We start from the raw sequence: 243,793 nt of genomic DNA, 5'->3' as shown, positions 1-243,793 counted from the left end.
AGGAGTTCGGGGTGTGTGTGTAGGAGTGGCTTCTTGAATTTCGGTGTCCTCGGCTTGACGTCATTCTGTGCATGCTCAGTTGATTTGGTTCTTTTCCCGGGCACGGGAAAATCTGTGAAGAAGAACCCGGAAACAACAGGGACTGCTCCATCTTGTTCACCTTCCTCCATCTTGTCCCTTTTCCTTCACCCAAACATAAAGCAATTGGGGAAGATGAGCAGCTTAAAAAATAATAACCCAAAAATACTATGCTAATATATAGAAAATTCTGAGAGAATGAAGTAGAAAATTAAGTATTTTGGGGGAGAATCTTAAGGAAGAGAAAGGTTGAATGTGAGGAGGTTTGATTTTCTTTGAAAGAAAAATTCTCATTCTCATATTTCTCTTCTAAAATTTTATAAATCTGAATTTGAAGGTGTGGGGAAAAGAAAGATCACGCCGGGCGCGTGGCTCGAGCCTGTGGTCCCAGCACTTTGGGAGGCCGAGACGGGCGGATCGCGAGGTCAGGAGATCGAGACCATCCTGGCTAACACGGTGAAACCCTGTCTCTACTAAAAAAAAAAAATACAAAAAATTAGCCGGGAGCGGTGGTGGGCGCCTGTGGTCCCAGCTACTCCGGAGGCTGAGGCGGGAGAATGGCGTGGACCCGGGGGGCGGAGCTTGTAGCGAGCTGAGATCCGGCCACTGCACTCCAGCCTGGGCGACAGAGCGAGACTCTGTCTCAAAAAAAAAAAAAGGAAGAGAGATCAGCCTGTTACTGTGTCTATATAGAAAGAAGTAGACATAAGAGACTCCATTTGGTTCTGTATTTGCGATGCTGTTAATCTGTGACCCTACCCCCAACCTTGTCCTTGCAAGAGACATGTGCTGTGGTGACTCAAGGTTTAATGGATTTTGGGCTGTGCAGGATATGTCTTTGTTAAACAAGTGCCTGAAGGCAGCTTGCTGGTTAAAAATCCTGCCCGTCCCTGGGCAATAGAACATCTCCGTGTAAAACCCAATTGTATGCTCTGTTTACTGAGATAGGAGAAAACCGCCTTATGGCATAAGGTGGGACTTGCTGGTGGGACTTGCTGGAGCAATGCTGCTAAAAGGTTTATGGAGATGTTTGCATATGCATATCAAGGCACAGCATTTTCCTTTGAACTTACTCAGGTCACAGAGATCTTTATCCATATGTCTTACTGCTAATTTTCTCCCTAAAATGATCCTATTGTCTTGCCACTCCCTTATCTTTAAGATGGTAAAGATAATTATCAATAAATACTAAGGGAACTCAGAGACCGGTGCCGGCGTGGGTCCTCTGTATGCTGAGCGCCGGTCCCCTGGGCCCACTTTTTCTTTCTCTATACTTTGTCTCCGTGTCTCATTTCTTTTGTCAAGTCTCTCGTTCCACCTAACAAGAAACGCCCACAGGTGTGGAGGGGTAGGCCACCCCTTCAGAAGGGTAAAGTACTAAGCTGTTACATTTGGGAAGTTTACTCTTGGTAAACTTTAAAAATGATGGACAATTTCAGGAATAAGTAGGAAATACTGAACTTTCATTATTTATACCTTAGAGTACTTGTTATATGGATGACCTCATTAAGAGACTTGAGAGCTTCCTGGTAGAGATTTGTTTTTGTAGGTTTCACTTCCTTCCAATCCAACAAACCCATTGTTTTAAAGAGAAAACAGCCCAGTTAGCATGTTAGCAGAGGCTGTGCCGTTGAAGCAGGCTGGTCTTCAGGCAGACAGCCTTCCACATTGCACAGCTGCCTGGCCACACAGCTGCCAGACTGGTCGTGCAGTTGAGTCAGGCCAACCCACACCCTTCGATGGTCATCCCTTGCCATCTGATGGCTTTCCAAGTCAACAAACTGTTGTCACATATTCAGTTGTGTTTATCCCATTGTATCCTCCAATTCTGTACTTAGCAAGCTAAAACCAAACCAAGAAACTACTACCTACAACCAGCAATAGTTTAATGTAACTGGGGCTATATGTACTTTGATAAGAGATTAATTCTCTGGCATGATTTTATAATTGAGCAGGAAAACTGACTTAAGGCAACTGTGATTATATAATCACAAACTATGCAAATGAAAGTTTCATCTATTATGTCTATTTTCAATTTGCTTCCCAGTTACTTAAGTATATATGGCAAAGGGGGGGGGGGACATTTCTTTGTCATTTCAAGTGTTTAGCATTTTCTCAATCTTCTTCTCTCGCCACCTCCCCCTTCCCTCTAAGCTGAGAACTTCTGGTGCATACACGAGGAGACAAGACTGACTTCTTTGTGTGTTCTTGCCAGCCACATCAAAGTTTCTCCTCAATAGAGCCCTAGGAACTTATCTCTAGGATGTGATATTACAAGGTCCTCACAGTTCTGTGATTGGACAGTGTCCGGATAGGCTGGGTACCAGCCCATAAATGCACCACAGTGGGGCCAGGCTGTTGAAAGGCCTCAGAGCATGTGAGTTTATCACATTCCAGCAGGACTGAAATAGGTTGACTACTAATGTTTGTTTTACAAAAAACTGATTTTGGGATTCCAGTTAAACAAACAGTTGGTACGTTGTTTTGACACTCTGAAAATATTTCTTCCTCTACTTCTTTTGAAGAAATTGGAGACTTGGAGATTAAGGCTGATAAATCATCTACTTATAATACGTGTACAGATTACAAACTAAACATATTGTCATTGTTTTATTGAAAGTGTTTTCACCACTGACAGATAGAAAATACCCCCCATGAAATCTCTCTTCCCAAAGGGAGAATTATTGAATGAATGTAAACGAATCCCTAGAACTTTCCCAAGAGACCAAGACGGAAGAAACTCTCATCTGAGTGATTGTGAGTTTCCTGCAGACTTCATGAACTACCGCTTTTCTCCCATAATCTAGAAACATGGGAAACTGAAGGCAACTCTAAGTCTTTTTTTGTTTATTTATTATTATTATTTTTTTGAGATGGAGTCTTGCTGTGTCTCCCAGGCTGGAGTTGCAGTGGTGTGATCCTGGCTCACTGAAACCTCTGCCTCTTGGGTTCAAGTGATTCTCCTGCCTCAGCCTCCCAAGTAGCTGGGATTACAGGCATGCACCACCACGCCCAGCTAATTTTTGCATTTTTAGTAGACGGGGTTTCACCGTGTTGTCCAGGCTGGTCTCAAACTCCTGACCTCAGATCATCCGCCCGCCTTGGCCTCCTGAAGTGCTGGGATTACAGGCGTGAGCCACGGCGCCCAGCCTTAAGTCTTTCAATATTCCAGAAAATTCAGTTCAAAATTCAGGAAAAGAATATATGTTTTAGTATTTGATTTGAAAACACATGAAGAAGACCTGGAAATATAGTCAGATATTAAGTACTCAAGCTTTATATCCTATTTGAAGTCTCTTGCTTCGAACAGATAAAAATATTTAGCAAATTTAGTAATTTTTGTAAAATTAGTAATGTGGAAAAGTCATCAGGACATACTGTACACAAAAAAAATCTCTTTATATAATTTATTTAAAATAAATTATTGAGTTTCCTGTGCTGTTACAAATGTAACATTCTCATATACAACATTCACTGAAGAGGCACAATTCTTATTTTGAGGTGGCACAGATTAGACAAATTTTTCAGCGAATAATTCCTCTTTCATTAGGAAATTTAACCACAAGCTGTATTTTTGTAGAAAGTTGCTTGAAATTCTATTCCTAATAAAATTTTTCTGTCTCAAAATGACCGTATGCAAGCGAACAGTACATGACTACTGTCTTCATATCTTCTAATATAAGCAGAGTAATTTCACAGTGGAGTTTTTTCCAACAGAAATTTAAAAAATATATTATTTTCAGGAAGAAGCTGACCTGGATTAAGAATGTCCTGCTAGACCTTGTTAAGAAATTGTCAAGTAGGTGACCAAGAGTGTGCTTTGCCACAGGATTTCCCTGCAGGCTTCCCTACCAGTCAGGACCTCATCAGTCAATTGAAACACTCCCCTTAGAAACATAGACAAAGCCTAAGAGGGAATGGAAGGTGAGGTGGGGGTACTGATTCTTGGCTGAAGAGTAAACTTCTGGTTATCTGGCTGGTTAGAATGCCTCCAGGAATGTATTTTTATGTTCTCCGGCTTAGCACAATTCTTGCCTTTTAGGTTTCAGAGTTCTGTCCTCCCCACTCTTTATCTCCATATTACAGTGCTGGCATTGGGACAGAAGTCAAGAAAATGACAAAGTGGCAAAGCAAGTCACAGGTCACTGAGCTGTAATTAGTTTTTGTTTTTTTTTTTTTTTTTTTTTTTTTTTTTTTTTNTTGGAGGGAAAGTCAGGAAATCAGCCTGTAAACAAATATCCAAGATGATTTCGTGGCCCACCTGGGATCTATCATATGCCCCCAAGAAACAAGATGCCTGCCCCAGTTAGAGAACTTAGTTTTCCCCCCAGATTCCATTTCTCTTGTATTCATTCTTGCCTTGTTTCTTCATTAGCATTCATGTTAATCGTTCTGTATGTGATCTTGTCTGGAAAGTTTTCTACTTTTGAGCAAACTTTTAGGCTCTGGATATAAGGAATAAGGCTTTTAGGCTTAGGATATAAGGAATAAGCTTTCAACTTGCACAACTGCCAGTAAGTTCACTTCCATTTCCATTGCTTTTCCAAAACTAGGTTTAGTAACTTTGTTTCCAGATGGGGAGTGAGGATATTAGGAGATATTGGAAAAGCAGCTGGGAGTTTCAAATGTTCGTGACACAAAAGTGGGGTTGGGGTTGGGGGATGATAAATAAATCAGCATAGGCTATTTCCCTGGTCATCATCATCATCATATCATTTCAAGAGCAGTCATTCTGGATCCCAACGGTTTTGTCAGTGAGTTTTTCATTACACACACCAGAGAAAAACACTTCCCAGGGTTTCCTCAGTGCCACCACCAAGTGGTGTTACATCACCAGATGTGTTAGCATTATTTTGGACTCCTAAAGCATGGAAATTAATCCATTAATTTACTTGGACATTTTGATATTAAAAATAAATTATTGTTTTCTAAGCATTTCAAATCTAAATTAAAAAAAATTTTTTTTTTCATTTTTTTGGGGAAAATCTAAAATTTGTTCCGGGCTACCAGAACTAGAACTTAATGGGATTCTTTTTCTTACAACATGTTACTACTTGATGGCGGATACTGGGGTAATGGAAGGGGAGGGTGCATATGCACGTGGCCTTCTAGAAAAATCCCATATGCAATAAATATAAGAAAATATGCTAACTTTTAAAAATAACAAAAGCAGATCAATGGTTGCCTCAGGATGGAGGATGCGGAAGGATTACAATGGGGCAGGGGAAACTTTTGGGGGTGATAGATATGTTCACTATTTTGATTATGTCAAGGGTATATACATACATCAAACTGTATCAAGTACTGTTCAAATATGTGAAGTGTATTATATGTCAGTTATACCTTAATCAAACTTTAAAAAGAACTTACTTGAGCCCAGGCGCGGTTGCTCACACCTGTAATCCCAGCAATTTGGAAGGCTGAGGCAGTGGAACACTTGAGGTCAGGCGTTTGAGACCGGCCTGGCCAACATGGCAAAACCGCCGTCTCTACCTAAAATACAAAAATCAGCCAGGTGTGGTGGCACATGCCTGTAATCCCAGCTACTCAGAAGGCTAAGGCATGAGAATCTCCTGAACCTGGGAGGCGGAGGCTGCAGTGAGCCGAGATCACGCCATTGCACTCCAGCCTGGATGACACAGCACTCAAGATGGTCTCAGGAAAAAAAAAAAAAAAAAAAAAAAGTACAGCAATATCAATAAAATTAACAAAAAACTTGAAAGGACAAAAAAATTCTAGCAACAATTTTATTAAAAAACTAAATAGATGAGAATTAAGGGAAAGTGGGTGTCTTAGACAAAAGAAGTAATAGTTCTAGCATGCTCTCTCGTTAACAGTATTAAGAAGTTCAATTGCTCACCTTATGAATTAAAAGTGTTAGAAGAAACAGGTGGAACACAAATAAGATGATACTTTGCTTTATGAAAACTTAATATTCCTCTCTCTACAATTCCCCTCACTTCTATTTGGGAGGAAGGAATGGCTAGAAAAAAAAATTGCAGAAAATAAGAACATTTTTGGTTTTTTTTTCTACCAATTTGGATATACCAAAGTAACTAATAAAATGTATTTATGGAGTAATATGGTAATATGCAATCCATGAAAAATTTATAGTATTAACTAGGAGGCTAACTGAAGTGGTTTTCAATATTGAATGTCTCTGAAACTGTACATAAATACTGTGCATTTTACAAACAATGACATAGTGCAAAAGAACATATATGTGTACCTATGCCTTTCACTATGTTAGGAGCAAGGCTGGGGAAAATGAACTAAATCAGATATTGTTCTGGAAAACAAAAGGATGCATATGACAGGTAAGTTCTTCTCCACTTGAGTTATCTGTAAGCTGCCTTAATTATGATGCCTCATTTGCTTAAGATGTTGGCCAAGCTAGTTCATCACAACAATTTTTAAAGACCTCCTTCTTTAGATCTCATTTTGGAAGTATTAAAGCTAAGTCTTTCTTAGATAATCTGCCATCTTCTTTAAAAGCAAAAGCTACAAAAAAGGTCTTTCAATTCAATAACAAATATATGCTCTTACAATTATGTATTAAACAAAGGTTTAGTTTAACAGAATGATTATGCAATGTACAGTTTAAACGTATCAATTTTACAAACAAAATTCAATTAGGACTTACAGGATCAAATTCTACTCTGGATAGCAGTATTTCTAAATAACTGGGAAGCTTTTGGGGAAAAAAAAACCCAAACACTTTAATCTTAACTCCATTTATACATTTCTTTCCATCTTTCCCCAAAAGAACATTTCTAGAGCACAAAATAGATTCATAATTGTTTAATTAGATACATTTTATATATCCTGAACATAATGGCTCCCATAGAAATAAACTAATATTTTGTACACAAATTTTATTTCCTGTGCCACATTCATAGTATACCGGGCCAAGTGCAAACATTACATCCCCTGGTGTGAGCAGAGCTCTGCTCCCACAAACACCTCATTATCTAGGATGACAGAGAACAAGATTAGACAAGATGGATAATTAAAATCCACAAGGTAATAACAAAAATGTACTTTATGATTATAAACTCTTCTCCAGCTACAGCTGTAACCAGTACTAAACAAAACAGTTTAATCAGGTTTTCCTCCCTAAATCCAGCCCCCATGCCACTGCTCCTTGGGGCAGGATCTAATAATTGATTAGTGGGGTCGCTGAAAGGCCTGGGGCCACAATAATCTAGAGGAAAAGGTTTAGAAAATTGACACCCTGGCATCTCATATATTGAAAATCCCTTGGTTTCTCTTGCCCAGAAAATTGCATTTGTTTCCCACATATAGTTGATATGTACCATTAAGTTATCTTAAAAAAGGTTTATTTTTACAAGTGCCTGAAAATTATGGAGTAGGTATTTTTAAAATAATCCATGAAAAACAATGACTTAAGAAACACAATAAAATAACAGCAAAAGAGAGTAAATCTGCACCCTGGGTGGCAGCACATGGAATCGATGAGCTTCTGGTCGGCCTCTACCAGTGCTGGTGTGTGCCATTGATCTGCTCAGTCTAGTCAAGTCCTCAGAATCATCATCACTTATTACTGCTCTCCTTAATGGCCATCTCCAATGAGATGAAGCAGCTTATGAATAAACCATGGGAGAAGTATACAGGCATATTATGTCCTCCTCTATCCTAGATCCTTTTAGGAAAAAACAGAAAGTAGGCCTGCAATAAAAAGGTTTGTATAACATCCTAAGGAATAAATCAGGTCTTCTTAAGAGAATGATCTAATATTCTACTCTTCTGCTATTCAGTCTTGACAGCCCAAATACTATGTAGATGAAAATTCCAATAGAGTAAGTCTCATAATTTTATAACCACCATGTCAATAAAAAGTAAAAAAGGGATGAGGCCGTCGCACCAATGAGTATTCCACAGGAGATATGGTATTAGTGACTTGGGTATTATAGGAATAGTAACTAAAACTTAACTGAACACTTGAATTGGAATAATCAGAATATCTGAATCCCAAAAGAGATTCTAAATCTGAGATATTATCAAATGTAGTGATTTTAATTGACATTTTTCTCATTCTTATCTTGAAGTCCTCATCAGAGTGTCAGGCTACCTCTGATCCACATTCACTCACCTGATTTGTACCATGACCTTACTGACTGGTAAAGATCCTTTCTACTATTTTTTCTTTTTTGTAATTATAACCCAAATTGCTAAGTACAGTCATTGCTTCCTTGATGGGTCCTGGGTCCTCTTCCAGCTGCCTGATACCACATCTGATGGTCAGCTGATGCCTCCCTTCATCTCTGCTTGTAAAAACCTTTACTTTGCAGGATTATTTTCTTATGTTTAGGCTATTTTGAGACTGTTCAGGGAAGTGCTAGTAAGTACAGACCAGAACCACTTTAAATAGTATTTAAAGCTTTATCAACCATAGGAGAACAGACTTCCGTGAGGAAGTCAATAGGATTCTTATTAAAATTAACGACATATATCTCAGGACGCAGATAAAAGAACATCAAGATGAATGAGCAGAAAAAGAATCAATACCAAGGGGAAGATTTTACTGCCGCAGGGCAAGCCACCTATGGATTTAAAATGGGAATGAGAGGAATAGAGAAGGTATTGTTGAAGCAGAATGCTTAGATCTGGTGATGGATTCGAAAATTTACCTGAGAATGAAATTCCATTCTAAGCTAATGCAAACTGTAAACATAACATCAAAACTCAGATGCAAGGGATGAGTTTTGGATAACTAGAAGATTGCGCCATCTAGTGGAAACGTTAGCGTTTTCCCTTATGCTCTCAGCAGTTTTTCATTTGATGGTGTATTAGCCATTATTAGGAATGCTTTGCTGAGGAGAAATAGCATTAAAATCAACACCTCATAATAAAATGTAAAGTGTCTGTAACTGTATCAGAGTTTTAAATAACACTTAAATTCTAATGGTAAGAATCTAAGAATAAACATCTAAGAATAAAATATATGTAATTTTATAATTCCCTAGGAAAATCTCTGAGGAGATTCTTTTTAAAAAACATACAGGCATTTATATAGTCATCTACGTGAAGAAACTTAGGAATACTGTTGCAAGTTTTCTGCAAAAGCCTCTGCATATTAGTGGAGGAAAAACAAATCCTAAAGTAAGCAAAACACACTTCTGCTTTCCTGCTTTGGGATGGATACATTCCTTAGCTTAAGTTTCATATCTCTGCCAATAGCAAGGTAAATGCTTAATATGTGGTCATGTACCATATGGAATCACTTGATGAAAATTTGAAATATGATTTTGCATAGAATTCATTTAAACAATGCAAATAAGCTACTAGCATTCTTGCTTCTGTTCTCAGTGGAATTCGACTAGTGCCAGTGGAGTGGGCATGGGATTCAGACATGGATTACATGGTGCTTCACTCAAAAACAGTTACATTTATAGTACTACTAAGCCCACACAGGAATTCCATATGCTTTTTGTTTTTAAGGTTTTAACACTGATGACAAATGTCCAAATCAAAGACAGATTTTTCCAAATAATAGGGCACACTGTGAGGTTAGGTGGAAGAGGGATGGTTTATTTTCTGGACGCAGGACAGGAAATTAACGAGCAACGTAAATACAGAGATCTACTTAGCACACCTTTTCCTTCTTTCCCTTCAGACATACGATATGGTAACTGACTTATCAAAGTAAAGCATATGTTGTTCACTTTTAAAAAACCCATTTAAGTTAGTCTCATAATTGTTCTGATTGAGAAAGTGAATCATGCCATGATTCAAAAAAGTCTGTTCTTCACATAAACCTATGAGCACACATTTAAAAAATGATTTATTGTACATCTTTGCATTTCTTAAGGCATGAACAATGGCATACAGATGGAACAGGTTCTGAGAAGCATCACATCTTTTTCAACAAGGCCAGCACAATCACGCCACATCAAACAAACACACTTGAAGCCTGCACTGACTGACTGCTTGTGGCCCAGGAGTCCTGCGATAGGGGATGGTGCTTCCAGACAGTGGAACAATCCTCTGGTTTCTATGTTGTTGTTAACTTTCTCGATCAGCTTTAAGCACCAGTTACCATTTGTTTTTCTTTACAAACTCGTCAGACTTTGGATTTTATATTCTGCTCCTTTTATTCTGCTTTCCAAGGATGGTGTGGATTTTTTTTTTTTTTTTTTTTTTTAAGGAATATGGTTGCAGCAAAACAGAAAGGATCCGAAAGTGGTTAGGGGCTTTGTCTAATGCACTTCTGAAAGTCCATTATAAAGATGAATAGAAAAGCAAATGGTAGGTTTTCAGTGGACCCAGAAACCACACATAGCTATAAGAAACATAATTGTGCATAGTTATTTATTCATTCAGAATGTGATATGTTGGCTAGCTCTACATTCCCAGTCTACCAAAGAACAGGGCTGTCTACTTTGCTAAACCCAGGGTCCTTTCGAAGCTCCCAGTAGGTGTCGTTAGAAACCCAGGCTTCTCTTTGATTGGCATCAATAACTTTTCTGTGAAAATATAAACATCAACATTAGTCACAAATCACATCAAGGTAACCTTATAACTGGACCCTCTCCTGTAGATTAGACATGAACATACAAGCAGTGTTTTGTAAGCCAGTTAGTGTCTTATCTGCTCACTACTGATGATGTGACTCTTTTTGACCAGAAGTGAAGTCATTTTTGTTGTTAAATGTGTGAAATGGAAGTAGGTAGGGCCAGGGGGAGAGGAACTGAGGGCAGGAACAAATTACCTCCTGGCAGGGGTAGAAAGTAAATAGCCCCCAACAAAGCATATACAAATACTGTAACTTCAGGCCCTAGACCCACAAGAATGATTTCTCCTTCACTAAAAGTATGCAATATCAGTAGCTCTAAGAGCCCCTGCCAGGCCCATGTCCAAGGAGCACACTTTAGAAATCTGAAGGGCAAGGCTGCGTTTCTACCCCAAGGCAGTCATAAGAGGACAAGTCTAAAGGAGATAAGGTTACCCTGAACTTTTTGTCCTGGCTCTGGAGGGCAACAGATGGATTTGGAAACCTCAGATTAATCTGTGTGATGTATATATAATCCTGCAAATAATCCTGTAATAATCACCTACTATCATACCACAGCGAGACCAAATCTAAGCACACACAAGCTTTGTGTGATAGAAATAAAATCAAATCCTAATAAAGCCAGGATGATTTTGTGGGCAGTGGGGTCTGGTTCAGTCTCTGGCTAAGGGAGTAGGAATCAGTTTCCACCATTCTCAAGAGTGCGGCTGAAGGACAAAGAGCCTTCTGGGTGGGAAGCTCACTCTTTTCTGCTGCCCATGAAAAGAGAAGAGCTGTAGAAAAAATTTCTTTTTATAGTTACTAACTTCTCATAAGTGCAAAATCGATTCAATATTTTCACTGCCAAAAGCAAAGATACCAAAATCCATTTACCCATTTTATTTTCATTTAACTGGAGTTTCTCATTGCCTGTGGCAACCATTTGCAAAACATGAACTTGCTATGGGAGCTAACCAACTTACTTAAAAAATTTTGGTATATGTTCAAGATTGTTTTCTTCCATATATCGTCTCCGAGATCTCTGGAGTTCCTCTACTCTTTGCTTCTCTGACGCTGCAGCTTCTAAATTTCCTTCTTCCAAAAATCTAAGCAGAAAGCAGTTGATATTTTAACACATTATCCTCTCTTCTGGGGAAAAAAACCTCATTTGCACAAAATTGTTTTCTAATTGTTATGAACATAAATTACTGCACAGTAACACTCTGGCGATGTCTCCTCGCCTTTGCCCCAGGCCACATTTCCCCTGTCCATCAATTTACATACTTTTCTTTCTTTCTTTCTTTTTTGAGACGGAGTCTTGCTCTGTCGCCAGGCTGGAATGCAGTGGTGTGATCTCAGCTGACTACAACCTCTGCCTCCCGGGATTTACATATTTTCTACATACATGAACTGAATTATTATAATCAGCAATATCAGTGAAAGGTGGGTGGTTTGGCCTTGAAGACTTTTTTATGCTGTCTAGGGTTCTATAACTTGAGATTTTCAGGACGACTGCAGAGTCCAGGGGGAGAAGAGCATGAAGTCACAGCCATGTTCCTTTTCTATATTATCAGAAAGCTTTTGCTAAAAGGCCATAGAATGGAGGATGGTAACTGGCTATTCTCCATCTATTTGGAGAACAGGCAGAGAAAGAAGGAGCTTTCCTGTTTTACTGGAGAGTGTAAAACTGATGAGACAAGAAAAGGTAATGGGGAAAATTATAAAAGGCCACAGAATGGGAAATGAATAGTAAATGAAATTCAGAAAAGGAATACTGAAATAGAATTGAGGAGGAAAAAGCAGACTGAATGGTGACTTACAAATGCTTACATTTCAAAATGAAAGCAAAGAACAGGAATATAATATGGTATACATTGTACAGGAAGTTTATTAATAAATTTGAATGTTAAATAGTGAGACAGCATGTTCTAGAGAGAGGGGAAAATATAAGAGAATTAAATAGTAGAACATTCAAAACTGAGAGCATTTTGGCAGATGGCAGATAAAGCCACAAATACATGGGAAACAGAAAATTGATCTTGAGTGGAATTTGTATGGCATATAGAATTTTTGGGAAAAGTAAAATGAATTACATAGGAATGAACATCATGAGTTCAGAACTACATAAGAATAAAAAACTAAGAATTAGAAGGTATTAAAGGTACTGTATTTTGAGTATATCTCATACTCTGTGGGATCAAAACCACATTGGGCAAATTGCAGACTTGCACTCAAAGCATTTCTGGGTGCCCCTGTAACTTATCCTATTATTCTTCAGTTTAAAAGATACTCCATGTTAGAGAATTATAGAAGTAAAAAGGTCAAAAACACTGGGTGAGGATTGATTATATATTTAAGAAAGAGTTCACAAATTTGCAGACCTTTGGTAAATTTCAGGAGGAGGGAGAAACTTTCTGTTAAAAAAGCATCTCTGTTATCTTACCTTCTGTGGGGAACTATGTGCTGAGATAATCTGTTATGATCATTCTATGAATACTGCTTTTCCTAGCATAGAAAACTCAAATATTGAATAAGGGAATGAAGAAAGGATTGAATACAAATACATGATGGTAGTAAAAATAAGTCACAATGACCTCTAAAGCCCCATGCCATAATAGTCTGCTTTTTTTTTTTTTTTGGCCAGGGTCTCTCTGTTGCCCTGGCTGCAGTACAATGGTACAGTCATGGCTCACTGTGGCCTCAATATCCCAGGCTCAAGCGATCCTCCCACCTCAGACTCCCTAGTAGCTGGGACTTTAGGCATGTACCACCACACCCAGCTAATTTTTAATTTTTTTTTTTAAATATAGGGTCTCACTACATTGCCCAGGCTGGTCTTGAATTCCTGACCTCAAGTGATCTTCCCTCCTCAGCCTTCTAAAAGTGCTGGGATTATAGGCGTGAGCCACTGCACCCAGCCATAGTCTGCATGTTAAATACCACTGCCATCCTCACCTTTGATCTGGCCGGAACCGGGCGTCTGTTGGTGGAAGGAGATCTTTTAGTACTGGATCTAACTCATTGAGCTCAATAGCAAACCTTGTGAAGCCATAATACAGCTCATAGTTGGTTGGCATGGAACCTGGAAAGAGGCCAATGAACCACTGTGAGAGGGAAAGGTTTATGGAACGGAAGAAGCTGACTTACCCCGGTGCTTAATACCCCACACTAACACCAAATTTGTAGTCATAAACACAAGATTATAAATTTTTTCAAGTGAATTAAATTGGTGACATTCCTAGGTAGGAAACTTTGTGTTGATGATCAGAATTGACGGATTTGTATATTTAATACAATCCTGTCTTTCAAACAAAACTGCACACACAGTAGTCTTCATTAGCTAAACTACTCCATATTTCTCTTGAATATTCAATTGGTTAACTAAATATTATGGCAATTAACTCCGAACATTAAGAGTTCACCAGAAACACTTGTTTGCTTCCTTTTAGAAAATAAAAATATGAAGATCTAAATTAATTTTTTTTGCCACTTTTTAACCGAACTTGAAGGCAGGATCTTTGTGTGTCTTGCTCATTGATGTATCCCAAGCTCCTGGAATAAAGCCTGACACACAGCCAGCACTCAATAAACAGTTGAGGAATGAATAAACTAGCCACTCTACTAGCAGGAAATTTAAATACTCATTGATGACTCTCAGGAAACTAACAACTAATTTTAGTTAGGGATTAACTAACAAAATTCCAATGACAATAACTGTTATGTGGGTACTTGTTCCATTTATACTTGATATTCAGTTATATGCTAATGTGTTATCAGAACTCTTTTGATGCCTTTTATCAAATGTCAACATACTGCCACCTCTTGAGGCTCAAGTGAAAAGATCACTTATTCTGGTGAGTTGTTGAATTTGTGGATTATAAATGTTTGTAGTCTTTGTTTTATTAAAGCAGAGAATAAATAACATGAGTAAGAATTTAAGTTTGTATACTTCGATTATCTAAAGTCCTTAATAAATATACCTAGCTTTTCAAATGTAGGCGTTACACTTTGAGCAATTTTTCATGAAGCCCAATCTCTGACTGAATGTCAGAGATTTGGCCTACATTTTTTATTATGAAATATCAAATATTGGGGCTTATGTATAACTTATATTTTAAGTATGAATGTAACTATAATTGCCATAAGCATCTGCATTTTTAATCTCACTCTTAAAGGAGACATAATATGAGTTGCATAGAATGACCAGATATTCCCTTCCTGTCTGTTGTCCATGGCACCCTCCTGTTGGCAGAACACTCAGGCCACTCTCACCTGGTCTCCAAATGCACTTTGCAGAGGGGGCCACACCACAGTAGAGTCCTTCATGCCACTTTCCAAACAGCCGGTGCACCACCTTCCCCTCCTGATCTATCACCACCCCCTGTATTTCATTCATGTTAGAATTCCAATAATTCACCTGGAAAAACCAAACGCCAATTGTGACATTTGATGGCTTTAATAACACAATTCCCTATATTTTCCATATAGAAAAATTTCTTAGCCTTAAAGTCCCTTATTCAAACCATTTTCAGAAATACAGAAATCTCAAAATGTTTTATATGGAGGGCTGGCTTTCTAAGAGTTAGCTTAACTTTCCAGAAAGGGATGGTCTCTATTCCATGCATAACATGGTAGCATATCACAGAGAAGGCTCAGTTTCTATCCTAAGAACCCAATATTAATTTCTAGGCTAGCAATTTTTTTCCCTCTTGTTTTGAATTTTCCTCTTGCTCATGGATTTTAACAAATTTCAATTGGCCATGCGGCAGAAATTGTTTGTGAAATAATTTTCATAGTATCTATAAATGGCCAAATTTTATCAGGAGGATCCTCATGTGGCCCTTCCAGTCATACTCCTTCCCAAGGGATAAGAAGTCTATGGCAGTTTGCCTACTTGGACCCCATGATCCCCCTTCCAGATCAGGCCCCAAGTATACAGGACCCTAGAATCCCTTGTCCAAGTAGCTCCAAGCTTATTCCACAGCTGGCAAGGCCCTTTTCCTTGGATTCATGCACCCAAGGGCAGACCACCCACCAGCGTGTGCACATTTAGGTCTGAGGGGTGGCCAAGGGTGGCTGTTTGTGGGGGTGTGAACAGAGCTTAGATGTGTGGGCTGGACTGCCTATATATGTGTGTATGAGGCCCCTTGCAGTGAAAACAGAGCCAGAGGTGGGAAGAAAGCAGGGAAGGCCGTGGGCCAGGACTGGCTGTCCTACATCGCCAGGGTTACAGTACAGCGTTCTGAAGGGTGCAACCTGGCCTCACAGGCTTTGTTATAAAAAGTGTATTTGTCAAGGCAAAGAAATAGAGCATATTCTATTTGATAGTGTACGGGCTTGATTTACATATTTTAGTTAATTATACAGGTCTGCAAGTGTTAGAGACGGGACTGCACTGCAGCTTCTCATAGCCTACAAAGCCAAATGTACATATTTACATCACCGAGCCACAGCACATAGGGATCTTGGCTCTTCAGTTCTAGGTACCTTATGAGTCTCTAAGAAAAAAGGTAATGACCAACATTTTGGGCTAAAATAAAGGTATTCAATTGAAATAAACATAACCTTCCAACATGGCTTAAAAGGATTTAACTGAGAAAAGAAAATATTAGAGTCTCAAGACTCCATTATGTTACCTGTCTACCATATTAGAATGGGATCATGAATTGAACAGGTAAGGTAGCTGGGTGGGGTTTCCGTACCATGTTGAATTCAGTAGCACATCCAAACAAACATGGCAGTGATACTGAATGTTCCACTTCAGACCAGAGAAACTGAGGGAAAATGGCGCTTTTTGGGCATTTCTATTCCAAAATTTTCTTGTTAACAAGGCTAACGTTTCTGGTTGAACTTATTTGAATTATAACAGCAGCAGGGTTAGATAAGCATGTAGTGACTGGTGGTGATCATCTACATGACTACATCAAGTGTCTGCAGAAAATGACAACATTATAATGAGTTCCCGAAAATCAGATCACTTGAACACATAATCAAGCAGGAAGAGAAACAGAAATATAAACTAGAAGATTTATAGTCAAGAAGTGTTTTCTGGAATTTTATTTAGTGAACAACTGACTGGCTACTTCAAAAGAAAATTCTTTAAAAAGAAATGTGTTTTTTTCTGTTTTAGATGGTGCCTTTTTTGACCTCCATATGTTCAGAAACTTGCATGCCTTGAAAAACTCTATCAGTTGGTTCTGCTCTCTTATCTAAAACGTCCGTAAGGACCAATGATACAGGACAAATTCACTTGCTGCTATTTAAGGTGATTATTTCTTCTTTAAGAAGCGTTTTATACTCATTTTCCTTTACTGTTGTATGATAGTATTTACCTTGACAAATGTGAGTTTGCAAATGCAAACACTGCTTTTGGTATTTCTGATGGTTACTTCTCCATAATGTTCTATCCATCTTCTTCCACTGAGGATGTTGTGTATGCAAGTGGTGACTTTATTCCACACATAGTAATCTCCGTACCTAGTGAAGAATGTAACATTGATGAAAAACAACGAAGGTCACAAATACATATAACTGTTTCTACTAATGAGGATATTCTTTGGCCAAAGCTTTCTTTTCCCTGATTTTCCTCTCATTTTTGTCTTGAAATTCCCTCTGTGGTCATAAGTATTTACGATGTGGTTAATTCACTTAAGGAATATTTAAATACTTTCTATGGGCCAGGTGCTAAAGCTACAAAGTGGAACAGAGCCTGTTTCCTGCTTTTCTGGGGACAAAAGTATGGGAGGGTAGATGGATATGCAAACAAATACTGAAAATGTGCACATCATCGGAACACAGAAGGAAGAGTTTTTGGTCCTTCAATCTGCCTGGAACGTGGGATGAGTGTCAAGGAAGATACCTTAGAAGAGGCTGGGTTTGGTGTAAGCACGGATGGCTGGTAGGAGGGCACCATGGGCTGGGGAAGGTAGGAGGGCACTATGGGCTGGGGAAAGCATCCACAAAGCCACAAAGGTCAGAAGAGCACAAGGCATCCAAGCCTGTGAATGCTGTGCTCCAGGTGAATGCGGGTGGCAGGACACAAGGAAGGAAAGGTGTGATGAGGCCGAGCCGGGAAGGTCTGCACGGACCTACCAAGGAGTCTGGATTTACCCTGCAGGCAATGGGCCACCGCTGGATTCCAGGTAGGAGGTAGGCACCATAGAGTGTGCACTGAAGAAAGATCACTCTGGGAACACTATTTCGTACTCCAGGTTTAAGACCTCAGATGTGAATAATTATTCGGGAAAAGACTGAGGAGCATACTAAGATGGCACAAATCTAATACAAATTCTGGGGAGCAAGGTTACAGAATTTCTGCTAAGGAATGAAATGATAATAGTTTCAAATCACATTTAAGTTTGTATATTACATATATTTTCAAATGAAATGTCACATCAACATAGAAAAGATGCTTCTAAGTTTCTGCAAAGTTTATGAATTGGTATGATGTAGACACCATATATACCTAGGAAAACTCTCTTCCTTCTTTCTTTTTTTTTTTTTTTTGAGATGGAGTCTTGCTCTGTCGCCCAGGCTAGAGTGCAGTGGCACAATCTCAGCTCACTGCAACCTCCGCCTCCCAGGTTCAAACAATTCTCCTGCCTCAGCCTCTCGAGTAGCTGGGATTACAGGCGCATGCCACCACACCCATCTAATTTTTTGTATATTTAGTAGAGATGGGGTTTCACCATGTTAGCCAGGACGGTCTTGATCTCCTGACCTCGTGATCCGCCCACTCAACCTCCCAAAGTGCTGGGATTACAGGCGTGAGCCACCGTGCCCGGCCTACACGTTCACATATTTAAAGTTTATTTTGTGGTCCTAGGAATATCTCCCTCTCTTCACCTTCTTCCATATCCAATTCATCTGGAAATTCTGTCATTGAAATAGATAAAACCGAAGAAACAAGCCCTTGGCCTCAATAAAAATTCCAATTAATTTCAAAATATTTAGAGGCTGGTATCCCTAGAACACAACCATAAAAGAATTTCATCACTCTTCTTTGATAAAATATTCCCTGGATCTAAGATTAACTCAAAAGTGAAACCGAATTGTATAGCAAAGAATAGCTAAACAGGAGAACCTTTTATATAAAATCAAACTAGCATGACGACTGGGTCATGGGAGGTACCTGGTGGTATTGACTGAAGAATGCAGGATGTGAAGAAATAGACAGGAAGCTTTGCTACATATGCTTAAGTTCTCATTTGTTTTTGTGGGAGTCTATTCTCAAAACTTTGGCAAAGGTAACAGAAGCCTTGGGTATATGGAGAAATAAACCCTTACCATCTTCTAGAGTTTAAAATACCCATTTATGATTTAGAAAAGCAGACAAAAGGCCAGAAGGGAGGTGTGAGTCACCTACTTTGGAAGCGTGACATTCAGTGTTCCCACAGGCAGGATTTCCATCGACTTCCCCCAGAACTTGTTTTTCCATCTGATATCTAAATGACATAGGCAGAGGACAAGAAAGACATACCCTATATCTAATCACTTCTTCTGTAAAAATTAACTTTTGTATTACACTTTACAAAAAACCTTTGGAATGACAACTGATTCTATATTGTTGATTTAGTATGATAAGTGCCTGAAAATGGTCCAAGGTGAAAATATTAACTGTGCACCAAAAAACAAACAAACAAACAAACAAACAAAACCCACTATCTATGTTTCTCTGTAATATATGCTCTTTATTTGTTTTCAACTAACAGAGCTGGAAGAAGCCTGGAACAATGTGTGTGGTGTGTGTGTGGGTGTATATTCACATTATACATACAAACATAGACTCTACTGTGCTTTAATGTCCAGACAGCAATAAATGTTGTTATAAGTTTTAACTAAGTGGCAAAAATAGTTAACAAATATATCGAGCATAAGATGTATACTAAAAGTAATTGCAGTTTAGCAATACAATTAATTTATATATACATCTCCTTCCATATCAAAGACATATAATTTGGGATTACAGTTAAAAAAAATCTCTAAATACAGATAAAATAAAATTTACAAAATAAGATTTATGAGAGAGTGGGATTAACTTAAGGAATGTGTTTATACTGGTTTTTAAGATGTAGGCCAGGGCCCAGCACTTTACCTCACATGATGGCTTTACGTTTTACGTGTGGAAACTTGGATTTATTTGTGCATTTGTGATAACCACCTGGTTCCGTTTTGATGAACTAAGGGAATTTCGTGCCATCTCCACAAAATGCCTGATTCTTGGTGATGACCAAGAAATGATCAAATATTTATATGTATTGCAAAAATAAATCATAAAATAAAGAAATAAATGATATTTTATTATTTATTCATAATATAAATAAATATTAATTGATATTATATTAATATATTAAATTATCATATATTATTATTTATTAATATTATTAATAAATATTTATTAATAAAATATTTTGTTATTTTAAAATAATAAATAAAATCATAAAATAAATAAAATATTTATTTTTGCAATAAATCATAAAAATAAATTTATGATTTATTTTTGCAATAGAGTACAGTTATAGTGTTCTATCATTTTTATGTGTTTTCAGGTTAAGAAAATGCTCATGAGAAAAGTCATTCTGTGAGTAATGAAGCACCCTTCTAAACATGAAGGAACTATTTACACTTAATGTTCACATTTAAGTAAATATTCTTTTCTTTGTAAAGGAGTTTAGAAACTTTTTTGTATTAGGCAAGCTTGTAACATTCTGACTTAACTAATGAGTAAAGACTTCAATCCAAACTCTTAAGCCCCAGTGAGTTAAAGGCCAGGAATTACTGTAATGTTTGCATATCTCTTTCGATTATGACCATTGATGATGTGTCATAGAGTCTTCCTTCAGAATTAAAATGTCTTTGCACACCCCCAAAAACCAAGAAGGCAGCAGATGGAACCTCCATGTTACAGATGCAGACAATGAGGCACATGAGATAAGGTCGTGGCTCTGCACCGGCACAGTCCGCATGGAGCTCTGCTATTCCATACGGCATTGCTTCCAAGATAAGCAGTCTTATCTCCTAGCTGAAACTGTTTCATGTTGAAACCAGGAATTTCGATTTCTCAAACTGAGCTCTGCACCAATTACCAACATTCGCTGAGTTCCAAAGGTAGAAATCTAAACTGAATACAATGTCCCTTTGGAAGCCAGACGTTTTTTCATAGGCTCATACATTTGATTTTAAATTATAATTGAAATACAAACCTTGCCAAAACACAAAATTCTTTGATTCACAGTGACAGGCAGAAATGGGTGGATGATGGCTAACCTGGTAATTAAAAACGAAAAAGAAGGCAATATCAGTGTTAAAACTTCCACATGATCATCCATTTCTCTTACCGAATTATTCTCAAAATGTATAAGTAAATCTGTTAAGACTTCATGCTTTAAAAAACACTGAGAACTTACACAATTTAGAGGGAGATATGATGCCCATAAGTGAAGTGATTTTCTTTCCTTCCTTCCTTCCTTCCTTCCTTCCTTCCTTCCTTCCTTCCTTCCTTCCTTCCTTCCTTCCTTCCTTCCTTCCTTCCTTCCTTCCTTCCCTCCCTCCCTCCTTCCTTCCTTCCATTATACTTTAAATTCTGGGTTACATGTGCAGAACGTGCAGTTTCGTTACATAGGTATACACGTGCCACAGTGGTTTGCTGCACCCATCAACCCGTCACCTACATTAGGTATTTCTCCTAATGCTGTCCCTCCCCTTGCTCGCCACCCCCCGACAGGCCCCACTGTGTCATGTTCCCCTCCCTGTGTCCATGTGTTCTCATTGTTCAACTCCCACTTATGAGAGAGAACATGAAGTGTTTAGTTTTCTGTTCTTATGTTAGTTTTCTTAACGTGTGAAAAGAAAATAAATCTCAGGACCACCTGCTTCCCATGTTATTCCTAAAAAAGATAGCTACAAAGATTTTTTTTCTTTTTTTTTGAAAAAAGGCTGCCCCTCTCTCTCACAATTTGCCCAAAGGAAATTCTTTGTGGGCCTCAGGATCTTTACCCTAAAACAGTTCTGTTGAATTTCACCCTGGCAATGTACGTTGATAGCTTATCTTCACAGGTACGGGACAAAAGATTGACAGAACTCAGTCATCCTTCTGCTCACCTGAGACAAATGCGTATCTGATTACTTCCTCTGCCCTACTGTCTGTGTAAAAATGCAGATTCACTGAGCCAGACTGACGCATAAGTGACTCTCTCTCTACCACCCTCTCACATGTAAATTGTGTATTCAGTGAAAGGCTGATCAGAGACCCAAAAGAATGCAACCTTTCTTATCTACCTATGACCTGGAAGTCTCCATTTCCAAGTTGTCCCACCTTTCCGGACAGAATCAATGTACATCTTACATATATTGATTGATGTTGCATATCTCCCTCAAATGTTTAAACCCAACCTGTGTCCAGAACACCTTGGACACATTTCATCAGGACCCCCTGAGGCTGCGTCACAGGTGTGTCCTTAACCTTGGCAAAATAAACTTTCTAAATTGGTTGAGACCTGTCTCAGATACTTTGGATTCACAACTGGTATCATCACCCATCCCAACAGATTGTTATCAAAAGGCTGCTTTCACTACCAAACTGCCCTCTTACCTATATGAGTCCAGGGGCGCTTACCTGTTCTGAGAAAAAGCGGAATCCCTTGTCTTCTCTAATGCATTCATAGGTCTCCCCAAGGACTGGGTTGAATGGCTTACTTCCTGCTCTGAAATAGGTGGAGCAGTATCCTGAAACTGCAAATGCAGCAACGAGAACCTGTTAAAACATTGAAGAAAAGGAAATAATATAGGAGAGACGACTGCTAGGTCTGTTTGTTCCTTTTCCCTCTAGATTTTACACACCCCATGTGGATGGGTGTTGATTTGATGACAGTTGCATTTTCTATTGTCTGCACAGAATTTTTACCAACTCGTGGGGAAAAAAATAAGTAAAATTAGGTAAAACTACTAGCACGGAAACCAGCAGGCCATTGAGGTGAAGCATTCTTCACCCTTCCATCCAACATCATGAGTATCACAGAGTTCAAAGGTTCTGGAACCCAGTTTATCAGTTCTGCCACGGGCATGATCTTAGCCTCATGCGCACGAGGATTGTGTGGTTGTGGGTACTTTTCAGAGGGGACAGCACGTTTCCCGCAGCCATATGGGGTAAAGGGTGAAGTATAAACAGAAGTTATTTTCTCAGACCTAAGTTCCTGAACAGATGGGCTATCTTGACATTCAGGAAAAACTGATAAAGTGAGGCAAGGTGTGCCTGCAACCTCTAAGGAGTATAAGACCTTTACACCTTAACTTTAGAAACACTCTAGACCAAGGATAAGGCACAAAAAGTGTGTCTTCCTGTGTTGGTATCTGGGAGGTTTTGGCCTCGCCTGATTTATGCAAACAGGTCAATTCCTCTTTTACTATGCAGTGAGAATATTATGCAAATGCCAAATATATCATCATAATGAATTCTGGTTTAGCCCAGGTCTAGGACTGGCAAATCCTTGAGGGGTGCTGCTGTTAGTTATTTATTACCATGCGCTCATATGGATCATCAGTTTCTGAAGCCTTGTCCAGGAGCTCGCTGTATTCCATTTCCTCGCAGAGGTGCTGCAGGGTGTTGAGTGGCTCATTTAGCTCCACAGGCATGGAGACTTTAGACAGGTCTTTACCAATGTTGTTCCTCAAGATATTCCACAGGTTAATGTTACTGGTGTCAGGACAAGGAGCTGGCAGGCATGTTCGACGCCCATTTCGGAAGGCCCCTCCTGTAAGCTCCCCATTCAGGACTGGAAGAGGGAGAGTCACAGTGAACAACACTTTGCTGTTCTGATTTCACAAAATCAAGAAGGGAAGTAACTTTCAAATAAATCTGATTTTGAGACATTTCGAGAGTCTTCATTATATCCTTTCAAAAGTAAATGGAATTCTTTCAATGCAAGGTTGCTAATAAATGCAGAAAACAAGTGTATAGTTTTATAAATAAGGCATTAAATATACTCAAATATCATTCAAGACAGGCTAAGTTTTAAAAAATTAAATATATTTAATAAGAGGGACTCAAGCTGTTGGTGTGAGAAAGAGGAAAAACCTTTTCTCTTAACCATTTACCTAACAGATGTTTCAACCATTTACCTCAAGAGATTATACAAAATAGAATGCATTGAACAAATCAGCTGCCAAAAGAACAATTAGTGGGGGGTGTGTCGGGGGGATGCCTGTTCATTAAGTCTTCAGTGTTGCAATTTGGCATGTAGATAGAACAACCTGGAAGCTCAAATGATGCATACTTTGCCGAGAAATATTGTCTGCAACACTGGTGTTGTCTTCAGATATATTATCACTCACATCACTGATGTAAGACTCATCATCTGAAGCCTAAGGGAGGGAAGAACATACAAGGATCAGAATTCTTGTTCAGTCTTGCAAGTTCAGATAATCCAGTGATTAAAAATAACAAAACATTGTTCCAGTGAGAAGCAGAGGTCCTAGAGGAAAAGTATTTGGCATATGTGCAATGAACACTTGAGGGTCTTCATGAACTAGGATATAGGATCACTAAAAGGGAGCCTGGTCTTTAACTCCTTGTCTTAGTAGGGGCAGGAGGGCGGGGGAGACCAGTAAAGAACCAGAAATATTTTAGCATAATACACTAAGAATGTTTCAGGTTGGTGCGAGACTACTTGCAGTTTTTGCCATTACTTTCTTTTGCACCAACCTAATACCTAAGAGAAGGCCCTATGACTCTACCTTAGAGGACTCAGGAGAGGCTGCCCAGGGGGCAATATTTAAACTGGGTGTTAAAGAATGAATAGGAGTTGCCCAGTTGTTAGAAGGGACAAAAGCACATGAAGAAGGGAGATTGTGCAAAGGTAAGGCCCATGAGAGCAACATTTATCCCAGGAATGCAAAGGATGTTGAGAGTGGTTGTGGCAGAGGGTAGAGAAAACAAGAGGGCCCAACAGTGAAGGGCTTTTCATGCCAACAAAAAGGGTTCATATGCAATCCTAAGAGGAAAACCAACAAAAATGCACGGGACGTTGGAATCAGATTTGGTTTTCAGGAAGATATTTGGCAGCTTTCCCTAGGGAGGCCAGATACTAGGATGCTGCATAGATCCGGGTAAGAAATACAGCTTAGTCAGCTGGGTGTGGTGGCTCACGCCTGTAATCCCAGCTCTTTGGGAGGCCGAGGCAGGCAGATCACAAGGTGAGGAGATCGAGACCATCCTGGCTAACATAGTGAAACCCCGTCTCTACTATAAATACAAAAAATTAGCCGGGTGTGGTGGCGGGCGCCTGTAGTCCCAGCTACTCAGGAGGCTGAGGCAGGAGAATGGTGTGAACCCGGGAGGCAGAGGTTGCAGTGAGCTGAGATCACACCATTGTACTCCAGCCTGGGTGACAGAGCAAGACTCTGTCTCAAAAAAAAGAAATACAGCTTAGATTCAGATGGCCTCTGTGACAATGGGGAGAGACGAATAGTGAAGCCACCTCCTGCATGAGAAAAATGTGAAACTAAAATGAAACACAAATTAGCAGAAAAATGAAATTAAGGAAGAACGTACATACTAAAGGGACTTAGAAACAGAGCAGATCAGGAAAGAGAGGGTAAGACAGAACCATCAGAGGAATGGGAAAACTAATGACTTTCCTGCAGGCAAGAAAGCTGCTGATACTTCCTTCAAAATGGAAACAATGCTATATTTTTTTCTGAATATAAAACATTCTTATTGTAAAAAATTAGAAAATAGGTACAAGTAAACAGATGAGTATGAAAATTACCTATCAGCCCATCACCTATAGGAAACCACGTAACATTTTGGTGAGTATTATCCTCCAATTTCAAAATGCCTGTACAAATATATTGACACATCTATCTTTATATACTGAAAAAGGAGAACAGCTTACGTATTGCTTTATAGCATTCTGAATACGTTTTCATTATAGTAGCTACAGCTACTTTATTTGGAAAGGCAACATAATTCATTATATGATTATAACAAGGAATTTAACCAGAATGTAGGTGGTTTCTAACGTTTTATTATTATAGACAATACCTGGATGAACATGCTTGCAAATATATTTTTGTAAATCCGCCTGGTGATTACATTAAAATTTTTTTCTAGATCAGATGGGTCACTTTGAGGCTTTAGTTCCATGTAGCCAAATTGCTCTCCTGAAAGACTGGATTAGTTTGTTCTCATCAGCAATATATGGGAACATCATCCGTCTTTCCACACCCACTTAAACACTTCACACTATCCATCTTTTTTTAGTACTTACCTGGTATACATAAAAGATAACTTTTTTTTTTTTTTTTTTTTTTTTTTTGAGACAGACTCTTACTCTGCTGCCCAGGCTGAAGTGCAGTGGTACCATCACAGCTCACTGCAACCTGGGCTCATAACTCCTGGGCTCAAGGGATCCTCCTACCTCAGCCTCCCAAGTAGCTGGGACTACATGCACACACTCCCATGCCTGGCCAATTAAAAAATAATTTTTTTTTAGAGATGAAGGGTCTTGCTATGTTACCCAGGCTTGAACTCCTAGCTTCAAGCAATCCTCCCACTGCAGCCTCTCAAAGTGCTGGTATTACAGGTATGAGCCATTGCATCTGGCCAAAACATTGCTTTAAAGTTTGAATTTCATCCTTTATGAACTAATTTTCATATATTTCACACATTTTTCAGTTTGACATATAGATTACATTTTTCTTAACTTGCATTTTTAAACTTTGTTTATGCCAATTTTTTTGCCATGTAAAAATTTTGAATTTGTACATAATAAAAACAATTGGTCTTTGTCTTTAAGGTTTCTGGATTTACTGCTAATGTTTTAAAAATTAGGGTTGAGAAGAATTCATACATTTAGGGATAACAGTGATGGACAGAATGATTGCATGCATGGACGAGTAATGGTAATTTTGTTTTTGAACACAGAGTAAGCCCATAAAGATGACAAATTGAGAATAAAATCTTTTTCTGATTCATATTTTCCTACTGCAACAGGTTCCCGCAGTTCCTACTGACTGCAGTAGAGTTGAAGGTTAAGCCATCAGGCTCATGAAAAGCCAACTTCTTATGCTTGAAAACAAAACAAAAGTAAATCAAACTCCTCTGTGTGATTTCACTGAAAAAAATCTAATCATGCTCAATTATGTTTGAGGAGACAAATGTCTACCTAAATCAAATTCACATTGCAGGCATGTTTATTGTTTTTAAGAAAACACTCATGTTTATCCTACAAATACCTATAAAGTCTATGCTTCTTCAATTTCCTTTCTTTCCTCTTTCTTTCTTTTTCTTTCTCTTTCTTTCTTTCTTTCCCTCCCTCCTTTCTTTCCCTTTCTCCCTCTCTCTCTTCCTTTCTTTCTCTTTCCCTTCCTCCTTTCTTTCCCTCCCTCCCTCTCTCTCTCTTCCTTTCTTTCTTTCTCTTTCTTCCTTCCTTCCTTTCTCTTTTCTTTCTTTCTCTCTCTCTCTTTCTTTCTTCTTTCTCTCTTTCTCTCTCTCTCTCTCCCTCCTTTCTCTTTTTCCTCCCTCCCTCTTTCTTTCCTTCCTTCCTTTCCTTTCCTTTTCCCTTTCCTTTCTCTTCCTCCCTCCCTTTTCTTTTCTCTCTCTCTCTCTCTCTCTCTCTCCTTCCTTCCTTCTTTCCTTCTTTTTTGATACAGGATCTCTTTCTGTCACAATGGAGTACAATGGTACAATCATAGCTCAACACAGCCTTTACCTCCTGGGCTCAAGGTATTCTCCCACCTCAGCCTCCTGAAGGAGCTGGGACCACAGGCATGCACCACCATGCCCAGCTAATTATTCGATTTTTTTCTGTAGAGGTGAGGGCTCCCTGTATTGCCCGGGCTGGTCTCAAACTCCTGACTCAATCATCCCACCTCGGCCTCCCAAAGTGTTGGGATTACAGACATGAGCCACCATGCCTGGCCTTCCTCTTCAATTTCTAATCTCTCCCAAACTAATATATCATAGAAATGATCTGAAATCATTGGTGTAAAATAATTCTACAATAATAGTGGGCCTTGAGTAAGATGTATACATGTCATGTGTGTGTAGTAACTAAGGCTGGGCTCTCTTGCTGTGATCCATTCATGCCACCCTGTACAAAGAGCTAAGGCTCTGCACTATTAGAATAAAACAGTTTATCCTCTGCCCCATGGTTAAGAAGTCCTGGAACCAAATATTTCTCTTTACAAACTTAGGGATTCAAAAGAGTTCAGAAAATATATATTTTTCTTAAACGTGACCAGGCATGTAGCATTGCAGAAACAAGTTTAAAAGCAAAGGCAAATAGATTATTGTGGAAGCAAGAAGGCCATTTTTTAAAAGAGCAGAGAATTCATTCAGTAAAGTGCATTGGTAAATAACATATAAAGAGGATTTTTCCCTCAGCCATGGAAAATGTTAATGTAAGACAGCTAATGCCCAGATGTTTCTCAGAATAATCATTATAAGCATTTCTTCCTTTGCTCAGTTAGCAGATATTTATTGAGTACCTGCTCTGGGCTCACCAGAACTGTTTTAGTGCAGGAGACCCAGTGGTTAAATCTCTGCCTTCATGACATTTATGTTCTAGTGGGGCAGACACACAACAAATGAAATACAGGGAAAAAAAAATATATATATATATATATATATTTTTTTAAGATAGTGATAAGCATGAAGGAAAAAAAAATGAGGAAAGAGGGACACAAAAGGTCAGAGGAGGCCAGGCGCAGTGGCTCACGCCTGTAATCCCAGCACTTTGGGAGGCCGAGGCAGGCGAATCACTTGAGGTCAGGTGTTTGAGACTAACCTGGCCAACATGGTGAAACCTCGTTTCTACTAAAAACACAAAAATTAGCCAGGCATGGTGGTGCACGCTTGTAATCCCAGCTACTTGGGAGGCTGAGGTGGGAGAATTGCTTAAACCCGGGAGGTGGAGGTTGCAGTGAGCCGAGATTACACCACTGCACTCCAGCCTGGGTGACAGAATGAGAGATTGTCTCAAAAATAAACAGAGAAACCCCAAAAGGTCAGAGGAAAGGAGGAAATGGCAACTCTAAATTGTAGATAGGACAGCCAGCATAGGCTTCCCTGGAGGTGACCTTTGAGTAAGGGACTAAAGAGAGTGAAGGAACTGAAGTTGTGGATCTCTGGGGGAAGTGCTTGGGCCAGGGTAGACGGCAAGTGCAGAGGCCCAATTTCCTTTGGCAGCTGCAGTGCAGGATACACAGCTTGAGCCTAACCTGCAGCTGCTGCTAGGATTCCCACATGTACAGTCAACTCACCGGGTGGGTTGCCAAGACTATGAGTGTGAAGGCGCAAGGAGCCTTCTGAGGGGTCCTCATCACAAGGTGATATAGTTTGGATGTGTGTCCCCATCCAAGTTTCATGCTGAAATCTAATCCCAGACTGGATCACGGGAATGGTTTTCTCTGGAATGGTTTAGCACCATCCCCTTTGGTCCTGTCCTCCCGATCGTGAGAGAGTTCTTATGTGATCTGGTAGTATAAAAGTATGTAGCAACTCCCACCTTGCTCTCTTGCTCCTGCTCTGGTCATGTGAGGGCCGGCTTCCCCTGGGCCTTCTACCATGGTTGTAAGTTTCCTGAAGCCTCCCCAGAAGCCAAGCAGATGCCAGCATCATGCTTCCTGTACAGCCTATGGAACTGTGAGCCAATTAAACCTCTTTTCTTTATAAATTACCCAGTCCAGGTATTTCCTTATGGCAATGTGAGAACTGCCTTATACATAAGGGAACTTAGAGACTTGGGCAGATGAGGTTGTCCCAGAAACCAAGCCTTAGCTGAAGGGGAAAAGCAACTCTGAGAACATCATAATGTCTGTCACTTGGGTTTATCTCCTGGCCTACCCCCTTTAAATACTTAAGGCCAAGTATTGTGATAAAGGGAGAAGTTGCAAGTAAAAACAGTAATTTTATGAAAACCTGTGAGGTACAGGGCACAAGGAATGGGGGTACAGTTCAGTTCTTTCCAGTGTGAGTTGTAAGAGACAGTCATTCTCATTGCTACAGCAAGGGACACAAGGTATCTTTAGCAAATAGTCAACTCCAGAAATCATTCCTTTGGCTGTTGGAAGGCTCCAGAAGAGAGGTGGCATGAGGCTGGAGCTGAGAGCAGGCATCAGATTATAAGGGTCTTTGTTTTAATAGATAAGGAGTTTAGAATGTTATCCTAAGGACACTGGGGAATAGAGACATGATCAGACTTGCCTTTTAGGAATACTACTCAGGTTGCCCAGTGGAAAATGGATGGGAGGCAGCAAGATGGGAGACTGGAAGTTATGAGACTGATGGGTGATCTAGGTGGGGAGCAGATGGGAACTGAATTGGAGCAGTGGCAGTGAAGCTGCAGGAAGATGCACAGATCTAAGAGTATTTAGATGATGGAAGCTACAGAACCCAAGTGAATTAAGGTGGGTGGCAGTAAAGGGAAAGAAGAGTAAAGGAAAATCTTCAGGCATTTGGTGTGAACAGTTGGGTAGAGAGGCACTTAGATAGGTGACATGAGAGGAATGGGCAGGCTAGGGTTTCTCTCCTGGGGGAGTGGTGGGGCTTGTTGATGAAATCTTTTGGGACATGCTGAATTAGAGGTTCTGTGAGCACCAGATGTCAATGCCTAACAGGTAGTTGACTGACTCTCGGACGGTTCTGTCCTTGAGCTTTAGACTTAAATATTCAAATGCCTGACAGGTAACTCCACTGAGAAGTCTGATAAACTCATGATGCCTCACAGTGAATGTCTCATCTCCCTGTGACCCCGTCCTCCACCTTCTTATCCTGCTCTCTGCCACCACATTCACTCCCCCACCCCTCACCTGTCCCAGGGTGGCACCACCATCTTGCTTGGACTCATGCAATAACCCGCTTCACATCCTCTTCATTTCTGTATACCCAGTGTTCAGGGCAAGCAGTACCTGGGGACCCAGCTAGGTGTGCCCCAGGGACTCAGAAATAGCTCTCAGAGAGGTAAGCTATGAAGTCATCAGATGATAGGTCAGAACTCAGATAATGCACGGTCAAGTCTGACTGTAACCTGACTAAAGAAGGATGAAGGGGTCGGGCACAGTGGCTCACGCCTGTAATCCCACACTTTGGGAGGCTGAGGTGGGGAGATCACCTGAGGTCGGGAATTTGAGACCAGCCTGACCAACATGGAGAAACCCCATCTCTACTAAAAAAACAAAATTAGCAGGGCATGGTGGCACATGCCTGTAATCCCCGCTACCTGGGAGGCTGAGGCAGGAGAATCACTTGAACCTGGGAGGCAGAGGTTGCGGTGAGCCAAGATCGCACCACTGCCCTCTAGCCTGGGCAACAAAAGCAAAACTCCATCTCAAAACAAAAAGAAAATCAAAAACAAACAAACAAACACAACAACAACAAAATGATGAAGGATGGGTCAGCAATGGGAGCTCAGGAGGCAGAGTCAGAAAAGGAAATTTTGGTAGCATTATCGACAGCATGGTGGTCTCTGGGGGTGCAGGCAGACAGACACAAATACCAAGTCCTTGTGGCAGAGTATCCCTATGTTGGAGGGTGAGTGTGGAGCTCTAACATTCTGGCCCCCTAGCCTTAAGTTTACTCATGTCCCTTGCTCACCAGGCAATCTCTGACTAGAATTACGCTTACCATGCAGATTTGCCTACAGGAAAAGACGCACTAATTAGCAAGGATGATTATTCTGTCCATCTGAAAGTATGTATCAGTTACCATCACAGATCATTAAATTAGCATTCCAGCCTGCGAATGGAAGTCTCTGTGAACCTGTTAATGCATGCCTTGGGATCTGAGAGGCAGGTGCATGCCTTGGTATGCTGACAAATTCAGTATTTGATACAAGAATTCTATTTTACTTTCCTCCCATTATAAAAATGATATGTATTCATTATTGCTTTCTCTTTTCCACTTTGTCTTTGTTTCTAAAATCACTCATAATTTCAAACATCCAAAAACAACTACTACTAATTGTCAGGATGTTTCCTTCCAATCTGTTTTCTATGCATATGGAAATAATGTTTAGCAATGATTTCATTTCTTTTTTGTAAAAATGCAGTACAGATTTGCAATCCCAAATGACAAAATTCCTAATCAGCTGTGTGGAAAAGAGTTTTGGCTGCTTTCCTCATGCCAAAAAAAGTTGACTACACTGTAGTAAAAGAACTAATTTCTGCAACCTGACCACGGAAGAGGTTCCCTGTTTCCAAGACCTTGGCAAGAATCATAAGCATGAAGAGCAATCCAGTACAGCTTTTATGATAGTCAGTGGTTACCCTCCAAAAACCATAATTACCCAACTAGCTACGTGCTACATAGTATCCTTCTAATCTTAAATTCATGTCCCTAGCGAAAATATCTAGTATGTATGTGTCGGTGTATGTGCGTGAATGGTGCTTTCCTAATTCTCTCATTCTTTCTATATTTATTAGCTAGTCTCCTTCTATAAAGAGCTCTGTCATAAACTCTTTTGTTACCCTGAAATATGAATCATAGAAGACACTCCAATAAATGTTGATTCTTTCCCTTAATTCATCAAATTTAAATTCTTGATGCTCAGAAACGTTAAGCACTCAGTAATTGGTAACTGATATAGTTTGCGTGCTTTTAGCTTTGCTACAATTTGGGCATCTTAGTATGATGTAAACAAAAAAGAAAAAAATGAAAGTAATCACCAAAAAGTTCCACAGTTTTATTTTCTTTAACTCAAACTCAATCACAAGATGTTGAGGCCAACAAGTCAAGAAGGCATACATACCTCATTCTCTGATGAACTTGCAGAGATGAGCACCTCTTGGGCATCAAAGAACTCAGAAACAGACTCTGACATGGACAGGCGGCTCTCATTGGCTACTTGCTGTGATAGGGGGAGACTGACATGGATTTGCTCACCAGCCTGCGGAAGACAGAAGCATACAGTGTAATTGCTTTTCCCCCTGTTAGAATAGCTATTCCTTTAATTAAATTAGCCAGATTTATACTCTTTAATACTGTATGTTAAAAAGTGGCGGCCACAAGTAATTTTCACTTGCAATTCAGTAATGACCACTGTATACGTTTCCTTCCAATGTGTCTAAAGACCCCAAAAGGAATAGTTGAAAGGTGTTGGTACTGTGCCTTGATTTTAAATCTTTGGTTGATTGATACTGAGTCAGGTTAAGCTGCTATGAATACCCTGATTGACTGTAGAGACAACTTCATTCTCTTATTCTTAGCTCTGTCATATTCTAACGGTACATTAAACATGAAGAAATATTTGTAGAAACTACTAGAGACATGCTAAGAAAATCCATAAAACTAATTTTTGAGACAGACTATATATGTCACTTTGCAATTTGATCATGAATTTTAACCAATAAAACACATGACTGGAATATTGAACCTTATTTCAAATTATACTTTTATTCAATAAATTATAGTTTTCAAGGAAGCTATTCAAGTTTCAATTAAAAATGTAAGACATATATATATTTTCTAGTGCACATTTCAGGTTGAAAAGAAGATTCCAACTGAGATGATCAAATTATTTTTGAATGACAAATTTTAGAAATACTTCTAGATTCTGGGCAGTTGAGTGAATATAAGTATTATCAGAGAATACAGAGCCCATGGAGGTGAATGAATTTAGGGTGGAAAACTTAAGTCGAAGACAAGTTGTTTTGGGATAATATTTCCTAAGAGGTTAGAACCCTTGTACCTATAGATTTCCAGTAAAATGTATGTTTTTGGTACAAATATGACCTTAAAATCAGTTAAACCTCTCGTCTTGTTACATATATCATCACTGTATATAAAGCTCTAATATTACTGTTAAAAAGTGTAAGTTCTCATGCTATAAAGTAATAATTTTATGGAGAGTCATAAACAGAATTATACACTCAAGTTTAGCCCAAATACTGAATGTTCTCCTATTCTCTTAACATTTCTTCAAACTGAAAAATGGAATAATAATACCACCTAACACAGAAGGTTGTTGAGCGTGTCAAATGAGATCACACATGCAAAGTCGTTAACACAATACCTAGCACATAGTAAGAATTACCTTGACACATGTCAGCTATTAATTAGCAGCAGCAGCAGCAGTAGTAGTAGCTGCAGCAGTACCATTAGCATTATCTTAACAAGGTCAGGCGACTTCTGTCCTTAGGGCTTTCAAACAAACCTTAAGAGCACTTTTACTTAGCAACCTTCTCAGCTAATTTTTTTTTTTTTTTTTGCAACATTTCACCGGCCATTTGATGCTAATGAACATTTCTAATGACGAATGAGACAGACATTGAAAATTAACAAGTTGGAGTAGATATATAAATCAAATATTCAGTGGTATCAGGTGAACATAGGAATAAATAAAAATAGACACTGATCACCAGGAATAAATGATGTCAAGCTCTTATATATCCTTTACTTCAAAGAACATTGAACTGTCAGCGACACAAATATTTATGGAGGGAACCTTTATTAACAGTGAAAGAACTGGATATAAATAAATAAAAATATGCAGTAAATTTAGATGCTAAAAAAATAGGTACTCTGCATCTATTTAAAATGAGTCTTACCTCATCAGGGCTAGGAATAATATTTACACTGACAACCTGATCACAAATAATAGACTCTGAATGTATTCTGTTCAAACGACTCCTTAGTTCAGCATTCTGGTTGAGTGCCTTAAAATAACAAAAACCACACATGTAATTTAAAATTAATAAGCAAGCATAAAACAGAACAAGTACGCAGGTACAAGTTAGACAATGATGTCTGTGATGTTCTTAGCTCTAACTTTTGAAGCCATCATGAGCCAGACCCTACCAGCAAGGAGTAAATAAATGGCTCAAAAATAAGGTATTAATTTTTTGTAATATAAGATTGCTACTTTGCGGGTTGGTGGGCTGAGTTAACAGATTTCATAAAAGTGATTCATAGAATTTTCTTTCCTTTAGAGTGAGGCCCATTATACTCAAGCCCAGTCTACCACTACATATGTATTACTTTTTTTTTTTTTTTTTTTTGAGACGGAGTCTCACGCTGTGTCACCCAGGCTGGAGTGCAGTGGCGCGATCTCGGCTCACTGCAAGCTCCGCCTCCCAGGTTCAGGCCATTCTCCTGCCTCAGCCTCCGAGTAGCTGGGACTACAGGCGCCCGCCACCACGCCCGGCTAGTTTTTTGTATTTTTAGTAGAGACGGGGTTTCACCATGTTAGCCAGGATGGTCTCGATCTCCTGACCTCGTGATCCGCCCGCCTCGGCCTCCCAAAGTGCTGGGATTACAGGCTTGAGCCACCGCGCCCGGCCATATGTATTACTTTTTGCAGCCTATGATGAAAACTACTGTTTTCATTGAAAATTCTTTCACATTTTTGTTCTAGTTTCTAAAGTTTGGGAGTTGTTTCAAAACTGGGTAGTTACCTTAAAAATTAGTTAGAAATAGAATGAACTGGCTTTAGTTTATAGAATTAGATTTTCGTCTGTTTAAAGAAAACATCTGTATTTTCATTTTCCAGGAGCACATAATATATATGACAATGCTGCAGAACTAACTTAAGTGCAAACAAAAAGGTGTCTTCAATGAACAGTGTAGACACTGACAACCATAATAAGAACATAGCACTGAAAGTACACCAACTCTAAGTTCTCTACATGACACTACCTCCAACATGCTTTAAGTTAGCATCAGTAAAATACTACTTGCTACAACACAGTTTAGTATGTGGAGTAACTGCATTTATTACAAGAAGAGAAAAGTTTTACATAAGCATGGCATCCCTACAAGGACCCTGTTGACAAAGGTACAGTGAATCCTCTGGTAACGAACATCCCACTGATACACAGAAACATGTTCCATTTATAGAATACAGATGTAGCTAATTGGAATTGTATCAGGCCTCAAATTAAAGACCTGTGAGAAGACAAGGCCCAGTGAAAAGATAGCTTTCTTTTCCTTCCCATTAAGATCAGCAATTAGAAGATATAAAGATATAAATGTCAGTGCCTAGTAAAGAGGGCATCTGCTTCAGGGAATGGGCATTCTGCTTCATTCAGAGCCAATGAATACAGTAAACCAATATAGACACAAATATAATCTCATTATTACAACTCTGTACCTATTAAAACACCCAGGGTAAATACAAAGTAGCTAAACTCTTCATTGCCTTTTCTCTCCTCTCTCCATCCTGGTCCCCGAGTCTTTCCCTCCCTCAACCCAGTTTTTGCTTTTTGAGGACGTAACTATCACTTGCAGCCTTTGGCTTTTGTTTGAAGCTGTTAGAACCGGTGTGTAAAATATTTCAAATCATATACTTGATCTGGAGGACTGTCACATTGATGGATTAAAGGCGGATACAGATTCTACAGTCATTACATTTGGAGATAGGAGGAAATAAGTCTCTGACTATCTGAGAAAACAGGAATGTTTAAGGGGGAAGAAGGTGATAACATTCTTAATAGATAAACCATGTGCCTCAAAGGAAGACTCCTAGTATCTTTTCAACCTGAGAAAGTGCTCAGGATCATTTTTCTTGGAGCAAAATCTCAAACACTTAGAATTAGAAAACAAAAACAAAAACAAAAAACCAACAACACTGCATTACTCTTATCTTTTGTGAGTACTATAGGCCTTTCTCCTATATGTTAGGACCACAAAAGATGCTGATTTCTTCTTCGTTCTCTGCCTACAAGTGAATGCATAGTTGCCTTAGTTACTGAAATATTTGGAACCATATATGCTTTGGTGCCATATAAGTGGGAGGCTATTTGATAGTTTTAATAGCAGAATCACAGTTTTTGTTGTTGTTGCTTGTTTTGAGACAGAGTCTTGCTCTGTCACCCAGGCTGGAGTGCAGTGGTGTGATCTCAGCTCACTGCAACCTCGGCCTCCGGGGTTCAAGTGACTCTCATGCCTCAGCCTCCTAAGTAGCTGGGATTACAAGGGTGCACCACCACATCTGGCTCATTTTTGTATTTTTAGTAGAGATGAAGTTTTGCCATGTTCACCAGGCTGGTCTCAAACTCCGGATCTCAAGTGATCCTCTGGCCTCAGCCTCCCAAAGTGCTGGGATTACAGGCAGGAGTTACCCTGCCCAGCCCAGAATCACAGTCTAACATCTCGCCACTAATGTCAGTAAGAAATGAACTAAGAGGTTTTTTTTGTTTGTTTGTTTGTTTGGTTTTTTTTTGAGACGGGGTCTTGCTCTGTCGCCCAGGCTGGAGTGCAGTGGCCGGATCTCAGCTCACTGCAAGCTCCGCCTCCCGGGTTCACGCCATTCTCCTGCCTCAGCCTCCCGAGTAGCTGGGACTACAGGCACCCGCCACCTCACCCGGCTAGTTTTTTGTATTTTTTAGTAGAGACGGGGTTTCACCGGGTTCGCCAGGACGGTCTCGATCTGCTGACCTTGTGATCCCCCTGCCTCGGCCTCCCAAAGTGCTGGGATTACAGGCTTGAGCCACCGTGCCCGGCCGAGGTTTTTAAATTAAATATAATTTATTCTTTTTCTTAGATGTGATGTGAAAAATAAAAATTCTGGCCTGGGAGTCAGAAGATCAGGTTCTTTTGATCTCAGGGCTAAGTAGTCTTCACCAAGTTACTTAACCTTTCTGGGGTTGTATTAAATAAACATACAAATTTGATTGAAACACTAAGTCAGAATCCTGCACAGTGCCTCTTGGTTATCATTATGAAGATGAACTAGCATCCAGAATAGTGCAAAAATAATTCTGGGTTCGGGGATTTTCTGATGCTTACAATATGGTTCATAGGAATTTCTATACTTCACGGGGCAAATCATCAGTATTTGGCTCTCTGATAAGAGCACACTCAAGGAATTTTTACATTCTATGCAAAGTTTACTTTGGCATTCGTTGGGATGGTCTGGGGAGAGTTTTATCACCTATGTTCTTACTTAATTCTCTTATTGTTGAAACCCTGTTCTCTCTTCCATTGACAGCAAAAAGAGTAGCATGGCAGCAACAGACAGAAATCCTAAAGTATTTCTTATTAAGATGAAAGCCAGGCATGGTGGCTCATGTCTGTAACCTGAGCACTTTGGGAGACCAAGGCAGATGGATCACTTGAGGTCAGGAGTTCGAGACCAGCCTGGCCAACATGGTGAAACCCCAACTCTACTAATAATACAAAAATTAGCCGGGTGAGGTGGCACACGCCTACAGTCCCAGGTACTCAGGAGGCTGAGGTAGGAGAATCACTTTAACTCTTGAGGTGGAGGTTGCACTGAGCCAAGATTGTGTCACTGCACTTCAGCCTGGGTAATACTGCAAGACTGTGTCTCAAAAAAAAAAAAAAAAAAAAAAGTATGTTTTATTAAGCTGAAGAAAAATAGAAGTACTTTCATTTGTTAAATTTTTTAATGTAAATGTTTTAATGTAAATTTTTTCAAACTTCAAAACCAGTTTTTTAAAAATGATGGCAAATACTCAAAGCCAAAGATCTGCTGTGGTTCACCACTACTGGCAAAGAATTACACTCTCCTGCCAAAATGCTAACACTGTGCCACAACAAAACAGTTTGGTTCCATTTTAACTACATAATGATGCATTTTGCTAGTTCTTATTTTAATCACTTTTAGAATTGAGACAAAAGTAGAAGACTCATCTCTGCTGCTATGATTTGAAGCCAGATGTTAAGCATGTTGAGTTCAAAGCTAAAAGTTTAAAAGACTTTTTAAAAGCTAAAATCATTTTACTAATAATATCTATGCAGTAGTAGAAAAGATTAGCTGTTACATAGCACAGGAAGCATGGAAATCAAGACCGTTCCCACTCTGGCAACCCCAGTGGTGAAAAGTGTAAGCCGGCAACTGAGCATGCAACAGCCCCTTCTGCGCATCCTCCTCCTTTTGCCTTGATCGTACAGGCTGTTTATGAAGTTTGCTACAACCAAGTGCCATGAGCTTTCAGGTAGTGCTTAGGTCTACATTTATTATTTCCTGCCCTGAAAATTATTTTTATCTAATAATACCATGTTTCTATAATAATATCATGGAAACTTTGGGACAAGCATTGTCAGGGAAATGATGCTCTTCGTGACAACAGAAAGGGCCTAGAAGATGGCAGAAATAAAGTAGGGAATGTACCCAAGAGGAGGGAGCAGTGGCATAAGCAAGGAAAAAGGAGGCAGAGGACCAGCCCCTGGTGCCAGCCAATGAGAAAGAAGAGCTGTGGAGACTTGTCAGCAGTAACATCGCTGTTAGTGGCATACAGGACCAAAGGCCTAACAGGGAGGAAGCACTTTGAAGCCAGGAACTGGGCACAGATTCTTCACTCAGCGGGTTTTATGCATATTCTTACCACTTGCTTTACTGAGCTTGGACTGCACTAAAAACTACAATGCATGCTCATTTCCCCACACCTCATGTCCCTTATGCACATTTCAAGTCTAATATATCCAAGAAACGCACAATTCCTTTCCAATGTATAAAATAAGTTACTGTCTTAAAGATTTGAGCCAGAATCAATTACCTAAATTGCCACCTCCTTAGCTACTAACTACCATTCATCAACCCTGGCAGGTAATTCCTAGGTGAAGATTTATCTTAGGCTGGGTGAGACTCTGGCATAAACATTTTACTAAATGGAACTGTGGGTTCTATGAGAAAAACATAGAAGCCTAATGGCTGGAGAAGGATATGAAACATATGGCAAGATGAAATCATCATAAATTTAAACCCTTTAGATAAAAATAAAACTGGTTCAAAAGGAATGAGAAAATGAGCATGGAAACTGTCAAAGCTAGAGCTGTCAAAACCAAATCCTGGGTCTCTCTTTAAAATCACTTGTTTTTTCAATTACGAAAATACCATTAAAGTATATTTGGAAAATGCAAAATATAGACAAAGTTTTAAAAAATGCATCTTACTACCCGACTGTTAGTAGTTTGGCCCATTTCTTTCTAGATTTTTTTCCTCTGTATTTTATTTTATTTTATTTTTTTTATTTTTTTTATTATTTTTTTTTTTTGAGACGGAGTCTTGCTCTGTCACCCAGGCTGGAGTGCAGTGGCCGGATCTCGGCTCACTGCAAGCTCCGCCTCCCGGGTTCACGCCATTCTCCTGCCTCAGCCTCCCGAGTAGCTGGGACTACAGGCACCCGCCACCTCGCCCGGCTAGTTTTTTGTAATTTTTAGTAGAGACGGGGTTTCACCGTGTTAGCCAGGATGGTCTCGATCTCCTGAGCTCGTGATCCGCCCGTCTCGGCCTCCCAAAGTGCTGGGATTACAGGCTTGAGCCACCGCGCCCGGCCTCCTCTGTATTTTAAAATATTGTTTAGTGGGTGCACAGTTTACATACTGTATCTGCCCCTTATTCTTTGCACATAAGCAGTTATTTTGTTTCAAACTCTTCACACACATAATTTTAATAGTTGCGTTAGCAAGTATTTCCTACTATTGGACACTTATGCTGTTACTGATTTTTACTAGTACAAATAATACTGCCATGAATATGTGCATCATTGTTTTCTAAATTTCAGCATTAATAGACATATCAGCCATGGACCTACAGGATAAAAGGGTAAAAACGTTTTAAGGCTTTTAATAAATATTGCCAAATTATGTTCAAAATGACGACAATTTAAAGTTTAAAGAAGATATCAGGATTCTATAAAGACTATCTTCACATACAACAAATTTGGCCGAGTCTCAGGGAACTATGAAATCCAGGAATAAACAAATACATTTGCAACTTTTATTTCATCACAGAATAATTATTTGGGTATGTGAAATGCTGTGGACAGGGAGGATGACAGATATGATTGGGATTTTAGATTATGCTACTATATAGTATGTTAAGCAATTTTTTTGCTTCAATTCTCATATTTACTACATTTCACTGATTCTAAGATGCACATTTCCCCCCATATTCACCGCCTCTGAAGCACTGTGTCAGTCCAATTGACAGTGTTTTTTTTTCCCTTTCTCAGTAATGCACAAAATGATGATGCATGTAACAACTGATGGCATCTTGATTTAATAAAATACAGTGATTCTAGCTGGAATAGATGGGTCACATTCCGTTATTCACATTTATATGAGCCCAACTCTCACTGCATTTAACACAAGCTGTGCAGAATTTCTGGGGCCAGGAATCAAACTAGTAACAGTGATAAAGTGTAATGTATTGAAGATAGGCTCAAGATGAGTTGGATTTTTATTATTATGGTAATCTGGGGTGCTGAGGTTGCCTTAGTCTTATTATAGACTATTTCATTTTGGTGTTCAGGGTACTGCATTAAACAAGACATAAGCTGGGTGCAGTGGTTCATGCCTATAATCCCAGGACTTCGGGAGTCCGAGGTGGGAGGATCACTTGAGGACAGGAGTTCGAGACCAGCCTGGGCAACATGGTGAAATCCCATCTCTACTAAAAATACAAAAAATTAGCCGGACGTGGTGGCACATGCCTGTAATACCAGCTAGTTGGGAAACTGTGGCAAGAGAATCACTTGAACCCAGGAGGCGGAGGTTGCAGTGAGCTAAGACTGAGTCACTGTACTCCAAACAGGGCAACAGAGCAAGATTCTGCCTCCAAAAAACAAACAAAAAAAGATATGAAATTATAGCTGATGTGAAATAAAGTCATTTATAAGGGATGGATGCCACATAAAATGTCCTGTCCTACAGGCTTGGGTCCAACATCTAGGCTCCCTCTCAAGTGTGAAAGTTTAAGTTTCATGGGGGTTAAATAACAGAATTACATATGCTTTTGTGTACATATAGATCGGGGAAGTAATATTACTTTATTTATTTTTATTTTTTTGAGACAGAGTCTTGCTGTGTCGCCCAGGCTGGAGTGCAATGGCACGATCTTGGCTCACTGCAACCTCTGCCTCCTGGGATCAAGCAATTCTCCTGCCTCAGCCTCCCAAGTAGCTGGGATTACAGGCACCTGCTACCACACCCAGCAAATTTTTTGTATTTTTAGTAGAGATGGGGTTTCACCATGTTGGCCAGGCTGGTCGAAGTAATATTACTTTAGAAGAGCAATTCATTAGACTGCCCAGCCTCGCAAATTGTTGTTTGCTCAAGGCAGGTAACAATTTATGCTAAGCATGTTGTAAAAATGCTAATTTCAAGTATTTTATCTGCTATATGCCTTCGAAAAAGATGATAAAATTTGCTGAGTTTGATATACTTAAAGCCTTGTTGAAACGCAGCACTTTAATCATAGACATACATCAAATAGGACTTATGTCAAATAGGACATAAAGGCGGATCACGAGGTCAGGAGATCGAGACCATCCTGGCTAACACGGTGAAACCCCATCTCTACTAAAAAATACAAAAAACTAGCCGGGCGTGGTGGCGGGCGCCTGTAGTCCCAGCTACTCGGGAGGCGGAAGCAGGAGAATGGCGTGAACCCGGAAGGCGGAGCTTGCAGTGAGCTGAGATCCGGACACTGCACTCCAGCCTGGGTGACAGAGGAAGACTCCATCTCAAAAAAAAAAAAGGCCGGGCGCGGTGGCTCAAGCCTGTAATCCCAGCACTTTGGGAGGCCGAGACGGGTGGATCACGAGGTCAGGAGATCGAGACCATCGTGGCTAACATGGTGAAACCCCGTCTCTACTAAAAAATAACAAAAAACTAGCCGGGCGATGTGGCGGACGCCTGTAGTCCCAGCTACTCGGGAGGCTGAGGCAGGAGAATGGCGTGAACCCGGGAGGTGGAGCTTGCAGTGAGCTGAGATCCGGCCACTGCACTCCAGCCTGGGCGACAGAGCTAGACTCCGTCTCAAAAAAAAAAAAAAAAAAGTTTTAGACTACTAAATAAGTTTGTTTGTTTGCTTTAGAGACAGGATCTTACTCTGTTGCCCAGGCTGGAGTGCAGTGGTGGTATCATGGCTCACTGTAATCTTGAACTCCTGGGTGCAAGGAATTCTCCTGCCTCCACCTCCCAAAGAATTGGGATTATAGGCATAAGCCACTGTGCGTGGCCTAAAGATGTTATTTAAATTCAGTCTCTCTCCCTCCTCCCCTCTCTGAGGGACACCTGGCTTTTTTTCTGGACCCCAGTAAAATATCTGGGAGTTTAACTGATGACATTTGAATACGGACCAAACATGTCTTTAGGCTGCCTATAATGACACTATAATGTGAAGTTATGCTAATTCAAAAACATACTCAGAACAGGGAGAGCAATGGTCTCAATGTACTCAAGCTAATTAGTACTTGATCAATCTTAAGCGCTACATTAAAAGAGGGACAGCGAGAACAGAGTTGGCCAACCAGGAGGGCTGATCAGTTGCTTTCCACCCTCACTATTTTCTTATCTGCTGGCCCTTTTTTCTCAAGATATAAAGATGCTGAGACTGCCAAATTCCAGGGCAGATGGTCAGTCTATATATTAGTTGCTACTACATTGGATTCTGTTAACCTTTTCCTTCCTGAGACTATTGAAACTCCCCTTGGTCTCAATGGTCATCACTTCTAAATCCTCTGGCTGCTTCCCCTGAGTGTCCATCAACGGCTTCTCTTTCTTGGCCTGTCTTATTTTATTTTATTTTATTTTGTGACAGAGTCTTGCTCTGTTGCCCAGGCTGGAGTGATCTCGGCTCACTGCAACCTCTGCCTCCTGGGTTCAAGCAATTCTCCTGCCTCAGCCTTCCAAGTAGCTGGGACTACAGGCATGTGCCATCAAGCCTGTCTAAGTTTTACATTTTGTAGAGATGGGGTTTCGTCATGTTGGCCAGGCTGGTTTCAAACTCCTGACCTCAGATGATTCACCAGCCTTGGCCTCCTAAAGTGCTGGGATTAAGGTGTGAGCCACCGCACCCGGCCACTTGGCCTGTTTTTTTTTTTTTTTTTCTTTTTGAGATGGAGTTTCACTCTCTCCTTGCTCAGGCTGGAGTGCAATGGCGCGATCTCAGCTCATTGCAACCTCTGCCTCCCAGGTTCAAGTGATTCTCCTGCCTCAATCTCCCAAGTAGCTAGGATTACAGGAGCCCACCACCACGCCCAATTAATGTTTGTATTTTCAGTAGAGATGGAGTTTCGCCTGTTGGCCAGGCTGGTCTCGAACTCCTGACTTCATGATCCACCCATCTCGGCCTCCCAAAGTGCTGGGATTACAGGCGTGAGCCACCACGCCCGGCCGGCCTGTTGTTTAAATGTTAATGTTCTCTATAGCAGCAGGAGCACAACTGACCCTTTTATTCTGACTGCAATGCAATTCGTCAACATCTATAACTGCCCTGATATGCAGGGGCATCCATCTTCCTCTCTAGCCTAGACCTGTCTTCTGAGCTCTAGACATAAATATCTAATTGCCTGTAAAATGCCCCACAGACACCTCAATCTCCACAGAAATCCATCATCATATACCTAAAGCAAACCAGCTCCTCTTATAGTCCCACCTTGGGGAAAATAACTTTCACATACCCACTTATCCAAGTAAAAACCCTGGACTGTCTTGATTTTGTGTTCTTGTCCCTTTCTAATATTCTGCTGATCTCCAAGCCATGCTGATTCTCCCTCCTGGGTGTCTTTGAAATGTATTCCCTCCTTCTACCAATGCTGGCATGGCACTTCCTCAGTTTAGGAATATCATCTCAAGTGTACAAGCTCTTCTCAAATTATCTCAAACACCATAAGAATCTGTCCAACTAGTCTTGCCTCCCAATTCCACCTACCCTCCATACTGTACCAGAGTAATCTTTCTAATATGCAGAAATATGCCATAATAATTCTAATTTCTGGCATTATCATTTACCAGTTAAAATTGTTAAGCCCTCCCTTCACTGACAGGATAAATCCAAAACCCTTTGTGTAGTCCCTGATGAGCTGGTTCTTGCCTACTTAATCAGCTACTCTTAAGAGTAATTCTTCCTTGTTCATCTCATACTTCTTCCACTACGAACTACCTGCCATTCTCCAGACATCTCTCCCATGGCCTAACCATGAATAGCAATTTGTTAGAAAGGAGTGAACTGTCAGTAGACTTAAATACCTTAAGCAAAGGCTGCTGTGGTTTCCAAAAAGGAGTCCACATTTAGAGGTGATGGGAATAGATGGCCAGTGGGGGTGCGACTACCCCGAGGGGAGGGCATGGACACACACGGGAATGTGAACATCACCAAAATGCTGGGATGACACACAACTGTAAACACTGAATTATCTATTGGATAGGCTGTAATGGTCTATTTGAAACTTAATAGTTCCAAATTATTTTCACATCTTTCAAGGCTAAAATTGAGATTTTTTTGTAAAAATAAATAACAATAACAAACAATCCAACAAAAATCTATTGAGGCTCTACCTTTAGATGCAAATAAATATGTTTTGACAAGAGAGGGAAATATTTTAACCCCAAGGAAGCACAGTTGATCAAATTTTGCTTTATTTTACTTTTGTCATATTAGCATTGGGCCCTTCCTTGTGAGCGGTTGCTGTCTATTCAGGCCAGGTTGAAGGTCTGATTCCTCCAAGAAGCCTGATCTGTGGCTCTGCTCTCAGCTCAGGGATCTCCCATTCCTCTGAGCAAACAGAGCCCTGGAAATCTGCACCACCATGTATTGCTGTGAATGTACTATGGCGTGCTCCATTTCACTGTTTCCTGCTCATCTCATGAATCAGATCATGAGCTTGCTGGGAACATGGCCAGGGCTACTTTTACTGTGGTGTTCTGTACCTTGCATAATACCTAGCATATAGTCACCTGAATGGAATACAATGAATAAGGGAATGAATAAATGCATAACTGTTGTAAGATTTCTCTTTATAATTATTTCTAATTTCACCTGAAGCCCGACCCGAGATCTCTATTTACCATTCTCTGTTTCACCTACAAGCAAATAAAAGCAAGCAAGCAGGCAAGCAAGAAACAAATGCATTTTCTTGTTTTTCTTAATAAAGCTTGACTTCTATCTCTAAGCCTCCATCACTAAATACATCTGAAGGAACCGTTGCAACACTTAGGGGGACAAGAATGTATTTTATATGTTTACAGGATGACATTTGAATGTTTACTCGACCATTATTTTGATCTTTCTGATTCACGATACTTTCAGAATAATGATTTGGAAGACCAGTTAATGTCAACTGAGTGTTCCACCTATCCATAACATGAGAAGGGTCCAGGGAAAGCCATTAAAATGTTCTTCTAAATAAAGCCCTCTGCAGACTGGCAGAATCATAGCGGATTTTCACGCTCATGCTCCTGAGACCCCTGGCTTTGTACTGGAAGCAGCATATGCCCCTCAGCTGACAGTGTTTTATGGATAATGCAGAAAGTGTGGCCCAGATAACAACATCCATGACATGAAACTTAACACTCAAAATACGCTGACAGTTCAGGGACATAAAACATGGTGACACGGTGTAAGTCTACTTTTTAGGGACTGAGGGAAACTGTTCAAGCAGGATCTGCTCCACACGGAGAACCACTTACCCAGGATTTGCTTGCTCCTTCACTCTGATCCAAGGCACCAGGAAGCGAATAATATTTTATATAAACACCGAGTTCTCACAAAATCACATTACAACATTGAATTCTCAAAGGAGTTAAGGTCAGTGCATTTATAGACTAAAGAAAATACTTCTAAGGAACTACTCAGTTGAAAAAAGCATAAGCACAGCTCTAAAGGATTTTTATCAGAAATTTCAACTTTGATGTAGATACATAGGGGTTTGATTAGTATTAATAAGATCAACTCTATAATATATATTGAAATATAAAAGGCTAGTTCAGGGAGCATAACTTAGGAAGAAAACCTCAAGAGTGCAAATCAGAAAAGAAAAAAATGGGTGACAGTAATCAGTAATTTTCAACAGATTAAGATGTAAGTGGGAAAAATACTAAGTGTGGAAGATCTAGTACCTTTTAAATAAATATTTACTATTGGACTGAATATATCCTGGAACACATTTCAGATGTATAGGTCAAATAAATGCATGATTCTTTTTTTAAAATCAGGGGCTACCTTATAAATGACCTTAGAGAAGCATTAAGTGTTCAACTGGCCAAAATTACCATTATATGCTTACAAACAAGTTTGATTTATTTTCACTCTTACCTTGACATTTTGGGGAAGAAAAGTAATACACTCTAATACCGACACTGCAGTCTTTTGGGGGAATTTCTGCGAACTGTACTATCCCCATGACTAGCCACCTCCCTGCCAGCTCCCCATCTTTTGATCTTTCGTCTTACAGGGTAGGGAGTGTGTCACGTACATGCAAACACACACTCTCGTCTACCTGAGACAGTGACTGTCGGAGCCGTGCCATCTGCGTGCTGTGGCCTTTACTGTGATCCTGCTCGGAAACCATCTGCTTCAGCTTCTCCTTCTCTATAGCTATGCTATTAAACGCAGACTTCAAAAGAGAATGCACTGGGTGGGGAGAAAAGTGAGAAAAAACTGTCAGATATGTGCAGAAAGAATACACAATATAAATTTCTCCAGACTTTCACTCACAAATAGACATTTTCTGGAAAGGCTATGTAATGGTCTAATTAAAAATTAGGCTTCAAAAGGAATCTTTATCAGAATATCTATACTCCACACAAGTATTACAATGGCAATTGATCAGAGTGAAAAATTTGGTTTTTATACCAGACAGACCAACAAAAATTTGGAAGTAGTATGTAAAATATCAAGACCAATGCAAAGTATCAATATTTAGAAATTAATTTATAATCCCTAGAAAGAATAGGGAACAAGTTTACTTGCCATATTTGATTATCATATTTGAGCAGTTCTGTGTAGCATAAAGTCTCACGTAAATCATTTAGAACTATCCAAAAACCATTTTCTAAAGGACGCACCCAAAAAGAGCATTTTATGCATTCTGCCAACATAAAACAGCTGGCTGATCAAGAAGTTTTGACTGGTTCTCTTGGAGGTAGGAAATGATATGCTGTTAAGAACAGCACTTGTGTTACTTTCTCAGACAGGAATATCTTGTTGTTAACGTGCTTTGATTTAAAAGCAACAATAAAAACAACACCCCCTCCCCATTTGGTACATACCTAACAAATTAGCATTGGTAAAATCTGAGGCAGTCTTCAATCATGAACTACAAAAAGGTTGACTTTCCAACATCTATTTTTATAACAGAGTTCCTATAATATGCAAAGTATTCTAAAATAGGTATTTCCTTATTTGAGAAAGGTATTTATAAAAGTGGAAATTTTTAGTGTAAAATAGAGTGGCTGAATTATAGGGGGAGAATGGCAGGATCACAAGGGATTCACGATCTATTGCTATGGCAATTGGCAGGATCGCTTCCTTTTTGAAGGCTGAATAATATTCCATTGTGTATGTGTATACCACAGTTTCTTTACCATTTGTCCACTGACAGATGCAATGAACATGTGTGTGCAGATAACTTTACAACAGGGTGATTTCATTTCCTGTGGATATATGCCTAGAAGAGGGACTGCTGGGTCATATAGTAGTTCTATTTTTAATTCTTTTAAGAATCTCTGTACTGTTTTCCAGTGTACATGGTTGCACCAATGTACATTCCCAACAACAGCATACAAAGGTTTCCTTTTCTCCACACCCTTGCCAACACTTGTCTTTTTAATAGCTATCCTATCAGGTGTGAGGTGGTGGTGCATAGTGGTTTTGATTTGCATTTCCCTAATGATTAGTGATGCTGATCACCTTTTCATGACCTTGTTGGTCATTCTTATGTCATCTTTGGCGAAGTATCTACTCAGATGCTTTGCTCATTTTAAAATCAGGTTATATGTTTTCTTTTAAAGAAACATTTTTATTTATTTAATTTTTATGAGACAAGGTCTCATTCTGTTGTCTATTGTGGAGTACAGTGGCCTGATCATAGCTCACTGTAACCTTTAACTCCTGGGCTTAAGTGATCCTCCCACCTCAGCCTCTCGAGTAGCTAGGACTACAGGCACACATTACCATGCCTGGCTGATTTTTTAATTTTATTTTTTGTAGACATGGAGTCTCACTATGTTGCTCACGCTTGTCTCGAACTCCTGGCCTCAAGTAAAGGTTATATGTTTCCTTCCTATTGAGTGTATGAGTTCTTTATACATCCTGGATATTAACCCCTTATCTGATACATGGGTTGCAAATATTTTTTCCCATTCTGTAGGTTATCTTTTTATTTTGTTGATTGTTTTCTTTGCTGTGCAGAAGCTTATTTTTAAAAATTTACACAACAAGGTTTTTAATTTGAAATTTTCCATTTATTTAGTTTTGATTTTTTAGCCTGAATTTTTGGTGTTATATCTAAGAAATCCGTTGCCAAGAACAATGTCAAGGAGCTTCTGCTCTATGTTTTCTTCTAGGAGTTTTACAGTTTCAGGTCTTACATTTAGGTCTTTTATCTATTTTGAGTTCACTTTTGTGTATGGTGTAAGATAAGGGTCCAATTTCATTCTTTTGCATGTGGAAGTCTGGTTTTCTCAGCATCTTTCATTGAATAAATTATCCTTTTCTCATTGTGTCTTTTTGGTGCCTTTTTTGAAAATTAGTTGATCATATATGTTTGGATTTATCTTGAGGCTCTCTTTTCTGTTCCAGTGGTCAATGTATCTGTTTTTAAGCCAATACCCTACTATTTTGATTACTATAGCTTTCTAATATAATTTTAAATCAGAAAGCATGATGTTTTCAACTTTGTTTTTTTCCCCCCAGGTTGCTCTGGTTATCAAATTCTTTTGTGGTTCTATGTGAATTTTATCTATTTTCATGTTTTTAATTTATTATACTTTAAATTCTAGGGTACATGGCACAACATGCAGGTTTGATACATAGGTATACATGTGCCATGTTGGTTTGCTGCACCCATCGACTCACTATTTACATTAGGTATTTCTCCTAATGCTATCTCTCCCCCCGCCTCTGACCCCTGGACAGGCCCCAGTGTGTGACGTTCCTTGCCCTGTGTCCAAGTGTTCTCATTGTTCAAATCCCACCTATGAGTAAGAACATGTGGTGTTTGGTTCTCTGTCTTTGTGATAGTTTGCTGAGAATGATGGTTTCTAGCTTCATCCATGTCCCTGCAAAGGACATGGACTTATCCTTTTTTATGGCTGCATAGTATTCCATGGTGTATATGTGCCACATTTTCTTAATCCAGTTTATCACTGGTGGACATTTGGGTTGGTTCCAAGTCTTTGCTATTGTTAATAGTGCCACAATAAACATACACGTGCATGTGCCTTTATAGTAGCATGATTTATAATCCTTTGGGTATATACCCAGTAATGGGATCACTGGGTCAAATGGTATTTCTAGTTTTAGATCCTTGAAGAGTCACCACATGGTTTTCCACAATGGCTGAACTAATTTACACTCCCACCAGCAGTGTAAAAGCGTTCCTATTTCTCCACATCCTCTCCAGCATCTCTTGTTTCCTGACTTTTTAATGATCGTCATTCTAACTGTCATGAGATGGTATCTCATTGTAGTTTTGATTTGCATTTCTCTGATGACCAGTGATGATAAGCATTTTTTCATGTGTCTGTTGGCTGCATAAATGTCTTCTTTTGAGAAGTGTCTGTTCATATCCTTCACCCACTTTTTGATGGGATTTTTTTTATTGTAAATTTGTTTGAGTTCTTTGTAGATTCTGGATATTAGGCCGTTGTCAGATGAGTAGATTGTAAACATTTTCTCCCATTCTGTAGGTTGCCTGTTCACTATGATGGTAGGTTCTTTTGCTGTGCAGAAGCTCTTTAGTTTAATTAGATCCCATTTGTCTATTTTGGCTTTTGTTCCCATTGCTTTTGGTGTTTTAGTCATGAAGTCCTTGCCCATGTCTATGTCCTGAATAGTATTGCTAAGGTTTTCTTCTAGGGTTTTTATGGTTTTAGATCTAACATTTGAGTCTTTAATTCAGCTTGAATTAATTTTTGTATAAGGTGTACGGAAGGGATCAAGTTTCAGCTTTCTACATATGGCTAGCCAGTTTTCCCAGCACCATTTATTAAATAGGGAATCCTTTCCCCATTTCTTGTTTTTGTCAGGTTTGTCAAAGATCAGATGGGTGTAGATGTGTGGTGTTATTTCTGAGGCCTCTGTTCTGTTCCATTGGTCTATGTATCTGTTTTGGTACCAGTACCATGCTGTTTTGGTTACTGTAGCCTTGTAGTATAGTTTGAAGTCAGGTAGCATGATGCCTCCAGCTTTGTTCTTTTTACTTAGGATTGTCTTGGCAATGAGGGCTCTTTTTTGGTTCTGTATGAACTTTAAAGTAGTTTTTTCCAATTCTGTGAAGAAAGTCATTGGTAGCTTGATGGGGATGGCATTGAATCTATAAATTACCTTTGGCAGTATGGCCATTTTCACTATATTGATTCTTCCTATCCATGAGCATGGAATGTTCTTCCATTTGTTTGTGTCCTCTTTCATTTCATTGTGCAGTGGTTTGTAGTTCTCCTTGAAGAGGTCCTTCACATCCCCTTGTAAGTTGTATTCCTAGGTATTTTGCTCTCTTTGTAGCAATTGTGAAAGGGAGTTCATTCATAATTTGGCTCTCTGTTTGTCTATTGTTGGTGTATAGGAATGCTTGTGATTTTTGCACATTTATTTTGTATCCTGAGACTTTGCTGAAGTTGCTTATCAGCTTAAGGAGATTTGGGGCTGAGGCGATGGGGTTTTCAAAATATACAATCATGTCATCTGCAAACAGGGACAATTTGACTTCCTCTTTTCCTAACTGAATATTCTTTATTTCTTTCTCTTGCCTGATTGCCGTGGCCAGAACTTCCAACACTATGTTGAATAGGAGTGGTGAGAGAGGGCATTCTTGTCTTGTGCCAGTTTTCAAAGGGAATGCTTCCAGTTTTTGCCCAGTCAGTATGATATTGGCTGTGGGTTTGTCATAAATAGCTCTTATTATTTTGAGATATGTTCCATTGATACCTAGTTTATTGAGAGATTTTAGCATGAAAGGCTGTTGAATTTTGTTGAAGGCCTTTTCTGCATCTATTGAGATAATCATGTGGTTTTTGTCATTGGTTCTGTTTATGTAATGGATTACGTTTATTGATTTGTGTATGTTGAACCAGCATTGCATCCCAGGGATGAAGCCAACTTGATCATGGTGGATAAGCTTTTGGATGTGCTACTGGATTTGGTTGGCCAGTATTTTATTGAGGATTTTCGCATCGATGTTTATCAGGGATATTGGTCTAAAAATCTCTTTTTTTGTTGTGTCTCTGCCAGACTTTGGTATCAGGATGATGCTAGCCTCATAAAATGAGTTAGGGAGGATTCCCTCTTTTTCTATTGATTGGAGTATTTTCAGAAGGAAAGGTACCAGCTCCTCCTTGTACCTCTGGTAGAATTCGGCTATGAATCCATCTGGTCCTGTACTTTTTTTTGGTTGGTAGGCTATTAATTATTGCTTCAATTTCAGAGCCTGTTATTGGTCTATTCAGAGATTCAACTTCTTCCCGGTTTAGTCTTGGGAGGGTGTATGTGTCCAGGAATTTATCAATTTCTTCTAGATTTTCTAGTTTATTTGCGTAGAGGTGTTTCTAGTATTCTCTGATGGTAGTTTGCATTTCTGTGGGGTCGGTGGTGATATCCCCTTTATCTTTTTTTTATTGCATCTATGTGATTCTTCTCTCTTTTCTAATTTATTAGTCTTGCTAGTGGTCTCTCAATTTTGTTGATCTCTTAAAAAAAAAAAAAACCAGCTCCTGGATTCATTAATTTTTTGGAGGGTTTTTTTGTGTCTCTATCTCTTTCAGTTCTGCTCTGCTCTTAGTTATTTCGTGCCTTCTGCTAGCTTTTGAATTTGTTTGCTCTTGCTTCTCTAGTTCTTTTAATTGTGATGTTGGGTGTCGGTTTTTGGATCTTTCCTGCTTTCTCTTGTGGGCATTTAGTGGTATAAATTTCCATCTACACACTGCTTTAAATGTGTCCCAGAGATTCTGGTACGTCGTGTTTTTGTTCTCATTGGTTTCAAAAAACATCGTTATTTCTGCCTTCATTTCGTTAATTACCCAGTAGTCATTAAGAAGCAGGTTGTTCAGTTTCCATGTAGTTGTGCAGTTTTGAGTGAGTTTCTTAATCCTGAGTCCTAATTTGATTGCATTGTGGTCTCAGAGACAGTCTGTTGTGATTTCTGTTCTTTTACATTTGTTGAGGAGTGCTTTACTTACAATTATGTGGTCAATTTTAGAATAAGTGTGATGTGGTGCTGAGAAGAATGTACATTCTGTTAATTTGGGGTGGAGAGTTCTGTAGATGTCTATTAGGTTTGCTTGGTGCGGAGCTGAGTTGAAGTCCTGGATATCCTTGTTAACCTTCTGTCTCATTGATCTAATATTGACAGTGGGGTGTTTAGTCTCCCATTATTATTGTGTGGGAGTCTAAGTCTCCTTGTAGGTCTCTAAGGACTTGCCTTGTGAACCTGGGTGCTCCTGTATTGGGTACATATATATTTAGGATAGTTAGCTCTTCTTGTTGAATTAATTCCTTTACCATTATTTAGTGGCCTTCTTTGTCTCTTTTGATCTTTGTTGGTTTAAAGCCTGTTTTATCAGAGACTAGGATTGCAACCCCTGCTCTTTTTGCTTCCATTTGCTTGGTAGATCTTCCTCCATCCCTTTACTTTGAGCCTATGTGTATCTCTGCACGTGAGATGGGTCTCCTGAATACATACTGATGGGTCTTGACTCTTTATCCAATTTGCCAGTCTATGTCTTTTAATTGGGGCATTTAGTCCATTTACATTTAAGGTTAATATTGTTATGTGTGAATTTAATCCTGTCATTATGATGTTTGCTCGTTATTTTGCCCATTAACTGATGCAGTTTCTTCATAGCATCGATGATGGTCTTTACAATTTGGCATGTTTTTGCAGTGGCCAGTACTGGTTGTTTCTTTCCACGTTTAGTGCTTACAATTTGGCATGTTTTTGCAGTGGCCAGTACTGGTTGTTTCTTTCCATGCTTAGTGCTTCCTTCAAGAGCTCTTGCAAGGCAGGCCTGGTGTTGACAAAATCTCTCAGCATTTGCTTGTCTGTAAGGGATTTTATTTCTCCTTCACTTATGAAGCTTAGTTTGGCTGGATATGAAATTCTGGGTTGAAAATTCTTTTCTTTAAGAATCTTGAATATTGGCCCCTACTCTCTTCTGGTTTGTAGGGTTTCTGCTGAGAGATCCACTGTTAGCCTGATGGGATTCCCTTTGTGGGTAACCGGACCTTTCTCTCTGGCTGCGCTTAACATTTTTTCCTTCATATCAACCTTGGTGAATCTGACAATTACTTGTCTTGGGGTTCCTCTTCTCGAGGAGTATCTTTGTGGTGTTCTCTGTATTTCCTGAATTTGAATGTTGGCCTGACTTGCTAGGTTGGGGAAGTTCTCCTGGATAATATCCTGAAGAGTGTTTTCCAGCTTGGTTCCATTACTCCGTCACTTTCAGGTACGCTTATCAAGTGTAGATTTGGTCTTTTCACATAGTCCCATATTTCTTGGAGACTTTGTTCGTTTCTTTTCACTCTTTTTTCTCTAACCTTGTCTTCTTGCTTTATTTCATTAATTTGATCTTCAATCACTGATACCCTTTCTTCCACTTGATTGAATTGGCTATTGAAGCTTGTGCATGTATCACGAAGTTCTTGTGCCATGGTTTTCAGCTCCATCAGGTCATTTAAGGTCTTCTCTACACTATTTATTCTAGTTAGCCATTCATCTAACCTTTTTTCAAGGTTTTTAGCTTCCTTGTGATGGGTTAGAACATGCTCCTTTAGCTTGGAGAAGTTTGTTATTACTGACCTTCTAAAGCCTACTTATGCCAACTCATAAAAGTCATTCTCTGTCTAGCTTTGTTCCATTGCTGGCAAGGAGTTGCGATCCTTTGGAGGAGAAGAGGTGCTCTGGCTGTTAGAATTTTCAGCTTTTCTGCTATGGTTTCTCTCCATCTTTGTGGTTTTATCCACCTTTGGTCTTTGATGTTGGTGACCTACAAACAGGGTTTTGGTGTGGATGACCCTTTTGTTGATGTTGATGCTATTCCTTTCTGTTTGTTAGTTTTCCTTCTAACAGTCAGGTTCCTCAGCTTCTGGTCTGTTGGAGTTTGCTGGAGGTGCACTCCAGACCATTTGACTGGGTATCAACAGCGGAGGCTGCAGAACAGCAATTATTGCTGCCTGATCCTTCCTCTGGAAGCTGCATCCCAGAGAGGCACCCACCTATATGAGGTGTCTGTTGGCCCCTACTGGGAGGTGTTTCCCAGTTAGGCTACATGGGGGTCAGGGACCCACTTGAGGAGGCAGTCTGTCTGTTCTCAGAGTTCAAACGCCATGCTGGGAGAGCCACTGCTCTCTTCAGAACTGTCAGACAGGGAAGTTTAAGTCTCCAGAAGTTGTCTGCTGCCTTTTACTTAGCTATGTCCTGCCCACAGAGGTGGAGTCTATAGAGGGAGTAGGCCTTGCTGAGCTGCGGTGGGCTCTGCCCAGTTCGAGCTTCCTGGCTGCTTTGTTTACCCACTCAAGCCTCAGCAATGGTGGACGCCCCTCCCCCAGCCAGGCTGCCGCTTCGCAGTTCGATCTCAGACTGCTGTGCTAGCAGTGAGCGAGGCTTCGTGGGTGTGGGACCCACCAAGCCAGGCATGGGAGAGAATCTCCTTGTCTGCCGGTTGCCAAGACCTTGGGAAAAGCGCAGTATTTGGGTGGGAGTGTCCCGTTTTTCCAGGTACAGTCTGTCATGCCTTCCCTTGGCTAGGAAAGGGAAATCTCCTGACCCCTTGCATTTCCTGGGAGAGGCGATGCCCCACTCTGCTTTGGCTTACCCTTCGTGGGCTGCACCCACTGTCCAACCAGTCCCAGTGAGATGAACCAGATACCTCAGTTGGAAATGCAGAAATCACCCATTTTCTGTGTTGATCACGCTGGGAGCTGCAGACTGGAGTTGTTCCTATTCTGCCATCTTGGAATGGAGTGCCCATGTGAATTTTATTATTGTTTTTCCTATATCTTGGAAGAGTGTCATTAGCATTTTGATAGGAATTATATTGAATCTGTATATTTCTTTAGGTAGTATGAACTTTTTTTAGCTGTTATTTTAGGTTTAGGGGTAACAGGTGAAGGTTTGTTACATAGGTAAACATGTGTCATGCGGGTTCATTGTACAGATTATTTCACTACTCAAGTATTAAGCCCAGTACCCAATAGTTATCTTCTCTGTTCCTCTCCCTCCTCCCACCCTCCACCCTCAAATAGGCTCCAGTGTTTTTTGCTTGTGTTTCTTCTTTGTGTTCATAAGTTGTTGTCATTTAGCCCCCACTTGTAGTGAGAACACGTGGTATTTGGTTTTCTATTCCTGCATTAGTTTGCTGAGGATAATAACCTCTAGCTCTATCCATTTTCCTGCAAAACACATGATCTTGTTCTTTTTTATGGCTGCAAGTATGAACATTCTAACAACATAACTTTTTGATCCATGAGCATGAAATATCTTTTGTTTATTTGTGTCCTCTTTAATTTCTTTCATCATTTTTTTTTATAGTTCTCAGTGTACAGGTTTTTCAACTCCTTGGTTAAATTTATTCCTAAGTATTTTATTTTGTCATAAATAGGATTGATCTTGATTTCTTTTTCAGCTATGTTGTTATTCGTGTATAGAATAACAGGGTTTTGTATGTTCATTGTATATTCTGCAACTTTAATGAATTCATTCATTAGCTCTAACAGTTTCTTGGTGGCATCTTTGGGGTTTTCTAAACATAGGATCATGTCATCTGCAAATAGAGATCATTTTACTTTTTCCTTTCTGATTTGGATACCTTTTATTTCTTTTTGTTGTCTAATTGCTCTTGATAGTACTTCCAGTACCATGTTGAATAGAAGCAGGAGGAGTGGACCACCTTGCCTTGTACCAGATCTTAGAGGAAAAGCTTTCCATTTCTCCCCACTAAGTGATGTTAGCTGTGTGTTTTTCATAAACAGCCTTTATTATAATCTGTTGAGAAACTTTCCTTCTATACTTAAACCATTAAGAGTTCTTTTTAATCAAGAAAGGGTATTGAACTTTGACAAATGCTTTTTCTGCAAATGACATGATTATGTGGTTTTTTTCTTTCAGTTGGTTAATGTGATGTATCATTCAACAGAAGCTTTAAAACTCTGTTGATACTTGGATTTCCTAGAAGGTTCAGAATTGCAACCAAATACACAAAGTTTTCCTGGGCCTGCCTTCCAAAGTACCATCTTCCCTTAGCAGCTGTGCCATACTCATATATTCAACTCCCGCATTTGTGGTCACACTCTACCTTTTGCACCTCCTTCCCCAAAGTAGAAGTTACTGGTTATAAATCAATGCTGTTACATAAACAAATTAATATTGCTCTCGTCTTCTTTATGTTAAATTTTCAATGAGGCTTGTTGTGTAAATTAAATTGTTATCATCAGCCACAGAGCATAAAGAAGAGGCTCAAATGTGGAATCAATTTCCCCTCAAATCTGAGCTGGCCTATAGTGCTTTGACCAATAGAATACAACGGAAGTAGAATGCCACACCAGTTCCAGAGCTGGCCTTGAAGAGGACGAGCAGCTTCCACTGCCAGGCTCTTGGAACCCTAAACTGCCATGGAGAGGAAGGGGGCATAGTTGTGTGCAGCCTTCCAGCTGTCCAGCTAACATGCTAGGCACAGGAGGGAAGCCACCTTGGGTCTTTCAGCCCAGTTCAACCTGCAGCCGAATCCTAGTGACTGGGGCTAGTCGAAGACACGTGGCTCAGAGGTTTCGCTGCTTAGCTGAGCCCTGCCTGAATTCCCGACCCACAAATTGTAAAGTCCAATAAATGAGTATTATTTAATAAAAAAAGAAATAAACAGAATCTAAAGAGAACCAATAAATACGTATTAAATGATAACTAAGACACATTGAAAAAAACGTTGAGTAGTAGTATCTTGCCAGATTGTGTATAATTTATTTATATCCCACCCCCATGGCACTTTCTTTCTTTAGTCAAAACTGTAAACCTGTGATGTGTGATCTTCCAACAGGCAAGCATCATGTCCTGTTGCATTTTTGTATATAGAACTTCAACCACTATATAAAACCATTTAGTCTTTCTAACATTACCACAAAGACAAAGATAAAAGAACAAAGGATAATCTTTCATCAAAGAGAGCTTCTTTAAAGGGCGCATTACTTTTGTTATTACCTTTCTGTGCGATTAGACAAAATTCTTCTTGCAGCTTTGTATAATCTGTTGAACTTTCCAGAGGGTCAGTGAGGTGGCTAGGGGGAGTCTGAAATTCAATATCTGCACAAAGGTTGGGGTTGGAGGAATGCAAGCGAACTGGTGACATGGTAGCACTGAAAGGAACCTGAAAGGGGAAGACACAAATTATTAAAGAGCAACAGTGCATTGTTTCACATTCTCCTACACAGAAAAGACCTCTCCTATTCTTCAAAATAATAGATTCCTCTCTGATAACACACTTGGAGACACTCAGTACTCATTTATTTTGCAGGCGGTTGGGGTGGGAAGAGGGAGTCTCATTTCCCATTATTGATTTAGAACTGCCACAAACTCACCGATTTTTCAGTTACAGAGAGAAATGACTACAGAATGACAGGAATAAAAGATATAATCTCAGGCAAGCTTAAACTCTGAACTCATACTTGCACCTCAAAAATAACTGGCAGAAAAACAGCAGTCTGAACTGTGATGTAGCTGACCTTCTCTTAACAGTCTGGACTATCTGAGCCTGGAGCAGGATCTTACTAAACCTGTAAAATTCAAGAGATGCATATACTGGAAGATTCACTTACTCTGTAGCCATTAAATAAAAAACAAATCAGGCTTAATAGTAAATACAGTAATGGCTTAAAGAGACTCACACTTATTTTGGAAATTGACTTACTAAATTTTATATTAGTAAATGAAATATATATTATATAAATCACTGTGGTTTACCTTTGTATGTTACACACAACTCTATTACATATATGCACATGGTTCATGAACCGGCCAATACCGAGAAGCAGTAAGTAGAAAAAGTCATATTACTATAGATTTTTCCACATGGCTAGAGGTACTTCCTTGCCCAGGCTGGATACGGACTAGGCTCCTGATGGGTGGAGGCAAAGCACCTTTTCCTCCCCTTTAAGAAGGCTTTACCCAAACATTACAAATGTCAGTCAAACATTCCTGGAAAGGAAAATACCAATTCTTCCTGCAAATCAGATCACAAATAACTTCTCCTTAATTCTTATTGCACAGATGTGCATTCAATTATTTTCAAGAACCAGACTCTTAGACTCCACCACAGGTTGGAATTTTGTGTAACTGATAGGATAATTCACACCCCCTAGCTAACGGGGAATGTGCTGTGGGAGGAAGGAACCATTACCCTCTGACGGATATGTATGTCAGGACCTCTTCTTTTTTAATTTTTTGGTTTTTGCTTTAAAATTCCTAACATATTTGGTGAGAGAAAGGGGGAAGGAGAAGAGGGCACGTTTTCTCCAAGGATTTAGAGGACAAATGGAAGAGATGGAAAGAACCAAAATATCTGGCCTGAGCTGCAGGTTGAGGGCAGTTGAGACAGAGCATCCTTCTGATGCAGCATTGTCCTGGCAAGGATTTATTTCTCTTAAAAGATATCCAAGACTTACTGGGGAAGAAAGTGAGCATGAAGCTTTCCCCCCAAATTCAGCTAAGCTAAGCATGTTAATATATGTTATTTGAAGCATTTGGTATCTGGAGTCATCAAAGGAACCCTGCCTCATCTTCTTTGGAGAACTTGGCTACACTGGGCTGGGAGATGATTGTTAAACAGCTTGTTTATCAATATTATCAGGCTGAAAAGTTCTGTCTATTCTAGATTTGAGACCCAGAAGTGGCCAATAAGCCATTTAAGAAAACGGAGTGCTGGGGTTCAATACTCTGCTGGAATCCTGTCCAGGTAACTTAATAATAACAAGGACTGAGGACCTTTTAGGATACGTACAAAGGAATGGTATTTATGTGGCAGGATGTCAGAAGATAGAGAAAGGAAGTTCTGACCCTAACTGTGGTGATGCTAAATCTAGAAAGAACCGTCAGCCCCTTGAGGGACACAGAATCCATGGAAAAGTTGCTGGAGATTAGGATGTCATGGGGAGAGACTCTGAGTGAAAAAAATAGGTAGATCTGAGAGTTTTCAGAATTAATGATACAGTTTTCTGATATAAGGAACTAGAACAGCATTAAGAAAAATAAATGTGGGTCTTTGGTAATATGTTGAGCATCATGGAGAAGGATTTTTATCTGCATTCAGGTGCCTTCAACACTCCAAGGACTCACATGGCTTGGAAAAGGAGTCTCTTCCTTGAGCGGGTGAGGAGTGGGGTCATGAGAGTTGGTGGGAAGCTTATATAGAGGCCATTATGCAGTAAAAACCCAGGGAGTCCAGGAAGGACCCAGACTTGTCCCTGAGATAAATTATTATTCCTCTATTAAATGTTGGAGTCAGATGCTGAGAAGAAAAACATAAGTTACAAACTTATATTTTGAACATAATGGAAACTTAAACTGGCTATTAAAACAGTAAAAGTGGTTTTGCGTATTACCCATAGGGAAAGAGACTTGAATGTTCCATTCAAATTGTAATCAGATGGTTTCCTGGGAAATTGAGAACTAATCTTCATATACTTCTGACTGAAAATGTTTATATATTGGCATACCTTTTTTTGTTAAAAAGAGGTATGTAGAATGGGTCATTTTAATTGAGGGCTTTTGAGAATACAAATTGGGATGTATTAATCTAACCCTAATTGAATATCTGTTCAGACTGGGGACTTATTTACTCAGCTTTTTATTCATCAATTTGAGTATTATGGGATTCAAAAATCTAAGTGGTAACCGGTTTCTCTGTCAGTGATGGCTGGAGTGCAAGCTGCCTACAGCTCTCCACGTTTATATCTGAGAACCCTCAACACTCAATTTGGGCCTTTCTACTTTGTGCAGGAAAGAAATTCAAGGCCTTCTTGTAAGTCCTATGACAGGAGGGAAGCCCGATCCTAGAATATTCTGGTAGCATTAGGAGATGCTCTTAACACCTGTCCATGAAGAAGTCAAAAGCGAAATGAGTTGACAATGGAGTTGCTGACAGTGAAATTCAGCAATGGTAGACATGAAAGTCTACACAGTAGGTCTAAGATAGATAGTATGCTTACAGGACTCATCAAGCCAGTGGGAAAAGTCTCCTGCTGTTGCTATTCTGCACTATGTGTACAGAGATTCTTTGAGGGTACTGACTGCATTGGGATCCTCAGTGTTCTTCCATGGGGAAGAGCCAGTATTTCTCTTTTTCCAGTCTCCTGTTCTGTTGGGTCTGGCTGCTGTTGTGAGTTGGCTATTCTGAATGCTAGCGCTAAGAGTCATCAAGAATAAATTTCTGAAACATCTGCTAGATGTTGCAGCATTTTGGTATGGAGACAAAGCTATAGATCCTGGAGTAGCCAGTCCCCCTAGTTATTCATGAATACATTATTAAATGTTGCCAGTAGCTTTTCTTACTACATGCCACTAAGTTTTTCTCATAACTTCTATAGTCACAGCTAACCTGGGAAGTGGGCATTAATGATTTCTTCTTTTAAAAGCTCTTTCTCTTCTACTGCCAATTTTAAAAATATGAACCCATTCTATTCAAATAGGTACTAATCTCAGTTTTATTATATTCACTGTATGTATCTGCAATTTAAAAAATTAACACAGAAGAGACAGAATCACTTCTCTGCATGGCATCTTAGATGTATATTGCTTAAGAAAACAGTGTTTTCATAAAATGATGGACTGTTCCTTCCATACTAAGTTGTTATCTCTAATAACCATGTGTATTTATTAATTTTATAAATGGAAAATTACCTTTAATAATATTGAACTGATTATATGTGCATCTATTGTCAGAATCTGTTACCACATCAGTGTCATGGGATTTATTCATCTGCATTTGAATACATGCATAAGATATACATGGACCATGAAAGCTATTTCAATAATTTGTTTGTTCAAATGTTTACAAAACTGTGAGTTTAAGAGTCAGTTCCCTAATAAATTCCAAGTCACTGGTTCATTTCATAATCAAAAGCAAATTTGTTTCTCAGTCTAGCTAAACACCCAGATATAAGGCAAGAGCCAATTACTAATCATAAAGTAGAAAGCCACCAATCCTCACATCAGCATCCATTCTCCTGTAATGCAGCCAAAACTTTTTCATATTTTTTTCAGCAATTCTAGTCTTCAAATACATTCCACCCTTAGTGACAGCAAGACTGTTGTTAATTAAGGAAGTATTATCTAATAGCCAAAAAACTAACATCTATGATTGCTATGAACTCAGTAAACTATATTTTACGAAGTTCATAGGCTCTCATGATTAAACAAAGTTTTTAATTGACTTTTATCCAGCAAGGAGTTCTTGTGTTTTGATACTCTATTTTATATTCTGTAGACAAGTCATTCACTACCCATTTGCCTTATCTACCTCAGTATGTTCTCTACTCTCCTTATATCCATTCTATTTTCTCTCAGAAAAAAAAAAAAAGCCTCTAGATATGGATTAAATACCATAAAACTGTCTTTATTTTTGTCATTTCCACACTACAATTTCTAATTTTCATGTCAATATTCTCTTCAGAAAACAATTTTCCCTTGCTAAGTGTAACTTGGGTAGCCATTTAGAGATGACAGCAAAATTCACCTTTTCTTACCCTCTCATTTCTTTATTCTCACATCCTTTTCAAATAGTCACACTGCTACAAAAAAAAGCACAATTTATGTCTGTAGTAACATGACTTTTCTTAGGAAAAGAGAAATTAGTTAGCAAAAGTTCCAATATCAGTATGGTAAAAAAGAAAAAAATATATATAATTTAAGGAAAGCTCACATCATGGGGCACTGCACTCAATTTTGCAAATTTGACTTAAATTATGTCTTCACGTATAGCAAAAGAACTGGATTATATAATAGTTCTCCATTGTAAAAAGGAATACCCGTGTTTGACTCCTGCCATGCAAAGACAGCCAGAGAACATGCGAAAGCTATGCTGCCATGATTGGGCTACAGGTGACACCATCACACACCAGTGGCACCATCAGGACAAGGGGGTCACCCTTGTACACAGGTTTTCATTCTTATTAAACTTCCACTTGAGATTGAAATCCACTCACTGTTGTAGCCACTGCTGCCGCTAGCCTCTGCCGGCGCCGAGTTGTGCTGAACTGGCCCTTCACAGGTGGCCCTTCCTGACAGTGAATGGGAGAAGAGAAGGGGGGAGGAAACACAGGACGGGGGAGGAAAGGATGGAAGATGGGAGGATGAAAGATAATCAGACAAGGAGAGGGACAGTTTTTAACTGAAGTCGACTTTTCTTACATCAGCATCGAAAAGAGCTCACAGGGGCGTTCATGCTATGAGAAATGTTCATTGCTGTCATTGCAGATTACTCAAACACCTGAATTCTATTTGCTGACTATAACTCACACCCCAAAAGGAGACGGAGTTATAAACTGATGGACAGCCTGCAATTTTAAGGTAAAATAAATATGCATACTGTTTTATTCATATGATATCATGTTATATGAAGTCAAAAGGTATTCAATAAATGGTAGCAAGGAAAACTAAGTTCAGGAAAAACTGATTAAATAATGTAGGAAGGCTAAAATGAACAGGTTGTAATGAGAGCCTCCTAATGGCCAGACAGAATTTTTTTTTTTTTTTTAATTTCTTACTGGAAGAAAAAAAGTAAGGGAAGGGTATGAGGGTTCTTCAACTTCCTACTTAATCTCCTATTATACAGCTCACTATCTGGGACTCCACATCAGTAACAGTGCTGGGATTTTCAAGTCTAAGAATTTTCCAAGGAAGATGCCAGACCCCATAAGATCAGAAAAGAAAACTTAAGTTCCTCAGTGAGTGAGGACAATGCCTATAAAAATCAACTACGAAAACCTGAAAGCATAGTTTTCATTTAGTAATGCGCATCTATGTACAAACCAGTAGAAGAATCCTACAGCTTTCTTTCATTTTGTTTTTTTCCTCTTGGTGGATGGGATTAAGGGATGATGACATTTCCTTCTAATCATTCAACTTTGCCTCCATCTGACAGACTCTGACTCCTCAAGGTTGTGAGCAATATATTTTTTTTCTTTTTTGAGATAGGGTCTCATTCTGTTGCCCAGGCTGGAGTGCTGTGGCATGATCATGGCTCACCGCAGCCTTGAACTCCTGGCCTCAAGTGACCCTCCCACCTTGGCTTCCCAAAATGCTGGGATTACAGGCATGAGCCACCTTGCCTAGCCATGAGCAATAATTTCATTTCCAAATAATTAAGATATACTTTCTTAGAATCTCCTAACAGCCCAGATTGAAGAAACAGTAGGACTGCTTTAGTCTTTTTGGGATGTCAGAAAAATATTTTAAATTTTTCTATCTTTAAATCTTCAAAAAAGTTCCAAAATTACAATCTTATTTATTTTCCATCTTCATAAGTCTTCTGCATACATATATGTGTATGTTTGTCATACACACACACACACATACACACACATAATCTGTTTTCCACAAAAATATTTTCTAGACAAAATCCTTTTTCCTTAATGTAGTAAAAGGAGGAAGAACTTATTTTCAGCCTTCAGTGTAATTTGAGCATCTATGAGATGCAGGACAGCTACACAGGAGCAACATAAGATCATCTGTCTGCTACTATGTACTTTCTACTATTCCCCATTCCCTTCAACGTCCAGGGATCTAGTATTTAATTCATATTATCAGCAACACAGGAAATCTAACAGCTCTTTCTTTCAAAATATTTCCTTCTTGCCTTCCTCTTACTTCATTTAAAACACAGCTGAATTGTTACTGCAAAATGGTATTGAGATTTTTATTCGAACCAGAAAGTTCGAAGTTAAGGAGGCAAGAAGAAATCCTTTTTCTAAAAGGTAGTCTCCACAGAACCTTCTAGGACAAATGCTGACTTCATGAGTTACATAATAGGAATTTCTGAGGCCAACTACCCAATAGTTTCCAGTAGAAACAAGGCCATACTGGTCTAGAATTTAACCTTCTCATTTAAATCAATAGCACAATCTAACCTACACAAGAATAAGCAATCAAACATCCAGTATAACATGTTTTTCATTTTAACTTTCTTGTGGTCAATTTTTTTAATGACCTATTTTATAATTTTTTTCAAAATGACAACTACTATGGAATACTGAGTACAAAGTCCAGTAACACAACATCGATAACAACAACAGCAGCAACAATACCACAACCACCACCACTGGACAGTCTGGGCACCCTCCCAATGGCTGTTGTACTTAGTTACGAAGAAGACGGGGACGGAAAATGAACTCTCGCCACTTGAGAGCCTCTCATATTGGCTGAAACATCAGCGAAAGTGGTTCGAGTGGTGAGATGATCATTGACTCAAAACAAATGCTTGGACTCATTAGATAGAATTCCCATTATCAAAACATTTAAAACAGGAGGGGAAAAAGCTGGGTATAAGGAAGGAGAAAGTGGTGGGTATCTTTAATCCACTAGAGTAACATTAGATGCTATGCCTCTCTCTAGGCAAAATACTGAGTAGTAAAGATTTTCATGTTGGCATACTCATCCTAGATGAACTTATGATTCCGTAGCCAAGTGTGAATTTTGAAGGATCTTGGAGGAACTTCCCAGTAGTAGAGAACGAGTATCCTGAGGCTCCTGCAAGACCTGTTGGTTTGGGCAAGCAGAAAAGGTCCGCGGATAGGACCCAGTTCTGCTCTGTTCCCCTTAAAATACCTTTTGTTTTAGTCCAGGTGGAAGTGGAGTTTCTCTGGGAATGATTAACAGCTTACTGCCATTCCTAAGTTTATTTGTTTCTTCTTGGAATTGGAACTAAATCTCCCACTTCGAAAAGGCAGTTGTCTTTGAGTGTCTTTGAGGGATTAGATGATTTCAATTTCCCTCAAAAATAACTCAACTAGAATTACAAAGGCCATTTTATTATCCTTAGCAAAGTCACAAGTCATCAATAAAAATTTAAAAACAAATGAACCACCCAAAGATGTGGCAGGAGTATGAATGAGTATTTTCTAGCTTTTTGGACATTTTCTCCTGATGACTCAAAAAAATCTTCATAACTTTTCTGTCTATGTAAAACCACAGGCTGAGAGGCTAGGTGGTATAGTTCCAGTTGCATTCTGTGTCCTTCAGAAAAAAAAAAAAAATAGTGATTTGGGGTCTCCGGTGGAGCTCCTAGATGCAGCAAGGTAGCTGGGACATTGCACTACAACTCACTGGGAACCAACCTGTCCAAGACAACAGCTCTGAACAAGAATGTGGTCAATAGCATACACTATAGACACAAGATTAAAACAACATCTATTAACAAATGTATGTGTTCTTTCTTGTGATGCAGGCCTTCTTCAATTATTTTATTTAGGGGAATGATTCTTTTACTTATAAAAATGAGTCTTGTGGGCCGGGCGCGGTGGCTCAAGCCTGTAATCCCAGCACTTTGGGAGGCCGAGACGGGCGGATCACAAGGTCAGGAGATCGAGACCATCCTGGCTAACACGGTGAAACCCCGTCTCTACTAAAAAATACAAAAACCTAGCCGGGCGAGGTGGCGGGCGTCTGTAGTCCCAGCTACTCGGGAGGCTGAGGCAGGAGAATGGCGTGAACCCGGGAGGCGGAGCTTGCAGTGAGCTGAGATCCGGCCACTGCACTCCAGTCTGGGCGACAAAGCGAGACTCTGTCTCAACAAAAAAAATAAAATAAAATAAAAAAATAAATAAATAAATAAAAATGAGTCTTGTTCTTGGCTTTGACTCAGACACCACGCTTAAAACAAACAAACAAATAAAACTAGACACTCACAAGTTCAAAACCAATAAAACTGCCAAAAGCAATTTTAAGTAATTTTCTTGTGAAATCACTTGGCACATCTCTCCCTACAGTATTAATTTTATAAACAGAGGGGAAAACACACGGAAACGTACTGAGCAAATGAACACAAAAAGGTGTGTTCATTGAATGTAGACATTCTAAATAAAAAAAACATAGGTATTAGTGCTTATGAAAATTTATTTTCAAATATATCAGATTAGCAAGCAAAGCAACAGTTTGTTATTTACACAGTCAGAATTGTAATACAAAGAATGTTATTAATGAAGTCAAAATTAGAGAAGAATTATTTTGTTAATTATTCAGAAGGGACTGAAGAATTCCGAAAAGTACTTCTTTCTACCTTTGCATTAAAATATAAATTTATTTGTATAATAATTTTAAAGAGCCAAATCATAAAGTCTAATCTTGACTGCAGGACAAGGGCCATTTATAATATGCATTCAGGATGAGAATAATGGAAATTCTAGTTTAAAAATCTGAAAGTAATATGGTTTATGACATAATCTACCATATTTTGAATCACTGAAACACAACAATATAAAAGGATCTTACTTTAAAAATGTCACTCATTTCAAATATGTAATTTATTTCAAATAAATTTCAAGTACATTTATTACAAGCTCTTAAGAATTTAGTTCAGATTTTAAGGTGATTGTTGAAAGCCAAATAATATCTATTTTTGAAGGATCATAGAATTTTAGAGTTGAAAGAGAATTCAGAGCTTATTAAATAAACTCTATCACTTAGGAGCAAACGGAAGCTCAGGAAATTTAACAGAAATTTACAAAATTATACTGCCAGAAAATCACAGTGATTAGACTAGAATCTGGGTTTGTTGATTTCTAATCTATTGAACCTCCTACCCTTTTTCTTGATAGAAAAAATTTGGACAAGGCTGACACATAAATGCCTCTTTTAATATCTAGTATTTTTAAATGAGTGTTCATTATAACCCACTAGATTTTCAATCTAGATTTTTAAGATAACTTTTTGTTAAAATATATTTTAATGGTTCAAAGGCTATAATTGAGAATAAAATGCCATTTTGAACACATATTTTATAATTTCAACCTTTCTTTTAAATCCTTCCCACTTATGCCAGAGTGAGAAAAATACAGAGATTTCCCACTGTTTTAGACAATGTGAGAGTTTGAAAAGCTCCAGCTTTAAAACAGTTAAGTTACCCTTTCAATCTAACGTGCATTAACTGATGTATAAAGACTAGTACTTTAAAATTATGTAGAAACATGAATGAAGGAAAAGTAAAATCTGTACCTGCAGTTGTATTTTTGTATCTTTGCTGACACTTTTTGTTCTCCATCGTCTTGTGACCCGCTTGTCTTTCTTTGAAATATCTACACAGTTAGCCTACATTACACAAATAGTTAAAAGCAACAAGGTATTATTAAGTTCACACAGATGATACAGGTATAGACAAGAACACAGCAAGTTAGTAAAGGATCATTGTTAGAGCCTATAAGCAAACCAGCCAGGAGAGAAAGGCATATCAGATGCATAGTGGGCATTAAAAGCAGAGATAAGAACTTAATTATAAAATATATTTTTCTGATAAACAAAATAAATACAGGATTAGAAATCTCTAGCTTTGTTTTCTATATGAAAAGATAGTAATAATTCTGAGAGTATCTAAAGCATGTCTTCAAAGCTACCATTTCCAATAGAACACAAACACGGAAGAATAACTCAGATACTGAATTTATTTATTCTGGCTAGTGTATATTTAAATGTAAAACACTTTAAAATAATCATCTTAATTAACACGCTGCCACCGAGATTCAAAAAATATTAAAAATAACTCCAGAATATAAACAAATGTCTGTATTGTAGTTACCTATCTTTAAATATTACCTTATATATTCATAGAACAACCCAATAAAGATTATAAATTAATATCCTAAGTCCTTTTACCAGCAGCAGGAATATGTTTACCTGCATGTCAGTAAAGTTAGGTGCTGACTGAGTTCTCTGAAGTATTTCCAAATTTTGCAGGAGTTTGCTAAGTTCCACAAGGTTTGACTGGCAATGTGCGAGATCTAATAAGAAATCATAAATAAAAATATGTTAAAATTGGTTAGGGAGCAGTGGTGATGATTAAAAAAAAGGGTCAATGCAAATTATGGCAAATATGAGTAGGCAGATCCATGTTTATATGATGAAGACACTGGCAGGGGGAACAAAACACCCTTTGCTGGTATAGAACCAAAAACCATTAATTATATTTCAAAGCTCACTCTCGTAAGTTAACAGCTATTAGTGCAGAAACCATGAAACTCTCCGTCACACTGTATGTGATCCCTTTTCTGCTCTGATAGCTTTTGCCACATGGGCAGCACACTCAAGTGAACTTCAGCAGTCCTGTGGTTTCATTGTTAGGAGCTTGTCTACCTGCTCCTCTAACATGCTTTAGAAGGTGGTTACCTGGAATTTGGGTAGCGTAAAAATCAAGTTCAGAAAACTAGGATGGAATACAGAATCAGTTAAACATATTTTCTTTAATTTAGCTCGCTAACAATGTTGAAATGAATGACTTTAAAATTTCTTAGAGACATTATATTAACGAAATCAGATTTTCAAAGTACATTCGATGGTCCAGGAACATCATCATCACCTGGACATCAACTCATTCTGTCTGAATTAACATTTAGAATGAAGAAATGACTTTTAGTTTTTTTTTTTTTCCATTTTTTGGTGCATTTAGAAGAAGAGAATATTCAAAAATCTATATAATAAAATATCACTCTTAAAAAAAAAACTGACCTTTAATATGTGAAATTAAACACGGTCAAGAATATTGGGCTGGGTGTGGTGGCTCACGCCTGTAATCCCAGCACTTCGGGAGGCAGAGGCGGGCAGATAACCTGAGGTCAGGAGTTCAAGACCAGCCTGGCCAACATGGTGAAACCCTGTCTCCACGAAAATTAGCCAGACATGATGGTGGGTGCCTGTAATCCCAGCTACTCGGAAGGCTGAGGCAGAAGAATCTCTTGAACCAGGGAGGCGGAGGTTGCAGTGAGCCAAGATAGCACCATTGCACTCCAGCCTGTGCAACAGAGCAAGACTCCGTCTCAAAAAAAAAAAAAAAAAAAAAAAAAAAAAAAAAATTGAGTTACTTTTCTTATTTTTGTGGTCAGTTACTAAAATTTTCATTTCGAGCTTCCTATCTAGCAAATATTACATTCATACTCTCTAATAATTGTGATTATTCTATATAAATGGTGCTATATAAGCACAGAAATCTGGAATTGGGGCTGAAAACCATCAAAATTATATCCACCTTTTTTCTAACAGAATGAAAACAGAAGTTTGTGAATAGTTCAATTTAAGGCCAAGGACTCAAACTAAGTGTAAGGAGACATCAATTTAGATTTTTCAGTTGTAGTTTCCTTATCTGTCAGTGGTGATAGTAGTATTTAGCTCTCCTACCTGCTTACTGAGATGGTAGATGAGAAAGTTCTATGAAAGCCAGAAATGGTCTCTAAGGAATACTTATTGTGCGTGTCTCATCACCCTGCTACAGCCTTCACATGGACCATGCTACATCATTCTTTGTCACTTCCACTATTTACAATAAGAAAGAGAGGAAATCATACTTTCACATAAAGTCTGGGATGTGGGTATCTCAGAAAGCTGATAAAAACGACAAAAAATGCTGCATACTTTGAGTCCACATGCTGGTAGAATAAGAAAAAATTCTTTTGGTTGGAGCACTAACATAGATTACCAAATTTTAATTTTTTTAAGTGAGAACACAAAAAAGTGATCTAATATCTGCTTTTATTATAATTTTATAAGGAAAAATAATCTGAAAAAAAATAGGCCCAATATCATCTTAGGATCATCTAAAAAAATAAACTAATTGAGACTTATTAAACACTCTCTGCATTGCCCTTGTTTTTCTCAGTTTTGAAGGTCAAATGAAAACTCTCATAGAATGGAAATGGTCTGTACATCAAGTTTGAACCATTGTGCTCTGGTTAATTACGAGGGAGGTAAAGGTAAGCAGAGGTGAAGAGGCTCAGAGATGGCAATGTGAGGGAATCAGGTATTGGTTCAGAATATTGAATCACTGATCCATAGTGGAGCACACTAACAGGTAACTGTGGATATAAGATGCAGCATTTCACAACTTTGCCATTTATTGCCGAGTTGTCGGGAAACATACACCTGCTCCGTGCACAAGACAGAGCAGCAGAGAAGGCAGCTGTGGAAGTGACCTAGTGAGGAAGACAGAGCAGTGATTCTTGGGCTGTGGGCAGCATAGGCTCTCCTCGGGGGTTGCTCTTCTGTGTGACTGCCCCAGGTTCCAGAGCTAAAGAAGCCAGAAGGAACTGGTGAAGAGACAAGGAGAGAAGGCTGAAGTAGGTAGAAGTCAGGGAAAGGCAAGAACCAGATTCAACTGCTGTGAGGGTGCAGGAGAACTGGCAGGTAAGGAGCCCAAGTCACGGCAGAGAGAAGGAGCTGGTGCATAAAGATAAGAACAAGGAGGAGAAAAAGTAAGAGCAAGGAAAGGTCAAGGCGATCAAGGCAATCAGGGTAAAAGATGTAGCACTCATAATTCACTGCTTTAGGTTTGGTTTCTTGTTTGGTTTTGGCTTACTCTCAGGCCACACAGGGAAAGAACTAACCTTCCGCACACCTGTCCATCTCTTCCGAGTCCTGTAACCAGGCTGCCACTTTACTCTGGCCAGTCGTGCAGGTTGCAGGGAGGCTATTGCTGCATGGTAAAGGGGACTGCCATGGAAAGCTGTTTGGTTGCATCTACGGCAAACAAAGATGAATTGTATGGTTATGAAACAGTACATTTCAATGATTAAAAAAATACAAGTATCCTCAAGCCGTATTAACAAAGAAAGGAAGAAAATGCACAGTCAAAACATGGAAGAAGCTTCTTGGCTTAATGTGGTTTGCGCTTAGTGAGGGCGACATTCCTAAACAACAACCTCTCATTAAGTTGCCATCTCCATCATTCAGTGAAGGACAACATTTAAGTGTGTTGTATCTCATAGTCACAAGGACCTGCCAACTCAAATTCCCAGTAATTTTTAATCACTCAGTAAGTTGTATGTGCAGTGTCCTTACGGCAGTACTCTCAACTCATGATTTAAGTCTTTCCTTTCCAAAAGGTTTCTGCACCCTTATGACCACTCAGGGTCTCCTCAACCACATGTGATTCCTAAATACATTATCCACCAGTAAGCAACCTTGCAATGCCTTGAATTCATATTGAAAATTATTTATAAAAAGACAGTCTTGGCAAGTTATTATCCAGAGCTTTCCATTGAAGTTATTATCTATAGACTTTTCATTAAGAAGATTTTATGTGAAATAAGTGAAAACTGTATTAAGTATAGAGATACTAAGATGACTGCAGGAAACAGTGAAAAAAAAGAAACTTATTTCTTAAAAAACTGAAATAATTTTAAAACTTTATAGTTGACTTTAATATTCAACTACAACTGAATTGTGTCTCTTCTAAATCATTACAAAGTGAATGCCGCACATTCTTAGCAAACCCAGGCTTATTTATTCCCCACAGAGGGCCACAAACCAATTAACATTCAGGAGGCTCATAATTTGATATGTAGAAGGCAGGCAAAGTGATAAAAAGCTCTTTTTACTCTTTATTGCATTTTGATAAATGTAATGGAAATCTTTCACTGAGTAGATCTTAGAGGTATGTCATTAACCAGAGTAACAGATCTGTTTTGAAAACCAGAGCTGAAGAAGTTTCTTATTTCAAGGCAAATAGTGGGGAGGATTTGATTTTAGTCTTCCATTCTCAGATATTACCCAAGTTATTTAATAAATAAGGGATGAAAATAACATATTTTCATCAATAAATTTAATAAATATTTTAATAAATTTAATACATAGGAGATAAAAATAATATACTTTCATCAATACTCTGTGCCAATGATGTAGGCAGAAGCTGGATGAACTAAAGAATAAAAAATTTGTATTTTTTAAAGATCTATTTGGAATACAATTCTCATTTAACGTGGACTAAATCTAGGATTTAGTTCTCTGGTGAGAACACAGGAGGCCAGAGAAACTCGGCACTATCTTGGGCATCTGTAAGTTCCCAACCTTCCTGATGCGCTGACCAGATGGTTCGCTCCCTTTCTTATTTCAGAACTGGTTGGTATTAGGGTTAATCCAATACCCTATTCCTAGAAAAAAGATAATTAAACAGTCCTTGGCAAGGCTGCAACCAGAATGGAATAATGTGAGGTTGAAGGCCAGGTGTGTAATCTGGCCTCTAATCCCAGCACTTTGGGAGGCCGAGGTGGGCAGATCACTTGAGGTCAGGAGTTTGAGACCAGCATGGCCAACATGGCGAAATCCTGTCTCTACTAAAAATGAGCTGGGTGTGGTGGTAGGTGCCTGTAATCCCAGCTTACTCAGAAGGCTGAGGCAGGTTAATCGATTGAACTCAGGAGGAGGAGGTTGAGGAGGCTGCAGTGAGCCAAAGCACACCACTGCACTCCAGCCTGGGTGACAGAGTGAGACTTTGTCTCAAATAAATAAATAAATAAATAAATAAATAAATACAAATAAAACACAGAAAAAAAAATAAATAATGTAAGGTTTGAGATAATTTTAACATAGTTAATAGGATCTAATGAAAATTGCCATTAAAATAACAAAAACTGAATATAGTAATGTTTCATTTAATCTGATTTGGTTAGTATTGCAGTTACTCTATGAGGTTTTCCAGTGGTTTGCAAAGGAAACTTGGACCTATGTATGACATACATTCCTGTGTAAGCAAATAAAGAAAAGCAGAATCTTCACTGGAACGTTCTTGAACACAACGTACTGTGGCAGCCAGCTTCCTCACCCTCTCTGCCCTCAATTTCAAGTGCCAAGTGTAAAGCTGGCGCACCCCTGCGCAGTGCAGTGGGGCTAGGTTTCAGGAAACTTAATCATTGAATCAAAGGCAGGAACAGCTGTTTTCATGTCTGTTGACTTAACCTTGATTTTTTTTAACAAACAACATCTCTTGCTTTTCATCAACACAGAAGTGAACTCTTATTTCAGCCCAGAGAACAAGGTCAGTCTCCCTTAGTCTGGCACCTGGTAAAAATAGAAAGGGCACTGATTTTGGAAACAGACGTGGACTTGGATCCTGGCTCAGCTGTTTAATGGCTATGTCACTTCTGGACAAATTTTTTCCTGTCTCTGAACTTTGGTTATTTGAAAGATTAGAGAAGAATGAGTGCCAAATGCTTAACACAGTGCCTGATCACTTAAGTAGGCTACTACTTATACTACTGTCACATTTTTGAGCTCACATGCAATTACTTCATGGGGAAATTTCATAGCTTCTCATGTATGTATTATAGGTCAAGACACAAAAGCAAGTTTCATTTTCAAGATTTTGAGGTCTTCTTATTACCATCTGGGAAGACATCTGATTTCTGAATGTTGATTAAATAAATGTTAACTTACTTCCTAGTATTCCTACAAAGCCACATAAAGTTAGAAGGTAGTCCATTCATAAAATGGAAAAGTAACTGCTAATTCTCTTGGTGATCCACATTTCGGCCTAATTTATACTTGCAATTAACTTTCATGCCAAATGTCACTGCTGTCTTCTGAGTGTTAGTTTACAAAGCAAACCTCCTCTTTCTGGTTTTCCCAAATGAGACTCAGTTACGCATTTGCATAATTTTCTTTTTTATTTTATTATTTTATTTTTTTTGAGATGCAGTCTTGCTGTATTGCCCAGGCTGTTCACTAGTGGCACAATCATGGCTCACTGCAACCTCCGCCTCCCAGGTTCAAGCAATTTTCGTGCCTCAGCCTACTGAGTAGTTGGGATTACAGGTGTGCACCATCACATCACATCTGACTAATTTTTGTGTTTTTAGTAGAGATGGGGTTTTCACCATGTTGCCCAGGCTGGTCTCGAACTCCTGGCCATCAGGTGATCCGCCCGCCTTGGCCTCCCAAAGTGCTGGGATTACAGGCGTAAGCCACCGTGCCTGGCCAAAATTTGCATAATTTTCTAAGCAATTTTCAGGCTGGTTTTTATAGAACAAAATCGTACCTTTCCATCTACTACAGAAACATTAGCAGCTGGTGAGGATTCAGCTGTGGAAGTTGAAGGAAATATGTGAAAACTAGCATCTCTTGGTGATCTCACAATTTCATTCTGACGATACAACCGATGATGTCGCAGTTTGGATACCCATGCATCAAACCAGTCTTGAGATTTCACCTAAGACAATGAACAAGTGGAGAAAGTAATTGTAAAATCACTCTCCTGTCTACCACTGGTGTAGGCAAATGGTTTCCCCTGATAATGGCAGAGAAACTGTTGAAAAGTGATTTCACCTTCAAATGATAGATGTGCTCTTCTGTGTCAAGGTCTATTCTTCGAGCTTTCTTTTTAATTGACATGACTGACAGTCCGACATCTATGCTCCCGTGGACCTTTCCTTTTTGAATCTGAAATCAAAAGACTAGTAAATAGGCTGAAAGGATATATAATTTGATATTTCTGTACTGGATTTAAGTGAACTCAAGGTAATCTTTAACTTATCTATGGAAAGTGGAATACTACATATAACTCCTTAACAAACAAAATAGTTAAGGTTCTATGGATTAGGTTCTAGGATAGTTGATGTTGAAGTGACTTCACACCAATTTTTATAAATAAGACTATTCATCTTATTCCTGTCTTGGCATAGAATGTAATGCTAATTCTTCATAATTCTAGATTGCCCAGCTTATATTCTCCCATCTTTAGTGGTCCTAAAATAACTGCGGTCAATCTTTGACCTATAACACAGAACATCCCTGAGTAATCAGCTGGCAGACAGCTGCTGAGGCAGAACGGGGCAGCTGGGACCAGAAAGCAGGGAGCAGCCGACTCTTCCTTCTGGCTGCTCCTCTGATCAAGGACATGGCTGATTCAATGGCAGAGATGGGGACAAAACTGAAACCTGAGACTTCTGTTACTTCCCCACACCACAATGATGAAGGAAGGAATTTTCCAGTGTTACATGCAAACTACTCCTTTGTATACTAAATAAAAACAATTTGGAATAATTTTTGTGAATTGGGATCTCCAAGATAAAAAGACATATGACCTAGAAATAAGATTTGTAAGATAGTTTTTAAAAGGACATTGACAAGAACAAAGCAGCACACATAAAGCAGAGTTTATTGGGAGATGCAGAAAAAAAGCCCATTTGGGTTTTCTCTCCATGTGACAGAAGGTGATTTTACTCATGTGTCACTTTTAAGGTTTAAGCTTCTGTTTTTAATAACACACATCAAAATAGTTAAATCTTCATGCACTAGGTTGAAACACTTTAGAACATGGAGGTTTGGGAGCTTGTGAAATCTTACAGGCCCAGACATGCACAAAGCTGGTAACTATGGCACAAGGCTTGTACAATTACAGTGTTTACTCACTTCAAGCAGAATTCAGAATCAATCTTTGAAACATGTCCTGTGTGCTACTTACATCGAGTGGTGCCTTTGAATACTTTAACATTCCATTATCCAGGACAAAAAAACGCTGCAAGAACCAAACACCCCCAGTTACTGTCTGTATTTTGAATTATATAAAACATTCACAAATGTGGGTCTAATGTTGCTTGGCATTTATTAATCAATATGTTTGATCATTTTAATGTATCTGGATTCAGTGCATTTGGCCACAGTCAGTCACATTAAATGGCAAGGAGATAAGAGCTCTAGTTCCATACTGTTAACCATCAAGATTCTTTTATACATAATCCAATGGGGATGGAGTCTTTTCACCATGATTTTTCTTAACAGAGAAGGAATCTGAGGACCTGAAGCTACAATCCTCTGAATGAACCACATTGGGATGTTTTTCAAAGTGAGAAATGATCACAGTGACTATATAAGGAGCTCTGTACACGTCTACAGGGAATTTTTCACTGTGAACACACTCCTGAATTTTCCCTGGATACCACAGATAATTCCTGAAAATGTTCATGTCCATTACAGAAGCCAATGGACTGAATCTATGAATAATGAATCTGGAAAATTTAAGTGGGCTTAGCAATATGCTTGCATCTCTACTTAGCAAATGTTTGCATTCTACCATTAATCAAAGAGGCTGAAAATTATTTCTGAACTACATTAAGGGTAAAAAAAGAGAGAGGTTTTTGGCAATTTTTGTCTCCTCCAAGATAATCCTAGTCCAGTCTGAATGGATTTGCCCATTTTTGCTCTACAAACACTCAGGAACTCTCAGCTGTTGATTTTTCTTCCATGGGTAATTCACAAGAGAACAAACAGTTCCCAGGGCCCGGTCAAAGAATGGGTCCTGTGCCCTCTAGTTCTACAGATGCAAGGAGTCTTTCTGTTCCTGGAAAATTACTCTGCTGGAAAGTTTTTATGTGATTTGGGACCTCTTAGCTGCTGAGATGGCAGGTAGTCAGGACCCGGGATCTGCTTCTGTGAGTACAGTGGCCTTCTATGAGTTCTGCACAGAGCACCCCTATGAGTTCTGCATAGGACTCACAGAAGGCCACTGAAACCCCTTTGTTTCAGGTTCTGCAGGACAACAAGTCAGCACTGGAAAAAAGAGTCTCTACAGTTGAAAAACACTTGATTAAAATCAGTTGCCCTTAACTTGGTCAATCAAATGGGCTGACATCTGAATAAACACATGGTGGTTGCAGAGATCAGGAGAAAAGACAACAGTGCAAAGCAGGCCCTCTGTTATTTATGTAGCAAAATGTTTAAAGGCATGGTCTAGAAAGTTGCTGCCAAACCACAGCCAGTTTTGCTGAATCATGGACTGAAAGTGCTAAATTAAAGTTAGCAATTCATACAAAATTTGTTTCTTTGACCGCTTTTTCCTGTGTTTCCATGTCTGTCTATCAAAGAATTTCAGCAGAGATCACTTATAGCATATCATAAGGAAAGAAATTAGCAAGGCCATCAATTTGGGGAAACACAAAGAGGTAAGGTCAGAATGAAAGGCAACGGTGATCTTAGGAAGGAGGATGGCCAGTTGGCGAAAATCTCAGGAAGAACAACAGCGAGGGCAAGTCCTTGGCACTATGATAATACTATGGGTTCAGGAAAGATAGTTTCTGACAAGGAAGAAGGGACTTTCACAGACAGGGGACCGGGGCAACATTTCCCATGTGTTCATTTTTAAGTCTTTCCCTTAAAACACATAAAATGTTTCCTCAAGGAAGTTAACATACACAACCTCCCTGCATTGAGCCAATGGGCAGCCACCACTGGCCATTTGGGCCAATAAATGTATCTGCCCTGAGATGAAATCAACGTGCAGATGTGCCAAGTATATAGATTTACTCTTCCACTGATTTCAAAGAGGATACTGGGTGGCCCACTAAAGAGTTTAAACTGGCGCGGTGGCTTACGCCTGTAATCCCAGCACTTTGGGAGGCCGAGGTGGGCAGATCATGAGGTCAGGAGTCTGAGACCAGCCTGGTCAATATGGTGAAATCCCACCTCTACTAAAAATACCAAAGAAAAAAAAAAATCAGCCAAGCATGGTCGCGTGCGCCTGTAGTCCCAGCTACTCGGGAGGGAGGCTGAGGCAGAAGAATCACTTGAACCCAAGAGGTGGAGGTTGCAACGAGGTGTGATTTCACCACTGCACTCCAGCCTGGGCGACAGAGTGAGACTCTGTCTCAAAAAAAGAAAAAAAAGAGTTTAAACTGAAAATGTCCGGCAACTTTCTCCTCCTTAGTATGACAGAATCCTTGCTACTTGGGTAATGGTAAAATGCAGTAAAAAATATTTTCTCCATCATTAAAACTGAGATATAGGATAAGGATATTATGAGGAAGGAGAGGAATAAACTGTAGACTTTAAAGAGCAGTAAACAAACTTCTGGGATCAGTGATTTTCCAGCTGTAGTTTGTACTGGTAACAATAATTCTAGGAATTTATCCCAAAGAACTAAATAGAAGTTCATGTGTAAGGATATTCATCACATCACAATAGTAAAAAATGAGGCATATCTTACATATCCAGCAAGAGGGAATTAGTTCGATAGCAGTGGGATATATAATATAGATCCATCCAAAGTAATACATGCATGCATTTAAAATACCTCATATTTCAAAGAGTATTTAATGAGAACTTATCTATACTAATTTAAGTGAAAAAAGTAAATCAGACAACAATATATACAAACTGGATTTTAAATATCACATATTTTTTTTCCTCCATATGTATATTACAGATCTCTGTCTCTGTTAAGTATAATAGACTACAATCCATGTGGTTAAAATAAGGCCTTAAAAGTTAGTTTTACGGCTGGGTGTGGTGGCTCACACCTGTAAACCCAGGACTTTGGGAGGCTGAAGTGGGCGGATCACTTGGGGCCGGGAGTTCAAGACCAGCCTGGCCAATAGGCTAAAACCTTGTCTCTACTAAAAATAAAAAAATTAGCCAGGCATGGTGGCGTGCACCTGTAGTCCCAGCTACTCAGGAGGATGAGGTGGAAGAATCGCTTGAACCTGCGAGGCGGAAGCTGCGGTGAGCTGAGATCATGCCACTGCACTCCAGCCTGGGTAACAGAGCAAGACTCTGTCTCAAAAAAAAAAGGAAAAAAAGCTAGTTTTACGCATAGAGTCATAGTCTTAGTTTCCCACCTCATGATAGCAAGTAAGATCTTCTTTATTTATGAAGACAATCTGAACCTGAATATGATAAAAATGTTACCTTGTGCCAGCCTTTTAAAGGCCATTTTCTTTTCTTCAGCATAAAGCCCTCATGTTTGTCTGGTTTCTGGACATTGGTTTGGCCTATTTTCAGCCCTTCTATAATTTCCCAGCTGTCAGCTTCCTGAGAGAAAAAAAGAGAAACAAATCACGTTTCTCAGTGCCTGATGACACACTTAAAGCAGATTCTTAAGTAGAAGTTGCTTTTGAAGCAGTATTAGGCCCACCAGAAAGAAGTATGAACAACATTCTGGAGCAAATTCTAACATCAAACACAGCTATGCACTTTTAACTGAAGTTAAAAAGAGCTTCCCAGGTAGACCTAGAGGTAAGTGGGGTCCATCAGAGACTCAGTGGAGCCACCTTGTCTGTTTGGGGTAGGATGGAAATTCGATTGCCTGTACTCAGGATGTTTAAAATGCATTTTTTCCAGACAGTGAATCCCCGGGCACAGAGGCACTTTAAAGTTTCAAAATAAGACTATTTTGATGACAAATGTTCAATTAGTGCGCGGACCTGGTTTTCTGTGTAGAAATGGAAAGGCTGCTATTGTCTCAAGTGGCTTGGAACCTGCTATTAACAGGGAATAACAGCGCTGTGGTCACGGTTGCTCTCGGGAAGGCTTGCGTGCATTCCAAAGCGCACATAAGACACCTGCTCACCAAAGACACACCAAAGAACTTGGTGCTTTCAAAGATACACGTGCCCCTGGGAGCCTCTGGGTTGCATTTCTTAGTAGTGAACTGCAATTCAACAAGTTAGCGCTGTTTATGAATAATGTTTAGAATAATAGGAGAAACCAGTAGGCTCTTATAAAAACTCTAATGCCTGTGGCTTTTGACTCACACAGAAAGGTAGATGACCACTATATTCCACAAAATAATCTCCATCTATGTGTAAATACATTCATTAGAGCTCTCTCTCTGTTCTTAGAGAGATATCCACCATATTTAGTGGCATTTCTATTTTCAGTAGCTGCATCCATGGATAGTATCTCTAGAAGAATAATATTTGTATTTCTGGCTAGATTTATTTGGAAGCTGGTGTTCATCTTTGATTGACTGTATGTGTGTGTGTGTGGATGATGAAGAATATTCTGTATAACTTGTGAAAATGGAAACATTTAATAAGTGCAGAGCTTTGCAAGTTTTCTTCTGACTAAACTCAGATTGTAGTAATGGCTATTAACTACTAATTTCTTTTTATAAATTTTTATTTTTTATTTCAGTGGGTTTTTGGGGAACGGGTGGTGTTTGGTTATATGAATAAGTTCTTTAGTGGTGATTTCTGAGATTTTGGTGCACCCATCACCCAAGCAGCATACACTGTACCCAATGTGTCGTCTTTTATCCCTCGACACCCCCCACCCTTTCCCCCAGAGTCCCCAAAATCTAATGTATCATTCTCATGTACGGCTACTAATTTCTATCACAGTGTTTTTTTCTTCTCTGGGAGTTTAACTTCAGAAGGGAGAAAAAAAGAGATAAGATAGAAAGGCAAAAAGTTAACGTGTATTTCTTAAACATAGATGTGACAGCTTTGAGCAAATAATTTTATTCAGTCTGAGGCAATATTACTAAGTCCAGTAAAAGAAAAAGAGTCCTACTATACTTCTCACAATTAAATATGCTGTCAAACTGACAGAGGCAAAAGATAAAACCAGAGCAGATAATGTTCTCCCTATTTCAATTATAAATGCTGTGGATAATGTTACAAATAAAGTGTATAAGAATGAAACAACTCATCTATGTTCTATTTTCCATTATGTTAAAATTTCTCCCTCTATGCTTAGTAGACTAGGACTATCTTAAGAAAATTAAAATTATTTTCCAAAAATTGAAGCATTTGTTTTTGTAATTTCAGTTGATATTTTTTCTGCTTAAAAGTCTCCAATTTTCCTGGGTTTACTTATAACAGAAACAGAGCTAAAAGCCATAATGTGATCATGTCAGTACTTGACGTGTCAGATATATACATATTATTGGTATTACAAGTTTTAAAAATACTTTTACCCTAATAACAATAAATAAGAACAGACAGTAATGCTATAATCGCCCAAGTTTTTTCATTTGGAAAAAACAGAGACATTTCCTTTCTGAAGGTAAACTGTATGTGCACACGTGTGCAGATGTATGCTGGTGAGTGTGTGTGGGTACATAAAAATGCTTTAGCAGGTGAATGCATCAAGCTTAGGATTGGAACAAATCCTGATCAGGACAATGTGTACTTCAAGAAAAAATTCTTCCACTACTAACCAGTGCCCAGGAAGTCCATCTCTCAAAGGGGCCGAGAGATGGTGAGATGCGATGGTGTCTGGGTTAGATATGGCCCTCTGATTTCATGAGGCCCCAAGAGATGTGGTGTCTACTGATACAGAAACACAACCAGGGTTTAGTAGTCCTACAGCAAGATCTAAATGGGCAACAACATGGAGAAGTAATGGGAAGTAGATGCTGTATGTACCCTACCCAGATCCCTTTATATCAAGCCAGTGGACCCAAGCCCCAGCTGCTGTGAGCTGGGCTAACAACCACCTCCTTCTAGGAAGAATTGCTGTTAGACCAAGTCTTCATGCCTGGAAAATTATGCCATAATTATCAGTAAGTAAAAACAACATTGATATGCACTTCAACGAGTTGGGGGCTAAGTGAGATAATACATGTTCTAATCCAGTGCCTGGCACAAAGTAGGTGCTCAATAAATTTTAGCTACCTTTTTCCATTGCCCTTTTATTTGTTCTCTATTTCCTTTAGCTAACTATAAGAGAGAATTCCTATTTCAAAGAGATTACCAGTTATATTATATTTACCAGGTATACAGTCTCTATTTGCTATTCAAATGGAAGTCAAGACCACTTTTTATCTCTAAGTTATGTTTTACACTTTAATAACTCCCTGCTTTCTGCGGTTTAGCAGTCTATTCTTGTCTGACAGAATAAACTTTATAGCTTGTAATATCTTTACAGTTTAAAGAGGTTCAAGTGTATATATTCCGTAACAGTTGGGTAGCAAAGTGTTCTTTTCTAAAAGGATTATGTTTAATATAGAAAAGCAAGGTGTAATGATCGGTTTTACATATTTAGAAATTAACCATCTCTGGGTATAAAGTGCTATTTTTATACTGGAATTCAAAGTCTGTATGCATTCTATTTTCAGAATTTCTCAATAAAGGAGGAAGCCCATTGAAAATCTCAGGGAGGGATGGGCAGGAGTAGGATGGTATATCTTCAACTTTTCCCTATCATTTTTACTTTTTAGACATATGTGAATTTAATGTTTCCCCAGTCTGAGGAAGAGCAGGCTGAAGGGGAGGGAACACTGGCTCCCATGACACAGAAAAGGTCTTATAAATAATCTGCAGTTGTTCTCTCATGAGCTCACTGCTAGGAAGACCAGATGTGAGAAGGAGCCTAGAAGCCAGAATATACAACAGCCCCTCCGCATAGGTACTGTTCTACCTTGCAGCTCGGGAAGAGCTGACAAGCATTGGTTGTGGAGTTGGACAAATCTAAGTTTGAATTCTTGCTCTGCTATAATCCTTGATAGTTTATTTATTTATTTACTATGGGCAAGTTACGAACTCTCAGTTTCCATATTTGTAAAATGTGATAAATACCTACACTGTGTGTGTGGAGCTACTTATAAGAACTATATTAAATGGGATAATATATTTAAATACTTCTCATAGTGTCTGGTGATGCAGTACATGGGCAATAATGGTAGCTGTTATTATTTTTATTGCTGGATGCAGTTTTTTAAATTTTCCATTAGCTGGGCATAGAAATATGTTTTTATCTCCAACAGGGAAGGCAATAGCTTCTTTTTCCTTCTTCCCTTAAAGAGAATTTTGGATCTCTGTATGTAATCCTGCAAATCCCAGCAAAGTACACATTCTCTGTTCTCTCTTACAAAGGGCAGAGAAACTCTACTCACTGGAAGCGGAAAAAGTGCAAAGAGTTGCCTACAACTGGCATCACAGCCATTTTAGGGGAGTCAGGTATAAAAGTTATTCACAGTTCAATTGGCCCCAGAGTAGGCATCATGCCAGCAGAGAAAGCACCGCATTCCATCACTGACCTTGGAGAGGGGGACGGGCTCCGGTTCCAGCAATTGCCGACTTAAGGAGGGCTCGGTGCTAGAGGAAGCAGTCCTCTCCAGTATGTGAATACTCTGAAAATAAATGGAAACATAGCCCAGGGTTAGACAACTCACTTTTCATGTGAATGTGCATGGGGATGAAATCATACATAACACAGTCAAAACAGTGAATTATGTTTAAAATGGCAAGTTCCTGAAAAGACCAAAGACAGCAGCAACAGTCAGAAAAATATGTTGGCACAGGATTTTCCCCTCCTCTTCTAGAATTGCTGCTGAACTGCTGCTGCAATGCTGGTTTCAGTCTTGGAGAGTCAGAGGATATATCTCTTGAAAAATTTTATGATACACAAGAAAACTTACAACTTTATGACGATGACACACCTATTACTTAGACTAATTAGCCTTACATAGAAATATCTCTGCTCAACTCTCCAACTGGGAATAGCAACAGACAAAAAGAAAGGTCTATGTTAAAAAATCCAGAGGTGGCCAGGCATGGTGGCTCACGCCTATAATCCCAGCACGTTGGGAGGCTGGGGCAGACGGATCACCTGAGGTCAGGAGTTTGAGACCAACCTGGTCAACATGGTGAAACCCTGTCTCTATTAAAAATGCAAAAATTAGCCAGGCTTGGTGGTGGAAGCCCGCAATCCCAGCTACTTGGGAGGCTGAAGCAGGAGAATCGCTTGAACCTGGGAGGTGCAGGTTGCGGTGAGCCAAGATTGCACCATGCACTCCAGCCTAGGCAACAAGAAGGAAACTCCATCGCAAAATTAAACAAATAAATAAAAATTCAGAGCCTTCACACCCTTCAGTCTCTAAAGTGTCTTACAAAACTGCACAGAGAAGAAAACAATTCACCAAACACCATAAACGGTAGGTGTCTTTTACAAAGAACACTTATATATTAGTAAGATAAAATTTCAACAGAAAAATGGACGAAGTACATGAACAAGTGACACATGTAAAACATTTGAAAAGATGTTCGGACTTAGAAATATTCAATAAAAGAATCAATTTTTTTTAACCCATCAGATTCAAGAATGAAGTGGGGTTGGAAGAAAGAAAATGTAAATTAGATATGATCTTTCTAAAGAGGAATTTTGCAATTATATTAAAACCCTTGGGGGGAAAAAAGTACATGCCTTAACCTAAATTACGTAAATCTACTCATTAAGAACCCCTCACTATCTTGGCACATTATAAAAGCATAAAAGAAGGAAACAAACCTTATTTCATGCACTCTTCAAATACATGTGAACAAAACTTCCCTACTGTAAAGACTACAAAGAATTTTTTTAAGTTTTGTTTTTTTTTTTTTTAAATGCATGAGGTGATTTTTCTAAAAAAGAACGATGGGTAATAAAAATCAAAGATACAAGTGTCATTGTAAAGATCAAAGATACAAGTGTCACTGTATTACAGAGATATAAAATGCTTCCCCCACCAACAAATACATTACCTTATACTTTGAGATAATTTTCTATAGGAGAAAAAGTTTCCAATATAATTTTTAAAATAACCATTTAGAAATTACACACTTTAGTAGCAAGCTTCTCCCTCACCATTTACTAGAATAGCAACAAAAAACTTCAGTCAAATAAATAAAATAAAGTACAAGACCAGAAACTACCATTGAAATATGTTATTTATTCATTCATAGTTCAATTAATCAACACATCATTATTAGGCACCTACACTGTGCCAGGCACAGATGACAGGGCCACAGAGAACAAAACAGACAAGAGAACTACTCTTATGATGCTTATATTCTAGAAAGAGTTCTTATCATACAAAAGACCAAATAATGTTTAGGACATTTTCGTAAGCCCACGTATTAACCTTGTCTCATGTGGCTACTGCTTTTGCTTACTTTAATCTTCCAGTCAGGTATCTCTGATCTGAACTTCTCTTTGAGGACTCTCCCCGATCCCCATCCTTTCATGTTGCTGGGCAATAAACCACAGATACATCACCAACTGTTCCCCTGCCTCCAAAAAAACATGCTAAGGAAAACAAAGCCTGGAAAGAAACTTGACCTTAGCAACTATGTAGGCAGGAAATAAAGTAACTAAGCTAGGGAGAGGAAATTAAATCCCCTAACTTCCAAATCAAGCCATAGACACAGAAATCGATGTGGTATATTTAAAGTGTGATAGAAATAAATTTTGCCTCTATAGATACGAGGGGATACTAAAGATGTTGCCAGAATTATGTAGGTCAGAAGGGTTAGCAACCACACAGACCAGGACCCACAACTGCAAAATACCTACCACAGTACCTAGCACAAAGAACACAACATTAGTCTCTTCTCCATTTGATGTTACAAAACAATTTATATTACGGAAGAAAAATAAGAAGTTCAATCATTTCAAATATAGCACAATATATCTAAACCCCAAATTCTGTTGATTTGTCAAAGCCCAGAGAATCATAAAAAACATTTAGTGAGACATAGCAAGTAAATGAATATTTTTAGCATCAATCATGTATGTATTTGTTACTGAAAAAATTAAAGGACAATTTAGAAAATTACCAGCGGATACCCATTATTGTAATTGTAACTAGCTTCAAAACATAAGCTATTCCATGTAACCTCCAGGATGACAATGAAGAAGCCAACAGCTCTTGTAGAAACTTGCCAACCTTGCAGGCACGGTGGCTCACGCCTGTAAACCCAGCACTTTGGGAGGCCGAGGTGGGCGGATCACGAGGTCAGGAGATCGAGACCATCCTGGCTAACACAGTGAAACCCCATCTCTACTAAAAACACAAAAAACTTAGCGGAGCGTGGTGGCGGCTGCCTGTCCCAGCTACTTGGGAGGCTGAGGCAGGAGAATGGCGTGAACCTGGGAGGCGGAGCTTGCAGTGAGCCGAGATTGCGTCACTGCGGGACCGTCTCAAAAACAACAACAACAACAAAAACTTGCCAGTCTTGTATTTTTATATTATTAGAACCTATCATTGTCTATTCAATAATAAAAAATTAATCCCCTACCTTGAATTTTCTCTGGACTCATGGTTTTAAAAACTAAAAGCATAACCCTAAAGTTATGTAATTACATACCAAGCAGTTTGTTATTTTAAATGAAATATCTAAGTACTTGAGTGTTGTATTTTTTATACCAGCAGCTATAAAGAAGACAGTTTAAACTGACCATACCCAGTCCTGGCCTCTAGCTAGATTGAGTGCTCCTTGAAGGTGGGGACAAGCTCCCAAGCTGCCTGGGACTACAGGCAGCCGCCACCACGCTCCGCTAAGTTTTTCTTCATCCTGGACTTCCATCTTCTCTACCCATGATCCACCCCATCCTAGTACAACAATCTGCACACCGAAGCCCGTCAAAAATGCAGGGAATTTGTTAGTGCTAATTGGCAGAGAACAGTCCTTCAGCAATCAATTACCTTCCAGCTTTATCTTGGAATTATTATTATTACTATTATTATTCTTTTTTGAGACAGAGTCTTGCTCCGTCACCAGGCTGGAGTGCAGCGGCACAATCTCGGCTCACTGCAACCTCCACCTCCTGGGTTCAAGCGATTCTCCTGCCTCAGCCTCCCAAGTAGCTGGGATTACAGGCGCCCGCCACCACGCCTGGTTGTATTTTTAGTAGAGACCGGATTTCATCATGTTGGCCAGGATGGCCTCGATCTCTTGACCTTGTAATCCACTCACCTTGGCCTCCCAAAGTGCTGGGATTACAGGCGAGAGCCACCGCACCCAGCCTATCTTGGAATTATAAAATCATGTTCCAATAGGATAGAAATTTTGAAAACAGTTAAAAGCCTAACTTTTAAAACAGAAAAATCTAGTGGATTAATCACAGAACTCTTATTTATTCAATTTAAAGCTATGACTAGTCATTAGGGAACACATCAAATTTAATTTCACGACATCTTCAGTTAACAAACATTAGTTCTTTTCATAAGGCTTCCTTTAAGATCATAATTTGTGGTATAATTTTTGTACTTTTCTTCACAAGATAGCTGTTTTCATATTCTTTCAGAGTGAATTGGAAACACATGCCACTACCTTCAAAGTGTTATACACATTATGTAAGCAAGTTAAATAAAGGGTTATGTAAACCAGTCGATTATTATTTTAAAATCAAGTTTCCTCTCAAATGCTAAAATTACAACTTAATTTCCAGGTAAGTTTTTTAAGGAACTTAGAACACACAGAGAAGGTGGAAGTACTTACCCGCCCTCTGTTTCCCCTGATCAGAGATAACTGATGCATATTTAGCTTAAAACCAGGAACCTGGAACACATATTTCATGTCGCTCTTTAATTTGGTAAGAATATGCTCCTCGGGTTAGTGTTCATTGATCTCAATACCTCTTGGGCAGCAAGTGGAAATGTGCCAACATGACTGTAGTCTAGTTTACTTGGTATCAAAGACGCAGGTAAACAGATAGACAATGAGACACTTAATAATAGCTGAACAGTTTCGTACAACTCACGCAGAGAGAAACGTGACTCTCAAAATGAGAGTCCAGGAGATCTGTTGAATAGGGGTCTTTTCATTTACCTACTTAAATTTCATTACAATGATATAAAGGCACTGCTGGAAATGTTTTGGGCTGCGGCTACAAATTTCTGCATAGGCTCACTTTTTCTGCAAATTTAGGATAGTAGTAAAGAGAATTGGTCCATTGCTCTTTGAATGTTAACTCCATTGAAATTGTTCATGTAACTATCTTAGCTAAGCTATTTTTATATTCACAGATTACCCAAAATATTTTCCAATCCAAAAATATCCAAAATAATTATATCCAAAGAAAAATATCCAAAGAAAATATCCAAAATAATTTAGAAATTTCTAAACTAGTTCTTCAAGCTTTCGGCTATTTGGCATGTCTCTCTTCTAGTTATAGCTGCTACTTTGAACGTAACAACACTATTTCAGTGGTACTAGTAACTTTTGTAGGATAGTGTTGATGATGATGATGATGACGATGGCAGTTAATATTTACTGGTTTTTACATTCCTATCTCTATGCTTTACATGAATTACTGCATTTCATCTTCACAAGCCTTTGAATAATGACTATTAAATGATCTGCCTGACTGATCAGAGAAAGGGACATAGAGGTTAAGAGAGGCACACAGTTACTAAGGGCTGGAGTTGGAAGGTGACAAGATTTTACTCTTGAGTCAGGCTTGTAAATATGGCCTTCTGAATTAACATTAAAGCTAACGTCAAATGACAAAAATAACAGAAATTTCAAATCGCTAAATATCACAAAGCATCTTCTACCCAATCTTCTGTGGATATAGAGAAGCAGAAATGAGTGAAATAAAAAGAAAAAATTATAGCACTCTTAAATATGGTATGATCTTAGGGATAATTTCTTTGTTACCCTTACAGCACACTCAAGTTAATTTCCAATTTTATTTTTTTTCAAAAACACACTCAAACCAGACAATTTCTAATTTTCAAGAACTGAGAGCAAGTCAGCTAGCTTTTACTTTGGGGGTACAGAGTATGGGGCAGACAAAAGAACATAAGTTTTGCAGCCCTTCAGACCAGCATACCAACCCTCATCTGCTATTTACTGTGTGACGTAGACAAATCATTAACCTCTTTCAACCTCAGTGTCCTCTATCTGTAAAATGAGGATAATAATATCTACCTTGCAAGACACTGCAAGTCACAGAGTAGGCATCCAGTGTATGCGCAGTGCTGCCCAAAGGCTGGCACACAGTAGGCACCCAATAAATAGCAGCTATCATCTCAGTTATAAACATTACAGGAATAAATCTCTAGGAACCTTACACATTCCCACTGCCACAGAAAGATGACTTTCAAACACTTTGCTGGTGTCTGACACCTGGGAGCCCTTTTGGAAGTGAGGAATCCATGCCTTCCATGACCATCATGTTACCCAGCGAACCCAGTAACCATGGTCAGCGTCACCTCATGATCAGGACATCAAAATTTGGTGAGACAGCTGTTAACATGAGTTGAGACAGATGGCCTATTCTTTAATGGGAAGGCAACAGCAGTGATGGCAGCATAGATTACATCCTTCTGAATGCCTGCAGCAGAAGATGTGTGTGGATTTTCCTTCAAAAAAGTTTTTTCTTTGTACTAGCATAAAATATTAAAATCACCAAAGGCAAAAGGCCGTGGCTGAAGAAGTAGCAATTATACTACTTTCTCCATTATCTGGCCTTCACTGCAAGATGCAGAAGTGCATTAACAGTAGGTCTCTATATAAGCACCCATAAAATGAATGAAAGTAGAAGATTTTAGAAACAGTGGCTGAAAAACGTCCACACAGCACACCTGGGAGATTCTGAAGGGAGAAAAGCAAAGTCAGCAAAGTCCCATCCCTTCCTGCACAGAATTATGAATCAGCCAGTATAGCCTCAGCATTGAACTGGTCTGTTTTAAGACACCCTGTGTTGTAAGAAATACCATGTGGACCCATCAAGTGGTCCATTGATAGCAAAGAGTAGTTCAGCGATATTGACTATGAAGAGATAAAAGGTATGGGAATAAACAGCTTTTTAATTCCCATGGTTGCCTTTAAGTAGAAATAGAATCAGAACTTACTGGTGAACTTCCTCCTGATTCTGTACTCATAACACTCAACAGCATAACTAAATCAGAGGAAACCACAGCAACCAGAGTATAAGCACATACGGATCATGCTTCATTACAGCAATTATAAACAAACGGCAAATCACATAGACAAATACCAGGGCATATCAAGAGCTAATGCTCTGGAACATGTAGAGTCAGTTTAAAGCAGGAAAACTGTGACGTGAAAAGAACACTAATCTGTAATTTTCTAAAAGGCTTTTAAAATTACCCAGGATAAGGATTTTTCTTTCTTTTTTTTTTTTTAAGAAAAAAATGTCTATTATTTATTACACTGAACAATTCTGACCACCAACAACCAATGGGGTCCAGGAGAGAAGAACATCTTGCTTCTCAACAAACTTTCCTCCCTTGCTTTAACATTTTTGAGGATTCTTTCCCAAACCTATTACATCTGAATTATGATGGTTACAAATTTTCCAACTCTGCCACACCTTCCAGTGCATTATTTTTAGTATCTTCATTAAAGGGGCAAAATAAAATAAAATAAAAATAATAAAGTTTCTGTACTTGTAATAACAAAACAATGTTGGAAACTGTCATTAAATCAGGACAAGTGAAAAATAGATCTGTTTCCAGACTCACCAGACTATAAATTTAGGAAGTACACAAAAAAATTAAAAATTAATTACACTCAATAGGATACATTAAATATGTACAGTTTTTGTATGTCAATCATACCTAAATAGTTTTAAAAACAAATGATCCGACCCATACCGCCAACTAATAAAGAACAAACAAATGAGTCACACAAAAGAAAAATCACACATTTTGGTTTACTCCTACTTTTGAGTTAAAAACACTAACAATAAAATTTGCATGCAATGATTGCGGTTCCCTAAATACAACAGATGAATTATTTTATATATACATCTTATTTTTATTTATGGAGAATCGGTTAATATACACATTTTAAGTTCAACATATTATGTATTTATGAGTGGGAAGCAACCTTAAACATTTTAAACACCAGAAATATACAAAACAATTATAAGTGAAATAATACAGACAAAGTCCCTTGTGTTTTGATCCTAGAGTCAAACCATAGAAATCTCAGGTTAAGAGAACTTTGAAAAATACTGTTTCGAATATTAAAAATCATGTGTTTGAGGGAGGGAGAGAATTAACAGCCTTTCTTTGCCTTAAGGATTTTTCAGTATGATAATCACTCACATGATTTTGCCAACAATACAAGAGAAAAAGAAGAGGCCATATATCTTTTTAATATTTATGTAGGTTCATTTGAGGCAAAACGTTGGACTGTTTTGATCACCCTTATAAACTGAGAGCATATCATTCATATACATATCATATTCATTCTTTCATTCAGCAAGTATTTATGAGAATATGTATTGATATCAGATCTTATATTTATGAGAATATATGTTCTTTCATTCAGCAAATATTCATCATATACAATATGTTCTCATAAACATTTGCTGAATGAATAACGATTCACTATATATATATATATACATGCACACACACATATATATATAGTCTAAGATTCTGCTGAGACATAATTAAGTTAAATTACTGTGAGATCAAATGTAAGCAGGAAAGAAGACAAAAGGTGACCCAGCTCATGCCTCCGCACCTCAAAGTGGTTTGAAAAACTTGTGCCAAGCTTCCCATGTGGCATAATATCCTTCATACTCATTTAACTTCTAATTTTATTCTTATTGAGGTAGGGTGTGCAATTTCATTATATTTTAATATAATACATAATGATATTTAATATTTGCTGACAATTTTATCACATTTACGACATTCCAAATACTGTTTTGTTTTTTTTTAAAATTATTTTTTATTATTATACTTTAAGTTCTAGGGTACATGTGCATAACGTGCAGGTTTGTTACATATGTATACTTGTGCCATGTTGCTGTGCTGCACCCATCAACTCGTCAGCACCCATCAACTCGTCATTTACATCAGGTATAACTCCCAATGCAATCCCTCCCCCCTCTCCCCCCTCCCCATGATAGGCCCTGGTGTGTGATGTTCCCCTTCCTGAGTCCAAGTGATCTCATTGTTCAGTTCCCACCTATGAGTGAGAACATGCGGTGTTTGGTTTTCTGTTCTTGTGATAGTTTGCTAAGAATGATGGTTTCCAGCTGCATCCATGTCCCTACAAAGGACACAAACTCATCCTTTTTTATGGCTGCATAGTATTCCATGGTGTATATGTGCCACATTTTCTTAATCCAATCTGTCACTGATGGACATTTGGGTTGATTCCAAGTCTTTGCTATTGTGAATAGTGCTGCAATAAACATACGTGTGCATGTGTCTTTATAGCAGCATAATTTATAATCCTTTGGGTATATACCCAGTAATGGGATGGCTGGGTCATATGGTACATCTAGTTCTAGATCCTTGAGGAATCGCCATACTGTTTTCCATAATGGTTGAACTAGTTTACAATCCCACCAACAGTGTAAAAGTGTTCCTATTTCTCCACATCCTCTCCAGCACCTGTTGTTTCCTGACTTTTGAATGATCGCCATTCTAACTGGTGTGAGATGGTATCTCATTGTGGTTTTGATTTGCATTTCTCTGATGGCCAGTGATGATGAGCATTTTTTCATGTGTTTGTTGGCTGTATGAATGTCTTCTTTTGAGAAATGTCTATTCATATCCTTTGCCCACTTTTTGATGGGGTTGTTTGTTTTTTTCTTGTAAATTTGTTGGAGTTCTTTGTAGGTTCTGGATATTAGCCCTTTGTCAGATGAGTAGATTGCAAAAATTTTCTCCCATTCTGTAGGTTGCCTGTTCACTCTGATGGTAGTTTCTTTTGCTGTGCAGAAGCTCTTTAGTTTAATGAGATCCCATTTGTCAATTTTGGCTTTTGCTGCCGTTGCTTTTGGTGTTTTAGACATGAAGTCTTTGCCCATGCCTATGTCCTGAATGGTACTACCTAGATTTTCCTCTAGGATTTTTATGGTATTAGGTCTAACATTTAAGTCTCTAATCCATCTTGAATTAATTTTCGTATAAGGAGTAAGGAAAGGATCCAGTTTCAGCTTTCTACTTATGGCTAGCCAATTTTCCCAGCACCATTTATTAAATAGGGAATCCTTTCCCCATTTCTTGTTTCTCTCAGGTTTGTCAAAGATTAGATGGCTGTAGATGTGTGGTATTATTTCTGAGGACTCTGTTCTGTTCCATTGGTCTATATCTCTGTTTTGGTACCAGTACCATGCTGTTTTGGTTACTGTAGCCTTGTAGTATAGTTTGAAGTCAGGTAGCGTGATGCCTCCAGCTTTGTTCTTTTGACTTAGGATTGTCTTGGAGATGCGGGCTCTTTTTTGGTTCCATATGAACTTTAAAGCAGTTTTTTCCAATTCTGTGAAGAAACTCGTTGGTAGCTTGATGGGGATGGCATTGAATCTATAAATAACCTTGGGCAGTATGGCCATTTTCACAATATTGATTCTTCCTATCCATGAGCATGGTATGTTCTTCCATTTGTTTGTGTCCTCTTTTATTTCACTGAGCAGTGGTTTGTAGTTCTCCTTGAGGAGGTCCTTTACATCCCTTGTAAGTTGGATTCCTAGGTATTTTATTCTCTTTGAAGCAAATACTGTTTTAAAGATATACACACACAAACTCATATAATACGACCTTTAGAAAAACACATTCATTGCCGAAATTTTGGGGGGAAAACAGAAAAATAGAAAGTAAAACCACACATAACCAGCAATAAACTTTTTCAATATTTTGATATATTTTATTTCAGTTTTTTTAATGCATATACACACTCAATGCTTAAAAACAAAATGAAAAAAATTTTTTTTTCAATTTAATAGCCTTTTTGCTTGATTTTTGGTTTCAATGAGCAATACAGTCCTCCCTTAGTATCCTTGGGGGACTGACTCCAGGACCTTCTGCAGATACCAAAATCCACAGATGCTCAAGTCCTTTATACATAATGCCATAGTATTTGCATATAACCTATGCACATCTTTCCGTATACTTTAAATCATCTCCATATTACTTATGATACCTAATACTATGTAAATGCAATGTAAACAGTTGTTATACTGTATTGTTTTTTATTTGCATATTTTTGATCGCTGTATTGTAGCAGGGGGGATATTTTCAATCCATGGCTGGTTACATAAACGATGTTATGTATGTAACCCTTTATATGGCTCAACAATGGCTGATTCAGTCCACGGATCTGCAACCTGTGGCTACGGAGGTTTTAAAAGTAAAATGTTCCCACAGCATTAAATATTCAAAAGCAATTTTAGCAGCTGTGCAATATTTCACTGCATAGCTATGAAGGAGGTTATTTAAATACTTCCTTGTTGAATGTTAGACTGTTTCTAATTTTTTTACTACTATAAGAATACATCGCCGGGCGCGGTGGCTCAAGCCTGTAATCCCAGCACTTTGGGAGGCCGAGACGGGCGGATCACGAGGTCAGGAGATCGAGACCATCCTGGCTAACACGGTGAAACCCCGTCTCTACTAAAAAATACAAAAAACTAGCCAGGCGAGGTGGCGGGCGCCTGTAGTCCCAGCTACTCGGGAGGCTGAGGCAGGAGAATGGCGTGAACCCGGGAGGCGGAGCTTGCAGTGAGCTGAGATCCGGCCACTGCACTCCAGCCTGGGCGGCAGAGCGAGACTCCGTCTCAAAAAAAAAAAAAAAAAAAAAAGAATACATCAATAAACATTTTTTTAACTGAAATCTTTAATGTGTATCTTCGATTGTTTCCTTAGAATGCATGTTTTTAGAAGCTGAGTTACTGGGTCCCATAGTATGACTTTTTTAAAAAACTGTAGTTACATACCACTAAATTTCACTCCAAAAAAGTTAAATCAATTAACATGCTTAGCAGTAATGCAGGAGAGTATCTATTTCCTTGAAACCTCACCAGTTCTGGCTATTAAAATTTTTGACAAATCAGCTCTTAATTGGGAGTTGAGGTCAGGAAGTCTGGCCTTGAAATATAAAACATACTGTATGTGCAGAACTTTCCTTTACCTTTGTAAGAATATTTTGCTTCCAGTCTAGGAGAGTTACAATGGATACCAGACAGAGGGAGGTAAGATTTTCTGTTTGTCTAAGTTGAAAATCAAATAAAGCAATTTTACAGACCTAGGGTCCTTTGGGATGATGTTTTTATAGTTCTAATGAAATACCTAAAAATGTTCTCTGTAAAGTGATCATTTCCAAAACTGAGTGAATAACAGTCTCCTGGGGAGGCTTCTGTAAATAACAGATTCTCAGGCCTTTTCAAGGACCTACTGAATGAGACCCTCTGGGCTTCATTAACTCATGATACTGTGGCCCTCTCTATTTGGTGTGATGCCTGAGAACCTAACAGGCAGTTCTAATCTTGGATCTGACAGACGAATGTGCTTCTATAAAATTGTCACCCAAAACCAGTCATCTCAAGGTAACACGAGATAACCTCTAAAGTGAAAAACTGATAAAGGCAGGCCTAGAGAACTGAAAGGCTTTGGCAGGCACAGAAAGCAGTGAACAGATTCCTAACCAAGTAGCATTGGATTCTGAATCATCTGTGGGTAACGAGTAGCTGTGTGCCATTATATAATATATAATGATATTTAATATTTGATGACACTTTTGTCATATTTACTACATTTCAAACACTGTTTTAAAGCTACACACACACAAACTCATAAAATATGACCTTTAGGAAAACACATTCCAGGTAACAAATCTCTTTCTAGTGGTCTCAATTTCAGCACATTTGACATGGACTGAACATGTACCATAAACACCAAGCAACAGTGACAGGGATCTCCAAAAGGTGGCGATGCCAAGAAAGCTGTGGAGGTGCTCATTGTATCTAATGGAAAGGTTAACAGCAGTTGTCAATAAAACTCTCATTGCAAAAAGATGATCGAAACTTCTCATTCCAAAAGCAATACGTGTAGTAAAAATGCAAAAACTGAGAAAAGCACAGATAGCATAGAATTCACCTATGATGGCAACAGTTCATGATAGAAACTATCAACATTTTAGTCTATGTACCATTTGATTTACAGTTTCCCAGGTCATCAAGGATGTGAAAAATTACTATTATTGCTCAAGGGAAAAAATGAGGAGGCAATACCTAACTCAAAAATGATTGACAAATGCTGCCTACAAGGTTCACTTCAAAGTATACAAGAGGCCCGGACATCCAGCTTGGCAATCATTACAACATCTAATAGCGGAGGGGCCAAGAACAAGGGCTCCAGCAACTGGGTTCCAGGGAGCAAATCCTGTCTCCACTGCTCATTAGCTGTTGGCAAGACATTTCACCCCTTTGACACTTCCAGCCTTCCACAGTGAGAGCTCATGAAATACTAGCTATTGCTGGTGTTATTCTATTGGTTTGTACACACATTTTGCCGAATATTTAGACTCTTCAAAACACCCAGTTTGCATCCAAGCCACAAAAATTGGTCCCAGTCTGAGCTTTTGCAAACAAATATTATTTTCTCACTGACACTGGTCCTAAGTCCCAAAAAGTTGATTCCATGGGATGGGTGGAATCCCAAAAAGGCTAAACTGAAATTTGAATCAACTCAATAATTTAAATATACCCAGCACTCCAGAAAGGACACTGCAGATTTTCAGATCAGGTTAGTGTTTCTCTCTGAACTGACAGTTGGGTTCCAGGGTCATCCTGCAAATCCCTGGGTCCAGTGGAATTCTACACAGAGCTAATAATTCAGGTTATATTCCTCCTTACTGGTGACACTGGAGGTGATTATAATTGGAGGTTAGGTATCAAATCAGGGATGCTTGATTTCTTTTCTCTAGAAATTAGAACATTTTTGTTTGAGATAACATTCCATTTTTCACAACTCAAAGAAATCCATTTCCTATTTAGAAGATTTGACACTATGTCTCAAAGTAGTGATTTAGTTATTTCATTCAACAGAGCGATTCAAAGATGCTCCAGAGGCTCAGTCGGAAGAGACAAATTCCAATTCAGTTCATGTATATGCTGGGAGATCTTTTTATTAGCCTGTTTGTTCAACAAGAAAAATTGTTATGAAAACTTTGTACATAAAGGATAGTTGATGAGAGACATTTTTACTGTCTGGTTTTCCAGGCACCTTCTTTACTTATAATGAGTTTCCTGTATAACAGATGCTGCTGAAATCTGCTCTGAGTGGCCATGTCACTAGCCCATGGTTACACCAGCACATGGTCCCACTGAGTCACTGTTGGGAATGGCTTTAACATGTCACCAGTGGGCTTTGAATGAACAGGCCACTGTTGGTTTTGAAATGTACTGCTGTTGATAATACATAGGAAATATTTTCGATACTTGTGTAATTGAAATATATAGTTGTTAAAAGATGGACCATGATACTGAATATAGATTTTGTAAAAACTGGTAAGAAGATGAACTTCTAGCCTCTGACGACTTATTTATTTTTTATTATTTATAACTTTTTTCTTAAAATGTTCTTTATTTTATGATCTCTGAGCTTCTGCAAACTTTGAATCATTATGAAGGCTGGCTGGCTTTTTCTTCTTTGATTTTTCATTGAACAAAAAAATTGACTCATTTAAGGAATTACAAGGTCTAACCTGGTGGAGATATATATATATAAGAATTCACTCATGACAGATGCTATCAACTGAAAAGTATGCATTCCAAACCCTACATTCTCAGAGCCATAGTGTCTGATTTTCTGATACAACTTGAAAATAACACAAATAAAAATAATCATTGGCTCCAAATACAGGACTTGCTTTTGAAAACGCAGATCCTTGGGCATAATCCTAGAACTACTGAAAATGCCTCAGAAACATGTATTTTGTTAACATTCTCTAAAATATGTAGGCATAGGCCAGGCACAGTGGCTCACGCCTGTGATCTCAGCACTTATTATATAATGTGACCATAAAATGCATACTGATCAGGAAACAATAACCTTCATTTTAAAATAAAGAGAGGCTAGGTGCAGTGGCTCATGCCTGAAATCCCAGCACTTTGGGAGGTTGAGGTTGGTGGATCACTCGAGGTCAGGAGTTTGAGACTAGCTTGGCGAACGTAGTGAAACCCCATCTCTACTAAAAGTACAAAAATTAGCCAGATGTGGTGGCAGGCGCCTGTAATCCCAGCTACTGGAGAGGTGGAGGCATAAGAATTACTTGAACCTGGGAGGTGGAGGTTGCAAAGAGCTGAGATTGTGCCAGTGCACTCCCGCCTGGGCAACAAAGTGAGACTCTGTTTCAAAAATAAACTAAAATAGACTGGGCATGTTGGTTCATGCCCGTAATCCCAGCACTTTGGGAGGCCGAGGCAGGTGATCACCAGAGGTCAGGAGTTCAAGACCAGCCTGGCCAACATGGTGAAACCCCATCTCTACTAAAAATACAAAGTTAGCCAAGAGAGGTGGTACACCTGTAATCCCAGCTAATCAGAAGGCTGAGGCAGGAGAATCGCTTGAACCCAGGAGGTGGAGGTTGCAGTGAGCCAAGATTGTGCCATTGCACTCCAGCCTCGGTAAAAAGAGCGAAACTCCGTCTCAAAAAAAAAAAAAAAAAAAAAAATTCCAAAAATTAGCTGGGCGTGGTGGTGCTCACCTGTAGTCCCAGCTACTCTGGAGGCTGAGGCAGGAGAATCACGGGAGCCTAGGTAGTGAAGGCTCCAGTGAGCTGAGATGGCACCGCTGCTGCCTTTGGGCTATCTACTCTCAAAATCCACTCTTGTGGGACTTGGAACTCCAAACCATATCATCTTCTCTCCCTGTTGTCATCTCCTGACCTCGTGATTATTCCTTCGCAGCTATCAAGACCTCTGGAGCCGAGCTCCCAATCTTCTCTCTATCCCGACTTCTCATTCATTCATTTATTCCTTCTAGTACATCCTGAGCATACCAAATGTGAGGCGCTGTACAAGGTGCTAGGAATACATTATTGAGTGAAATAAAACCCTGTTTTCATAGGGCTTACATTTCAGTGTTAGGGAATACAGGAAGGAGATACAGACATAAACAGCAAACAAACACAAAAACAAATAGATAACATGCCAGGTGGTGGTTAATGCTTTAAAGAAAAATCAAACCAGCTAAGTGGACAAGGAGAGATGAGTACATGCAGGGAAGGGCAGAGAAGGCTGCCCAAAGAAGGTACATTTGGAGACTGAGCCAAGTGTGTGACAAACCGGGGAATGGCTGGATGAAAAGCAGGTGAGGGTGAGGGGACCAGAAGTGCAAAGGCCCTGAGGTGGGTGTGTTCTTAGCACATCTGAGGAATGCACTGGAGAGAACCACGTAAAGGGAACATGGTATGCGCTCAGAGGATCAGGCAGAACCAGATTATGAATGGCCTTATAGACAATGGTCAGCAATTCAATATTATTTGGGCAGAGATGGGAAGTCACTGGAGGGTCTGGTGCAGAAGAGTGGCTCAATCTGACTTAGGCTGTGAAGGAATTACTCCAACTGCTCTGTAAACAATGGCCTGTATGTTGGGCAAGGACAGAAGCAGGGAGACTCACTGGAAAACTATGACGATAGTCCAGGTGAAAAATGACGGGGGCTCAGACCAAGGTGGAGGGGGAGGAGGTGGCAAGCAGTCATCAGATTCCGGGTATATCCTGAAGGTAGAACCAACAGGATGATTCCTGGATTCCTGGATTTCTCACCAAATGAAAGAACAGAGTTGTCATTTACTGAGACAGTGTGAGCTGGGCAGGAGTACATTTAAGAGGGAAATTAAGAGTTCAGTTTTGGACATGTTAAACTTAAGGTGCTTTCTTAAAATCCAAGTGGAAATCACCCTTGGTAAGTTAAATATTACTGTGACTGACCTACTGACATCCAGGATTAGGGCTTACAAATTCAAACGCTTTAAAGGCAAGTCAGTCAACATAAATAAGTATTGAGGGCAGGTGAAGACTGTAGCCGATCAAAGAGTAAATATCCCAACTACACTGGAAGCCACTACTGAACCCAGTCTAGGGTTGTCATCAGAAATCTGGGATCAATGTTCCTAGACCTTCCAATTTTTTTTTCATAAAAGGAAGAATCTGTATCTGTAACAATCAAATCTTACAGGGAAAAAAGTTCCAGTCTACTAAATTCTAGAATTACTCAGTTAAATAAAAATTCTTACTTCGGGACTTATCAGTGTCCTTAATTGTGTAACGCACATTGCAAAAGAGATTTTGTTTAGCACTTCTCTAACTTATTTGACAGAAGAACTCCCTTTTAATGCAACATCTCAAGGGGCAAGCATTACTTGGCAAACACTTTGGGGAATGCTGGTTTATGGGTAAGTCCTAAGTGTTTCATCAACAATCCTTATGCTCCCTCTTTGGAAGTTTTAGGGCATATATTAATATGTTTATTACAGCTTATGAGTCATAGTTGATCACATACCACACACACACACATACACACACACACACAGACACAGAGGCAATTTTGCTAGATTTTCTAACAGCTCATATCAGATTTAGTGAAATGCAAATGGAACAATTATTAAAGTCTTCTAACTTGTTAAGTAACTAAGAGGAGTCTTGACGCTACCATTGGTGAAGAAACACTTAGTGAGCACAGGGCCACTGAGTCACTTTATTTCCTAGCTCCTCTCCCTTCTTTGCCAACTACACTACCTAATGTAGTGACAGGAAGGACAGCTAATTACTATTATGCACAGATGTTCTTTGTTTTACTTATCCGTGAGGAGGGAAGAAGAGAAGGACAAATAAATCAGGAATGGAAAATTTGTAATAAAAATACAAAACTAATGTTGTTGCAGGTCTTTAAAATATATCCTCCAGGATATATTAAAACATTTGAGGTTCAAGGCTGCTCTCTGAAGACTTAAGAGTACATAGTCTGTTTAAGAGAGCTCACAATACAGATGAGGAGATCAGTACATAAAAAGATAAACAATATAGAACTGTCAAATATTATCAAAAAGATCTATAAAAGCTCAGAGAAAGGAGAGGGTAAAGTAAGCTTGCATGGCCAGTGGGAGTGTCATATGAGCCGGTCTTTGATGCATAGGGAGGAAGGTGGTGAGAATTCCATGCAGGAAAGGCAAGTAGAGATAAAGACAGGGCAGTTCAGGACTATGATCAGACAAGACTGTTGAGGTTGGGAGGAAAATGGAACACAAGCCTGGACCAGATCATGCTGGACATGGGGTTCCAAGTGAGAAACTGTGGCCTTAATTGTGTAGGTAACAATGAGTCTGATGGATTTTGAGCATGAATCTGCCCTACTCAGGATATTTGAAATGGTGAGGCATAAGTGAGATAGTGAGGCAAGTGTACTCTTTAGGATCCTGGGTAGAGGTGATGAGCACTGGGCAAGGGAGCTGACAGTGGGAATAGAAGGAAATTATAATATTATGAAGGAGGAAATGATCAATAAGACTCATTAACCTATTGAATGTGGGAGAAGCAAAGGAGAAAGGCAGGCAGTGACCCTGGGTCTCTGAGAGAATGGTTATCCTGATAGCAAACTGGTTTACAGGTATTGATTTAAGACACAGTGGTACCACTCAAGCAGCAGTGCATTTAAGTAGAAATGCTCAGTCAATTCATTAGTGACCTAGGACTAGAACTTGAGAAGGAAAGGCAACCAATGTGCATTAAGATACCACTGTATTCTCAGCTATGTGCTAGATCTTAATTTAGGAGAGAAATGGGGCTGGAGTTTGCAATTTGGCACCATCTGCATAGATGTCAGTCAAATCAGGAGAATGGAAAGGATTCAATGAAGCCAAATTTATCACACTTTCTCTATGTCCCTTCACTATGAAAACAGTTATCACACAAAAATAGATGCATATAAAAAACACTATATCACATCACATCACATCACATGATCACTCAAAATATCTGAGTTCCCTAAGTTAATTCTGAGGTTTAGGCAGTGATTGAGATAAGGAAGGGAAAACAGAACTGTAATTGATCTCTTCTATTCTTCTCTCCCCTGAGGGAGGTAGCCAGACACAAAACAGGAGTCAGGAAGGAACTAGGGAAGAAAGTTTTTGGGAGAGTTTCCACCTGCCGAGATAAATAGGAGTAAAAGTAAACTCTCTCCTTAAAGAATGATAACCCTTTGAAAAGTGTCTCTTACTTTTCTAGAACTCATTATCAATGTACAGACATGCTCCTTTCATTCCCATCATAAAACTTTCCATTCACAAGCAAGTGAAGAGTCACACATTCCACCTTCAGACTCCCTCCGGCACACCAGGGTCTCAGTGTTTTCCTGTTGCTTTGCATGCCTGTGCTGGAGCTCGGGTGCAACAGGCAGAATAACAATGCTCGATAGATGTTTCTACAGCAGTCATCCATCTTTTCCATTTGCCACAATTCTCCAGAGTGAGCTGGGTCAACGGCTTCCTTCTTCCCAGCAGTCAGGAAGGTCATGCTGCTTACAATGTCTCTCTCTCTGTTTAAATGCCCAGGGAAGGGAAAAACGAAGAAGCCATAACAAGAAAGAACAGCAAGGCAGGCAAAGGTAGACTAAATTTGCAAACTTAGAAAGCATCTCAGAATACGGTAGTTATTTAATATAAAAGTGTTTCCATTCCTGGTACTCGTACTTTCTTTGACTCTGCAAATGCAATACAATAAATATTATAACTGTGTGTAATCACAGATCTAATGGCATGACTACTTATAATGAACCGAATATAGGTGTCATCATAACAAAACATAACATCATAACAAAAGACACCAGTATCAAAAGTTCCCCAAGACCCTGGAGTAGAAACACGTGCCTTAGGATCTGGGAAAGATATATGCATTAACACTCCTTGATTCTTACAGATTCTCCTGGAATTTCTTGCTAAAAAGGAAGAGAAAGTGCTGGGAGGGTTTCCTAAAAAGCATCCCCAGCAGTGCATTTGCACTATCTAAAATGAATTCATGTATGAAAGTGGCTGTCTCAAGACCCATGTCTATATGATGGCCAATGGAATGACTGATGCTCACACTCCTAGAAACTAGGCAATATGCTTTGAAAACATAAAACAGGGGGTGAGGGGTGGAGGGGGTGAAGGAGAACCTGCACGATGCTCACTAATTGACAGTTGCCAAAACGGAAAGCTTTTATAAAAAGGTAATAACACCTACTTATTGGGAATTTCCAGTGACACAACCAAGATACTATCACAGGACAAATTATGATAGAAAATAGTTATGCTCAGACCTGTGCTGGCTGAAATAACAACCTGTTTTGACAATGAAGAACATTCATACGACAAATGCTCACATAACCCTGCCAGCAGAATCGCCACTTAAACAGTAATGACACCACAAAAATAACTTGCAAAATTGGCTCAAATGGAACCATGGGCGTTTTCTACCATAATTAAGTAATAACCATTTACTTTCTCTGTTGCCTGTAAACATTGTTTGGGTTCTCACTGCTTTTAATTCCTGGTATTACAATTTTATCCGTAACCTAATTCCCGAATCTAGCTGTTACCAGATTCCACAAAAGATCGAACAGAGATTAGTGCTTGGCAGCCCAGTGACAGCCTTATAGCTTGAAGATGTCCTTTGCAGGGTTCATAGTTCCCTTTCCACCTCCATGAATGAAGAGAAGAGTGTTCAAGTTCTTGATGCTGGCTCCCCCTCCAGGTGCAGGGAGGAAAAGACAGCAGGGCTTCCCATAGCCACCCTACCAGCCTTCTGTGTCTGCCTTCTAAAAAAGAGTCCTAAATCACAGAGAAGCAACAGTGGGAGCTTCATGACATCATCAAATGTATCTACAGAAAATAATGAGTTTTCACTTGGAATAAAAGACTTTACAAAACAATTTCAGAAATAATTAGCAATCCCACCCTATCTCAATGGTATTGCATTTGCATAAAACAACCAAAGGCACTTAATGCTCTTGTCTTACCTGCCTACTGTCCCTTTGGGAGGATACCGAAGAGGAGGCACTTCTATGGGTTGGAGTGGATGTTTTATGAGCAGGGGAAATGCCCTTCTCATCTGAACTCATCGCTGCAGTTAGAGTCTCGTTTTATGCACTTAAGACCATCCCAATCTTCTCTCAAATCCACAAAGAAGTAGATGATTTTTCAGCTTCATTCCATTTCATGAATCAGGTTTGACTAGAAAAGAACGGGCAATATTCAGGGTGTCCAAACCACCTAAGAGCAAAACAAACAAGCCTCATATAAGTAAATAAAGTCAAATTAATATCATTATATTTAGGATGAAACATTAATTTGTGTTAGTGAGAGGAAGAACTCTGACACATTAGGAAATACTTCTCTCTCTAGATTTTAAAGTGGAAGATGAAAGTGTTAATATGCAAAAAAAGGACTGCCAACAGGAAAATGGGAAGAAATCATGTGCTAAAGTCATATTCTCTCCTCTTACATTTTCTTTGTTTTAAAGCAGATTATAATGCTATATTTGAGACCCTAATGCCAAGGATGCCAGATTCTCCTCCAGAAACACAATCTCTCCTACCCAATGGACTAGAATAAGAGCTCGGTCCATGTTTGTCTTTAGTTTAGCCATGGCATGTATGTGACGGTTAAATCCAACACAAAGTAGTCAGTTACAAAAGAGTTAATGCATTATGTTAACACATTATGTGCATCCTGTGATCCAGCATTTGTGAAGGTCAAGGAATACATATATCCACAGTTATTTGTACCTCAAAATTATAGCATGCCTACATGTGACTCTCAGTAACCAACACGCTTGCGAACATCTACAGATTGACAGGGTATCTCACAGCAGGGGTAAATGGAGTTCCTTCACGTATGCATAGCTAACCGCCACTTCAATTTTTTTACTTGGATTCATGTATGAAAGGTTTGCATTGTTAATATTGAGGTTAAAAGCTTATGTCAGAGAGAAACTCTTAAATTGGCCTTGTCTCCAACACAGCTATGCTAAAACGTGTTTAAAAGGTAAGCACTATGGTATAACATTAAAAGCTTAAAAAATAATATTTCCCAAAAGATAGACAATTAAAGTGAACCTTATCCTCTTATAAGAAGAAGGCCACGTTCTAGCTCCCATCTTAATGCTAGTATCTTCTTGAAGGAAGTACAGAACACCAGAACATTTGTATAGGCTTGTTAACACAGGTTGGGAAGGAAAGCTGCTAGCAGGAAACAGAAATCAATCTTTAGACCACAAAAAAGTGAGACATGAACTTCAGTCTAGAAGGTGAGACACTGAATCAAGTAAACAAAAAATGATGGAGATATATGGGCATCATGAAGACAGTGAGGGAGGTGAACTAATGGATCTAGGAGTTAGAGCTGAGGTCCAAAGGATGAGGAGTTAACTAGGTACCTGGGCGTCTGGCATGACATGATCAACAGATGAGTGGTAGCCAATATGACTAGAGTCAGAGAGACGACAATATGGTGATCAAAGAAACGCAGAGGCCAGTCCCTGCAGGACCTTGTAGGCCATGAAAGTAGCTATGGTCTGAATGTGTGAACCAAAATTCATGTGTTAGAAGCCTAACCCCAATGCAACAGTATTGGGAAGTGAGGCCTAATGGAAGGTGTTTAGGTCATGAGGGTGGAGCCCTCGAGACTAGGTTAGTGCCACTATATAAAGAGCTTGTGATGTGGTTTGGCTGTGTTCCCACCCACATCTCATCCTGAATTGTAGTTCCCATAATCCCCATATGTCATGGGAGGAACCAGATGGGAAGTAATTTGATCATTGGGGTGGTTACCCTCATCCTGTTCTCATGAGAGGTCAAATCTGATGGTTTTATAAGGGACTTTCCCCCATTTTGCTTGGCATTTCTCCTTGCTGCTGACATGTGAAGAAGGACGTGTTTGTTTCCCCTTCTGCCATGATTGTAAGTTTCCTAAGGCCTCCCTAGTCATGCAGAACTGTGAGTCAATTAAACCGCTTTCCTTTATAAATTTGGCATTCTCAGGTACGTCTTTATTAGCAGCATGAGAATTGACTAATACAGCTTGTGGAAGTGGGTTCTCTCTCTTCTGCTCTCCTACCATATGAGGACATGGAGTTCCTCCTCTACAGAGGATGCAGCATTTGAAGTGCCTCTTGGGAGCAGAGAGACAGGGCCCTAACCTACTGGTGCCTTGATTTCCCAGCCTTTGGGACTGTGAGAAAGAAATTTATGTTCTTTATAACTTACCCAGTCTTGGGTACTCTGTTATAGAAGCAGAAGGTGGACTAAGACATTGGCATTTTGATTTTTATTATAAGCATGAGAAGCCATCAAGATGTAACCAGATTTGTGTTACTAAGGGGTGACTTTGGCAGCTGTGGGGAGACTCCAAGTGGGGAAGTAAAGAAGATGAGGAGGGCCCAATCAGGACTCAGGAGAGGATGGGAGAGTGGTGGCAGAAATTCCAACACTGAGTCCTGTGTCTTGTGACTGGACGTGGTGGGGGAGGCAGGGTTAAGGCTAAATCTCAGGTCTGTGGCATTCCGAGCAAGAAATGGTAAAAGGAAATCCAAGATCCATGGGAAAGTCATGATTGTGGTTTGAGACATTGCTGAAGGCATTCAAATGGAGACAAACTCTTGGAAATGTAGGTCTGGAGCTCAGGAAAATCTAGGCTGGAGATGTAAATGTTTAATAGACTATGGTAATGATACAGATATATTGATCAGATCCTTTATAGATCATGTAAATTTCACATGTGCCAGTAAATTAAATTTTATATGGTCCTATAGTTATATTTTTAATAATCTGTAACATAATATTAATGGATTATGTCACCTGAATGTGTTAGTCGGGATTTTAATGGTCACTTATTTATAGAGAATACCTAAAAGAACAAAACCAATAATTACAAGGGTAATTTTTATAAAGTGTGAAAACTGGACATTCTAGTGAATAGAACTTGTAATCCAGTCTTAACATTTCAACTTCACTGTCACCGCAAGGAAAATAAAAGCTACTTACCCTCCAAACTGGGAGACTTTCTCTTGAAACAAAACTAGTCTTTGGACAAACAGAAATGGAAAGCGCTGTGTATCTCTTCTGTGGGCTAGAGATAGTTTCATTCATTATTGGCAAAAGGTAGTAATAAACCTCCACTTGAGAGACGATCATCTAATCTTTTTGTTTTATGAAGGCAGTCTAGTAAGTGAGTAAAGTTTCTGATGCCAAGCTGTGGTGCCAGCAAACAGAATGTAAAGACACTGCTCGGATCCTTGATTTGAAGTACTTAGCTTTCTGGTCCAAAATATTTTACAAGTAGATGCTGACTCTTGAGCCAAAAGGGAGGTACTTTTGTGATGCGTTCAAGTGCTCCCAAGGGATGAGGTTGTAACAACCTAAATAATTAAACTGTAATCCATTTGGAAGTAAATTCAATCCAAGGTATAATTCCTCTGCTGGATTTTTTTCTTTTTTAAAACTGTACTTTTTTCATTAACATCAATGCTAACACTTTGATTTTTGTTTTAATTTAAAATGACATTTTCAGGATAACTTGTTTATGATAAAAGGTCAGCATTTCAGTTGACCTATAGTTATAAATATGTTGAATAATAGCAAAATGAAGAAAAAGTAAGAGAACTTAATTCATTACAAGAATTGTTTTTGAGGTTATTGTTGTTGTTTCTAAGAATTTTTGTTATTTTTTTAACAGAAAGGGTTTCAAGTACTTTAAATATAAAGTTGAATGAGATGCCCTTTAAAGATTATTCCAACCAATTTTCAATCAAGTGTTTGACCACCTGCTCTTTTTCAAATGCATTATAAAAATAAGTTTAAACTCTGAGAGAAGGTTATTTTTTATTCTTAGAGTGTAGGAATTGCTATAACATAAAAAAAAATTATCTCTACGAAAGAACATTTTCAGAAATTGCCTAAACAATATTCTAAACCACAGAAAGGCCATAAATTTTAAAGTCAAAACCAACATAATTACTATACTCAATGAGAAAGGTATTGTGGCTGGAAATAACAGCAATACGGGAGAGCCGAACATCTAATTTTTCTGTCTCATTCTTCCTTTATAACAGTGGGAACACCACAAGTATTGCTAAGTGCTGTAACATTTGCATTTTCATTGAGTGACATAAATCTCAGATTTATGACCCAGGGACCTAATTAAAGCAAAAGCTGGTAGGGAAGACTTCTAGAACTTGCTGTTCAAAGGCATCATAAATTGTATGTGTCCAGAAAAACACTTACCCTGGGCTAAGTTGTAATGTGCCACAACCAAGCCCCAAATGTCTTTCTCACAGTCCTGAAGGCTGATAAATCAAGGCACCAGCAGGTTAGGGCCCCGTCTCTGCTTCCAAGAGGCTTACAAGAAAGGTTTATTTTTAGCTCATTTACATGTCCTTTAGGTCAGCTGCAGACCTACCTTGAGTCCTCTTCATTCCAGGCTTCACAAATAGCCCCCAGGAGAGGCAGGGCAAAGAGGCATTGTAGAACCATGGGATGGTTCTTAGAGCTTTTGCTTGTAGGTGGTACAGGTTAGCTCACTCATGTTTTATTGGCCAAAACGAGTCACATGGCCTAGGTGAGGTCAATGATGCATGAAACTATAGTTCTCCCAGTGGGCGAGGCAGTAGATATTTGGGTATAATAATAATTTACTATATAAACTATAGGAAAAGATTAAAAGTACAGTTGAAAATATTTAAATTGACTCCAGTTACATCACTGAGAGATAACCCTTGTTAACATTTTTTGTTCTACTTTAATCAAAGTAGGAGAATAATATTCACACTATCTGCAGTATGGTTTTTCGATCGACAATATATCACTAATGGCTTTTTGGATAAACAAAGAAACTTCAACAATACCATTCTTAATCATTACAAATAAGACGACCACACAGATATACCACAATACATTGAACCATTCTTCTTTTGGGACATTTAGGTTGTACTCGGTATGTTTTGGAACAAAGAGATTTATCACAGAAGAGTTTGTAATAGTTATACATTTAGTTTTAATCATTATAAAAATGACCTTTTTCATTCAATACTTTTTGTTTTGCTTTATCTGATATTATCTCTTCCCTTTCCACTTGTAAGTGATTAAATAAACTTTGTCCATCCTTCCCATTTAAACTTCCTGTATGTGTGTGTGTGTGTGTGTGTGTGTATATATATATATATATATATATATTTTTTTTTTTTTTTCGGATGGAGTCTCGCTCTTTTGCCCAGGCTGGAGTGCAGTGGCGTGATCTCGGCTCACTGCAACCTCCGCCTCCCGGGTTCAAGCAATTCTTCTGCCTCAGCCTCCTGAGTAGCTGGGATTACAGGCACCTGCCACCACGCCAAGCTAATTTTTGTATTTTTAGTGGAGATGGGGTTTCACCATGTTGGTCAGGCTGGTCTTGAACCCCTGACCTCGTGATCCACCCACCTCAGCCTCCCAAAGTGCTGGGATTACAGGCGTGAGCCACCGCGCCCAGCCCAACTTCCTGTATATTTTATATTACGTGTCCCTCTAGTAATGATCAGGTTGAATTGTTCAAAAAATCTAATTTTAGTGAAGTATTTCCAATTTCTATTTAACATTATAACTAATAATTGATCTTACCCCTGCCATACCATTTCGTACTTTCTATTTTTTGGGTTCTTCTTTGTTTCCTTTAATGCTTGATGGCTTTGCTTGGTAATCTGGCTTTTGGAGCATACTGACTTTCATATGGTTTTAATAGCCTTTTATATTTGACAATAATTTGAAAGATATAAGTCTCCTTTTAAAGTTCTATTTCCATTTCCCTTTAAACTTCTCTAAATCACGCTGGAACCTACAGTCTGTAAGTGACAGTTAAGAGCAAAATGGGGCTGGGTGTGGTGGCTCATGCCTGTAATCCCAGCATTTGGGAGGATAAGGAAGTAGGATCACTTGAGGCCAGTAGTTCAAGACCAGCCTGGCCAACATGGTGAAACCCTTTTTCTGCTAAAAATACACAAATTAGTTGGGCATGGTGACACATGCCTGTGATCTCGGCTATTCGGGAGGCTGAGGCACAAGAATCACTTGAGTCCGGGAGGTGGAGGTTGCAGTGACCTGAGATCATGCCACTGCACTCCCGCCTAGGCGACAGAGCGAGACCCTGTCCTCGCTACCCCCGTCATAAACAAACAAAACAAGCAGACCTTCATCCCGCCTCCCCTACCCTCTGTATGGCAGATGCATCTGACAGCAATAACTCAAGCACACCCTGAGAGTGACCCTATGGTCTAAGAAGAATGTGTGTCCAGAGTCCCAAGCAAAGGAATAAAGGAGTGACCCACCTGGAGTGTCACTCCTTGTCTATGAGGAACATCTGAATCCCCTGCCCATCACTTGGAACGCTGCCATTTTTCCTAGTTGGGACCTACAGGGATCTCAAAGTGTGAGGACAAATTGTAAGAAAAGCCACCTCCTTTTCTGCAAGGGAAGATAAGGTTTGTCATAATGAAAACTTGGCTAGATTTTCCTCAATTTGCGATATATAGCTTTCATAAAATTAGGGTTTAGTCCTCTATAGTTTGACATTGTATTATTCTGTTTGAAGCTAGTGTTTGGGTTATTGACAGTTTGTCTTTTTAAATATTTGCATGACTATTTACAGAGAATTTGGAGGAACCTCATTAGAAAATCCTAGAGGCAAGTTTCCTGATTTCAACTGACCAAGGCTCTACTCTCTCTCCACTCTTCTCAGGTCCCTTACTGAGTAAATGAATAAGACAAACGGTCATCCCTGATGTGAGCAACCATCAAACCTGATGGGTGGGAAAAGGGAAAAGAAAGAATGCAAAAGGAATCATATCTTTTACTTTGTTTAGCTCTACATTTGAATTTTGTATCTGAAGTAAGTTTTACAGCAAACTAAATATTGTAAAACACGTATTACTCTCACATTGACACAATTTAATGTAATCGTTACCAAAATCATAACAGGATTTTTAATGACTTGGCAATATTATTTTAAAGTTCATCTGGGCTACTCTGGATGCACTGCCTATGAGTTAACTTTGCTCCACACGGAGCGAAAGAAAGAAAAGAAAGAAAGAAAACAAAGAAAGGAAGGAAGGAAAGAAAGAAAAAAGGTAAGTTCATCTGGAAGAGTAAACGTGTGAGAATTGCAAAAAATATTTTAAAAAATAATGAAAGATACTTTACCCTATCACACACTAAAGCTATTTAACAGCTTCCCTGGTTAATAGTAGTAGTACAGGGCCAGGAAAAGCAGATAGAACAGACAAGAATTCTAGAAACTAGTCTATGCAATGACAAAAGGGTCTTAAAAATATCAGTAAGAATATTATTCAGTGCAAAAAAGATACGCGCTATCAAGGCCATGAAAAGACATGGAAAAACCTCAAATGCATATTAAGTGATCATTTCACCAGTACTAATTTTCCAAGACTTGTCAGTCACTTTTTGATTCATCACTTGGTTTCTGGCCTTTGCCATCATATTTTGAAAGAAAGATTAGATAATGTCATAGCTCATATTCTAACAGAAAAATAATACTGGGAAATATGGTTCTGATGACTGCTAACAGATACCAATTGTCAGCACAGTGCAAAGACTTTTTGGCAACAATAAGACATAACAAAATATTTTGCCCTACTTTGTGACCTTAAATGATGACTCATAAATCCCCAGGTGTGTACAAATTCTTACTAAGGCACTATATGATTTCAACAGTACATGTCCTGTTCTCTGGAGGAATTTGCTGTCAAAACAACCATTTCTGCACCGAGTCGAGGCATTCTGAGGAGTTGGCTAAAGCAGACAAAATGACTTGGGTTAAAAATGTCCTTGAACCAACCCTTGTGTGTTGCTGGTGGGAACAGAAAATGATGTAGGTGCGGTGGAGAACAGTATGGCAAAAAAAACTAAAAATAGGCCGGGCACAGTGGCTCACACCTGTAATCCCAGCACTTTGGGAGGCAGAGGTGGGTGGATCACCTGAGGTCTCTAATAAAAATACAAAACATTAGCTGAATGTTGTGGTACTCGCCTGTAATCCCAGCTACTCAGGAGGGTGAAGCAGGAGAATTGCTTGAACCTGGGAGGTGAAGGTTGCAGTGAGCTGAGCTTGTGCCACCGTACTCCAGCCTGGGCAACAGGAGCAAAACTCCATCTCAAACAAATAAAAAACTAAAAATAAACTGCCATATGATCCAGCAATTCCACTTTCAGGTATATGCACTGAAAGAGCTCAAATCATAGGCTAAGATACTGTACAACCATGTCCATAGCAGCATGTAGCCAAAATGCAGAAGCAACCCAGTCTATCAATGAAAGAATGAACACATTAAAAAAGGGTTGCATCCATACAATGGAATATTATTCAGCCTTAAAAAGGAAGGAAATTCTGACACATGTAATGACATAGATGGACCCTGAAGGCATCATTTTAAAGGGAAATAAGTTAGGCACAAAGGAACAAAACACAAATACTGTATGATTTCACTTATATGAGACATGAGGTACACAGAATAGTCAAATGTATAAAGACAGAAGGTAGAATGGTGGTTATCAGCATCTGTGAGGAGGGGGAAATGGGAAGAGTTTGTGTTTAGTAGTTACAGAGTTTCACTTTGAAAGACGGAAAGGTTCTGGAAATGCATGGTGGTGACGGATACCAAACAATGTGAATGCACTTAATGACACAGAAGTGGACACTTCAAAGCGGTTAAAATGATAAATTTTATGCTCTCTCTCTCTCTCTATATATATATATATGTATTTTTTACTACAATAAAAAGTTCCTGAATCACCAGCTATTATGACTTCTACAACATGCAGACATTAATTTTATAGTATTTTGTGGTCAAGTTTCAGCTTCTTTATGAAGTCTTTCCTAACCTATTAGACAGAATTATCACTCCAATCTGTATTACTTCTATACATACACATACATATATTTTTTAACATACCCTGCACTGCATTTATTTGACTTGATTCTGTAAGATTCATGAGGGCTGGGAGTATGTCACTTTTCTCATTATAGTCCAATGTCATGAGCCACAAAAGTCATTCAGGTTGTTTACTGGGCTCATCACTTTAGTTAAGATTTAAATCTTCCATTATATCCATTAAATAACATTGATTGTGCCTGCAGACTGTAGAGATCCACCCTCATATTAGTTCTTTTTCTTTTCTTTTTTTTGAGATGGCCGTCTCACTATGTTGCCCAAGCTGCTCTTGAACTCCTGGACTCAAGCAGTCCTCTCACTTCGGCCTCCCAAAGTGCTGGGATTAGAGGTGTGAGCCACTGTACCCAGCCTAGTGCTTTAATTTTACTGTATTTGCTTAAAGATAACCCAAAATAACCCACATGATTTGTAGACTGGAGTTTCCTAGCTGTTCAATAGTGAGCTGGAGAGAGAGACTGTACAAGGTTCAACATTCCCAAGATAAAATCTCTCAGTTGTTCTTAAAAAAAGGCCTGCCAGACTGCTAACGGTACCTATAGGGGCCTGAGGGACATTAGGAATAGGAAATGGATGCAGTAGCATTAATTCTTTCATAACACCACTGATGGGTTAGCCTGGCCACACAGAATTATGGTACCTGGCACCTGATTTACTAGATACCATCTACTAATTACAACATCTCGTGGTCAGGAATCTTAAGCAGAATTTGGAAAAACTGTCATCCTCCAGAATAGCAGTGTTTATGCAGGCCATTACCCACATATCGGGATGTCCAAAATTCTACTTGTGTTGGGCATTCAAGCATGAGTGTTGGTTTCAATTACTGCTCATTCATTGTTACATGAGGGAAGGAACAGCTGACATAACTGAGAATCCACTGCCAGGTCCCAGGTTCTGCAGCCTTGTAAACTCATTTAATTGGAGTGTGGTAACCTTGGCACGTATCTACTGGTGAGCTGGAGCTGGCGTGCACTGGCTCAGGAGCTCTGTGCATCTCCCCCCAGTTCAGGGCTTCAAAGACGTTCCCCTGAGACCTTGAAATAGACTGTGGTGGGAGTATCTATGCCATGCAAATGCTTCAAATCTGGGCTTTTTGTTTTGTTTTGTTTTTAAGAGTTAATTGTTAAACATTTGCCAGTACACCACTGTGTGTGGTGGTTTTCATTGTAGTGGTTTCTCTTGTAGTGGTTTTCATTTTTATTTTTACACTAAAATATCCCATGGATTGCCTGAGTTTGAAGCCAATCCCAACTCTGCCACTTCCTAGTTATGAAACCTCAGGCAATTTACTGAAGTCTCTCTTTGCTTCAGTTTCCTCATCTATAAAACAGGGATAGTAATAACTCTTCTTCACAAACCCCAAGCTTGGGAAATGTCAGAGCTAATCATCTACTACATAGGTTCTCAAGGGTAGCATTGGGATCAACATATCACTTGGGAACTTCCTGGAAATCCAAATTCTTGAGCTCATCTATGCTTGTGAATCAAAACCTCTGAGGGTGGTGCCCAGCAATCTGTGCTTTAATAAGCCTGCCAGCAGGCAGCAGGTATGCCGAGTTGCCAGTTGGGCCCCATTCTTCACTGGCCTAACACCAACAAAACTAGGGAATAGTAACACAGTATCAGACACAGAATCACCGCCAAGTCACAGACCTAAAGCCTCAAAAATAAAGGAATTGCTAAGATTTTTCCTCTGAAATTAAAAACGTTTTGGAACAAGAATTTTAGGGATAATTAAAGCACGTAGCATTTAACCTTTATATATTTCTAAATGGTTTTTATACTGCAGATTAGTTTTAACAACGTTAGACAGCTTACAAAAAATGACTTTCTTATAAACACAGTACCTCCATTAATTTTTTATTATAAGTAAATTTTAAATAATTTTATTATAATTGTGTTTTATTATAATTTTTATTATATAAACACAGTGCCTTCCATTAAAGAAAATAAATAAAAAAGCTCTATCATGAGCCCACAGGACTTCTGTTGTCCACTAACCCTTGCAATTGCAAAGTGTCTCAGATTCCAGATTCAGTAACCCAAAGAGATAACCCAGTCACTGTCTTTGACTAGATGGGGGATGGAGGGTAGGTGGTGGTCTGCAAAGGTTTTATGCAAAGGATCAGACAGAAAGTATTTCAGGCATTGTGAACCATACAATCTCTGCTATGGCTACTCAAATTGCCACTGTGGTGGAGAAGAAGCCTTAGACAATATGCAAATGAATAAACATGATTACGTTCCAATAAAACTTTATTTATAATAACAGGCTGCATATTTGGCTTGTGGGCTATAGTGCTGAACCTTGGAGTAACCGCTAGACTATGAAACATCAAGATGCATTCTTGGAACCAGATGTTGGCAAGTACCTTCAAAGACTGTAGATTACTAAACAGTTTCCCATGGCAGCCAGGTCTGTTAATCTGCACTACAGTTGGTAAACAATTTACACAGGACATTCTGAATTTAATTGCTTCTTGCCAACTCCAGATTTCCCTATCTCCCCTAACATAAGAAAGAAGATACTTTATGCTTGCAAATGTAAAAATTGAAAAATATTAATAAGATAAAATAGAAACCTGTTTTCATCAAAGTTTTATTTATAATGTTAGTTCTATTAAAAACCCCTTGAGAAAAAGAATTGCTAAGTTCCACCTGAAGGATATAACCCTAAGTAGACCAAGAGTATTTTAGGAAAATGCATGAACTAAAAAGAAAAAGAGACCTTGAAAATTGCTAAGATACAAGTAGACTTTAAGTGTTCTCACTACAAAAAAACAAACAAACAAAAAGCTAAGGGTGAGGTAATGTACATGTTAATAAGCTCAATTCAGCCGTGCCCTCAAGTCTATATATTTCAAAACATGTTGTTCATGATCAAAATATACAATTTTAATTTGTTAATTTTTAAAAATCCAGAAATGTTCAAAAAAAAAAAAATTAGTTGTAGTGGCTGAAACTGATTTGACTAGAGAAACAGAATTTGATAACACAGATGGTCTCTGAATTACAATAGCTTGACTTAGAATTTTCCGACTTTATGAAAGGTTAATCTCATCATAAATTGAGGAACAGCTATACTAAAATCTCTTTTCCTAAAGCTAATGTTATCCCTTAATTGTCATCCTACATTCCAGAAGACATTAAATGCAACAACCTGTTCTTAGCATTCAAATTTAGCTCATGAAAATCTTAATTTGATAGCTTAATTCTACCTTTCAAAAAATGTTTTCCAATCAATATTGGATAGTTTTAAGACATCTGGTATCATGTATTATTTGGTAATGATGATGACTGTCTCTCTCTCTTTCTGCCTTTGAAACCAAATCTGGAGAATTATTTCTGTTCAAAACATTTTTTAGATTCTAAAAATATCTAGCTATTTAGGTTTTACCTCCTTTTTCAATTAGGTTCAAAATTGGTATAACCCATGATTATATGGAACAACGCAGTGCATTTATTCTAGGTATAAGACACCTAGTGGGAAAGTAGAATAAAATAATTGAAAGAGAAACTGAATCAGAAAATCCAGGACACGCAGTCAATGTGCACACGGTGACTGCTGATAATTCTTTGTTTTTCTGAATACTTCATTATTATTTGAATAAAGTACTCAAAGGGATTTTTTTTTTAAAGACTAAGAACTCACTGTCAAGTCTTAGATCCTAAAGATTTTCTCCTATTTTTTCCTAAAAGTTTTATAATTTTACTTTTTATGTTTAAATCTGTGATCTATTTTGAGTTAATTTTATATAAGGTATAAAATTTAGAGGTTCGCTGTTTTGTATACAGATGTCCAATTGCTCGAGCACTATTTGTTGAAAAGGCTATCCTCCTTTCATTAAATAGCTTTTGTGCCTTTGTCAAAAATTAGTTGGCAGAGGCTGGGAGGGGTAGTGGAGGGTTGGGGGAGGTGAGGATGATTAATGGGTACAAAAAATAGTTAGAATGAATGAATAGGACCTAGTATTTAATTGCATAACAGGATGACTATGGGCAATAATAATTTAATTGTACATTTAAAAATAACTAAAAGAGCATAATTGGATTGTAACACAAAGGATAAATGATTGAGGGATACATACCACATCTTGCATGATGTGATTATTACACATTGCATGCCTAGATCAAAACATCTCATGTGTCCCATAAATATATACACCTACTACATACCCACAAAAATTAAACATAAAAAATGTTTTGAAAATTAGTTGGGCACAAAGAAAAGCAAAAAGGTAAACGAACTCTATCTGTAGCTTGTATTGGATTGCTGAAGTTTAAGAAATTAAAACGAAGCATTGTAGCTTATTTTATTTTCCCCCATCCCCTGCCTAAAATGAAGTATTTTTAAAAGGCAGAATATGTCTAGTTCAAAAATGAGCAATGGGACAAAAGTCCAAAATGGAAGAGAATTCAGGTCACGGGTTCTCTTACCCACCACTCTCCCCAAAACCCCTTTCTGTGGAAGTGTGGCTTCTTCATCTTTGTAAGTCTAAGCAACACTGTACTTGATTCAGTACACATTTTGGCATTTCTTCACCAGTATCTTTCTTTTAAATGTTTTATTTTGGAATAATTTTAGATTTGCAGGAAAGATACAAAAATACTATGGGAAGTTCCCATACACCCTTTACCCAAGACTTCCTCCAGTTTTCACCAGTTTCTCAGAAGCTGACAAAACAAGACATTTTCATCTGAAACTTTAACTACTTATAGTGCCAGTTGAAAAAAAAAATAAGCATTTGGAAATAAATTCAAATGCCAAAACTGCAGTTATTGTTTAAATAAACTCTACAGTACTTTCAAATTTAGTATTCTAAACATGAAAAAGTCAGCAAATCATCCTGCACTTCTCAGATCAAGTGTTACCTCAGAATAGGCACACACACCTTGTCACTTCCTAGAACAATACTCTTTTCATTTCCTTCATAGCTCTTATCTCACTCAGTATTTATATTATCTGTGTACTGGCTTACTGTCTATCTCCGGAGGCCTCTTGTTTCCTGCTCTGCGTTATAACCCATAACAGTGCCTGGAGGATTGACACTCAATAGACTTTGCTGGATGAATGACTGGATGGATGGATGGATGGATGGATGAAAGCCTATCTGAATGACCAAACACTTGAGACATAGCGGGGATGATGTAAGACACATGATAAAAGACATCCATTTAGATGACTCTTAGTTCTAAAGTGTTAACCCTTTAAATAACTAGTACCAGCCATACACAGTTGAAGTTTTAGGGAGCGTGTGTGTTTTTCCTTCATCTTCGTAGTCATTTCTTACAAGAGCAAAGTTTAGAATTGTTGTTTGGAAAGACAAGCCTTTCAAAGGAGATTTGTGTTGTTGGTTCACTGCAACAGTAGTTCCTGGCATTAATCATTTGATATGCAAAGTGAATAAAGTAAAATTTTAAATTACCATCAAAGTTAGACTTATTAAAATATTAATCATTCTTCTGTATGTAAGACATATTTGAAAAATAATTCACAAATGTTGGATTTCAATTTTATGGTCGTTTGGGAACAAGATATTTTGAGAAGACGGGTTAAAAGTTTACTGGAAGGTCTTGTACCAATCATTGAGTTTCGGGAAAAAAAAAGTTTGCTGGAGGGTGGGGGATGGGAGGAAGAGGAAGAGGATCAGGAAAAATAACTAAGGGGTGCTAGGCTTAACCTGGGTGATGAAATAATCTGTACAACAAACCCTCATGACATGCATTTACCTATATAAAAAACCTGTATATGTATCCCTGAACTTAAAATAAAAGTCAAAAATGAAAGTTTAAAAGACAAAAGGGGGAATGGTCTAGATCTCCATCTTCCCTTCCATTGCCTACCTCTGCCATTCAGGTTCAAGGAATTAACTGGTTGTAGGGAAAAAACAGCAAGGAAGGAAGGAAGGATGGATGGATGGATGGATGGATGGATGGATGGATGGATGGATGGATGGATAGATGGCAGGCAGGAAGGAAAACAGGGAAGGAGGAAAGGAAAAAGGGAGGAAGGAAGGAAAGAGGGAGAGAGAAAGGGAGGAAGGAAGGCAGGAAGGAAGGAAGGAAGGAAGGACTTTAAGGAAGGAAGGAAGAGACTACCTGTTCCTATACTTTCTATGAACACTAACATTCTCCCAGGGTCAAATATAACAAAGTGTGTCCAGAAAACAAAGCACTTGGTCACTTGACAAACCAAAGAAAAGAAAACCATTCCAAAACAAGCACCATAAGTATCCATTTATCAAATAAAAGGAAGCAATACAAAGAAGCAGCAATAAAATAAAAACACTGGAACACCTTCAGTCTCTCTGCTTTATTTAGAGTGTTCATCTTTCCTTTGTTTCTGGACCTGCATGATGATGAAGTGGACACTGACAAAGGCATTCAATAAGGTACACACTGATCTACCATCCAAAGAGTACAATAATCCCACTGTCACTCCTGGAACACCTGCATATGATGCAGTGAGTTGCAAATAACTCAGATAATCTGGTGAACTAAAGATTTAACAGACTGAATATCACTGCCAAGAAACATATCAACATTAATACTAAAAATGGAGTTGGGAAGAAAAATTCTTCTTCTGTCTTCATACAGAAATTTTGAATGACTAAAAATAATAGTGATAATAAAAGGTTAAAAAAAGAAAACCCTCATAGTTAACTCTTTATTCTGTAAGGTCTTCTCTGTATAAAAATATAACAATAATTAGTAGTTGTCATGCTGAAATTATTAATTTGAAACTATTTTGTGTGCTCAAAGGATAAAATACATTTATAATGCTGTTTGAACCAATGGTTTCAATGTAAAAGAAAAAAGATACAAATATAAAATTTAAAAATTAAGACTCCATAAAGTTAACTCAGGAAAATCAGCATGAACTCATCATTTTCTTTTTCTTTTTGGACATATGTATTTCCTACCTTGCTTTCTGAAAAGGCATGGAAACACTGACAACCCATGGGAACGAGCGCCCCTAGTGCCTGACTATAGTTTCTAAATTCTGTTTCCTATTAAAAAGAACCAGGCTGCTTGGAATGGCTGATTCTTAGACTGGGGTATGGAATGCACAAGAAGAGTTTGAGGCAACCTGTTGTATCAAAAAGTAGAGTCAAAGAAATTAATAGCACAGGGATGCTTTGGGGATGTTCTGCATCTTGGTCTGGGTGCTGATCATATAGGTGTGTCCAGTATGTGCAAATTCACTGTGATTCATATATGATAGGTTCTCTTTTCTATACATACACACAGGAGCCAGGTTGAAAGGGCTCACAATGAATAAAGAAGGTTTTGTTTGAACATCAAAATGAAAAACAAAACAAAACAATAAACCACTATAATTAAGTGTGTGAAACATAACAAATATTTTTTTAATCCATCAATTTACAATGATTCTCAAGAAAAAAGGGAAGTTTCTCGCTAAAAAGCATAAATATCACCTTTTGAAGAAACTATAGCACCAACTCTGATATTGTCAATTACTAGGGAAATATTAAGCACTCACCCTGCCCTTCCTATATGAACTGTATTTCAGGGCCACCAAATACTAGTTGATGATGGAAGTTCTTTATAAAAGAATGACAGCTAACAAATGTAGAAGGCATAATAGGATGGGGGGTGGTGGTGGGTGGTCGCCATTTTTATAAACCCTAATGACATAATATATTCAGGCAATAATTACTGGCTGACAAAATCATGAAGCAAAAAAAAAACGGATGGGGGAACTTTACAATGGAGGGATCAGGATGTTCTCCGAAACATAGTCCGATGACAGCATCACTAAAAGTGGGGTAACCAGACCACAAGTGCCTCCTGAGGTGACACTACATAAAGTATACAGCAAAAGGAAGCAGAATTCTTGCCAGAGTAGTTAAATCTGAATCCAATCAAGCCTCTTGATCTAACTTCCAAGTTCTGGTAAATTTGAGTAATAGAGAAAAAAGTTAAGTAACAACAATCAGCCAAACCCAGTATGTGGAAAGTTCTATTCCCAAAGTAGCTTAATTTCAACAAGTGAATGACTTGAGAAAAGAAAGGGAATATTCTAGATAACAGTTTTATGAGACTCAATAGCCAAGTGAAGTGTATGCACTTCTTCAGATCTGGTTCAAACAAACCACCTATTAAAAGAGAATTTTGAGACAATCAGGGAAATGTGAATACGGAATGAGTAGTAGATGATACCGAAGAAGTATCATTCATATTGTTAGGTGTGACATGGCAATATGGTTCTGTAGGAAAATGTGCATGTTAAAATATGCCTACTGGAGAATGCAGGGGTGGATATGACACGATGTCTACTTCTAATGACTTCTGATAAATAGAGGAGATAGATGAATCTCAGTGTGTGCGTATGGTTGTTCATTGTGCTATTCTTATACGAAAGTATAAGTTTGAATTTTTTTCAAATGAAATGTATTTTTAAAATATAGAAAACAAAAACTGGCCGGGTGCAGTGGCTCATGCCTGTAATCCCAGCACTCTGGGAGGCCGAGGCGGGCAGATCACGAAGTCACGAGTTTGAGACCTGCCTGGCCAATATGGTGAGACCCTGTCTCCTTTAAAAACACAAAAATTAGCTGGGTGTGGTGGCATGCATCTGTAGTCCCAGCTACTCGGGAGGCTGAGGCAGGAGAATCGCTTGAACCCGGGAGGGAGAGGTTGCAGTGAGTCAATATCATACCACTGTACTCCAGCCTAGGTGACAGAGCAAGACTCCATCTCAAAAAAAAAGAAAAGAAAAAAGGCCAGGCGCAGTGGCTCACACCTGTAATCCCAGCACTTTGGGAGGTCAAGGAGGGTGGATCAGAAGGTCAGGAGTTTGAGACCAGCCTGGCCAATATGGTGAAACCCCGTCTCTACTAAAAATACAAAAAATTTAGCCAGGTGTGGTGCCACATGCCTGTAATCCCAGCTACTCAGGAGGCTGAGGCAGGAGAACTGCTTGAATCTGGGAGGCGGAGGTTGCAGTGAGCCGAGATCGCACCACTGCACTCCAGCCTGGGTGACAGAGTGAGACTCCATCTCAAAAAAAAAAAAAAAAAAAAAAAGAAAGAAAGAAAAGCAAAAACAAAAATCAAGAGAAGAAAAAAGTCTTAATAAAAAAAAAAAATGTCCCTGGCCAGAAGCGGTGGCTCACTCCTGTAATCCCAGCACTTCAGGAGGCTGAGGCAGGTGGATCACTTGAGGTCAGGAGTTCAAGACCAGCCTGGCCAACACTGTGAAACTCCATGTCTACTAAAAATATAAAAAATTAGCTGGGCGTGGTGGGGGGCACCTGCAATCCCAGCTACTTGGGAGGCCGAGGCAGGAGAATCACAGGAACTCGGGAGGCAGAGGTTGCAGTGAGCTGAGATTGCGCCATTGCATTCCAGCCTAGACAACAAGAGCAAAACTCCGTATCAAAAAATTAAAAAAATTAAAAAAATAAAAATCTCCCTTTTCCCTACTATTTATATACGAAAACCTTGATATGAACAGTATACTCCTTTTTTTCCCCCCAGTTAGTTACTTACACAGTTATACTTTTACTGGATATGTATTCAAATTGTACCTTATTTTTCAGAACTGATCTAAATCTTTAAGGTGTTTGGGTGACTCATTTTTCTAAAACTTTACCAACCAGATTGAGAAGGACAAACACACAGGCCAGAGCCAGCCTGGGGCACAGCCCTTCTCTCCGGACAAAGAATCTTCTCTTGTCCCTCCTTTGTTCCCATTCTTTTCAACAGGCAGGAAAGAAGTTCTGGGGTCTCACTCCTTTTCCCTGGAGACAGGAGGTGGCTACTGGCCTGCTACCTCCCCTGGGTCCCTCAGCTCTTCAGATTAGGCACTCCTTAAGCAGAAGAGACTCCCTTCAACCTGAGGGAAAGTCCAGGACAGGAAGAAACAGGGCAGGTGAAATGGTGTCTGCACGGCCAATTCCTGCTTGCTATTCTCTCCATTTCCACTACTCCAGGGGGAATTCTCATGATCCACAAATGATAAAAGAGAGCCAATGGCAGCTTCCTCACCATGTCAGGGTTGAATACTCTTTCTCCTCTTCCAGTTTTTACTTAACCATGTTATTTTTGCTCACTTGTTAGTTTTACTTTTTTCTTTTCTTTTCTTTTCTTTTTTAAACACATTTCAACCTGTTTTATATGTCAACAACGGCTCTTAAGCCCTCCCTACATTTTTTCTCCCATTTTTTCAGTCTTGGTTGTCACTTCCTCAGGGAGTTAAAGGAAATGGAATGTGGAGCTGATAACAGGAACTCCAAGAAAATGAGATAAGGGGGGTTTCTGAAAGCATTTCTGAGTGTACATGCACACACACTCTTTAATTCCTGTGACTAAAAGCAAACAAATTTCTTTCTTTTCTTTCTTTCTTTCTTTCTTTCTTTCTTTCTTTCTTTCTTTCTTTCTTTCTTTCTTTCTTTCTTTCTTTCTTTTTTTTTTTGTCGGGGGGAATTGGGGGAGATAGGCTCTGTGAATCTAGCAAACAAAATTCATGTAGAAAATGAGATATCAATTCCCTGAATTTCCCCTTCAAAAAAGAGTTTAGTTTCCTTCTCCTATAGTCAAGTCACAACTCAGCAAATGTGTGGAAACAAATTTCCAGGTACTTTATTTCCATGAACTTAAACTTGATAGTCAAAGGGACTCATGCACACTTTCACGCCTGCATGTGGTCAAGTATTGAGAGATCCTAGGCAATGCTGATCTAAGAGAATCCATGAGACGGAGCAAAGTAATGCAGGCAGAAGGACACTAAGATACTCAAAATAAAAATCCCATCCATTGGTCTTCTTTCCTGTGTGCCTCAACATTTAAAAATGGATACCAATCAAGAAGAGATTTACAATGTGTCTGATGTATCTAGGGGGAAAAAAATGGACACCCTGTGGTCTAAAATCTGCTTAAGTAACAGGCATTACCAGTTGAACTCTAAATGTATTATGGGAAAATATCTGTAAATCTTATGTTTTAGTAAAATAATTGGTTTAAAAAGAAGAAGAAGAAGAAGAACCATTGTTCTGGGAGTATATCAGTTTCCCCACACTGAGTTTAGCTAATGCAGGCACAGAAATGCTATGCCCATAAGGACCCTACGATTTGAAATGCTTCCATGGTTAAAGTATTTTATTACCATATAAACATTTGGTTCAATATCTAATTGACAGAAACATGATTGAATGAATTTCATTTAGCAACAATATATAGCAATCAAAGATGAGGAAAGACAAGTTTGTGATTAACTACAACTCACTGTGATGGAGGTATGTCTAATTCTTATGGCAAGATGTCTCAATGCTAAAAGTTCTGTACATATGGAGGGCACAGCATTACTGCTCTCTGAGTCGCCCTGGTGTCCAGAATGAGTGAGGGGCTAGAAAATGGACTCTAAAGCCCTACAGGGATCATTAAAAAAGAAGTCTACTTGGTGAATCAGTTTACCTCCCTGGAACCAAAACAGTCAGATCAGGCAACTGAACTCTTAGGTCGTGAAATATCAGACTCTGAGATGACATCCTCAACATCTGGAAAAAATGATGCAGAGCACATCACTATGAAAATCAGATCTCCTAACTAATCCCATGGCCTGAAACATCTTACCTTTGAAAAGTCTTCTTACTTCATAGGTAAGCCTGGCTGGCAAGTGTCAGCTTCTCAAAGCTCATATATTTTATATAAAACAATAAATGCTGAAATAATGGCAGAGGATAAATACTAATGGAATGTTATGTTAAAGTACATAGAAGTGACTTCATATACAGAGAGCAGAAGAAATTGACGCTTAAAGCAGGACTCTTCAACTCAAAAGCCTACATGTCCCAGGCAGCTGCCATAATCTGTAAGATTGATTCAGTTAAATATTTAGGGAATGCAAAATACTAGCAAAGTGCAGTCACTGGGATAGTAACAAGACCAGATTTTTAATCTTCCAAGGGAAACCAGATATCTGATCTATCTGATTTTTATGTGAAGTTTCCAGATTTTCAAATGTTGGCAATTAATTTTCTTACAAAAAGAAAATTTTTACAGGTTAAAAAATTTTAGTAAAAAATTTGACCTGTGGGCTACTACTTTGCAAGCTCTAATGTAAAATGCACTTTTAAACAATACAGTAATAAACAGGAAGCTTCTCATATAACAATGATTACACTAAATTACTGAGCCTTGGTTTCTGCTCTACCAAGAGGGACCAGTCCATGTTAGGAAAGGGCGGGAGTGGCATCAGGATACAAAAGAAACTTTCCCAAAATCATATATGTCTGAATTATCATCACCACTACCACCACCACCCCTGTGCCCATGGCAAAGAAGGTTTGAGCAGAGGATGTGCAGCTTGTAAAAAGCTCCCAAAGACGATTAATGCCACAAACTTCTACCCTGGGGATGACTGACTTTGAAGAAGTAGAAAGCTTCAGATAACTGGGAAGTGTGCAGCTAAGTGGTGAAGACCACAACCTCAGTAGGCCTAAAATATCAAATAGTATATATCAAGGGGCTCTTATATTGCAGTTAAAATAATAACTGCAAATATGAAAGATGACAAGGAGACCACAGAAAGTATTGCTAGTACCACATTAGCCATTTCAGTCTCATGGGCAAAAAGAAAAGTTGACTGTCTCGTTGTTTATTGTGGAAGATTATAAAAGCTGGATGCATTTTAAGAATGTGTACCTGTAGTCAAATGTGGGTTTGTGGATATGTGTATAAAGAAAGCAAGGATAACATTTTGTCTATTTTAAGGTTTAGGTCTGCATGTTCATTGCTCAAGAAAGGAAAAGCAGTATCATATTTCCACATGATGCCAGACTACATACAGAAAACAGAAAATGGTTACCAAATATTTTCACATTTTTCTACTTCCTATCCTTAAAAAAAAAAAAAAAAAAACCAGAACTTTTTATTATGAGGATTATGACATATTATTTTAAGATCTGACATACAAATAAGAGATATAAATAAACACCTTCCTGTGACTGTGGTGTCTCACTAATCTTTTGCTATTATTAAACACTGCCTAACCTAACCCTGCTTTTGGTTTTAAGCTTGTGTTCTTCTAACTCACCTTGCACCTTGGAGTCAAAGTCTTCCAAGTCAGCTTTATTGTCAAAGCTGTTTCACAGTGGTTTATCCTCAGATGCCTGCAGCTTTTCTCCTTGGGACACGATGTGTCTTTGACCTTGCTGAGGCTCTCTGGGTAAATTACAGGGGTGGCTCCTTAATATCCTTTTGTTGCTGTTTTCCCAGCAAGTGGCAGAACCTGAAAAAGAGAGATTACAGTCATATAGCACATCTTTACGGAACTTTGGTGAGCCTCTCACGGGGACTGCCTATGGACAATCAGAAAATTCTTCCTAATTTATCTTTCGAAGAGGAAGTTCATATGGGTACGTGCCTCAGCTTTTTATCTCCTTTGTTCAGTTTTATGTAACCTCAAAGACGTACCACTGACCTTCTCAGTAATCAGTAACATTCATAATTTACATCTTACCCAGAGCTTGGAGTATGAAAACTCTCAAGTGATATAGCAAATATTTCCTAAAAGGGGACAAAATATATTTTCCAGAACCACATTTAGCTCTCCAATTAAATACAAACCTCAACAGGGTTTTTTGTTTGTTTGTTTTTTGTTTTGTTTTGTTTTGAGACAGAGTCTCGCTGCGACGCCCAGGCTGGAGTGCAATGGCGTGATCTCGGCTCACTGCAACCTCCGTCTCCTGGGTTCAAGTGATTTTCCTGCCTCAGCCTCCTGAATAGCTGGGATTACAGGCACACACCATCATGCCCAGCTAATTTTTGTATTTTTAGTAGAGATGGAGTTTCACCATGTTGGCCAGGCTGGTCTCGAACTCTTGACCTTGGACGATCTGCCTGCCTCAGCCTCCCAAAGTGCTGGGATTACAGGCTGAGCCACCACGCCTGACCCAATAGAGTTTTTAAAAATAGTAAGTATGAAGTGGTGTGCCTGGACAAAAACCCATGAACAGTCTCTAATTTGCTATAGAAGAGGAGAACTGTAGCCAAACTCCTAGAACAATCCTCTAGCAAGAAGAACGGACTCTATACATACTATAAAAGAATATAGTTTTTAACTTGACATAATTTCTCACAAAGCAAAGAAAGAGTATGCTATGGTCTGGATATAGTTTGTTTGGCCCCACCAAGTCTCATGTTGAAATGTGATCCCCAATGGTGAAGGTGAGGCCTGGTGGGAGGTGTCTGTGTCACAGGAGCAGATCCCGCATGAATAGCTTGGTGCCACTCTGAGGGGTGAGTTCTCACTCTTACATCCCAGAAGAACTGGTTGTTGAAAAAGAACCTGGGACCTCCTCTTTTCTCTCTCTCTCTTGCTTCCTCTGTCACCATGTGATCTCTGCATAACAGCTCCCCTTCATCTTCTGCCATGAATGGAAGCAGCCTGAGGCCCTCACCAGAAGCTGATGCTAGCACTGTGCTTCTTGTACAGCCTGCAGAACCATGAGCCAAATAAACCTCTTTATAAATTACCCACCCTCAGGTATTCCTTTATGACAACACAAATGGACTAAAACACAATATTTTTACAAGAGAATAAATAAATTCATCATAAGAGAAAAATCTGACAAGTAATCCAAAGTAGAAGTTACTCTCTGATCCTGAAACATGACAGATATTTTTTCCTTCCAGCCATAAACCTCTCCAGCAGGCTCCTTTATTCACAAGCCAGCTTTAAAAATCACTCCGCAGGTTTGACTTCTTTTTCAAGCCTATTCTTTCACTCTGTTTTAGTTTTCCCTTTTTTTTTTAACTTATTGAGAAGGGGAAAAATGCACACACAAGCACATGTATACATACACACATATTCTAAGACTACAACTTATTGAAACTGCAAAAGATTTATGTTCTGCCAGCATCCAATGCCATGACTGCCCCCTTAAGTACAATCTTTCTGAAAAAGTTTTTGTTCTAACTCCCCTTCCACTTCCTTAAATTAAAAAAAAAAAAAAAATTCTATGTAAGACAATTCTGTGTACCTTGTAAGTTCTGAATAAAATTTAATTGTTGATTATGATGATGACCTTGAATACAAAGGCTAAGGTCCATCAGGATTCTTTTTGTATGCTCAGTATTGCATCTTTTTATTTTCTGCATGCACTACTCAATCTATGCTCTTTAATCTCATTTAATTATAGGCAGGTAGAATATGAATTGTCAGCTATAGAAACTCCCCTGGCAGGCCAGGCACAATGGCTCACACCTGTAATCCCAGCACTTTGGGAGGCTGAGGTGGGTGGATCACCTGAGGTAAGGAGATCGAGACCAGTTTGGCCAACATGATGAAACTCCATCTCTACTAAAAATACGAAAAATTAGCTGGGCATGGTGGCAGGCACCTGTAATCCCAGCTACTCGGGAGGCTGAGGCAGGAGAATCGCTTGAACCTGGGAGGCATAAGTTGCAGTGAGCTGAGATCATGCCATTGCAGTCCAGTCTGGGCAACAAAAGCGAAACCCTGTCTAAAAACAAAAAACAAAACAAAACAAAAAAAAAAAAAACAAAAACAGAAAATCCCTTAGCCACCTCTTCCTTGCTCCTTCCTATGATGAACTCTGCCAAGCTTTGGAAACAGAGAAGACACTGATAAATGAAGAGAAAAAAGAAAAGGCATGCTAAAGAGTCCTCTGTGCTATCCTGCTTGAACCTGGGAGGCGGAGGTTGCAGTGAGCCTAGATCACGCCATTGCACTCCAACCTGGGCAACAGAATGAGACTCCATCTCAAAAAAAAAAAGTCAAAAGCAATTGCAACAAAAGCAAAAATTGACAAATGAGATCTAATTAAACTAAAGAGTTTCTGCACAGAAAAAGAAACTATCATCAGAGCAAACAGACAACCTACAGACTGGGAGAAAATTTTTGCAATCCATCCATCTCTGACAAAGGTCTAATAACCAGAGTCTACAGGGAACTTAAACAAATTTACAAGAAACAAACAAACAACCCCATTAAAAATTGGGCAAAGGATATGAATAGACACTTCTCAAAAGAAGACATTTATGCAGCCCTGCACACAATTTTTAACTCTCACACTTACTGTATGTTAGAGTTTAAAACTGAAATTTACAAGGTTTTGACTTACATGTATTCTGTGAGAAACTAATCTATTATTGTCCATTTTGCTATTAAGTGCATGAAAGTGTATATTTTCACACAATGCATATGAAATGTCAAAGAACAGAGGTTTTGGCTTGTTCTGCAACCATAATTAATGTTCCTGTGAATATTCTGTACTTTCAAAAAGACAACTGAGATGAAGTGTAGTACCCGCTATAACCTCCGGGGGACCGAGTACTCTGAGTTAAAAATTACCACCACATTATTATTATTATTATTATTTTTTTTTTAGGCATACTTCATTTATTTTAATCAGTGCATAGAGACTTAATCTGTTTCTTTTTACAGATGAAGTTGTTTACAAGGTTTTAATTTTTATTGTATGGTTTGTTTTATTTTCTTTTGCTATTACAAAGAATGTTGCAATGAACCTCTTTATACACATATTTTGCAAAATTGGTGAATATCTCTGTAGGATGAGTTATAAGAAAAAGAATAGTTAGGTCAAAGGAAATACGGAGCACACATTTTTATGGATATTGCCGAAGAGTGTACAAAGTGCATCAATGTAAATGTCCATCAACAGTGTATCTAGTGTTTCAGTGTATTTCCCTTCAGCATTATGTAACATTAAAGTTTTAAATTTTTACAATTTTGATGTTTTGTTCTTCTAAAAATTTTTTGTCCATGTTATTGTTCTCATTTTTTCTGTTGAATAGTTTAACATTTTATCCATGGCCAGGCACAGTGGCTTATGCCTATCATCCCAGGATTTCGGAAAGCTGAGGCGGGCGGATCACCTGAGGTCGGGAGTTCAAGACCAGCCTGGCCAACCTGGTAAAATCCCATCTCTACAAAAAATACAAAAATTAGCCAGGCATTACCACCACATTATTAACACATCATCTCTGATCGTTACTCAAGCCAAAAACATTAGAAACATTTGTCTTAATTCAGCTTCAAAAGCCTGATTAGGACATACAGGGTATTATAGTCACATTCACATTCCAAATTTCTAGGTGACATATATTAACTAATTTTAGAAAGCCAGAGTTCACTAAGTGGCAACTCAACCTCATTTTATTTTATTTAATTTTATATTTTTTAATTTTTTTTTTTTTTCCGAGACAGAGTCTCACTCTGTTGCCAGGTTGGAGTACAGTGGTGCAATCTCGGCTCACTGCAACCTTCACCTCCCAGGTTCAAGCAGTTCTCCTGCCTCAGCCTCCCGAGTAGCTGGGGCTACAGGTGTGCACCACCACACCCAGCTAATATTTGTATTTTTAGTAGAGACAGAGTTTCACCATGTTGACCAGGATTGTCTCGATCTCTTGACTTTGTGATCTGCCCACCCCGGCCTCCCAAAGGCGTGAGCCACTGCACCTGTTCCAACATCATTTTAATTAAGAAATTACACTGGGTCTTGTTTTACCTTGCACATAAACTGCATGCAGGGCAGAAGTCCAAAGATGATAAGTATATAAAGTTCAAGCCTGATTACTGTTTGTGACAAAGTACATTGAAGAATAATTCTTAAAGCCACACTAAGAAATACCCTAGTTAAGAAATATACTCAAGAGATAGGAAGATTGGTTCTTTCAAAAAGTATAACCAAAATTGATGTGCGTGTGTGTGTGTGCACACGCGCATGCACACACACACGTTTTCTTTTCGTACAGCACATCTGGTTTTAACTGAAACACATTCACAATAGGAATCATGTTCTATTTAAACATACCCTCTGTAGATCAAAAAGGATCCTAACATTATCTTTCTAAGTCATTAATAAGTAAAAGTTGTAAGAGTTGAAAAGGTTGATTTAAACAAAATTTCCCACACTAACCAGTACTAGCCAGTGGGCGTCTCTGGAAAATCTCATTCAGGGGAGTTTAGTGACTTGGCAATGGTTCCTTCTGAATGGCTCATTCAGGAAGCAAATGATCCATTATCTTTGCAACGGAATTTTTCCTTTAAGTTATGTGACTAATCCTCCCACAGCCGGGGTTTTGCCTACATGTTCTTGTCTAGTGCATTCCCTGCACATTCCTCTCCTTTCTTATTCAAGCCCATCAGAAATCATGATGTAGTCTACCAAAGATTAGATTGTCCCATGTAGCTAATAAGTAAATGCATATAATGCAAAATGGAGACAAGATTAAGCAAGCCCAAGCACTCTGTTCAATAATAAAGAATTGTTAAAATAGTAAAGACAACCAGAAGAGTTATCTATGTCATCTAGATAGCAAAGTCTATTTCATACCAAAAACAAGAAACGAGACACTTTTGATCATTTTCTCACATAAATGGGCCATGGTTTTATTTCAATGCTCACACCATTTCTACAAAGAAGGATTGGTCTCAATTTAGGGTTCAACATCCTAAATTGCTTTTCTAGAAAACTGTAGCCCAATACACAGTACAACACCTTTTTTTTATTATCTTGCTTACTTTGCCTATTGTCACCACTAACTTCATTAGTTAGTAAAAGATAATCGTTTTGCTTTTTTCCACTGGCAGCAATGTTCAGACAAATTGATTTTTCTTTTCCTATCTATGAAAGTTTCAAGTTCACTGAGGGTATCTAAGTCTCTGGAGAACATAGTTTAAGTGCCACAACCCAATAGGTTTAATGGAAACAGGTTGTGCTGGGGTAACTTCCTGAAGATGATACATAGAAATTTCAGTCATTCTTACATAGTAACCACTGTGGCTTTCTTGTTAATGAGTAAACAGCAAAAGACATTTAGTCTCAGAAAAGTATCTTATCTCATTAATGCTACTACATATCAAAGAAGTTAAAATTCACAAGCTGAAATAACGTATCAGAGTTTTCATATCCACCACTAAGTATTGATTGATTAATCCACAACAGTAAGTCAATCATGTAGTTATTATATATAAACATCAAAACCAGACACTAAAGAGGATCTAGAAATGTAACAATCAGCAAAAACCAGGCTCTTGCCCTTAAGAAATTTAGAGGGCTCAAAGCCCTAGATAACAGGAAAAGGTATGTGAATAATCTTTTTAAGTTACAAAAGCAAAATATGTGCTATGAATATTGATGGCATGAAAATAATAATAATTCTGGCTTGGCGTTTGTCGGCTGGGTGGGAATCAGATCAGAAGAAGTTCCTCAAAAGAGGAGGCATTTGAAAGATGAGTAGATCAGGCAGAAAATGGACATGCAGGGATGAATAAAGGACATTTCAAACAGTGATAAAAGTACATGAAAATCAAGAGATAGGAAAGTGTAGTCTGTAGTTCAGAGCTCAGAGCTTAGGGGACAAAGGAGGACAGTAGAGGAGGGGAAGCCGGAGAAAAGGTTTGGAACAGCGTGGAAGGTCTTAAATGCTGGTGAGAGACTGAATTTCGCCGTGTGGGCTGTAAAGAACAGGAGTGAAGATCAGAACAGGAGAGTCACGTGATCATACTTCAGGGAGGGAGATCCAGCCACGGAACAAATGGGAGGAAAAAGAAAAGAGAGAACCTCAGAAGATCAGACGGGAGGATGAAGCAACCTGGGAGAGTGGAAACAGGAGGGGACAAACCAAGAACTAACAGTGGACAGGACGGAAGGTGAACCTAGACAGCCTCACGTGTTTCTTGCCTTAGCAAAACAATCAGTGAGAAATAAAACATTCATTATTTTTCAGAAACATGATCAAAGTATAACAAGATATTTTATTTATAAATGCTGATAAACCATATACCCTAATAAACTAATTTGCTCAAGACAAACATAATTTTCTCAGTCTATCACAGTTATACCATTTAGCCAATTTTTTCAGGTGTTTTTGTTTGCATATAACTTAGATCTAACTGATATTATTTTTCTGAGGGTAGGGAAAGTGTTTTCTTTCTTCAAAATTCAAAAGCCAAACACAGGAAGGACTTGGCATTTATTAACCATTCAAAGATTTTTTTCCCCCCAAATTAAACAGTATTGTTAATGCCAACAGAAATTCAGATGACTGATCATACAGCTAAGAATTCCCAGTAGAGGCTATTTAAAGGAATCTGCAATTTTATTATTCCCTTGACAACACCTGTGTGAAATCCAAAGAATAAATATTACAGAAACTACTCAACAGTTCTATTATTCAGTTGAATAAAATTTTATAAAAATTAGTAACTCCATTCATTCTAAAGCACTATAAACATGCTTAGGACACATCCTAATCTTCTGAAAGGAGTATGCTCTAAAGAAAGAGTTAGCAAACTTTCTGTAAAGGTCCAGATCAGTAAATACTTTAGATTTTGTGCGATCCCTTGATGAAACTACTCAACTCTGCTACTATGCCAGGAAAGGAGCTACAGACAATATATAAACAAATAAGCATGGCTGCGTTCCAGCAAAACTTACTTATAAAAAAAGTGGTGGGCACCTACTGTAGTTTGCTGACTCCTGCCTAGCAGAGGATCCAGCTGTGGTGGCTTGATATGGTTTAATTGTTCTTGCTCCTCAATGCACATAACTCTGATGAAGTGATTTAAAAAATTGTTGTGAGAAAATGGGCTCCAAAAAAAAAAAAAAAAAAAAAAAAAAACTCACTTCTAGTGGAGTAATAAAAGGGAAAACAAAATGAAGAGATTCTGAGGAAGCAATGGATTCACAGAGACAAAGAGAAGTTTAGGGAAACTTATAAAGAGAATGTAAAGGCCAGGCATGGTGGCTTACGCCTGTAATCCCAGCACTTTGGGAGGCAGAGGCAGGTGGATCACTTGAGGTCAGGAGTTCGAGACCAGCCTGGACAACATGGTGAAACCTTGTCTCTACTAAAAATACAAAAATTAGCTGGGCATGGTGGTGCACACCTGTAATCCCAGCTACTTGGGAGGCTGAGGCAGGAGAATCACTTGAACCTAGGAGGCAGAGATTGCAGTGAGCCAAGATTATGCCACTGCACGCTAGCCTGGGCAACAGAGTGAGCCTCCATCTTAAAAAAAAAAAAAAAAAAAAAAAAAAAGAATGTAAAATTTGATGATCTCTCAGATTACTGCTAAAACAATTCAACATTTATTCTAAGTAGAAATATTTAAAAATGTGACTTACGAAACCATTTCAGGGGATACTCCAATCAATGCCCAAATGCTCATTAATTGAGAGAAAACTTCAGGGAAAGCTTAAACTATCACATAAAAATATTTAAGAAATGCATGAATCTTAACAGAATATATGCATGAAAGAGACCTAGGGAATCGGTAAATTTATGAAAGTCTCAGATCATATTTCCCTCATGAATGATGATGATCGTACTATATTTACTTGATACAGCAGGGGGAAAGTAGAAAATCCTATCATCAAAGCTTACTAACCTATATTTAAATCTTTAAAAGAGTTAAAAAACTATCTTAACTCAATTACATTTGCTTAACAATGCTACTACCAATTTACCATTGAAAGTGACTTACTAGCTCTGTGACCTTGTGAAAATTACTTTACTTTTCTGTGCCTCAGGTTCCTCATCTGGAAAAAGTAGCTCTTTCACTGAATTGCCTGAGGATTAAGCAAATTAATGCATGTAAAGTGTTCAGAACAGTCCAGGCATATGGAAGTGCTCAAATGCTATGCTGCTGCTGCTGCTCCCCCAAGTCTCTTCTCCCCCAAGTCAGCTTTACTGGTTCCTCCGTTTGTTTGTTTGTTTGTTTTTTTTTGCCCTGTTTTTTCTCCGTTTGGCTTCTCCTGGGTGACCTTGTCTCGCTTTAAAGCCTTCAACCTACCATTTGCTGGAGACTACTCAGTCTCCTCAATGCTGACCTCTATTCCAGATTGCATTTCCAATTTCCTACTGTCCATTCCATTGCAATATATCAAGGGCACCTGAAACTCAATGTGTTCAAAAATCAAATCTATTATTATTATTATTATTATTATTATTATTATTGAGACAGAATCTCACTCACTCTCAGGCTGGAGTACAGTGGTGCAATCTTGGTTCACTGCAACCTCCGGCTTCTGGGTTCAAGAGATTCTCCTGCCTCTGCCTCGTGAGTAGCTGGGATTACAGGCACCCACCACCATGCCCAGCTAATTTTTGTAGTTTTAGTAGAGACAGGGTTTCACTATTTTGACCAGGCTAACCTCAAACTCCTGATCTCAAGTGATCCATCTGCCTCAGCCTCCCAAAATGCTGGGATTACAGGCGTGAGCCACCGTGCCCAGCTAATTTTTGTAGTTATAGTAGAGACAGGGTTTCACAATTTTGGCCAGGCTAACCTCAAACTCCTGATCTCAAGTGATCCATCCGCCTCAGCCTCCCAAAATGCTAGGATTACAGGCGTGAGCCACTGTGCCCAGCCCCATTATCTTTCTACCCTTGCCCCTTTTCCTTTCCATATATTTCCTTAGTTAGTGACATCACTATATATCCTTAAATCATGATAGAAAATAGTTATTTTTCCATTACCATTTCATTTCTCTACTCCCAATCGTTATCTCCTCCAGGCCAGCTTTCACTGTCATCGGAGTTATCTTTCTTAAAACATAGATTTGATCATGTTATCCTCTTGCTCAATTACTCTCTATTGCTTGGGGGAAAGATCTATGGACCTAGGAGTGCGCTTCAGAGATGCAGATGTAATGTCTACAACTGCTCCATCTTTGTAAGCCCACCTGCACCATGTGCACATATGCCCATGGCAGGTGCTCATGCTTTTTGCTACAGTATGCAAGAAGAATGCTAAAGTGTGCTAAGCTCAAGCTCTGGAAAATGTCTGAAATTGGATACAAAAATTTGTGTCTTTGATTTAAAAAAAAAAAAATCATGGAATCTGTCCTAGGGGACAATTTTTAAACTGCTCAGCAGGGTACAATCTGAAGTTTAAGTTGCATCCTAGTCACACTCCTATATCTGAAACATACTGTGGAGTGGACAACAAAAGAGATGTAAATATATTTTTGGTGTCTGGATATTGTAATATTGGTTTGAAATTTCTTAAATTCCAAGTTTCACCTTAGAGAGAATACATAGTTATAAATATGTAGACATACACCATGTTTACTTAATTAAATCTAGCGGCTCCCTTACGGTGTCCCTGGATTTGAATGAGATCAGTGGTAAAGGCCGGAGGCCTCACAGCCTAGCTTCAAACCCTAGCTCAGTCAATTACCAGTAATGTGACCTTGGGCAAGTTACATAGCTTCTGCTCCATGATCTATCCGTGAAGATAGAGAGAGTAACAGTACCTGCCTTTTGGGATTATTTTGAGGATTAAATTAGTTTATTATGTACAGTTTGTTAGTTTATTTATGTATACCACTTAGGACTACATTAGTGCTTGCTATTATTATACTTATTTATTGAAAGCCAAGACTCAAGTTTGCAAGAGATAATCACAGAGCAAAAAAAATTGACCTTGCCCACATAAGCCTCAAGCTTTAATCAACTGAGTTAATTAGCCAGAGAATACTAACAAAGATGGGCATTTTCACTAATGTTTTTATCAATTGAAAAGTGTTTCAAGCCTATCTGATAAAATTCTTTTACTAGGTTGCAATAACTAAAAACATCAGCTCAGAATATTTCCAAGGCACACTATAGGTACACTAAAATAATTACTTTGAACAGAAAAAAGCCAGAGCTGCTCTTTCCTGGGCAGCAAATCAATGGGCATCTCATTGCTTACCCCGTGCCCAATGTAAAGGGAAAATGCTAAGTAGGAAATTGGGAAGAAAAATAAAGGAGCTCAATGACTCAGCTTTCAAACAAGCTGGTGTCTTGTTTGCCAGAGATATGGACTATTAGGCATTAGCAACACCCACCCGGCCAAGAAAAAAGCTGTGAAATGTAGATCCCAACATCAGCAAATCTACGGACGAATCAAAATAAGTGTATGCTGGATGCCTGAGTTGACTTTCTCCGAGTTATATGGTTATGCGATGTATTTGGGACTGCCTCTGTTTAAAGTTTTCAGCCAAAAAATGCTATTTTCACCCATATTATAAATATTGCAGTTGTATACACAGTAGTATTTGTTCTCCAACAAACGGACAAAAGGATCACTTTACTGTTTACTAATGGCATAATAATCAGACCTTAGGTTAAAACACTTTTTATTTACCTGTTTACTTTTGTTTTTTTTGAAACGGGGTCTCACTTTGTCACCCAGGCTGGAGTGCAGTGGCACAATCTGAGCTCACTGCAACCTTCACCTCCCAGGCTCAAGCAATCCTCCCACCTCAGTCTCCCGAGTAGCTGGGAATACAGGCATGCACCACCATGCCTGGCTATTTTTTGTAGAGATGGGGTTTCACCATGTTGTCCAGGCTGGTCTCAAACTGTGAAGCTCAAGTGATTCACCCGCCTTGGCCTCCCACAGTGTTGGGACTACAGGCATGTGCCACAGCACCCGGCCGTATTAAAATACTTGGTTAATATTGAAATTAGAGAAAGAGAGAATAAAGCCGAAATTCCTTAGCCTACTATTAAAGATCCTCCATGATCTTATCTCAACTAACTTTCCACCTTTCTCTTCCAGGATATACTTCTTGAAATCTTCAAGCAAATGAAACATCTTGCAATTCCCCTAATCATACTCATTCTTTACCCACTCTGTGCATTTCCTCTACCTAGAACAGTCTCCCCATTACATCTCCAAAATCTAAATCCCATCCTTTTCAGGCCCTGTCTGGATGACAAGAAGCCATTCTCTGTGGCCTAGTGGAATTATCCAGGATCTTAAGTTTCATAACTTTCACTCAGCACCTATGGAAATTTCCTCAGCCCATCTTGATCAAAGTTATTGACACGTGTCTTTTATTTTCAAGACTGGATGCTTTCTGACGGCAATGTCTACAACTGCTCCATCTTTGTAAGCCCACCTGCACCATGTGCACATATGCTCATGGCACGTGCTCGTGCTTTTTTGCTACAGTATGTGAGAAAGATGCTAAAGTGTGCTAAAGCTCAAGTGACTGATCATTTAAATCAAATGGACAAGTACATACACTCAAACAAGTTTTGCTGAAGAAAGACTTCAGTTAAAAAGATATGCAATGAGACTTGTTTTCTTGTGAAGCAAGCTGAAAGAAAAGAATTGTAATGCTACTCCCAGGGCATTTACCAACTAGTGATCTGCCAACAGCTACTAACAGTGGTGCATTAAAAGCTTCCTTCCCATTGAAGTAGCTGATAATATAGCTCCAAGTTAGATAAATCATAAGACAGCTGATCCTGTCTTCCCCTGCTGCAAACTTAAAATACTGTTTGCCTCTGGGGCTTTGGATCAAGAGCTCTCAAGACCTGCGTATACAGTGATCATTTCAATCATCATCTCTAATATGCCTTTAACACTAAATATCCAAATGCCAAAATTACGGAATCTGATACATAACAGAACCCACAAGTGCCAAGACAGGGAAAGATGAACAAAAGTATATCTAAACATCAGCAGTCTGATACTACTTGGGCAGAAGTTGACAAGTCCTAACATGGCACTTGGCAGTAACTGAAATGCTTTTTGGATCGCCAAGTGGAGGCTGATTTCACTCTTACATGAAGCTCCAGGGCTGTGCTGAACAGCAAGTTCTTGCCAGACCATTGGACAGGTGCCCACTGTCTGCAGTCCTGTGTTCACAGATGACATTTCTCTGGCTACTCAGTTCAAAAACTGTTACATAAATGAGTTTTGATATTCACTCTTGGACAAAAGTAATGTTCCTAAGCCTCAAATCCTGAAAGACCAATCTAAGTCCTAAACCAGATGAAAGAACAGACTTTTACAGAACTGTCTTCATTAAGTTGTGCTAATGGGAAATTTTCTGTTGGGTCCTCTATCTGGTAGGGCTTTCATATCAATGACATCTGGAACATTCAGTCTAGAATATCGTGTGTCTAGTATCTATTGGATTACTGGAATGGCAACTGAATCCTTGGGCAGGGAGCAGGAGATTCTAAGTGTTTTAACTGAGTCAGTCTTTAAAATAACTATTATGTATATTCTTTAAAATATAAACATGTTTGCCACATGAAAACTGAGGTCAAAATAATGTTTAAAATTATTTATAAATTAGGTAAACACTGTTAGTGGCACTGCCATAAATTAAACAATGATTTTGAAATGATAAAATAGACCCTCAATAAGTCTCAGGTTTGTATAATCTGTATCATTTTTCATATATAGCTTTACTGAATAACCCTGGCTGAATTTCTCTTTTTTTGTTTTGTTTTGTTTTGTTTGTAAGCAAAAACAAAACATTGTTAAGCAGCCAAATTTCTCTTTGAGTCAGTTCTTCAGCCTCCCAGTCCGCTTTGAGGGAATTATTTCGAGCTGCCCCATTTCTTAGGCCTCTTGCTGTATCTCCCTTCATCTGGATTTCCATTTGGTTTCCACAGTGACTTGTTTGCTCATTAGAGCACAACAAAATTTAACAACTAAATCAGGCATATTAGCATTCTTATGACTAAAGCTTCCTGTATTTAAATAGATGGTATTATCAGTAAAATTGAAATAAATTTTAAAATGCTGAGACCGTGAACAATGCCATCGATTACAATTCAAAGCTGTTCTTCCGGAAATATAATTTGATGTCATAGGCTGATTTTAAAAAACTGGATAGGGCAAACAAGGTAGACTATGTTATCACATAACCGCAATTTCCTTGAAATTGAGAGCTTCCTTTGGGCACAAGTGGGAGTCTGTGGGAGTCTGTGGTACTGTGTAAAGATAGCATAGGCTTCGGAGTTAAACAGGCTTAATTCCAATCCCAGTGTTGATATTTTCTAACTTTGAAACCCTGGGCAGGTTACTCAGCCTATCTGACCCTCTATTTCCTTATCTGCAAAACAGGGATTTGGCCTGATAAAACCTAGTTCAAGTTGCTTTTGAGATCACAGGTAAGGTGTTCAGGGCCGAGTACTGTAAACTTTCTAACACAGATCAACTAATACTAGGTTAACATTTTTCTTTTTCAAAACCAAGACCAATGGATCATTTTCACAACTCTATATACATCATACTTTCTTCACACTAAAAAATTGCCATCTCTGGGAGAAATTACATCCCCAAATGATTAAAACATTCATATCAAACATGCAACTTTTGTGAGGCTCATAGAAATAAAGACCATGAATTTAGAAATTCAAAGCACCACAAAGAATAGGCAGCTGTCATGAGGTGAGTGGCTAAGAGCCCAGTGTCTGGAACCACGTCGCTTCACGTTCCTACTCTGCCACCCTCTATCTGTGTGATGCTGGGAAAGGTATGCCTCCTTTCTGTTCCTTGGTTTCCCTATCTGTGAAATGTGGCTACTAAGAGAGTGTCCGCCTCACAGAGTTGTAATGAGAATTAAACAACATTGCCTATTACGTAGGAAGTGCTCAATGTTACCTTTTATTATTATTAAAGCAGCTTTGCCCAAAAGTCACATTGCACATATTTCCAGATTCAAATCATTCATAGTCATGCTTTATGATTCTCCCTGTTTATCCCTCTCTACACTAAAAGAAAATAAGTGGTCATCTTTGATAAGGGAGCCAAATTGAAGAATTTCTTAGAAAGCATTAACTGCCTGATTGCTATTCTCCATGGTGCAGACCTGTCCTGAGTCTACCCCTAACCCTGCTGCAGGGGTCCTATCACAGGCTCCCTCTTTACTACCAGGCAGTCGACAAGCCTGGCCTACTCAGGGAGTAAAGAAAGGCTGTGGCCACTAACCCATACCTGGACCAGCCAGGGTGCTATCATCTGCCCTGCCCAACATTCCGCAGCAGTAGTAAAGCAAGTGTTATCGGCACAGAGCAGACTCTCTATTAAGTTGGGATGAATGACATGAACCTGGCAAGTGATAAAGCTGGGAGCTTTGATCTCCATAAAGGTCAGAATTCAGTAACTGGCTGCCACTATGCTTTTCCTATATTTGCCTTCCTAAGTGATGGCCCTACCTCAGGATCCACTTGAATTCTGACCGAATGCCTATATTGTGCCTGGCCCTGAGCATGTGGCAGTGGGAAATCAGATACTATTCCTGCTCTCTGGAGCTTACTCTCTAATATAACAAGGCCCCCTGGAAGGGAGAGGCAGGGTTTGGAGTCTGGAAATATGAGTAATGCTAACACTGGGAAAAATTCATTCCCTCCCTCCCTCCCTTGGGTTGCAATGACCAGAGTCTTCATACATTTTAAATGAACTCTGCTGACATCTACAAAACAGTTAAGAATCTATATTTGAATTCCCTCACATTGCTGTTGGGAACATGCATTGGTATGACTACTTTAGAAAAATGTTTGGCAACATCTTCTAAAGGTACAAATCCTCTATGACCCAGCAATTCCACTTTATATACCCAAGAGAAGTGAGTGTTTATGCCCACTAAAAGACAAATTGTTCACAGTAGCTTTACAAACGTTCACAGTAGTCCCAAATTTAAACTAACCCAAATGTCCATTAACAACAGAATATTGTGGGAGCTTCCAGGTTGGCAAACACAATGAGGTCTTGGAAGAGTGACACACCCAAGGGGGGAACGGAAGCTCTACATGCCCTCCCGGCCCGGCCCCTCATGTATTGCCCTATACCTCTCTTCCGTCTGGCTGTTCCTCAATTGTATCCTTTATAATAAACTGCTAAATGGTATTAAAGAAAAATTAAATGAGCAGAGAGCTATACCCTGGCCTGCCAATACTGACACACAAGAGAACAAGAGCTATGCAAAGCAATATGAACCAATCCAAAAAGCATACCCTCAGCACAAACACAACGTTGCAGATTGAAGCTCAGTGCACATACAATCATGCAGGAAGCACTGGAGACCATCTTAGGACAACGGGGCAAACAGTCTGAAGACGGGTGCCAACATGCTCAGGATGGAGGAAAAAATGGGCAGGGGTGTCACTTGCTGCCATCTCTGAGCGCTACCAACCCAGATGTGAACCTGCCTCAATGCTCTGGCTATAAGGAAGAATTAATGTCTCCATTTTCTGAAAAAAAAAAAAAAAGAGAGAGAGAGAAAATATAGAATATTGTGGAATAGCCATACAATGAAATAATAAACAGAAATGAAAAAGAATGAATGACTGATTCATGCAACAGCATGCAACAACATGGATGAATTTCAACATGAAAGAGGACCACTGTATAATTCCATTTATATGAAGTTCAAAGACAGGTTGCACTAATGTGTGGTGAGAGCAATCAGAATGGCATTCCAAGGGGAGTATGGACTGAAGAAGTCATGAGAGAACCGTCCAATATACTAGAAATGCTCGATATCTTCCTCTGGAGGTGGTTTTGTGTATCCATATAGATATAAAAAATAATCGCAGTTACATTTAAGATGTGTGTACTTTACTATAATTATACCTTTTAGAAAATTTAAATAAGGGCCAGGTGCAGTGGTTCACACCTATAATCCCAGCACTTTGGGAGGCCGAGGCAGGCGGATCACCTGAGGTCAGGAGTTCCAGACCAGCCTGGCCAACATGGAGAAATCCCGTCTTTACTAAAAATACAAAAATTAGCCAAGTATGGTGGTGAGTGCCTGTAATCCCAGCTACTCGGGAGACTGAGGCAGAAGAATTGCTTGAACCTGGGAGGCGGAGGTTGCAGTGAGCCAATATCACGTCATTGCACTCCAGCCTGGGCAACAAGAGCGAAACTCCATCTCAAAAAAAAAGAAAGAAAAATTTAAATAATCTAAAAGCACCATATTTACTTTAAAACCTTTAGCGTTCTCCAGCCTTCAATCAGTCATTCACTCACTCATTCATTCATGCCAATATTTACTCAACACCTACCACTATGGTAAGCACTGCAAGCCCACCATGCATGGCTTTCATCCTTAGGAAGTATGGATATTAGTAGAGAAAATCACTTCACTGATAGCATCATTCATTTGGCAATAAATCACAAACTACTTTCTGACACCTCATCTGTTCTTTTTTTTTTTTTTTTTGCAATTACTTGACATTTTATATGTTGCTTATATTTACAGCTGGTCTCAATTTAAAATGTAAATTCCTTGGCTGTTCCAAACTTTTCCATGCTGTTAAATGCCTAGTGCAGTGTCTTATACACAGCAGGCATGTGATAATTTCACATTTAACCTGTCACATCACAGTACTTTTCTTGGCCTCAAGTTTTCTGGCCAGCGTTCTTTTCTCTGGGTTTTCACTTTTCTCTGCGCCTGATGAAACCTGAAAATCACTTACTAGAATAATATATAGCTTATACTTACATATATCCTACAATGACAGTATTAGATGTGGCTTTTGCTATTTTCAGTTTTTTTTTCATCCTATAATAGAGCTTAAGAGTATGGGAGAGGTGAAATGGGGAAAGTGAAGAGATAATAGATAGACTCATGTCATTGAAGAAAATGATAAACCTTGTTTTTTTGTTTTTTTGAGAAGGAGTTTCACTCTGCCACCCAGGCTGGAGTGCAGTGGCACGATCTCGGCTCATTGCAACCTCGGCCTCCCAGGTTTAAGCGATTCTTCTGCTTCAGCCTCCTGAGTAGCTGGGATTACACATGCACGCCATCATGCCTGGCTAATTTTTATATTTTTAGTAGAGACAGGGTTTCACCATGTTGGCTAGGCTGATCTCGAACTCCTGACCCCAGGTGACCCACCTGCCTCAGCCTTCCAAAGTGCTGGGATTATAGGCATGAGCTACCACATCTGGCCTAAACCTTGTTTTAACAGTTTGCAGTGCATTGGCAAAAACAAAAACAGCCATGTATCTCTGGCTCTCCTCCCCATGCTGCTCAAGACCCCACTGACGCCATCTGTATCAACATGTCCAGAAAATACCCTTATGAATGACACAGAGACTGCCAGTCTTATCTATCTCCTAGTACTTTTTTTTAAGTGCAACTTTTCTAAGGGTCACTAATGAGGAAAAGATTTAAAAGTTCCAGCAAAAAGCTTGGACCCCACAATCAAATGTAGTTAACAATAGTAATAATTGAGCTCACAAATGGGGGCAAGTTGAAAGAACTTTGAATTGCTTTAGTTTCATAATTTTCTTTTCTGTGGTCTTGTTGCACATAGTGATTCTTGAAGCCACCTGTTATCACTGGAGTGAAGAGACTGTGAGGGGTGGTGCTCTGAGGTCTCTATTTCGCTCCGTGTGTTAAGGCTTTGTGTTCACGTTCCTGCTGACCTGCGGGATCTGAGCAACTGAGTACCATCTGCTCCCTCACAAGACCCATGCCCACCTTACAGACGGAGCAAGCTGATCAACCACAAGCCCCGTGGCTTCCGCGGTAGAGCATGCTGACATAACAGAATTGGCTTCTGTTTGGTTCTCTCACTGTTCAAAGGGAGAATCCCAAATGCCACAGGATTTCACTTTCCGTCCTCTTCTAAGACACCAGCTCACTGTAAATTTTAAGGTATCATCCTGGGTGCAATCACTGTAAGTCATACTCTAAGTTGTAATAGGTCAATAAACAGCTGAACGGTTAGTGTTATCCTACAAAAATCAGAAACATACATATATAGGGCTCCAATAGTTCACGGGGCTCACTGTGGTCTTCTTGGGATCGAGACCAGAATCCCCAACAGGCCCTGTGAATCTCGTTGTGATCTGCCCCTGCTTCCTTCCTTGCCTCATCTCACACCATGTTACTCGTCCTCTTAATTCCTAAAGCACATTCTGTTTCCTTTGCCTGAAAAACACTTCTTTCCCTTTCCTTTCCATCTAGTTAATCCCAATTCAGCCTAACCGTCAGTTCCCTGGGGAAGTATTCTCTGATCCTGCAGGCTGGGCCGGATCTCTCTGCTCTGCAGTCTCATAGCACCTGCATTTTTGTTTTAGCATTTATCACAGTTTGCAATTAGAGATTTCTGTGATTTTTTTCAGGCATATGGTTTACCCACTAGTCTGCAAGTTTCTCAAAGCTACATGATGCTCAGTAAATATGTGTAGAACAAAGTGGGGGAGGAAGGAAAAAAGGAAGGAAAGAAAAAAGGTAGAGGAGGAAAGGGGAAGGAGAGAGAAAGAAAATAAAAAACAAAGTTTACAAAGGTAGTGCCTGCTTCAGTCTTGTCAGATTTAGGCTAGTGACAGGGCCTAAATCCAACCCACATGAGACTCCCCACCAAAGGCCTGCCATGCTTCCAAGAGCTGGGACAAATCTTCCCACTGAAAGCCACCACAAAAAAGAACCAGTAACCTCCAATATGCTGAGGGACAATTACTCAATCCTGGAACTGGAACTTGGAAAACAGCATGAATAAATTAAAGTATCCAGCCGGCACGTTGGCCTGCACCTGTGATCCTAACACTTTGGGAGGCTAAGGCAGGAGGATCACTTGGGGCTCAGGAGTTTGAGACCAGCCTGGGCAATATAGGGAGATCCTGTCTCTCCAAAAAATAAAAATAAATTAGCCAGGCCTGGTAGCATGCACCTGTGGTTCCAGCTACTTAGGAACTTAAGGTGGGAGGATCACTTGAGCCCAGAAAGTTGAGGCTGCAGTGAGCCATGACTGCACCACTATACCCCAGCCTGGGTGACAGAGCAAGATGCTATCTCAAAAAAAAAAAAAAAAAAAAAATCTCGTCTGGGCCAGGGGAAGTAACTTATGCCTATAATTCTAGCACATTGGGAGGCCAAGGCAGGAGGACTGCTTGAGACCAGGAGTTAAAGACCAGCCTGCACAAAATAGCAACATAGCAAGACCTCATCTCTAAAAAAAGTTAAAGAAAATCAGCCAGTACTAGCTACTCAGGAGGCTGAGGCAGGAGGATTGCTTGAGCCCAGGAGTTGGAGGCTGCAGAGGGCTATGATCACACCATTGCACTCTAGCCTGGGCAAAAGTGCAAGACTCTGTCTCTAAAGAAAAAAAAAAAAAAAAAAAGTATCCTGGTATCCTATGCAAACTTTTTGGGTGGTGTTTAGTCATTTTATGGAAACACACATGAATTTTTAATAAGAACAATTAGTACAAAACCCTAAAAAAGTAAAATATTTAAAAAGTCACTGTGCCCTACTGACAATACTCTTGAGTTTTCACATTCCCTTTGAGGTCTACACAAAGGATTCCCAATGTAAGGGCTAGGGACCCACTGGAGAATATGCAATTGTAAGAGGCCTGAAAATACACACACAGAGAAGTATTGCCTGCAGACTGAATACATTAAAACCCAATTATTACCATGTTGAAGACCAGGAAATTTTGTATGTTGAAAAAGGTCCTCATTCTCCAAATAGTTCAAAGCTACGCAATTTAGAAATCAGTTATAATTGGTCCTGTTTCCCAGCACAAATGTTAGAGGTCCTCTTGTGAAATGGGCCCTTATCACTCTGTCTGAGTCAAAATTGTTTTCAACCTCATTAGGGAACTCACGAGACATGCAAGGTGCTGCAGTGCCTAATCTAGTGCTTAGAGGAATATAGTCAATTTTCAGGAGTTAACATTTCTGAATTGCTATAGGGTCTTTAAAGGAAATGATGCCATAAAAACCCATAGTGTTAGTGTGATAATGATCAGTTTAGACATTTATATGAGAGAATGATGCTTCAAATCAAGTAATTTCAAGGGACTTAATTTACTTTTTTTCATGTTTTATGGGTTTTACTTTTTCCTGGTTAGATAATTTTCAGAACTGAGTGATATAACTGAAAGATATTACTGGACAAAGCAATTGACATTCACCAAGGAAGGTAAGGTAGTGTCCCATATCACAGCCCTGTTGTGGGTGACAAGGAAGGGAGGCTCTGCCACCAGACAGCTCCCTGAGCTTTATGTTAACATGCCAGTCCCCTCTGTTGTAAATGTGGGCTATAAGTGACTAAAAGCACTGGCCAAACAGCAGAAAGAAGAAGCTTCAGGGATCCTGAGGCAGTTTTAAATTCATCGTCATCATTTTAGAAAATACTGAGAATTTTCTGTTTCACGTGTGTACACACACACACACACACACACAAACATGTGTACACGGTTGAGTGTCTCTGCCGGTCCTCAGACACGAGGTATGAGAGATGACGTTTTGCAGGCAGGAGCCTGCCATGTCCCCGAGCACATGTTCACAGTCACAGAGAGAAGAGAGTGATTACCAAGCATCCCAATACAGCAGAAAACCACATTTACCAGGAGTTAGATGTCTGGGTTTCTAGTCGTGGTTCTGCTGCCTTGATGTGTGTCACTTTGTACAAGTAATTTACCATCTCTGGGGCTTGAACTCTTTATAAACCAGGGATGCTAGGCTGCTAGAGGATTGCAAAGCTTCTTCCAGCTCTGACAGTCTATTCATTTTTGTGAGACTGAGTTTTGCTTTTGTTGCCCAGGCTTAGGTGCAATTGCGCAATCTCAGCTCACTGCAACCTCTGCCTTCCGGGTTCAAGCGATGCTCCCATCTCAGTCCCCCAAGTAGCTGGGATTACAGGCATGTGCCACCATGCCTGGCTAATTTTGTATTTTTAGCAGAGATGGGGTTTCACCATGTCGATCAGGCTAGTCTTGAACTCCTGACCTCAGGTGATCTGCCCACCTCGGCCTCCCAAAGAGCTAGGATTACAGACGTGAGCCACTGCGCCTGGCCTTGACAGACTATTCTGTATGTGCTTTTGTCCAAGATCATGCTAACATCCTGTTTCTGGAGAAAATTATTATGGAACTAATTCTCATTTCAGAACAGATAAGATCCAGTATATTTTTAAAAAGCTTTTTTTAAAAAATCTAATTTTTCCACCCATTTCCATGATAAATTTGAAACTATACTATAGAAAGACTTGAGTCTAGAATTTCTAACAAGACAAGAATTAATGAAGTATCAGAAGAGTCTGTTGAGTATTATACGGAATTTGGATGCACTTTTTCCAACTCTAAATTTCAACTGTATTTGATTCCTCATCTCCATCCCATATTTCCCCAAATTATTAATTCTTAGAAACAGTTTAAAGTGAAGATCTATATATATAAATGTCTCCTAATTTTTTCATTGAACACTGGTCACAAGGATGATAAACATAGTTGCCTGTGCCCTAACATTGTACCTTTAAACAGTGATTTAGAAACTCAAGCATTCAGATTTCTTTCTTCCACCATTAAGCCACTGGATCCCACATCCCTAAAGAGGGAGACTATTAGCTACTTCCTGTTGAAATATCAAAAGGAACGCTGCTCTTGCCACACTGCATTTCAGTGATATCTATTTCAAAATATTAATATTTTTCTTTTTAAAAATGAATATTAAGCTTAAACACAATGACACTTCTGGTGTCATTTATTTTGATCATAAAATCCTTGCCTTGGAGACAGATTCTGAATAATAAGAACGAAGTGGAGCTTGGCTAACATTTTGTTACTACCCTAAAATACCAGTAAATTTGCATTTTCGCCCATCAAAAACAATTCTCTTTTGCAATATACATTACGGAAAATTTAATACTCAAACAATTATTTAACATGTTAATCTGTTAAATATTTAACAGAGTTACTTCATTATTGTAGACATTCAATTTGAAAACTGACATACTTTTGAGACTGGCATTTTAAACCTGTATGGGCAGAATTTTTTTAGCAAAGCAAAAAAATCTACCTCTACACTTTATCCTAAATTTTCCTATAAAGTAAGTAAAATAATTCAGGTCTTCATCTCAAATTACAACATACTTACTTAAAATGTTTTGCCTTAGATATCGACTCTGTGCATGAACACACATATCCCTACCCTTCTTAAGACAAAATTCTAGCCAAAATGCCTTACGCATTGCCTCTCATTAAATAATAATAACAGCAACATTAAAGTTTAGGATCAGTAGGAGAAATCTGACAAACATGGTGATATAGCTCTTACTTGACTATAAAGGAAAACCAGAACCACTGTGGGCATGAGGGGTTGGTACCCAGCTAATCTTGTTTTGTATTCATACACTGAATATCTCACATCTAGAGATAAAATCCCTTTTCCAAGAAAATGTTCAAAGTGAGAAAACAGTTGAAGAAAGGTCAACCAAAGTTGAAATTCATTCAATACAAAATTATCCATTTGAACTTCTACAGTCTGTTTTCTGATCTCTTCACTTCACATAAGACACTTTGCATCAAGGCCTCCAGCCATTTCTTTACTGCAGAAGCCAGTAACTAACAATGTTTGTGTTTCACCTTTCTGAGTCCCTTCTTTACTCAGACAGATTCAAATGTAGCTTTTCTGAAACGGAAAAGGAGTAGACAGAAAAACAGACTATATAATATTTTAAGATCCTTTTGCAGTTTTTTCTACAATTTGAAAATTAGATCCTTAGTTCCTTCTATATTATCTTTTACAGTCTTTGATCAGTTACCCCATACTTTTCTAACTAATCATCATTTTTTAGTTAGTTCTCTTACATGTTTCTTGCTTTTTTCTTTTCAATTATAATGTTTCTGAAGAGTAACATGAGTAATTCTTAGGTATACACGGTGATGTTTTACAAATGTATACAACTACATGACTACCACCCAAATCCAAAGTATAGAAATTAACCTCCAAATCAAGAATTCCTCAAAGAACCACCATTTTGATTTCTAACACCAATGATTCCTTTCTTCCAGTTTTAAACTTCATATAGATAAGCATCAGGGGTTTTTTTTGTGTGTTGTTGTTTTGTTTTGTTTTCAGATGGAGTTTCACTCTGTCGCCCAAGCTGGAGTGCAGTGGTGCCATCTTGGCTCACTGCAACCTCCACCTCCCGGGTTCAAGCGCTTCTTCTGCCTCAGCCTCCCAAGTAGCTGGGATTACAGGCACCCGCCATCACACCCGGATACTTTTTGTATTTTTAATAGAGATGGAGTTTCGCCATGTTGGCCAGGCTGGTCTCGAACTCCTGAACTCAGGTGATCTGCCCGCCTCAACCTCCCAAGGTGCTAGGATTACAGGTGTGAGCCACCGCATCCGGCCTAAGCATCAGTTTTTAACCTGAAATTTCCTAACATCCATGTACAGCAGGATGAAGAAGTATAGTGGTTTCATTGAGAACTAGGATTTTTGGCATGCCAGAAAAGAAGTAACGATACATATTAGTGAGTTTAAGTTTTTTTAAAATCCCTTGTTATTTCCAATTTGAATTAGAAATACCAGCATGAGCTCAAGAAATAGTTTACTTAAAGGTAAAATTTCCTAACTTTATCCTCTGAAAAGGCATAGAAATAATGACTAATAAAGTAGTAATCACCACCCCTTGTGCCCATATTGTATCTGGAAATACCATTTCCATCTTAGAGCTCCTTAGAGAGATAACCAATCCCAGGTCTGGAGACAAAAAAAATAGAATGAGCCTGGAACATCTTGTCTACTAGGACCACATTATAAATTAGTAGAAAGACAGAGAAGATAGACACATACATACACAGCTTGGAGGCAAACTGGAAGGGCTCTCCTAGCCAAAAATGGGATAATTAGATAATCAAAAAGAATAATGACTACAATTGAATTGAAACATATCAAATGTGTTTAAGTCCATATGGTTATGATGATCTTCTAAAAAAACAATTCATTGTTCACCTTTGGAGGTCAGCTAACCAACCCATCGTGAAACTGGTGAATAAAATAAAATAATAAAGAATTTATCCTGCTTTTCTATGACACATCATTAGCAGCAGGTAGCTGAGGCCTTAATGTGGAGCAGTTATTTTTTACAGAATCATTCCAATTAATGAAGAAGAATATTAGAATTAGAAGATTACCATTTTGCATCCCCTAATGAATGAAAGGAGTCTCGGCAAATATCATCCATCACTGCTATGGTAATTGCCAAAGCCAGTCACATCCTCTCCAAGTTTCACATAGGGAAAGAGATCACCCAGTATAGACTCAAACTTAAGTGGCAAAGGGAGTAAAGCCAAAGTTAATTTTACCATTTGGACTCTCTTCTCTCCAATGAGTTACAGAAATTATGAGTAACTCAGTAATGTCAGCCTGCAAACTTTCTTTGGAATAGAAACTGCTGCCTGTCAAGCCAGGGGCAGTTATAAATTAGTTCATCCCTGGGTTCACTGCTCTACTTAGGAGTATTTCCTATATAAACTCTTCATATTTCTTCCCTGAAAGCTAAAAGTAAGGGTAATTCTGACTCTTTTGGTGGGGTGGGGGTTCTGTGTGCTCTTCCTCCAACCTAAAATAGAGATAATTAAGTTAAAGAATTCAAAGAAAATTCCCTAAAGAAGAAAAACACATTTGGATCCAATTCGACTGTTGAGTCCTGATTTCTTTTAAATGAAATGAAACGCAAGCTCTGGGTACAGTAATTTAACCACTATTTTGATCATTTCTCTTCCACTTAATTAGCAAAACTGAACCATTAAGTAATCTCATTAAAAATGAAGAGACAGGTAAATGGCTTTCTGGATTTTATGATTATCAGCACTTGACCTTAAAAAGTCAGCACAATCTCAAACGGAATTTGATCAAAAGACCTCCAAAGACATATATGCTTTCTGTCACTCATTTTCCAGAAAAGTAAAATAACAAAAACATATACGCAGGTACACTTGGGGAAAATAGGGGGCAGGAAGGGTGGAGAAGCATCTGTTATATTAGCAAATGACTCAGCTAGCTACAGGCAAATTACTTCATGGTGTGGCATCTCCTCCATCAACAACCTTCAGAGAGAATCAGCTCTGTCACTGGAGAGAATGATGGATCCCTGATCAAGAAAACTGTTCATCTCGGCCGGGCGCGGTGGCTCAAGCCTGTAATCCCAGCACTTTGGGAGGCCGAGGCGGGTGGATCACGAGGTCAGGAGATCGAGACCATCCTGGCTAACATGGTGAAACCCCGTCTCTACTAAAAATACAAAAAACTAGCCGGGCGTGGTGGCGGGCGCCTGTAGTCCCAGCTACTCGGAGGCTGAGGCAGGAGAATGGCGTGAACCTGGGAGGCGGAGCTTGCAGTGAGCCGAGATCGCGCCACTGCACTCCAGCCTGGGTGACACAGCGCGAGACTCCGTCTCAAAAAAAAAAAAAAAAAAAAAAAAAAGAAAACTGTTCATCTCTCTATGTGAGCTCAAGCAATAAAGAGAGGAAGCCAGAGCTTGCGTTTTCTCAGAGTATCATTCAGAGAATTATCTTTCTGTAACTATGAGTTCAGGCTATAGCTCCAGACTCAACAAATAGCATTATATTCTGGATTAAAAAAAAAAACAAAAAAACAAAAAAACAGAGTTTTACAGACTTGAACCTGAATAAAAGAAGCCACACACAAAAGAACACATATAGAGAGATTTGATTCATAAGAAGTCCAAGAATAAGCAAAAGCAGTCTACAGCGAAAAAAAAAAAAAAAATCAAAACAGCCCTGGTCTGGGCAGGGTGGGGAGTTGACAGCAAAAGGACATACAGGAATTTTTTGGAGAGACAGAACTATCATGACAGGTGTATGAGTTACATAAGTATATCCATTTGTCAAGACTGTATAGCTAAGATTAGTGCTTTCAGTATAGGTAAACTTTAAAAAATCACCATCATTACCATCACGTGAGGCTGAGAGTTGGTGGATGTATAGATGATATAAGAATGGCTGGATATCAATAATTATTGTGGCTGAGTCATGGGTGTACAGTATTCTGTTTAATCTATACATGTTTGAAATTTTCCATGATAAACAGTCTTTTTAAAAACTAGAGCTTGGCCAAGCGCAGTGGCTCATGTCTGTAATCTCAGCACTTTGGGAGGCCGAGGTGGGCCGATCACTTGAGACCAGGAGTTTGAGACCAGCCAACATGGCAAAACTCCTTCTCTACTAAACACAGAAAAATTAGCTAGGCATGGTGGCACGCACCTGTACTCCCAGCTGAGGACTTTTCTGAGGGTGGCTGAGGCGGGAGAAGTGCTTGAACTGGGGAGGCGGAGGCTATGGTGAGCCAAGATCGCGCCATTGCACTCCAGCCTGGGTGACAGAGTGAGACTCCATCTCAAAAAAAACAAAAAAAACAAAAAAAACAAACCAATAGATTTTTTTAAAATTAGAGCTTTAAGCCAGTGCAGTGGTTCACACCTGTAATCCCAGCACTTTAGAAGGCTTCGGTGGGAGGATCGCTTGAACCCAGGAGTTTCAGACCAGCCTGGGCAACATAGGTAGACCCTGTTTCTACAAATAATTTTTGAAAATCATCTGGGCATGGTGGCACACACCTGTGATCCCAGCTACTCATGAGGCTGAGGCAGGAGGATCACTTGAGCCCAGGAGGTCAAGCCTGCAGTGATTGTGCCACTGCACTCCAGTTTGGACAACAGAGCAAGATTCGGTCTCAAAAAAAAAAAAAAAAGGAATTAAAAAAAAAAATACAACTAGAACTTTAGTTCCCTCTCCACTGTTTAATCGCTACTGATTCCCTGGGAAAGTCACAACCTTTCTGAACCTCAGTTTATTCATCTACGAACTAGAGATAATGATTCCTGCACACCTCATTCAAAATAACCTTAGGTTGTTGCTAAGTAACAAATAAGGAAATTGATATAAAAGTAATTTCTAAACTGTGAAGCAACATATAAATACAGGAAATTCATAGTAACGAGGATTTGTAATTACTTATAGGCCACATTACTTGTTGAAGAAATCATTAATATATTTCCTTACGATAGAAAAAGTTTATTCACTTTTTAATATTTCCTGCCTAAAAAAAAGTAATAGAAATAATACGACAGGTGTATGTATAATAAAAATGTTATTTATATTTGGTTACAAAGTATACTATATGATTCATTTTGCATGATTTCCCAAAAATGCAAAAATTGAGGCCTTTAGAAAATCTGTATCCTTGAACATACACAAACTTGATGGTCAAGAGAGGATGCCTAAAAGCATATTCTAGAAGGAAGTTTAATATTTTAAATGATCTAGATAATTCACATGTTTATAATTGAGAATCAATGATTATAAAACTCACTGAAGCTTGACCATCCAAAATAATGTTCATGAGTTTATACAGAATTACACCGGGGGCAATAGACATTAAATTCTTAATGGGACTCGATAGTACTTAGAAATTGGAAAGCTAGATACCTGGCCTTCCAATGCTAAGACACACATATATTCAACTCAAGAAAGTCCAGCTGAAAGTAGATATGTGGACCATTTTTAAATTTTTTTTTTTTTTTTTTTTAGCTTGTCTGTTAGGCTTAGTCAGGTGACACTATCCACAAAATACAAGTCATATTGAGAGAGAGTTGCAGGTGTAATTCTGCTGTAATGTTCTGGTCTAATCCCCAGGAGTCAGGGGAAAAGACAAACTAGGTTGGCCTGGTGTGCTGTAGCTGGCTCAAATTTCAAAGTGAGTTGGGCATGCCAGAATGCTGTTTTAAATAAGCATATTCTGGTTCAAAAACATACTTATGAGAAAATCACTTAGATAAAGTATTTTGCATTAATTTTATCTTCAAAAAATAAATGTGTGTAAGTGCCTACTTGCTGTGCTCCAGAACTTCTTAAGATCTGGCTTTTGGGAACACATGTCATTCATTTCAGCTCTGCCATGAAATGACCTGGTAAACTCCTCAGCCTGCCTCAGACACGGCATTCATTATTTTCCACATGACTTCCTTGAGAAGCACTGGCTAAACCTACCAACTGCTGGGTTTTAGGAGCTGCCTGAGGAAGACCATCTGAGCTGCTATTTATGAAATTATTAAACAAAAGCATGCTTGAAACTGACTACTTGTTGTGCCTTTATTATGTTAGAGGATACTACACAACGCCACAGCAAAAGGGCTGGCCCCTTCGAGATAAATCAAGGCTTCAAGCTAAAACTCCCACTCCAGCAATATCACCCTGTTAGCGAAATCTTCACATCTAATTCCACAAAATACCAAAGCTATGTCCTAAGTTATATTCCTCCTTACAGTCTAACATGTCCTGTCCACAGAAAGGGTCTTTTTGCTAAGGGACTGTGCTGCTTTCTCTAAACACCAACTTGTTTTTTTTTCTAATTCATCACAGAACTGCACAGCTTTTCTGCCATCAAAGAAGAAAGCTTCCCTATCAGCCCAGGAAACCACATGCTTGATCATCCATGTGGTCCAGCAGGTCAAGAGAGGAGATACCCAAGAGGAGCTGAGCTTCTCAGCTGTTTGCCCCTGACTTCGATTTTCCACCCCCATCCCCCGCCCCTGCCCTGGCCCCAGCACAGAAATCAGTCTTCAAGGTCAAACCACAGATTCTGTGAATACTAAAGCTTGAATGGATTCCAAAGATTCTGGACCAAATGTTTTCTTCCAAGGCCATTTTAAACTCCAAAGTCCTAACATTCGGAAAAAAACAGCGAAAGCTGGGAAAGCAGAGAAACTGAATGAGAACAGTGAGCTGGAAAGGAAGCTCTCCAGGATTTGGAATTGAATCATTCTGTCATTCTCCTCCCCTAAATCAGTTTATTTTACCTAGTTTGTTCCCAACATTCCTCTAAACCCAGGTTCCGATACCCCACAGCGATATGAAGGAAGTCAAGGTGAGAGATTAGGGATTGGTCTGTAAGAATTGAAGACCAGCTCTGCAGTACCCAACCGCTGAATCAATGGAGCAAAACCCTTAGAGAGTCTCAGCCAGTGGAAGACAATGGTATTGATACCAGAGAACTACCTGATACGGTTTGACTGTGTCCCCACCCAAATCTCATCTTGAATTGTAACTCCCATAATCCCCATGTGTCATGGGAGAGACCCAATGGGAGGTAACTGAATCACTGGGGAGTGTTTTCCCCATGCTGTTCTCGTGATAGTGAATGAGTCTCACGAGAACTGATGGTTTTATAAAAGGCAGTTCCACTGCATATGCTCTGTTTTTGTTTTTGTTTGTTTTTTGTCTTTTGTTTTCTGTTTTTTGTTTTTGAGATGGAGTCTCGCCCTGTTGCGTGGTCAGGCTGGAGTGCATTGGCATGATCTCAGCTTGATGCAACTTCCGCCTCCCAGGTTCAAGCGATTCTCCTGCCTCAGCCTCCTGAGTAGCTGGGACTACAGGCACGCGCTACCACGCCCAGCTAATTTTTGTATTTTTAGTAGAGATAGGGTTTTGCCATGTTGGCCTGGCTGGTCTTCAACTCCTGACTTCAGGTGATCTGCCCACCTTGGCCTCCCAAAGCACTAGGATTACAGGCATGAGCCACTGCGCCTAGACTGCACATCCTCTCTTGCCTGCCACCATGTAAGATGTGACTTTGCTGCTCGTTCACCTTCCACCATGATTGTTAGGCCTCCCAGCCATGTGAAACTGTGAGTCCATTAAACCTCTGTCCTTTATAAATTACTCAGTCTTGGGTATGTATTTATTAGCATCATGAGAACAGACTAATACACTATGTCCTTGAGAATTTCTGTTTCAGAAAGCACCAGTGAGTGAGCAGTATAAAACAACAGGCTCCAAAGCTTCTCACAGTCACTTCGGGGCACTGTTTAAAAATACCACTACCTACTCTCTGGCATTTTAAGTAAGTTCTCCAGCTGGGTGCTAGGATTCGGAAACTAGTACATTCTACTAGCCACCACTAGCCTGTCTTTCTCAATTTTCATCTTGTGTGCCCCCAGAAGGGGTGCCAAACAAAATACAGGACATCTAGTTAAATTTGGATGTCAAATAAATAAGGAGTCATTTTTTAGTATACATTTCAAACATTGCAATACTAAATAATTCCTTTTCTGACATTCAAATTTAACCTGGTGTCTGTCTTAGTCTGCTTTCTGTTGCTTATAACAGAATATCTGAAACTGGATAATTTATAAGGAAAAGGAATTTATTTCTTTTCTTTTCTTTTTTTTTTTTTTTTTTTGAGACAGAATCTCAGACTGTGCCCCAGGCTGGAGTGCAATGCCGGGATCTCAGCTCACTGCAACCTCTGCCTCTCAGGTTCAAGTGATTCTCCTGCCTCAGCCTCCCGAGCATCTGGGATTACAGGTGCCTGCCACCACGCCTGGCTGATTTTTTGTATTTTTAGTAGAGACGGCATTTCACTATGTTGGCCAGGCTGGTCTTGAACTCCTGACCTCGTGATCCGCCCACCTCAGCCTCCCACAGTGTTGGGATTACAGGCATGAGCCACCATACCCGGTCAAAGGAATTTATTTCTTACAGTTACAGAGACTGAGAAGTCCAGGTCAAGAGGCTGCATCTGGTGAGGGCCTTCTCACTGGTGGGGACTCTCTGCAGAGTCCTGAGGTGGCGCAGAACATCACACGGCAAGGGAGCTGCATGTGCTTCCTCAGGTCTCTCTTCTTTATAAAGCCACCAGTCCTATTCCCATGATAACCCATTAATCCATTAACCCACTCAGGAGGGCAGAGCCCTCATGACTCAATCACCTTTTAAAGGCCCCACCTCTCCATACTGCCACATTGGGGATTAAATTTCAACATGAGTTTTAGAGGGGTCAAACATTCAATCCCTAGCAGTGTCCAGTATTTTATTTGCAAAATTGGGCAACTCAAACTCCCAACTCCACTACAGTGATAGGTAAAATCAACAGGCACATAAAAAGCATACTGTTATATTCACTTGTGACTTGCTGGCCCTGAGTTTATTCATTAAGAATATATTACATGTGGATACTACAGCAAAATATGAGAATGAGCATAATGATATTACCAGGATAAGAACCATTTCCCCAACTGTAAAATGGAACCAGTTGGACCAGATGTAAAATTCCATTAAATCACTGAATTATTAACAAGCCATTACCCATATCAAATTTAATAATCAATATTTAAAATTCTCATGTCTACTGGAAGAGGTTTCCTCACAGAAGATCAACTCAATTTATCCATTTCTTTTTTTTTTTTTTCTCTGAGATGGAGTTTCACTCTTGTTGCCCAGACTAGAGTACAGTGGCACGATCTCGGCTCACCGCAACCTCCGCCTCCCAGGTTCAAGCGATTCTCCTGCGTCAGCCTCCCAAGTAGCTGCGATTACAGGCATGTGCCACCACGCCTGGCTAATTTTGTATTTTTAGTAGAGATGGGGTTTCTCCATGTTGGTCAGGCTGGTCTCAAACTCCTGACCTCAGGTAATCTGCCTGCCTCAGCCTCCCAAAGTGCTGGGATTATAGGCGTGAGCCACCACGCCCGGCCCTCAACTTACCCATTTCTATTTCTCCTTCAAAAGCAATTCCTGAAGCCTATTTTCTCACAACAGTGATGACTTCTGCTCATAAACAGTGGTTTGAGGCTGGGCACGGTGGCTCACGCCTGTAATCCCAGCACTTTGGGAGCCGAGGTGGGTGATTGCCTGAGGTCAGGAGTTCGAGACCAGCCTGGCCAACATGGAAACCCTGTCTCTACTAAACATACAAAAATTAGCCCGGTGTGGTGGCAGGCACCTGTAATCCCAGCTATTCAGGAGGCTGAGACAGGAGAATCGCTTGAACTTGGGAGGTGGAGGTTGCAGTGAGCCAAGATTATGCCATTGCACTCCAGCCTAGGCAACAAGAGCAAAACTCCTTCTCAAAAATAAATAAATAAAAAAAATACAGTGGTTTGAATGTTCTCCTTCTATAGATTCTGTCTAGTTCACCCTGTGGGGAATGTCCAAGAGCTGCAGAGAAAACAGTGGTCCCTCATACCAACCACACCAGGGGCCATGACTCCATGTAATGATCCCTAAGGTATTGCTTGCCAAAAGATCATACTATTTTAGTGGAAGATCCAAAATAATTCTAAAATGAGGTTGTACCATGAAGTCATTTCATCAAGCCAGGAAGGAAAGAACAGCAGACATCTAACTCATGCTGACTAAAGACAGTCTAGAAGTATTAGCATTAATTATAAGGATTTACATCTCTCTGCCTATCTAAATTTGGTTTTATCCTAGTGGCCTCAAGTAAGCTAATCTTGTTATCTGTGATGTAGATCAGCATCTTATACAATCACATGTGTTTAACAAAGACCACTGAGCTCCTCTGCAAAATCTGAGTTTGGACCCTGACCATAGGAGAAAGTCTCCTATTTTTTTGGTTTTACCCAATTCATCTTCCCTGCTTTGAATGTTGTGGTTTAGGCAATTATGCTAATTATGGCAGCAAAATATGGCCTGTGGGTCAAAACCAGCCCTCCGCTTATTTTATAATAAAAGTTTTATTGGAATACAGCACGCCCACTTCTTTACATTTTGTCTACAGCTGCTTTTGCACTATAATGGCAGAATTGAGTAGTTGGCAACAGAAGCTATGGCCCATCAACCCTCAAACATTTATAACCTGGCCCTTTACAGAGAAAATTTGCCAATCCCTGCTGTTACTACAAAGATTAGTAACTACAAACATTAGTAACAATGTTAGTGACAGTATCAACATTAACATTAGTAATATTAATGTTAGTAACAATACTAACAATTACACCATTTTTAAGAAGGAGAAATGAAACGATAACACTCAAGGTTTTATACCTTTTTGGCAACAATTTAAGAAAATGAATGGTGGTTTCCAACCCAAGAACTAGCAATCTACTACTCAGCCCATGCCATCTCAAGTGCTCAGAGAGCATTTTTGATGTAGTGGCTCATACGTCCAACTGTAGTTTTAAAAGACATCACTCTTCGGCGTCAGGTGTCCTTAAGAATCCAAAGAATAAACATACAAGCATGAAAATATGAGAAAGCATACTTCTTTCTGCTGGGAATCCAGCATTTCAAAAGGGAAAATCACACAATGACAAGCACATGCACAGGATCGCTGCTGCCACCATCATTTGTAGTCTGATGAAAATGCAGTAGAGCAGCAAAAAGGAAATTGTCTCCATTTGGCGCCAGTGCCTATGAGGTAACTGTCACTGTTATAGGACTTTAGAATTTAAATCAACATAGTTCTTCTGTGGCTTCACTGCTTTAGGGAGGAAGAGTGCGTGATCAGAAAGAACAACTGCCTTCAAAACCAAAACTTCTGTGGGCCCTAAAAGATCCCCAACACAGGTGCCTTGGGGGAGAGATTAGATTGCCAGAATGACATATTATAGTTTCTGAGAGGCTCTTGGTGAATACCGCCTCCTCTACAGTAATCAAGCACGAAAGGCCCCTTGTCATTTTCTTTCTGCTCCCACGGAAAGCCCTTGCAAGCAATGGCACACTCACAGTTAATGAAATTTTATGCCACAGAAAATTAAACACTGATATTCCTCTAGTTGAGAGGAGCAGGAAGGAAGAAAAAAAAAAAAAAAAAAAGAACCATAGTAACCGTTGCTAAGTCTGACTTTTTAATACTGACAGAGTAGATGGCTTAGCGAATGAAAACTTTAAGAATTGGGTCTAATGCAAGGCTTCAGCCCTGATTAGGGATCACAGTGGGCTCTCTGACCAGCAGGAATCTGGTGCTTCCTACCCTCCTTTGATTCTTACTCCTCCAGTATGGATCCCCTTCTGCTCCCTGGGACCACACTCCCTTGTTAGGCTAAAGGTGGCTCCCATGCCTGAAGGCCTTAGGCTCCTACTGGACAAACACAAGAATCAAATACACACTCACTGTCCTGGACAGGAAAAAAAACATCCAGCTCATCTCACATCCAGGTGCAACCAGAAAAATATGTTTACACTTTCTTTTCTTTTCTTTTTTTTAATTCCAATATTTGATGAATGTCTACCATGGGCTTAGAGTTGAGGTTCAAGGGTGCATAAGATAACACGCAGCACCAGCCTTCGGAGGGTGCTGACAGGCTAATGGTGGGGAGGTATGAGATCAGTAATGCCACCAATGAGTCTAAGATTACAAGTTGGGTTCAGCGCCGTGAAGGTACAGAGCAGGAGTCTGCGAGAATATAAAGGGAAGTCCTCATTTACAGTGCGCGATCTGAGACGGCTTCTGCTTTGTGGAAGTGACATTTACAATGAGACCAGGAGGAGGAACAGAAGTTGTTCAGTTGGAGAATGGAGCCCAGGAGTGTTTCAGGCAGGAGGAACAGCCAGTGCAGAAGCCCTGAGGAAGGGAAGTGGGGCCCTGTCAATCAAGAGAGGTAAAAGTAAGGCTGGGAAGGCAAGCAGCCGCCTTTGTCAGAGTGCTGATTTTTATTTCCTTCTACATACAATGGGACTGGCAGGCTTAGGAAAGGGGAGTGAAAGATTAGAGCTGCAGTTTTAAAAGATGATTGTGTGAGGACTGGGCCTGAGGAGCAAGAACAGAAACTCAGGGCAGGAGTTTTGGGGCAGGAGATGCTGGCCTGGTCTGGGATAAAGAACAGTGAGATTATTAAAGATAGATTTGAAAGATAGAATCAGCAAAAACATTGGCAAATGAGAGAGAAGGAGGTACCAAAAATATCTCCTAATTATCTGGAGCTCCTAGGTAAACAGTGTACCATTTACTAAGATAAGAAATACTTAGGAAGATGCTACAGGATGAAGCATCGAGAATTCAGTCTTGGAAACCAAATGACATCAGCATAGCTGTTAAGAGGACAGTCAGATTTACTAACTTCTGTGTTAGCATCGTGCGCCTCTGTTTCCATCATCTGTGAAGTGGGAACTATGGTAGAACCTATATGGTTGCTGTGATAAAATAAAGCAATACATGTAAAACACTGGGCATGATTCCTGGCATGCAGTTATCTCAGTAAAATATTAGCAGGTGTTGTTAGTGTTATTGTGTACTTGAAGTTTGAAATGTCTACTGGTGACCTTAGTAAAGATGTCTAGTAGGCAATTAGGTAACTTGTCTCAGAACTCTCTCCTGCTGAAGTGGGAAGGATGGAAAATGTTCAGGATTTGAGTATGGTAATATGAGATTCCCAAAAAAACACACTTCTAGTTAGGGATTTTATAATAGCAACTGGAGATTTACTTATAAATTGGCTCAAAAGTCAGTCTCTGGGTACCAACAGCATATCGATAACAACCAAGGTTGTAGAAAGTAGAAAGATTGATGCAGAAGTGAGCCTTAAAGCAGAAATACTGAGTGCATCAAGAAATGAGCCTACATATAGAGAGAGCATCTTAAACACAAAGCTGAAGCAAAGCAAACAGACAGAAAAAGGTTTCTGCACATTTTATTCTATTATTCCCTCTAAACAGAAAAAAATAACAATCAATCCTTAAGAGTCAGTAACTCCCTTACATATCAGAGATATATACAAAGTCACATTTGCAAGACTCCTCACCGCACTACTATCATAGTGAATATCATGGTGAAAATCAACAATAGGAGATGGATTAGGTAAAGTGTGGTACCTCCACGTAAAGGAATAAATTTACAGCTACTAAACACCATGCCATACATAGATGATCTATTGGAAAAAGTTCCAATTTTCTTGGTATGGCAAAAAAGTAGGCCACAATCTAGCAGGTACAACATAATATTTTGCTTAAATATTAAATACAATAGAAGCTGGGCATGGTAACTCACACCTGTAATCCCAGCACTTTGGGAGGCTAAGGTGGGCGGAATGCTTGAGGCCAGGAGTTCAAGACCAGCCTGGCCAACATGGTGAAACCCAGTCTCTGCTAAAAAATACAAAAATTAGCCAGGTATGGTGGTGCACACCTATAATCCCAGTTACTCAGGAGGCTGAGGAAGGAGAATCACTTGAACTGGGAAGGTGGAACTTGCAGTGAGCTGAGATGGCACCTCTGCACTCCAGCCTGGGCATCAGAGCAAGACTCTGTCTCAATAAATAAATAAATAAATAAAATGAAAAATAAAAAATACAATAGGTAATAGAAAAACATGAGCAGGACAAATAATACCAGAAAATTAACAATAGTTAATTCTGGACAATGAGATTTCAGATTTTTTTTTTTCCTTGTCCTTTTTTGTTTTTCAAAATGGCAGCATTGAGTCATGTTACTTGTATAGACAGAAATGGAACAAACAGACAATTTTCTTCTCTTCCTCTAAAACACCCAACACTGGCAATCCTCAAATCCCCAAACGAAAAGGTCAGGAGCAACACTGAGATGAAAGACTCAACAGAAACATCTCCATCCTCAGCCTCACAGCAAAAGGAACCAGACACTGTTGCATACATGAAGAACAATATTCCCTAGTCCTTCCTTAATAAAACAGATCCACGTTTTCCACCAGCGGCTGTCCTTTCCTAACCCCAAAACAACTAACATCAGGGTTACAAATTGGATTACATGTTTGTTTGTTTTTCATTGATTTCAACAATATGCATCAAGAAAAAAAAAATCACAGGAAAAAACTGTCATTTCACTGTGAAAATATAAAGCCATCCAAACTTTTAAGTTTGTAAATATTCATACCATCATATCCACAACCAAATCTGAAGCTTTATTTTTTAAAGAAATTATTCAACATTTTTAGAGTACCTTCACTTCCCTACAATACTTTAAAAATTTATCAGGGAAACTTACATTGTCCCTCCACTATGCCATAAGTACACTTCATAAGATGGGACTAAACTTTCTCACAGATATACACAAAAGAACATGGTCTCCTTATATTCTGGTACTTAGTATCTGTGCCATCTTGGTCAAGCCATTTAGCCTTTCTGACTTTTCGTTTTGTTATCTACAAGTAGGGAGAATATAACTTTCCTTGTAGGAGATTTCAGTTTGGAGGACAATGGCAACCACATGGATCCAAAACTCTTTACACATCCTTCCCAAAAGACCACATAATCAAGAAGAGGGCAAGGATCTTCAAAAGACCCAAGCTGTTCCGCATTCTTAGGGACAGAGAATACCACAAACCTCAAATTACCTATAAGTAGAGAAATAAACACTAATTTCTAACAGAGCCCCTGCTGCTGCTAAAATCCTGTGGGGTACAAGGAGCAGGGAAACTGTGAAAGGGAAACGGGGGCATAGAGAGGATTTGACAAAGCACAGACTAAATACTCCCTAAGGAAATTGCTGCACTCTGTGCCCCCATTTCAAACACAGGCCCAAGAGCTTGCAGTTCTCAGGACCAGCTATAAGCAGGGAAAGGCCCAAAGATGAGTCTGGAGGCTTTGGACAGGTGCTGCTTCTGGAAGAGAAAAAGCTACAGAGGAGGGGTGCTGTTGTGGCAGTGAAGGAAGAGGGAGAAATTGAAAATACTGCACAGTGAAAGAGAAGCAAGACACGCCAGGCCCTCACCATCCACCAGCACTGTCCTGGGCCACCAGACATGGGAGCTCCTAAACTAAGAAGAGTACCCCTGACATGCCTAGGAATAGAAACACATCAGAACAAAACCAAACAGCTGCTGGAAACGCTCCCTGCCAAGAAACCATGAAGGAAAAAAGAAATTCTAACACAGCACTCCAAACTGAATTAAATATCCTCACACAAGCATTTTGGAGAATTAAGAAAAAACTACCTAGAATCAGAAATACAAAAATCAAGAACAGAAATGGGCAACACCACAAAACGAAGAAGTGCAACGAGAGTTGATCGAATACAACAAACAAAACAAAACAGACAGACAAAACCATGTCTTCTTCAGAGCTGAGCAGTAAGTTATAAGGTGCCCAAGAGAACATCAATTCGAGGTGAAATTTAATAAGGAACACAGAAGAAAACAACAGAAGCAGGAAATGGTTAAAAAGCTTAAGGCATTTGGGAAATGGTGAGAAGTTGAATACACAATAACATGGTGGGGGGAGGGGCAGGCTACAGGGAGATGAAGTTCCAGGGGAGGTTGGAACCAGATTCATTTATTCAACAACAATTTCGAGTCTACTGCATGCGAGGCACAGCTGCTAGTGACTGTGAAGGGAAGTGGCTCTGTCCCTGTAACAAAGGCAAGTGCAGAGTCAGGGGCCTTTAATCAGGACAGTGATAGAATCAAACTAAATGGAGAGGAAGGTAACTCTAGAAGCAGAATGGAAGACTTTCTGGAATGGAGTGAGACCAAAAGGAAGGCTAAGTATGAGGCCACAATAAATAATTCTGAGATAAATGCATCAAGCTTTCCTGATGACCTTATATGAAGAAGACACCAAGGTTTTTATTTTGGGAAACTGGAGAATGATTCCATTAATAGATGGAAAGGATTTCAGCTTTATTTTGGGCATGGTACAATATGATATAGCCAGACTGTAACCTCAGGAGAAAGGGGGAACTGAAGATTTGGGGAGTAGTCACCTTCTTGATGGTCCGGGTAGCCACTGGACATGGAGAGATGGCCCCTGGTAACTCAGTTCTCACACCAGGTCATAAAGCAACTCTAGAACTTCAATGCTGAAGGAGTCGGAGCGGAGGAAAGACACTAGAAGTCACAGAAGCAGAAAGAGTGCAGCCACAAGAGAAGGTGCCCAGAGCCACAGGAGGAGATGCTCAGGAAACAGTGGCTGGTCCATAGTCAGAGACTGCATGGAGACCACGTAGAGCGAGGAGTGGAAAACGGGAACTCAGATAGCCCTGGTGATCTTACTGATGCGGTTTCAGGTTGAGGAGTGAATGGCCTTCATAAAGGAGAAACAGCTAATACTCTCACGGTGAAAAAAAAGAAAGAAGACAGAGAATGGTGACATGAAAGAGAAGTGGGATCAAGGAAAAATCTGGGAGTGAAGAGACAGGTGAGAGCTGGTGGTAAGGTCAAGACTGGAGAAACACTGAAAAGAGGATGTAACTGATAGAGCGAGAGAGGAAAGGGCCAGGGAACAGATGGAGGCTACCAGGTCAGCTTCCAGGGTCTTTTCCAAAACTACGAGAGCAGGGAGTGCAGGGCCTGTGTGTAGAATACTCTTAGGCCACCATCCAGGGCACATAAACATCAGCCTTTCCCTTCCCTGAATTCCTATAGGATATACTATGGAATTCAGGGCTGGGGGCTTAGAGCCTAAGACATGGCTCTGCATGCCAGTTCTGCCACTTCCCAGCTGTACACCCTTGAACATGTCACGAGTCACCTGAACTTCAGTTTCCCCAGCAGTGAATGAGCTATAACAATGCCAGCCCCCCTCCTCCCCAAGCTGCTCCAAAGGCTTGTTGTGAGGAGCAGATGACATGGTATATGTGGATGTACCCTGAAGTCAACACGGCATAAATTATTGGATTGGTGTCTAATTAGCCCACGTATACTTGTTTCCCACTACAGGTAGCATTTGTTCAATCTGTGGTGCATCCCACACCGGGTCTAACACAGTATTTTGTACTCAGATTGTTTAACACACACTGACTTGGAATAAGCACCAGCCTCCTCTTAATGAAGGGTGTGCAGCTGAATTCTTTCTATGTCCCATACCACTACACAGCGAAAACATCATACTTAAACCTGGGGTAGGTTTCCAGCAGGAATTTTTAGTAAGGCCCCTAGCAAACAACAGAATTCAACTGTACACACGTTGTCACAGCATTTTCAAATGAGCAGAAGTGGAATTATGAAAAGGTTGCCAATCATTGCCATAAGTCAATGATTTTTTAAAAAAATTAAGAACAGTAAGAAATCATGTTCCAAGAGCCTTTGGCCACTGGGTCTAGAGAAGGCATCTAGTGAAAATCAACCAGCACATCCAGGCTGAGTGAGGAGGCAGGCACTCCTCATACAGCTCTGATGTGGCAGAAACCCACTATCAATGAAAGACACGCTTAAGTTCTGTCGAATCATTGAGTAAGAAGTTGCTGCAGTATAATCCATCGTGTCATTTTACATTTGCATCCCTATTACCCCTGAAACGGAGCATATGCTGGAAAAGTACATTTTAATATGGTTGCTACAGCCCCACTTACTATTCAATCAAAATCTTTTTATTACGGAGATAATATAGCATCTGTAACTTAGCACATTGTTGGGGGAAAGTAACACATGTGGAGAAAATATTTTTCCCACTACCAAAGCAGGAAATTATTTTTGCTGCTCCATACAGTACAGCAGGGCTCGCTCATACATTTTAAACAACCTAGGTACGTTCTTTTTTCCATTTGAAGGAAGTCTCAGTAGTGATTTCAAATTAAATTGTTAACCAAGTGTCAGAAACCATGAAATAAGCATAAGCAGTAGTCTCACTCTGCATAGTAAATGCCAGGATATTCACAATCACATAAAACTATAAAAGCATATCTATCAAATGCCTTGCAATTGAGAAGGCTACCTACTATCTTTAACAACCAAGGAGGAAAAAAATCAAGAATATGATATTATTCCCTTTTTATAAAAAGATATTCAATTATTCATTCATGCAAATATATACTGAATCCCTAACATGTGCCAGACACAGTGCTAGGAACTGGGGATATGGTGTTAAACCAAAAGTCTTGTCCTTGCTCTCATGGACTTAAGGTCTAATGGGAGAGATGGATTAAAGTATTAAATAAATAGCTACGCATACAATTACAAATATTAAATGTGAGAAGAAGAAGAACATGGTATTAGGAGAAAAAATAAGAGAGGAGAACCTAAGTTATAATAGTTCTAGGGGAGGAGAAGTCTCCTCAGAGGAAGTGACAGTGAAGCAAGGAGGAGGGGACACTCCACACAGAGGGAGCAGCATGTGCAAAGGCTCTGAGGTAAGAAGGGGCTGGGCATGCCAGGAATTTAAAACAGACCAGCGGCGTCTGAGCAGTGTGTAAGGCAAAGGAGGGCATGAAATGAGGTGGTGGTAGGTGTAGGCAGGAGACAGATAATTTGGAGCCAATAAAGAACTGTTTTTTTCCTCTAAGTACAATGGGAGATGGTGAAAGACTTTAAACGGAGCAGAAAAAAATAGACTTGTGTTTTTAAAACAATGAATGGGCTGGGCATGGTGGCTCACGCCTGTAATTCCAACCTTTGGGAGGCTGAGGTGGGCGGATCACAAGGTCAGGAGTTCGAGACCAGCCTGGCCAAAATAGTGAAACCCCATCTCTACTAAAAATACAAAAATCAGCTGGGTGTGGTGGCAGGCACCTGTAATCATAGCTACTCAGGAGGCTGAGGCAGGAGAATCGCTTGAACCTGGGAGGTGGAGATTGCAGTGAGCCGAGATTGAGCCATTGCACTCCAGCCTGGGCGACAGAGCAAGACTCCAACTCAAAACAAAAAAACAAACAAACAAAAAAAACCCAGAATGAATGGAGGAGAATGAGAAATGGGGAAGCCAGGGCAATAGAGTTGGGAGAAGGGGATGAGTTTGGAATATATTTTGGAGATGAATGGATAGGGCTAAGCCATATGGGCCAGGGGGAGTGCAGTGAAGGAGCAAGGCACCAAAGGTGACCCTGGGGTTTCTGACTGAAGCAACTGATTGAATGGAGTGGTCCCTACAACAACAGGAGCAAGAAGCACAGGCTTAGTTGGCAAGTAGGGGATCAAAAGATTGGTTTTGAACAAAAAACTAAAAAGTTAAAGATGCCTTTGAGACTTCCTCAAGTACATGGTAGGATTAAGTGAAACAAAAATGAAGCACAGGTGCCATTTCACTCTTGAGAACTAAAACTGTTCTACCTTCTTTGAAGGAGTCATTCCCAGCTTCCCACTAACCTCTGGATATCTTCCACTCCCACGTCAAGGAACAGGCCTATGGGATGAGGACACAGGGCTTTGCTAAGAACTGTGTGAACAGTGCTCATTCTTAACTACAGCAAATTACATACTGAGAATGTACAGAAGTCTGCTGTCAACCAACTACACAGTTATTGATTTTATACAGTTTTATATACTACAAGTTGTTTATATTTTATAAATGATATATTTATAAAAATGTGCTAATATATGAAATATATAATTTTAATATATTAAATATATGTTATAAATAAACTTTAAGAAAAAATATAGGTGCATTTTCTAAGGTTTTATGTGTGTGTGTATATATATATATATTGTGTCGATTGCTTCATAGCTGCATTGTGAAAACAATTTTAAATTTACAGCTTTTTAATTTTTTAGACAGACCTTAGATGATTAAGTGAGGTCATCTACCATTTCTTTGACAAAACCTTAACGCATTGATATCCTACTCACATTTTGGCCAACTGGTAGTTTTTTGAAAAGCACTACAAGATGGTATAAAATCACTGCATCAACCACTGATTCAGCTGCAGGTTGTAAGGGGCTCCTAATTCAAATCTAATTCCAGGGTTGACTCTGGTGTTTTTTAAAACTAAAGTATCACAATTCAAATTTTTTTGTTCAATGCAAACTTCCACCAATTTAAGTAAGAGTAAAAACTGCAGAAGCAGGCCCGCCACACTTGACTCTTGGCAGGGCAACATTTAACACCAGTGTGACTGCCAAATACAAAGATGACGTCATCCACATCTGCTGATTCACTGAGAAAGGAGGAAAGAGGAGGAGGAAACAGCGAAGCCAAGAGAGATGTGAGAATTGGGATTACATTTTGCTGGAAAGTAGGCTGGTGAGCTAGACAACTACACAGAAAGGTTCCTGGGAACCAGTGAAGAAAGAAAAGGCAGGTACTTTTGAGATGTCAGAGGAGTCAAATAATATTGGTTAAGGGGGAAAAAAAATAAAAGGCAGACTTCAGCTGTGAGTGATTAAGACCACCAAGTGTTTCCTTTTCTTTTATCTGAGTACATATTTTCCACATCAAATCCACTCAAAAATAGTTCTCAATCACACTTGCACAACATATATAGTCATGTACATGTTAATGACAAGGATATGTTCTGAGAAATGTGTCTTTAGGTGATATCATCACAGAGTGCACTCACACAAACCTAGATGGTGTAGCCTACTACACACCCAGGCTGTATGGTATCGCCTATTGCTCCCAGGCTACAAATCTGCACAGCATGTTATTGTACTGAATACTGTAGGCAATTGTAACTCATGGTATTTGTGTATGTAAACACACAAAAATGGCAAAACATAAAAATACTATATGATAATCATGGAACCACTGTCATATATGCAGTCCATCATTGACTGAAATGTCATTGTGTGGCCCACAAAATCATCTTAAAGTCACTGTTGTCCAAGGCAATTATTTTAACTTGGCACAATTTTAAGATGTCTTTTAAAAAGCCTCAGGGCGGGCACAGTGGCTCACGCCTATAATCCTAGCACATTGGGAGGCCGAGGTGGGCGAATCACTTGAAGTCAGGAGTTCAAGACCAGCCCGGCCAACATGGACAAACCCCGTCTCTACTAAAAGTAAAAAAATTAGCCAGGCATGGTGGTGCGAGCCTGTAATCCCAGCTACTTGGGAGGCTAAAGCAGAAGATTCACTTGAACCCAGGATGCAGAGGTTGCAGTGAGCCAAGATCACACCACTGCACTCCAGCCTGGGTGACACAGTGAGACTATGTCTCAAAAAAAAACAAAAAACAAAAAAAACCCTTGGCTGGACGCAGTGGCTCACACCTGTAATCTCATCACTTTGGGAGGCCGAGGTGGGAGGACCACGAGGTCAGGAGTTCAAGACCGTCCTGGCCAACATGATGAAACCCCGTCTCTACTAAAAATACAAAAATTAGCTGGGTGTGGTGGCATGCACCTGTAGTCCCAGCTACTTGGGAGGCTGAGGCAGGAGAATCGCTTGAACCCAGGAGTTCAGAGTAAAAAAAAATATATCTGTGCTATAGGAGCTTAAACTGCTTAACTATAAATTTCTACCGTGAATATGAATATATGCAGAATGGCATTAGTACTCTTAAGATATCAAATTTAAAAGAACTAAATATTTAATCAGAAGCTGTGCCCATTTTCATAGAAATCCCTAAAGTAAAGAAAAAAAGAAAAAAAAAGATTGTAGTCCATTGTGATCACATTATTTATTCAATAATTATTTCCCACTATATACAAGGGACCATGTGCCACATAATGGATAAGATGGATTACTGAGCCAAAATTAGGATACTATCTGAGAACTACGAATAGGCCCCTGGGGACAATTAGTAGTGATAGTGGTATAGAAATAATAATAACGATTATTAATTATTAACATTAACTTTTATTAAGTGATTATGTGAATGGTTCTCAGCTAAACACTTCTTTTTTTTTTGAAAAGGATTCTTGTTCTGTCGCCCAAGCTGCAGTGCAGTGGTGCAATCTCGGCTCACTGCAACCTCTGCCTCCCAGGCTCAAGCAATTCTCCTGCCTCAGCCTTCTGAGTAGCTGGGATCACAGGCTCCCGCCACCACACCTGGCTAATTCTAAATACTTCTAGTTATTAGTTAGGTAGTTAGTTGGTTAGTTTTGAGACACCCAGGATGCAGTGCAGTGGCACAATCTCAGCTCACTGCAACCTCCGTCTCCTTGGGTTCAAGTGGTCCTCCTGCCTCAGCCTTCCTACTAGCTAGAACTACGCGTAGGCACCACGGTGACCGGCTAATTTTCATATTTTTAGGAGAGATGGGGGTCTCGCCCTGTCAGCCAAGCTGGTCTCAAACTCCTGACCTTAAGTGATCCACCCGCTTCAGCCTCCCGAAGTGCTGAGATTACAGGTGTAAGCCACTGCACCCAGCCTTATTTTTTTAATTGAGGCAAGATACACATAAAATGTAGGGTGTTAAGTACATTTATACTGTTGTATAACCATCACCATCATCCATCTCCAGAACCTTTTCATCTTCCCAAACTAAAACTATGTACCCATTAAAAATTAACTCCCCATTCTCACCTCTCCTCAATTTCTGGCAATCACCATTATACCTGAGTATTATGACTTCAAAAGTATAGGCAATAATAGACTTCTTCTATTTGAATCCACTTGTCTGTAGGGTAACTTTTTCAACTAAGACATTGAAATGAGAAATCAAAATAAAATGTACTTAAATTTGTGTGTAAAAAAGTATTGAAATTTGATTTGTTTTTAAATGAAGTTCATTAAATTAATAATATCTTAGAACACGGGTCTCACTGTTATTTTATTTCTTTGAGACAGGGTCTCACTGTCGCCCAGGCTAGAGTGCAGAGGCACAATCTTGGCTCACTACAACTTCTGCCTCAGCCTCCCAAGCAGCTGGGACTGTAGGCATGCACTACTACACCTGGCTAATCTTTAAATTTTGTGTAGAAATGAGGTCTCACTATATTGCCCAGGCTGGTCTTGAACTCCTAGGCTCAAGTAAGTGTTAGGATTAAAGGTGTGAGCCACTGTGCCTGGCCATCACTGTTGAAATTTTAAATATTATTTTCATCTTCCCTCATCTTTGTAAAATTTCTATTTCATATAACATAATTCTATTGCACACATATCAAATTTATTAATAAACATTTTGGGTGTAATATGCTCAAAACATTTTTACTGATGTAGTATACAACCAAAAAATATTTGGGGAACTGGTGATATAAAGGACTGTGATACCATTAATGGGAATCGATGAAAGGAGGGAAGGTGAGAACTTTGATTCTGAAAATGTTGAAATACATTTTTTAATGTGTCATGTAGATGATCGAAAGGCAAAAGGACACATAAGCCTGGAGTCCATCCAAGAGACAAATCTATATTTGGAAATCATCCACATGGAGGTGACCATAACAGGCGGGAGAGGGGATAAGAAAATGTGGAAAAAGCACACAGCAGACGCCCACACGGGGTAGGGGGGAGTGCCTACATTTAGAAAGTATGTACAGTAGAACCCCTTATTTTGGGGATATACATTCCAAGACCCCCAGTGGGTACCTGAAACCACAGAAAGTACCAAGCCTGATCACCACCAATAGGAACATTGTTCATTGTCTTCCATTCACAACCTTAATGCCTTTTCCATCTTAACAAAGCATCTATCAAGTATTATGGCCATAACTTCTGCAGTCTGAATATGACAGCAAAACCAGCAGGAATTTTTTTTCCCCTTCTTCCCAATTTTACAGATAGAAGATTCGTTCTTACCACAGCTCTCAGCAACCTCAGCTTAGACTTTGTTCTTTTTTCTTATTAAGTCAAGAACTCACATCTTTTCACTTAAAAAAAAGCACTTTATAGCTTCTCTTTGGCATATCTGAATTGTCGGGATCACTAGTCTTGCACTTTGGGGCCATTATGAAGTAAAATAGGGTGACTTGAACACAAGCACGGCAACACCATGACCATCTAATCACTGAGATGGCTACTGAGTGATTAATACGTTGATAGTATATATGCTGGAAAAATAGATGATTCACACCCCGGGTGGGACAGAGCGGGACAGCATGAGATTTCATTATGCTACTCAGAATGGAGAGTAATTTAAGATGTATGATGTGTTTATTTCTGGAATTTTCAATATAATATGTTCAGACCTTGGTTGACCATGGGGAACTGAAACTGCAGATAAGGAGGGACCACTGAAGGAGGCAGTCAGGGAGATAGGAGCTGACCCCAGAAGAATACATGAGATGGATACCATGACATGCGGACAGTGTTAAAAGTTGCAGACAATCAAGGAATTGAGAAAAGGTCATTCCCTGGATTTGGCTGCCAGGTTACTGCAGACCTCTCAGAGCATTTTCCAGTAACGAGTATTGTCAGAAACCTAACTCAGGATTGACTGGATGGTGGTTCAGTGGAGATAAGAAGTGAATGGTCCACAGGGAAGCTTGTAGTGATGGGAATGAGAGGAGGGTAGTAATGGTTAGAACGGCTTGATTGCAAGAATCATTTCTAAACCAGTGGTCCTCACAGAGGGGTAACTTTGTGCCTCCAGGGACATTTGGCAATGCCTGGAGACATTTCTGGTTGTCACAACTCCAGGGTGTTACTGGCATCTGGTGGGTAGAGGCCAGGGTTGCTGCTGAACATCCTGCAACAGACAGGACAGTGCCCTACAACAAAGAATCATCCAGCCCAAAATGTCAACAAAACTGAGGGTGAGAAAGATCTGAGCATTTTTGGATGGTGAGAAGCTACTAAATTTAAGTTACAATAAAGCAAGAATATAAGTGATAAATCAGCATCTCACAAGAGTGGGAAGGTATATGATTAAGGAAAGAAACAGATGGGTGGGCAACAGAGGAGACCTTTTCAATGGGTGATCAATAGAGGAGACCTTTTCAAATTGTTTGAAACAGGAGGAATGAAAGCATAGGCAGTAAGAATGAAGAGAATTGGAGACCAAAAAAAAAAACAAAACAGAAATTGAGGAAACATGTATCTGATAGCCTTGATCTTATTAGAAAAGTAAGCAGCAAGAATTCTGCAGAGATATGGGGACAGAAGTAGGGTCTTGGAGAGGAAAACACTTGGAGGTAGAATGGAGGTCGAATCCCCCGTGGAAGTAGAATCAACTAGAAGGACATGAAAGGATTATTAAGTAATCCTTACTTAAGTACTGTATACTGTGAGGGCCCAGGAGCAGGGAGAATAAAAATATCAACTCAGTGTCCTGAATATCTTACGCAAAAAGTTATTTACCCCCAGAGTAAAAGGTAAAAAAATGACATTAGGGTTTTCTCAAGGTCAGTATTGGCCATATGGCTCAGAGAGGACTTGAGGTTCAAGCTAAGGCCATGAAACCCAAACCAGAACAGAGAAGACAGGAAGGAGGCTGGAGGCTGAAGTCAGGGCAATGCCAGGTTAAGTAAAAGGAAGAATGAAAAAGAGAAAGAGTGATAGGGAGCTATGGTCAAATATGGTAATTCTGGGGTCTCAAATCCTGGAGGATAAACTGTTTCAAATTATGATGAAGGTTAAGACAATGTAACACTTGTAAATGACTGTAGACAAATTCTGGCATTCAAGAGGGGGCAGGGAGAATTCAAGCATCCTGGACTGCATCATACTTAATACATTCCTACCAGCCTCAGTCTTTGGAGACCACTTACTTGAGCATATGTCTCTGTTTACATAAGCCAATCACACTGTCACTGGATCCCCTGGTATCTCCCACAGCACATGCTGGTGGTATGGCCATCTGAAGTTAGTAGAGACTGGCTGGCTGACCAAGTTCCCTGTCAGCAGGGATAGCAGGCCCACACAGAAACCAACCCTTTCTGACATCAGACTCTCCCAGAAGGGCTGCAAGTGCAGAAAGATGGTATCATGATAGAGTAGCATGTTATAATTACAGGATGAACATTGGGAGCCAAAGCTATCACTGTTCTTTGACCACTCCACTATGGTAAAAAGTGAAATCCAAATTTTACAACCAAGGCAAAGTTAGCTTTCTTTTCTTGGCTACTGAACTCTAATTAATTGAACCAAGACAAAAACATCATTAACCACTACTCACTAAACTTATAATTTTTTTTTTCAGGATTAACATATAGGAGTATTTCATCATCATTTTAGCTGCTACCTTTAGCATAAGCATGTTCTATCATCTTAAAGGGATAATTTAATTTTTAAGAGACTGTAGCAACTAGAAACAAGGATTAAACAGAAGCAATGATTGCAGAGGACATATAAAATGAGAGTACAACTTGTAAAACAAAAAGTCTAACTTTTTAAAACAAGTGATATAAAATTGAGATATTTAAAAATTGAACTCATGTAACAAGCCTGCACATGTGCCTCCTGAATCTAACTTAAAAATAAAACAAAAATTGACATTTTCATAAATGTTCTGATTACATTCCAACATCAAATAAAATATTCAGCTATGAAAAGGTCATTTTTCATTAAAGACACCCAAGGAATAATTCTTTATGCTAATGAAAAATACTGAAAAATCTTAAAAAGAGGAACCAAACCATCTAAAAATTAGATTGTTAAGCCATAGGCATATTGATACTTATCAAGCACTGTACATCCTTTTCCAAATAGAAATTGTATAAAATGCTGGGAGCAGTGGCTCACGCCTGTAATCCCAGCACTTTGGGAGGCTGAGGCAGGCGGATCACAAGGTCAGGAGATTGAGACCATTCTGGCTAACATGGTGAAACCCCATCTCTACTAAAAATACAAAAAGTTAGCCGGGTGTGGTGGCATGTGCCTGTAGTCCCAGCTACTTGGGAGGCTGAGGCAGCAGAATCGCTTGAACCCAGGAGGCAGAGGTTGCAGTGAGCCAAGATCGCACCACTGCACTCCAGCCTGGGTGACACAGCGAGACTCTGTCTCAAAAGAAAAAAAAAAAAAGGAAATTGTATAAAATTATCTGTTTCAATGAAAGGAAGAAGAGATACAAATAAGACCACAAAAAAATAATTAACCCCAAGATTATATATATATATAACTCAACCCCTCTGCCAAAGTATTCTATCATTAAGTAATTAATGCATCAGGACCAATGTCTTGCCTCTTTGACACTTTATAAACATTAACTGGGAAGGTTCTTATTCTATATATTCTACTACATACTGTTCAAAGTGGTCCAGAAAAGTAATACCTAACAAATAACCCATTTATTAAATATGTTCTTTGTATAACAGAAGAGTATCCGGCAAAGTAGCTATTCTGGAGCTCATCACAGAGGTTAAGAAGATAAATTTAGAAGTTATCCAAACATATTTTATAAGGCGGTGAGAGTGCGTGGGATGACTCATAGACAAGGCAGAACAAGAAGAAAAAGGACCCAAGGCCAATCTCTCTGAGTCAGTGGTTCCCAGGTTTTAGGGAGCTTCTTAAATGACTACCAGACCCCATTCCTTGAATCTGATTCAGAGTGTTTGGTGTGGGGCCCAAGCAAATGGGTTTTGTAATAGGTACTACAAATGATCCAAAAGCAGGTAAGGTACTGTCTGGAACAGCCTTTGAGAAGTATCACCCTAGATCATAAAAGGAAAAACTGATAAATTGGACCTTACTGAAATTAAAAACCTTTGCTCTACAAAAGATCCCATGAAGAGGATGAAAAGACCAGTTACAGATGGGGAGAAAATATTTACATATTTGAATAAGCTCTGTGGATTGTACTAATGTCTCTGTCAGGGTTTTGATACTCTACTATAGTTTTGTAAGGTTACCTTGGGGGAAACAGTAAAATGTACACAGTACCTTCCTGTGAATTTATAATTATCTTAAAACAAAAAGTATTTTTAAAAACTGACTCTCTCTCTCTCTCTCTCTCTCACTGGTAACAAGCTGGTAGGTTATACTGCAGCCTGAAATGCATTTTATTCTAAAGCGTTTAAGTTCAGCAAAGGTTGGCGACTCACAACCTGTGAAATATTTAACAGTGACAACCTGAATTGGACAGACATTCTCTCCAACTCCATATTCATTCAGATTCAACTGCAAAAGTTGATGCTGTTGTCATTACTATTACTATTTCACTTGCTAAAGTATTATTATGACAGGTACCATAGAAATTGAGTAAATGATATGACTTCAGACATATATAGTAATTAGCATTAAGAACTGTTATGAAAATATTTCCATTTTCTTCCTATTAATGTAATACTGAGTGAACATTCAGTCTTTAAGACTATATGATTAGTATTATTAAATAGCTGAATAAATTAAATTATTCAACTCTTGAGAAAAAAAAAATGCCACTAGAGAACTATTACTGTCTCAATATATAAAGTGTGAGGCAAGAGTATTTTCAGTGTCTCTAGAATTGTGTCTACTGTGAATAATATTACTAATGATAATTACTAGTGCTTATAGAAGAATTATCATGTGCCAGATACTGTGCTAAGCTCATCATCCTAAGTAGATCAGCTTAACACGCACAACAATGCATGAAGTGGGTATTGTCACTAAAGAGTCGAAAAATAGGGAGATTAAATAGCTTGTCCATGGCCAGATCCCTTCTGATGCCAAAGTTCAGCCTCCACGTACTGAACATCAGACTGAATCCTCCCTCCCTGCGCACGTGTCATCACCACCTTAACATTCCCAGAGACTGAGGGATCCCCAGGATGATGCTCTGAGTCATGTGAGTGAAATCAAGGACACTGACGTTTGATGAGGTTTTTAATCTGACACTAAACATTTCAATGACGAAAGTAATAATATCCCCAGTAATTCCGGTGAATTAGCATTGAAAACAGAACTGCAAGAAATGAAGGCATCCTACTCTCAGCCCGTTAAGAAGCCTCAACAAATACAGAGGATGCAGCCATGATAAAATAAGGCCAAGTAAAACTCATGAAAATGGCCACAGTTTTCAGAGAGTAAGGCCGGTTTGCAGGAATTAGATATTCAGTATTCGAAGCTGGTTGCCATTCGATTTCTAACTTCACTTTTACTGTGCATTTCATTTCTCAAGCAAATTCAAGGATTCTTTTTTAAAGGGGAAGAAGCAGATTCCTATCCAAGCCTGAAAAAGCTCCACTTCCCATTTCTGCCCTCAGAAAATTGAACAGATTTCTTGAATCAGCTGTTTTGAAGGTACTTGAAGAATTGTAACAAGTAGAAAATAAGAATATGAAGTTCCCAATATTATGAAAATAATTACTATCTAGGCAGTACACCATGGGGTGTTTCTATTCAGGCCATCAAGAATTAGCTTTGTATAATTATTTGATATTCAGTGTCGGTTGCAATTACAAATTATCTGAGAGTTTTTTTAAAAGTCAGGTGTTCTGAGTTATTCTGAAGTGTTTCTCAGAGACAGGAGTTAAGAGTATACATGAGAACATCTCAGGCCCAGGAACAGGCCCTACCTCCACTACACAGAACAGAAAGGTACTGCAGAGGGGTATTTCTGGGGCACTGCTTTTGAAAGACCAATTGGGAGCTGCTACCAGAAAAAAGTTGAGTAGAAAACTCAATGTCCTGGTAATAAGAAAAAAAAAGAGCACATGATCTCAAGACAGTAAAAACAATAAGCAAAATATAATATGTTATTTAAATGCTGAGAGTAATGAGCTAGGTAACTGTTTCCTCCTCAATAAAGGAATAATAATAGCAGCTAATGATTATTTTGTGAAGTGTGACAGTGTCCTACTCATCTTTTGATTTAGCCATCACGACCACTTTATAGTACAGGTTCTATTATCCCATTTTACATAAGAAGAAACTGAGGCTGGGATAGGTTCAGTAACTTATCCAAGATCATGCAGCTGGTTGAACCACAGCTGGGATTCAAATCCAAGCACTTTGGAGTCCAGCGCCTTCCCCTCTCTTTAACCTTGGTGCCCTACACGTCTCTGGGGTTAGTAACTTCCAAACCTGTTTATTTCCTTGAAGTCAAGGTACTCATTAGAAACAATTTGACAGTCGGAGGATGAGGGTCAAAAAAGAAAAAAAGCAATAAATTATTGATATATTAAAGTTAAAATATATCTTTATGTAATATCATGTTACAAAAATGTATCTTTGTTATCTCAGACCAGATTCTAGAATAAGCAGCAAAATATAGCAAATGTTTAAGAAAAATGTATAGGAAAAGCTTCAAATAGAGGAATGCTATAATATTTTCGCTAAGTGAGAAAAGGTATTATTGTTTTACCCAGTTTACGGATCTGAGCAGCAAAACACCTGTGTCTAGTTTCTGTGGCATAGGAATACAGTTTAAGAACCCGTAAGATGATTGTCAAAGACATGGAAATTTCAACAAGAATTAACCATGTTCGTTTAAGTTTATAAATTTGCTTATTAGATTTGCAGAGATTAAAAAGGATGCTGAACCAGGAGTTCAAGACCAGCCTGGGTAACAGAGCCAGACTCCATCTCTACAAAAAGATTTTTTTTTAATTAGAGGGACACAGTGATGCACTCCTGTCGTCTCAGTTACTTGGGAGGATAAGGCAGGAGGATCACTTGAGGCCAGGTGTTCAAGGCTGCAGTGAGGCGTAATCATGACACTTAACTCCAGCCTGGGTGACAGAGCAAGACCCTGTCTCAAAAAAAAAAAAAAAAAAAAAAAGGGATAACCCTGGAGGTGGTCAGGATGCAGGAAACAGCTGCTCATATTAATATAGAAGTTAAGAAAAAATTACTTAGGCAGATAGTGAGGGTACAGGAGTCCTTGGTAAGGTTTTCCTTTAATGGAAAGCAGCCCCAAAACAAGTTTCCTTTCTAACAAAGAGCAGCCTGTAAAATCGAGCTGCAGATATAGACAAGCAAGCTGGAAGCTTGCACGGGTGAATGCCAGCAGTTGTGCCCATAGTAATACACTACCTGGGACTAGGCATGTTCAAAATGGCGGCTCCATCTTCTCTTTTTGCCAGCCATATGTACAGTAAGAAGTAGACAAGATGGCCTGGCCAAGTGGAAAGCCCATTTGCATAATAAGATTAGGGTGGGCTGACCAGCTTTCGCTATGTGCTCTGTAAACATTACACCTGGTCAATCCAACCTGTAGGCCCTGTGTAAATCAGACACCTCTGCTCAAGCCTGTCTATGAAACCTGCTGAGGTCCACCACAGGCCAGCCTTTTTCCCATTTTCAGACACCCTTCTCTCACAAGAGAGACAGCTGCTCTCCTCTCTCCTTTCTTCTGCCTGGTAAACTTTCCACTCCTTAACCCACGCCATGTGTGTGTCCCTGTCGCTAATCTTCTCAGTGTGAGATGACAAACCCCCGGGTATTTACCCCAAACAACGATGCCATTTCAATATGCTGTTGTGGGTAGAAATGTATATACATGTTCACTAGTGTTAATTATAAATCAGAAAGTGAAAGCTATTGAAATATCCCATGACAGAAATTTGTTAACAATCAGACATGTATTTATCGATATGGAAGGTATTTGTGCTATAAGGTATAGGGAAAAGGCAGACTGCAAAACCACACAAAAGCATAATCCCATTTCTTTTTTTTTTTTTTTTTTTGAGATGGAGTCTCGCGCTGTGTCACCCAGGCTGGAGTGCAGTGGCGCGATCTCGGCTCACTGCAAGCTCCGCCTCCCAGGTTCACGCCATTCTCCTGCCTCAGCCTCCGAGTAGCTGGGACTACAGGCGCCTGCCACCACGCCCGGCTAGTTTTTTGTATTTTTAGTAGAGACGGGGTTTCACCATGTTAGCCAGGATGGTCTCGATCTCCTGACCTCGTGATCCACCTGCCTCAGCCTCCCAAAGTGCTGGGATTACAGGCTTGAGCCACCGCGCCCGGCCACTACTTTTTTATATTTATAATCTAGGTAGGTAGACAGATCAAAATGTTAATGGTTACTATTTTTGTAGAGTAGGTTTAGGATAATCATACTTGTCCTTTGAACAGTTACACCTAGGGCTAAATTCTGCCTCCCACACAATGAACCACACACAGCCTTCTCTGCATTAAAGGAAGTTGGTCAGAGGCTGATCTTGGTGACTCAACTTCTCTCTGGCACCTTTCACGTTAGACATATTTCATAGCACCTTTGAGGCTTCCTCAGGTATTATATGCATTCATATTTCATGTCTTCCCCTTTTCCGAGCAACCCAGTATGCCAGTGAAGATCAGAGACTATGAAATAATAAAATCAAGGTGCAGCTCTAGGTTGCAAAATAAATCAAACTGTGCCCACCTATTGCAGTGAAACTGCAAACTGCCTTCAGTATCCATTCTCTGCTTTTTCCTCTGAGGAACAGAACAACTTCCTCCACCACCTCACCTCCACAAGTTTTCACTCAGCACATGATCAACCAACGAATCTGCAATTTCCAGCCTCAGAAACAGGGTAGGGCCGTTTAGCTCTACTCAGTGGGATCTGAGCAAAAGGATGTTTGCAATGCTGTGTCATAGCCTTTAAAAAAGGAAAACTGCTTGTCCAATCTGTCGCCTCTCCCCAGCACCCAGCCTTTCTAAGGGTAGAATGCAGAAGTCCTCCTAGCCGGGGCCAGCTTCTACCCCAAAGACGAGAACAACACTATGAGTGACAGTGGAGCAAAAAGGCAGAGAGACAGAGTGCTGGTCCATTTCTAGATAGACCAAGTGGTTCCCAAACTTTAATGTACATCAGAATCACCTGGAGGACTTGTTTAAACCAGATGACTGGGCCCACACCCAGAGTGTCTGAGTTGCTATTTGCATTTCTTTTTTTCTTTTTCTTTTTTTTTTTTTTTGAGACAAAGTCTCATTCTATAGCCTAGGCTGGAGTGCAGTAGTGCTATCATGAGGCTTATTGCAGCCTGGACCTCCTGGGCTCAAACAATCCTCCCACTGTAGCCTCCTGCGTAGCTGAGAGTACAGGTGCACACCACCACACGTAGCTAATTTTTATGTGTTCAGTAGAGATGGGTTTTCGCCATGTTGCCAGGGCCAGTCACAAACTCCTGAGCTCAAAGGATCCACTCGCCTTGGCCTCCCAAAGTGCTGGGATTACAGGAGTGCACCACCTCACCCGACTCACAATTTGTATTTCTAACAAGTTTCTAAGTGATGCTAATGCTGCTGGTCTGGGGGTAGGGAGAGGGAATGGGAAGCACGCCTTGGTAACTAATTATCTAGACCTGCTCTTCCATTATGGTGGTCACTAGCCAAATGTGGTTACTGATCACTTCAAAGGCGGGTAGGGAGACTAGGGAACTGAATTTTTAATATTATTTCATTTTAATTAATTTAAACACCATGCATGGTCTAGAGATCATTCAGAGACAAGGCTCTAATCTACCTCGCGTCTCCTCCAGAATTCATGTGTTGGAAATTTGGTCCCCAGTGTGGCAGTATTGGGAGGTGGGGCCTGTAGAGGTGATTAGGTCATTAAGAGGGATTCATGTCACCTTCTCAAGAGACTGGGTTAGTTAACACTAGCGTGGGTTGTTATAAGGCGGGGCCACCCCTTGAGTTTTGCCCTTTACACACATGCTCCCATGGCCTTCCACTTTTCTGCCATGCTGTGAAGCAGCACGAGGCCTTCATATGATGTGGCTGCCCAATCTTGGACTTCCCAGAGTTCAGAGCTGTAAACTAAATAAACCTCTTTTCTGTATAAATTACCTAGTCTCAGGTATTGTTATAGCAACAGAAAATGGACTAAACACATCAATATTCAGTTCAGTTAATGGAAAACTAAGTATATTCAGAACATCTTGGATTTGTGAATCTACTTTTTCAACTATAAATTTTATGAAATCTAAATACAGATCAAGTATTTCTGATGAAAATTTGGCATCCAAGTTCAGATGTGCTGTAAATGTAAAATACACATCAGACTTTGTAGACAATATGAATGAAAAAAAGAAGGTAGACTATTTCACTAATAATTTTATATCATTATATGTTAGCATAATATTTGGGTTATATTGGGTTAAATAAACTGTTAAAACTAATTTCACTTGTTTCTTTGTCCTTTTTAACTTGGCTATTAGGAAATTTAATATTATGACATATGTGGCTTAACTTTTTTTTTTTTTTTTTTTGAGACGGAGTCTTGCTCTGTCACCCAGGCTAGAAGTACAGTGGCGCAATCTCAGCTCACTGCAAGCTCCGCCTCCTGACTTCACGCCATTCTTCTGCCTCAGCCTCCCGAGTAACTGGGACTACAGGCACCGGCCACCACACCTGGCTTATTTTTTGTATTTTTAGTAGAGATGGAGTTTCACCGTGTTAGCCAGGATGGTCTTGATCTCCTGACCTCGTGATCCACCCGCCTCGGCCTCCCAAAGTGCTGGGATTACAGGCATGAGCCACCGCACCTGGCCATGTCTTAAATTTTTATTGGATGATAACTAAACTATTAAATGAATGAGAGAAAGTGGAAGAGATACCTTCTATTTTGTTTGCACATTAGTTTTGTTTGGAATATCTTTGTAAGCGCTGCTTAGTCTATATCCTGATTACCTCTTATGCAGAATGTTTAATTTCCAACTGCTGTAAATGTACTATGCTACTCTTTCTTTTCCACTTGTCCTAGTCTTTTTTTTTCTTCTTTTATTCTACCTCAATTGCACATAATTAAAGTAAACATAATATTTGATATGAGACACATTCACATGTGGGTCATGCAGGCTGCCCTCATTCACATATGCTTCATTTTTAATGTTATAATAGCAATAGAGAAGACACAAAAATTAAACTTTGATAATAACTTATCTACCCAAATGGTCCTCCCATCTCATCTTCCTGCCTCCCCCCTACTTAGGTAATAACCATCTTGAACCTCATACTCAACATTCTACTGCTTTCTTTTTTAATATGCTGTCATCTTGTTTATATCTATTCCTAAAAACTATGGTTATAATTTTAGTTGCTCTTAAACTTATAGAAAAGGGCACTGTATGTAATATTTTTAGAATTTCTCCTTTTAATATTGGATTGCTAAAATTCATCTATGTTGCCGTCACTTCATTATACTTCATTTGGATTTTGGCTTGTATTCCACTGGATGACTATGCCACAGTTTATCCATCTACTCTTTTGTCCGTAGACTTTTGAGTTTTCCCAAGTTTTTGATATGTACAGGGCAAATATCAACATTTCTGTATGTATTTCTTGATGCGCATGTGCCAGAATTTATTTTATATGTAAACCTGAAAGAGTAAAACACTGAGTTGCAGGAAATGTGACTGATCAATTCTATGACATAATGCCAGAACTATTTTCTGTGGTTGTTACAATTTACTAGCAGGGTATGAGATCCTGTGGATCCATATCTGCCCTAGCTCTAGATATTAACAGACTTTTCCATTCTTGCCAATTGAATCGGTATAAAATGGCATCTTTATGGCAATGACTTGCATTTCCCTCCAAATTACAAATAATGTTGAACATTTCTGATAAAACTTAGCTATATGTATTTCCTTTCTTGTAACTGTAAAATAACCATGCATATCCTTTGTCCATTTTTCTAGTGGGTTGTTCACACTTTTCTTCTTGAGTTATTGAACTTCTTAATATATTCTACTATCCTTTCATCTTTTGTGTGTCTAGTATATATGAACCCCATGCAGCCATCACCCAGTTTCAAAAAGGATCAATTTTGTTTCATTTATATCTCTAGTTATTCAACCTTCACTCCCAGAAATTGTATTGAAGCAAATCTCACACAACATACAATTTCAATAAGGCCTCTTTAACAATATTCTTAATTTTAATGGAGTCAAATGTGTCAATATTTTCTTTTATATTAAATGCTTTTTGTGCCTTAAGAAATCTTCTCTTTCTCCGAAGACTAAAAGTCTTTTTTTTTTTTTTTTTTTTTTTTTTTTTTTGAGACGGAGTCTCGCTCTGTCACCCAGGCTGGAGTGCAGTGGCCGGATCTCAGCTCACTGCAAGCTCCGCCTCCCGGGTTCACGCCATTCTCCTGCCTCAGCCTCCCGAGTAGCTGGGACTACAGGCGCCTGCCACCTCGCCCGGCTAAGTTTTTTTTGTATTTTTAGTAGAGACGGGGTTTCACTGTGTTAGCCAGGATGGTCTCGATCTCCTGACCTCGTGATCCGCCCGTCTCGGCCTCCCAAAGTGCTGGGATTACAGGCTTGAGCCACCGCGCCCGGCCTGACTAAAAGTCTTAAAGAAAACTAAGGAAATCCTTTTCTATCCAAGTCTAAAAGTCTTAACGTTTTCGGGCCGGGCGCGGTGGCTCAAGCCTGTAATCCCAGCACTTTGTGAGGCCGAGACGGGCGGATCACAAGGTCAGGAGATCGAGATCATCCTGGCTAACATGGTGAAACCCCGTCTCTACTAAAAATACAAAAAATTAGCCGGGTGCGGTGGCGGGCGCCTGTAGTCCCAGCTACATGGGAGGCTGAGGCGGGAGAATGGCGTGAACCTGGGAGGTGGAGCTTGCAGTGAGCCGAGATTGCCCCACTGCACTCCAGCCTGGGCGACAGAGCGAGACTCCCGTCTCAAAAAAAAAAAAAAAAAAAAAGTTTTAATGTTTTCCTTCTAACATTTAAGACCCAGAACCTTCTGAGGTTGACTTTTTTGTATATAGTACAAAGCAGGAATCCTTTAAAGATAACCATTTCTTCTCAGTTCCATATACTGAATAGTCCCTCCTTTTCCTATAAATCCGACATACACCAAAGTTCTAAACATGTGTGAGCATGTCTCCAGCTCCTATAAAAAGGATTATTTCATAAATAATTTCTTTTCCAAATGCTTATGCTTCCAAAGGGCAAGGAGATCCTTATGGAACAGGGATATGTGTACACTGTGAAGGTTCTTATTCATTTGCCTCTCCCCACCCCAGACCCATTGTTTAGCCTTCTCTGCCCTTCTCTGGGCTCCAGGGACCTGACCTACACCACCCAGCACCCCTTGCCCACTGCGCCACCAGCATGGAAGGTGACTGCACCACCCAGCATCTTTTGCCCACTGTGCCACCAGCATGGAAGGTGACTGCACCACCCAGCATATTTTGCCCACTGTGCCACCAGCATGGAAGGTGACTGCACCACCCAGCATCCCTTGCCCACTGGCTTCCAGAGGGCTTTGGCTCACAGCAAGAAAGTGAGAGCCAGAAGAAATGAAGTATCTATGCTCACCCCATCTTCTTGCCCACCCCTACCCTGGCTGTCACTGCATCCACACTTCCCTCTCCATGACTAGAGCTCTCAGTGGGCCCTAGGAACACAGCTTCCTCCCTTGCTGCTTCTGGCCCAGAAAAGGTATTGGTTCCTTCTGTTACTAGCTCTGAGCTGCTTTGCCTTCCTTTGGGGGTTCCCTGGACTCTGCACTCACCACTTTAAGTCATTCTGTCATTAAATATTCTTCAGGTAAATCTTCTGATATGGTTTGGCTCTGAGTTCCCACCCAAATTTCACCTTGCAGCTCCCATAATTCCCATGTGTTGTGGGAGGGACCCAGTGGGGATGACTGAGGTCTTTCCTGTGCTGTTTCATGATAGTGAATGGGTCTCATGACATCTGATGGTTTTCAAAATGGGAGTTTCTCTGCACAAGCTCTCTCTTTGCCTGCTGCGTAAGATTGTGACTTGCTACTCCTTGCCTTCTGCCATGATTGTGAGGCTTCCCCAGCCATGTGGAACTGAAAGTCCAAATAAACCTCGTTCTTTTGTAAATTGCCCAGTCTCAGGTATGTCTTTATTAGCAGAGTGTAAATAGACTAATGCACCAGACCCTACCTCCCAGGGCTCTGACTGACACCACGGTCTTCTGTAACTACAGAATCCCATCACTAGAGAACATCTGAACAAACTCAAGAGTCTGAAATCCAGACACTATCTTCACTGTCCAATATTTATGGAGTGACTACCTTGGATAGCTTACTTTACAAAGTGCTGGATGTGCCAGTTTCAACTACTGTAAAATTTGCATCTCTCTTATACTCAGTCTGAGATCTGCAAAAAGAGAGGGTCTTCAGAACAGTTCTGAGTATTTCATCAGTGAGTCACAGCCCTTTTCCTTTTCTTTCTTTCTTTTTTTTTTTTTTTTTAATGTAATGGGCATCTGACCAAGGGTTCTGTGGTCAGCTCACTGCTCTCCAAAGAGACTTTCATCCCAGGGCTACACAATGCCTTTCTTCCTATTAGCATCTGTATTCATTAAGCTTATTAGAGCAGCTGAAACACTGCCACCTGTCATAATAGCCATCCTGGCATATCTGTAGATTCTGTAGATGTGTTTTGTTAAACACACACACACACGCACATACACACAGCGAGAGAGAGAGAGAGAGAGAAGCAGAGAGAAAGAAAGAGAGAGAGAGACACACACACACAGAGAGAACTATTTTTCAGACAGGGTCTTGCTCTGTTGCTCAAGCTGGAATGTAGTGGTACAATCTCAACCCACTGCAACCTCTGCCACCCAGGCTCAAGCGATCCTCCCGCCTCAGCCTCCTGAGTAGCTGGGACTACAGGTGCATGCTACCACATTCAGCTAACTTTTTAATTCCTTGTAGAGATGGGGTCTCATTATATTGTCCAGGCTGGTCTTGAACTCCTGGACTCAAGCAATCCTCCCACTTCAGCCTGCCAAAGTGCTGGGATTACAGGGTTGAGCCACCACGCCTGGCCAGAACTGACTTTAACTACACTAGTTTCTAATCTATAACAGTTCTGATTCATGAAAGAAACAAATAAAAATGTGTCCTATAATTCTGAATGGTGTCACTGTGATTCTGGACACAGGATTTACTCAGGCTGCAATGGAGAGTATAGGAAGAAGACAATGTTACTTCCTTAAAAATGAGTCGACCAAACACATTCACATGGAAGGCTGTTTCAGTGAAAAAATATTTTCATTGCATTTTCAGAAGTCTCCAAAGTTCTTTTTCCCTCTCTAGATATTCGTTTATTGGCCACGGATTTTTTTTTTCTAAACATAACTTTTCAATCTGCATTCTTGGTGTATTTCTGCTCACTCTGCAATAGACGGTTTTCTTATTCACAAATCATTTGCTCTTATTCACTATTTAGTGTCTACCATTTGCTTCAATGCAACCTTCTCTTCCCTTCCAGCCTCTCTTACATCCCTTCTCTCTTGATCCCCCTTTCCTGTATTGTCTCCCTTCCCCGGGTTCATTGTGAGATGATGGCATCCTCTCACTTCCCCCCAATATTAACCAAGTGTTCTAAAATCACTGCTACTCCAAGGACAGAGTTCCTCCCTTCAGATGTGGTGTTCCCCTTGGGAATTGGGCTATCCTTGGGGCATCTGATTAGAAGCCAGTAAGGTTGCCCAGGCAACCAATCCAAATTGTCCTAAGATGACTGGCAAGTGTGTTTTCCGCAGCCTGATGTGAAGGTCACACTAGCCAACCCTGTGACAGTTAAAGGCAAAGTCTCTGTGCAATCAGCCAAAGGCTCAGAAAACATCCATCAAGATGAGTTCAATAACATTTGCATAATCATAAAATTGTCAGACTCCCAAGGCCATAAGGACCCACTCAAAGCTGTTTCAAAGAGCCAAAGATACCAGAGTTGAGAATGAGTAACAATAGGTGAGTGTGCTAAAATCATTAAAAAGAACACTTTAAAACCCAACCAAATGGAATCCAATCACTTAGCCAGTGTAAATACTACTCAGTTTTCTCAAAGGATTTAAAAACAGTTCTACCCCGAGGCAAAGAATAAACTGAAGGGCCTGGAAAACGTCACTCCATATCCTTTTACTTTTTACAATTTCCTTAACTGTAAGAAGTATTTAATAAGCAAGAGCCAGTATTGAAAGCTATACCTATACCCACTTAACTAACATTACATTTGACTAAATCTCAATCAAGATTTGAATCCAGTGCTATAAGGCAGACAAGAAATCCATGTCTCTAATACATTGTGCTCTCACAAAACAATAAGCCAAAACAGGAATATCTCTAAAGAAAAATGGGAAAAACACAAAGGAGGCAATTTAACCACAAAATTCAAATGGCCAACACAATACAAAAAAATGCTCTGTCTGAATAATAGAGATGCAATTTAAGACTACGTAAAATCACTTTTCACATAACAGGTTGATAGAGAATCAGAGTAAACTTTTAGAGTGAACTAGTAACAAGTCTTACAAGGCTCCAACATCTTTAAGAAGTTATTTTAAGCACAAAATCAAGCAAGTGCATACCCCTGTGTATAAAGATGTTCATCACAGTGTTGCTTATTGCAACAACAAAAAAATAGGATACAACCTATGTGTCCACCAAATCTCTGCAGCCATTATAAACAACAATAAATATAGAGCTACCAACTTGGAAACACTGGGGAAGGGAGAGGTTTATAAAGCAGCATGTGTGCATGACTATTTTTATGAAAAATAAATATAATAAATGATTTACAGGAATATAAATACTAGAGAAGAAAATCTGAGTATTTAACACCAAATATTATCTATTTCTGGATACTGGGATTATTTACCAGTGATTTTTACTTCTTGGAGGAGGGTCTATCTTATTTTTCTCTGCCCTGTACAATATTACTTCTTATAACAACATTTACTTTTCAAATGTTAAAAGAAATTATAATTAATTGTTATGCATACCAAGATTCTGTTTTATTTTATCAGCAAACCTTTGCTTTGGGCCAAGATTATGAAATCTCTCTGTAATATCTGAGTCTCTACAAATCAGAATATAGAAGGTTTATGGACATCTATGGATTTTAGGTAGATGAATGAACCAAGGATTAAAATTACATCACCAGCATCCACTCCTGTAAACCAGGCCGGTGGCGGGGAAGGCTGCAGCCTGGGGTTGCTCCACGACAGCTGCAGAATCAGAATTTCCCGGGGCTGGAGGAGAACATGTTGCAAACCATCACTGCTTACAGTCTCCATAAAAGTGACTCTTTAGTAGATGACTTCCTTCATTCCTCTCCATTCCCAATGCATAACATAGAAAAAGAGAGAAAAGTTGGTAGCGTGGCAGAGGACTGGGATGCGAAAGTGTGCACACTTTCAAATACAGCATTCCTTGGTGATTTATTCTAGTGGGAACAACATAAATGCTATGCCTGTGACAGGTCACTTCACAGTACAGATCTGAACTCAGGAAAGTGAAGCCATTGATTTATACCTGTCTGCCAGATAAAGGTATCTAAAACACGCTACTTCACGTATTGATCGTGAAATCAGCCCTCCTCCCTACTCCCCAAAACATGGCTGGTTGACTGAGTCAATTATCCTGTGAGTATCACTCACTGACCAAAGCCACATCTTTGCAAAGTCAATCCTCATCTCTGTAAGAATAGACTGTACTTGGCTAATAGGCGGTGCTTACTGATGATCAGCTAAATCATTGTGGGAATACTTAGAAGTTTACTACTTGAAAAAGGCCAGTGAAAAAATGTATAACACATACATAATCGACAAAGACTTCTGATCAAATAATTATCTTAGAACTTAACATACATTTCCAATAAACCATGCTCATAGCTTCATCTACCCTTTCAGAGTATTTCCTTCAATTTCACTCAATAATGAGCCAGTCATGTATTAAAGAGCTGCATAGTATCTTTACAATGCATTATTTCAAGTAGTACTACCTGTTTATTAGATGTTTCCTAGTGATGTTTCTATCCTACACTAAAATAGTTGATAATACCCTGTGGTCATCCAAATTTAAACAACTTCTCTCAAATTCTTTATTTTTATTCAGTTTATATTTATTTATCTTATTTTCTTATTCTCTCTCCAGCCATCTCTAAACTGCACATGATCAAGATTTCCACAGACTGTTTTTGGTGGCTGGAATTTACATTTGATAGGAATAGTCTAGTTGAAATAGCCAAGCCCCAGAATGGAGGGGGAAACAAACAGCTTCTTTGCCTCAGAGAGCCCTGAGCTGCCTCAATGGGCTGAAAAGTCAATAACCTCTGAGCTAAGCCCATCATAAAACTGGCACTCTGGGCAGATCCTGGCTTAATGGACACAGCCTGGTTCTCCCAAGAGGGCAATTTTTTTCAGATGCTTTCACTGCTCAGCCACACTCCAGCAACGTCCTGTTACTGCATATTTCCATGCAGCATCTCAGCAACATCTTAAAAATCCAAGATCAATGAGAAAATCCCCCTTTAGGAGATCAACCTGATGTCAGCAACAGAAGCAGAACCATAAGTGACAGAGTATGGCTGTGTAGACAACTCAGCTGATGTTGCTGCTGCAACATCACATTTTACTTTCAACAGAAAAGTACAGTTCAGCTTCTGCATTTTTCCCTATGAAATTGAATAAAGATGTGTACTATAAGACATATTTTATAAACAAAGATTTAAATTCCAATAAGAACACTATTCATTTTTTGGCTGGGCACAGTGGCTTACGCCTGTAATCCCAGCACTTTGGGAGGCTGAGGCAGGCAGGTTGCTTGAGACCAGGAGTTCTAGACCAGCCTGGGCAACATGGCGAGACTCTGTGTCTACAAAACAATACAAAAAAACAAAGAGCCGGCCATGGTGGTGTGCATCTGGAGTTCCAGTTACTAAGGAGACTGAGGTGGGAGGATCACTTGAACCTGGGAGGTAGAGGTTACAGTGAGCCAAGATCACCCTACTGCACTCCAGCTTAGGTGACAGAGTAAGACCCTGTCCATCCGCGTTCCCCACTGCTGCAAAAAAAAAAAAAAAAAAAAAGGAGATTGTTCATTTTTTAACTTAAAAAAGGCGGGGGTAGGGGTGGAGGATATACTTCCAATTAATCCAAGGTAGTCAATTGGCAAAATGGAACTTGATGTCTAAAGCCTTGGCCAAACCAGTTTTCACATTCTAACATTTGTTATGTGTATGCCTCTGGTTCTATCAGCACATACTATGTGGGAACAGACATGAGCTATGTGGGAACAGACACCTCCACGATCAGCTTTTAGACCTGCAGCCTGACACTATCCCCTGTTGATATCTCCAGTCTCTTTCCTAAGCACTCAAAATCTTAAAACTTTCAGTATTAATCATATTTGTATGTTTCTGAAATCCCCAGGCCACCACTTAGGAGGACATCCTGAACCTGTTGCCTTGAAATAGCATTGCTTAGAAGGCAGTGGGGATGATGGTGAACGCAGTTATTTTAGCCTATCCAGCCTGCTAGGATTTATTGTCCACAGTTCAGCACATTGAAGATGACATGCCACAGTGTCACTAATTGCTCCTGACATGCGAGGTTTACCACTGGAACCTCTGAATATAAAATGGGTCTTGGATTTAACAGCACGTAATTAGTTGCTGTTACACTCCAAAAGTAGAATCTTGCTGGAAAGGGGTCCGATGGGATGGCCTTCAGCAGCAACATGCACTGATTATAAATAATTACTTGCCAAGAATCAGCCATTCGGAGGCTGACACATATTTCAGCTTCCCTCCCCCACACCCTAGCCTAATACGTGCTACAAAACTCACTTTCTGTGGCTCCTCATTGATTCTCAAGTAAAAGACACCCTTGCCCCCTAGGGTGCTATCTCCAAACCCAATTGTTATGGAACTAATACCCTTAGGCTAGATACTAGGATTAAAGCACCACAGGTTTTGAAATTCACCTTGGGATCTCGAAAGTTGGCTTTGCCACCTACTATTTCTTATTTTCAGTAAGCTGTTCTACTTCCGTGCTTCCACTTCCTATTTTGTAAAATGGGGATAAAAATACCTACTCCACAATGTTGTTGTGTGGATTAAATCTGAATATAGATGATGCAACCAACACAATTCTTGGCCCACAGTAAGCATTCATTAAAGGATATCTTTAACAAAACTCCATTTTTTTTTTAATAAATAGTCTATTGCTAAGAGTCTATTTCATATTGGTCTTGCTCTTGAATAAAGGCAAATTGGACAAGTAGCATTATATATATCCAGAATCCTTCAGGCTATGAGAAAAAGGGAATCAAGTCAAAGCGGGTAAGTAGGGAAACAAAACTGTCAGAGAAGAGTCAGAAGTGGAGAGAATAAAAAAAAAGGAAAGAATTATGTACAAAAGGGAAAAATTCAGGTCTAATAAAAAGGAGCAGGGACAGGCTGGGTGTGGTAGCTCACATCTGTAATCCCAGCACTTTGGGAGGCTGAGGCGGGCAGATCACGAGGTTTGGAGTTCAAGACTAGCCTGGCCAACATGGCAAAACCCCATCTCTACTAAAAATGCAAAAATTAGCTGGGCGTGGTGACACACACCTGTATTCCCAGCTACTCGGGAGGCTGAGGCAGGAAAATCACTTGAACCTGGGAGGCAGAGGTTGCAGGGGGTAGAGATCATGCCACTGTCCTCCAGTCTGGGCAACAGAGCAAGACTTCATCAGAAAAAAAAAAAAAAAAAAAAGAAGGAGGGGGATAAAAGAGAGGGAGAGAAAAAAGTAAAAGAGGAAGAAGTTGAAAGAGAATCATGGAAAAGGAGGTAAGATGTTTGAGAAGCAAACAAGGGGAAAGCCATTTCCATTACCAACCCAGAATACCTCTATTAATAGAACCAAGAGAATTTTATCAAGAATAGCTTACCTTCCTATAGCATTCTCTCTCTCTCTCTCTTTTTTTCTTTTTTTTAATAATGCTTACAGATTTATCTCTATCTGCCCTAAGAAGGACTCGCCCAACAAGAGAGGCCAGGCAGAAACTGTTATCCTGAATTTACTTCTGAGGACAAAGAGTCAAGAAGCTGACTTGTCTACAGATGGACCACGTAGGCATTTCCTACTTGTAAAATAAAATCTTTAACACCTTCCAACCTCCTTTTTAAGAGCACAGTCTGGTTAGCCTTTTATAGCAGAAACAAATTCTATCCTATTCTTGTTAAAGAAAAAAGAAATTGAAACTTTTTTGGACTCGAGGGAAAGTTCTTGAAACCTAAAAAAAATATTTTAAAACAATTTCAAACTTACAGGTAAACTCTCAGAACAGTACAAAGAATGTCCATATCTGCTTCGCTCAAAAACCCTATTGAAACTCCGCCAACCACCGATACAAAAGTTAGGAAGAAATTACTTGGGCAGATAGTGAGGACATGGAAGTCCTCCATAAGGTTTTCCTTTTAATGCAAACCAGCCCCAAATTATTTTCCTAACAATAAGTGGCTTGTAAAACTGAGTTGCAGACATAGATGCCGGCAATTGTGCCAATCATGTTCGAGATGGTGGTTCCATCTTCCCTTCTCTTTGTCAGTCTCCTGTACAGTAAGAAGCAGACAAGATGGTATAGATCAACTGGAAAGGCCACTTGCATAATAAGATTAGGGTGGGGCAACCAGCCTTCCCTATGCATTATGTAAATATCATACCTGATGGAACCAATCTGTGAGCCCTATGTAAATAAGACACCATCTCCTCAAACCTGACTATAAAATCAGGCACATTCCCCACCAGCTGGTCCTTTCTGCTGGGAGACCACTTTCTTTATAGAGAGAGCTGTTTCTCTTTCTCTTCTCTTCTGCCTATTAAACCTCCACTCCTAAACTCATGTGTGTCTGTGTGCTAAATTTTCCTGGTGTGCGACGACGAACCCCCGAGTATACACCTTGGACAACGTAGCCGCTTCACCATCCTACTGACTTCTTTTGTAGCAAAAGGATTCAGTCCAGGATCATTCATGGTATTTGTCATGTCTCTCAGTTTCCTGCAATTCAAAGCAGTTCTTTGGTCCTTCCTTGAGTTTCATCACCTTTAAAAATACTCTATTTTAAAATAACTTAAGTTGCATGAACAGTACAAAGAACTCACACTCCTCTTTCCCTTTGACTTAGACACTGGATTATTTAGTCTTCAGCACTTCTAAATCATTTGAGAGTAAATTGTGGATATGATGCCCCTTCATTTCTGTATATTCCAGGATGTATTTCTCAAAACAAAGGCACTCCCTTATATAATAACCATCTGACTAGCTCAATAAGTGACTGAATACTGATAGAATATTACCATCAATTCACAAATGCCATTCAGCTTGTCCCAACAGTAGCTCTTTCTCCTTCCAGGCCCAGAATCCAATTTGGGACATGTGTTACATTTAGTTATCCAATCTCTCCTTCAGTGTGGAGTAGTTTCTTGGTCTTTCCTTGTCTCATCCTTGACAGTTTTAACAAGCCAAATCTTTTATTCTCTCGGATAACTCAGGTCACCCTCAATTTGAGTCCATCTGATGTCTCCCTCATGACCAGACTCAGGCCATGCATTCCTGGCAGGAAGATGCCAAAAAACGATAAAGTCACCATGTTCCTCCTCCTAATTGATAGGTACGTTGTAGAGAGACACGATGAGACTCTACCAGTATCCTGTTCCTCAAGCCTCCATTCTTAGCATCCACCAAACTTAGCATCCATTGACAATTCCTGCCTTAACCATCACTATGTTTGCCAAATGGTGATTGTTCTAGTTCCTACATTCCTCCTACATTCATTGGTCAGCATTCCCGACCAACAAAAGAAGAGCTTCCTCTCTCTCACCTTCACTTGTTTATTTTTATCAATACAGACTCATTGAATCCTATTTCATGTAATGACTTACAATCTGTTACTTTCATTTATTTTGACGCTCTAGTTTTCCCAGATATGGTCAGTGAGAGCCTTTCATACTTGCCTTTTTAAAAAGTCAATTGAGTGAATATGATTTCATGTACCAAGAGGTATATTCAGGGCCAAAAACCTCCGGTTTCTCAATTTGCTTTGGGAGTTATAAGACAACACTGAGAAATCATTCATGAATGTAATCCTTTTTTCCCCCCTTTCCAATATCTACTAACCAACACTTAAATACAAACAGATATCCTCTTAGAATCAGCTGTCAGGTAATATTTAAAGTGGCATGTCTATATTACCCTTCATAAAAAGATGAAAGACCTGAAAAAGAATCTTCAGTACCAAGGTCCTATGGATTGATTTTGTACTTGTCTAGCCAGCCCCCTCAAATGAGTAAGTTAGGACCTTCCTCAAACTTCTCCCTTGGTTCAAGACCCTCCTTAGGTGATTTCAATCAGGCTGGAAATAACACCAGCCTCCAAACCATGAATTTGTGTGTGTGTCACACACCAGACCCAGTGTAGATGCACAATACATAGCAACTCTTACCTTTTGTCCCCTTCACCTGCCCCAGAACTAAACATTCATTTTTCCTCCAGTATCACACACCTCCATTACTGGTCAACTCAAAGTCACCTCCTCAGTTGATAAAATTCTGCTAGTGCTAGAACCCAGCCTCTTTTTTTCAACATTGCTGCCAAAGTTTCAGCTCCGACTCCTGCCACTAACACTCTCTCTTTCCCTTACTTCACCAGATTCCTCTCCCTAAATCACAGAAACATGACACTCTCCCAGAGAGAGGGCTTCTCTCTCTGCAGAAAAAGGCTGGGTCCCCAAGCTCTGGCATCAAACTATGTCTCTCTCGCAGTCTATACTCCAACCTCACAGAACTCTGGGCCTGCAATTACGTTTTACTTATTTGTCTACCACAATACAATGCAAAGCCTTGAAATTAAGGGTGGTATTCAGCCTCATCTCCATTGCCCTGCTCTGAGCTCAGTAAATGTTTGCTGTGCTGACAAACAAAAAGGCACCTGTGGAAGACACAGTTGTCCACTTATTAGAAACACTACACACAAAGGGCCAGTTTTCCCAGAATTTTATTACTGATTCACATTTGAATAGTGACACATTTGTTTTGGATAGCAGAGGAATGAGGTTACTTGGCATACATCGGCAGAATAGGTAAAATCTTATTCTATATAGACGTCATTTCCATAGCTCATAACTAATAAGAAACCCACTGAATAAAACATTTCTTTACCATTCCCAATCCCAGAAGTACCAAGATTTTTTGTTTCTGTTTTTTGTTTTTTCTTTTTAAAAAAAGGATAATTTTGCTTTTAAACCAGTCCTTTGCATCAAAGACTTATTCGATGGTCAATTTTACATGTCAACTTTGTTACAAGCTACAGTCTAGTTATTAAACCAAACACTAAACCAAGCATTGTCGTAAATGTTTTTGTTTGTTTAGAGACAGGGTCTTGTTCTGTTGCCCAGAGTGGATGCAGTGGTACAATTCACAGCTCACAGCAGCCTCGATCTCCTGGGCTCAAGCAATCCTCCTGCCTCAGCCTCTTGGGTGGCTGGAACTACAGGCATGTGCCACCACACCCGGCTGATTAAAAAAAAAAAAATTTTTTTTTAAGAGACAGGGTCTCACTGTGTTGCCTAGGCTGGTCTCAAACTCCTGGGCTCAAGCAATCCTCCCGTCTCAGCCTCCCGAGTGGCTGGGATTACAGGCATGAGCCACCGTGCCTGGTTCCATGTGAAAGTATTTTGTAGATGTGACTGAAGTCCATAATCAGTTGACTTTAAGTGAAGGAGATTATAAGTGGGCCTGACTGAATCAGTTGAAGCCTTAAGGGCAGAGCCGAGTTCCCAGAGAAGAAATTCCACCTGTGAACAGCAGCGCCACCCTGTGCCAGAGAATTCCAGCCTGTTCGTCCAGACAGCTTGTCCTATGGATTGATTTTGTACTTGCCTAGTCAGCCCCCACAAATGAGCAAGCCAATTTGTGCAATAAATCTTTTATCTTCTATTGGTTGTGTTTCTCTGGTAGAACTCTTGACCAATCTACTTCCAGAATAAAAGGGGAAAGAGGATGTAACAGCTGAACAGTTAACAAGATCTAAATAAGGCCTTTACAGGATTGCCTCATTTTGGAATGGGAAGTAGTCAGGCTCCTAGAACATCAGATACCCCATATTCAAACATAAGTTCAAACACATATAACATATGCCACGGCTTCTGTCCAACTGCATTCATTACACATTCGGTTGGCAAATATTTGTTATGAAAGGCACTGGGGAGAGAATGGTGTGCCAGACAGGCATGGTCCCTGCTCTCAGGGAGTTTACAGGATATTGGGACATCATCAGTCATCAAACCAGTAATTATACAAATACTTGATTAATTATAATTATAATGAGTGCTAGGAAATAAAGGATACTGTTGGCATATTTAGTAGGGGAACTAACCAACGGGGGAGGGCTTTTGGAAATGCCACCAAGGAATGACACTGAAGATAAGATGAGTAGGGCAAGCAGGCAGTAGCCGGGCAGAGGACAGGAGAAGAGCAGTCCAGTCATAGCAGACACTTGTGCAAAGGCCTTAGGCAGCAAACCATCTACACGAAATCAAGATGACCAGTCCGAGCTGTTGTAAATTAGGAATGGGGAACATATAAGATTAAACAGCCACACAAATAAAAGACAATGATTTGTCAAATTTGTCAAATAACTGACAGCAATTTCACGTGTTTAAGCACATAGTGACATGATCGGACTTGTGCTTTAATATTTTTCTAGCAGGTGTGTATAGTTTGGAAGGAAGCAAATTGGATTGATGGAGACCAGTTACAAGGCTTTTGTTATAATCTAGGAAGCAGATGATGAAGGCATGAAAAAGGGCACGGTAATGAGGACGGAGAGACGTGGTTAGCAGCAGAATCAACAAGACACGGAGTTTAGTGTTGGGTGATCTCCCAAGTGGAAGAGTCGGGGCAGGGTGGGAAAGGCCGGATTTGCGAGGGACAATCATGGTCCCCAGTTCTGTTTTGGGCATGCACAAGTTAGAAATTCCTGTAAGATAACCATATGAAAATACGCCTCTGGAATTCAGAAGGAACCTGGCCCAGATAGATAAATTTGGAATTTGCTAGCAGAGAGTCAGAACTTGATGCGGTCAAGCAGGGAGGGAGTATGGAGTGAGAAGACTAAGGATAAATCCCTGGAAGCACTGACATTTTAGGTGGGTGGAAGAAGAGCTTTCAAAAGTGTCTAAAGAGGAGCAATCAAGAGGGTCCCTGTTCGGGTGGGCGTGGTGGCTCATGCCAGTAATCCCAGCACTTTGGGAGGCCGAGGCAGGTGGATCACGAGGCCAGGAGTTCGAGACCAGCCTGATCAACACAGTGAAACCCTGTCTCTACTAAAGATACAGAAAATTAGCTAGGTGTGGCGGCGTGTGCCTGTAATCCCAGCTACTCGGGAGGCTGAGGCGGGAGAATCGCTTGAACCCAGGAGGCGGAGGTTGCAGTGAGCCGAGATAGCGCCATTGCACTCCAGCCTGGGCGACACGGAGAGACTTGTCTCAAAAAAATAAATAAATAAAATAAAAAATTATCAAAAGGGTCCGTGTTCACACAGGGTGCACTCGTTTACATAAAAATGTTTTCCATGAGCAATTTTAGTTTTAGCCTCTGCGTTTAAAAAGTTGCATACCTTCCCTGAAAAGGAAATAACCAAGCGTAAGGGGAAAACCCAACTTGAATGGTCACAAGTAATTTCCAGCTAAGGTGTTTTATACAATAGGTACCACCTCACTGATTACTGTTTGCAACAGTTATTCAGTCTTTGGGACCAACTGTACTTTCTGAAGTCCCTCCTTTTAACACTAATAGCTTGGCTCTTTATGTATAATTAGAGCCAATTCAGGCAATTAATTGTAAGGCTCACCTCAGAACACACTGCTTTAATCTTTCAGAAATCACTGTGTGTCACATTCTTCTAAGAATGCCTCATTTGAAATAAAACACTGACCCAACAGGAAGTATTAATTTTAAAAAACTCTAAGAAGAGTGCTCTGACCCCCAAAAGAATCACACAAATTAGTGCAGCCTCAGTGACTAAAAGAACTCCGGCTCCAGGAAAGGACATATTTAAATTACGATTGCACTTTGTCAGATTAGGAACACTTCTTGCCTTAAATCCTCCCCATTAGCATGACACAGGGTATGTCAGGGAAACCTCTACAGTGTGCTGAGCTTCAGAGGGCAATTTGTAAGGCGGCCTTATTAGAGTTTATAAAAACAGGCCCAGCAGAGGCCTCACAGACTCAGCAGGCACAACAGCACGAGGCACAAGTGGGAGCTTAATGAATATTTGATGATGACATTTTTCCTCCCTTGCATGATATGGCAAGGCAGCCCCCAACTTCCCAATGGAACCTATGCCAGAAAGTTGGTTGTTCAAATTTATGACCTGGAAATCAAAACATATACTGTTCCTTTAAAATATGTTATAATTGGTGGAGTCCAGGCCTTGTGGGAAGCCATAACGGAGTTAGAGTTCCTAACCACCACTTACAACAATACTTTAATGAAGAAAACACAGTGCATTACCATTGAAGATACCGCTCCTCCAAGGAGAAGGGAGGGGCTCACGTGGCTCCGAGCTGGGAATCTGGGCAGAGGGTAATGGTAGGGCAGCAATAAGGGGCTGGGGCCAGTGGCTGACACCTGAGAGATCCAAAAGCAAAGCTGAAGATGTAGTGGGTCTTCAGAGTGGGGTCAGGTGGAGACTCCAGCCCTGACAGGGCTGCAGAGATAGAGGAGGGTAGGGAATCCCTATCAAAACGGCATCCGGCTGAGGTCAGGAAATAAGCAGCAGGTGCCGGGAGCAATCTTGCTCTGGCAGGAGCCCTGAAGAGACCGGCAGGCCTGGGGCTGGGACAAACTGAAAGCTGAGCCCTAGGCACAGTCGGATATTAATCAAAGACCATCCCCTTGGGCCCCAGGACACAAGGTTATCCAGTTTCTGAAACCATATTGAAAGTCAAGCACCTGCTCACCTATTTGTACACAGGGATTTTAGGATTAACTAGGTGATTCAGAACCTCCTTGACTTTTTGGGGCGGTTTTGTTTGTTTGTTTGTTTGTTTGTTTGTTTTTGAGATAGGATCTCACTCTGTAGCCCAGGCTGGATTGTGGCGGTGCAATCATAGCTCACTGCAGCCTCAAACTCGTCAGCTCAAGCAATCCTTCTTTCTTAGCCTCCAGAGGAGCTGGGACTACAGGTGTGCACCACCACACATGGCTGTTTTTAATTTTTTTAGAGACAGGGTCTTGCTATGTTGCCCAGGCTGGTCTTGAACCTCTGATCCTCCCGTCTTGGCCTCCCAAAGTGTTGGAAATACAGACATGAATCACTGCACCCAGTCTTGATTTTATATCTTGCTCTCTCCATGTAGTGTAAATTCATGCCCTACACGAATACAGCAAGATACAAAGGCAAGAGTGAGTAGCTTGAGTTTAAACAACCCTCTGTCATTGTCCCAGCCTCTAAGCCATTCCAGCAGACAGAGAGAGGTTTTTTGTTTGTTTTGAAACATTGTCTCACTCTTGTCACCCAGGCTGGAGTGCAGTGGGCAATCTCACAATCTCGGCTCACTGCAACCTCTGCCTGCTGGGTTCAAGAGATTCTTCTGCCTCAGCTTCCCAAGTAGCTGGGATTACAGGCATGTACCACCACACCCAGCTTATTTTTTATATTCTTAGTAGAGGCAGGGTTTCACCATGTTGGCCAGGATGGTCTTGAACCCCTGACCTCAAGTGATTCGCCACCTCAGTCTCCCAAAGTGCTAGGATTATAGGCGTGAACCACTGCGCCCAGGCGAGAGGGGTCATTTTTATGTCCATTGTATATGAGGCATATTGTATCTACATTTATCTTCCTAAATTGATATCCAAACCCAAAAGGCCATCAAATAATATCCTTAGGTTGAATCATCTAACAGTAAAATACTAGGGTGTCCTAATTGCAGGGGAAGGTCAGTTTGAAAGTCTCTGCTGGAATTTTTTTAACTGTCAAATTTACTTACAGGTCAGGTGTGGTGGCTCATGCCTGTAATCCCAGCACTTTGGGAGGCAGGAGGATCACTTGAGGTCAGGAGTTCAAGGCCAGCATGACCAACATGGTGAAACCCCATCTATACTAAAAAATACAAAACAAAGTTAGCTGGGCATGGTGGCAGGCACCTGTAATCCCAGCTACTCAGGAGGCTGAGGCAGGAGAATCGCTTGAACTTGGGAGGCAGAGGTTGCAGTGAACCGAGATCATGTCACTGCACTCCAGCCTGGGTGACAGAGTGAGACCCTGTCTCAAAAAAATAAATAAATAAAAATAAAAATAAATTACTTATAGTCTTTTTCTTTAAGAAAGTCTTATTTTCCAGAGTACATATGGCTATAGCACGGAAAGAGAGAAAAGTGGGAAAAAAAAGACACCATGTCTTGGAAAGCTTTTTAAGTTATTTAGTAGTTTTTTGTTTGTTTGTTTGCTTGCTTGCTTTTTCTTAATGGTAGCCAGGCCGGTAGCCTTCAGGCAAAAGCTTGTGAGGTCTCTGTGAAATCTGCCCAGCCCAATAGGAAAACCTCAGGATACTGCTATTGTAGTGAGAGCGGGCTTCCTTACAGGACCCGGCTCTGTCCATGAAGCCCTCTGTTTAAAAGACCCACTTGAGTGCTTGAAGCTCTCAAATCAGCTCCCTTGGGGACTCACTCTTAAACAGAAGCAGACAAGCCACAATCACCAGATATCTGAGGAAAAACTCAAACATGAAAGACAGATCAAAACAAACATAAAGAAAGTCACTTGGAGGACACCAAGGTTTCCCTGTGCAGGGAGCAGAAAATGTCAATAACCTCAGAGGGGTGACAGAAGATATTGCATCCATCAAACAAGAAAGGGATGCTTAAAAAAAAAAAAGAAAAGAAAAGAAAGAAAGAAAGAAAGAAAGAAAGAAGAAATTTCAGACATGCAAAACTCAATAGAAAAGCTGGAAAACTGCCTCTTTGAAAACCTAGAAAAAAAAAAAAAAAAGAGGAAAAGGAAAATAAGGTTGAGGAAATCTCCCAGAAAGTAGGGCAAGAAGATTAAAAACAAAGAAATATGACAGCAAACATAAGAAAATTAAAGAACCAATGAATCTAGGAAGTCTAATACCCAAATAATCAGAATTTCAGAAAAAGAGAACAGAGAAAAGTGAGGGGAAGAAAGCATCAACAAAACTAATGAAGATGTTTCAGATCTTAAAGACCTTAATTTTCCAGACTGAAATGGCACACCAAAGAGGGACAAAAGACTGAATATAAACAGAGAAAACACTACCAACTACCAGACAGAAAAACAAACTTAGGTTTTAGAATGGCTTTGGTCTTCTTAACAATAACTTCAGAAGCTAGGGGGCAGTGGACTAAAGCCTTGAATATTCTAAAGGAAAATTATGCCCAACCTTGAATTTTAGGCCCAAACTATCAATTAAGAATGAGAATAGTGTAAAAATATTTATAGACATTTAAGATCTCAAAAACTTTACCCTCTCAGGAAGCTAACAGAGGATGTGCTACACTAAAAAGAAAGAAAGGGGAGGAAGGAAAGAAGGAAGAGAGGAAGGAAGGAAGAGAGGAAGGAAGGAGGGAAGGAAGGAAGGAAGGAAGGAAGGAAGGAAGGAAGGAAGGAAGGAGGGAGGGAGGGAGGGAGGGAGGGAGGAAGGGAGGGAAGGAGGAGAAGGAGAAGGAAAGGAAAAGGATGGGAGGGGAGGGGAAGGGAATGGAAGGGAGGGGAGGGGAGGGGAGTGGAGGGAAGGGGAAGGAGGGGCGGGGAGGGAGGGACAGAGGGACAAGCAAAGAAGAGGAAAACACAAAGACATAGAAAGCAGGAGATCCAATACAGGAGAGAGGTGTGTGTTGACAATAAAAAAGGTTTAAGATCAAAACATACGCAAATAAGTATTTTGAAAGGATCTTGAGGGAGGATATCAAATGTACAGGAGATTTTTCTAAAGCTAAGTTACAGCTGGTTTGAAAGAGTCTAATTTAAGAGGTAATAACTTCGAGCTAATTTTAAGAGTATTTTTTTTCTTTCTCAACTATTTGATGATAAGCAAGTATTAACCAAATTAATATTCTATGGGATGGCTCTTTTTTTTTTTTTTTTTAGACAGAGTCTCACTCTGCCACCCAGGCTGGAGTGCAGTGGCGCAATCTCGGCTCACTGCAACCTCCGCCCAACGGGCTGAAGTGATTCTCGTGCCTCAACCTCCCAAGTAGCTGGGACTACAGGCACGTGCCACCACACCTGGCTAATTTTTTGTATTTTCATTAGAGATGGGGTTTCACTGTGTTGGCCAGGCTGGTCTTGAACTCCTGAACTCAGGTGATCCACCCACCTTGGCCTCCCAAAGTGCTGGGATTACAGGCATGAGCCACCATGCCCAGCCCGGCACTTTATTTCTAACAAAACTTTGCTAATTGTCACACTGGCACACAAGTTCTCTAAATTCAGTCTCCATAATTTGGTTAATATTTGCTTATCATCAAATAGTTGAGAGAGAAAAAAAAACATTCTTAAAATTAGCTTGAAGTTATTACCTCTTAAATTAGACTTTCTCAAACCAGTTACTACCTAGCTTTAGAAAAATTTCTTGTACATTTGATATCCTCCCTCAAGTTTCTTTCAAAATATTCTCTCCACCTCCATCTCCCACCCTCCTCCCCAGACACACACAGCAGCTCTAACTCCAGGTCAGTACACAAGAGGTTCTCATAGGTGACTTCCCCTGCATACTCATGGCATGCAGATGTCCCCAAATTTACTTCTGCAGGTATCTCCTGATGCAGATGTACTCATAGCTGGAAAAACCAACTGCAGTTGGCTGAAAAATACACACCAATCCCACTCTTAAAAAATATGTTCACTTCCTAATCCCCTGAGCTTGTAGATATTACCTTATACGGCTAAGAGAGAATATTACCATATATGACTCCCAAACATATGATTAAGTGAAGGATACTGAGAGGAGGCGCTTATCCTGGATAATCCAGGTGGGCCCTAAATACAATTACATGTATCCTTAAGACAGAGACACAGAGAGTTCTGACACAGACAAAAAAAAGGAGACACACACAGAGGAAAAAGGGATGTAAAATAAGACAGAGATTTTGAGTTATGTGGTCACGAGCTAAGGAACACCAAGGACCAGAACCACAGAGAATGAATTTGTGTTGTTTTAAGCCACTAAGTTTGTGGTAATTCATTACAGTAGCCATGCGAAACCAGTATACCACTCTACCACGGAAGCACTCACAGGTGCACCCACACAAGGCCACCTTTATAGGCAGGGACCCACTGGCTATCGCTTTCTCTTTAAAAACAAAACAAACAAACAAAAACCCCAGCACTTTGGGAGGCTGAGGTGGGAGGATTGCTTGAGTCCAGGACTTTGAGACCAGCCTGGGAAACACAGGAGACCTAAATTCTCTACTAAAAACAAAACAAATAAAAACAACAGGCCGGGTGTGGTGGCTCACATCTGTAATCCCAGCACTTTGGGAGACTGAGGCGGGTGGATCACCTGAGGTCAGGAGTTCAAGACCAGCCTGACCCATATGGTGAAACCCCATCTGTACTAAAAATACAAAACTTAGCTGGGCGTGGTGTCAGGTGCCTGTAGTCCCAGCTACTTGGGAGGCTGAGACAGAAGAATTGCTTGAACCTGGGAGGCGGAGGTTGCAGTAAGCCAAGATCATGCCACTGAACTCTAGCCTGGGCAACACAGCAAGACTCTATCTCAAAACAAAGACAAAACAAAACAAAACAAAAAACCCTCCTGTAAGAAAGAGTTCGTAAAGAGCTTACTAAAGCCTTTGGTAAGTAAACTAAACCTTATGGTAAGTGATTCAACATAAATCTAATTTTCTATCCCTTTCTTCATCTCGAAAACCAAAGGCTGGATAATGATATCACTAAGTACACAGGTTACGTGACAGTGGCCTCATCATTTTGTGCTGACTTTCTGTCCCATTGGCCACTGTATAGAGAAGAAGATGATCAAGTAAGGACACCGTTTTTACTTTGCAGCCTGTGAACTCAGTCTCATTGCTATGTCATGCCTCATAATCCCTAACCACACAACTTTAAGTGCTATCTGGGTTCTCAGTTTCCTTTGTATTGACACAGTATATGCTAGCTTTTTCACCACACATAAACCAGAGACGGGTCTCTTTCGTTTAATTCTACCTGTTGGAAAATACTTTAGTTCTTCACATTAGACAAAAATTAGATGCCAACTTTCTCAAAACAGCCAATAAGAGAAATCCTAATCACGTGGCTGTGTAATACAGTATTAAAAAAGAACTGTGGAAAAATTGGATGCATCATCTGATTAATCAGCATATTAGGTAGGCTCGAGTAGTTGAAGGTTATGTACTAATTCAACTGTGACTAGATTTTAACAGTTTGAAATATCATTTTCAAAAAAGGCAAAATTAATACTGTTTTGCCCAGCCTTTGATATTTTCATAGCCAAGAGCCAAATGCGTCTAAAGTGTGACAAATGATCATTCTAATTAAACTGATCAAACACTTAGCTGTGCTGCTTAGTGATATAATGCCCTTAAGAGGATTAGACAAACAATTCTGGAAATACACAAATCTATCATATTTATTAATGAATTAGTGTTTCAATAAGTGACTACATGTAACTTCTCATTTGTCCAAGTCACTGACCTAAAAGTGACTTGGGCATATATACTGGAAATATCTCCTACTGTGCTGCTTGACTTTTTGTCCTCTGCACAGTGTTTGTGCTGAAAAGATCCTTCAGTAAAGTCCAATTTGTCTATTGTTTCCTTTATCATGAGCACTCTTTATGTCCTGTTTAGGAAATCTTTGTTTATTTCCTTTTTCTAGAAGCTTTGTTGTTTTACCTTTCTCAGAACTACAATCTATCTGGAACTGTTATTAGAGATCCAGAACTTATTCGATCAGGTAGAATTCTAAGACTTCTTTCTCCCCCATCACTTCTCACTGACATCATCTGGGGCTAACTACAGGCTCCCTTGTTTCTTTAAGGCCATTACAGCCATTGTCCACACTACAGAGAACTGAAGGCCGCTGAAGCTTCTCTTTTCTTCCCATCCACCAGCCTTCATCTTTGGCTTCCTCCCTTCCCTGTCTACTTAATCATGAGCCGTCACTTCAACTTCTTTTTAGCACTCTCATTTCCCCCCAACTCACTCACTCAAACACAAATCCCAACCCTGGCAAGGAAAAGGCATTATGGGCCAGTTGGCTTTGGAGCTACAGGAAACTGGGTTTGAAATCTGATTATACAATTTACAAACTGCAGGAGCTTGGCAGTCAGTTGACGTTTCTATTTTCTCATCTGTGAAACTGAGAAAGGCTGGCCCTCACAGTGGGGGAAGGTGGGGTAGAGTGTGGAGGTAAAGGATTAACAATACCAACACCTTGTAGGCCTATTGTAAGGATGAGAAATAATGTTTGTTAAGACTCTGGTGCAGAGTAGGCACCGAATAAGTAAATGAATAGTAGCAAAAAAGAATCAATGAATCAATAAAACTGCTAGCCAACTCACTCAACTGCACTGATAGAGTAACTCTCCCTCTCAGGTGGGCTTCCAATGGTAAGCTCTTTCCCCTTCACCGCACTGGCTACGTTAACTTTTACCACAATCCCTCAAGACCTCCACTTCACTCCTCTGCCTGCCTCCTCACTTTCAACAGATATCTGGAGGACTTCCGCTTCTGGCCAAGATGAAGGACTGAATTTATCTTCCTGTTGGAGACAACCAAGAAGTGGACAAAACATACAAAGAAATAGTTTTCAAGATATTATCAGGCAACAAAAGACAGTGATCCCCAAGAGAGAGGAAAGGAGTGAAGTGAGTCCTAAGAAAGACTATACTAGGTTACTGCCTTGAGTGAGGTTCCAGCAGTGGCACAGGGAGGGGGAACCCAGGCCCACGGCAACAGACTTGAGCTGACAGTTCAGAAAATCCAAGGCAGCTGTAGTCCAAAGGAAAAGAGAGATCTTCACAGAGAGATTTCCAGAGATCTGCAGAGAGTTCCCCTCGAGAATTTAGTGAGGCCAGGCAGGGTGGCTCACACCTGTAATCCCAGCACTTTGGGAGGCCGAGGCAAGTGGATCACTTGAGGTCAGGTGTTTGAGACTGGCCTGGCCAACATGGTGTAACCTCCCCTCTCTACAAAAATACAAAAATTACCTGGGTGTTGTGTGGCGTACACCCATAGTCCCAACTACTTGGGAGGCCAAGGCATGAGAAACGCTTGAACCCCACAGGCGGAGGTTGCAGTGGGCGGAGGTTGCAGTGGGCAGAGATCGCGGCACTGCACTGCAGCCTGGGCAACAGAGTGAGATTCTGTCTCAAAAAAAAAAAAAAAAAAAAAAAAAAAGAAAGAAAGAAAAGAAAAGAATTCAGTTAATTCATGCTCATAGGTATAAGGAAACCAAAGAGGCTTGAGAAAAAAACACTAGAATGCACTAGAGATCACAGAACAGTACCCACATTCATAGAATCAAGAACAGTCTGCTCCCACCTGCCAAACTAGAAAGTCTCATGATTCAACAGACATTGGGTACAGTATACAGAAGGGTCTTGCCCGGTTCGTGGCAATAATTAGCCTTAAATTGAGCACTATCTGGTCCCACTAATGAAATCTTAAAGCCAAGACCTTAAAGAGTCAAACTATTTACAAGTAAATTAATTGCATCACAGAACAAAGCTCAAGAACATTTACAGGAATGCAAAAATATTCAGCACCCAACAAGGTAAAATTCCCAATATTTAGCATCCGTGAAAAATTACCAGGCACATAAAGAAACAGGGAAATACGACTCATGGTAAGGAGATCCTGACCCAGAGCTGTCACAAAGATTAGAATTAGCAGGCAAGAATATTAAAAACAGTTATAATTATATTCCGTATGTTCGAAAACTTAAGTAGAGATATGGAGATATTTTTAAAGACCCAAATAACACTTCTAGAGCTGAAAACTACAAAGTCACAAAGTCTGAAATTAAAAATACATCCTTGGATGAGATTAATACTGTAGACATTGCCAAAGAAAAGATGACTAAATGTGGGCCAGGCGCAGTGGTGTGAGCCTATAATCCCAGCTACTCAGGAAGCTGAGGTGGAAGGATAGCTTGAGCCCAAGAGTTCAAGTCTAGCCTGGGCAACATAGTCTCACCTCATAAACTGAGGGGAGACTCTACCTTAATTTAAAAAGAAAAAATTAAAAGAAACTGAGTGTAAAGACACAGCAATCGAAACTATCCAAAGTGAAACAGAGAAAAGAGAACTTTAAAAACTGAACGGAGCCTCAATGAGCTGTGAGACAATTTTAAGCAGCCTAACATACAGTACATGGACTCTCCACAAAAGACAGAATCATGAAGAAAAGAACAGAAAAACCTATGTGAAGAAATAATAGCAGAAATTTGTTCAACTTTCTTGAAAATGAAAATCCCACAAATTCAAGATGCTCAATGAATCTCAGTGGCACAAGAGACATGAAGAAAACCACATCAAGGTGCATCATGATCAAATTACTCAACACCAATGATAAAAATAATCTTTTTATTTCTTTTTTTCTTTTCCTTTTTTTCTTTTTTTTTTTTTTGAGACAGAGTCTTGCTCTGTCACCCAAGGTGGAGTACAGTGGCACAACCTCAGTTTACTGCAACCTCGACCTCCCAGGTTCAAGTGATTATCCTGCCTCAGCCTCCTGAGTAGCTGGGGTTACAGGTGCCCACCACCATGCCCAGCCAATTTTTGTATTTTTAGTAGAGACAGGGTTTCACCATGTTGGCCAGGCTGGGCTCGTACTCCTGACCTCAAGTGATCTGCCACCTCAGCCTCCCAAATTGCTGGGATTACAAGCGTCAGTCACAGCACCCGGCAGATAAAAAGAAATCTTAAAGCAGCCAGAGAAAAAAGATACAATATGCACAAAGATAAGGATAATAGATTTCTCATTGAAAACAATGCAAACAAGAAGCTACATCTTTAAAGCACTGAAAAGAAAAATACAATCTACCTAGAATTTTATACCCAGTGAAAATATCTTCAAAATTGAAGGCAAAATAAAGACATTTTCAGACACACAGAAGTGAAAAAGTTATCACCATTGGAAATAAGAAATGTTAAAGGAAGTCCTTTTAAGCAGAAAGAAGATGATTCCAGATGGAAATACGGATCTGCAAAAAGGAATGAAAGGCACCATAAATGGTAAATACATGGTAAATACATAAGATTTTGTGAATTATCATTTACATATCTTTAAAAGATAACTTTTCAAACAAAAGCAGTACCAATATATTCTGGGGTTTATTACATAAATATGACAACAATAGCACAAAAGTCAGGAAGAGGAAAAAAACAAAGTATATTATAAGGTTCCAATACTATAAGTACTCACTGTAGTATCAGATTGGAATGGCTGATTAAAAACTGACCCAAAGTCTACCTGGATTCTGCCATTCCCGAAAGTAACTATGAGTCTACTATGTGACTTGATCTTAAAGCTGACATCATATCTGATAAAGCACTATAACTGCAGTTAACAAGCACATGTAAGAATGGTCATGGGAACACTAATTGTCAGGCACACTTCTCAGGTTGAACAAATGCCACAGGTCCCCGTCAGTATTTTTTCTACATCTGTACATACATGTTTTCACAAATTAACTCTATGTGGACCATGTGCCAAGTCAGGATGATTTAGTGTCCAGGCATGTGATGGTCAGTACAGGTCTAGCACTGGCTTGGACACCTCACTCAACTCTCAGACCCTCAGTTTCCTCATCTACAAAATTACTTCTAAGATACTTTCTGTGATTTGGGTAATGCTGGAAAGGCTAATGTTCTAGTTAAGTCTTAGATATTAAGCCACTAAGAAAATATGTCTCTTGCCGGGTGCCGTGACACACAACTATAATCCCAGGTACTCAGGGGGCTGAAGCCAGGAGCTGGAGGCTGTAGTGCACCATGATCATGTCTGTGAATAGCCACTGCACTCTAGCCTGGGCAACGTAGTGAGACCCTCATCTCAAATAAATAAATACATAAATAAGAAAATACGTCTCTTGATACAAAATATTCTCAAAGTAATCCCAAAAGAATCATTATATTGGAAAATAGCCATTTTTTCACTCAAGTTGTCATTTTGAGTTGATTCTATGAAAATCAGTTGCCTGCCAACTGCTAACTCCCAACATTGCCCACCAATATTTTCTTTAGACAGAGTAACCATGATTCTTAATCTTCAAATCAGAAAGGTGAATTTAATCTTAATTCTAAATGAAATATTAATATACATTTGTAGAGTCTACAATTTCAGAAATATTTATTTGGCCCGGGCGCAGTGGCTCATGCCTATAATCCCAGCACTTTGGGAGGCTGAGGCGGGCGGATCATGAGGTCAGGAGATCAAGACCATCCTGGCTAAAAACCCCGTCTCTACTAAAAATACAAAAAATTAGCCTGGCGTGCTGGTGGGCACCTGTAATCCAGCTGCTCAGGAGGCTGAGGCAGCAGAATGGCGTGAACGTGGGAGACAGAGCTTGCAGTGAGCTGAGATCACACCACTGCACTCCAGCCTGGGTGACAGAGCAAGACTCTGTCTCAAAAAAAAAAAAAAAATTATCTGGAATTCCTAAAGCATTTCTGGAAGTCCTAAAGAAAATCTGTTTTAGAAAGAAAATTTCAAGGAATTATAGAAAATAGCATTAAAATCAAGGAACACCCCTGTACAACACTCCATCACCATCCTCAAAAAGAGACTAACTTCTTATAACAGTAATCATCTATGCCAGCAGAGGAAAAAGGAAGAAAGTTACATCATGATTTGTGGGCAGTTTTTATAAGTGTCTGAAGAGCCAGGCACAGAGGCTTACACATGTAATGCCAGCACTTTGGGAGGCCAAGACAGGAGGATCACTTGAGGTCAGGACTTCAAGACCAGTCTGGCCAAAAAGGTGAAACCCCGTCTTTATTAAAAATATAAAAATTAGCCAGGCATGGTGACACACACCTGTAGTCCCAGCTACTGCAGAGGCTGAGGCAGGAGAATCACTTGAACCCGGGAGGCGCGGGTTGCAGTGAGCCGAGATTGTGCCATTGCACTCGGGCCTGGGTGACAGAGAGAGACTCCATCTCAAAAGAAAAAAAGTGTCTGAAGAAACAGAACCTTGCTTGCATTTAACTCATATGTTATTGATTTGCATATAAATGTCAAATGGCCCATTTCAAAAGCAAAAAGAGCAACTAAAAAGCTCCAGCACCTCCAACTTAAAGAAATGTGCTTTAATCTTTGTATATTTTATTGCTGGCTTTGAAAAATGTAATCCCTAAACCTTGTTATTTCATAAAATTTGGCCAGCTCACAAAGAATAATTAGGCATTATTCTCGAAGAATTTTTAAAAAATATTTCCTACCCAGAGAAATAATTGTCAGTTAGCTACCCAATAATGGACATTTTGAGACTCGAAGTGCAGCACTGCCTTATCCAAATATGTGTTTTCCTTCAAAGTTTAAAGGGAAAAAGCTGAAAGTTTTTTCTCCCAGTGTTCCAAAAGATTAGAATGTAAACACAAACCAAACAGAACTATAATTAGCATTTCAAATGGCAAACAATGTACAGTATAATTTTATACGAATCAATTAACAAAAATTGTATATTTAACAACACTTACTGAATGTCCACTATGTACAAGGCTATGTGATGTGGGAGTTAAAAAGATGAATACATAGAGCTTTCTAGGTCTATGAAAAGCCCCTTAATAGCATTAGTTTTGGGGATTTAACAAATGAAAAAAAAAAACCAAACCCTTAATGGTTATCCTGCAGAGGCTCCCCATGACATTTGAGCAGTCACTTACAGGCAGCTAAAGGTTGAAGACTCAATATCTCAGAGAGCCAGGCAACCACAGGATTTGGCCCCAAACCTAAGCAATAAAATCAGTCAGCCTTCTAGAAAGACCCAGAAAAACACTTAGCAGTAAATACCCAAGCATTCCCTCAGAAGCAAATTAACAGAAATATTAAGTGTGTAGAAAAAGAGTAATGGTAGGGGTTTAAGGGAGAACAGAAGAGGACAGAAAATAATGTGAATTTTTATTTGTTGAAAGCAGAATTTCACAGTATAATCAAAATTTAAAACGCTGCCTTTGGATACTGACACATGAAAGCTCTCATTTGATTTAAGAAAATTGAGTTTTATGTGTATGTTTCTTTTAATCACCCATAGGGATTAATAATTTTGGTCATATTTTACTATCTGCCAGATAGTATTTACGCACCGAACATGGCAAAGCCTGAGTGAAGAATCCAGAACATCCAATGGATTAGATGCATCTAATTTCTTCTCAGAATATAACAAATGTACAAACTGTCATATCTAATAGTCACTAAACACCAACAATATACCCAAGGCCAACTGAGTTAGACAAAGTTGAATTTGAAAGAAATGTTCTATTTGAATGTTTACTACTTGAAAAACTGAGATCCAATTAAATTATCCTTGGTCATTTTAGCTATTGTACCTTTGGGGGTACTATTTCTGTAACAACAACTCCCTAACATTGCTGGCAATATGTGGTGAGTTTTTACTCTGGGCCAGAAGTTCACAGAACACTTGACACAACTGGAGAGTTAAGCCCTAATAGTATGTCCATATTACAGATAGCATGTCCGTATTACAGATAGTGCACCCACATTACAGACAAGGAAACCACCTTGGGCAGATTACTTAACCTCTTTGTGCTGCAGTTCTCTTATTTATTTATTTATTTTTGAGATGGAGTCTCACTGTCACCTAACCTGAAGTGCAGTGGTGCAATCTCGGCTCACTGCAACCTCTGCCTCCTAGGTTCAAGCGATTCTTCTGCCTCAGCCTCCTGAGTAGCTGGGACTATAGGTACATGCCACCACTCCCAGCTAATTTTCGTATTTTTAGTAGAGACTGGGTTTCACCATGTTGGCCAGGCTGGTCTCGAACACCTGACCTCAAGTGATCCACCCGCCTTGGCCTCCCAAAGTGCTGGGATTACAGGCATGAGCCACTGCACCCAGCCTCAAAGTTATTTTTAAAAGGTATAAGTTCAATAAGAAAGAAGCAAAGACTAACATGAATTGACACTTGTAACATCTCCAAAAACCTGAAAAATCTAACCAATTACTTAAAATCCGTTCATTCATTCCCAAAATATTTATTCAACACCCACCATGTGCTAGGTCCAGAGAATCCAGCATTAGCTAAGCTAGACATTATCAATGAGGAGCATGTTCTCACTTATTTGTGGGAGCTAAAAATTAAAACAATTGAACTCATAGAGATAGAAAGTAGAAGGATGGTTACCAGCCGCTGGGAAGAGCAGTGGAGAAGTTAGGGGGGAAGTGGTTGGCTAATGGGTACAAAAAAATAGAAACAATGAATAAGTGAGCTGGGAGTGGTGGCTCATGCTTGTAATCCTAACACTTTGGGAGGCCGAGGCAGAAGGATCCCCTGAGCCCAGGAGAAGTTCAAGACTAGACTAGGCAACATAGGGAGACCCTGTCCCTTAAAAAAAACAAAAAAAAAAGGAAAAAAAGAAACAATGAATAAGATCTAGTATTTGATAGCACAACAGATGACTATATTCAATAATAATTTAATTGTACATTTTAAAATAACTCAAAGAGTATAACTGGATTGTTTGTAACACAAAGGATAAATGCTGGAGATGATGGATACACCATTTGCCCTGATGTGATTATTACACATTGTATTCCTGTATCAAAATATCTCACATACCCCATAAATACATACATCTATTATGTATCCAAAAAAATTAAAAATTTAAAAAAACCTCTACATATAAAGCAGACACCATAATGCACATTTTCAAACATGAGCTTGGATATCTATTATCACATACTTGAGATATTTAAACCTTACTAAAAGCTCCCACAGCAACTCCACTATTTTCTTTAAAAAAAAAAAAAATTTTTTTTTTGGCTGGGCACAGTGGCTCAGGCCTGTAATCTCAGCACTTTGGGAGGCCGAGGTGGGCAGATCACGAGGTCAGGGGCTCAAGACCAGCCTGACCAATATGGTGAAACCCCATCTCTACTAAAAATACAAAAATTAGTTGGGCGTGGTGGCACGCACCTGTAGTCCCAGCTACTAGTGAGGCTGAGGCAAGAGCATTGCTTGAACCCAGGAGGTTGCAGTGAGCCAAGATTGCACCACTGCATTCCAGCCTGGGTGACAGAGTGAGATTCTGTCTCAAAATAAATAATAAATAAATAAATAAATAAATAAATAAATAAATAAATAAAATTGATACTACACACCAAGATTCTTCATATTTCTTTTCATTACACTCAAATACCTTTGACTCTCCTCTTCTTCTTTTCTAGGACAGTAGTTTTAGTTTTTAAACCAATCCATTTCATTTTCTCCAAACTTGAGAACTCCTATCTCAATCAGCAGCCCCTCCTAATGAGAAGCCTTGGATCTCTCCTGGTAGCCCCCCACCTATCTGTTCCCTAAACTTACTGTATAAATGCTTTGAGTGGTTCACTGTTGGAAAATCTCTCATGGCTCCCTCAACTTCTGTTCAAATCATTTTCTAAGTCCACAACAGCCTTCTTCTTAGCATGACCACTTCCTGCTCAACCTTTTTGCAAATTTCTTCCATGAACTCTGGGAAACTCATGCCTATGCACAGGGACTGCATCTTCATCTTTCAACTAATATCTTGTAGGCCTATTGTCTTGTGACAACTCTATTGTCCTTATTTTCTTTTTCCTTAGAACCTTAAAATATAATCACTGGTCCATGCATGATCCTCTTTCCTTTTTTTTAATACAGCATCTGCCCCCATCCAAAGTTTCAATTACCCATGGTCAATCAGGTTCTGAGAATAGGTGAATACAGTGTAATAAGATAATTTGAAAGAGAGAGAAACCACATTTACATAACTTTTTATTACAGTATAGTGTTAAAAATTGTTCTGTTTATTATGATTGTTGTTAATCTCTTACTGTACCTAATTTATAAATTAAATTTTATCATAGGTATGTACATATGGAAAAGAAGAATATACATAGGGTTTGGCACCATCGGAGGTATCAGGCATCTACTGGGGGACTTGGAACATACTCCCTTTGGATAAGGGGAGAATTACTGCACAATGATCACCTAGGAACTCACCACAAAACTGAAGGACTAGGTCATTATCAATAACTAACATCCGTGTGTGTTCCTCCCCACATGCTACCCTCTAGTCCATATAAAAGATAACTGCCATCCTAAGTTTTATGTTCATCATTCTCTTGCTTTCTAAAAAGATGTGTATTTCAACAGACACATATGCAAAACAGAAGTGCATGTTTGTATTTAGTGTTTGTATTTGATTGTTTCCCTGGCTTATGTAAATTAGTATAACCATTTGGGAATATAATTTGGCAATACTTAATAAGTTGAATATTCACATAACCTACAAACCAGCAATTTTATTCCTTGGTATTAACCCAAGAGAAACACTGGCACGTGTGCCCAGGAAACATGAATAATCAGAGCAACACTGCAATATCTCAAAAAATAACAAAATTTAAAAAAAAACAAATGGTCACTGAGAGGAGAAGAGAGAAACATACTGCATTATAAGACACATAATGGATTATTTTACTGCAGTGAAAGTCAGTGAACTACAACTACATACAGTATGAATGAATCTAGAGATATAATATTGAGTGAGAAAAAAAAAGTTCCAGGCCGGGCGCGGTGGCTCAAGCCTGTAATCCCAGCACTTTGGGAGGCCGAGACGGGCGGATCACGAGGTCAGGAGATCGAGACCATCCTGGCTAACACGGTGAAACCCCGTCTCTACTAAAAAATACAAAAAACTAGCCGGGCGAAGTGGCGGGCGCCTGTGGTCCCAGCTACTCGGGAGGCTGAGGCAGGAGAATGGCGTGAACCCGGGAGGCGGAGCTTGCAGTGAGCTGAGATCCGGCCACCGCACTCCAGCCTGGGCGACAGAGCCAGACTCAGTCTCAAAAAAAAAAAAAAAAGAAAAAAAAAAAGAAAAAAAAAGTTCCAGAAGTCAATGGATAGTATGAGACCCTTTTTCCCCCAAGATTTAAAGTTTTAAACAAGTATCATAATTATGACCTAATCTTTGCAGCAAAACAACAACAAAATCCTTCTTTTGAGAATGTATGCCTTATCTTTCAAAACTATATTATCTTCTCTCTACTCCAACAGTTTCACAAGTAAAGTCACAAGAACTTTTATCTCCTTATGCAGTGTACCTAATCCGGTATCTGTGGTGATACTAAGACCTCCAACCACAAAGATTTCATCTTGGAAGGACTTTATTTTTCTCCTTTAAGTAAAGTTAACTTAAGGTTAGAGCAATCTAGGGATAAGAAAACTTACATATGTGATTCTTGTAAAAGTCCAGCAGAACTACCTCATACTAAAGCCAAGAGTCACCTGACAAGTCATAGTAATCTGAAACTGAGGTATCGCCAAAGGTAATCCATCCACTGAATATATAATGGCGTTATCAACATTGAATCCAAAAATATGAGCAAAACCAGGATTTTTAGGCTTTCTAAAAGCCTGAACTTTTAATTTCAAAATATTTCCTTTTTACCTTAAGAAAAATTATTTTTTAGGGAAAAAATATATGAACTCCAACTGCAAAAGAATAATAAGAATAAAATCTACCAATCAGGGCCTTTCCCAGTGAGGGCTATGCATATTCTCTGTAAGTGATTATTGCTGAATTACACTGCAGCTTCCCTTCGACCTTGGGAACCCTGCTCACTCTCAGAGTTACTGCGAGGTCTTCTGTTTCGTTTATTATTAGTCTTTGTCTCTGCAATGCTGTAGCATGTGATAGAAATATCAACGTTGTGAGCTTGCAGTACCCAAAACCGTAGAAATGTTTCCAAAAAATAAAGCGGGGGTTGGGGGGGGGGATGAAAGAAAGAAAAGAAACAAAAACAAAACAAGAGGAAAACAAAGTTAATGGTATTAAGATGGGAAATTTCTCATTTTTACCTTGTGAAGACTACATTTCCTAATCAGCTTAGTGATATATAACCATTAGTATGCAATTTTTAAATTTAAGAAAAGATGTCCAAGAAAATTATTTAGAAAAAAAATCACAACTGAATATAATAGACAATTGGTCAAACTTAGCCCAGCAATTTAAAAATGAAAGTTCCTATAGAAAAAACCTTACAGGATTTTGTGTCCAGAAGAGAGAAATAATCTGGCAACCCAGTGGGTTCACTTAGTTTCGTGTCATTTGCTTCATGTCCATTATGTAATGCTTCCCCTAGCTTTAGGTCTCTATGTTTAAGCAGCCGTTCAGGTATATCACAGAATTGTCACAAAATCAGTATCTGGTTATAACTTTCAAAAACAGCTTAAAAGGTGCCTTGCAGATGTGTCTATATGCAGCAGAAGCTTTGGGGAGAAAATCTGCTGGTGTCATTACTTCTCCAGGCTTCCTCCCCAGGTCTCCCATTCCCTCCTCCCCCAGCATCCCCGGCGACACGATCTGCGGGCAGCTCCCGGCTTGATGCAGGGGAAGCACGTCTTGACTGCAATGCAAACCCTGTCCCGGTCTGAACCAGGGAAGGAAGACTTGGTCCTGGGCGGGGGTGTGGACGAAGGCTGCAGGGAGGGATGCAGGGGCGCCAACAGCGGGTGGGCAGGGGTGCCCCGCGAGGGCAGTCCGCAGTGCACGCGCACAATAAAACCCAATGCACAACTTCCCCAGCCGCTCCTCTCGGCTTCCCGGATTCCCTGAAAGGTGCGGCGTAGGCGTTAGCTCGCGCGGGCGCGGGCGCTCTCACCCGCGCGGGTTCGGTTTTCCGCTGACAATTACATCAGTCCTTCTCCCTACCCCTGCTTCAATCCCCAGGCAGCCTGCAGGGAGCAGGGGCGCCGGCCCGCGCGAGGGAATGCGAGCGCGAGTGGCAGGCAGCCGGAATTCCCTGGCAACGAGGGGGAGGGAGGGCGGCAAACCGGGACCGCGCTACAGACGCCCCCTCCCATCCCGGCCGCGGGAATGGGCTGCCACCGCCGCCCCCACTTCCCTGTAGCCCGGGCTATCGGCCGGCGGCGCCTGCAGGGGGACGGCGATGCCCTGGGGGCCCAAAGCTGCGGCTGCCCACCCACGCGTCCCTCAGGGTCCTCAGCCAGCCGGAGGCGCACAATGCCCCCGGGCCGCGATGCGGGCACCGTGGCTCCCGCCCCGGGCAATCCCTTTGCAGCTAGGACACCTACCTGGAGGGCGAGCGGTGGCGCCACGGGTTCTGCGGCGGCTGCGCGGCTGCGGCGGGAGGCAGGAGGCGGAAAGCCGGCCCCGGCAGGCGGACCGGAGCGCGGGCTAGCAGAGGAGAGGAGGAGGCACAGGCGCCGCCTGCACTGAGCGGCGATCTCCAGCACCGACAGCGGCGGCGGCGACCGTGCTGCGCCTCCAGTGGTCCGCGGCGCCGCAGCCCCTCCTCTCCCACGGGCGGGGCGCGCTGGCGGGGCGGCGCTCCCGGCTCCCCGCCCCCGGCTCCCGCCTGTCCGCCCGGCTGGAGTGGAGCGGCCAGTGGCCGGGGCTCACGCTGCGCACCCACCCTACCGGGCGCCCCTCCCTGCGCCGCCAGATGGGCCGGGGATCCCGCAGCCGGCGCCCTGCGCCCTGGTCACGCGGGGTCCCAGAGCCGGGGCTCTCCCCTGGCCTGGCCTCCGTGGGAGTCCGTGGTGTCCCGAGATCACCCGCCGTGGAAACCCCGAGCTGCCATCCGCGGGCCTGCGCTCAGTAGCGGGAGCCCTCGCCCGCGAAGTCCGGCGGAGGTGGGCCGGCCGCTGTCTGGAAGGGTGACCCAGAAGGGCTCCAGCGCTCGGGGCCAGGAGCGCCGCGGCAGGGAGCACTGCTGGAGAGCGGATTCCGAAAGGAACGGCTGCCTGGCAGCCTCCACTCGGTGCTGCCAAGCCCCTGTCCCTGGGCGCCCTTCTGAGGTCGTCATTTCATACACTTACGCGACTGTGCGTGCCTGCTCCCGTCCCTGACTCACTCGGGAGCAAAAACTTCTCGGGCCCAGAGAAACACCTGGGTTCTGCGAAAGGAAGAGCCGGTTCCTTCAAGCCCCTGGCAAAGCCCATCAAAGTCAGTCAGTTCCACCTCACCACAACCCTTAAACCCTTCCACACTCCAAGCCACTCCCGGCCTGCGTTCGGAGAGCAGATTAATCTAAAGGCAAATTTGCTAGGAGGGACGGGGTAATGTAAACATTTGTACAGACATTCTGTAAACAAGTGACTGAGGACATGTCAATATTTCAAGGCATTTGTGTCATCATCATCTGGGTGTGGGAGGCGGAGGGGAGTCCAGAGGACATCCACTGGACCTAACGGGAGCTGTTACAGAACATACTGGGGTGCCTTCAAAAATGGAAGATATTGCTTACTAATGAGGCAACTGTGATGGCATTTCATTGTGCCCTGTGCTGACAAAATGATTTGCTATGAACTATGCACTCCTTCCCACAGTTTCTCTTGAATCTCCAATCTTACCTGTTGGATTAGCTTTTTCCACCTAGACTAGCAATGTTCTCATGTCCTCTTGTCACAAAATAATAGATGCGGGACGCTGCGACAATGGCAGCTTGTCCTTCATTCCTTTGCTGTGAAGACAGGCTCCTCAAGGGAGCAGTTGGGATGCTGACCTCTGCTTCATCACCCTTTCTACTCCTCCTTCTATCTGAGTTCCATTAACAGAAACTCTACTGAAATGGCTTTCTCCCTTAAAAGAAAAAAAGCTAAAACCCATAGATTTAAAAAGAAATACAAAAGTGTGAATGAAAATGAGAGAGTACACATAGCACACAGAATCTTTACCTAAAGAAGTTCTCTAGGCCCAGCACAGTGGCTCACGCCTGTAATCCCCGCACTTTGCGAGGCCGAGGCGGGCGGATCACTTGAGGTCAGGAGTTCAAGACCAGCCTGACCAACATGGTGAAACCCTGTCTCTACTAAAAGTACAAAAGCTAGCGGGATGTGGTGGCAGGCACCTGAAATCCCAACTTCCTGGGAGGCTGAGGCACAAGTATCACTTGAACCAGGGAGGCAGAGGATGCAGTGAGCCGAGATCGTGCCACTGCACTCCAGCCTTGGCTATAAAGTGAGACCCTATCAAAAAAAAAAAAGAAAAAGAAAAAGAAAAAAAAAAAAAGAGGTTATCTAATTTTTTCTCTGAACCCCTAATAGCAGAGAACCATAAACTATGGGGGAAGAGAAAGAACTACCACAACCTAAATCTCATGTTTTAATGTAAGAATGTTCTCACACTTTTCACTCTATTCCATAGTATCTATGTGTGTTTTAATACTTTTAAAAATGGTTTTAAACATCAGGGAAAAAAAATTTCCCCCACTGTCTCATTGATTAATGGTCAAATAAGAGGTAACGGTACTACACCCATCCATCTGGGGAAATGGGTGGATTAAACACAGCGGGCTGTACAGAACTACAGATCAAGGCAGTTTCCTCACTCATTTGTGCGTCATTGTATTTTGAAAACTCAGACTGGCATAGATATGTAAATATGAATAACAGGCTTTTCACTGCTTTTTGAGCTATGGCAGGATTATTGCTCAAAAAAGTGCCAGAGAGCAATGTTTTCATTAAGCGTACATTCTTGCTGAGTGTTAAAGTCACAAGTCATATGTTGACTAAGAGGATCTTGGCTTCCCTAATCCATCCCTTTTGTCTCAGAAAATACTTGTTCGTGGACTTTTCCAGTGAAGAAAGTTAATGATGTTCTTAAAAGTCCATCAATGCTGTAATTCCATCACATACAAATGAACTGAGCCTCACAGGAATCATAGTTTCCACCATCAATTCATCCAAGTCCCGCTTAATTTTCATTGCATTTTCTTAGATGAGTACTATTTTAGCTGGAGTTTTTAGGAAAGCTGAAGTGCTAATGCTTCCTTGAAAGATGCAAACCCAGGGCAACAAATGAGGAACAGGAGAAATGAGACAGGAAAGAATAGAAAGCAAATACATAGTGATATGTTACCAACTTGGCCTGTGCTTCATGAACCTGAGAAGACACAGCCAGTTGCTTAGCCATGCAAAACTGTGCCCAAGAACCAGCTATCAAAGAAAATACTGAAGAAGAAATTTACCTGAAAGCTACCTCCCATTTCCTCCAGCTTCCAGGATGAGTCATCATCTGACCCCTCTGACAGCTACTAGAGAAACAAATCCCATACTTTGCAGCCAAGGTATGGTCATTGTACTGGATTGTTCTATAGGCAACATGGTTATGCTGGAAACTATGTTTCCCCAAATCCCCTTTCATATATGCTTCCAGACAGACAAAATTGAAGTTGCCTGCGACTTAGGAGGCAATACTGAAGCAGCGTCTTCATTTGCCTCTCGTCACCTCTAACCAATGACAACTTTCATTACATTCTGACAGTCGTCATTGGTTAGAGGTGGTGATAGACAAATGCCATTTCTAACCAATGAGAAGAGATGCAGAAGAGTTCCTGTTTGTTCTCATTCTTCCCTGCTCTGTATTCTCTTCTAACAAGTAACTGTGACCACAGGCTAGCTAACAGACTCTTCACAGAAACTCACAGAGGCAGCGATCATAAAGACCCAACAACTATCTGTAGATGTCTACACCAGCCATTTTTGTGCTCTCACTACAGCAGCCGGATGTGCCTAGCCTAAAATCCAGATTTCCCTGCAAGCTTGGACTCCTCTGCCCAAATCAGGACTCTTCTCTGATTCCCCTTTTCAGACTTTTAGACTTTTACTTATCTGACTCCTCCCACAAATGTGATGTAATATCTTCTTCTTTTTTTTTTTTGAAACAGAGTCCCCCTGTCACCCAGGCTAGAGTGCAGTAGTGTGATCTCAGCTCACTGCAACCTCCACCTCCTGGGTTCAAGCAATTCTCCTGCCTCAGTCTCCTGAGTAGCTCAGATTATAGGTGCCCACCACCATGCCCGGCTAATTTTTTGTATTTTTAGTAGAGATGGGGTTTTACCATGTTGGCCAGGCTGGTCTTAAACTCCTGACCTCAGGTGATCTGCCCACCTCAGCCTCCCAAAGTACTGGGATTACAGGTGTGAGCCACTGTGCCCAGCCCTAGTTTCTATAATAAATTCCTTATTCAATACATTCACAATGGTCCTGCTTCCTTGATGGAAGCCCATCTGCCAGGAGCTTAGGCTGGATCTGCTTCAGGAGGCCTGGACGGGAGCAATCACTTGGGGACTGTTGAGGCAGGGCAAATAGCTAAGAAACCTGGAAAAATGTGAGGCCAAGAGATTCTAAGGATGAACTCTGCCTGTGCTTTATTCAAATAGCAAAAATATTCATAGTTTTGCCTTGTATTTGTTAACTGAGAGAGTTCAGCTTTGAAAATGTTTTCATTATGACTAAATTAACCTACTTTGGTTAATCACACTCATGGCATCAAAATGCATGATGGCTTATTTTTGCTTTTGTTGAGACATTGTTTTGACTTTTTTGACTTTTAGTATGGAAAATAACAGATCGAACCTCAGTTGGAAAATTCTGACCCGTACCTTTCTCTGGCTATGGAAGCATCCTAACTGAGTTTCCTGTTTTGTTATAAGTTTGAACATAAAGATGAGTAGTAGTCTTTTGTAATTTACTTTTTGTAAAGTCGATTTTTTCTTTTTTCTTTTTTTTTTTTTTTAACATTTACTATTTTTACAATACCAAAACAGCACAGTAAGAAAATCAAAAGGCAGGCTGGGCGCGGTGGCTCACGCCTGTAATCCTAGCACTTTGGGAGGCCAAGGCGGGCAGATCACGAGGTTAGGAGATCGAGACCATCCTGGCTAACACGGTGAAACCCCATCTCTACTAAAAATACAAAAGAATTAGGCGGGCTTGGCGGCGGGCGCCTGTAGTCCCAGCTACTTGGGAGGCTGAGGCAGGAGAATGGCGTGAACCCGGGAGGCGGAGCTTGCAGTGAGCCGAGATCGCGCCACTGCACTCCCAGCTTGGGTGACCGAGCGAGACTCCATCTCAAAAAAAAAAAAGTTTCAACAAAATACATGATTTTTAGGGAGCATTATATCAATTGGGGAAATAAATGTATGCACATATTAAAAGGTGACACCAAATTTGACCAACGAACAGACTGCAGGTAAGAGTATACCAAGGCCCCTTAGCCCTCAAAGCACTAGGGAACATTGAATCCTTCCTGCAAGAAATCATTATTTCAAAGAGTTTGCCTTTTGATTTTTTTTGTTTGTTTTGTTTTTTTGTTTTTGTTTTGTTTGTTTGTTTTTCAGACGGAGTCTTGCTCTGTCGCCCAGGCTGGAGTACAGTGGCTGGATCTCAGCTCACTGCAAGCTCCGCCTCCCGGGTTCCCGCCATTCTCCTGCCTCAGCCTCCCGAGTAGCTGGGACTACAGGCGCCCGCCACCTCGCCCGGCTAGTTTTTTTGCATTTTTTAGTAGAGACGAGGTTTCACCGTGTTAGCCAGGATGGTCTCGATCTCCTGACCTCGTGATCCGCCCGTCTCAGCCTCCCAAAGTGCTGGGATTACAGGCTTGAGCCACCACGCCTGGCCTGTTGAAAAACTTTTTTTACCAAGATTATTGCCATCAAGAACTCCTGGGTAAGCATCCCGCAAGTTTAGAAGGTCAACCTCCAGTCCTCGATTCCATTTAGTGCTATATCCTTTATTCCCACACTCTCATCATCCACCCAGATGACTTGCTGATCCAGCCAGGAGAATATTGTTGTATCTACTTCAGAGTGAACCTTTCATTCAGAGTGCTTATCAAAGTGCCGAAAATGATAGAGAATTGAGATTTCATTGAGCTTATCTGGACAGGTTAAGCTGTTTTGGGGAAAGGGTTGGGTACCTGTTTCATTTATTTAATTCGATAATACTTTTGGAGTGTCTGCTCTGTATTGGGCATTATTCTAGATGCTTGAGACATCATAAGTAAGCAAAACAAAGACCATGCCCTCATGGAACTTACATTCTAGCTGGGGAATATAGACAATAAGCAATAGGCTTAATAGATGAGAAAATTACACAGTATATTAGAAACTCATAAGTGATATGGAAAATGTAAAAGCTTAAGCATGTTAAGAGGGTTGGAGGAGGTTTGCCAGGGTTCAATATTAAATAAAGTGGCCAATATTGGCCTCACTGAGAAGATGACACTTAAGTAAAGACTTGAAGTAGATGAGGGAGTTAATTAAGCAGATATCAGGGAATGGCGGGAGGGGCTGTTCCCTTTCCAGTCAAGGAGACCAGCCACTGCAAAGCAAGTGGAGTGAGCATACCTACTATTCCAAAGGGACAAGGAGGCCAAAGCATCTGGAACACATGGACCAAGACAGTGAAGTAATTGAGGCCAGCTTATGAAGGCCCTGTAGGCCATTGTTTGCACTTAGACTTTTACTCTAAGTGAGATGGGGATTAATCACAGGATTCCATGCAGAGGAATGGAATGGTTTGATTCATGTTTACGAGTGTGACTTTGGCTGCTGTATTGCGAATAGTTTCAAGGTGGGCAAGGTTGAAAGGAGAGAGGAGGCTGTGGCCGTCATCCTGGTGAGTGATAAAGGTGGTTCAGCACCAGGTGGTAGAGTAGAGGTGGCAAGAACTGACAGAATTTAACATGTACTTTAAAGGTAGAGCCAACTGGATTTTCTGATGGATTGGATTTCTGATGGATTGGATCTTGCTGATAAGTGTTTGCATGAATTATGATTAAGACTTATTTTGGCCGGGCATGGTGGCTCATACCTGTAATACCAGCACTTTAGCAGGCCAACGCAGACAGATCACCTGAGGTCAGGAGTTCAAGACCAGCCTAGTCAACATGGTGAAACCCCGTCTCTACAAAAATACAAAAATTAGCCGGGCATGATGGCAAATGCCTGTAGTCTCAGCTACTCAGGAGACTGAGATAGGAGAATCGCTTGAACCTGGGAGGTGGAGGTTGCAGTGACCCGAGATCATGCCACTGTACTCCAGCCTGGGTGACAAAGCAAGACTTCATCTCAAAAAAAAAAGAAAAAGAAAAAGAAAAAACGACTTATTTTCATTGTACTATTCACTCGTTGGTGAGGTTGTGGGGAGGAAATGCAGGGTCCTCCTACCTCCAGCTATCAGGAATGCTGATCACCGACAAAGATCCTAATACCTGAGAGTGACCATTACACTTGCTGCCCGGCAGCACAGCAGTGCTCAGTTCACTGGACTTTTATCAAACACACACTCAAACATAGGATTAGTCCACATGGAAAGGTATACACATGACAACCCCATAGGAAGTTTTTCTCCAAAGCTTTTGAATAAAATTAGCAAAGTAGAACCCACTGCTTCATATCCCAGGGTCTAATTGTAGAAAAGTAGACTTTTTTGTAAGTAAACTCAGACCCAGAACATACTTATTCAGCCCACAGGCCCTTTCGTGTGACTAGATCCTTAAGGTTTCCTGGTTATTACATTAGTCCCCCTCTATTACATTGGTCTCCTTCCCCTACAGAAGAACTAACTGAGCAAGAAACCAACCTTCTTGATTGATACAGATGCTAAAAAAGTGAAAAGCTCTCCAAAAGGCGGAGATTCTAAACCTAGTACAAACCTTTCCTAGTTGTTTGACTTTGAACATGTTTCTGAACCTCTGTCTAAACTCCAGGTTGTTCCTTTATAGAAGAGTTGAAAAAATAAAAACTTCCAAAACCTAGTAAGATTGTTGTGAAAGTGGTTGCAGTAATATGTAAAGTAACTCATATATAGAAGGCTCTGGACAAAAGTTGGTTGGGTTATCTCTGCCTTCCAAAAGTCCATCTTTCCTTGAAGATGAAATACAAATGTCATGATCTTTGTGAAACTTTTTCTGATCCTTTCCAGGTTTGCATTAATCCCCACATAATGGCTTCCTGCACTCCTACATTCACCTTTTCTTAGCAGTAGTTTTAGACTTGTCTTGTTCCCTCTATTTGATTATAAGCTTCATGAGGGCAGCTGTTTGTCCAAATTGTTGTACAGTATATGGTGCGTGATTAGTACATAGCAGCCTAATTTAATTAATCATTTTTTAAATTTATTTTAAATTGATATGTAAAAACTGTATATACTTATCATGTACAACTTGTTATTTTGAAATATATATACTGCAGAATGACTATATTGAGCTAATTAATATAGATTACCTCTCATACTTATTTTTGTGGTAAGAACACTTAAAATCTACTCTCAGCAATTTTCAAGAATATAATACATTGTTATTAACTATAGTCACCATAGTTTTTTGTTTGTTTGTTGGTTGGTTTGTTTTTTGAGATAGAGTCTCTCTCTGTCGCCCAGGCTGGAATACAGTGGTGCGATCTCAGCTCACTGCAATCTCTGCCTCCTGGGTTCAAGTGATCCTCCTGCCTCAGCCTCCCAAGTAGCTGGGATTACAGGCACCTGCCACCACACCCAGCTAATTTTTGTATTTTTAGTAGAGACAGGGTTTCACCATGTTGACCAGACTGGTCTTGAACTCCTGACCTTAGGTGATCTGCCCGCCTTGGCCTCCTAAAGTGCTAGGATTACAGGCATAAGCCCCCGTGCCCGGCCTAGTCACCATGTTTTACAATGGATGTCTTGAACTTATTCCTCCTATCTAATTGAAATTTAGTATTCTTTGGCCAACATCTCCCTAAACCCCCCTTGTCAGCCCCTGGTAACCACTATTCTACTCTCTACTTCTACGAGTTCAAATTTTTTAGATTCCACATGTAAGTGAGATCATGCAGTATTTATCTTTCTGTGCCTGGCTTATTTCACTTAACATAATACTCCTAAATTCATCCATGTTGTCACACATGACAGGATTTCCTTCTGTTTTAGGGCTGAATAATATTCCATTGCCTGTATATACCACATTTTCTTTATTCATTCATCCACTGATGGACACTTAGGTTGATTGTATATCTTAGTTATTATGAATAATGCTGTAATAAACATAGAAGTGCAGCTAGCTGATGACATGTTGATTTCATTTCTTTGTTTTTTCTTTTTATTTTTAGTAGAGACAAAGTCTTGCTATGTGCCCAGGCTGCTCTCGAACTCCTGAGCACTAGCAATCCTCCCGCCTGTGCCTCCCAAAGTGCTGGGTACAGGCATGAGCCACCGCGCCCAGTCTGATTTTATTTCTTTTGGACACGTACCCAGGAGTGGGATTGCTGGATCATATGGTAGTTCTATTTTTATTTTTGAAGGAACTTCTGTACGTTTTCCCTAATGGCTGTACTAATTTACATCCCCAATGACAGTGTACAAGAGTTCTCTTTTCTCCACATCCTCTCCAATACTTGTTATTTTTTATCTTTTGATGATTGCCTTTCTAACAGACATAAGGTAATATCTCATTGTGTTTTTGACTTGCATTTCTCTGATGAGTAGTGATTTTTAGCATTTTCTCATATACCTGTTGGCCATCTCTAAATGTCTTCTTTTGATAATGTCTATTCACATCTTTTGACCATTTTTCAATTGGGTTATTTGTTTTGTTACTATTGAGTTCCTTATATATTTTGGATACTAACCTCTCCTATCAGATGTATGGTTTCCAAATATTTTCTCCTATTCTGTAGACTGTCTCTTAATTCTGTTGATTTCCTTGGCTGTACAGAAGCTTTTTATTTTGATGTAATCCCATTTGTCTACTTTTGCTTTTGTTATCTATTTTGGGGTACATATTCAAAAAATCATTGCCTAAGCCAATGTTATGGAGCTTTTTCTCTATGTTTTCTTCTAGGAATTTTACAGTCTTAGGTGTTACATATAAGCCTTTAACCCATTTTGAGTTGATTTTTGTTTTTGGTGAGATAAGGGTCTAATTTCATTCTTCTGCATGTGGCTATCCAGTTGTCTCAGCACCATTTATTAAAGAGAATGTCCTTTCCCCACTGTGTGTTTGGCACCCTTGTCAAAAATCAATTGACCATAAAAGTGTGGGTTTATTTCTGGGTTCTCTGTTCTGTTCCATTCATTGGTCTATGTGTCTGTTTTTATGCCAGTATCATGCTGTTTTGACTACTACACCTTTTAAAATATATTTTCAAGTCAGGTAGTGTGATGCTTCCAGCTTTGTTCTTTTTGCTTAGTGTTCCTTTGGCTATTCAGAGTCTTTTGTGGTTCCATACAAATTTGAGGATGTTTTTCTATTTCTGTGAAAAATGTCATTAGGATTTTGATAGGAATTGCATTGAATCTGTAGATTGCTTTGGTTAACATGGACATTTTAACAATGTTAATTCTTCCAATCCATGAACGCAGGATATCTTTCCGTTTATTAGTGTCTTCTTCAGTGTTTTTTCATTAGTGTTTTATGTTTCAGTCCACAGGTATTTTTACCTCCTTGGTTAAATTTATTCCTATTTTATTTTATTTTTAGCTATTGTAAATATGTTTTTTTAAACATTCTTTTTGAGATCATTCATTTTTAGTGCATAGAAACACTACTGGCAGGGCGCGGTGGCTCACACCTGTAATCCCAACATTTTGGGAGGCTGAGGTAGGTGGATCGCCTGAGGTCAGGAGTTTGAGACCAGCCTGGTCAACATAATGAAACCCCATCTCTACTAAAAATACAAAAAATTAGCCGGGTGTGGTGGCAAGAGCCTGTAATCCCAGCTACTCTGGAGGCTAAGGCAGGAGAATCACTCAAAACCTGGGAGGTGGAGGTTGCAGTGAGCCGAGATCACACCATTGCACTCCAGCCTGGGCAAGAATAGTGAAACTCCGTCTCAAAAAAAAAAAAAGAAAAAGAAAAAGAAAAAGAAACAAACAAACAAAAAAAGAAACACTACTGACTGTGTTCTATCCACCTGCCTTGACAACTGTATCTTTGTAATGATCTGGAAGGAATTCGGAATCTTTAAACTCCATGTAGTTATAACCAGACAACTTGGCAGTGTAGGAGGATATAGCCCTGAATCCAGCCTGTGCCTCTTCCCTCCCCACTTCCAGCTCTGGCCCATCCCAATGGGGGAGGGTCTTGATGCTCACACATAGGGAAAATCCAGTTCCCACATCCAAGCTCTGTCTACACCTTCCTCAAACAGCTGCCCCTTAGCCTCAGCATCAGAGTGCAGTGTAGAAGAGGGACAAAGGCTCTGGGTGGGCATGCCACCTGTACATCTCTTGCCTAAAAGGAGGTTCATGGCTGGACGAGGGTCAGAATGGACCTTTAAAACACAGGTGCCACAGCAACGGTCCCCTCACCTGACACAGAACAGTTTGCCCTGCACTTAGATTTACCTGGTTTAACTTTAACATTTCCCGGGAAGAAAAATTAGTTAAACCAGTTGCCTTATACATATAAAACCTGTCAGTCTTTCTACTTCATTATTAAACTCCATCATTACAGAACTATAAGAATATTCAAACCACTCTTTATATCTGAACTTCCCCAAAAAACTATTGTTTTTCATTTTACCTGAATACATATTAATAAACAGTAATAGTCAAATTCTTCTTCTTTTTTTATTTTTTATTTTTTTGAGACAGAGTCTTGTTCTGTCGACCAGGCTGGAATAAAGTGACATGATCTCAGCTCACTGCAACCTCTGCCTCCTGGGTTCAAGCGATTCTTGTGCCTCAGCCTCCTGAGTGGCTGGGATTACAGGTACGCACCACCATGCCTGGTTAATTTTTTGCATTTTTAGTAGAGGCAGGGTTTTGCCATGTTGGCCAGGGTGGTCTCCAATTCCTGGCTTCAAGTGATCCACCCACCCACCTAGGCCTCTCAAAGTGTTGGGATTACAAGCATGAGCCACCGTGCCTGGCCAAATTATTCTACATAGAATACAGAGAGGAAATTGCTAAAAGTAATTCATAAAATATAGATTCTATTTCTGTCCAAATCTAATTTGCAATTTAAACAGATGGAGACCAATTTCTCTTTAAGAAGGTGTGCCTTCAACATCTGAAAACTAAATGTATATGAATGAGTAAAACAATATAGCAAACCCTCCAAACTTGTATTAAAGAATAGGTCCAGTAGTAAGTGTCAAGACAGGGAAGGATCTTGGATCTGTTTCAGTGAGACTTCTCTTCCTTGAGTCTTGTCATTTCGATTCCCTTGACACATCCACATCTGACTCCTAGGAATTCTGGCCCAAACACAAAGCTCTTTTCTTTGATTCCATTGAGCAGAGCTGACATGTGCTGACATTTCCAAAATATCTTCACTAAACAGTAAAAGCAAAGTTAATGGCAATAACTAAAGAAAAACTTATATAATTTAAACATGGCCAGCTTCATTTCCAGAGTAAGGTTTTTGCTTCTGAGTCAATGAGCTGTATTTTAACACCCACAGGTTATTATTTCCCAAGTAGCTCACATGGTTTTCTTGCCCTAAGGATTCCCTGCCTCTCTCTTGGCTGGGGGTCTCTGGCCATCATCTCATCATTTTAGCTTCCCAGGAATAATTTAATTATCCACTTTATCCAGTCCTGTGGATAAGAATCCAGTTCCCAGATGCATATTTATAGATTCCTTTGGAACCTCTCACACAGGTCCTGTTTTTAATTAAAAGGAACAGTCTCTTGCAAAACTAATTGTGAAAATTTTGTTAATTGATAAACAATAGGTAAACTTAAGTGATCAACTCTCTCCACAGCCAAATAACTCAGAAGAGACCTTTCTCCCTTTTCCAAATACAGGGAAATGAGCTCATCTGTTATCAATTCCCCATGGGGATGTATTGACCACAGAACAATATGCATGCATAGGCGTAGCATTGGTGCGGCCCAAATGAGAGTTAGTTTAAAATGGTTTTTAGGGAAATTCCCTTAATTACTGCAGACGGGGGAACAATTAAAATTATTATGAACAAAATATAATAATCCTTTCTTTCTTGCCCAACCAGGATCTAATTTTAAAGTAGAACACAGTTTAGGGGCCAGGCGCACTGGCTCATGCCTGTTATCCCAGCACTTTGGGAAGTCAAGGCAGGAGGATCACTTAAGCTCAGGAGTTTGAGGAGACCAGCCCAGGCAACACCATGAAACCCCATCTCTACTAAAAATACAAAACACTGGCCAGGTGTGGCAGTGTGCACCTGTGGTCTCAAGTCCTTGGGAGGCTGAGTTGGGAAGAGCACTTGAGCTTGGGAGGTGGAGGTTGCAGTGAGGCGAGATCATACCACTGCACTCCAGCTTGGATGACAAAGTGAGATTTTGCCCCGAATAAAATAAAATGATAAATAAATAAATCAAGTGGAATACAGTTTAGAAGTGTGCTGATCAATATAGTATTCACTAGTTACATGCGGCTATTTATATTTTAGTCAATTTTAATTACAATTCAATGAAATTTAAAATTGTGTTCCACAGTTAAACTAGCCACATTTCAGTGCCCAATAGTCACATGTGGCTTTTGGCTACCCTGTTGACTGCAGAATAGAACATTTCCATCACCACAGCAAGTTTTATGGGACAACTCTGATCCAGAAGGTTTTTTTTTTTTTTTTTTGAGACAGAGTTTTGCTCTTGTCACCCAGGCTGGAGTGTAATGGTGCGCTCTCCGCTCACTGCAACCTCTGCCTCCTGGGTTCAAGTGATTCTCCTGCCTCACCCTCCCGAGTAGCTGGGATTACAGGCATGTGCCACCACACCCGGCTCCTTTTTTGTATTTTTAGTAGAGACGGGGTTTTGCCTTGTTGGGCAGGCTGGTCTCAAACTCCCGACCTGAGGTGATCCGCCTGCCTCAGCTTCCCAATGTGTTGGGATTACAGGCGTGAGCCACCACGCCCAGCCCAGAAGGTATTCTTACTATTAAAAAGGAACAGAGGCCAGGCGCGGTGGCTCACATCTGTAATCCCAGCACTTTGGGAGGCCGAGGCAGCCAGATCACCTGAGGTCAGATGTTTGAGACCAGCCTGCCCATCATGATGAAATCCTGTCTATACTAAAAATACAAAAGAATACTTTTACACTGTTAGTGAGAGTGTAAATTAGTTCAACCATTGTGGAGGACAGTGTGGTGATTCTTCAAGGATCTAGAACTAGAAATACCAGTTGACCCAGCAATCCCATTACTGGGTATATACCCAAAGGATTATAAATCGTTCTACTATAAAGACACATGCACACATATGTTTATTGTGGCACTATTCACAATAGCAAAGACTTGGAACCAACCCAAATGCCCATCAATGATAGACTGGATAAAGAAAATGTGTTCATTTACACCATGGAATACTATGCAGCCATAAAGAAGGACGAATTCATGTCCTTTGCAGGGACATGGATGAAGCTGGAAACCATCATTCTCAGCAAACTAACATAAGAACAGAAAACCAAACATCACATGTTCTCACTCATAAGTGGGAGTTGGACAATGAGAACACATGGACACAGGGAGGGGAACATCACACACCAGGGCCTGTCAGGGGGTTGGAGGCAGGGGGAGGGATAGCATTAGGAGAAATACCTAATGTAGATGACGGGTTGATGGGTGTAGCAAACCACCATGGCACATGTATACCTATGTAACAAACCTGCATGTACTGAGCATGTATCCCAGAATTTAAAATATAATAATTAAAAAAAACAAAACAAAACATTAGCCAGGCGTTGTGGGCGCCTGTAATCTCAGCTACTTGGGAGGCTGAGGCAGGAGAATTGCTTGAACCAGGGAGTCAGTGGTTGCAGTGAGCTGACATCACACCACCATATTCTAGCCTGGGCGACAAGAGAAAAACTCTGTAAGTAAAAAAAAAAAAAAAAAAAAAAAAAAAAAAATCAGACCCCAGAACTTAAAATGTTTTTCCTGTTACCTCAGTCTTGAGCAGAACACTAAGGACTCAGACAAGAATGAGATAAAAATTGCAGGGCTCACGGGTAGAAAACAAAGCTTTTATTTATTTGTTTTTTCAAGTACATATCAAGTGTTAAGACATTTTCAACATTTCTGTGTGTGTGTGTGACAGAGTTTCACTCTTGTTGTACCAGCTGGAGTGCTATGGCGCGGTCTCACTGCAACCTCTGCCTCCCGGGTCTAAGCAATTCTCCTGCCTCGGCCTCCCGAGTAGCTGAGACTACAGGCACCTGCCACCACGCCCAGCTAATTTTTGTATTTTTAGTAGAAACGGGATTTCACCATGTTGGCCAGGCTGGTCTTGAACTCCTGACCTGAGGTGATCCACCCACTTCGGCATCCCAAAGTGCTGGAATTACAGGCATGAGTCACCTTGCCAGGCCATTTTCAACATTTTGGAAAGAAGCAACACCTATTCAATAATTCATGGATACAAAAACAAAAAAAAAACAAAAAAAAACAAACCTATGCTTAAAGTGAACTTTAAAGTACACAAATAGAGAGTAAGAATACATTTCCTGATGTATGAAGTGGAGTCCCAGTGCAGGCCAATGTAGGTAGAAAACAGAAGAGACAGCAGAACCAGGAAAAAGAGAGCATGAGACTGGACCAAAACAGATATTACTGTCTTAGTAGCCACATCTGGCTATAAGATTATGCCAGTTCCTTAGTAAGAAAGAATTACAAATTATCAGAACCCCAGTACATGCTTTTCATATTTTCGGTTTTTTGTTTTTGTTTTTGTTTTTGTGAGATGGAGTTTCGCTCTTGTTGCCCAGGCTGGAGTGCGATGGAGCGATCTTAGCTCACTGCAATCTCCACCTCCTGGGTTCAAGTGATTTTCCTGCCTCAGCCTCCTGAGTAGGTGGGATTACAGGTGCCCGCCATCATGCCCCGCTAATTTTTTGTATTTTTAGTAGAGATGGGGTTTCACTATGTTGGCCAGGCTGGTCTTGAACTCTTGACCTCAGGTGATCCGCCCACCTCAGCCTCCCAAAGTGCTGGAATTACAGGCTTGAGTCAGCGCACCTGGCTTTTGTTTTTATTTTTTTAAATCGATTATACATTTTATGCTATATTTTATGCTACCTGGCTCTAATTATTCTATTTATTTTGATTTATGTTACCTTTAAATTTATATCCCTTATGTCATATGGTTCAGGGATATGTAAGATTTGGTTAATTCATTCTTTTTTCCAAATATTTCTCTCTAGAAAATAAATTTTTTTTTTGGAAAGGCGATCACAAGTTATATTTTTGTTGCTATCAACCATTTGATCTCCTGTTCATTTGATAAGCCACAGGATCTTAGTCAGGTACAAATCTGCTCAAGAAGGGGGTTGATCAAGCATTTAGAACTTGATTCAATGTAAGAAGCAGGGTAATACTGTTTCTCTTCTTAAACACACCCACAATTTTGATATCTTCCCTGCCCCAGCCTGTGACATAGCATGTTTCATACTATATATTGAAGTTTTATATATCTTCCAGTTTTTTAAAGTTGTTTGTTTGTTTGTTTTTCACACCGTCTTGCTCTGTCACCCAAGCTGGAGTGCAGTGGCACAATCTCAGCTCACTGCAACCTTGGCCTCCTGGGCTCAAGGGATCCTCCTGCCTCAGTCTCTTAAGTAGCTGGGACTACAGGTGTGTGTCACCACACCCGGCTAAATTTTTTGTATTTTTGGTAGAAATGGAGCTTTGCCATATAGCCCAGGCTGGTCTCAAACTTTTGGACTCAAGCAATCTGGCCTCTTCAGCCTCCCAAAGTGCTGGAATGACAGATGTGAGCCACCACGCCCAGCCTATCTTCCAGTTCTCTAGCCTCAATTAAAGGATTCTAGGTAGATTTCAGCAAAACTATTTTGGGCCTACAGTGAAGTGAAAATACAAAGCTCAGTTTACACCAGTCTAAGTCTAGGGAGATAACCAGAGTTTGATTAAGACAAGAACAGAATAAATATGCCCGTAACTGCCAGAAGGATGCCTCACCAAGAAGGCCGACTGGTAAAAAACTACCAGTCTCATTCATCCCACCAGTTTCTCACTATGCATTAGTGCCTTCTTGCTCTTCATGTCCCTTTTTGTCCATCTTATATTCCAGGGTCCACTGTTATAATAATTTCTCCCTTAAAATTTCCTCAATTCCTGAACTGCACTTTCTGATTGGCTACATTCAAACCCCGTAAGAACTCAAGTACCCCAGCTTCTCTTGCTCTGCATGCGAGCAGCTGAACATTGGTGGAGAAAATTACACATTGACTTCACTCTACCTTTAGAATCTTAGTTCTCAAAAGTACTCGTTATACAACAGAGCAATCACACGACTTTTCCTGTAGCTTTCTTTTTTGCTCTCAAAAATACAATCTCATATATTCTTCTCCATCCTCAAATCTGCTACTCCATACCACTTCAAACCTCTATGTGACAATTTTGCATCATTCTTGTTGAGAAGTTAGAAGTTCAAACAGGAACTTCTTGCTTTCCATTTCACCCATTTACAAACCTACCTGCATCTAATTCTATCTTCTCTTTCTTCCCTCCAATTACCACTGATGGATTCCCCCTCTTCTCAGAGGCCATTGACATATAAAACATGTACCCGGGATACCAGTTTTCTGGCTACTTCAAGGACTTTGCTTCTTAAGTTAGCCCTTCCCTCTACTATAGGATCTGCCACTCCCTCTTTCTGGGATCATTTCCAACAGTATACAAGCATGCTCTAGGGCTAACCATTCTAAAAAGCCTCCCTGATCCTATTCTCATCTCTCTAGATGCTGCATGCTCCTCTGTTCCATTCCAGAGCTAATTTTCTCTACCTTCTCACTTCCTATTCCCTCCACAGGCCATTTCTATCTATTTAATAGCTTCTGCCCTACTATCTGCCAGACTGCTCTCATTAAGCACCACAGGTTGGTCTTAGTGACTTCCATGTGGCTAAATCCAACATACGACTTTCTATCTACATCTTACTTGATCTTTTACCTGCATTTGACAAGTTTACTACTTCTTCCTTGAAACACTCATTCTTCTTTCTTGATTTCTGGGAGACCACATGGTTGTGATTTTTCTTCCTAGCTCTGACATACCTCTCTCAGTTTCTTCATGGTGCTCCTTCTATTAACTTCTTTTTTGCTTGCTTGTTATTTTTTTGTCTATTAACTTCTAAGTGTTGGTATTTCTGAGCTTTCATTCAGGGTCACAGACGCTTCTCTTTTCTGTGTGATCCCTCCTTGCAAATCTCTTCTCTGATCTACAGACACCGATTTCCAACTTCCTACCTGACATCTCCACTTAAATGTTTCACAGCATTGCAAACTTTACACATTCAAGACTAAACTCATTTTATTCTTACCAAACCTCTAGGGTTTCTTATGTCAATAAATAATACCACATTCTGCTTAATTGCTCAAGTCTAAAATTTCACTTCTTATATCTAATCAATCATCAAGTCCTGCTGTTTTTGCCTTCAAAATACATCCAGTATAGTAATACGGACTTTCCGTTTATCTCTTCTCTCACTGGAAATCATACATAAACAAAAGAAGGAGAGAAAGAAGAACATTTCTTACAAGAAATGTTTTCCATTAAACTAAGGAAACAGCTAAAATCCTAAACCACGAAACAAATTATGTGGTTCCCCCAAGGCAGGGAAGATCATGCAAGAATCCATATTAACAAAAGCAGAAAGAGGGTTTATAGATGTAAATTTCATAAAAAGACAGCAAAGAACACTTCTTCAAGGCAAAAAGTATGCTTTTATTTCCAAAATCTCAATACCTTGTTTCTAACTAGGGACAAGGCACACATGTTGTCCATGAAAGTACCCCTGGACCTGGTTTTGTTCTGAGAAGCAGCAGAGGAAAACTTAAGTGAGAAAATATATAGACAAGCCATACTATAGGAAGCAGTCTGTCTCTATGGCAGAACCAGGGCAAAAATGCATTGTGAAAATTTTCTGCCTGTTTACTTTGGCTGAGGAGAACAGAAGGTTAAACAAAATTACACAAAATCAAGGTTATAAAAAATGTTCCACTAACCGGTAAGTGACCCTGGTCCTTCTATTACATGAACCTCTTTTATGTAGTGGCATAGGAAAAACTCAGCTGTTTCAGTGATGAGTAATCAAAAAGGAATATGCACAGTATTCAAAAAAGATGCTACACAAAGAAATGGAAGAACAGAACAGGAAGAAACAAAGGGTTGATAAAGCACACTTACAGAAAAAAAATGTTTTCATAAAGCAGCTTAAAATTATGATCAAACATTTTACCACTAACCTTAAACATAGAATGAATGAATCTCCTCTTTGAGGAAGAACCACAAAGCAAAAATATAAGAGCTTATGGAACAGATGTTAACACAACAGGAAGAAATGAAATGTAAACTGATAGAGCATATGGAAGGGTGGGAGAAAAAAATGTAACCATTGCAGAAATAAAAGCACAATGGGAAGGAATATGTAGGTAAATATGTCCTGTTGAAAACACAAAAAGGGATATATTAAGTAGAAATGAGGAAGTGAGCAAAATGAAACGGAAATGAAGAGATTTTTAAAAGGATTAGATAGCAACAATAGATATAAAAGGCAAGCAAAGGAGAGCCAATTGCCTAATTGAAGTATGGGGAAAACAATTAAACAAAATAAGGAGATAGTACTTAAAGATATAGCTGTAGAAAAATTTCCTAAGATAAAAGAATACTTAAAATCTTAAAATTTTCTTTTTATTTTTTATTTCATTTTATTTTACTTTATTTTATTTTATTTTATTTTGAGTAAGGGTTTCGCTCTGTCATCCAAGCTGAAGTGCAGTGGTACAATCACAGCTCATCACAGCCTTGACTTTCCTTGGCTCAGGTGATCTTCCCACCTCATTCTCACAAGTAACTGGAACTACAGGTATGTGCCACCACACCCAGCTAATTTTTGTATTTTTAATAGAGATGGGGTTTCTAGAGATGGGGTTTCGTCATGTTGCCCAGGCTGGTCTCAAACTCCTGGGTTCAAGCGAACTATCCACCTGGGCCTCCCAAAGTGCTGGGATTACAGGCAAGAGCCACCATGCCCAGCCAAAATCCTATCTTGAAGGGACCCAATTTATTCCAGGAGAAACTCTCCTGGAACAATGACTGAGACATACCCTATTAAAGTTGTGGAACTTTAATCAAGGTGACATCAACAAGAAAGCAGACTAGGAGGTCCTAATGCTTATCTTTCCATAAAAACAACAATTAAACAATCACCTACTGACGAAAATAGCTCTGGGATTGTTCCAGATTACAAAGAAGAAACTGCAGCAAACCAGTGGAGCACAAAAGGAAGGATGCCCATATAGAAAAGCATAGCAAACATTTTATTCACATTATCTTATCCCCCAGTTCATCACAGCTCAGCACCAAGATGGATCCCCTTGGCTGTGACCTCCTCCCAGTGGGAAAAAACAGACTAGAGGGATTCTGGCAACCTTTGCCACCAAAGACTTCAGCAGTCCTTACTACAGCTGCAGACACCTGCAGCTTTTGCCACCAAGGACCACCCTTCTCCCCAGTTTTTGCCAACATTGATATCAGCTGACGGAGCTGATCTGAGTCCATGCCACTATGCTCTCCAAGAGGAGTAGCTACCACTGCAGCCCCCTTGCAGCTGGAGCTGGCATTCTCATACCTATCTGTAGATTAATGTCTTTCCCCATTGAAGCCAGTCCACAAAGTCTGAAAGAGGTGACTGCTCCCTCAAATATTCAGACATCCCTGCAAGGCTATAAGGAACACAAAAATTCAAGAAAACATGACACCATCAAAGGAACACAATAATTTTCTAGTAACTAACCTTAAAATAATGGAGATGCTAGCCCGGTGCGGTGGCTCAAGCCTGTAATCCCAGCACTTTGGGAGGCCAAGGCGGGCGGATCACGAGGTCAGGAGATCGAGACCATCCTGGCTAACACGGTGAAACCCCGTCTCTACTAAACATACAAAAAATTAGCCGGGCGTGGTGGCGGTCACCTGTAGACCCAGCTACTCAGGAGGCTGAGGCAGGAGAATGGTGTGAACCCGGGAGGCAGAGCTTGCAGTGAGCCGAGATCACGCCAATGTACTCCAGCCTGGGCAACAGAGCGAGACTCCATCTCAAAAAAAAAAAAAAAAAAAGATGGAGATCTATGAATTTCCTAACAAAAAGTTCAAAATAATTGTTTTAAAGAAGCTCAGTGAGCTATATGAGAGTAAAGATAGACAATTCAATGAAATGCAAAAAATAACACAAGAACAAAATGAGTTCAACAAACAGGTAGGAATACTAAAGAAGAACCAAACAGAAATCCTGGAGCTGATGAATACAATAAATGACATGAAAAATGCGGCCGGGCGCGGTGGCTCAAGCCTGTAATCCCAGCACTTTGGGAGGCCGAGACGGGCGGATCACGAGTTCAGGAGATCGAGACCATCCTGGCTAACACGGTGAAACCCCGTCTCTACTAAAATACAAAAAAAAAAAATTAGCCGGGCGAGGTGGCGGGTGCCTGTAGTCCCAGCTACTCGGGAGGCTGAGGCAGGAGAATGGCGTGAACCCGGGAGGCGGGGCTTGCAGTGAGCTGAGATCCGGCCACTGCACTCCAGCCCGGGTGACAGAGCCAGACTCCATCTCAAAAAAAAAAAAAAAAAAAAAAAGAAAAATGCAATACAGAAATTAAACGGCAGACTCAATCAAGCAGAAAAAAGAATCTGTAAACTCAAAAACGGATCATTTAGGCTGGGTGCAGTGGCTCATGCCTGTAATCCCACTAAAAAATACAAAAATTAACTGGGCATGATGGCATTCACCTGTAGTCCCAGCTACTCGGGAGGCTGAGGCAGGAGAATCGATTGAACCTGGGAGGCAGAGGTTGCAGTGAGCCAAGATTGCGCTGCTGCACTCCAGCCTGGGCAACAAAGCAAGATTCCATTTCAAAACAAAACAAAAAAACAAAAGAATATCAGCTGATTTCTCAACAGAAACTTTGAAAGCCGGGAGAGAGGGAGAAGATGTATTCAAAGTACTGAAAGAAAAAGACTGCCAATCAAGGATAAATTGTATTTTAAAAATAAAGAGGTAAAGCATTTCTCAGATAAACAAAAATGAAGGTAGGTAGTCACCACTAGACCTTACAAGAAATGTTTAAGGGAGTTCTTAAAATTGACATGAAAACATGCTATACAGCAAAGTGAAAACGTGAAAGCATAAGTCTCCTAAGTAAAGGTAAATATATAGACAAATATAGAATGTAGCACTGTAATGGTGGTGTTTAAGTTACTTTTAACTCTAATAAAAGTTAAAAGATAAAAATTGTCAATGGGTATACAATATAAAAAGAAGCAAGCTGGGTGTGGTGGCTCACACCTGTAATCCCAGTGCCTCAAGAGGCTGAGACAGGAGGGTTCCTTGAGGCTAGGAATTTGAGACTAGTCTGGGCAACATAGCAAGACACCATCTCTAAAAAAATAAATAAATTGGCCTGGTGTGATGGCTCATGCCTGTAATCCCAGCACTTTGGGAGGCCAAGGTGGGCGGATCACGAGGTCAGGAGATTGAGACCATGGTGAAATCCCGTCTCTACTAAAAATACAAAAAATTTGCCGGGTGCAGTGGCGGGCACCTGTAGTCCCAGCTATTCAGGAGGCTGAGGCAGGAGAACGGCATGAACCCAGGAGGCGGAGCTTGCAGTGAGCTGAGATCGCGCCACTGCACTACAGCCTGGGCGACAGAGCAAGACTCCGTCTCAAAATAAATAAATAAATAAATAAATAAATAAATATTAACTGGGTGGAGGGTTGTGCCCATAGTCCCAGCTACTTGTGAGACTGACATAGGAAGATTGCTTGAGCCCAGGAGTTTGAGGCTGTAGTGAGCTATGACTGTGCCCCTGCACTCCAGCCTAGGTAACAGCAAGCCCCCATCTCTGAAAGAATAAAAATAAATACATTTATAAATTTAAAAGAAAACAAACTCTGACTACAAGAACGTAAAGTGTTGTAGGGGAAGTAAAAGTGTAGTTTTTGTGTGCATTTGAAATAGTTATCAACTTAAAGTAGGTGGTTACAACTACAAGATATTTTATGCAAGCCTTGAACTAATTGCAAAGGAAAAAACCTACAATTGGTACCTGAAAGATACAGAGAAAATAATCAAAGCAAATCACTACAAAAAATTAAATAACAAAAAAAGCAAGTGAAAGAGAGAGAGAGAGAAAAAAAAACACTTTAAAACAGACAGAAAACACTTAACAAAATGGCAATATTAAGTCCCTATCTATCAATAATCACTTTTTGAGATGGAGTTTTGCTCTTGTTGCCCAGGCTGGAGTGCAATGGCACAATCTCAGCTCATTGCAACCTCCACCTCCCGGGTTCAAGCGATTCTCCTGCCTCACCCTTCCAAGTACCTGGGATTACAGGTGTGCACCACCACGCCTAGCTAATTTTTTTATTTTTAGTAGCAACAGGTTTCACCATGTTGGCCAGGCTGGTCTCGAACTCTTCACTTCAGGTGATCCACCTGCCTCAGCCTCCTAAAGTGCTGGGATTACAGGCATGAGCCACCACACCCAGCCTATAATCACTTTAAATGTAAATGGATTAAAATCACCAATCAAAAGGTATAGAATCGCTGAATGGATAAAACAACAGGATTCAGTGCTGCCTCGTCTATAAAAGACTCATTTAAGATTTGAAGACACATGTAGTCTGAAAGTGATGGGATGAAAAAAGACATGTTATGCAAATGGTAACTGAAAGAGACAAGGGGTAGCTATTCATATATCAGATAAAATAGACCTTAAGTCTAAAACTGTCTCTAGAGACAAAGAAGGTCATTATATAATGTTAAATTATACATTTACCTATATAATTTATATGTATTATACATTTACATGTATGATGGAAAATCAATAAACAGTTGACTTAAAGAACATTCTAGACCAAATGCTCTTAACAGACATAACTTTCCACCCAAAAGCAGAAGAATACACATTCTTCTCAAGCGTGCATAGAGCATTCTATAAGATATATCACATCTTAGGATTCCAAACAAGTCTTAATAAATTTAAGAAAATCTAAATCATTCCAAGTATTTTTTCCAACCACATGGGATAAAACTAGAAATGAATAACAGCAGGAAAACAAGAAAATTCACACATATACGGAAACTAACAACATGCTTTTGAACTTGAAGTCAAAGAGGAAATCGAAAGGGAATTTAAAAGGGATCTCAAGACAAATGAAAATTAAAACACAATATACAACATCTTATGTGATGCAGCAAAAGCAGTACTAAGACGGAAGTTTATAATGATAAAGGCCTACATCAAAAAAGAAGAAAAATTAACCAAGCCCAAAGTCAGGAGAAGGAAGGAAATAATAAAAATTAGGGCAGAAATAAATCAAATAGGAAATGAAAAAAAACAGGAAAAAGCAAACTAAAACTTGGTTTTTGAAAAGATAAAACAAAACTGACAAACCTCTAGTTATACTAAGAAAAAAAGAACACTCAAATAGATAAAAGCAGAAATGAAAGAATAAACATTACAATGGATGCCTCAGAAATAAAAAACACCATAAGGGACTATTATAAACAATCATATGCCAACAAACTGGATAACCTAGAAGACACAAAAAAATTTGTAGACATATAACCTACCAAAACTGAATCAAGAAAAGGTGGAAAGCCTGAATAGACCAAAAACAAATAAGGAGATTGACTCATAATCAAAAACCTCCCAACAAAGAAAAACACAGGACCAGATAGCATTGTTAGTGAGTTTTACCAAACATTCAAAAATAATTAATATCAATTTTTGTAAAACTCTTCCAAAAAAGAGCAGAGATAACACTTTGAAACTCGTTTTATGAGGCTAGCATCACCCTGATGCCAAAACCAGACACAAACACTACAAGGAAAGCAAGATACGGGCCAATATCCCTGATTAACAAAGATGCTAAAATCCTCAAGAAAATACTATCAAACGACCGGGTGTAGTGGCTCGTGCCTGTAATCCCAGAACTTTGAGAGGCTGAGGTGGGAGGATCACGAGGTCAAGAGATAGAGATCATCACGGTCAACATGGTGAAACCCCGTCTCTACTAAAAATACAAAAAGTAGCTGGGTGTGGTGGTGTGCACCTGTAGTCCCAGCTACTTGGGAGGCTGAGGCAGGAGAATTGCTTGAATCCAGGAGGCGGATGTTGCAGTGAGCCAAGATCACACCCACTGCACTCTAGCCTGGGGACAGAGCAAGAATCCGTCTCAAAAGAAGAAGAAGAGGCCGGGCGCGGTGGCTCAAGCCTGTAATCCCAGCACTTTGGGAGGCCGAGGCGGGTGGATCACGAGGTCAGCAGATCGAGACCATCCTGACTAACATGGTGAAACCCCGTCTCTACTAAAAATACAAAAAAAAAAACTAGCCGGGCGTGGTGGCGGGCGCCTGTAGTCCCAGCTACTCGGAGGCTGAGGCAGGAGAATGGCGTGAACCTGGGAGGCGGAGCTTGCAGTGAGCCGAGATCGCGCCACTGCACTCCAGCCTGGGTGACACAGCGCGAGACTCTGTCTCAAAAAAAAAAAAAAAAAAAAAAAAAAAAAAAAAAAAAAAAAAAAAAAGAAGAAGAAGAAAAAAAAAGGAAATACCATAAAACTGAGTTAAATAGCACATTGAAAAGATTAGAGCATGACCGAGTGACTTTTATCCCTGGGATTCATAGATAGTTCAAGTTATGTAAATCAATCAATGTGATACAATGCATTAACAAAATGAAAGGAAAAA

The 243,793-nt window shown here is 39.9% G+C and overlaps 1 protein-coding gene across 5 annotated transcripts; it reads right to left on the bottom strand.

Annotated features, from left to right (window-relative positions):
* Positions 1–6,615: 6,615 nt before the first annotated feature.
* OSBPL6 (oxysterol binding protein like 6) lies at positions 6,616–218,600 on the bottom strand. 5 transcript variants are annotated; one of them, XM_025404426.1, is made up of 26 exons: positions 218,404–218,600; positions 125,726–125,920; positions 103,692–103,944; positions 83,199–83,291; positions 79,124–79,246; positions 75,906–75,959; positions 74,768–74,881; positions 74,481–74,651; positions 71,053–71,185; positions 68,357–68,460; positions 67,682–67,774; positions 62,677–62,751; positions 57,680–57,845; positions 46,775–46,908; positions 34,136–34,243; positions 32,338–32,475; positions 23,863–23,950; positions 23,108–23,361; positions 22,206–22,343; positions 20,794–20,857; positions 18,957–19,035; positions 16,924–17,068; positions 14,864–15,008; positions 13,547–13,673; positions 11,575–11,697; positions 6,616–10,565 (listed from the first exon to the last, which is right to left on the bottom strand). In XM_025404426.1, exons 3-26 carry the CDS (start codon positions 103,791–103,793, stop codon positions 10,457–10,459), a joined length of 2,880 nt encoding a protein of 959 aa, XP_025260211.1. In that variant the 5' UTR covers positions 103,794–103,944; positions 125,726–125,920; positions 218,404–218,600; the 3' UTR covers positions 6,616–10,456. The 5 variants fall into 5 exon arrangements, with proteins under 5 accessions (XP_025260211.1, XP_025260213.1, XP_025260216.1 ...); XM_025404428.1 differs by lacking the exon at positions 62,677–62,751; XM_025404431.1 differs by lacking the exons at positions 34,136–34,243; positions 62,677–62,751.
* Positions 218,601–243,793: the final 25,193 nt, after the last annotated feature.

Source organism: Theropithecus gelada, chromosome 12, assembly GCF_003255815.1.
Source record: "Theropithecus gelada isolate Dixy chromosome 12, Tgel_1.0, whole genome shotgun sequence".
Classification (NCBI taxonomy): Eukaryota; Metazoa; Chordata; class Mammalia; order Primates; family Cercopithecidae; genus Theropithecus; species Theropithecus gelada.
Note: the sequence above shows the minus strand (reverse complement) of the source record. Positions and strands in the feature narration are given on the sequence as shown.

Excerpts from the sequence above, each read along its gene's own strand:
- OSBPL6 (XM_025404426.1), bottom strand. The coding sequence starts at position 103,793 with ATGAGTTCAGATGAGAAGGGCATTTCCCCTGCTCATAAAACATCCACT. Across the intron at positions 57,846-62,676 it reads CGGCAGCAGTGGCTACAACA|GTTCCTTTCAGTGCTACCAT; the intron begins GTGAGTGGATTT and ends TTCCCCTTTCAG. Across the intron at positions 10,566-11,574 it reads CATATACCAAAATTTTTTAA|AAAAGTTATTGATGCCAATC; the intron begins GTAAGTTGGTTA and ends ATATTTTCACAG.